The 243,793-nt window shown below is 39.2% G+C and overlaps 3 protein-coding genes and 1 pseudogene across 7 annotated transcripts; 2 read left to right on the forward strand and 2 right to left on the reverse strand.

The window, feature by feature from the left end:
* Positions 1-23,341: 23,341 nt before the first annotated feature.
* Positions 23,342-45,595, reverse strand: LARP6 (La ribonucleoprotein 6, translational regulator). 2 transcript variants are annotated; one of them, XM_031002239.3, is made up of 3 exons: positions 45,190-45,535; positions 28,083-28,293; positions 23,342-24,908 (listed from the first exon to the last, which is right to left on the reverse strand). In XM_031002239.3, the coding sequence occupies exons 1-3, from the start codon at positions 45,387-45,389 to the stop codon at positions 23,844-23,846; spliced, it is 1,476 nt and encodes a 491-aa protein (XP_030858099.1). In that variant the 5' UTR covers positions 45,390-45,535; the 3' UTR covers positions 23,342-23,843. The 2 variants fall into 2 exon arrangements, with proteins under 2 accessions (XP_030858099.1, XP_030858101.1); XM_031002241.3 differs by lacking the exons at positions 23,342-24,908; positions 28,083-28,293 and adding an exon at positions 42,749-43,023 and having other exon boundaries at positions 45,190-45,595.
* Positions 44,446-242,577, forward strand: LRRC49 (leucine rich repeat containing 49). Of its 4 annotated transcripts, XM_063698671.1 has the most exons (17): positions 44,446-44,770; positions 64,296-64,612; positions 84,959-85,015; positions 87,223-87,310; positions 92,263-92,365; positions 95,899-96,102; positions 103,854-103,920; positions 111,385-111,528; positions 129,190-129,251; positions 155,931-156,078; positions 172,254-172,337; positions 176,250-176,413; positions 200,549-200,786; positions 202,285-202,470; positions 205,278-205,387; positions 229,660-229,813; positions 241,889-242,577. In XM_063698671.1, exons 2-17 carry the CDS (start codon positions 64,595-64,597, stop codon positions 242,090-242,092), a joined length of 2,031 nt encoding a protein of 676 aa, XP_063554741.1. In that variant the 5' UTR covers positions 44,446-44,770; positions 64,296-64,594; the 3' UTR covers positions 242,093-242,577. The 4 variants fall into 4 exon arrangements, with proteins under 4 accessions (XP_063554741.1, XP_030858102.1, XP_055219628.1 ...); XM_031002242.3 differs by lacking the exons at positions 44,446-44,770; positions 64,296-64,612 and adding an exon at positions 83,824-84,320; XM_055363653.2 differs by lacking the exons at positions 44,446-44,770; positions 64,296-64,612 and adding an exon at positions 84,121-84,320 and having other exon boundaries at positions 84,959-85,030.
* LOC101130600 (keratin, type II cytoskeletal 8-like) lies at positions 50,003-51,465 on the forward strand (annotated as a pseudogene).
* THAP10 (THAP domain containing 10) lies at positions 72,740-83,811 on the reverse strand. Its single transcript, XM_004056423.4, has 3 exons — positions 83,222-83,811; positions 74,157-74,304; positions 72,740-74,046 (listed from the first exon to the last, which is right to left on the reverse strand). Exons 1-3 carry the CDS (start codon positions 83,648-83,650, stop codon positions 73,850-73,852), a joined length of 774 nt encoding a protein of 257 aa, XP_004056471.1. The 5' UTR covers positions 83,651-83,811; the 3' UTR covers positions 72,740-73,849.
* Positions 242,578-243,793: the final 1,216 nt, after the last annotated feature.

A 243,793-nucleotide genomic window follows, 5' to 3' on the forward strand; every position in this document is an offset into this window, starting at 1 on the left:
TCTTTCTATTTCATGGGGTGCCACAGCCAGCTTTATTATCCCACTTTGTTGGTTTTCACTATTTCTTTTTTTCTTTTCTTTCTTTTTTTTTTTTTTTTTTTTTTTTTTGAGACAGAGTCTTGCTCTGTCACCCAGGCTAGAGTGCAAGGGCACGATCTTGGCTCACTGCAACCTCCGCCTCCCAGGTTCAAGCGATTTTCCTGCCTCAGCCTCCCGAGTAGCTGGGATTAAAGGCATGTGCCACCACGCATATGCCACCACGCCCGGCTAATTTTTTTTACTTTTAGTAGAGACGGGGTTTCACCATGTTGGTCAGGCTGATCTTGAACTCCTGACTTCAAATGATCCACCCGCCTCAGTCTCCCAAAGTGCTGGGATTACAGGCGTGAGCCACTGCACCTGTCTGGTTTTCACTATTTCTCTGCCTCATTTCCTCTTCCTCTCACACTTCATGAGCTTTATCATGTGAGTGCTGCCTTTTTTTTTTTTTTTTTAGGAGAAATGGGTTATGATAGAGGGCCGGGCAAGGTGGCTTATGTCTGTAATCTCAGCACGTTGAGAGTCTGAGGCAGGTGGATCACTTGAGGTCAGGAGTTTGAGGCCAGCCTGGCCAACATGACAAAATCCCTTCTCTACTAAAAATAAAAAATAAAAAAAAACATATACTGGCCATCTTGCTGGCCCTGTCTAGTGAGGGTTTGCCACATTCGTAATGTTACATTTCTTGCTTTTGAGTATGTTAGAACAAACTCATACTCCTTACAAATATTTGGGCGTAGAATCAAGAGAGCACGGAGTCAAACAGGCCACTCTTCGAATCCTAGTCCCATCGCTCACTATCTCTGTAAAGTTCTCTAAGAAGACCTGACTTCTCCATCTCTTAGTTTCCTCCTCCATGAGATGAAGATAATGAAACGTACTCCATTGAGTCAGTGGTGATCAAATTAAATGAGATGATGTACGTGGGTTACTTAGCATATTGCTGGACATACAGGATGAGCTGGCAAGGGTGCTTTTGTTGTAATGATTAGGAAAATTGAAGCGTAGGAGACTTTTGGGTCAGTGTCCTGGGAACAGCAACTGCAGAGAGGGACTGCAGGACTCAGGCCTGAGGGAGGGGCAAAACGCCAGTGGCTGAGGCCAGTCTGAAAGACTTCCCAGACTAGATTCCAAGTGTGGGGATGGGGAATGACATGAACAATAATCCAGGTCTCCTCTGGAACCCATTTCATTTCCAAGGCTGCACAGACCCACTGAGCCACCCACGCTGACCTCAGCCCGGAGCAGATCTGCCTCCTATCCCTGAATGATATTTCCACCGCTGCTCCTGTCCCCATTTTATCCTTAGAAAGAACAGGCTTCTTGCCTGCTTGTTTTCACTGTGGCCTTGGTATTGAAAGCTAAAGGCATGATTTGGCAGAAGGTAAAGCCCGGGGCAACCTAGGACAGAGGCTCTTGCTGCCCACAGCCTCAGCAGCCTGCAGACACATCTGATGCCAGCTTGGATGTCAGAGACTACAAGGTCATTGTCACACGTGCATGGTGGTGCTACCGCTTGAGCCCTTTGTTTATTTTTATTGTTCTACTGCTACTGGTGGTAACAGACTACCAGTGGGGAAAGGTGGGAAGGAGAGGGGAAGATATTTCTACCCCTTCCCCGTTTCCCTGTGTCTTTACTGCTGCCCCACATCTGGAGCTAAGCAGTTGGGTTTGAGGGAACTGAAGCAGGCTGGAGAATGTGGTACTATGGGTCATAGACAGGCTTAAGGGAGGCCTTCGTTTTGTTCTGTTTTTGTTTTTTTTTTTTTTATGATGGAGGAGTGTGCACATGGAAAGAGCCAGAGAGAGAGAGAGAGAGAGAGAGAGGGAGATGAAAGCTGGTAGAGCAAAAACCCCGAGGAAATATGTGAGGGGTGAAGGCGCTGGAATCCAGGGCACTGGGGAAGAGATTCTGGTGTCTATATAGATGGCACACCCAGTTCTCTGACACTGGTGGGGAGGATGTGAGGGCTGGCAGACCTAAATATTTTTGTGGGAGGGAGGCTGGAAGTAGAGGGATTTCGTGCCAGATGGTCTCAATTTTCTTTCTTTCTCTTTCTTTCTTCTTTCTTTCTTTCTTTCTTTCTTTCTCTCTCTTTCTTTCTCCTTCCTTCCTTTCTTTTTGACAGAGTCTCACTCTGTCACCCAGGCTGGAGTGCAGTGGCACGATCTTGGCTCACTGGGTTCAAGCAATTCTCCTGCCTCAGCCTCCTGAGTAGCTGGGACTACAGGCGCACGCCACCATGCCTGGCTAATTTTTGTATTTTTAGTAGAGACAGTGTTTTGCCATGTTGGCCAGGCTGGTCTCGAACCCCTGGCTTCAGGTGATCCACCCACCTCAGCCTCCTAAAGTGCTGGGATTACAGGCGTGAGCCACCGCACCCAGCCAGGCAGGATGGTCTCAATTTTCGCTAGGAGCTAGGAGGCAAAGCCATCTGCTGAGAGGAGACTTGAGGTAAGGATGGAAATTAAGGAGTAGTGGGGAAGGTCTGGAATAGCCATCGTGGGGACAGGAAAGGATGCTTCCTAGAGGCAGGTCAAAGGATTGTACAGATGCACGGAGGACTGTGAATTTACAATTTATCCCTGAGCAGCACTGAGCAGTACAGACCTGGGGTCCAAAAAGGTAGAGGATGGGATTAGCCCCAGGATTGCTACCTATGGATGAGACCTACAGACATTATTGTGGAAAGTATCTTGAGCAATGCTTCATGTCTAAATAGTTATTAAGCCCAGACCTTTCTAATTCATCTCCTGGGAGCAGTCAGAAAGTAAGTGGCTCGGTCAGAAGGTAAGTGGCTCACACCATCGGGCCATCCCACCCCCGTGTGCCACTTCATCTTCCTCTGCCCCCAGGGTCAAGTGACTGGTATTGCGGGCAGCTCAGATGCTGCAGGAGCAGATGGCCAAGTAGGTAACCCCTGCCTCTTTGGCATGATCTGTCTGTCTGTGACCCCTGCACATGGACCCCAGGGGCCACACACAGCCAACACAGATCGGGGGCCCTGATTGCCTGAGTTTATGGGCTCTTTAAACACCAGGCTTATAGTCCTTCATGTACCCGGGCCCAGATCTCAGCCAATCAATCAAAAGCCGGTCATGAGATGTCACTGTGCTTCCTCTCCAACACATGGAGAAGGCCAGCCTCCCTGGTGCCAAGGCCAACCTCCCTGGTCCCAAGGCCAGCTTTATTAAGTGGAGCTTGTTCTTAGAGGTCTTATTAATTGATATACACCCAAATGTATCTGTGTTTCCACAAATCAGTTGTTTCCTAAAAGTCCCCCTGTGGATGAAAAAAGCTAGGGAACAGGGTGACTTGGAAATATGTCTCCTGGCATAAGGCAGATGATTTATTGGTAGAAAAACCAAATTGGGGTCATTTACTGTCCTTATATAAAATAGTTTCATGCTTGGTACTGACCTACCTTTCCAAGATCCTGTGAGCATACAGATGTCAACCAAGCAGCTCAGCCTTCTAGGACAGACATGAGCCATGTGAACTCACTATGTTCTCACTTTTTTTTTTTTTTTTTTGAGACAGGGTGTTACTCTGTTGCCCAGGCTGGAGTGCAGTGGTACAATCACGTCTCACTGCAGCCTTGACCTCCCAGGCTCAAGCAATCCTCCCACCTCAGCCTTCAGAGTAGCTGGGACTACAGGTATATGCCATCACACCCAGCTGATTTTTTTAAAATTATTTTTTGTAGAGATGTTGGTCTCACTATGTTGCCCAGGCTGGTCTGGAACTCCTGGGCTCAAGCAATCCTCCTGCCTCGGCTTCCCAAAGTGCTAGGATTTACAGGCATGAGCCATTGCTCCTGGCTCCACTTATTTAAAAAGATAAAGGGTGAAAAATAAAAATCGAGGAAAACTCACCTAGCTTCGTCGTTTATCAACCGTGCATCCCTTTCATTTTGGCAGTTGAGACTTGAGCATTGTTCTAGAGTGAGTCTTGAAATGTTGCCATCTTGTGGTAGAAGAGAGTAACTGCTTGTTTACTCTCTGGTCGTATTTATTTCAAGTACTGTATTTGTTGAGGTCCGCTCTGTATCAGGCACTGTACAGTAATTGCAGTCATAATTTTACATTAAGAATAAGGGTCGGCTAGCCGGACGCGGTGGCTTACGACTGTAATCCCAGCACTTTGGGAGGCCGAGACGGGCGGAACACGAGGTCAGGATATCGAGACCATCCTGGCTAACACAGTGACACCCCCGTCTCTACTAAAAATACAAAAAAAATTAGCCAGGCGTGGTGGTGGGCGCCTGTAGTCCCAGCTACTCGGGAGGCTGAGGCAGGAGAATGGCGTGAACCCGGGAGGCGGAGCTTGCAGTGAGCCGAGATCGCACCACTGCACTTCAGCCTGGGCGACACAGCGAGACTCCGTCTCCAAAAAAAAAAAAGAATAAGGGTCTGCGTGGGAGCCTCTTCCTGGGATTAGTGGTGACTGCCATTCCAGACCCTCCGTACCAACTGCATCGTGGGAAGCCAGTACCCTCACACCCCATTCTATTTGAGGTTTTCCCCAGAATCTTGGATGCTGAAAGGAGCCTGATGGAACAATGCTGCCTTAGTCTGCATCATTCATTTCAGGTGAATCAAAAGGTGACTTTTTCCAGCTGTGGCAATTTCCCAGCCCTACACATCAGTGGTTCTCAGCCCTGGCTGCACATTGGAATCACCTGCAGGCTTTTAAAACCCACAATGCCCAGGCTTTACCTCCCAGAGACTCTGATTTAATAGTGCAGGGTGAGGCACTGGTATTTTTATAGCTCTCTGGGTCAGGAATGAGAGATGCTATAACATTTAGGACGGGTCAGTCATCACCATTTTTATTGCTATTATAACTGGAAGAATTACCCTCCCAACCTTCCTGCATGCGCATACACACACAGACACACACAGACACACACACACACACACACACACACACACACACACACCTCTGCCCCCTCACCACATTGGGACAGAAATTGGAGAACAGCATGATGCATGGCTCCATCATCTAAAAACTTCATTTGTCTCTCACATTATAAATAATACTTTCCAAGCTTTTGGGGCAACGGAGGCGGGGGGTCTTTGAGAAGCTTTACAAGTTACTAGTAAAGGTATATGGCCAACCGGCCCCTTTTCTTATCCTTATTAAGTCAAAGGGAGCACCATTTGAAAGTAGGATGGATGGATAATTGAGCAAAAGAATACATTCTGGTCACCAAAACAATGTGAAGTGAAACTCCAAGGAACAGCCTGGTAGAGTATCGACAGTTGGGGAAAAAAAAGGTTTGTTTTCTTTTTAAGGGTAAAATCTATGCTATTTCCGGGAATTAATGTTTGTCAGGGGAGAGTGTGTGCATGCACCGACTATTATTCTAGGAGCATTAGGAAGAATAAAGACATCTCTTTTCCATTCACTTTGGTAGGGACAACTTAAGGGGGAACAAGCATGAATCCCTGCATCCCCCACAGCTCGTCTGGCTCTGAGGGACTTGGACAGCCCAAGTTTGTCTTGGACCAGTTCGATGAGCTACCAGGTGCAATTCTGAATGGAATAACTAAGACTTGGCTAAATAAACTCTCGGGGGGAGTTGGGTAGGGTGTGGGAGAGCCTTGTGTGACAGACCAGTCCCTGTAGGTGGGAGGTGAAGTTTCTCAAACACAGGAGAGGATACATACCTGTCTTAGTGGACTTTTTGCTGCTACAGCAGAATACCATAGACTGGGTAATTTATAATGAACAGAAATTTATTTGGCTCATGGTTCTGGAGGCTGGGAAGTCGAAGATCAAGTTGCCACATCTGGGAAGGCCTTCTTGCTGTCATAACATGGCGGAGGGCATCACACAGGCAAGAGTGCACACACGTGAGAGGGAAGGGGGCTGAAGTAATCTTCTCATGAGGAACTCATTCCTGCGATAATGAACCCAATCTCACGAAAACAGTATCAATCCATTCATTGGGTACAGCCCACATGGCCTCATCTCTCAGAGGTCCCACCTCTTAATACTGTTACACTGGGGATTAAGCTTAATGCCTTTTGGGGGACACATTTGAACCACAGCAACATTCCAGAGGGGGAAGGTTTGAAGGAGGCTGTGTCTCTGAAAGGAAGGTAGATATAAAGTCAAAAGAACAAGATTAAAAACTGAAAGGCACCACCTAAAGAGTCTCCAGTTTTCCATGGAAAACCGTTCAATGAAACGTTTAATTCATTGAATGGTTTTCCTTGGGAGCACAAGAAAAATGGTACTGATGGCCATTTAAAATTTTTCTCTGATATGTTGTGACTTTCTTTAATTTTCCCACCTTGAGTAAAGTTGGATATATTTATTCACTTTTGTGTGGTTGTGTCATGAAGACAGGAGAGACACATTTGCTGCCTCCCAATGCTCGGAGATCATCGCACAGGAAGCAGCAGGATGCTGGGGCAGGCTTGCCCAGTGATGACCTGAACCAGGGACCACAAGGAACCAAGAGCTGCCAGAAGACAAAAGAGCTCAGAGGGATGGAGGCCAGGGGAAAACTGAGATGTGGGAGTAGGAAGACAACTCCACCCCACCACCACTAAATACAGGAGCACGTGACCCTTAAGAAGACCGGGAAAGCTGCCATTTAGGTTACAGCATACATTCCTTCATTACTGAGATAAAGGTGTGAACCCTGAATATTTGATACAAGTCTCAGTTCATCTAGAAAGTCTATTTTGCCAAGATTGAGGACGCAGGCCTGTGATACAGCCTCCAGAGGTCCTGATGACATGTGCCGAAGGTGGATAGAGCACAGTTTGGTTTTATACATTTTAGGGAGACATGAGACATCAATCAACATATGTAAGATGAACATTGGTTCCGTCTGGTCCAGAAAGGCGGGACAACTGGAAGCCAGGGAGGGGGCTTCCAGGTCGTGGGTAGATAGGAGACAAATGGTTGCATTCTTTTGCCTCTCCAAAGTGACAATCAGATATGCATTTATCTCAGTGACTTCGAATAGAATGGGAGGCAGGTTTGCCCTAAGCAGTTCCCAGCTTGACTTTTCCCTTTAGCTTAGTGATTTTAGGGGCCCAAGATATTTTCCTTTCACAAATGGGAAAGAGAAAGGTGGTTGATAGAGAAAGCTGATCTAGAGTTATGATTTTTAACTCAATTCATTTTGGGTGGCAGCAGGATATTCAAGCAGAGACTTCCCATAGATATGAAGACATATGTGATAAGGAGAAGGTGTGAATTTAAGACCAGTGGTAAAAATTGGAAAATGTAAGTAAGCAGAATGAAAATTGTCTAGGTATGACAGGTTTGAAGTCATAGACCAAGTCCTAGCCCTTTATTTTATATGTGAGGAAACTGAGACCAGAGAGTGGCAAGGACTACCGACATCCTTGAGACAACAGAGCTACTCCTCCTGGCATCCGTGGTTTGACTCCGCCTCTCCTCACTCCCAACTCAGGTCTTGTTTTTGTTTTCTGTTTGCCCAGGTGTCATTTTGGTCCTGGTAATCTGAACACGGACAATGGTGAACACATGAAAAGCACTTTGCGGGACATGCTGGGGAACCCACTAACCAATAGTCTTTTATTGAGTTTCCTTGTGTTGCTGGTTTAAACAAATTTTTTTTGCTCTTTTTGTTTGTTTTCTAGTAGAGTAGTCACCAATGTTTGTGTAGACAGAGGGTTAAATCTCTGAGTCAGAACTCCCTGCTTTCTTTCAGCATATTCAAAGATTTCAGGATGCATGAGCAAAAGGTATCAAATGGTTTCCATTTAAAAGGGGACTTGAAATTGAGCCATAGGGCTTGGCTGCAGTCCTCATGCTAAGAGATTTCAATGGGGACAGGCTAACCTTTTTATTGAGATGTTTGCCCATTACCAAGAGGAGAAATAAAGCAGGAAAGAGGTGCAGAGGCATCCCAGGAATCAAATGAAATGGCCTCTTTAAATGGCCATTGTTACTATTTCCAACAGATTTTTTTTTTTTTTTTTTGAGACAGAGTCTCGCTCTGTTGCCCAGACTGGACTGCAGTGGTGTGATCTCGGCTCACTGCAACCTCCGCCTCCTGGGCTCAAGCGATTCTCCTGCCTCAGCCTCTCAAGTAGCTGGGATTACAGGTGCCCGCCACCAGGCCCGGCTAATTTTTGTATTTTTAGTAGAGGTTTTGCCATGCTGGCCAGGCTGGTCTTGAACTCCTGACCTCAGGTGATCTGCCTGCCTTGGCCTCCCAAAGTGCTGGGATTACAGGGGTGAGCAACCGCGCCTGGTCTCTAACAGATTTTTTAACTCATTTTCTTGTTTTTTCTTCCTTAGGTAGAAGATTATGAAATGTGCAAAAATTGATCATCTGGTTTCTTTTCCTAATATTTATATTTCTTATTTATATTTCTTATTTCATTCTCTTGCTTAGTGACTTTGAAAGCACTTCCAGAAGAGAATACAAAAGCAGTGCTAATGCCAGTCGCCTTTGTCTTCTCTCTGATGCCAGGAGAATGCTCATGAGTGTCTTCCCTTGAACGTGATGCCGGCAGTCATTTGATGTGCATGTGGAAGCTTTTTGGTTATATTACGCAACTATCCTTCCATTCTGTTTTTGGTGCTCTGGTTGCATGGAAAAGTTATCTGGTGGTGATTTCTGAGACTTTGGTGCCCCCATCACCTAAGGTATCCTTCTATTCTTATATAAAACATTGCTATTAGGAGTAGATGTTACTTTTAAAAATTGTTTTTATGCATTTATTGAGACTTTTTTCTTTTTGTGTTCACAGCCTGTCAAATTTTGAATAATCTCACAATTTTTTGCAGCTATCCCGCAACAGCAAAGGAGGAGGAGTCGGCCTCTCTCAGCTCAGGCTGAAGTCTTTCTCTTTTTAAAAATCAGGATTGATGTCTTTGCAGCCATTTTATGAATAGACTTGGGGGTTTGGGTTGGCATTTTTGCTGCCAGCTGGAGGGTCCAGCAAACAGACTCCTCTGTTGGCTCTCGACTGTCATCTCCTGTCTGCAGTGCCAGCCATCACATGTCAAGCCCCTTCAAGCAGTGATTCATGGGGCTCCCAACAGCCTTGACCACACTCATCTTCCAGTGTTTCTGAGGTCAGAGGTGCTAGCCCTACCCGTGAAGCTCAGTTCCCCATGGTTAAGCCTCATTTGTCCATGAGGACTTGGGATGGCCTAGAAAACAGCTCCAGGAGGTGTTCAGACTTGCTCGGGCCTCCTGTATCTTGTGTTTATAGCAACAGAGCCCAAGCTGTGACCTGTGAGAAAGCTTATGTGTTCTGGATCAGGCCACCCTGAATACCTGGGACCCTCTGAATAGCTTGGAGACGTCATATTTGTTTATTCTGAAACAGAAGGCCAAGAAAACACATTGCAAGAAGCCCTGTCCCTGCACCAGTGGAGCTGGCCAAACAAGGAAACTCTAACCACAAAGCTAAACCTCATTTTAAAGGCCAAACTGTTTTCTTCTCCTTCCCAGTCCTCAGTCACAGTTAAATGTTTCAATTATTTGGATCTGTCTTCTCAAAACATGATTACTTTTCTCTTTAATCACTTTTTAAAAATGAAAAAGCACCTTTCCCATAATTTACTATTATATACCCATTCTCCACTTAGTAGCCAGAATGATCTTTAAGAGGCATAGATTCCTTTCCAAGTGTTTCTATGGCACTACATGGGCTGGCTCTGCCCATCTCTCTGACCTCGCTGTGTGACACTCTCCCCCAAGCTCTTTGAGCTCCAGCCACACTGGCCTTTAGTTTATGCACCGAGCACTTCAGGTTCAGGGAACTTATAAGGATAGGTGAGGCTGCATACACACCTGAAACCACAAATCAATCATTTTTATTACATTTATCTATTTATTTATTTTGAGATAATCTCACTCTGTTGCCCAGGTTGGAGCGCAGTGGTGCGATCTCGGCTCATTTCAACCTCCGCCTCCTGGGTTCAAGCAATTCTCATGCCTCAGCCTCCTGAGTAGCTGGGACTACAGGCATATGCCACCATGCCCGGCTAATTTTTGTATTTTTATTAGAGGCAGGGTTTCACAATATTGGCCAGGCTGGTCTCAAACTCCTGATCTTGTGATCCACCTGCCTCGGCCTCCCAAACTGCTGGGATTACAGGCGTGAGCCACCACATCTGGCCCTTTATTACTTTTAAAAACTTACTTACAGTAAACTTCACTCCCATTGTTGTCCAGTTCTATGACATTTCACACATGCATAGAGTCTTGTAATCACCACCACAAACAGGATACAAAACAATTTCAATATCTAATAGAATTCCTTCATGCTGGCCTTTTGTAGTCAGTCAGTTTTCCTCCCATACCCTGGCAACTACTGGTCTGTTTTCTGTTCCTATAAGTTTGCCTTTTCCAGACAGTCATACAAATGGAATCAGACAGTATAAATCTTTCGAGACTGGTGTCTTTCACTTAGCATAAGGCATTCAATATTCATCTACATTGTTGAGTGTATCAGTAGCTCATTCCTTTTTATTGTTGAGTAGTATTCCATTGTGTGGATGTACCACAGTTTGTTTATCCATTTATTTGTTGACAAACATTTGGGTAGTTTTCAGTTTGGTGCAATTCTGAATAACGCTACCATTATTATGTACAGATTTTTCTGTGAATGTGAGTTTTCATTTCTGTATGAGAAATACCCACAAATGATATTTCTGAGTCAAATGGTAAATATATGTTTAATTTTGTAAGAAAATATCAACCTTGCTGGGCGTGGTGGCTCATGCCTGTAATCCCAGCACTTTCGGAGGCCGAGGCGGGCGGATCATGAGGTCAGGAGATCGAGACCATCCTGGCTAACACAGTGAAACCCCCGTCTCTACTAAAATTACAAAAAAAAATTAGCTGGGCATGGTGGGGGACGCCTGTAGTCCCAGCTACTCGGGAGGATGAGGCAGGAGAATGGTGTGAACCTGGGAGGCGGAGCTTGCAGTGAGCCGAGATCGTGCCACTGCACTCCAGCCTGGGAGACAGAGCAAGACTCTGTCTCAGAAAAAAAAGGAAAATATCAGCCTTTTCTAGAGTGCCCAGGAATCCTGTACCATTTTGCATTCCAACCAGCCACTTATGAGACTTCCAGTTGCTCCACATCTTTCAGCACTTGGTATTATCAGAATTTCTTATATTAATCATTCTAATTGGTATGTAATGGTATCTCATTGTGGTTTTCAATTTGCATTTCTCTAATGACTAATGATGTTGAAGAACTGTTCATATGTTTATTTCCCATCTATATATTTTCTTTGATGAAGTGCACTTTCAAATCTTTTATTCATTTTTAAAAAATGTATTGTTTTCTTATTGTTGGGTTTTGAGAGTTCTTTATATACTCTGGGCACAAATCCTTTTTCAGATATGTGATTTGCAAATATTTGACTTATCTTTTCATTTTTTAAGTGTCTTTCACAGAGCAAAATTTTTTAATTCAATGAATTCTAGTTTGTTTGTTTGTTTATTTATTTATTTTGAGACAGAGTCTTACTCTGTTGCCCAGGCTGGACTGCAGTGGCGTGATCTTGGCTCACTGCAACCTCTGCTGCTCAAGTTCGAGAGATTCTTCTGCCTCAGCCTCCCAAGTAGCTGGGATTACAGGCACCTGCCACTACCCCTGGCTAATTTTTGTAGTTTTAATAGAGACGGAGTTTCACCATCTTGGCCAGGCTGGTCTTGAACTCCTGACCTCATGATCCACCCACCTCAGCCTCCCAAAATGCTGGGATTACAGGCGTGAGCCACCACGCCTGGCCTAGTTTATCTTTTTTTAAATCTTGTTTTGTGAGCCAAAATCACAGTAGATTTTCTCTTATTTTTTTACACTTATAAAAATAACAGTTTTATAGCTTTAAAAATTTACATTTAGTTCTATGGTTCATTTACAGTTAAATTTTGTATATTATGTGACGTATAGGTTGAGACTCAAACTTTGCATATGAATATACAATTGTTCCAGCACTATCTGTTGAAGTGTTTTCATATCTTTGTCAAAACTTTGAACATTCAATTCACTAAAGAAGATAGATGACAAATAAGCACATTAAAAAATCTTTAACATTCAGAAAAGACCATCAATATTTGAAAAATGAAAATTAAAACCATGAATTACCACCACACATCTTTTAGACTGGCTAAAAAGACTAACCATACTAAGTGTTGGTAAGGGTGTAATGAAGCTGGAACAATCATACACTTCTAATGGTGTATGATACCATCAGATACACTTTCCAACCACTTTGGAAAGCAGTTTGCCAGTTTCTTTAAAAGTTAAACACATAGTTACTGTATAATCCAGCCATTCCAACTCCTAGGTATTTATCTAAGAGAAATGAAAGCATACGTCCATACAAAGACCTGTACATGAATGTTCATATCAGGTTTATTTGTAATAGCCAAAATGGTATACACCTGAATGCCCATCAACAAGTGACTAGATAAGCAAAATATGGTACGTGGATATGATGGAATACCTCAGAGCAATGAAAAAGAATGGAGTATTGATACATGCTACAACATGGATGATTCTCAAAGGAATGATGTTGAGTTCAGAAAGCAAGACAAAAAAGTACATTCTATATGATTCCATTAATATAAAGGAATATATTATATTCAAGGAATAGTATATAAATTAATATAAAGGAATATTTTATATTCAAGGAATATAAACGAATATAAATGATATAAAGCAGATCAGTGATTGCCAGGAGATGAGGTGGAGAAGTAGAGAGGGGAGGAAAGAAGGAATTACTAAAGGACATGAAGAAACTTTTGGGGATAATGTTTATGTTCACTATTTTGATTGGGCTGATGGTTTTACATATGTGTACATATATCAAAATGTATCAATCTTTATACTATAAATATCTGCAGTTTGTTGTAAGTCAATTATACCTCAATGAAACTCATTAAAATTAGCATATTTTGGGGATCTATTTCTAGAATCTCTATTGTGTTTTATTGATCTCTGTGTCTATCCTCTGGTCAATACTATACCGTTATGATCACTGTGGTTTTATTTTATAGTATGTCTTTTTTTTTTCTTTTTTTTTTTTTTGTGACGGAGTCTTGCTCTGTCGCCCAGGCTGGAGTGCAGTGGCATCATCTCGGCTCACTGCAAGCTCCGCCTCCCAGGTTCACACCATTTTCCTGCCTCAGCCTCCCGAGTAGCTGGGAATACAGGCGCCCGCCACCATGCCCAGCTAATTTTTTGGATTTTTAGTAGAGACGGGGTCTCTACTGTGGTGTCGACCTCCTGACCTCGTGATCCTCCCCCCTCAGCCTCCCAAAGTGCCGGGATTACAGGCATGAGCCACCGCGCCTGGCCACTATTTTATAGTATGTCTTAAATTGGGTAGTATGAGTCTTTAACCTTGTTCTTTCTTCAAAATTGTTTTGGGTATTCCAGTTCCTTTACTTTTACATATATTTTATAATGAACTTGCCTATATCTACAAAGACTCATGCTGGGATTTGTTTGGAATTGCCTTAAATCTGCAGATCAGTTGGGGGGAAGTCTGGCATTTTAACTCTTCTTTTTTTTTTTTTTTTTTTTTTTGAGACAGAGTCTCGCTGTTTCGCCCAGGCTGGAGTGCAATGGCGCCATCTCGGCTCAATGCAAGCTCCACCTCCCGGGTTCACGCCATTCTCCCACCTCAGCCTCCCGAGTAGCTGGGACTAAGGCGCCCACCACCATGCCCGGGTAATTTTGTTTTTGTATTTTCAGTAGAGATGGGGTTTCACCATGTTTAGCCAGGATGGTCTCGATCTCCTGACCTTGTGATCCGCCCACCTCCGCCTCCCAGAGTTCTGGGATTACAGGCGTGATGCACTGTGCCCGGCCAATAACTCTTCTAATGCATGAGCAGGATATCTCCTCATTTATTTAGGTCTTTGATAATTTGTAGTTTTTAGCACATTGATCCTGCATATATACTTTGTTAGAGTTATGGCTGAGTTTATCACGCTTTTTGGAGCTATTATAAATGGTACTGTCATGAGCCACCGTGCCCGGCCTGTTTACTTTTCAATAGCATGTTATATTGTAATAAAGATAATTTTTTGAAAGATGGAAAAACAAGCACCTAAATTCAGTTACCAAATTCTGGTGATTAGATTACGGGCTATTTATATAATTTTTAAAATGTTATTATATAATGGTTAGTAATCATTTTATAACTTCTAACTTTATAATCATATGAAACATAATTTATATAACAATAATTACCATTAAAATGTCAAGTTATATTATATTATTATATCATTTATACGTTTATAATTTATAGAATATAATTTTTATGAATTGCAAATTTATTTAAGCCAGTTCTTTAAAACCTTGTCTGGCCCTTAGAGATGCATACTTAACATATATAGGGATGAAACGAATGATGGTTGGGATTTGTTTTAAAATACTTTAGCAAAAAAAAAAAGAGAGAAAGATAGGAAAAGGGACAACAAAAGTAAATGTAGAAAAAATGGATAATTGTTGAATCTACGGAACATACTAGAGTTCATAATATTCTCCATTTTTATGTCCTTGAAAATTTTTCATAATAAAAATTAAAAATAGCTCTGCACTCTTACTGTCATTCTCTACTCCTTTACATGTTTTTATTTTTTCCAAACGATTGTCTGAAATTATCTTGTTTATTTGTGTATTGCCTGCCTCCCCCCAAGAAGAATATAAGTGCAATAAACACAGGATGTACCTGAGTCTTATTCATTCCTCTTTCCCTAGCAACTCAAACAGTTCCTGGCAGGGAGCAGATGTTCAATTAATTTTACCAGCACATTACAAGTAACATGATTTTTCAAGCAGGTAGTGTGTTGTAGTTGATGGGTAATTTATTTTTGATGTTTTTTAAACAATAAGACCTTAGTACAGCTCTACTTTTTGTCCCAAAGGGATCCCCGCTCTTTACATAAGTGACCCAGCTCTTTTCTCCTCGCATGGACAGCATGATTTGGATTGATGCAGAGACGAAATCCCCTCCAGAGTTCTTTACAATCGTTTCATGGCCCCAAATCTGGTTATTTGCCAATCAGTAAAGGCTACAAGGCCCAGCACTTTAATTTGACCAACTGTTAAGTTCCCCTGTGAGGTTGTTATTTTCTGAGAACTTGGAGGTTTTATAGCCTCAATCTTCCTTTAATTGTTTTAAAGTTATACTAAACGAACAACAGATGTTGCACTCCATAAATCTGTTATTACTGGCTTCTGATCAGTTCCTAATGTCAAAGTCCGCTTCTTCCTCTTGTGAAGAAGACTCCGTCTCAAAAAAAAAAAAAAGTGAAACTGATCTACTCGTCTGTCTTGTTTATTTTCTTTCTTCTTTCCTTTTTTTTTTTTTGAGACAGAGTCTCGCTCTGTCCCCCAGGCTGGAGTGCAGTGGCACAATCTTGGCTCACTGCAACCTTCACCTCCCAGGTTCAAGCGATTCTCCTGCCTCAGCCTCCCGAGTAGCTGGGATTACAGGTGCCTGCCACCATGCCTGGCTAATTTTTGTATTTTTAGTAGAGATGAAGTTTCACCATGTTGGCCAGGCTGGTCGCGAACTCCTGACCTCAGATGATCCAGCCGCCTCGGCCTCCCAAAGTGCTGGGATTACAGGCGTAAGCCACCGCGCCCGGCCTTGTTTATTTTCTTTTGTTTACTGTGGGTTTGTAGACTTACAGTATTAGAAGAATAACTTTTGTGTAAAGAAAATATGTATTCATGTTCGTAAGAGTTGCTATATGTTCTTCACTGAAGTCTGAAGTCATGGCCAACTTAACATATGACAGACTCAATTACATTTTTTTCTTTTTTTTTTTTTTGAGACTGAGTCTGTCTTGTTGCCCATGCTGGAGTGCAATGGCGCAATCTCAGCTCACTGCAACCTCCGCCTCTTGGGTTCAAGCAATTCTCCTTCCTCAGCCTCCTGAGTAGCTGGGATTACAGGTGCCCGCCACCATGCCCAGCTAATTTTTGTATTTTTAGTAGAGACAGGGTTTCGCCATGTTGGCCAGGCTGGTCGTGAAATCCCGACCTCAGGTGATCCGCGCCTGCCTCGATTACATTTCTATAATTGAAATCATCTGGGCATTGTTGATTGAGTTGGCCCATCAGAGTGTATTCCAGGGGCTTCAGGATGGGACCATCACTCTCATTTTACACATAAGAGAGGCAATATAGGAGGTCTCTTGGGTCCTGACTTCTGAAGGTCCCTACTGGCCTTTGGCTGCCACTCTTATTAACCAAGCTCTTCCCCATTTATCCCAGGAGCTCACTCATTATTTTCAGATGCATCAGGGGGTCAGAGCTCAAGAGTTCTCATCCCAGATTTTATCATGCTAAATATGCTTTTCCATAGCTTACAATGAGACCTACAGCTACCCCAAGGTGTATTCCAGAGCTGGAGTATTTCCGGACAAGGAGAAGTTGCCAAACAGTGTTGAATTATAGAGCCCTTAGGATTTACATGCTCTCCAAGAGAGTCGGCTTGGATATTTGGAAACCATGAATTTATATTACATTGTACAATATTTTTAAGGCCAGGAAAAATTCGTTTTATTCAGTACCTATTCAACAAATATTTTCTGAGATCTTGCCATGGGCCAGGCACTATAAGATGTGTGGAGATACATGGTCTCTTACCTCATTGTCCATAATTCAGCAAGGAAATGATGCATAAACAACTGGCTAAAATGCAGAGGGAGGAGTGTGCTAGATTAGTCTTTCCCATCCTTCTTACTTACGATGAGTTTATGTCTGGGAGCTTTAGTGATGGTATATTTTTGGGAGCTATTTCTTTATGGTAGGATGGTGTCATGCTTTCCACGTATCATCCTTTTAATTCCTTACAAAAAAACCTGATGTTGTAGGCATTATCATCCTTATTTTACAAGTGAGGGAACTGAAGCTTAGAGAAGTGAGACAGCCCTGAGAGTTCTGCAAGTGACAAGGTTGGAATTTCAACTGGTCTTTCTTGTTCCCCAACTACAGGAGCATACCCTCAACTAGGAGCAGGTGCCAGGTTATCAGCTGTTTAGATAAGGCTATGTCCCGGTTGGACACTAGAGGGCACTGAAATAGCAAAACAATCGGAGGAATTTGCCTCTGGCTACCACTTTGAACAACCATAACAAATTGAATTTCCCAAATTCATCTTTGAAGGCGAGTTAACTGTAAATACAGCATTGAGAAGGCAGGTCTGCACCTACTGCACTCTCTGGTTATAGGTAAGGAAAAGGATCACCTAGGATTTATCTTTCATCCAAAGCACTTCAGCCTGCTGCTTCTTTTACCCATAGTAGTTGCTCAGGAATCTTTGTGAATATTTTTTTTTTTGAGACGGAGTCTCGCTGTTTCGCCCAGGCTGGAGTGCAGAGGCGCGATCTTAGCTCGCTGCAAGCTCCGCCTCCCGGGTTCACGCCATTCTCCTGCCTCAGCTTCCCTAGTAGCTGGGACTACAGGCACTCGCCACCACACCCAGCTAATTTTTTGTATTTTTAGTAGAGACGGGGTTTCACCGTGTTAGCCAGGATGGTCTCGATCTCCTGAGCTCGTGATCCGCCCGTCTCGGCCTCCCAAAGTGCTGGGATTACAGGCGTGAGCCACTGCGCCCGGCCTAATCTTTGTGAAATTGAACTGAATATCTGGGTGCCATCACAAGGCACGTATCTAGCTGGCTTCTGCTCATCCCGCAGCTGATTCCAAATCTGGGGTGTTGTGCAAACAGCTGCCCAGCTGGAAACTGGTCCAAATAAAGGTAGCTTGGTTCACCAATGGGCTGTCTACACACTCCAGATATATCTCCCACTACCCAAAATGAATCGCAAAGGACTGATGCAATCAACATGACTGTCATCCTGAGGGATGCTTCATGAGGATGAAGTACTAAGATTGTAGCTTACAGGATTATTATTATTATTTGAGAGGGAATTTCCCTCTTGTTCCCCAGGCTGGAGTGCAGTGGTGCGATCTCGGCTTACTGTAATCTCCACCTCCTGAGTTCAAGCGATTCTCATGTCTCAGCCCCCGAGTATAGGCGCATGCCACCACGTCTGGCTAATTTTTTGTATTTTTTAGTAGAGACGGGGTTTCACCCTGTTGGCCAGGCTGGTCTCGAACTTCTGACCTCAGGTGATCCGCCTGCCTCAGCCTCCCAAAGTGCTGGGATTACAGGTGTGAGCCACCATGCCCGGCCCAGGATTATTTTTTCATTAAGGGAATTAGCACTCACCAGGATCTATGTCAGTGTTAGGAATAAAAAGTCAACAGTCCTTGTTGGTTCAATCCTTTCTTCCTTAGATCTTTGCTGTTAGTTTCTAGGTAGCTTTTCTGTCATGTTTACAACTTACAAGAAGTAGAGTATATGGATGAAAATTACTGGGAAAAACTAGCTCACATTTTATGGAAAAAGTATTTAAAAATAATCGATGAACAATATGTCTTCAATGAGTACTTGCTCATGTGTCTGTCTTGTGTGGCAGAAACCAAACAGAGCCTTTTTCAACCCAGCCACACCCTGGAGTGATGCAATAGTAAATGAGACACAGGCATGGTCACATATTCGGGATATGAAGCCAGCCTGCCAGCTCAGGAAGTTACCCCAGAGTCAGACGGGTGGTGGATCAAGGAGGAATGTTCAGAGAGCCTTCCCCACAAAGCATACAGCACAGCAGGGCATAACAGGCAGTTGGGCTCTTTTTCTCTGTACAGGAAGAGGCAGACTGCAATTTTTTATTTTTATTTTTTGAAGTAAGGAAGTTATGTGACCAGAGCCCTATTTTAGTAAGATAGGTTTGGTAGCATGATGGGGGATAAGTTAATGCAGAGGCTTAGAGACAGAGAGACCTTGGGAGGAGGGTATGTGGAACTAAGTAAGCACTGGGGAAGAAGGGAGCGTGTAAGAAATATTTCAGAGCCAAAAAATGACGGTTCTGGATTGTTGATTGAATACGGGAGATTTGGAAGGGAAAGGTACAAATATGGTAGCCTCACGTTCTTTGAGCATTTACCATGGGCAAATTATGAAGCATTTTACAGGTATTGACTCATTTTAATTCTTTTTTTTTTTTTTTTTTTTTGAGATGGAGTCTCACTTTGTCATCCAGGCTGGAGGGCAGTGGCTCGATCTCGGCTCGCTGCAACCTCCGCCTCCCAGGTTCAAGTGATTCTCCTGCCTCAGCCTCCTGAGTAGCTGGGACTACAGGCATGCACCATCAGGCCCGGCTAATTTTTGTATTTTTAGTAGAGTCAGAGTTTCACCATGTTGGCCAGGCTGGTCTTGAACTGCTGACCTCAAGTGATCCACCCGCCTCGGCCTCCCAAAGTGCTGGGATTACAAACATGAGCCACCGTGCCTGGCCTGACTCATTTAATTCTAACAAATTGTATGAAATAGGAATTATTATTATCTACTATTATTATCTATTATTTATTGGAGAGGAAACTGAGACATAGGGAGGCTCAGTTGTTAGTCAAAGGTCACTTGGTCTTCAGAACCTGCATTCTTCACGTATTCCACGTGGCCTCATCTCCAGTCTGGGTGACATGGGAGATGGTGATGCCACTGGCTGAGATGGGGAAGCCATGAGAAGGAGCAGATGGGCATGTGTATGGAGCGGGAGGGAGGGTGGACAAAGTGGTGTTTTGGATATGTGTAGCGTGTAGATGTTCTGCCAGCACCTCAAGCAGAGATGGTCACCAGGCCTCGTGTCCCAGTGTGGAGAAGGAACTGGTTTTCATTAAAAATAATGAAACATCTGTAAAAATACCATTGGCTGAGTTTCTCAGTCAAGCTATTCAAGAAAGGCCGGCTATGCTAACAAACAGGAAGCCCATGCCCCAGCTGAAGATTTGGCCAAAGAGTTAGAAGGAGCAGGTTCATCAACAAGGTGCTCAGACCCCTGGAACACCTACAAGAGACCAGGACTAAGCCTTGAGAAAGGAGGAGGGAATTAATGTGCTCCTCATTCCAGTGGCCAGAGCTTTCCAATGCTGCCTGCCTATTAGAATCACCTAGGAGTTTTTTATTTTTTATTTTTTAATTTTTTTTTGAGATGGAGTTTTGCTCTTGTTGCCCAGGCTGGAGTACGATGGCACGACTTCAGCTCACTGCAACCTCTGCCTCCCAGGTTCAAGCGATTCTCCTGCCTCAGCCTCCAGAGTAGCTGGGATTACAGGCACGCACCACCATGCCAGGCTAATTTTTGTATTTTTAGTAGAGATGGGGTTTCACCATGTTAGTCAGGCTGGTCTCGAACTCCTGACCTCAGATGATCCACCCGCTTTGGCATTCCAAAGTGCTGGGATTACAGGCATGAGCCACCATGCCTGGCCAAGTTTTTAAATTTTTATTGTAATTTTATTTTTTTGAGACGGAGTCTCGCTCTGTCACCCAGGCTGGAGTGTGGTGGGACTATCTCAGTTCACTGCAACCTCTGCCTCCTGGGTTCAAGCAATTTTCCTGCCTCAGGCTCCTGAGTAGCTGGGATTACAGGCAAGAATCACCAGGAGTTTTAAAAAATACTCATGCCCTGGCCTCACCCCAGAACCAATTAAATCAGAATATCTCAGGGATGGCCAGAGGTAGTTGGTTGTTTTCTTTTGTTTTGTTTGAGACAGGGTCTCACTCTGTCACCCAGGCTGGGTGCAGTGGCATGATCTTGGCTCACTGCAGCCTTGAGCTCCTGGGCTCAAGCAAGTCTCTCACCCCAGTCTCCCTAGCAGCTGGGACTACAGGCGAACATCGCCCTGCCCAGCTAATTTTTTATCTTTGTAGAGCCACAGGCTGGTGTGGCTATGTGGCCTAGGCTGGTCTCAAACTCCTGGCCTCAAGCAACTCTAAAGTGCTGGGATTACAGGCATGAGCCACCATGCCTGGCCCATAGGCAGGTTTGTTTATTTTTATTTTTATTTTTTTGAGATGGAGTCTCACTCTGTTGCCCAGGCTGGAGTGCAGTGGCATGATCTTGGCTCACTGCAACCTCCGCCTCCCAGGTTCAAGCAATCCTCCTGCCTCAGCCTCCCAAGTAGCTGGGATTACAGGTGCGTGCCACCATGCCCGGCTAATTTTTTTGTATTTTTAGTAGAGACAGGGTTTTACCACATTAGCCAGGATAGTCTCAATCTCCTGACCTCATGATCTGCCCGCCTCAGTCTCCCAAAGTGCTGGGATTACAGGCGTGAGCCACCGTGCCCAGCCCCATAGGCAGTTTTTAAAAGCTCTTTAGGTGAGTCTAATGTGAGGCCAGGGTTAAGAATTGCAGCAAAAGGAGGCTTGCCTTTGGAGGTGATGATCAGAGAGCAGGATAAGTAGTGACTAATGCCTGCAAAGCACTTTTCCATTCAGAAAGCACTTGCACATATATGACCTTATTTAAGGAACATCTTCTTGTTATCCATTGGTTTGTGGGAAGAACTGTGAACCAATAAAATAAATGACTTGCTGAAGGTCACAGTTGCTTAGTAGAAAAGCCACGACTCGACCTCAGATCTGCTGACCCCCACTTCAGGGTTCTTTTATAATGTCACACAGGGCAATATGACCAAAGGAAGGCCAAGTTCATCTGTATTCACATGTAAAGGTGAGGGTGTAGGTATTTTTAAAAGTAACTATGATCCACAAGGGTTAATCTAAAAATAGAGCTGTGGCTTGTGTAACAGGCATAATAGGGTGGAACAGCCTTGAATGTCACAGGCCAAGAAGAGCTGGTGAAGCCCAGATGGCCCGATGGCCAAGGAGCAGGTGGAGTGGCTGCAGGGAAGGAGCAGGCAGGGGGTGATGGGAGCAGAGTCAGGGAGGGAAGCATAGGGCGGGGCTCGAGGGGGCCCTGACATTGCCCAAGGTCAGGAGTCCTGGCAGTCTAGGCACAAGCCTTCAGGCTACCTACAGCTGGTAGTGCTGGAAATGGCAAATCCAGAACATTCCTGGAGGCATTTGCCAGTTAACACGAACTCTTCTGCATCTTAAGGGACAAAGCATCTTACTATCCAGGTCATAATCACCTGCTAATTTGTATAGAGCCATATCATTTAGGATATACTATCTTTGTCCATTTTCACAAGTTTGGGATATTATTTTCCTACTTCAGCAGCTGCATGTGTGATACTGGCATAATAATTCCTTATGATGGACACTGAGAGTAAGTGAAATGTGTCTAACCCAATGCCTAGCACGTAGGAAGGTGCTGAATAAATATTAGCACCTTTTATGGTGGATTCTTTTTTGAATATGGATAGTAAAGATCAGAAATGTTGAGTACCACTTAGTGGTTAAACAGTGTGGGCTCCAAAGCCAGACCACTAGTTTCAAGCCCAACTCTACCAATTTAGCTGTTAAGCCTTAGACAAGCTAATTACCCAAGTAAAGTCTGTTTTTTTCTGGAATAAAATAGAGATAATACCTGAACATTTCTCTTGTAGTTTTTGGGCAGATTAAATGAGATAATGCATGGAAAGCTCTTAGCATAGTCCCTGGCACCTAATCACTGTTCAATAATTATTAACAAGCTCTATTAAATCCTGCCAAATAGCCAGAGCATAAGCCAACACTGGAATCTAGGCCAATGCTCTTTCTGCTACACCAAGGCAGCTCCCGATGATAACAAACATTAACCCAAGTGAGAAGGAAAGAGAGCTAACATTTATGGAGGGCCAGCTGCATTCCAGACATGGACATCATAACAAAGCAATTCACAGGGAGATGATGAGGTTCACGGGGCTTAGTAACCTTCCCAAGGTCAGAAAATAGTGAGAGATGTGGGGGTCAAATGGACTGACCTCAAGTCCTGCAGCCTTTGTCCATCCAGTGGTTCTCCAGCGTGCATCAGAATCACCTGCAGCGTTTGTTAAAACCCAAATTCCAGGCCTTTCTCCCAGACTTTCTAATTCAGTGGGCCTAGGGTTGGCCTGAGAATCTGGATTTCTAATAAGTTCCCAGGTGAGATCAATGCTGTGGGTCCTGGACTGTACACCCTCAGTATACGACAAGTTGCCTTTGCTCAGTAAAATTCACTGTGATGAGACACCACTCAGGCTGCCGGAAGCCCAAGGAGAGCCCTGGGGCTGCCCTGGGGCACAGTGAGAAACCCTAAATGCCCTGACTTGATCACTATGCATTATAAACATGTAACAAAGTTTCTCATGTAGCCCATAAATGTGTACAAATAAAAAAATTTTTAAATGTTCTCTTAAAGAAAAGAGAGATGTCTCTGCTAAGCTCCTCAGGGCCTCATGACATACCACCCACAGCTCTGTCAGACAGGCACAGACTTTTGTCAGGCACAATCTATAACCTCAAAGTCAGCACTCCCAGTTGGGTGTTTTATTATTTATTTACTTGACAGGTAACATCGATTTGGTCCTACAAGACACCATGCTATAGGCTTAGCTACTTGCTGTTGCACAAGAGAACGTTCCTGAACTCTCAGGAAGCCCTTGCATGGCCTATCGAGGACAGCTCAGTCACTGAAGGGAAAAATTCCATACCAAAGAAGAGAGAAAAATTCCATACCAAAGAACAGACTTCCCCCAGGGAACCTCCGTCCTACAGCCCTTCAGGGCCATCACACTCACACACATCAGCCATCATCAAAATAGTGGCCATGCTGGGAAGAACAGGAGTCCTGAAATAGAAGGTGGTCTTCAAACCATGGCGTACCGATTTATGTATATTACAGATAGATAAATTAAGAGGTCTACATGAATACAAAATCTCTCAAAGGGGAACGAATTCCATTCTGTCATGCCAGGTGTTTGTCAGAACCTTGAAAACGAAGGTGGTTTTCAGTGGAGCTTGTATTAAAAATAGAAGGTATTTATACACAGGCCCTGCTCCTCTCATGGCCATGAAATCCTCTGGTGTTGTCAGGACCCCTGGGCAACCTCAGCACCCCTACGGGTAGCCCATCTGCAGTCTGCATCTTACGGGAGAGCAGGGGACTCGTACCGGGGCTTTTCTCCTGGGTCCCCATCTCGGCTTGGCGACGCCTCCGGACCCAGGGGCTGCCAGAGGGAGTGACGCTGCTGTCAGAGGAATAATCCATACACTTGCGGAAGATCTCAGGGCTGGTGCTGCAGTTCAGTCTACCTTCCTCCGCCAGTGGGGACTTTCTGGAAACGCCTTTGCGTTGGGCCAAGGGGCTGCTCCAAGGACTTGTGCACGGGGAGGCATTTGGACTCAGAAAGAGATTCTGGTGGCCAGAGGGGCTGAGCTTGTTGGTGGCCGCGTGCCGTCGGCCCGCCATAGGGGATGTGGGGTTGCTCTCGGGGTCAGAGGAGCTGTTGGCGGAAGACTCATCACCCATGTACTGAAGCTCCTCGACTCTCTTGTTCAGGGACTTATTCAGGTGGATGCTCGCAGTGGGCTCCTCGTCATGATTTTTGTCTTTGGCAGGTTTCTTTTTGGGTGGCTTCATACCAATCAGGACAGCTTTCATGTTCTCTTTGCCCTGAGATTCTGTGATCATGAACTCATGGGCTTTGATGGCTGCTTCCACCTCCTCGAACTCCACGATGGCGCACTCCTGGGTCCCCACTTGGCTGTAGCGGCTGCTGATCCTCCGGATGTCAGGGGGCAGCTCTCTCCCAGGTTTGAGAATCCGCACTGATGAGATGACTCCAAAAGTCCCGAAAAGCTTGAGCAGGTGTTCCATCACCTTCTCCTGCACCCTTCCATTCTTCTGGGGGGTGGCCAGAGCCCACAGCTTAGGAGACAGGTAGAGATCATAGACCAGGAGCATCTTGCTGGGGAGGTTCTCGTTGGGGAACAGTGGGACGGGGGTGGTCCTCCTCACCTTCCGGTGGTCCTCATTCAACTCAAGGACCACTGAATACTTCAAGGCATGTGCTGTGGTTCTCCAGTCCCGTGTAAGATGTTTCACCTGCAGAACATAAAGCAAATCTGAAATAGTATCTAATGTCCTTGTCCATCCTTGTGTACGCTATAAGCTCCCTCCCTCACTTCCTTATCCCTGTAACACTAGAATCCCTGTATTCTAGTGTCTAGAATCATACGTGGTATGTGTAAACACTCAAAAATCTAGTGAATGAGTAAGTGAATGAAAACAAGTTCTACCATTTCAAACAAGGGCACCACAGCAGTGTTGTCCAACAGAACTGTCCATGAAAATGGAAATATTCCATTCTGTGCAAGTTTAGAGGTTAAATTTGCAGGCTCTGGAAAAAGGCTGCTGTATACACAAATCAAAAGCCCACCTCTAGCTTGCAGTAAGACTTGGAAAGTTATTCAACCTCTTAGTGCCTCGACTTGCCCTGGAAAATGGAGATGTTAATAGTGCCATCTCAAAGAGCTGTCCTGAGGATTAAACGAATCAATATATACATGTACATATGTATGTACAGACACATACAAACTCATTTACACATAAAACAGAATAGTGTCTAGCTCACAGTAAGTACTAAATAATCATGTGCTATCATTACTTCCAATATTGCATGCTATTATTTTGATAGGATTTGGAGATTTTAACATTCAAATGCTTCTCTAAAGCAGTATTTCTGCATTTCTGCATTTGATACAGAGAAGTTTCCAAAAGATCTTTCACATTTCACTGCAATATCTCCTGAGAATGACATGGACTACTTCAACTTGAAATTAAATCCAACTTGGGCCTCACTAAGAATGGTGAAATAATCCCTCCCTCCTCCTCTGTTGGTGGAAATTGTATCAATGTTGCAGTATATGGAAGCTATATTTATACTGTAAAACAGTACTTTTCTAGAGGCCCACTTCCGGTGAAGGGAATGCCAGGGGGAATGAGTCATCCCAAACAAATAGTGAAGGTGGGTGGGGTGGGTAACCTGAGCCCGTAATGGCGAGATCCCCCTGAGTCCTCTGAGAACAGGCCAACAAGCTGCTCTGCAAAAGAACTGGGAACTCCAGGTGCCTCTGAGCATAAAACAGGAACTTCATGAAACTCAAGAAGGAAAGGCTCCCTCACTGGGCAAGATGGGGAAACCTTGGCAGACCCATTACTATACACAGGCTCCTAGAGAGAGAGCACTGTCCACTGTAGCCTGTGGTCTCTGGGAGAAATGGCTCAGACTTAGGCTACTAGAAGAACACGGGTCCAAGGGCACAGAGAAGCAGGCCCAGGCAAAGGGTCAGATTTCAGGTGGACAGACTCCATGAGGAATCCAGAAAGGGTTAAGCTGATGACTGCGGGTGCATGTGAGGCTGTGGGAAAGTCAGGCAGTGGCTCACTGTGGGGTGAAACATGGTGAAGCCTTCTCCGAAAACAGCTAGGGAGGGAGCACTTGGGAGATAAAAAGAGACAATTTCCTAAGCCTGAAGCTTGAGCTAGGAGCACCTGGGAAAGCACAGCACTGCCTAACTCAGAGGGCTACAGAAGTCTGCGGGGGACCACATCTCACTGCAAGAGAAGCAGGCTCTGGCTAGGACTGAATATCCCTCCTGAGCCAGAAGCAAGGTCCACTGGGAAATCTCGGTTACAGTCTGAGCATCCTAAGCCTGGGTCCATGACCATTCATAAGGAAGGTCCAGGTAGCACCTGAGAAAAGGGACCAGGGAGCGTTCATCCTTGTGCAATTGCTAGAAGAACTCTAAGGTTTCCCTGTGTTTTTTACCTTTGTCATGTATGTTCCCCTTTTGTGATTAATAGGAAATCCTTCAGAATGAAAAGGATCTTTGCTCTGATTTTGGAGGTGTTAGGGAGTCTGTCTGTACTCTGCAGCCAGGTTTCAACAGAGAAGAACATTCCTAAATAGGACCATAAGTGGCAGCTTAAAGAGGAAAGCAAAACAGGCTGACTCTCGGGGTCCCTGGGGAAGAATAAAGAGACGTGCTGGATGATTCCACTGGCTGCTTCATTTTGGGATCCCCCACAAACACTTTTCATATGAAGGTCTGCTCACTGTTCTCTGACCATTAAAATATCCCTTCCATTCCCCTGTACCTAGAAAACTCCTACTCATCCTCCAAAATCCTATTTCAATGTCACCTTCTCTAGGAAGACTTCTCAGTTCTCCAGGCAGGGTTAGTTGCTCTGATCAACTAGTTCCCAACAGTACTGTGTTCTCTCTTGTCCTACTGTATATGGTCACATTGTAATCTTTCAGATCTCTCTCCTTTTTTGGACTGTGAGCTTGTCAAGGACAGGGGGAGTACGATGTTCACTCTACATCCTGCGCCTAGCACAGCACTCAGCAGAGACAATGAGTATATTTGATGAATGAATAAAGGAAAAAGAGCGACAGGGCCAGGCAGAGTACACCAGTGGGTGAGGCAGGGAAGAGGTCCAAGGAGAAAAGCTCTCCTCCAGTGCTCTCTGACAAAGTACACAGACAACTTGGCCGGGACCCACTTGTTACGCATCCCGTTATGCAACAGGCCGTGTGGTGCTTTTCCATTCTAGTAAATGCACTTCCCCTAAGGGAGACACAGAGTTCTTACTCCAACTAGTCTGTCAACTCTCTGAGAAGTAGACAGTACACAGCCCAAACACTGGATCTATATATGGTAGGGACAAGCAGTCTGCTGCCCAGATGGCAGCAATAATTACAAATCTCATCTCCCTATTGTATAGATAAGGATGATGGCGTCACACAGGCAGAGCATGTGTGTCTTAGAGAAGGCTCATTTCTGAGAGTTCTGGGTGCTCATTCTCTCCCTTTGCTTATTCAGCTTGACAAATGAAAAGCTTGAATTTCATATAATTTTAGGCCTGGCAGGTATCTCTCAAGGCCTTCGAGTCCGTCTGTCCTGGTATCACATCCTCCTGGCCACCCACTTGCCTGGCAAAAGTGCCTGAACTTTACTAAGAACAAGTAATATTGTTTCATAACTGCTGCCAGCTGAGATTTGTCCCAATGCCCAGGACCCTTTTAATAGTGTGGGAGTATATTCCTAACAATCCTAAATCCCTTCTCCTAGCCATTTTTCTCTTTTTCAGGCACAGACTTAATTTTAAAAATTGTTCGTCATCAGGTTTCAAGGGAGTTAAAAAAAATGTTTAAAACCACAACCCAAAACAAACTTGAAATCCTTGAAGCAGCTTCTGAGAACCAAGCCTCACCTTTTTGAAGGACGTGAGTAGCTTAACGCTCACATATCCCAGCTTGTTCCTCCTCACGTGTTTTAGCAAAAAGGCATCCTTCTCCAGGTTTTCATCTGAAAAGTAGAATTCGATCTGATCCACCAGTTTCTTGATCAACTCCTCATCCGGGGGCTTCCACTCCTGCTCCAGGTCCTCACGCTCGTTCTCACCTCCACTTGCAGTGGTGCCACTGAGACCAGAAGGAGACACCGGGTGTTAGGGTCAACGTTTAATTGTGTCCCCCAGAAATTCATATGCTGAAGTCCTGACCCCCAATACCTTGGAATATGATGTTATTTGGAAACGGGGGTCACTGCAGATGCAATTAATTAAGATGAGGTCTTACTGGAGTAGGGTTGACCCCCTAATCCAACACAACTGGGGTCCTTATCAAAGGGGTAAATTTGAACACAGACATGCACACAGAGACAACATCATGTGAAGGCGAAGGGAGAGACTGGGGTGATGTAGCAAAACCCAAGGAACGCCAAAGACTGCCACTAGAAGCGAAGAAAGATGCCTAGAATGGATCCATTTCTAGTACTTTCAGAGGGCGCATGGCCCTACTGACACCTTGATTTCAGGCTTCAGGCCTCCAGAACCATAAAACAATATATTTCTGTTGTTCTAAACCATCCAGCTCATGGTATTTTGTTACGGCAGCCCTAGGAATTGACACTGGGTCACATGGCCACAGAAGGAGAGGTTTGCCCCCAAACAGCTAAGAAGTCAATCTTTCATTTTTAACAAGCATGGAGGATCATAAAAATAATAACTGGCCAGGCATCGTGGCTCCCATCTGTAATACCAGCACTTTGGGAGGCTGAGGTAGGTGGCCTGAGCCCAGGAATTTGAGACCAGCCTGGGCAACAGAGTGGGACCCCTGTTGCTACAAAACAACAACAACAACAAAAATTAGCCAGGTGTGGTGGTGCATGCCAATAGTCCCAGCTACTTGGGAGGCTGAGGTGGGAGGAGAGCTTGAACCCGGGAGGTCTAGGTCACAGTGAGCCAAGATTGCACCACTGTACCCCAGACTGGGAGACAGAGTGAGACCCTGTCTCAAAATAATAATAATAATTATTATTATAATAACATCCTCTGCTGACATATATGTGGCGCTCTGCCACGGGCAAAATGCTTTTCGCATATACTCTCTTATTCTTCCTTCTCTACTCCATCCCCTCAAATCCTGGTTTCTAGAAGACAGTATAGCAGAGTTACTTGACCTTTCGGTAAGATCATCCATATTTATTAAAGAATAAAAGCTTGATTTCTTAGCTGGTTCAGGACAAGATCTGGAGTGCAGTGGTGCGATCTCCATGTGGATACATGACCACTGCCTCTCAGGAGTCACTGCAGTGGTGCAATCTCCATGTGGATACATGATCACTGACTCTCAAGCCATCTGCCTTGGCCTCCCAAAGTGCTGGAATTACAGATGGGAGTGTAATTTCCTAGGGCTGCCAGCTCTAGGAGTCCTGGCTTTAGAGTTAAGATTGCCTGGGTCCAAATGCTTGGTTCAGACTGAGTATCCCTTATCCAAAATGCCTGGGACCAGAAGTGTTTCAGATTTCCAATTTTTCCAGATTTTGGAATATGTGCATACACGTGATGAGATATCTCAAGGATGGGACCCGAGTCTAAACGCAAATTCATTTATGTTTCATATACACCTTATACAGATAACCTGGGGTAATCTCATGCAATATTTTTAATAATTTTGTGCATGAAACAAAGTTTCTGAACCATCAGAAAGCAAAGGTGTCGCTATCTCAGTTTTTAACCCATGTTAAATCTGTAGTGTCATGGTGGCGCTCAAAATGTTTCTGATTTTAGAGCACTTCAGATTTTGAATTTTTTGATTAAGGATGTTCAACCTGTACCATTGTTTATTAGTTAAGTAAATTTAGGCAAGGAACTCCACTGCATCTCACTTCAGTTCTATTGCCTGTAAATTGGGAATCATGATAGTCCCTACCCTCATGTGAGTGTTGTGACGATTCAATGAATTAATACATGAAAATATCCAGAAGAGTGCCTAGCGTACCCTTAAAGCTCAGTAGGCACAGATAAATTCCTTCGCTCATTCATAAGAGGCAGATCTAGGATTTAAACTCAAATCCTCTGTCTCCAAAGCCAGTATACATAATACCTTATATGTTTTGCTAGGACCCTGCAATGGACTCTGGAAACAATCCCATCACGGGGTCCCTTCTTAATAAAGCCCACTATCCCCAGCAGCACCACCTGGGTAGACTTCCTCCTCTCCCTCTCCCTAAGATCATTAGGTGATGAGAACAAGCCAAAGCAATCCTGGACAGAGCTTCCTTAGGAGGGCTAATCTTTCATAAGGGGATTATAACAATTTCAAACCAATAAACATTTAGAGAATACTGATTATCCACATCATAACTGATGCCATTATTAGAAGTTAGCAGAAAGTTGCAGGTAGGTAGTTATAGGAGTTGGTTTAGCAACTCAATGTCAGGACCAGTAATCTTAACAAGGCCTATTACTGTGATCGCTTAAAGCTGGAAAAGACATATACATATATGTCCTTCAACAAAATTTTCACTGGCTCTCAGCCTCACAAAAATAAAAAAAAAAAAAAAGAAAAGAAGCAACTGTGGAATACTCAAAATGAGGGAAAAAATATTCTGGCAAGAGAGAAAAAAGCAAATAAATCTATTTAAAAATTTTTCAAACTCAGAAATTATAATTAGTATAAAATATAGGCATTGGTTGATTAAAAATAAAGAGTTTTAGCTATTTGCCTGTAGGCAGCCTGGAATGGCTTTTAAAATACCTTACTGATGTCTCAAGGTAAATGTAGAGTGAAGAAGCCTGGCGCAGTGGCTCACACCTATAACCCAGCACTTTGGGAGGCTGAGGTGGGTGGACGACTTGAGGTCAGAAGATCGAGACCAGCCTGGCCCGGATTTAATTGCCATCTTTACTCTAGAGGCTATAAAAACTAAATGTTATGGCCGGTAACACTTAAGTGAAAATCTCTTGGCCCTGTCCTTTCCCCTTTTGTCTGCTTTGAATGTGGATGTGATGGTTGAATCTGCAGCAGCCATTTTACTGCCATAAGGAAAAGGCCAAGAGAATTGACTTGGCCTGATTTGTTGACATTATTGGCCCTGACATGATTGAGTTGTTGGGCCAGCTCTTATAACTATCTACCTGCAGATTTTTTATTATTACATGAGAAAGATCAAATCCTATTTGTTTAATTCACTTGTTGGGTTTTCTATTACTTAAACAGCCAAATACAATAGTAACCTCAGCAACACTACATGGAGAAAAGAGGTCCTCAAAACATGCCAAAGGGAAAACATCAGTGGGACAACCAATAGGATGAAAAAGGAGATGCAAGATGGACAGAACAAATTTCACTTTATTAGGGAAAGTTTATCCCCTAAATAGTAGTTAAAACAGATCGGTTGAGGCCAGGCGCGGTGGCTCACGCCTGCAATCCCAGCACTTTGGGAGGCTGAGGCAGGCGGATCACTTGAGGTTAGGAGTTTGAGACCAGCCTGGCCAACATGGTGAAACCCCATCTCTACCAAAAATATAAAAATTAGCTAGGTGTAGTGGTGGTCGCCTGTAATCCCAGCTACTCAGGAGGCTGAGGCAAGAGAATCGCTTGAACCTGGCGGGCGGAGGTTGCAGTGAGCCGGGATCGCACCACTGCACTCTAGCCTGGGTGACAAGAACGAAACTCCGTCTCAAACAAAAACAAACAAACAAACAAACAAAAAACAGATGGGTTGGATATAACAGACAAAATAACTACAAATGCAACGGGAATTCCCGGCCCAGCTAACAAAGATGTCAGTAAATCACAGGGGACGGGGCCGGGTGTGTGCTAATGGCCGGTGAAGAGTTTTGAGCAGACTCAGGGGTATTGGCAAAATGGTCTAACTTACTACAAATAGCTAGTATCTCAGAAGTGACTGCACTACCAAAGGGACCCCTGTGGGGTCCTACTCCCCGGACAAGTTAGTCCTACTCCCAAACTAGAGCAATAGATGCTATTACAAAAGGTAAACTCATAAACAAATAAAGCATAATGGAAGGAAGGTAGTATAATTTCTCTTTTCTCTTTTTTTTTTTTTAAGAGACGGAGTCTCGCTCTTTCGCCCAGGCTGGTCTGCAGTGGCACTGTCTCGGCTCACTGCAAGCTCCGCCTCCCGGGTTCATGCCATTCTCCTGCCTCAGCCTCCCCAGTAGCTGGGATTACAGGCGCCCACCACCGCGCCCGGCTAATTTTTTGTATTTTTAGTAGAGATGGGGTTTCACTGTGTTAGCCAAGATGGTCTCAATCTCCTGACCTCGTGATCCGCCCACCTCGGCCTCCCAAAGTGCTGGGATTACAGGCGTGAGCCACCGCGCCCGGCCGGACAGTATAATTTCTCAGTCTCTCTAATGCTTATTCCAGAGCTTCCCAATCTTCCCAAGGTCTGCCATGTCTGCTTTACTGCCTGCAGATGATTCTATCTCAGACTGGATGGAGAGGATAGAGTTCATCCAATCAAGCTTCTCTAGACCTCCGTTGGGCAACTCCTTCTCCCTTTTCCTAACCTTCGCTCCAGCTTGTTCTGTGTCTCTAGACATCCATCAAAGAACTTGTAGCCATATCCAGGTGTCTCTTCTCCATCTTGGTCCTTGATATAGTTTGAATGTATGTCTTAGGCAGATCTCATGTTGAATTGTAATCCCCAGTGTTGGAGGTGGGGCCTGGTGGGAGGTGATTGAATCATGGGGTCGTTTCTCATGAATGGTTTAGCACCACTCCCTTGGTGCTGCCCTCTTGATAGTGAGTTCTCATAAGACCTGGTCATTTAAAAGTATGTGGTGCTCCCCCCCACCCCCACCATCACCAACTCTCTCTCTTGCTCCTGCTTCTGTGAAGTGATGTGTCTGTTCTCCCTTCACCTTCTACCATGATTGTAAGCTTCCTGAGGCCTCCCCAGAAGCGGATGCTAGTGCCATGCTTCCTATACAGCCTGCAGAGCCAAAAGCCAATCAAGCCTCTTATAAATTACCCAGTCTCAGATATTTCTTAACAGCAATGCAAGAATGTCCTCACACAGTCTTCTTGCCCCTGATGCAGGATCTGACACTATTGACCACCTTCTTCTTGATACTCTCCCCCCTGGGCTTATGTGACTTATTCTTTTCTGATTCTTCTCCCCATTTTATGTCTCCTCTTTCTCTCTCCATTTCTTTTCTTTTCTCTTTTTGAGACTGGATCCTGCTCTGTCGCCTCAAGTTGGAATGCAGTGGCATGAACACAGCTCACTGCAGCCTCAGCCTCCCAAGCTCAAGCAATCCTCCCATCTCAGCCTCCCAAGTAGCTGGGGCTATAGGAATGTGCCATCATGCCTGGCTAATTTTTCTGTTTTTTTTTTTTTTTGTAGAGATGGGGTTTTGCCTTGTTGCTCAGACTGGTCTTGAAACCCTGGGCTCAAGTGATCCACCCACCTCAGCCTCCCAAACTGTTGGGTTTACAGGTATGAGCCACCATGCCTGGCCTCTCTCCTCATTTCTAAGTGTAGGTGTTACCCAAGAATCTATCCCTGACACTCTATCCCCTAGCAACCTCTACACTTCAGCTCCTATAAGCTCATCAAATTCATATCTACCCCCCAGCCTGTCCACCGCCCCACACCTTCCTCTCCTTCCTGAGCTGCAGTCCTCAATTCCTAACTGCATGCCAGACATTTCCACTAGGACAATCTGATGTAGCATCAGATTAAATATGTCCATAATCTAACTTCTCACCTTCTGCAGAACCTGACCTCAGGCAGGACTGAAGCCTGGGCCTATCAATAGGCATTCTATCTGGGAAGTTGACCTTCCTTTCACACAGTCTCACAGTAGACTATCCATAATGTATCGGGGGTGACTCTGCATCAATTATTTGCACCCACTGAGCAGACAGGCAGATAGCCAGAGATTCCAGAACAGGTGGGTGATACTGTGGAGGTGACATAAACCCCTATATGAGTGCAGAGGTGAGCTTCTTGTGCTTGGAGGACTCCACCCTCTGCATGAGTGCTGTCAGCAGCAACTATGCATCTCCAAAGGGGGATCTTGGGGGAGTTGAAAAGCCTATGTTATATCCAGGAGCAGGCTGCATTGTTTCCTGTTTGTGAAATAGCCTTCAAAAGGGAAAAGATACCATATCTTTTATGAATATTAATTTTATATCCTTTAAACCTGAATATTGTCAACTTATTGCCGATTACAACCATCCTGTGACAATCATTTATCTTCCCTTCCAACCCACCCCGCCAACTACTTTCCCTATTCACTCTTCTATGTACTTAAGCTCAAGACCTAGGATGTGTCCTTTTACTCTCTCTTTTGCCCCTACATTTAGTCAATTATAAAGTGCTTATTTCATTTTGCAGGGTCTCCCATCTGTTCTCTCTTTGCCATTCCAACCATCCTCATTATTTCTCCCTTGGATACTTATTAATAGCTCATCAAAACATTTTTCCAAAAAATTAAAGTAATAGATAAACATAGCAAAAACTAGAATAAAATAGTAGGGAACTTATAAAGAAACCAACAATTCCCCATTCCACCTTTCCTCCCTAGAGGTAACTTCTCCCTTCAGCCATTTAATTCTTAGGAGAGTTATCTCATAGCTCTATAAAATATGCTTATAGCTCTATTTCTCACTTGCCAACTGTAGTCATTCTCTATTCATGTCTTACTATATAAAATGAGTATTTGGGGTCACTTATGACTTATGTCCCTAAATAACCCCTTCTTCAAATTTTCTTTTAGTTTTGGTTCTTCTATTAGCCTTCTATTTATGGTTTTGGTGTTTTTTTTTTTTTTTTTTTTTTTTTTTTGAGACGGAGTCTCACTCTGTCGCCCAGGCTGGAGTGCAGTGGCATGATCTTGGCTCACTGCAACCTCTGCCTCCTGGGTTTAAATGATTCTTGTCTCAGCCTCCTGAGTAGCTGGGATTACAGGCGCACGCTGCCACGCCCGGCTAATTTTTTGTATTTTAGTAGAGACAGGGTTTCACCGTGTTGCCCAGGCTGGCCTCAAACTCCTGAGCTCAGGCAATCTGCCCACCTCGGCCTCCCAAAGTGCTAGGATTACAGGCGTGAGCAACCGCGCCCGACCTTTTTTTTCTTTTTTTTTTTTTTAAGACAGTCTCACTCTGTCGCCCAGGCTGGAGTGCAGTGGTGCGATCTCGGTTCACTGCGACCTCTGCCTCCCAGGTTCAAGCAATTCTCCCACCTCAACCTCTCAAGTAGCTGGGACTACAGGCACACACCACCCCACCCAGCTAATTTTTGTATTTTTAGTAGAGACAGAGTTTCACCATGTTGGCCAGGCTGGTCTCAAACTCCTGACCTCATGTGATCTGCCTGCCTCAGCCTCCCAATGTGCTGGGATTACAGGTGTGAGCCACCATGCCCGGCCCTATTTGTGTTTTAAAATAATATACTTTAAGTGGTTTCTTATTCCATAAATATTAAAAAGTATTTTTCAATTCCTTGCTACATGTGATATATTAATACACACTATTGTCCTACCCTCTCTTCCATCTCACCTATTTCCAACCTTCCATATTGCATCAGATGTACTTTTATTTCATTTTGCCATGGTTCATAATATTTCATTCCATTCGGTAACTAATATTCTATATTTTATCTGTAGATACATACCGAAAATTGAAAGTCAATCAGTTGTATTTTATTATTATGACGATGTAGACACTGTTCCCTACAGGGCTAAGTCATTTGCTAAGATTATATTTCTTGTCTTAAAGTCCTATTAGTTGACTGACCACCTGGATTGGTCCTCTATGTTTATTTTTTCTTTCATATGATCTGTCTTTGTCTTTGTAATTTACACACTAAGATATTTCTTTGACATTATATTCTAACCTTTCCTACAGAATTTTAAAATTTTAGTAGTTATTTATTTAGTTTCTAAGAACTCTTTTTGATCCTAGATCATTCCCTTCTAAGAGCTTCCTACTCTTGTTTTGTGGATGCAGTATCTTAAGTTCACTCTCAGGGTGCTAGTTGGAGTATACATTTTTGAGTCTTTCGTTTCAACATCATCACCTCTGTATCCTTTGGGGTCAGTTCTTCCATTTAACTTTCATGCCACTGATTTTCTTCATGTGACTAATAAATAATTCATTTTTTCTTTATTAAAGGGTTTAATAAACTTATTTTAGAATAGTTTTAGATTTGCAGAAAAGTTGTGAAAATTGTACAGAGAGTTCCCATATATATACACCCAGGCTTGCTCTGTTATAAATATCTTGCATTAGTATGGTGCATGTGTTACAACCAATGAACTAATTACAATTAGTTCATTAGTTCATTGTATATTATTATTAGCTAAAGTCCATATTTTATTCAGATTTCCTTAGTTTTTGCCTATTGTCCCTTTTTCTGTTCCAGGATCCCATCCAGGACACCACAATACATTAACACATTAAGCTGTCATGTCTCCTGAGGCTCCTCTTGGCTGTGACAGTTTTCCTTGTTTTTGATGACCTTGACAGTGTTGAGAAGTACTCGTTAGGTATTTTGTGGAATGTCCCTCAACTGGGATTTCTCTGATGTTCTCTGTCATGATTAGATTGGGATTATGGGTTTTTGGCAGGAGGACCACAGAGGTAAATTTCCATTCTCAGCACATCCTATCAGGGTACATGCTATCAACATGAATGATCACTGTGGATGCTAACCTTGATCACCTATCTGAGGTAGTGTTTGTCAGGTTTCTCCCCTGTAAAACCACTCCCTTTATCCCCACTCCCATACTGTGCTCTTTGGAAGAAGGCCACTGTACACAGCCCACACTTAGGGTGTGGGGAGTTATACTCCACAGCTATTCACTGTGAAGACAAAAGGTACATGTTGCTTTTTCTTGGTGGGTTGTACGGGTTCCCTCTGCAGTTGCACACTCCCACTGGTTTTCTTCCTAGATGGCTCTATGTACACAGGTGGGGCATGCCAAGTGGCAGGCTTCACATGAGGGTGAGCAGGCAGGGAATGATTAAGCTGGGGGCTCTACTCAAATGGCAAAGGCTTTACTCTGAGGCTGCCAGCTCTGCTTTCGCATCCCTAGATCTCCGTAGCGAGCTCATTCAATTCCTTTAGAAAATAATCTTGTCTCTTTTTTTTCCCCCTTAAAAATAAAATACCTGCTACTTTCCACTGGCAGACAGAGAGGCTAGGAAATTGTTCTAAAGGAAGAATTTAAATTACCTTTCAGATATTTGTAGCCCTTTTTACTCCTGCATCTTTGGTATATTTCCCAACCAGAGTCTTTCTAGGGTTCTGTCTTCCCACCTCCTGCCACCTCCCATGTTATATTTTAGGCTACAGCCTCCTCCACTCTGTGCCATATTACATGTTTTGAAGAACAGCTAGAGTATGTCACTGCTTTACTTGATGTCACTGATTTACTTTAATAATAATAATAAAAGGTTTTCTATTTCCTGTTAAATAAAATTCAAACTCTTCGGCTCCCAACCAGGCATGGTGGCTCACGCCTGTAATCCCAGCACTTTGGGAGGCCAAGGCAGGAGGGTCATTTGAGGCCAGGAGTTCGAGACTAGCTTGGGCAACATAGCAAGACCCTGTCTCTACAAAAAATTTAAAAATTAGCCAGGTATGGCCGTGCACACCTGTAGTCTAGGCTATTTGGGAGGCTGAGGTGGGAGGATTGCTTGAGCCCAGGAGGTCGAGGCTACAGTAAGCCATGACTGTGCCACTGCACTCTAGTCTGAGTGACAGAGTGAGACCCTGTCTGAAAAAATAAATAAATACATACATACATACACAATAAAAAAAAAACCAACAAAGTCTTCAGCTCCTTATTCAGACTCATTTAGAATCTGGCTGTAACCAGCATCAAAACTTATTTCCATCGGTTTCCTTTCAGATCCTTTGCTCCAAACAAACAGAAAGACATAGTTATCTGTAAGTGTCACAAGCTTTCTGGACTCTGTGCCTTTGAGCTTGCTGTTCCTGTCTCTGAATGCCTTGCTTCTCTCTCTCAGGTCTAAATTCTAGTCACACATTAAGGTCCATCTTAAATGCAATTCTCCTAGGAAGAAAAAATCATTTCTACTTCTCCCAACACTTATCTATATTTGTATTATAGCTACTTGTGTGCACATTTTATTAGCAGCCTGAACACTGAGTTGAGAGTAGAACTCAAGCTGGTTTCTTTCATTATAGTATTACCCCAGAGCCTTGCATGTAACGGGAATTTAAAAAGTATCACCAATGTAAAGCAAATAGTTTTGAGGGCAAATCATACCTATCAGGAGCCTTTGAGGGAGGAAGTATGGTTTCTGATGAATATGCTCTTAGTGGCCTTTCAAGGAGGCTTGAAAAAGTTTTACACTTAAGGTTTTGCTTTGTTTTGTTTTTTAACAAAACATTGTAAACTGGGAGTGATGAGGTCTTTTGTTATAGCTATAAACCTGTGAGAAATGGGTAGAAATAAAGGGGTACATTTTAAAACAGGTAATTGGGTTCCATGAATCAGTGCTGAATTTTTTTTTTTTTTAAAGATGTTGTCTCACTCTATCGCCCAGGCTGGTGTGCAGTGGCATGATCTTGGCTCACTGCAACCTCTGCCTCCTGGGTTCAAGCGATTCTCCTGCCTCAGCCTCATGAGTAGCTGGGACTACAGGTGCGCACCGCCATGCCTGGCTAATTTTTGTATTTTTTAGTAGAGACAGTGTTTCATCAATATATTGGCCAGGCTAGTCTCAAACTCCTAACTTCGTGATCTGCCCACCTTGGCCTCCCAAAGTGCTGGGATTACAGGTGTGTCATATTTGTAAATGATTTAGAGAAACAAAATGATTTGTAGCATAAAACATCCAAGGCTACTTTTTTCATAAAATATCGAATCTGGTTACACTGATTGCGCAGTTAATCAAATGATACCCTACAGGAGGAGAATATCCAAACTAAGATGGTGGAATAATGAGACCCTCACTACAGCTTTCAATCCAGGAATGATTTCTCAGACTCATTGTCTATCATTGCAGATGGTGGAATATGGTATTTTGACCACCAAGACCAAGAAAATGGTGGACACCAATAAGGAAGGTACCAAACACAAAAACATCATTTATGAAAAACACTAGGGTCCAGGTCCTGTCTGTGTGAGATTTCTTTTGACTCACCTCTAGAACAAGATAATGAATGTGAAATGGTTCAAAAAGGGCAAATTGATAATGCAATATAAAAACACCAGGGCAGATTCAAAAGATAAAGATTTTTCACTGAGACAGATTGAAAACATACACAGGTATGTTCTCAACTTTGTTAAAGGCATCACCCTTTTACAAACCATATTTTGGATGGTGCTAGCAGGGGGCACATCTTATGCTTGCGTGGCCCATGGGTTCTTATATATTTATTACAGAGACATGAACTTCCTCTCTGACCCTGTCTTCTGCCATGCTGTTCTGGCATAAGCCTTTGAGCCTGGGAAAGGGATATACAACTAGCGGATGTCTCCGCGGGTCTAAATAATGATTCGTAGTTTGGAGTAGAGACTACGTATATAAGGCACTTAGTTCTACATCTGACAAAAAAATTGACATTAATAAAAAAGTAGAGGCCAGGTGTGGTGGCTCATGCCTGTAATCCCAGCACTTTGGGAGGCCAAGGCGGCCAGATTACTTGAGGTCAGGAGTTCGAGACTAGCCTGGCCAACATGGTGAAACCCTGTCTCTACTAAAAATACAAAAATTAGCCGGGCATGGTGGCAGGTGCCTGTAATCCCAGCTACTCGGGAGGCTGAGGCATAAGAATCACTTGAACCTGGGAGGCGGAGGTTGCAGTGAGCCAAGATGGTGCCACTGCACTCCACCCTGGGTGACAGAGCAGGACTCTGTCTCAAAAAAAAAAAAGTAGAGGCTTTCATTATTACCATCCAAAGCAGGGAAAAGACAGCCTGTACAATGTCCCAAAAACATCATGGAAAAAAAGAGAAACCTAGAAGATTGTATTGTTAAATGAAAAGCAGGTGGCTCAGTGGTTTTTATTGTTCATATTAATATTTAATATTATAACTTTGAATCATTTTAACACATTGTAAGACAAAGAAAATAAGTAATTATGTTAATGTTATTAGGAACCAAGATTTTCAGTATAATAAATAAAAGAAGTAAACAGCAAAAATCCTGTAATGTAAATTTGAATTGGAATTATTGATATAAGTGTTTTTTTAAAAACATATTTCTTGGCCGGGCATGGTGGCTGACGCCTGTAATCCCAGCACTTTGGGAGGCCAAGGCAGGTGGAGCACAAGGTCAGGAGTTTGAGACCAGCCTGGCCAACATGGTGAAATCCCGTCTCTACTAAAAATACAAAAATTAGCCGGGCATGGTGGCAGGCGCCTGTAATCCCAGCTACTCAGGAGGCTGAAGCAGGAGAATCGCTTGAACCTGGGAGGTGGAGGTTGCAGTGAGCCAAGATCAGGTCATTGCACTCCAGCCTGGGCGACAAGAGCAAGACCCTGTCTCAAAAACAAAACAAACAAACAAACAAAAAATATATATATATATATTTCTTAGTTCTGTCCACTGAAAGGCTCTGAAAGCAACAATACCCTGGCAGAAGTTAGCTTTCCTAATTCCAGGTCTTAGTTTCTAAATACTTTCTTACTGGTATTTGAAAAAAGCAGAGATTCCTGTGGAAATGGCTGAATTCCATGACTGGAGTAGGAAAAGTACATATTATGCCTGGAATATCTAGTACCAGAAAGCAAAGAAGTGCTTAAAGACTAATGGGCATGTTACAAAAAGACACAAGGAGGCCAGCTTCAAGGGGGTCTGCTGGCTGCAATATAGACATTTTGAGCACCAAAAATGACTGTGATGAATTATTAAAAAGTGAATAAATACAAATCCATGAATTGGAGAGAGAGGAAGAGTATAAGCTTGAGGAAGAGCCCTCATTTAAATTATTTAGTGTGACTATTATATCAAATTATCTCTTTGAAAACTGTAATTAAAGGGAAATAATTAAGCATTTTTTTGCCTCTTTAGGAGAAACTTTTGTTCAGTCCAGATGATGAGACAAAGCTTTTTTTAAAAAAAATAGAGCAATGCTGGCTAATAAGTGTACAAAAAATGTGAAAATTAGAAAATCCTCTATTTCCAGTCCCCAGTGAAATAACCAACTTAGGTAAGGATCATCAATAGATGCTAAAATAATTAGGTGAAAAGTCACTGGGGAAAGAATATCGCAAGAGGAATGGATAACTTGGAAGAAACGCATACATTCCTAGAAACATGAAACCTACCAAGACTGAATTATGAAGAGACAGAAAATCTGAACAGGCCAATAACAAGTAAGGAGATTGAATCAGGAATCAAAAATCTCCTATCAAAGAAAAGCTCAAGGCCTGATGGCTTCATTGCTGAATTCTACCAAACATTTAAAGAACAACTAATACCAATACTTCTCAAACTCTTCTACAACTTTGAAGAGGAGGGAATGCTTCCAAACTCATTTCACAAGGCCAGCATAACCCTGATACTAAAGCCAAACAAGGAAAACTATGGGCCAATATCCCTGATGAACATAGATGCAAAAATCATCAGCAAAATGTTAGCAAACTGAATTCGACAGCATCTTAAAAGGATCATTCACCAAGATCAAGTGAGATTTATCCCTGGGATGCATGCATGGATCTACATATGCAAATCAATAAGTGTGATACATCAACTTAACAGAACCCAGGATGAGAAGCCCACAGATAACTTGTTAACTGCAAAGGGAAAGACAACCTGTACGATGGAGAAATCTCCTTAATCGAATGGTCAGATTTAGCATCACTAAGGGTGGGATGGCTCCTGAAGTGATGGAACATCAAGTTCCAGGCACAGAGTATGAGGCATTCTTGACAAAATGTTTAAAAAGAATCAAATCAAAACCTTAGCCCTAACTTCCAGTTTATAAGAAGCACATGGTACAAAGGAGCAAGTAAAATAAGATCATGAGAACATTACCAGACTAATCCAAAATGTGAGACATTCAACAAGATGTCTGACCTCTTCTGTCCAAAATAGCAAAGCATTAGGGAAAAAAAATGGTGGAAATTTCTAGACTAATAGAGTCTAGAGACATAAGAAGCAAATGCCTCAACCCAGACCATATTCTGGTTTGAGGGAAAAAAAAAGAAACAGCTGTAAAAGACAATTGTGGCACAATTTGGGGAATCTTGAATGTGGAACTTGGCCATTAGCTTATCTTCAGGATTATATTAGGGAATGATAGTTAATTTTCTCAGTTGCAATAATAGTGTTAGGGCTTTATAGGGAATGTCATTAGGAGTTACAAAATGAAGTATTTAAGATATAATCTTGTGTAAAACATACCTCAAATGGTTCGGGGAAAACACATACATTGTATATCCATTCACCAAATATGGCAAAATGTTAAGTGTTAAATCTGGATGATGGGTATATGAATGCTCATAGTACTATTTTTTCATATTTTCTTTATGTTTGAAAATTTTTATGTTAAAAAGGTGAGAATAAAAGGAAAGGCATCTTTTTAATGAATGAGATGTGGGGAGATGATCGATAACATTTTAGAGGCTGTAAAGACTTTTCTTTATCGTTCATTTATTCTGTTCCCTTATATAAGCTAGGTATTAGGCTAGGTATGGAAATACAAAAAGGAATAAGATAAGGCAGCTGCCTTGAAGGATCTCACTGTCTAGGGAAGGGGAAACACAAATATCTCAACACCATGGAGTGAGTGTGATGATAGAGATGCGCATTCAGTCAACAAACATGTCCTATGTGCTGGGTGCTGTGCTAGGTGCTGAAGATACAATGAACGAAGCAAGCATGCTCCTTGAATTCACCGAGCTCCTATTCCTGTGAGGGAGACACAATGATAGAATCACAACTGTGGAAGGTGCTAGGCATAAAATGTACAGAGTACTACAGCAACAGAGAAGACAGGAAACACAGCCAGCTCTGGGGTGGGGATTGGGGGAGGTGGAGAAGAGGCCGCGAAGTTTTAAAGGCCGACTAGAAATCAGTCAATCAGAGGACCTAGAGGTGGGGGTGCAGAGGCATGTAGACACAAAATAGCCCCCTATGCTCAGGGAACTAGCTGGAATCACGGGAGCGTGAACTGTTGACAGGCAGGGAAGGAAGCAATGGGCTGAGGAGATGATGTGAGTGGGTGTCGCATCTTAATGAGCAGATTGAGGAATCTGGGTTTTCTCCTGTAGGCCCCAGGAGCTGAGAACGTTCACATCGGGTGATGGCTGCTGCCATGCGAGCCTGGGCCCAAACAGGGGATAGTGTGGATCCTGTTCTTGGCTACACCTCCTCCTGCTCTGGGTGCCTGCCCACTGGGCTCTGTCAGCTCCCCGAAGAACCCCAGGGATTTTCTGGGGTCAACTATACGCCAGTGGGCAGCAGGAAGGGCTTCAGACTGAACACTTGCTGAGACTCAAGCCACAGGAGCTAGGCAGTTCTGGAGGAAGAGCAAGAGGGGTTCAGGCAAGAGGCCTACCCATACTGAGACTTGGTTTCTCCTAGACCTCCATAGGGGATCCTTCCAGGCCTTAAACATAAGTAGAGCTTTAATCCTGGCTAATGATACAATCTCACAAATTTAGCCCTCAGGATAGGGATGGCTATTTGCCACTGCCACAGGAAAATAAAGTTATAAGGATAAACCACTTGGGGCTATTTTACATACTCTGATATTGTCTGACTAGGGGACTGCCTTCTCGAGACTGTGAGCTGTCAGTGACTAAGGGTTCATCATTTTTATGCTCTCGGTACTTAGCACAGAGCTAAACGAATCAGGCCTTGCATTATAAAGCACTGATCTACCTACTTTGTCATACACTATGGTCCAGCTTTCCTGCCCTACCCTGGTGGGCTGACTTTTCTCCCCTAACAACTGTCTCTACTGGTCTGCCCCGAATCTCTGGGTCCAGAAGTCTGACCCTTTAACCTGGGGAAGGGTGAGCCAGTAATAGAGAATGGCTCTGGGCCCAGTATTCTTCCACCCTTGAGTTGAGTATTCTCCCAGTGAAGTAGATATACGCTTGCCAGGACAATCCTGCAGAACCTTAACAGCTAAACGCCTGGGACAGGGTCCTAGAGAAAGAGAGCTCCTAATAAGTGCCTGTTGGCATCCACCAGAATGTGCAAGTTCTGTCATTTCCCCACTCTCATGTCTATGTCTATGTTTTATCTCCTTTCAACAGCAGGAACAAAACACCAGTCCTTAAGGGCCTGGGCATTAGTGGACAGGAGCCAAGGTGCCTGAGGACAAAGCTCGGGACCCGGGACAAGGTTAAACAAGTGCCATAGCAGCTCCAAACTACCCAAAACCCAGGAACACCCCCCCCCCCCCCCTCCGCAAGGCAGCAAGATGATGCAAACATAAAGGTCTGGTGGGAAAGGCTGTGTGAAAATGGGAATCCCCCAGGGCGGAGGAAGTAAAGCAGCAAGACCTGTATCCGTCTCAAATTACCTTGAAATCCCACCTCCTGGAATGCCCCATCAGCAAGTGTCCGCTGTACCTGGCCTGCTACCACCTAAAGACTGAGCGCAGCCAGCAGGACTGTGAAAGGCAGGGCGATGATGGCAGTGAAGGGTAAGCGGGACCACTCGCAAGGGGAGGGGAAGGCGGGCAGGGATGGACTTTGCGGCGATGGGGAGGTGGTGTCTTGAGGGAGCCCACAGAGAAGAGGCCTCCTCCAGAGGAGGGGGTGGCTTGGATGGCCCATGAAAGTCCTCCTCCTGGATCCCTGAACATCCCCACGTCCAGGCCCCTCAGATCCCGGCCGCCAGCCCTGGGAGCCTCGGTGGGGCGACGAAGCTGCGGGCTGGGGCACCAGCTGCCTCCACGGGCCGGTTCTGACTCAGGGGCTCGGCCCGGAGCTGCTTCCCTGGCGGCGGGGCTGACTCAACCCCCTCTGCCCGAGGAGTTGTCGCGCGCAGTCAGCGCCCCGAACTCGCGCGCGGCCCGGCGCCTCCTCGGGGCCCACCTCCCGGGCCAGCCGCCGCGCCTACCTGTGCCCGCGGCTCGGCTCCTCCTCGCTCGCGCTGCCCCAGCCGGGGCTGAGGTACCGGGCCGGGTCCCCGGCGCCCCGAGTCTCCGCCCCCTCCTCCTCGTCCTCCAACTCGTCCACGTCCTCGGCCTCCTGGATGGCGACGCGGATCTGCACCGCCGTCCTGGGCCCGGGCCGAGCCTCCCCGCCGGACTGGGCCATGGCTCGCGGGACAGCGGCGCCGCCGGGGTCCTCACGCCGCAAGGCCCAGCCAGCCGGTCGGCAGCGACTGCGACGAGGGGGCGGGGGCGGTGCGAGCGCGCCTGCCGCTCGGCCCAGGGGAGGGACAGGGGTCGCGGCGCCCCGCCCCGCGCCGCCGCCGCCGCCGCCGCCGCCGCCGCCACCACCCCGACCGCTAGTGGAGCGCCCGCGCAGGCGGGGCCTCGGAGGTGGAGGGCGGCTTTCCGGAGCTCCTCCGACGGAGGCCCGTCCCGGAAGGATCCCCGCGACCCCCGATCACTCCCTCCGTCTTTTCGCCGCTGTGGGGCCCCAGCCCGAGAGGAGGTGTCAGGGCTCCCTCCTCCTGCGCCTTCTTTCACAGCGCCGCAGGGATGGGCGCAGCACAGCTGACTTCTGTTTGTGCTTGACTCCGGGGGTGGCAGCCAGAGACCACAGCTCCAGGGGCTTCCAGGCCTCCTGCGTGTCTCCCCCACTGGCCTGCCAAGATCAGAAAATTTCCATCGTTAGTCTCCTTGACATAATAACCACCCTAGACCGCGTCTTAGGAGGTCAGGGGCTTGGCTCCTGCCTTGCCCCGTATCAGTTTTTCTCCAAGTGTGTTTCCCAGACCAGGAGCATGAGCTGCACCGGGGAACTTGTTAGAAATTGAATTCTCAGGGCTCATCCAGACCTCCTGAATCAGAATCTATGATTCAGAACTTTGTGTTTTAACAAGGCCTCTAGGTGATGCTGAAGTTCACAAAAGTTCGAAAGCCGATGGCATATAGAGTATGCCCTGCACATAGTATGCACTCAGATGTTTGTTGAATGAATAAAGGGAGCTATTGAAATGTCAGGGTGTTCTAAAACACTGCCACCTTTTCACGTGTAACTTCAAATTGAGTTCCATCTCACCTCTCCAAATGTGACCCAGAAACTAGGGACAGGAGCATAGAAATGAATAAGACCGGCCGGGCGCAGTGGCTCAAGCCTGTAATCTCAGCACTTTGGGAGGCCCAGGCGGGCGGATCACGAGGTCAAGAGATCGAGACCGTCCTGGCCAACATGGTGAAACCCTGTCTTTACTAAAAAAATACAAAAATTAGCTGGACGTGGTGGCGCGTGCCTGTAATCCCAGCTACTCGGGAGGCTGAGGTAGGAGAATCACTTGAACCTGGGAAGCGGAGGTTGTGGTGAGCCGAGATTGTGCCACTGCACTCCAGCCTGGGCAACAGAGCGAGACTCCATCTCAAAAAAAAAAAAAAAAAAAAAAAGAAAAAGAAAAAAAAAGAAAGAAGGAAAGAAGAAAAAGAAATGAATAAGACCTGAATCTGCTTTCATGTAGCACTTTATTTAGAGCCTTAAACATAATTTATCATATTAATTTGCCACACTGGGACCCCAAAACAACAGAACCCTGGACCAATACATTTGTTTTGATATAGAAAGGCAAGTTAGGATAGGCTTAGGAAATGAGGTCTCCTGGAGGGCAGTGTCCTTGTAAAAGAACACCATGATAGGGTCCTGGGTGTCTGGGCAGGGCTGGGAAGAGACCCAGGGGCCCAGCGAGGACAGCCCCTCTTCTTAAGGACACTAGAATCTGTGTCCCTTTCTTTGTCGGACCTCTGTTTTGATAGAAGAGGGCCTAAAATATGTAAGTAAAGGAAAAGAGAGAGACCTTTGGTGCTATTGCTGTTTCCGCACCAGAACAGCTCACAGCCCTGGATCTGAGCTACTGGGAAAGGAAGAGGCAAGAGGTTGACAGTGTCTTTTTCCAGCCAGCTGTGCCTCCCTCCAGGGCTATAGATCCTCTGCAAACACCTGTGATGAGGCTCAGAAGGAAAGAGCTGCAGCAGCCACTATGCTTTCCAGTTTGATAATTTCGGTTCCTGAATTTCACGAAGTGATACCCATTATCTATCTCATTTAAGCCATCTCGTGTGGCAAAGACATCAGGGGTTGTTATCCCTACCCACAATGATGGCTCACATTCGTCTCAGGTTTTATAGTTTATGAACAATTCATACATGTCTTTTCAGGGTTTCCAAATGCCTGATCATAAGAGTCCCCTGGGGACTTTTCTTAAAATATAGATTCTGAAAATACAGTTTGAAAACTGACAGTTGGTGGGTGAATCTGGGCTGTAGAAGCGTTTTACTTGGTGAGAGTTTTGAAAAAAAGAAATTGAATTTATATGTCCTTACATTCAAACATATCTGCCTATGTTGTTTCTGTTATTACTTATTTCTGACTCCTCATAAAGGAATTTTGGATCTAGAAAGAATGTCAGACATCATCCAGCTCGGAGCTGCTCCTGGTAGGGAATGGGTAGTCTGGCAGAGTACCCAAGAATGGGTACTCTTAGGGGTACCCATTAAGTCATAGCATAAATATGGGGCATATTTCTGGGGTATCAATTTTACTTAGCTATTTGAGAGAACAGCCACAATGTATATATTAAAACAACTTGGAATATCTGTGAAATCAAAGGCAAAACTTGCACGGAATGTTTAAGGCAACTCACATAAGTTTCTCATTTATAGTAGTTGGCTTAGAATAATGCCTAGAGGAGCGGAGGACAGAAACCCTCATTTGCACTAGGGGTATTTCATGGGAGAAGTCCAACTCGATCACGTTTGCAATGAGGAGAGTGAGTCCCAGTGAGGCTTAGAGGGAAGGGCCTCTTCTTCCACTTTGTTGCACCCGATTTTGTCTAGCAGGGAGCCTTCATCTAGGAACACTTGCTGATTTGCTTTGATTAGTCCTACCCACATACCCATCATTTGTGTCACTGGTGAAGAAACCAGGGCTTTTAAAGGGCTCCTTTCGATTTCCAGCTTATTCCTCCCCAGAGCCGTGGCAGGGGAAGGAGGCCAGTCCCACCCAGGCCTGTCTTGAACATCATTGCAGGGAGTTTGCATCACCACTGAGATGATTAGCAAAGCCTCTTTAAACAAAATCATGACCTCAGCCTGGAGTTGGCATCTTTCCCTTCCCTGGAATCTTGACAGCTCATTTTCATAGTAAACTCACAAGGGGAAACAGCTTTTTCCATAGCTCCTGAGGATGAAACAAAAGGAAACACATTGACAAGCCATCAGGATGGACTGAGATTAGGTTGAAGGAAAAACTCAACCCTAGAAGACTTTTCCAGTATATACAAGGGTGTTGTTTGGAATCAATTGGAAATATTTTTGAGTGTGCCTGGCACTACAGCTGGAAACCAAGGACTTGGAATAAGATATTGTGGTGAAGCTGGGAAGTTGGGGCAAGGCTAAGCGTTGAAGAGGAGTAGTCCCAGCTACTCGGGAGGCTGAGGCAGGAGGATCCCTTAAGCCCAGGAGGTCGAGGCTGCAGTGAACCATGATGGCACCACTGCACTCCAGCTTGGGCAACAGAGACCCCATCTTCAAATTAAAGGAAAAAAAAAAGGGTCTGTTTTAACTGTAGGTTAAGAGGGCATTTTTATCTACTAATTTAATCATTTGTTTAAGCATGTACCAAATACCAGGACCTGTGCTACACTCAATTTTGTAAAATGCCTGAGACATGATCCATGAATACCAAGAGATGGAGGGAGCCTAGGAAAGACAGCCTTCAATAATAAGACTGTGTCTATGCACTAAATGCTGTAACAGAAATCCATACAGGGAGGCACAGCCAGTGAAAACATCCCCAAGGATGCTTTGAAGCTGACTAGAAAAGCTCACACATAAGCAGCAGGGTATAATGGAAACACGCTCACTTTATTATCAAATAGATCTGAATTCAGACTCCAGCCTTGCTGCTGCTTAGCTTCATAACCTCTCTGCTGTTCAATTTTCTTACCTGTAAAATGTTCTGAATGATCCTCACTTAATTGAGTTGGGCACACAGATCAAACTAGGTTGTTTGTGAAAAATGTCTAGCACAGACCTGGCCCAGATTAGACACTCAGTGTATGCTAGTAGATTATGATGCGGACTTCCAAGAACCTTCATACCAAGAAAGCCTTAGCCTGAATGGGAAACACAAACATTCTAGTTGCTGAGTATGTATATTGCTCCATTGTAAATTAATAAATCAGTTTTTTTCTAGATGCCATACCCTTAAAAGTTGAATCTGGTCTGCAGAAGTGTTTTGCTTCAGAGCCAACCTAATCCTGAATACACTGACAAAATGGAGGACTTCCCTGGCCAGAAACCAGCATCTTTCTATAGTTTCTTTTTTTCTTTTTCTTTTTTGAGACAGGGTCTCACAGCTGGGTGCAGTGGCTCACGCCTGTAATCCCAGCACTTTTGGAGGCCGAGGTGGGCAAATCACTTGAGGTCAGGAGTTCGAGACCAGCCTGGCCAACATGGTGAAACCCTGTCTCTACTAAAAATACAAAAAAATTAGCCAGGCTTGGTGGCGGGTGCCTGTAGTCCCAGCTACTCAGGAGGGTGAGGCAGGAAAATCGCTTGAACCCGGGAGGTGGAGGTTGCAGTGAGCCGAGATTGTGCCATTGCACTCCTGCCTGGGCGACAGAGCGAGACTTGGTCTCAATTAAAAACAAAACAAAATAAACAAAAAAAGGACCAAGAAGCAGCTTCTCTGCTCCTTCTGGAATCTCTGCCTGGTTCAGCCCGCCTGCCTCCACTTCTGCCTCCACCATGTCCATCAGGGTGACCCAGAAGTCCTACAAGATGTCCACCTCTGACCCCTGGGCCTTCAGCAGCTGCTGCTACACAAGTGGGCCCAGTGCCTGCATCAGCTACTTGAGATTCTCCCGAGTGGGCAGCAGCAGCTTCTGGGGTGGCCTGGGTGGAGGCTGGGTGGTGGGGCCAGTGGTATGGGAGGCATCACTGCTGTCATGGTCAACCAGAGCCTGCTGAGCCCTCTTAACCTGGAGGTGGACCCCAACATCCAGGCTCTACACACCCAGAGAAGGAGCAGATCAAGACCCTCAACAACAAGTTTGCCTCCTTCATAGACAAGGTATGGTTCCTGGAGCAGCAGAACAAGATGCTGGAGACCAAGTGGAGCCTCCTGCAGCAGCAGAAGATGGCTCAGAACAACAAGAACAACATGTTCCAGAGCTATATCAACAACCTTAGGTGGCAGCTGGAGACTCTGAGCCAGGAGAAGCTGAAGCTGGAGGTGGAGCTTGGCAACATGCAGGGGCTGGTGGAGGACTTCAAGAACAAATATGAGGATGAGATCAATAAGCGTACAGAGGTGGAGAATGAATTTGTCCTCATCAAGAAGGATGTGGATGAAGCTTACATGAACAAGATAGAGCTGGAGTCTTGCCTGGAAGGGCTGACTGACGAGATGGACTTCCTCAGGCAGCTGTTTGAAGAGATCTGGGAGCTGCAGTCCCACATCTCAGACATAGCTGTGGTGCTGTCCATGGACAACAGCTACTTCCTGGACATGGTCAGCATCATTGCTGAGGTCAAGGTGCAGTAGGAGGAGATTGCCAACTGCAGCCAGGCGGAGGCTGAGAGCATGCACCAGATCAAGTATGAGGAGCTGCAGACGCTGGCTGGGAAGCATGGGCATGACCTGCAGCCTATAAAGACTGAGATCTCCGAGATGAACCGGAACATCAGCTGGCTCCAGGCTGAGATTAAGGGCCTCAAAGGCCAGATGGCTTCCCTGGAGGCCACCATCACAGATGTGGAGCAGTGTGGGGAGCTGGCCATTAAGGATGCCAATGCCAAGCTGTCCGAGCTGGAGGCCTCTCTGCAATGGGCCAGGCAGGATATGGTGTGGCAGCTGCGTGAGTACCAGGAGCTCATGAATGTCAAGCTGGCCTTGGACATCAAAACTGCCACCTATAGGAAGCTGCTGGAGGGTGAGGAGAGCCGGCTGGAGTCTGAGATGCAGAACATGACTATCCATACGAAGACCACCAGCGGCTATGCAGGTGGTGTGAGCTCGACCTATGGGGACCTCACAAGCCCCGGCCTCAGCTACAGCCTGGGCTCCAGCTTTGGCTCTGGCGCAGGCTCCAGCTCCTTCAGCCGCACTGGCTCCACCAGGGCTGTGGTTGAAGAAAATTGAGACCCGTGATGGGAAGCTGGTGTCCAAGTCCTCTGACGTCCTGCCTAAGTGAACAGACGCGGCAGCCCCTCCTGTCCTCCCCCTCCTGCGGCTGCCCCAGGGCCCTGGAGGGAGGCTGCTGTGCATGATATCACAGGGAACAGGAGACCCACCTGAGGCTCAGCCCAAGCCCTCAGCCCACCCGCGGGGGAGTTTACTGCCTGGGGACACCCCTTACCCATGCCTCCAGCTACAAAACAATTCAATTGCTTTTTACATTTTTTTTTCTGTCCAAAAATAAAACCTCAGCTAGCCCTACCAACTGTCAAACAAACAAACAAACAAAACCAAAAAACAAAAAGGAGAGATGAGGTCTCACTCTGTCGCCTAGGCTCGAGTGCAGTGGAGTGATCATAACTCACTGTATCCTCAAACTCCTGGGCTCAAGCTATTTTCCTGCCTCAGCCTCCCAAGTAGCTGGGACTACAGGCGTGCCACCACACCTGGCCAGTTTAAGTTTTTTGTAGAGATAGGGTCTTTCTATGTTGTCCAGGCTGGTTTCTAACTCTTGGCCTCCCAAAGTGCTGGAATTACAGGTATATGGCATTGCACTCTGCCCTATAGTTTATTTCTAACTTCAATATGAATTAAGATAGTTATCCATAGGTGTGAGATTTTTATGAGTATTGTCCATTAATATTTATTCTTTCTTGTCTAACAATATCAATCCCCAGTTTTAGATGGCTATATGGCCACCTAATTAGTGATTACATTTCCCAGCCTGCCTTGCATATTGGTATAATCATGTAACTAAATTCTGGCCAATAGGATGTGAACAGAAAGGTTTTCTGGCCCTTCTGGGTTGTGTGTCTCTGGCTTTTTCCTCTACCCATTGGCTAAAGTGGCCTTGTCTAACCCAAGGATGGAAGTCACATGTTGAGGAGAGTTGAACCAGCAAACACGCTCTGGATTTGTTTGCTGGGCTGTAATGTGGATCATTATTTTAGAAAGAAAGAATCTCACACTTTGTCTAATAGACTGTATTTTGATATATTTTTGTCACAGACTTAACCTATATCCTACTTAATGTCTAAAGTATTAGATATTAATGCCTAATATTAATAGAAGATTGAATTATATAACACATGGAAGTACCTAGTTCAGGGCCTAGGATATAGTAGCTACTCAATAAATTGGTGTTGAATTTGAATGTAACAATTTCAACATTTATTGCATGGCAAAAGCATGCAAATTATGTGGTACGAATGATGCAGGAGTCCAAAAGGAATAGAATGTAGTTCCCCCTATTAGCATAAGAGCTCGTGTTCTAGTGGGGGAACCAGATTCTTTATTCCTTCTTCTTCTCTCCCTTCAGAAGAATAGCATTATCGGCATTATCAACGGAAGTCAGGTCATTGCTGCAGGTGGTAAAAAGAGTAGGGTTTTCTAAAAGGCCCTCAGTACTGTCTCCCACTCCCCTAAGTTTGAGGTGCTCCCCACAAAGCAACAACATCCCCAGTTTGGGTCCCACCATTTAAAGATAACGTCTTGCTCTCATAATATTAATTTCTTTGTGGCATATTATCAAATTGTTTTGACACATACTTTGGAAAGTATATTCAAGCTTTACCTGCCATTTATGTCTTGTGGAGGACTGGTTTATCAAACTGATGAGGAATGTCACAAGTTAAAAATAGATGGAGACCCTTAGCCAGGCGTGGTGGTGTGCGCCTGTAGTCCTAGCTACTCGGGAGGCCGAGGCAGGAGAATTGCTCGAACCCAGAAGGTGGAGGCTGCAGTGAGCCAAGATCACACCACTGCACTCCAGCCTGGGTGACAGAGTGAGACTCTGTCTTAAAAAGAAAAAATAGATGGGTTTTATTTTAGAGAGGTGAAAGAAGGACTAGATCTAGGCGAGTGATCAGTAACAGCAGGTATGAAAGTGATTGGTAGAACTCTAAGAAACACAGGCACAGGTACTCATTCTTTTCTTGAGGGAAAACCTAAAGAACTTACACAAAGCTGGACCACACATAGCAAGAGAGCCAGCTGCCTACTCCGGCCTGAAGGGCGAGCCCACCCTGGTCCTCCATTCCCCAGGAAGACACACAGCAGTCAATGCTTCTCCCTGATCAGGGTGAGGGCTCCATTAGGTCAGAAATTCTCAACTTAAGTTGCATGTTAGAATCTTAGAATCACCTGGGGGGCTTTTAAAAATTCTGAGGCTGGCCGGGCGCGGTGGCTCACGCCTGTAATCCCAGCACTTTGGGAGGCCGAGGCGGGCGGATCACAAGGCCAGGAGATCGAGACCATCCTGGCTAACACCGTGAAACCTCGTCTCTACTAAAAATACAAAAAATTAGCTGGGCATGGTGGCACGTGCCTGTAGTCCCAGCTACTCAGGAGGCTAAGGCAGGAGAATCGCTTGAACCCAGGAGGCAGAGGTTGCAGTGAGCTGAGATTGTACCACTGCACTCCAGCCTGGGCGACAGAGCAAGACTCCATCTCAAAAAAAAAAAAAAAAAAAAAAAATTTCTGATGCCCTACCAATTAAGTTCTGGGGTTAAGACCTAGACATCAAGCATCAGGCATTATACCTAGCTTTCAAAGCTCCCAAAATGATTCCAACATGCAGCAAAATTCAAGAACCTCTGTGTTTGGTCTTTCAAGCCATATTTTTCAGGTTCCTCCCAACAGGTCTGGAGACTCTGGCTAGTGGTTCATCTGATCTCCAGGTGCAAGTAACCAGCACAATTCAACTCCAGCATCTTCCTAGAGTTTACTGAGGGACTGGGTGACTCAAAGATGCATTTCTCATGTGCACTATTTCTTAGCAGGAGCAGGCATCAGACCAGGCTGCTGCAAACAATTGTTCAGGTTGTACACAGCACGAGGATGCTTGGCATAGGGGATAAAGGGATGAAATGACTGCCTAAACTCTGCTCACCAAGCTGTCACCCTGGCCTCAGACTTGGTGCAACTAGAGGGGAAAAGGGTAACTATTTCTAATTCTCACAAATGAGCTAAAGTGGCCCTTTGTGCCAATAGTGGCCCTGGTTCAGGCCTGCCTAAGGTAGAGGCAAAGTGAAATTCAAGGACCACGGGCATCAGAATTACTAAGGAACTTATTTAAATGTATAGTCCTGCATCTTCACTCCAGATCAAATGAGTCATATCTCTGAAGATACCGCCTAGAAATCTGTGTATTTAATAATCTCCCAAGTGGTTTCCATCAAGCTGAAGTTTGGTGGCCACTGACCGAAGGTATGGGATGGTCTTTCAATAAAAACAACAAATTGAACATCTCCTACATGCCAGGCCCATGCCACCATTCAAGGATATGAGAGCAAATAAGACCCCATCCTTTTCTCAAGTATTCTGGTCTAATAGAAGACAGACAAAAGCTGTGGGTCCCAGGAGGAGCCCAAACTATGACCTCTGCTGGAGTTCAGATATCTGGCATATTCAGAGAACCAGTTAGCAGATTCAAAAATCCCCACAGGAGGGACTGAAGCTCCTCCCAGAAGAATAGTCATCCCAGAGAAATAGGAGCCAGGCACCACAAGCCTGACTCACTAACAAAGCCTCCATTGTCAGAAAAGATGAGTGATTTGGGGGACAGAGTAGCGTCTGATATGTGTTTGCTTGCCTGTGGGCCAAGGCCCTGCTACCCAACCTCTGTGGTCATGTATCTGAGCCCCGTGGAAAGCTAGGGGGACTGTACATGAAAACTGAAAAGCCTGTTTTCCTATAACCCCTATAAACTATTTCAGCACAAGGAATATGACTTTGGGATCCCACTATCTGAGGGTGCACATCACGAGGGGAGGCATTTTTTGCCTCTGCTCAGAATAACATCTCACAGCTTTGGCACCTTCTGTGCTGCTCATCAGCTGCAGGAGGAGACTTTGGTGACTGGTGGACACAGTTGTGCCCAGGGAAGTGCCTGTAGTGCCCATTGGATAGGGTATAGTCTAGCAGAGGAGGCTGGGACAGTAAAGGAGGGACAACATGCAGACACCAGGTGGTGACTAGCTAGATTCATCTATGAAACACATATGAGACGCCCCCAGGGAATGTCCACAGATACTTGGGCAGCGTTTGAGGGGCTAGGTTTGTGTATTAATAACATTAGTGGGTAAAAGGGCTCAAGTGGAAAGAGCTCCCCCCAGAATGGGTGACAGACTCAGTTTCTCTCCATTTGTCATCACTTTTACAGCAAGAACTTGGAGCCTAATCAGGATGACTTCTAATGTGTAGCCCAGACTGCACATTCTAAAGACACCGAGAGGCCCTGAGGCATGGGCACCAGGATGGATGAGGCATTGAGAGGGAAGAGCAGGGCCCTGGAGTTCCCAAGGGGAGAGGTGTGGGTGATTTCCTTTGCCTAATTTGGAAGGCCTAGCGCATTCTGGCTCCAGGCTGCCTTTCCATCCTCATCTCATGTCCATCTTGCCCTCACTCCCTCTGCTCTGGCCATACTGAATTTCTCTTAGTTTATCTGAAGGCACCACTCTTCTGTCCTTTAAACGTGCGGTTTCAGATGCGTGACATGCTTATTCTCTCCTTTTTACCTGGCAAACTTCTAATCTTTCAGGTTTTAGCTAAGATATCACTCAGGGGAACTTTTCTGGATTTGCCAGTTTAGTGTACAGGACATTCAATGCTGTCCATAAACTCAGATGTGGAGAAAATGTAACTCTTTGGGGTGATGGAAATGGAATCTCAGTTTCAGTTTGGGTTCTTCTCAAAACTTGGGCTAGGGTCAAAATTCCAGGTGTCTGTTCATCAGTCATCTGTGTATCCGGGAATCTAGCAACTGAGATGTCCATATCATTAAGTCAGGGCTCTCTTAGCTGCTTCAATGCCAAATTTGGGGCACTAGGATCTTTGCTAGGCCCTCTATAACCCCATATGCCTAGAGTCAACACCACCAGCACAGTCATTTTCTTCCTTTTTTCTCCTGCTTCCATTCTGGAAGAAGACTTTTCCAATTCAGGGACAAGTTTCTTTCATCTTGAACTTGGGTCCTCCAGCAATCCTCCTGCCTCAGCCTCCCACAGTGCTGGGATTACAGGTGTGGGCCCCATGCCTGGCCATTTCTCTTAACCCAAATCTCTATTCTGCTTAGTGGTTACTGACTTCTTTCCCAAAACTTTGTATTAGTTTCGTAAATACAGAAAGGTTGAAATAATAATAAAATGAACATTCTTATGCACTCTACTGAATTCAAAAATCGTTAAAAATTTATCACCATCTTTTTTCACCTCTCAGTACTTCAGCCTGTCTTCTAAAGAGAAAGACATTCACCTACAAAACCACAATACCATGGTTGCATCTAACAAAACTGTTGATAGTTCTGTAAAATTATCTAATAGCGAGTTCATATTCATTTCCCCAAAATGTTTCATTGCAAGAATGTTCATTATGCTTCAGAATAAAAACCAGGATCCAATTTAGAGTCACACATTGCATTTGCTGTTTATGTCCTTCTAATTTATTTACATCTAGAATAGTCCCTTCGCCATTTTATATTGTTATTGTTGCTTCATGACATTGAATTTTTGAAGGATTCATGTCCGTTATCCTAAAGAATTTAGGCTTTTGAAAACAAAAGCCAGAGAACTCTGCCCCAGACTTTCCCTGAGGCAAGAAGTATAACCTACCTGTCTGGTTTTTTGAGGACTGAGAGTTTTCCCTGGCCATGGGACTTTCAGTGTCAAAACCAAGAAAATCCTGGGCAAGCCAAGATGAATTGGTCACCCTAGAGGCAAGGAGGTATGGACTTGGATATTTGCTTGAATGGTTGCAAGGCATAGAGTGAAACATTTTTTAAAATGAATAATCCAGTATTATGCAGCCACACTTGGTTAATAAGTAGGTTCATAGCATCCTGTGTTTATACTCTTGCAATATGCATCATATTTTTGACTCTGTTTAACGTCTGAATTTCCCAATAGATAGTAAACTCCACGAAGGCAGAGACATGTATATCTTTCTCATTACTCTAATCTCATTGTATCCCCATAGTTCTGGTACATGTAAAGTATTTATTTATTTATTTATTATTTATTTTTGAGATGGCGTCTCGCTCTGTCACCCAGGCTGGAGTGCAGTGGTGCGATCTTGGCTCACTGCAACCTCTGCCTCCGGGTTCAAGTGATTCTCCTGCCTCAGCCTCCTGAGTTGCTGTGACTACAGCCGTGTGCCACCATGCCCGGCTAATTTTTGTATTTTTAGTAGAGATGGGGTTTCACCATGTTGGCCAGGATGGTCTCCATCTCTTGATCTCGTGATCCGCCCGCTTCAGACTCCCCAATTGCCGGGATTACAGGCGTGAGCGACCACGTCTGGCCACTAAGACATGTTTAAATAGTGAGGCTGCAGCTCACTGGTAATTTCCATACCCCTGTTCACTGAGTATTATTAGGTTAGGTTTCTGCATGGAAATCTTAACAAACATTCTGTGCAACTGTCCTGGCCTTACAGATGAGACTCCAGAAGTTTAAATCATCTTCAAGATCAAATTAAGACCTTAACTTCTAAGTCCTCAGGGTCTTCATGCAGTGACTGGATATAGATAAGGGTAGAAAAATATCTGGGAATCTGGAGATACTTAACCCATTGGCTAAGCAGCACTGGACCATATACCAAGGTCCTAAGGAAATCAATCACACCTTAAGAAAATTTAATTAAATTGGACAGAAATTAACACAATTTCATTCAGTCCTTGCCTTATTCTCCAGATTTGAATCCCCCAGGGTCATTAAATGATTGGCCAAGTAGAGGTTGGGGTTAGAAAGTTGAAATAAGGTATAATTATGAACCTGGCCTGAACTCCAGATCGACTCAAGGCCAAGTCTGGCCTTTGGAAAGTCTTTGGGGTTAAAGATTTGGTAATGGACTTAATGTAGCATTGGGTACCTGATTATAGAGAATTCAAGTGGAGGCTGATGGGAACGGAATCCTGAAGGCCAAGTGCCCAAGGCTATCAAGGTCCAAGCAGAAGACAGCACATCTCAATGCCTGCTCTCTCATTCCTTTCACCCTCTTTGGAAGAAGGTCTAGTTCAGAACTGTGCTGAGTCATGTAGGCCTGCCTTTGTGACGGGAATCCTCATATCAGACACTCTCCAGAGAAAGAGGCTTGTAAGGGGCACCATGAAGTATCAAAAGAAAGACTGATAGACAAGAGCATAGAGAAGAAAAGAACTTCCTGTGAAGAAGTTTTGAAATGCATGATGAGATTTGTTTTTTTCTTCTGAGCATCAACAGAGTATTTTTTGTGTCCTTCACATCAGGGTGAAGAAGACACCAAAGTACTGTCCAGGAGATGATGGGAATGGCCATTTTTGGAGCAATTACTGTGTTCTTGGCCTATGACCTCATTTAACCCTTGCAGCAGTCCCAAGTCCCAATGATCCCAGTGAGGTATTGTTAGAAAACTAAGGCTCAGCAAAATTAAGTAACTTGCTAAAGGTTATACGGCTGGGATATGGAAGTGCATAAAGATTTATCCTCACGCTGTCAGACTCCAAATCTACGCTGTTCCCACTATCCCACCCTGCACTCTTCTGAAGATGCCATGGGCCTAGCAATCCTTAACAGTCTCAGAAGTGGGGGCATTATTAAATCCAGGTGAAAAAGACAGTCATTGCTGGCGTGCTATATGAAGGGCACTGGAAAGACTTTTGCTCCCCAATTTTCTCTACCACATCTACCACAATGCCTGCAATCTTGTCACGCATTTCTTTGAGATGAGTATTGGGGTCCTGCTTCTGAGAGCCATTCAAAGTGGACTAGTCTGATCTAGAGGTTGTGGGGTGAGGTGCTCTGTACTCCTCTCCGTCATCTCTATTTTGACACATCGCAGATGCTCCGGCAGCTCTGTTTCTGGGTATTAGCTGTGAAGTTGAGAGCAGAGTGTTTTTCCTTCTCTTTGGCTTGATTGTCTTTCACCCTTGGGGGAAAGGGAGGGGGTGCTAATGGCTTGGAGGGTGGCCAGACTATTCCATTTTGCAATCTCCAGCCACAGCTGCTAAAGAAAACTTATATTGTATTTTCATTCTGTGGGGAAAACATGTTTTGTTTTGTATTCTTGTGTAACCATGAAACATCTGGGGTAACCTTAGCTAAAACTTCCTTCCAGTGTTCTATTGGGGCTAAATGATATAGAGAAATTTTCACCTTGAAATGTAAGCTATGACAGTGTAATACGTTATTACGACATGCGCTTGGATACGTACCCAGTAGGGAGCCATCCAATTATTACAACTCAGGCCCTCTAAACTAAAATCCCTTATCCTTATGTTACATCACACTGTCCCTTATAAATGGTCAGGGCCAAGAAAATGATATTTGGTCACTCAAAATTGGGGAAACACTGTGAGGGCTTAGGCAGAACTCTTCAATGCTTTCAACTGGTGGCTCTCAAAATTGAGCGTGCATCAGAATCACCCAAAGGGCTTGTTGAAACTCAGATTTCTGGCTCCCATTCTCAGAGTTTCTGACTCAGTAGGTCTAGGGTAGAGCCTGAGAATTTGCTTTTCTACCAAGTTCCCGGGTGATGCTGATGCAACTGGTCTGGGGACCATAAGAATCTCAGCTTTAAACTTGGGTCACCCCAAATGTGGAACTGAATACAATATACAGGAGAGGCAAAAACTATATACAGTGACAAGCTTCAGTGTCATGCTTTGTTTCATTTTTCTAAATAGGTAAGAGCTGATGCTAAGATGAGATAATCCCATCTAATCATTGCGGGTGGTAGTACAAGTTAGTATAAACATTTTAGAAAACAAATTGGCAGTAAATAAATATTTGTAGGCATTGATCCCACTTCTAGGTACCTCTAATAAAATAATCAGAAATAAGCACAAAGATTAAAGTACAGGGATGTCTATTGCAGCTTTATGTAAAATGATAGATACTTGGAAATCACATGAATATTCAGTAGTTTATCAATTATAATAATATCTCTACAGTGGAGTATTATGCCACCATTAAAGTAATTGGAGAAAAAATTTTAATGATAAAAATAAATGTTTATGATAGATTATTATAATATATGAAAAGCTCAGGTCACAGAGCTATATTTATCATTTATCAACTATATAATACATATATACTTCTACAAACAGCATATCAACTAAGGAAACACACTGACATGTTAACAGTGATGATTTCTAGATAGTATTATATTTGTTCTATAGATGCCATTCACTTCTTCCCCGTCTAATCTTCTAAAATAATCTATCCCACTCAAAGCCTCCCCTCTTCTGGAAGGAGCTTCTTAGACTGCCATATTTAAACCAAATGATCCCACCCTTTCAGTGGTAGGCGATTGGCTGCAGGGACATGTGATCCAAGGTGAACCTACTAGTGAGTGTCTATCAAACACTGTACTGCTAAACCCAGAAACTAGGGCTAGACAGCTGTGGGATGTACATATATTTAAGTAGGGCTGGTGGGCATTTTAGGCTGTGTGCAAGCAGAGGAGGCTACTACAGATCCGCTGCTTTATCAGCGATTACTGTCAGTACAATACAGGCCCAGGAGCTGAGCAGCACACACATGCAGCAGCCCACCCACACAGGCACAAATCCTTCTTAAAAAGCAGGCAATGGGGAGAGGTTGTAAATATTAAACTGTAATACCCTTGTCCCTGTTATGCTTCCAATATTCTCCCTTTTTGCCTTGAGCTAGTGAAAGTGGGTTTCTCTTCTTTGCAATTGCGTCCTAAATTAACAGGTGATTTTTATTTGCTTATTTGTGTGTGTTTGCTTTTTTAAAATCAACTTCCCACACTGAGTTTATTACTGATTTTATTAACAGAAAAATATTAAAATTAAAATCTTGAGCTGCAGCTAAAAAAAAAAAATTATTTAGTGCAAAGTTTCCTATTTGCTCACTAGCCCCTACATCCAGACCCTCTTATTTCTGACACTCTGAGCTTCAGAAACTGAGAGATTTTCTTTGGTTTCTTTCAGTTTGGTACAAAATCCAGAGGACAATTTAAGTTTGGAATGTGTCCAAGCAAAATTCTTTTTCTGTACTGAGCTAAGAGGATTCCAACAGCAAAGACTGATGCAGAATAAAAGATATAGAGCATGGTTTTCTCCATTGATTTATAAACATGAAGATTGGAATGGATGAGTCATCAGCAAATTGAATTGGGAGGGATTGCTGCAGAGCAGCCCACACTTTGTCATAAAAATTCTGCTGCAGTATCACACTAGCTCAACTGTGGTTTACCATTTTTAGAAACATGAGCAAATGCACTATAGTTGGTTACCACTTTTCTGTGACACTTGAGGTTCATGTGAAGTTGTATCAATCCCAAAGAGTGATACACTTCAAGACAGGACCATTTGGTATAAGCAGTAGGTAATTGTTTTTGTTTTGTTTTGAGATGGAGTTTTGCTCTTATTGCCAAGGCTGTAGAGCAATGGCGTGATCTTGGCTCACCAAAACCTCCGCCTCCTGGGTTCAAGCGATTCTCCTGCCTCAGCCTCCCGAGTAGCTGGGATTACAGGCATGTGCCACCACGCCCGGCTAATTTTGTATTTTTAGTAGAGACAGGGTTTCTCCATGTTGGTCATTCTGGTCTCAAACTCCTGACCTCAGGTGATTTGCCCGCCTAGGCCGCCCAAAGTGTTGGGATTACAGGCGTGAGCCACCGTGCCCAGCCAGCAGTAGGTAATTCTTAACCCTTTCAAGGTCATCATCTCAATTTCTTCCCCACTGGGAATCAAATTGTAACTAAAAAATGATTGCAACTTATTTTAAGAATTTCTAGATATGCTGTAAGATATTTGAGGGCAGGGACTGATTCTGCCATGCTTAGTTTTTTTTTTTTTTTTTTTTTAAGTATTTATTGATCATTCTTGGGTGTTTCTCGGAGAGGGGGATTTGGCAGGGTCATAGGACAATAGTGGAGCGAAGGTCAGCAGATAAACATGTGAACAAGGGTCTGTGGTTTTCCTAGGCAGAGGACCCTGCGGCCTTCCGCAGTGTTTGTGTCTCTGGGTACTTGAGATTAGGGAGTGGTGGTGATGACTCTTAATGAGTATGCTGCCTTCAAGCATCTGTTTAACAAAGCACATCTTGCACCGCCCTTAATCCACTTAACCCTGAGTGGACACAGCACATGTTTCAGAGAGCACGGGGTTGGGGGTAAGGTTATAGATGAACAGCATCCCAAGGCAGAAGAATTTTTCCTAATACAGAACAAAATGGAATCTCCCATGTCTACTTCTTTCTACACAGACACAGCAACAATCTGATCTCTCTTTCCTTTCCCCACATTTCCCCCCTCTCTACTCGACAAAACCCCCATCGTCATCATGGCCCGCTCTCAATGAGCTGTTGGGCACACCTCCCAGACGGGGTGGCGGCTGGGCAGAAGGGCTCCTCACTTCCCAGACGGGGCGGCCGGGCAGAGGCGCCCCCCACCTCCCGAACGGGGCGGCTGGCCGGGCGGGGGCTGCCCCCCACCTCCTGGGCGGGGCGGCTGCCGGGCGGAGACGCTCCTCACTTCCCAGACGGGGCGGCTGCTGGGCGGAGGGGCTCCTCACCTCCCAGACGGGGCGGCCGGGCAGAGACGCTCCTCACCTCCCAGACGGGGTGGTGGCGGGGCAGAGACACTCCTCACATCCCAGACGGGGCGGGGGGGCAGAGGCGCTCCCCACATCTCAGACGATGGGCGGCCGGGCAGAGACGCTCCTCACTTCCTAGACGGGATGGCGGCCGGGAAGAGGCGCTCCTCACTTCCTAGACGGGATGGCGGCTGGGAAGAGGCGCTCCTTACTTCCCAGACTGGGCGGCCGGGCAGAGGGGCTCCTCACATCCCAGACGATGGGCGCCCAGGCAGAGACGCTCCTCACTTCCCAGACTGGGCGGCCGGGCAGAGGGGCTCCTCACATCCCAGACGATGGGCGCCCAGGCAGAGACGCTCCTCACTTCCCAGACGGGGTGGCAGCTGGGCACAGGCTGCAATCTGGGCACTTTGGGAGGCCAAGGCAGGCGGCTGGGAGGTGGAGGTTGTAGCAAGCCGAGATCACGCCACTGCACTCCAGCCTGGGCAAGATTGAGCACTGAGTGAGCGAGACTCCGTCTGCAATCCCGGCACCTCGGGAGGCCCAGGCGGGCAGATCACTCACGGTCAGGAGCTGGAGACCAGCCCGGCCAACACGGCGAAACCCTGTCTCCACCAAAAAATACAAAAACCAGTCAGGCGTGGCAGCGCGCGCCTGCAATCCCAGGCACTCGGCAGGCTGAGGCAGGAGAATCAGGCAGGGAGGTTGCAGTGAGCCGAGATTGCGGCAGCACAGTCTAGCCTCGGCTCGGCATCAGAGGGAGACCGTGGAAAGTGGGAGACGGAGACGTAGGGGAGAGGGAGAGGAGGAGGGGGAGGGGGAGGGGGAGGGAGAGGTGCTTAGTTTTATCCCTGGTTTGTTGAATGACTGAAAAAACATTCATATTGGTGCTAAGAGATGAGCCTAGGGAATAAGTGCTTGGGAAGTAACTTTCCAAAGGGTCCGGTTCTGGGACTGGGTTTAGAAGCTTGAGATGATGTCGAAGATAAAGTTGTGATATGCTTTAGGGTTTCCAAAAAGTGTGTGTTCTAAAAAGATGAGAAAATTGTCAAGAAGGAGAAATTGCTGGCATTTTTAAAAAAGAGGAAATTGAGACCAGACAAGTTCCATAGGCAGCATCTCAGAAAGCTCTCATATCCACTGAGGAGAGTGATTTGCATGTACAGCCATGGAGACCCTAGAGAGAAAGAGGACGTTTTCTCCAAGAGATTCCAAGACTTGTGAGAGAAACGACTCTGGCTCAAAATATCTTATAAACTTGACATAACTTTTATTTTATTTTATTTTTTTTATTTTTATTTTTTTAGATGGAGTCTCACTCTGTCGCCTAGGCTGGAGTGCCGTGGTGCGATCTCGGCTCACTGCAACCTCCACCTCCCAGGTTCAAGCAATTCTCTGCCTCAGCATCCTGAGTAGCTGGGATTATAGGTGCCCGCCACCATGCCCAGCTCATTTTTGTATTTTTAGTAGAGGTGGGGTTTCACCATCTTGGCCAGGCTGGTCTTGAATTCCTGACCTCAAGTGATCCACCCGCCTTGGCCTCCCAAAGTGTTGGGATTACAGGAGTGAGCCACCTTGCCCAGCCAACTTGACGTAACTTTTAAAGATGGATTGCCAAGCTGAGGTAAGTCTACACTTTCAGTTGACATAATTTTGTGTAACAATTATACTCTGCTATCCCCTCACTGAACTAAAACATCATATACGGTCAAAATACTAACTAAAGCTATTATACAAGAATGAAAAACTGAGGGTCATGGTGAGGAGGGAACAGGAAAATAGTGATTGCCTTTTCCTTAGGGAGTCTTTACCACTAGTGTATCAGGTAGTGCTTGCTGCATGACAAACAACCCCACAATTTAATGGCCTAAAATACAACCATTGATTCATCTTACAGTTGCATGGGCTGACTGGGCAGCTCTTCTCTCTGGGCATGCTTGGCGGATTTGCTGGACTTCCTCATGCTTCTCTGGTCAGCTGGCATGTTGGAGGCAGCCAGATGATCTAGAATGACTTCCTTCATGTGTCTGACAGTCGGAGGGCTCTTTGCAAGGGGCCAGCTGCTTCTCCACATGGAGTCTCCTCCATAGTGGGCTAGCTTGAACTCAGTCACATGGTAGTCCTAGAGTTCCAAACACAGCAAGAGGACAAGCCCAGGGCTCAAGCACTTCTAAAGCCTCAGTTTATATTACCTTTACTAATGTCCTATTGGTGAAAGTAAGTCACATGACCAAACTAAAGTCAAGAAGTGGAGAAATAGATTTTACCACTTGATGGGAGTGGAAGAATCTTTGGCTATTTTTACAATCTACTGCAACTAGGTGGTAGGCTTAGTAAAGAAATAAACCAATAGGTACATGGAACTGTAGAAAGGGATTGAGATGTCAAGGATACAGTCCTTGACTGTAGAAACTCTACATTTCCTGGGTGTTGTTAGCAAACCAGTGTGTGAATGTCCTTTAGTCCAGCTAGGGAACCTTCTGTTTGGGGATTTCCCTGGGTTATGTTATCTTAGAGCCCAACATAACTTTTGAGACTCTGATCAGAACTGCAAACGCCATCTTGGAACAATCCTGGAAGTGTTCTAGATGTCTGGGATCCTTCTGTTCTGACACTAATGAGGGAGGGATGAGCTCCCTGGAATATCTGCAAACCCATCCCTGCTGGTTCAGGTGAGAAAGAGGATCTACCTTTTCTTCTCAAAGACAGGGATTAAGAGCCAGGAGGTACAAAGGGCAGGTGGGTGGGCAGCAATGATAGAATAGGCTAGTTATTTGAACTGGGATCAAGAAAAGGAAGGATATAAATAGTAAGCCTGCTCCAAGAGGGAAGCAATCAAATTGATAATTTGATAATAAGCTGGAGACTATGACCTGGAGACAAGTTGAGGAACATTTAAAGGGCAGGTGGAAGAAGTTTGACAGTCTTTTGAAGCGGTTTGCATTTTTTGGTTTTTAGATGACAAGCTACAGAAAATTCAATCTCAGCTCTGCCACTAATCAGTTATGTGAATATGGACAAATTGCCTCAGTTAATTTCCTCATTGACAAAATGAGGCATTTTAACTGGAAGATTTTTCCAGCTATAACACCTTCAGGGAATCTAGAAAAAGAAGAAAAGGACTGACATATATGTGAAAGGAATAAGTCTACATGAGGAGGAATCCCCTTCAGAAAGCATTGGAACAAGTACTGAGGAAGATTTTCAATCTCTAAAGCTTTAAAAACATGATAGATCCCAATCATTCTTCAACAAATATTAACTGAACTACATGCCAGGCATTGTAGACAGAGCAGTCAGCGAACAACAGCAGCATGCCCCTGTGGGGCTTACAGGATTGTTTGAGTTTGATCAAATGGTTCTAGACGATTTCACTAAGTAAGAGTTGCAAGCACATCCAGCTTCATTATTCGGTCATTTCTGATGAAGAGTGGGATCAATTTTGCCAGAAATGGAGACATTGGATTGCTAAGACAATTTGCAGGCGGGGATTATACCAGATAACTTCTCTGATCTTCAGTTTCTTCATTTACAAAATAAAAAGTGTGAACCAGACCATCCCTAAAGTTCCATTCAGCTCCAAAATTCCAATTCGGCTGCCCAGCAGTTCTTAGGTGCTTTAGCTCAGCAACTCCATCTAGTGTCTCTGTGAAATGAACTTAGAAAACATCCAGTGTACTAACTATTGACTAAAATGAGAGGCCACAAAAGAGACTGGACATAACTAAAGGCAGGGCTTGGAATCAAGATATATGGGTAAGGGGTTGATGGGTTATAAGTCATATTTAACATGATGTTTACAATGTGTCAGGCGCTGTTCTAAGTGGTTAGCATACATTTAATTCTCACAACAAACCTATGATCGAGGAACTAAAAACAGCCGTACTTTACAGATGAGGGAACGGCCCAAAAAGGCAAAGTAACCTGCCTAGTAATTGGCAGAACTAGAATGGAAGCCTAGGTAGTGTGTTACAAAGTCCATCCTCTTAGGCAATATCCTTTCCTGCCTCTAGCTAAGAGTTATGGAACACTTACCATGTGCCCAGCAGTGTTCTAGGTTTTTCATATTGTAATCTTCTCAGCAGAAATATGTTGTAGGTACTAAAATCACAATTTTGCATGGGAGTAGACTCAGGCCCAGAGAGATAATGTAATTTATCTAAGTACACTATAGCCGATAAGTGTCTTGGAGCCTAGATTGGAACTTCGGTATTCAGCCAGGGTGAAAGAAGCATCCAGGCTGTTGCCATGTCCCAATAATTTTTTCTCCCACTTTCCTAAATGTCACCGATCATGATTCTTGGTACATAAAGGGAAGATGCAAGCAGCAAGTGCTAGACAGTTTCTTTCTTTTTTCTTTTTTTTTAGTGGATTATCTGCAGAGCCAACTCTTGAATATTCAGAAGTTAATTCGATTAATGGATAAGACAGGCTTAGATGCATGTTCTTGGTCTCTCCAGCTTCTCATTTTCGATCACTTTTGCCAGGTAAATAATGAAGACTTTAAGTGCCACAGGAAGTCTAAAAACTCTCCTTTAGGGATCCTACATCATGGTTTCAACGATCACTTTCATGTAAATGCCTCTGAAAGCTACATCTCTATACCTCACCACTCGAATTGCCTGAGAAACACATCTGCTTTCCTGTTTCATTATCTTCTGAAACTCAACATTCAGTATTCATTTAGCAAATGCTTGTAAAACCTTACCATGTAGGAAGAACATTTGGAAACCCCTTAGACCCTTAGAACAGTGCTTGGCACAGTGAACTACTGTCTTTACCTTCAGGCTGTGTAGAGTCTAGTGGGGGAGATTAGTAAACAGTCACAACACAAGGTGATAAATGCCATGATGGGCTATGCATGACATGCTTTGGTAGTATGCAGTGACATTTCATCCAGTCTTCAGAGAGGGTAAGGGTAGGGTCAGGGTAGGTTTCTCAAGCAACTCATTTCTAAAATTGAAATCAGCACCTTTCTCCCCAGACTGGCTCCTTCTTATGTCTACTAATAGTACTGCCAGTTCTTGTTACCCACACTTGAAAACTCAGTCATTGTTTACTCTTTCCTTGTTCACAAATCCGTAAAGTAACCACCATGTCCAGTCAATTCTTCCTTTTCTATCTTCTCCATTTTTTGCCTTTCCTCACTCTAGGTCAATATTTTACCTTCTCAAGCCAGGACTATTGCAAAGGCATGCCATCTCTAACAAATTTAATCCATTCCAATTCTTCCTGCGCTATGCTCCAGATTCATTTGCCTAACATACTTTCCTGACCCCAAATCTGAAAAGTTCATTCAGTGCCCAAAGGTTAAAGGCCATTCCGCTTGTTCTGGCAACATTCTGCTTGTCTATCTGAATCTTTCAGAACTCCTTTGTAAATCTTCAGTCTAATGATGCCACTCTCCTTCTCACTCATCCTTTGCTTTTTATGCATCCGTGTCTCTACTGACTTTTTCTGGGCTTTCAGTTCTTCCTGTTGGTTTTTAAAGCATATTTGTATCCTCTCTCTCCTTAAAGGACCATTACAATTCCACCTATTTTGTGAAGCCTACCTTAAGAAACTACAGAATTTATTGCTTGAACTATCATTTGGCAAAATAATAGTGTATTGCTTTTTCTTTAACATGCTTTATAAAGGTATAATTTACATACAACTATTAATACAATGTATGTATTAATGTAACCCTCATCACATTGGGGTATAAAACATTCCATCTCCCCTAAACATTTCCTTGCGTACTTTTGCAGGGAATGTTTCCCTGCCCTAGTCCCAAGCAACCACTGATGGGTTCCTTTCTGTCACTATAGATTTGACTTTTTCTTTTCTAGAATTTTATACAAATAGAAATATAGAATGTGTACTTTTATGTGTGCCTGGATTTTTTTCACTCAGCATAATACTTTCAAAATTAATCCAGGTTGTTTTGTATATGTTTGTTTTATTTCTAAGATAATTTCATTATTTGGATATACTTCAATTTCCTTATGCACTCACCTGTTGATGGACATTTGAGTTTTCAGATTTTGGCTCTTATGAGGATTTGTGTAAAAGTCTTTGTGTGGACATGTATTTTCTCTTGGGAAAGTACCCAGGAGTGAAATTGTTTGGTTGAATGATATGGGTATGTTACCTTCATGAAAGTTTACCACATTGTTTTCCAAAGTGCTTGTAGTATTTTGTATTACTACCAGCAATGTAGGAGAGTTCCAGTTGCCATTGCTCTCCAACACTTTGTTATTTTAAATTCTTTGCGGCCGGACGCGGTGGCTCACGCCTGTAATCCCAGCACTTTGGGAGGCTGAGGCAGGTGGATCACGAGGTCAGGAGATTGAGACCATCCTGGCTAACACGGTGAAACCCCGTCTCTACTAAAAATATGAAAACAAAATTAGCCGGGTGTGGTGGCGGGCGCCTGTAGTCCCAGCTACTCGGGAGGCTGAGGTGGGAGAATGGCGTGAACCCGGGAGGCAGTTTGCAGGGAGCCGAGCTTGCAGCAAGCCAAAATCGCGCCACTGCACTCCAGCCTGGGCGACAGAGTGAGACTCTGTCTCAAAATAAATACATACATAAATAAATAAATTCTTTGCATTTTTCATATTGTAAATGAAACCAGTTTTTTTTATCTCAGTTTCCAATTGTTCATTGTTAGCATATAGAAATAAAGTTGATTTTTGCACATTTAGTTTGCTAAACTGACTTATTGGTTCTAGTAGCTTTTTAATAGATTTCTTAGGAGGTTCTACGTACATAATCATATCATCTCTAAAAAAAGGACAACCTTATTTCCTCCTTTTAAACATCTATGCATTTTGTTTTGCCATTTCTTCCTTTTTGCCTTCTTTCCTTTTTTTCCCCTTGCCTTTATTGCACCAACTAGGATCTTCAGTATGATGTTGAATAAAAGTATTGAAGAATGGACATCCTCACATTTTTCCTGATCTAGGGATAAAGACTGTAAGGGAACATTAACTATGGATTTAGTGGCATACATTCATGGCTGCTATTAGGTGAAAAAAGTAAATTCCTTTCTATTCTTAGTTTGTTGGTAGGTTTTTATCATAAATAGATGTTGACTTTTGTCAAATGTTTTTTAAATCTAGTAAGATGAAGGTGACATGATTTTTCTCTTTCGTTCTCTTAATATGGTGAATTACATTGATTGGTTGTTGAATGTGAAACCAGCCTTGTGTGGCTGAGCTAAACTGTACTTAGATGTGATGTATTATTTGTCTAATATATTGCAGGATATGTTTGCTAATAGTTTGTTAAGATACACATATAACTTCACAAGGGATGTTGGTTTATAATTTCTCTTCTTGCAATGTCTTTGCCTAGTTTTGGTAATAGGTTAATGCTGAACTCATGAGATGGGAAGTGTTCTCTAGTCCTTTTCTCTTGGAAGAGCTTGTATAAGATTGGTATTCTTTCTTATGTTGTTTGACAGAATTTGAAAGTGAAGTCGTCTGGGCCTAGAGTTTTCTTTGTGGAAAGGATTATAATTACAAATTCAATTCCTTTAACAGATATAGGCGCTTCAGACTTTCTGTTTCTCCTTGTGCCAGTTTCGATAGCTTGTCTGCTTTAGCTCTAGAATTTCCATTTGGTTCTTTTTTTAGTTTCCATCTCTCTGTTGAGATTCCTCGTGTCTCTTCATTATGACTACATTTTCCTCTTGGAATATATTTATAATAACTGCTTTAAAGTTCTTGTCTGCCAGTTCCAACTTCTGGTCATCTTGGGGTTGGTTTCTATTGATTCCTTTTTGTCTTGATATTAGGTCACACTTTCTAATTTCTTCACATGACTAGTAATTTTAAATTATACTGGACATTTTGGATGACAAATTGTTAACTTCTTCCTAAACACTTGAATTTTGTTTTAACAGCTGGTTAACTTGGCTGGACTCAAACTCCAAACTCCATTTCCACTGTGATGAGTAGCAGCTAAGCTAAGGCTTGCAACCGTTGTTTTATGCCGGGCCCCCAGAGGTCACAACACAGGCATAGCTCATGATTAGTCGGAGATTTGGGTGGAGTTTATGAGATTTGGGGTCTCCTCCCCTCTGGCTTCCTCTTTTCCATGACTTGCCCCATCACTTTTCACTCTGGCAGCACTGAATTCCTACCTCTGATTCCTTAGGCCAGTAAGCCTGCAGCTTTCCAGAAGTCCCACAGAGGAATATTTTTGACTGAATAAGCTTTACATTCACATACTCTTGACATGTCTCTCTTCTCTCACCTAAAGTCCAATGATTTTTTAAACTTACTTTTCCAAGTAAGTTTAAGAAATAAATACTGGCAGATAATTAAACCAGTCATAAGAACACATTTAAAATAGAATTTAAGCCCAGAATAAAACAAAAATTCCAGATTGTAGCCTCTGATACCGTAACATGGTCTGGTCCTATATACCATTCCAACTTCCTCTCTTACCATTCTTTGCCTCATTCATTATCTCTAGCCACCCTAGTCTTCTTACTGTTCCTCAGACACACCAGAGCAACTGCTGTTCCTATCACCTGGAATTCTCTTCCCTCAGATCATTGCGTGGTCACTCCTTCTGATATCCAGGTCTCTGATCATATATGCTCTCGTCAGAGAGGTCTTTTCTGATTACCCTATCTAAAACAGCTCAACAAACCTCTCCCCCCACCTCAATTAACATCTTCTCCTACTTTGTCTTCTTCAAAGCACTAATCACTATCTCAAATTATCCATTCATTTTCTTGTTAATTGTCTGGCTCCCCCACCAAAAGGTAAGCGCCAGGACAGAATCTTTGTCTTAATCACCAATGTATCCTTAGTGAACACTTGTCTGGCACAGAGTATATGTTTGATAAATACTTATGAATAAATAAATTGAATAATGATATGGGAGGTACTAAGGTAAATATAACTTTTCCCCCCACTAAACTGGTCTAGCAACTAAATAAATTAAAAATATTTGTGCAAAAATCAAACAATATAATATAAACTATAAGTTCCTTATACGTCATTTAAAATAAAGCCAGTATTTCCTTTTACTGTGAAGGGCAGTGAAACACTACACAATAAATTATGAGATCGTGTAAATCAGCAAATCAAGTATAAATACACAATTGGTGGAAGAAAACTAAGTGAAGAGTAAAAAAAAAGTGTTGACATGGCTGTCAAAACTGTTTAACATGTAGAAATGAAGTAGATTCATGGCAGTGAAATTTGGGGACAAATGGGCATGTAACTTCATTATGGTTTGAATTAGGGAGATAGGCTATTTCAAAGCTCAAAGGGTACTTATTGATGGGATTTAGCTTCAGAAGATTTATGTGATTCATTTTAAAACACAATGCTCTCTTAAAACAGGCCAGGTCCAGTGACTCATGCCTGTAATCCCAGCACTCTGGGAGACCGAGGTGGCAGGATTGCTTGAGGCCAGGAGTTTGAGACCAGTCTGGGCAATGTAGTGAGACCCCATCTTTACAAAAAATTTAAAAAACAAATTAGCTGGGTATGGTGGCGCACACCTATAGTCCTAGCTACTCGGGAGACTGAGGTGGGAGGATCGTCTGAGCCCAGGAGTTTGAGGTTACAATGAGCTATGATTGCAGCACTACATTCCTACATTCCAGCCTGGGCGATAGAACATGACCCTGTCTCTAAAACAAGCAAACAAAAAACAGTCATCTCAAATTCAAGTCAAAATAGCAGTAACAATAATGAAAGTAATAATAATGCTATGTTTTTACACAATCATTGTTCAGGCTCACAACTCCTATTAATATTTTATTTTCCTTAAAGCAGACATAAAATTACATTTGGAAGAAAATAACTTTGATGTATTATTTAAACCTTCTAGGATAAAAATACATGCAAGTTCTTCTAATCATTCAGAACTAAGAAGACATATGAGGTGTAAAGTTGATATTTATTTTTGTTATTCTCAATGGAAGATCAGAGTTATAGTATGCTTCTCAGAAACTATTGTAACAGTTTACTTCATGGTACAAAATTGCCATAGAAATTTTTCCTGGTGAATGGCAGACGGGGCAGCTAATATTTCCATGCTTATTTCTCAAATGTAGAATTCAAAAGAGAGGTGTTGACAGAAAAAATACCTAACACCTGCAATGGGAATATGTTAGAAATGTAGTACTTTTATTTTTCATGATGTTAATGATTCTAATCTAAATTAATCAAGCTAATTAATGTGTCGCAGTAAGCACTGATGCAAACAGATTTCATTAATAAGTTAATGTAAGTATATGAAAACTCTATCTCTAAATTGATTCCCTTTGAAAAATTTCTGTAAGAACCATAGATTCATCAGAAATGCTCACAGGACAGATCTATACATGTTACAAATGGACAAACTAATAAATAAATAACATAAAAAATAGTCAAGGGTAGATGTCCTGGCTTCACTACCAAATCATTTAGTAGTGTCAGGCTTGGCTGTGCTCACTGTTACTGTGTTACTGCTCTATACTTTCAAATTATTTAGAAGAGTAGGGACATTCTAACTAGCAAATGTCAAGTCCCGTAGGAGCGTTGCTTCTGAACTAAGCTTAAACAAATATTCAATGCTTAATTTTGATTAGGAAGTGTTGCTGATATTGTGGTTTTGCTTTGTAACCTGATTTCTACCAAAAGGATTAAAAGAAAAAAAAAAAGGTGAAAGTAGAGAATAGGGATGTTTGTGGGTAGGTATTATCTTCATTGTGTTGGCAAGCAAGCAAACTTTTGCCTTAGAGCTAAACAAATTATGCTGATACTCAACTGTCAAATTATCTTGAAGTGAAAGATTTACAATAGCAAAGAGATAATTATGTGAGTAAAGATTTGAAAATCTATAGCACATCAGAGCATTTGATGTTGAGTTTTTAACATGTTTCTTCTTTCACCTGTACAGCTATGTAAGACAAATCACTCTGTTCACTCTTGATATCCCAGTCCGTATCTGTTTCTGAATCACTGGAGTAAATGTCAAAGAGAGAGGAAGTTCTAGACCACAATTCCTCTGTCTGAGTAGTTGCATTACACAGTCTTTTTCCAAACGCTTTCACTTTGGCTTGAATACCTGAAAGAGAATAAGCATAAGTACCTATGAGTTAGACTTTGCTTTTCATATATCTTTAATATACAAAAGATCAATTCAATTGCTTAATCCATTGAAGAGTCAAAACATACCCACACTACGGTGACGGGGCCTTCTCAAAGAAATTTGTGTACTTTTATGCACTGGGCCTTCTTCACAGTGAGTAGGTACTGAAGTGACAGTATTAGATGGATTATCAGCATGGGGTTGGGTTTGCACAAGTTCATTTTCACACGTAATCTGAAAATACAAATCAGAGGAGAAACATATTAAAGTGTACCTTATAGGGTTTTATCTTTCAAAAGTTACAAGTAGTAAGACAGTATAGCTGAAAATTTTCAGTCACATATTAGTAAGGCTGATATTTGAACCTAGGCAAGGTGAATCTATAGTCCAACCTTTTATGAATTCTGCCATATTGTCTTTTTTCCACTTATAAATCATGAATTCTGGTCAGCCAGAATGCATAAGCTATTTGCTTACAACTAATTTTTTTTTTCTTAAATCAACAGCTAGAAGAGATAATACTTTTTTTTTTGAGATGGAGTTTTGCTCTTGTTGCCCAAGCTGGAGTGCAATGGTGCGATCTCGGCTCACTGCAATCTCCGCCTGCCGGGTTCAAGTGATTCTCCTGCCTCAGCTTCCCAAGTAGCTGGGATTACAGGCAGGCACCACCACGCCCAGCTAATTTTTTTGTATTTTTAGTAGAAACAGGGTTTCACCATGTTAGCCAGGCTGGTCTCGAACTCCTAACCTCAGGTGATCTGCCCGCCTCAGCCTCCCAAAGTGTTGGGATTACAGGCGTGAGGCACCTCGCCCAACCGAGATGATACTATCAGTACTAACTTATTTGATATCTTAGCAGTCATATTATTCTAGAAAACCTAATCATTTGTTCTTTATACTTTATAGAAGTGTCCTTTAATAAGATAAGTGACTTTTAATACTTTCCTGAGAAAAACAACATTGTGAAATGGAATTTTTTTTTTTTTTTTTTTTTTTGAGACAGGGGTCTCCCTCTGTCACCCAGACCGGAGTGCAGAAGCATGATCTTGGCTCACTGCAACTGCAACATCCACCTCCTGGGTTCAAGCAATTGTCGTGCCTCAGCCTCCCAAGTAGCTGGGATTACAGGTGCCTGCCACCATGCCTGGCTAATTTTTTGTATTTTTAGTAGAGACAATGTTTCACCATGGTAACCAGGCTGGTCTCAAACTCCTGGCCTCAAGTGATCCGCCTGCCTCAGCCTCCCAAAGTGCTGGGATTACAGGCGTGTGCTATTGTGCCAGGCGGTGAAATTTGATTTGTAGGGGAACTAATATGGGTGACAGGTAGAAAGAAAGAGGGTTTTGATATGTAAAAGGTAATATAAGACAGGGTACCTAGAGATTATGTGGAAGACGGTAAGAAAAGATATCTGGAAAAGTTAAGAGAGCCTGGGAGGAGAGAAAGTAAGTGATAGAGAAATGAAAACAAAAAGTGTTTAGCAGTAGTGGCAGCTGCCTTCAAACCACTGAAAAAATATTTTAGTAGGTGTCTTTGGTGGCTGTATCATAGGCTATTGATACCCAAGTTAAAGAAACTCTGTGGCCACACACAGTAGCTCACGCCTCCCAGCACTTCGGGAGGCTGAGGCAGGAAGATCACTTGAGGTCAGGAGTTCGAGATCAGCCTAGCCAACATCGTGAAACCCCACCTCTACTAAAATACAAAAATTAGCTGGCATGGTGGTACATCAGCTATTCGGGAGGCTGAGGCACAATAATTGCTTGAAGCCGGGAGGCAGAGGTTGCAGTGAGCCAAGATCACACCACTGCACTCCAGCCTGGGTGACAGAGTGAGGCTCTGTTTCAAACACACACATATATACACACAGAAAAAAAAAAAAAAAAGAAAGAAACTTTGTAAAGAAATTCTTGTGAAGAGTCCCTTTGTAACACAAATCTTATTTAAAGGGTTTATCTCCACGTTTATTAAATCATGACCAATTTTCACTAGCTATATCTACTTCTAAGTCAAGCATTGTCAAAGTCCAGAATAAACACATATTTCTTTACAAAAAGGTGTATTCTGGATAAAATAGAGTTTTAGAAATTTAATCAGGGTTAAAAAATAACTTTTATTCCCTTTATAACAATAATACATTTTTTACTGCAAAAATTTGCACCATACAGAGAAGCAAAAAGAAGCTAAAAATTAGTCATAATCTCACAATCCATAGCTAAAACTTTATATTTTGATGTTGTCTTTTTATGTGTATTTTTAAAAATTGAGATAATATAATGCTTTATAACCTAGTTTTCCCACTTATTTTATATATAATCTGTTATTAAATATTCTAAATCATAATTTTTATTGCCACATAGGAATGTATTCTACAGATATACTACAATTTATTAAAACAATCCATATTACTAGGAATATTTGAACATAAATCTCTTGTGTAGATATCCGATTGCTTCTTCAGATTAAAAGCTTAGAGGCAGAATTTCCAGGCACGTATTAATCCACTAGAACATGAGTCAAAAGAAAATATCTAGAACAAGGCAGAAAGAGACAAAAGGAAAATAGAAAATACAGAAAATGTCATAACAGACATAGGGGATAAGATTTAAAAGTATAACATAAAATGGGGCAGACGCAATATTTGAACAAATAACAGCTGAGAGTTTATCAAAATGGATAGAAGGCATTAAGACATGGCTTTACAAAAGTACTATAAACCCTTTCTATTTATCAAAATAAAAACAACAGAAACCAAACCTATGCACACTACAGTAAAACTGGAAAATGAAGAGAAAAACTTAATAGCAGCCAGAGGAAAAAAGATACATTATCTTCAGTGGGGTAACCATAGGACAGAATAATGCCTAAACTTTTAGGGACGCAGAAGGATTGAAAGCAGAGGGATGGAAACAGATGTACTATGCAAACACTAAGTTAAAGAAAGCTGGTGTTGCTATATTAGCACTACATACCTAATAACATAGCTTCAAAATATATACATACCTAATAACTTTGCTAATAACCTAATAACATAGCTTCAAGATATATACCACCAAATAGGTAGAATTTGAAGATTAATATGTAAATTCAAAATCGCAGTGGAAGATTGCAACATCACTTTCTTAGTAATTAATTTAGATAAAAATTCCAAAAGGATATAGGAAATTTAAACATGATTAATAGACATCAGTGGAACACTATCCAAGTGCAGTACGCACATTCATCTCAAGTACATATGGAACATTTAAAAAACTATTTTGGGCATGTTACAAGTTTCAACAAATTTCAAAAGATTAAGTCCATATATTGTATTTTCTCTGGCAGTAGTGTAATTGACCTAGAAATCTATTGCAAAAATTTAACTAAAAAATGCCCAGAGATACGGAAATTAAAAAATATACTTCTAATTAACCCACGAATAAAAGATAAAATCACAATGGAAATTAGATATTTTATACTAAATAATAAAAATACTGCATACCTAAAACTTGTAAGATTCAGTAAAGCCATGTTAGGTGGGGACTTATAATCTTTAATGCATATATTAGGATAGAAAAATTAATTGGGCTTAATTTAGGTTAGAATTATTAATATCATGCAAAAGGTATTCCACAAAATATCTCTAACATAGCCCCCTCTCAGGACCCAGATTTTCCTCTATCAACACCACTTTACTGAATTCTACATTTGTGAAATCAGCTTGTGAAACTTAGCTGCACCATTTAACATTCACCATAAAAATTCTGAAAATCAATGATATAATTTAACTTCTTAAGAAGTTAAAGACAGAGCAGTGGACAAAATTTTAAAAAGTAGAGGAAGGGAATAATGAATAAGTGAAATAAATGAAAAAAAATTCTAGAGAGATCAACAAGGCAAAGTTTGTTCTTTGGAAAGACTAATAAAAATCGATAAACCAGTGGGGCGCGGTGGCTCACGCCTGTAATCCCAGCACTTTGGGAGGCTAAGGCAGGTGGGTCACGAGGTCAGGAGTTCAAGACCAGCCTGGCCAAGATGGTGAAACCCCATCACTACTAAAAATACAAAAATTAGCTGGGTGCGGTGGCAGGCACCTGTAATCCCAGCTACTCGGGAGGCTGAGACAGGAGAATCGCTTGAACCCGGGTGGCAGAGGTTGTAGTGAGCTGAGATTGCACCACTGCACTCCAGCCTGTGTGACAGAGTGAGCCTCTGTCTAAAAAAGAAGAAAAACAAATCGATAAACCATCTGGTGAAGCTGATCAAGAAAAAATGAAAAAGCAAAAATTACCTCAGCTCAAACAGAATTTTTTTCAAATACAAGATTATCATGAAGGTTTTGTGTCAATACATTTAAAAATTTAGATGGAACAAATTAAAAAATACTATTAATCAAAATGGATAAACAAAATACTATTTATCAAAATGGATAAACAAAAGAACTCTGAATAACCTTATAACAAAGAAATTGAATCCATCATAAAAAACCTTTCCAAAAGGAAAACTCCTGTCTTATCAATGAGTTCTACCAAATATTAACACCAAATGTATTAATGGATATATGCCATTTTATATAAACATTTCCAGAGAATGAAAAAAGAAGGAACAATTCCAAATCTGTTGGCATAATCTTCATACCAAACCTGAGAAAGGCATTCCAAGAAAGAAAAAAACTGTAGACCAGTTTCACTCGTGCACGCAGATACAAAAATCCTAAATATTTTATTTTAGCTAATATTTTATTAAGCAATATGAGAAAGGAATAAAGCACTTTGACCAAATTGAGTTTATTTTAGCCATGCAAGTTTGATTCTATATTTTAAAACCAATCAATATAATTTACTATATTAACATAATAAAAATGTTATCCTTAATAGATTCAGAACAACCATTTGATAAAATTCACCATTATTTATAATCTAAACTAGAAATAAAGGGGAACATTTCTTTTTATTACAAAGAGAGCTATAAAAAACTATAGTAAAAATCATAATCAAATGGGGAAATATTAAAGGCTTTCCCTCTGAAATTAGGAATGAGAAAAGGATTTCCCTCACCTCTTCTGTTCCCACACTGTACTGGACATTCAAGCCAGTGCAACAGGAAGAATACGAAATAAAAACATGAATATCAAACGCTTTTCTCAGATGATATTTTTGTACATGTATAAAATTCAAGAGAATTTAGAAACTATTGAAATTAATAAGTGAGTTTAACAAGGTTTTTGGATACAAGTTCAACAAAAATTAATTTATCAATATGCACTTATAGATTATAAAATTTAAAATACCATTTATAGTAGCAAAATCAAATAGCTGTGAATAAATCTAATGAAAGATATGTAAGACCTCTACCTCAAATGCCATAAAACACTTTTGAGAGAAATTTAAAAACCCAAATAAATGGAGATATATGTTCATGGATTAGAAGAGTCAATATTGTCAATATGCCATTTATTCCCACATTCATTTATGAATTCCATGGAGTCATAATCAAAATCCTAGTGAGTAACTTGTGAAAATTGACAAATCAATTCTGAAATGTATCTAGAAATCTAAAGAGCCCAACATAGTCAAAATATCCACAAACATGAACAAGGTAAGAGGTATTAGTCAATTGAATATTAATTCTTAATAAAGCTATATAAGACACTGTGATACTTTTGCTTAGGCAAACAGATAAGTGAAACAGAATAAAGTATGTGGAAACAGACCTATGCATATAAAGGGCACTTGATTTATGACAAAGTTGACATTGCAAGGCCAAGAAGAAATGCTAGTAGTTTCAATAAAAGATGCTGAGTCAAATGGGTATCAATGTTGGGAAAAATGAAACTTAAATCCTACCTCACACCAAACACAAAAATCGATTCTGAATTAGATCTAAATATAAAAAGTAAAAACAACAAAGTTTATTACAAACAGCATAGTAAAATGTTTTAAGTATTAAGAATAAGGAAAATTATTGGTAATTTGGACTACATCAGAATTAAGAACTTCAGTACATCAAAAGACATTATTAAGAACCAAGAAGCAACCCATAGTGGGAGAAGATAAAAACATTTAACTGAAAAAGGACTTCCAGGTAGAATCTATTAAAAATTCTAAATCAACAAGAAAAGACAGACAATCCAACAGAAAAATGGGCTAGATTTAAAAGGGCATGTCACTGAAGGCTACCTAAATATCCAATTAATATTTGAAAAGGTGTTTCCTTACTAATTTCATCAGTAATCGGGGGATGAAAAGCAAAAACATTACTACGCACTCTGCAAATGGACTCAGATGTGAAAGACTAGAAATCCCACGTATAGGCAAGAATGTGGAACAATGGAAACTATCATACTTGTGGTAGAAGTGTAAATTGGTACAAGTATTTTAGAAAACTATTTGGTATTATCTACTGAAGTTTAATGTAATACTATGACCCAGCAATTCTAGGTATATATCCTCAGAAATGTGTGCACACGTGGACCAAAACACATATACAAGAGTTTATGGTAGTATTACTTATGATAGCCCCAATGGGTAACAACCCAAATGTTCAACAATAGACAGACAAATTTTGGTATATTCATACAATGGAATACTACATAATAATGAAAATGAACTACTGTTATATGCAAAAATATGGATGAATCTCAAAAATGTAATGTTGAACAAAAGAAGCCAGACACAGAAAATGGCTACAGTATGATTTGATTTATATGAAATCCCCCCCCCAAAAAAAAAGCAAACTTGGTTACCTTTGAGGAGAGGGGAGGGGCTGGATATGGGGTGATATAGGGACTCCTGGGGTGCTAGCAATGTCCTGTTTCTTTGACTTGGGTTGTGGTTACACATGTTCAGTTTATGATAATTTAATGACTTGTCCACTTAAGATTTGTTCACTTTTCTGTGTATTTGCTATAGTTCAAGTCAATAATTAAAAAAATTCAGTTGGGTTTTTAAAAAAAGAATGCAAAATTAACAGTTAAGGGAAAACAATAAATAAGCCCCTTTCTTTCCTTGGAAGTGGTGTCTTATCTTTTCGGAAGCCCCCTAAAGATATGTAACACTCATATTTATATTTATCTATATATAGCACCAAGCACCCAGAACAGTGTCTACAATAGCTCTTCAATAAATGTTGTAGAATCACTGGAAATCTGATTTTTAGACAGTTAGTCCTGGGATTGGGAAGAAAAACATTGGGTGGGGGAAGAAGTCAGATAGACAAGCCAATTTTTTAGCGATGTGATTAGGGTTCTTTATCCAGACCAGGCTAAACATTTATTGCTATCAACTCAAAATCTTTTTAACCTTATATACTTTTAAAGTGACTATTTTAGAACTCACACGTAGTTTTCTAGTAATTCAGCAAGTATATTAATGTACTATGGATTGTTATAAATGTTGGCTGGTAATACTTACTAAATGGAAAACAGATTTATTATGTATGCTGAATCTGTTTCCCAATGGTTAGTTTTTATGGGTTATAAAGACTTTGGTTGTTTGACTAGCTTGGCTTTTCTTCTCCCAATTTTTGATTAGGTTGTGTAATTATGAAGAAGAAAAATGGTGTAGGGGGATGTGTGTGGCACATGTTTAGTATTTATCTCTCTTGCTACACACATATATATGTATATGGATGTATATGTTTGGGCAAAGTTTGTATAGGTGGTGATGGTGGACAGACGGTTCAAGGAAAGGACAGCTATCTTGACAGGTATACAGCTTGGTGAGGAGGGAAACTGGCAGATAATTGAAAATTCAATTATAATGCAAAAATTTGTTCTTATAGTCATGTAATCATTCCATAAATATTTATTGAATTACTTAAATTTGTAAAATATTGTTTTAGGCACTGCAATACAATGGCAAAGAAATCAGACATGATCCTAGCTCTCATGGAGCTTACATTCTAATATGAGAAACAAATATTAAGCAAACTACACAATTATTTCATGGCAATTATGGTAAGTGCTACTGAAGTATCTGTGCTATTGAATCACATGGAGTACACGAAGAATGAGAGTACATAACTAAGGGATCAAGGGGAAAGATGTTTAGCTGATTTTTAAGGGAAAAAGACTTAATTGGCAATGATGGGAGTGGGAGGGGCATAGTTCCAGGATATTATAATACATGCAACAACTGAGCAAAGTCTTGTTGGTAGGAAGTAATATAGTATAGTATGTCCAAGAACTGAAAGGTCAGCATGATGGTACACAGTGAGCAACAGGGACAGTGGCCTTGCTTAGGGCTAGTGTGGTATGCAGGGGGAAAAAACATGCAGGGCCATGTAAATTGGGTTAATAATTTTGCTCTTTATCTTAATAATTGCAAGATGCCATTAAAGGGTCTTAAATACCCACCCCAATGTAGGAAGCAGGTTAGTACTGCAGAAAGAGTGTTGGTCTGGCAACCGGACCTAAGTAAGGATTACAGACCACTGAGGAAATTACTAACCTCTTGCTATAATTTAATCTGTGTAATGGTGGTAAGGCTGAAGTTTATCACAAGGAAGGCTGGAAAGTTTTCTTTAAAATGGTACGTGGGGAAGAAGGTAGTAGTAACCAGATGCAAAATGAGTGCAAACAATGTTTAGAAGGAACAGAAAAGTAGGCAGAAGAGAGCAAGATGGGGAGAGTCAGCTCACTAGGGATACTGAACTTAAAGGCAGCTGGAGCAAGTTATCAGTCATAAAGGAAGCTTAGGGGTGGGAAGGGATTTATTAGCAAGCTCCATCTTCATCTGTAGCTCCACATCTCCTTCGCCCCATCATTTGTGATACAAATAAGGGACTTTCCTCAAGCTTATGTAATGTTATGCAAACACAGTTTCAAGCACTCCAATCCTGGAGATTTGCTCAAATTAAACCCTTTCTATTTAAAAACTCTGGAGCAGCGAGTGAAAGCAACTCACTACTCTGCAGGACAAGACTGTGTGTGTGTGTGTGTGTGTGTGTGTTTTGGGGGAGGAGCAGTTAGAAGGAATTAACTGCGTCACTTAATTCCAAAGTGTTAATGATAAGTGGGACCTTGGAGATCACCTCGAAAGCACACCCCTAACTTTGCAGATTAGAAAACAGGAACTTTCGAGATGAGGTGCCTTTCCCAAGGTGACACTAAGTGGAGGAGCCCAGCCAGAGTCCAGGGGTCCTTACACAACCTTCGGTGGTCTCTCTTTACCTGTGAAGCCGCAGCCTGCTTCCCAGCTCGGGGGCGTGTACAGGAGACTGGACCTGGGGCAGCCTCAGAATGCCTGGCTGCCTGGAGCTCTCCTCTCGTGTCCAGGCGGCCTGCTTGGTCTCCCTCCTCTCCCCCCTTAGGTGCCGGGGCGGGCACCCGGTGCAGGGTGGGCACGGCGCCTGCCACCAGCCTCAGGCGCTGGGAGAAGCGCAGGTTCTTCTGGATAACCGAAGAGACGTCAAAACAGGCTGGGGCAAAGTGGTCAGAGCAGATGACCGAGCGGTCGTTGCCTCCGTACCAGTCGGCGCGGCAGCCCCGCACGAAGCGGTCCCAGAGCAGCCGCACGGCCCGGTCCTTGGGAAAGCGGAACAGCGACTTCCCAGACTTGGTGGTGTTGCCGCAGTGGGCGGCCACACAACGGGCCGGCATGGCGTCCGTCTTCGGTGCGCGGGAGCCGGGCTCCCTGGACCTTCGCCCTTGGGCACGCTCCTCCCAGCGGCCTCGGCGAGGCAAGTCCTCCCCTCCTCACCTGTCCACTCCGGGTCGGGATTGTTTCCTTCCCTACCTCTGGTCACCGGAAGTGGCGATCTGGGGCCCCCAATGGGAGGGCTCTTTGATATCTTCCTCCTCCTCCTCCCTGCGCTGCTCCCCGGGAGCCAGTGGACACAAGCAGAGGGATACAAATTTCGCGCGGGCAGCGCTGAGGTGGGCCGTAAAGAGGAACGGACCGGAAGTGGTGGTTGTTATAGCAACCAGTGTGGCCAGCCTCTTCCCCAGCTTATCCTCCTCCCAATACTCCCGCTCTGTTTTTATGAGGCTGGGAAAATAGAACGAGGAAGTGGTGACGCACTGTGCTCTCACGAATACAACTAGAAGCTGCAACGACTGTGTGGCTCTATCGATTCGGGAGAGGTCCATACCGGAAATGGTCGTTTCCATGGTAACCCTGAGCAGGTTGCCTGGGAGATGACCTCTTTCGGGTCTCTTTGAATCTCCGCTGTAGCGTCACCTGGAAGGCAGATCTAACAGAGAACCTGGACTGTCTCCTATCATGATTCCCGGGAAATATCGCTCTGTTTCTGGCCGGGCTGCGAACAACGTAAGTTGGGCCTTCTACTTTCTCTTTCTTCCCACTGTTACTCTTTCTGACTGGCGTCTTTGTCCTAGGAGATGGGCTGTATTATTAGGACCGGCACCGCTGGGTCTACTCAAGCTATTGTCTGACCAGGGTTTGAGATTCGTGGGCTGGACCAAAGCACAATTTAATATTGTATGATGGGTACTCAAAGTCTTGTCCAGGATCTGGGCTCCCCAGAAGGTGGAGCTGGTCTGCTGTGAAAGGCTTGGGTTTATTTAAATTCCTTTGGCCAGTCAATTCCTTTTTCTTTTCTTTTCCTTTTAACTGTGAAGAGAATTTATCATTAGGGACTCCCACCTCCTTCACCTGTCTCATTGAGATGTTTATTTAGACCTGAATGGCAAATGTCGAAAGCCTGAGGTACTAACTAGAGGGTTAAATTGCTGCCGACATTTTGGAAAATAAATCAGTGAAACCTTTTAATTCTTAGATGTGATTTTATTGTTTTCAGCAAATCCTCAGAACAAGATCATTTACCAGAAACAGAAATAGAGCATTGTGTTCTAATTTTTTGTTATATTTTTGTTTGTACCTTTTTTTTTGGAAATATGTGTTTGTGTATTAAGAGCAAATTTTATGGTTTAATTTTTACATTTCAGGTGAACTGCGGGCTTCATCTGGTTATTCAAACATCATCGCTTCCTGAAAAAAACAAAGTAAGATTTAAGAAGGTTGGCATTTAAATTGAAGATTGTTTTAAATTCTACACAAATAGCAGCATGACTTAAAGTGTAGATAGATTCTAAACTGAAAAATTTAAGTAGATTTGCTTTGATTTCCAGTTTAAAGCTAGTTCTTACTTTCTGCCTACATAAAGCTAAAATAGCCCTCTTTAAAAAACTTAATGTTATTTTATTGATTACAAAAGGGTAAGGGTTTTTTTTTTTTTTTTTGACATTTACACTTTTTTTTTTTCTTGAGACAGGGTCTAGCTGTATCACCCAGGCTGGGGCGCTGGGGTGCAGTGGCACAATTTTGGCTCACTGCAACCTCTGCCTCCCAGGCTCAAGCGATCCTCCCACCTCAGCCTCCTGAATAGCTGGGACCACAGGTGCATGCCACCACGCCCGGCTAATATTTTTGTATTTTTTGTAGAGACAGGTTTCACCATGTTACCCAGGCTGTTCTCGAGCTCCTGAGCTGAAGCAATCCGCTTGCTTTGGCCTCCCAAAGTGCTGGGATTACAGGCAACAGCCATCGCACCCAGTGATATTTACACATTTCTGAAATCAGGAGCCTTCTTAAAATTGATGGCATGTCATAGTTTAATTGGGGAGGTTTTTTTTCTTTCTTAATAGAGGGTAAAATAATGGTATGTCTTACTACTAATGACACCTTAGATAAAATGGTAATTGGGAGGGCATATCCACACATCCCATTTAAAATCAGGGAAGAAAAAAATAGGTTAGCAGTGGACACATGTTAGACTTACCGTTATTTAGAAGTTACGATATGAATATGAGATTTTTTTCCCCAAGATTATTTGCCCATAATGTCTCTAGCATTTCTAGAATTTCTGGCTTTTGATTTAATTTTTGAGATTTTGAGATAAACATGTTTTTCTTTCCCTTCTGTCTCACCTCAGCATTTATACTTAGCTACTTTCTACACACTATGTCTCAAGACACAACATGATTTTTCCTCCTTTGACCAAGTTGGAAACCTCTAACCATCACAATTCAGGTGTGTCCTAAAAAGTTATTAAATAGGCGTCACTGGAAGAACTCTAAAGTGAAGGGCAGAGTTCACACATAACAGCATGAAGAAGGGTAAGAAAAGGCATGAGGAAGGTAAATGGAAGGACATCGTTAGTCAAGGAGGCAGCTGTTGATTACATTATATATGAATATGAAAACGGTAAACACTCAGAAAATAGACAATTTGATCATCTGAAATAAACAGCAGTTAGATTAATTGAAAATATTTTTTATTATAATTGAGCATAATGGATTGTCTCCAGAGCTTTCCTAATTGATTTCTCTGGACAAATCCTTTTCCACCATTATAATGTTTCTAGGAACTGTGTGCCTCATCTAAATATTTTTTCCAAACCATTCACTTTCTCTTGTGTGGACATCTATTCTGAGAAAATACCTTTAGGTCATATAATTCCTAAGGATATAATGCAAATGCCAACATAATGTTTATAGTATGGATGCATTAGAAGCATCTTAATTTATTCAAGATACATATTTGGGGTTTTTTGTGGCTAATCATAAGAAGTTGTTCTGGTTTTGTTTTCCTCAGTCCTCCCACCAGATAATTATTTTAGATCAGTTTTAGATCAAGTGAAAACCTTTCTTAGAAGGCTTAAATATACAATTTTATTATATTATAATAGGACATTTAAAAGGATTATAATGATCAAAACAGTGATGTTTTTCAACAGCATTTTATTTATATTGTGTGTTTTTTTTTGAAGCAAATGATTCTTTCAGTCACTGTATTTGTGGTGAGAGCGTGGAGGGATTGGAAGTGTCTCAGCTTGGAATATCTTTTATCTGACCTCATAAAATTGACCCTGATTTTGTGGGTGGTAAAATACAATGACAGAGGTGCAGCCATCACCTCTATCTAGTTCCAGAATTTTTTCATCGTTCCAAATGGAATCCCTGTACCCATTAAGCAGTTACTTCCCATTCCCTGCTTCCCTTAAATGCCTGGAAGCCACAAATATGCTTTCCATCTCTATGGATTTGCCAATGTGGTATTTTGTGTCAGTTTTCTTTCACTTGGCATGATGTTTTCAAGGTTCATCCACATTGTACCATGTGTATCAGTTATTATATTTTTTTTAATTTATCTTCACTGCTTGGTGTTAAATTCGTCTCCAAATATTTTTTTCTTTAATAATGTTTTTCAGGTTGAATTCAAGCTAAATAAAGACACATCGTCATTCCCCGGTAGACTTTTACAACATGACCTTGAAAGAAACTACTCAAGTAGGCAAGGTATTGTCAGTGAACAGAGATCAGATGTGGTTCATCATCTTTGAATAATATTAAGTGTTTAATAATGTTGAATTACTAGATCCAAATAAACTTGAATTTTAAATGAAATGGTTCATTGAGACCAAATTGGTTTGGTATTTTTTTAAATCATTGGTTATATATATGTAGCATAGCAGATTATTTCCAATACAGAAAAAAGCTGTTATTATTTTACTTTGAGGGTGGGCTATACACTAGAGAATGGAAAAAGAATGTTTCAAATACTGTATTAGAACAGTATTTGGAAGTCGCTAATTAGAGTAAGAGTATGGGAACACAAATATTAAGGAAATCAGGAAAGAATGTAACGTCAGGAGTAGAGAAGAAACAATCTTTCCCTGTTACTATCACATATAATTATAGATTTTATATTAAAAGCTTTAAACTCTAGTGTCTATCACTTGGGATCTTGTTAAAAATGCACTTTCTTAGTGCTCCCCCTCCATCTTCCCCATTCTGATTTTGTAGGTCTTGAGCGGGATTTGGAAATGTGCATTTTAATAATGTCACAGGTGATTCTGAGGTATATAGTTTGTGGGTCATCCTTTGACAAATACTGCCTCATATGATCTGGTTATATTTCTGAAATATATTTTTCAAATCAAGGAAAACGTTCCTTCACATTTGAATCTTGGTTTGTTGCTGACAGCCATTAGCTTTCTGTAATGTGCTCATGTTAAACACTTCTGAATCCACATATACAAAACTGCCTCTACCTCTTAGGAGTTTATATGAGAGGGCTGATCAGTATACGCCTTTCTAGGTTGTTCATGTTATTACTGTGGGAACGTATGGCAATTTTAAATATTGGTTAATTTTCTCTCTCTTTCTATTTCTGGACCTACTTCTTGGACCCATCTAATCTGACACATCTTTTCTCTTTCCTACATTCTACACTGTTGTCTTGGCCAATTGCTGGACATGACGTCAGCCTAACTGCAGTTCCACAGTGTGGAAAACATCTGTCTTTGCCTTATTTGATTCAGTTCAATACTTATTTATAAAGCAAGTATTGTGTGCCGGTCACTGTTTTAGGTACAGAATTATAGATGTGAAGCCTCAACTAGGGTTTTTATGCTTGCATTGTCAATTTCCTTGACATTTTTGGTAACAATATCTTAAAAGTTTTCCCGAAATCATGAATCAAAATTAAGTACTTTCGCTAAGGTTTTCTTGAGTTAGAGTAGGCAGTTAGTAAACAGATTTGAGGACGGCTGGCCAGGCAAACTTATTTAAGTGGTAAAGTATTACTAGATATTTGCTAATGAGGAAATAGTATGGATGTATTGAATTTTGTGAACCTGAGAGATGAATAAAGTTTTATACATAAGTAATGACCCATTCAGTATGAATTAACTCTTTCAAAAAAACCTAATTGGTTTTTCATTTAAAAAATTTATTCAAAATTAGGTTCTGTGACAGGATACTAATTTGAAATGTCTTAAATGTGTACCTGGTTACTTTCAATGTGCTCCCTCCATAGTTCCGGGCAGTTTCCTGCAAAGAAGGCCACACAACTTATTTTCTTGACTTTTGTACTCAAATTTTACTTCCAAGGGTATAAAATTTTGGAAAAATTGTAAGTAGCACCTCATCAGGAAAAGTTTAGGGATGTCTGTCTAATAAACTGTATCTTGATACCCAATCATTATAATTAATTTCAGCCATTTCTTATTTTTCAAAATTAATCAAACATATCATAGCCTGTCCACAAAAATTAACCAATGGTACTCTCAGTCAAAAGTAAAGACACTTGATATTTTATTTAAGCTAGTGAGTTTAAAACTTGATATGTGATTTCTTTAGGCTTCTTAGAATATTGTTAAGAGTTAACCCCTGTGTCTTTGAGATTTTATAAGTGCCATATATTGCAGGAACTACTATATAATGAAATTTCAGTTAACGTGATCTTCTTGATTAAATCCCTTAATTAGGAATTTTAAAATGTGTGTGTAGAAGGGAAGAGGCAATACTTTGCTCTTAAGATAATGATAAATCACTGAAAATCTGGAGTTAAGATTTTGGTTACCAAAACAATCTCAAAGACACCACCGAGTGGACACACATATATGGCAATATGTACTATGCCGTCCATCCATCCACCTGTCTGTCCATCCACCCATCTGTTCATTTATCTATCCATGCATCCATCTCTTCATCTATATAGTCATACTTCCAACCAGCCATCCAGCCATCTCTGTATCTAGCATACAGTGCAGTGAACATTCTTACCAAATTTAGACCGTTATACTTCTTAATACTTTGAGATGCTATTTGTATTGAGATTTTTTTAACAGAAGTAACACACACAAAATAGATTTTCGATTAAATCTTAGTAAACTGGAAAAACAATTAATTTGTCTATTGATTGCCTACTGAATTTAGATTTTACCAAGAATATAAAGAATGTAAAATGAGGTCCATCACCCAAGGAGCTTGTAAATTTAATTGGGAAGACAAGGGCTACATATCTGGCAAGTTAAATAGTAATATAAGAAATAAATAATAACAGGCCGGTTGCTGTGGCTCATGCCTGTAATCCCAGCACTTTGGGAGGCCAAGGTGGGTGGATTGCTTGAGCCCAGGAGTTCAAGACCCCATCTTGAACATGGGTAATATGATGAAACCCCATCTGTAAAAAAAATACAAAAATTAGCTGGGTGTGGTGGCACATGCCTGTAGTCCCAGGTATTCGAGAGGCTGAGGTAGGAGGATCACTTGAGCCTGGGAGTTTGAGGCTGCAGTGAGCGGTAATCATGCCACACTAAATTCCAGCCTGGGTGACAGAGCAAGACCCTGTCTCAAAAAGAAAGAAAGAAAAAGGAAATAAACAGTAACAAACTGTTATGATGAAAATTTTGCCACATAGTAATGTAGTTTTTTTGTGGGTATTTATATACCCACATATATATGTGGATATTTTAACTGCGGATCTCTCTGGTTCCCAGTTATTTAGAAGGTCTTGTTGTATGGTAGATTTAAGGCCTTTTACCCTAATCATTCTTATGTCTTTCTATTTATTGTAAGCAGTATATCATATCGATAGTAAGTTCATTATGCTGATAGTGATTATGACTTCTGTGTATAAAAAGAGCTAGAAAGTTTAAGGATAAAATTCCTTTATTCACTGAGTGTAAATTTAATCTTTGATTATTGCCTCTGTATCTCAAGTCTTGTAAAGTTTAAATTTGCCTCTTAAAAATTGAGGATTGCCTTGAAGCCTTAACAAAATCATTCAGAAAACCTAACTAATGCTAACAAGAGAAACTGAGGTTGTCTGCTGCTTGGAGTTTTTCAATCTTTTGTCTTTAGTTGACCAATTAATCTTTAACTAGTTAATTCTTAGACTGCAGTCAGTCTTTAGACTGGTTTTTGTTTTGTTTTTGTTTTTTTAACCATCTTGACTTGATTTCCAAATCAATTTACTGACTTGTGGTTGCTTTTAGGTATCCTGCTAGCATGTGGTCATGCGAGAAAATCAGTTTATTGGTGAATATGATGTCAATTCTGAATGCTTATACTCTAGAACATCATTATTATCTTGATATTTCATAATATTCAGAAAAGTGGGATGTGAGCACTGATTATTTTGTTCAAGAAACTAGGGGTGAGATACTTCAGTTTATGCCTTGCAGACCTGAGGAAGCTAGCAAATGCCATTGCCTTATAGCTTTTTAATATGATTTATATAGAACTTGATTTTAAGTTGTCATTATGTTGTCTGGTGACCTCCCAAAGAGTAGGTTAGCTTTCTAGATTTGGTTTTCATCTTTTTGTTAGTTTCAACAGCAGAATTCTGTGGTAACATCAGGTTCTGTTTTACTATTATACTTAGTGCTCCCTTCAGGCATTTCAACATCAGTTGCTGCTTTCAGGAGATTTTCTTTTCATAGAGGAAAATATGGTAGATTTCCTCTGGCATTCAAACTGTCACGTTTGACCCATTACTCAAATTCTTACCTCATTTCTGGAACTTCTCATTGTTTCTTCTTGACCATTTACATTCTTCTAGTTCTTTAGAAAATATCTTAATATTCACCTCCCCTCAAACTCATCTGTAACCACCTTCATTAAGTAAAAAATAACCAGACACACTTATGTGCAAACTTACAAATAGGTATTCTTTTTATTCTGCATTTATGTATGTTGTTCTATTTATGAATTTCATATGTGTATTTATTAATTTCAGTCTGCTAGATTGAAAGCTACATAATGGCAAGGACACCATCTAACAAACAGCCTATAAGCCTTAGAGGGGTGTCATATACTTTGTGGACCCTAACTACGGTATGCTAGATTTACTGACATCCACTTTGGTATCTTGGCAATATTCTCTACTAATAGTGGCTGAACTTACAAAGAAAGAGATGATGCAAGGTTTACATCTGCTATCCAAAACTACTTTTTGTGTATTTCCTATGCATCTCATCCACAACAAATGTGACAGAACTATATGGGCTGGAAATGAAAACTGCCACGAGTTCCTTATCAGCATTTGGAGATTCTTCCATTAAGACACCTTCAAAATCCAAAATCCAGCAGGGCTGTCATAGTGCTGGCCCAAATATATCTGGTAATGAGGGACTATCATTTTAGTTATACACAGTTAGAATTTAAGACAAGGAGTCAGGATTACAAAGGGATGAAGATAGCACTGGACTAGTTCTGTACTTTCAACCAATCTGTAAGGCAAGGGAAAAATTATTTGGCATACATGGAACACACAGTTTAGGTTTAAGAAGGAAAGAAACAAATTCAGCTTAGTAATTAATTTCAAATATGGAGAGCTATGGAAACTATACTTTTTAGATAAGATATTTATGGTGCTAAAATTCTCCAAATATAAGATGACTTTAGTTTCAAGACTTCGAAGGTTTTTCTTAATTAAGTAATTTGTATATCATTTTTAATAGGTGATCATATTAATTTGGTGAGCTCATCATTGTCATCATTTCCTATTCTTCAACGTTCTTCTGAAGAGAAAATTCTTTACTCAGACAGGTTGAGCCTAGAAAGGTGAGGACAATTTCTTTTCTTTTCTTTTTTTTTTGACTAGGTAATACATAGACGTGGTACAAGACTTGAAAGATGCAAGTCTCCCTCCTTCCTCCTGTTCCCCAGTTATTCAATTCTCCTATTTAGATATAATTTTTTTTTAACCAGTTTTTTGCTTCTCTTTCCTGAGGTATGGTGAGGAATTTTATATCTATATAACATAAAAGAGCTTGACTATACTTCACAAGAGTACTACAGCAATTCTAAAATATGACATTGATGAAAAATGGATTGTAGTATAGAAAAAAACCACAATATAATCCTCACATGAGCTTCCCAGGCCCTATCCAGTCTAGTTTCCTGTTACTTCACTGGCTTCATCTCTTCCTACACTCTCCTTCACTCACTGCTCCAATCATACCTGCCACCTTGCTGTTCCTTGAATACACCAAGAGTGATTATACCTCAGGAATTTGGTACTTGCTATCCCCTCTGCCTGGAATGCTGTTCCTTCTCATATCTCTAGGCTTATTTCCTTCAGGTCTTTGCTCAAATGTCATCATTTCAGGGATGATTTTTCTCTGGCCATCCTCTCCAAAATTGCAACCCCTTCCACACTGAAGTCTCTAGCCCCCTTCTCTGCTTTCATTATTTTTCTTCTTAGCATTTATTACCCTATAGCATAATAACTATTTACTTATTATGTTTAGTGTCTGTCTCCTACTAGAATATATGTTCCATAAGCACAGAAATTTTTGTCCAGTTCTGTATTATTGGTATTTAGAACAGAACCTGGTACAAAACACGCTCTTGATAAAATTTTTTTTAATGGAAGAATATATTTAGAACTCGATCCCCATCTTTACATCTAGGAAACTATCCACAGTAGCATGGTGGGTGAAGGATCCCAATCTCTATCTACCCCAGTGGTATAACCAGCAGAGAAAACATCTCTGTTTTGCATACCTTTAGCTTAGCAGTGCACACCTGACAACAAATTATAATGAACTATCTGTGTTTATAGTTGGGAAAAACTGCTGGAGGTTCTAACATGTTCTTTTGTAGGAAAAGTAACACTGAAGGGCAGTATCTCTCATGACATCTTTGCGGTATAAGTGGTTTATGAGAATGCTGTCTAATATTTATAACTTTCATGGTATTATTTTAATGTTTTGAGGGATTTTTTTGGTAACTTTTCTCTTGATCTTTAAAAGACTGGCCAAGAATAGTACCTCAGCCCTTCAGTTTCATGTTACTTGACATTAACAGGAGCCAGTATTTGTAAGACTGTGACATAACAAGTTAGGCACTTCCTTTGTAGCTTGGGATGACTCAGGCAATTGTGAAGATGGGTCCTTAACAGCATGGGCCTCTGGGGTGGAGAAGCAAACTTTGATCAGGCAGAGACTTGCTTATCAAGAAAGTCAGGATTGAGAGAACTGACTCCGCTTCAAAAGTTGGTTGTAAAATGACAGAATCACAAAGATATCATAAAGTTAGGCACCATTTGACAAGAACCAGGATGTGCAGTCAAGAAAGGTTGGCTAGCAGCAAGGAACTAACTCAGGTATCATTTCTGAGAGCCAGTGGGTAGTGCCAGTGATTTCCGAAGGCAGATCTGCCATGCTGTGCAGCTTCTTAGCTAGGAGCCTGAGGGGTCAAGGGCAGAAGCCAACCCTGAGAAGAACTACTTGGAAGAGCTAGGCTCTGGCTGTTTTGGGAGTTAGGTTAGGCCTGGATTACCAGGAAGGCAGCCTATCGGCACCAAGAAGGAAACACAGAAGCAAAGGCATAGTCTGTTAGATGTATCAGTAATGGGGTAGGATGTAGCAACTCAGGAGTTTTGTAGGCCTAGAAACTCCCCTTGAGGGCAGTGGGTCTCTAGTTATTATGTATGTTTGCTTGCTTGTTTTGTTGGAGTGACAGGGGTTTGTGGGGTTAAGCAGTATACAAGTGAGCCTTGGCACTGGGACTTAACCACTGTGTTTAGAATCAGAGAAAGTGACTTTATTTCAATCTATGGTAGTTCAGGTAAGAGGGAGGATGGAGGTTATTTATTTTCCTGTCTTAGTGATGACCGATTCAAGAATTGGATGAAATAGAAGTTGGGGGGTATCAGTAAGTTTAACTAAGAGAAAAAGAAAAAGACTGAAGCAGGAAAAGTGAGATGATTTAAATTTTTTGTTAAGCTGATGCACAAAGATACAAATTTTAAGGTAGAATACTTACAATTTATTAATTTATAATTTATATACTAAATTTATTGATTTATCACAGTTCTGATAAAATAGTTGGATAAAATATTGTGATAAAATAATTGAATATATGAAGTGAATTTTAAATATTCTGTGAAAAAATAATTGAATACATGAAATGAATTATAAAATTAACCACACATTAAAATAATTAAACTATTGCCCAAAATTTCCTTTTCTTTTCCTCTATCTTAAACAGGTTTCTTCAGAATCTATATTTTTAAACATCATATATTTGTTAGCCATTAACATTCAGTTATTTTTTTTCTGCGAATCATTCTTTTTTCTCTTTATCAGGAAGATTCTGATCACTGTCATAGTTTCACTTATGCTAGTAACACTCTGATATATTTTCTTTAAAGCTTTCATTAACTTGATTTCTACTGAAAGAGAATATTTCTAATAAACTTCCCTATTAGAGTTGTTCACACTCAGATAGAGCTGTATTTTCCTTGAGCTGTATTTTAACCTCTCAGAGTAGAATCACGCGGGACCTCCTGTCTGCCCCTATTATTTTACTACTAGAATTCTTAAAGGGCCCTGAACTTATTTACTTCACATGTAGTATGTTACAACATTTTGCATAATAGAGGCTTACTGTTTTAAATATAGCTCAAAGCATATATTTTTAAGGTTTCATCCTACCCTGTAGTACTCTAAATGTTCTGCAAAGTTCAAAGTGTTGAGCATGTAAACATATACTTAAAATCTTAGTTTCTAAGGAAATGTTAAGTAAGGACCACTTTGCCATTAATGGATCTCAGGTTGAATTTTTTTTTTTTTAATCAAAGTGAACTCTAGATGACTGAATTTCTTGCTCTTTTGAAGATGTCATCTGGCTCAAGAGTCTATGATTCTCTGAGATTTTTATATGTTTTTAACTCTGATGACTTAGTTGCCTGGGCAATCGTTACATTGGTGGATTGATGCCCAGGGCATTTGTCTGGTTATGTGACAAGATTCCTTCAGCCATTTAAACCTCTATCACAAAAGGCAATTATGTTGAATGTTTTCTCATGTTAAGTCAATTTCATGTGAAATAACTGAAATTTGAGTTTTTTAAATACAATGAGACCTTAGACATAATTTTAATAATAAACCCTGTCAAAGTCTATTGGCTTTTTGTGTGTGAATGATTTACAATTAAATATAGGTCACTTAGTTCATGGGGGTTGGAAGTGGTCCAACTTATTTTTTTCTCCTCACAGAATGGGAGCACAAAGATACTACTACTAATATTTGTAAGTAGAGGTAAGTGGCTGAATCATAACCTAATTAACTTTTTAACATTTTTTCTAGACAAAAGCTGACCGTATGTCCTATCATCAATGGGGAAGACCACCTTCGTTTGTTGAACTTTCAACACAATTTTATAACTCGGATACAAAATATTTCTAATCTACAGAAGTTAATATCCTTGGATTTATATGATAACCAGATTGAAGAAATTAGTGGGCTTTCGACTCTGAGGTGTCTTCGTGTCCTTCTGTTGGGGAAAAACAGGTATTCTTTGTAGAGCAGTTTTTGTAGCCTAATGTTATGTGTAGGATTAATGTGGAGATGACAACTTAGAATTGAATAATACTTAAGAAATGAATAGGCTAAAAATTTTTAAAAATTATTTGAATTAGTTGAATGGATTAAGATCCAGTCATAATTTGTTTCATGAGATTTAGTATGACAATTTGTCACACCAGATAACGTTTATTATGTATTTTACTTCCATTGCTTTCCAGTGCTGTATCTTATAGGGAAGTAAATAGCAGACTTTGGCCTTGATTTTGTTTTCTTAGAACTTACTTTAGACATGTGTATTCACTTTAGGCTTATGTGTTTCACTTGTGACTCTTCCCAGTGTTTGACTGAGGGTAGACACTCGATACTTTGTGATTATCTCACAAATTGATTCTTTTTTAGACAGTAGTTTCAGTTTGTATCTAACATTACATCCTATATGAACTTTCCCAGTTCCTTTTATACAACTCTATTCCGTAGTGCAACTATACAGTTCTTGACTCATTTCTCTGAGATTCATTCACTACTTTTCATTCTATTTTACTGAATAGCTTTTGCAATGCCTACAAAGAAGGGCTTTATAGTAAAATCCAAAAATGATTTTTATATTATCAAATGAAGACTTTAGATATATATTATAACCAGGCTAGGTTCTCCTCCTCCATCTTTCCCTGCCTCCCACCCTAGCATGGGTCTTGGATTACTCGTTGCAGGGAAAAAAAGTATTATCTCTTCCTTACCCATCTCAAGGTTCATGGCCGACACTCTATAACGAAGACAGATTAAACAAGAGAAAAGCATTAACAATTTATTTAATACAACTTTTACATGACACAAGAGCCCTTGTAAATGAATATCCTCCAAAACAGGGAAAACTGTGTATTTTTAGGCTGAGGCTTGATAACAAGTGGACAGTGTGATTGGACAAAAGGAAGTATGATCTAATGGTAATAAACTGGGGGAACTTAGCAAGGCCTATTTGTTCAGATTCTTCTTGGTGTCTCTGTGTCTTCATTCCCTTTTTTGGGGTATGTTATGTATTTTACTTCCATTGCTTCCTTCCGTGAGCGTCATAAGACCCTCATTCCAGAGGAATCCTGCCCTATATCCAAAAAGGGAAGGGATAGATCAGATACTTCCATCTATCTGGAAAATAGATCAGAGAATTCTTTTTATGGCCTCGGGGAGAAAGGTGAGAGAAGCTCAGACAGTGAGCTTAGGAAAAGTATCTTAAATTTAAGGTAGGGTAGGTAGATCAGAGAATTCTTTTTATGGCCTTAGGGGAGAAAGGTGGGAGAAGGTCAGAGAGTGAGCTCCCTCCATTTTTTTTTCTTTCTTTTTTTTTTTTGAGATGGAGTCTCGCACTGTCACCAGGCTGGAGTGCAGTGGCGCCATCTCGGCTCACTGCAACCTCTGCCTCCTGGGTTCAAGTGATTGTCCTGCCTCAGCCTCCCGAGTAGCTGGGACTATAGGCACGTGCCACCATGCCCAGCTAATTTTTGTATATTTAGTAGAGATGGGGTTTCACCATGTTGGCCAGGATGGTCTCGATTTCTTGCCCTTGTGATCCGCCTGCCTTGGCCTCCCAAAGTGCTGGGATTACAGGTGTGAGCCACTGCGCCCAGCCTGAGCTTCCTCCTTATATGATTTTCTCAATTTCCTTCAGCTTAAATTACTCAGTATGCCAATGTGCCATAGTTTGGGGTATTGTGTACCCAAAATAAAGCCTTGACTGTCTTTATTCTCACTACCTAGTGATAATATAAGATACTTTTCCCAATATCATGTCCCAGAGTGCTAGGCTCTTGTCTGTCCTCCATAGTTTCTATGAAGGCTCCTATCAGTGTAGTTTATTAATTAGTTCAGTGTTAAGCTAAGCGTTATGTAGTCTGAGCAAATTTGGAGAGTATCTTAGTCTGTTTATGTTGCTATTAGGCAACCCATTGGGGATCAAATTTTAACATGATGCTTGGTGGGGTCAAATATTCAAACCATAGCAGGGAGATTATAGAATCATAGATTATTAGAGCTTGAAGTGACCTCAGAGAGTAGCTTCCTCTTTTTACAGATGGAGAAATGGAAAGGCAAAGTGACTTTTGCAAAGTTAGATATATACAAAGTCTATACAATAAGGGTATGCCACCAGAGCAGTTCACTGAGTAAGGTGAGAAGGGAAGTTCACTTTTCATACATTTAAGGCATTCCCTAGTCTACCTATTCTCTTGCCCAGGTGCTCCCTATTCTCTTGCCCAGGTGCTCCCCTATTCTCTTGCCCAGAGATTTCTTTTTTTTTTTTTTTTTTTTGAGACAGAGTCTCGCTCTGTCACCCAGGCTGCAGGCTGGAGTGCAGTGGCGTGATCTCCGCTCACTGCAAGCTCCACCTCCCAGGTTCACGCCATTCTCCTATCTCAGCCTCCTGAGTAGCTGGGACTACAGGCGCCCACCACCACGCCCGGCTAATTTTTTGTATTTTTAGTAGAGACGGGGTTTCACCATGTTAGCCAGGATGGTCTCGATCTCCTGACCTTGTGATCCATCTGCCTCGGCCTCCCACAGTGCTGGGATTACAGGCGTGAGCCACCGCGCCCAGCCACCCAGAGATTTCTTTACTAGTTTCTGATCCTCAGAGTTACTGATTTATTTGCCTTGCTTGCAGTTATTCTTTAATATCATTATCATTATTCCCTGCTTTTAGTCCTTGAGTTAATATTTTTAGTGATATTTAAAATCACTTTCTCTCGTATTTAAGCACTGCTCCTGGTTCCTACCATTTTAAGTCATCTTTCCATCTATTCTATTTTCCTATTTGTACTTTTCAGCTTCTCTGGCTTCTTAGAATTTACTCTTTAAGTTGTTGTTTTTGTTTTTGATAACTTGTGCCTTGAAGGTACCAGTCTATCTGAGCTTCTGACTTTATTTAAGGTCTTTTTGTTCTTTCAACTCTAAGAGACTTAATGCCTTTCTACTATGTCATTATTTAGTGAAGTAAAAGCAATCTAATGCTGTGTCTTTTTCCTCTTTCTACTCCTCCATCTTTTTTATTTGTTATTTGTTTGGTTTTAATCTTATTTTATTTTTCACATAAAGGAATAGCTGTTGAACAGTTCTAGAACTATTAGTGTTCTTGAATCAAAAAGAAAATGAGTCAGAAGAAAACTTTCCATATTCTCCCCTATTGCGTGTTTTTCAAGTGTCAGTGAAATGCAAGTCTGATCCCTAAAACAAATGCCAAGTGGTCTCCAGCCAGCTGACTTTGTCACAGCAAGGGGCCTGTGAGCTGTGAAGATGGAAATCTGTCCTGGGTTAGTACTTTGTGAACATTAAGCAAACCTGGCTGAGGATGCTGGTAAAGAGGGAAGTACATCTGCTACCCTGTCTTTTCTTGCATTTGTGTTAGATGACTTGTTGCTTCCTGTTGGTCAAGTTCAGAAAGCTTTCTCCTTCCCACATTACAAAGCTCTGCATTGTCGTTTGGTCCAAGGCAGTGGAACCATATATGGAAATCCAGGGCAATCATGCCTCTGGGTTCAGGCAACTCCAACAAAGATTTCTACTCTAAAGCTAAGAAAGAACCTTGCTCAGGTTCTGTATGTGAGGTTTCTGTTGATACTAAAGAACTCCCAACCCCACATTGCTGTCAAAGTTCTTGTTCTCTAATTGTTCTGCCTTCAGTATCTCCTGCTTATCCTCTCCAGGTCCTCTGCCACCCTCGTCATTACAGGCTAATGCATAGAACTTCTCTGCATTTTCTTCTGATCACCCAGGATTATAGATCAAAACTCTTAGAACCTGGGATTCTCTGTTTCCTTCCTTTTGACTCCTTGAAGTTTCCCACTTAAGGATTTGTTTCTGACACCTGAAAAGCTAAGCCTTCATATAGGTCTTGTAGTGAGGTCTTTATCCTGGCATCAGTAACATAATGTGGCCTGCAGAGACAGGCTGTGATATATCCCTAGAGGCCTCAGGTGATGGGTGAGCCTCATCTTTTTCTAGTTTCAGTTTCTATTCAATGGAAGAACTTCTTTTTTAAATAAATCTTTCAGGTCACATTGGTGTTAACGTAAAAATGGTCAAATTTGGGGGCACTGGCTAGGATTCTGCAAATTCCTCACATCGATACCTAATCTGACCAGTAGGGGCCTTCTAGGTCAACTGATGCCTTCATTTACCTCTGAATTCTTTAGAATTGGGTAAGTTTTTAGGTCATTTCAGGTGTTGGGGGTGGAAAGAGAATTTATGCCAAAGGCAACTCGTGAGAACAAGAGAGCAAGATGTTTGGTTGGTCTTGGGTTTAACTGATTGAACGACTTGGCTGTTTTTCTTCCTGTTCACCTGGGCGATCCGAATCTGATGTGAGAGTCATAAAGCAGCTATGTGTCAAAGCTAACGAATAGCAGAAGTCATGTTATAGCCCAATGGGTTCTTCTTGCCTGCTGCACAGAAAAGCCAATACACTGAGACAGCAGGTGTTGCAACTGAGTAAGAGTTTAATAATCACAAGGCAGTCAAGTGAGGAGGATGGAGGAGGAGATATTTCTCAAATCTGCCTCCCTAAGAAGTTGGAGACTAGGATTGTCAAGGGTTGTTTGGCAGGCAGGAGGCTAGGGAATATGGGTTCTGCTTATTGGTTGGATTGGGGATGGAATCACAGGGAAGTTGAAACTGTCTTCTTGTACTGAGTCAGTTCCTGAGTAGAAATCACCAGTCTGGGTGGTGTCAGTTGGTCTACCAGAATGTGAAAATATATCTGAAAAATATCTCAAGCACTAGTCTTAGGTTTCACTAACAGTGTTGTTTATAGGGGAAATTGGAGAAGTCACAAATCTTATTACCATTGGCTCTGTGATTCCTGAGCAGTAAGCAATTACAAAAAGGTAGGTTAGAAAACAATGACTGATTATCATTTACTTATGCCTCCGTATTAGCAGAATTCAGGCCCCTAACATAATTCTAACCTTATCATCTTTCATTAGTTTTATGAAGATGTTTTTGGTTCCTGAACAAAGATGAGGTTAGTTTCAGGAAGGGACTGTTATCATCCTTGGTTTAAAGTTAAACTGTAAACTAAATTTTTCTCATAGTTAGCTTGGCCTATGTGCACGAATGAGCAAAGACAGTTAGCTTGTATGATTAGAAGCAAGATGGAGTCAGTTATGTTAGATTTCTCAATTTTGCAAAGGTGGTTGCAGTCACAACAGATAGGGAGTGAATATGTGAGGCCCTGGTGGAATTCTGAGGGAATACATACTGCACATGATGGTTTCTCTGATTGAAGGGCCTTAAAGGTGCTCAGGATTTCTCATAAAGACAGAAACAGACTACATTGATTCTTCAAATCGGAGAACTCTGGGGTGATACAATCTCCATTATCCCTGATGTATAATTTTCAAGGTGTTAAAAATATGATTCTCAGACAAATAGTAATCACAGGCCAGCATTTTAATTAATTCAATAATATAGGAACCAGCGGGATGACAAAGCTGGGTCAAAGGAGAGTAAGAGAAACTCATAAATAGTCAGTGTTTTTACAAGCACTCTGGGTGATTCTGATAAATCCAGAAATTTGAGAACCACTGTTTTAGGGAATGTGAACTTGGAAGTATAAAATAATGGAATAAAAGGCTTCTCTAATAGCTATTAGAAAGCATGGCTCTGTCCTAAGCTGTATGATTATGGTACTATAATTTTCTGCAACTGTTGTAGGTATCTCAGGAGCAAAGCAGGCAGAGGAAAAATTGTGTTGAAAGTTGTACCTGGGCTGGGCGCGGTGGCTCATGCCTGGAATCCCAGCACTTTGGGAGGGTGAGGCAGGCGGATCACCATGTCAAGAGATCAAGACCATCCTGGCCAACATGGTGAAACCCCGTCTCTACCAAAACTACAACAATTAGCAGGGTGTAGTGGCTCGCACCTGTGGTCCCAGCTACTCGAGAGGCTGAGGCAGGAGAATCACTTGAACCTGAGAGGCGGAGGTTGCAGTGAGCTGAGATTGCGCCACTGCACTCCAGCCTGGCGACAGGGCGAGACTCCATCTCAAAACACACACACACACACACACACACACACACACACACACACACACACACACAAAACAAACAAAAAAAGAAAGTTGTAGCTGTTTTGCCATCTGGTTGGGCTATTAATTTAGCTATTTGAGAGATTTAAATTCTAGATAGGATAGTATTAAATGCCTGGCACTAGGTGAAGGCTAGTGAAAGAGTCCAGTGAGTCCGGAAGAATGCTGATGATTTGGATGAAGTGAGGTAGGAATAGGGTACAGATTCTGTCAGGGTGATGATGTGAGAGGAGACTGATGAGGAGGTGGTGGTCATAAGGCAGTGTGGTATGTGTGTGTGTGTGATAAGGGAGTGAAGAAGATCTACAGCTACACAGCGATGATACATGGTGGGCATATGAGAAATATTTTTATAAATTAAATTGGATTGAATTGGCTTGTGGTAATAAAATTCTTGATTTGGCAATGATATAACTGAGATCAAGTGGAGACAGAAATTAATGAAGTTTAAGTCTGCATTATGTTTACATGGTAATGATCAGTATGTATGTATATACATACACACTACATATATATATCACATATATACACACTATATATAGATAACATGTATATTATTCAATGGATGATCCAAGTTCTGAAAACAGAGAGGTGGAAGTGGTTCTTTGAGGCAGTAAACAAGGACAACAAAAATAGATGGTGATAAATATGTGGTGATAAAGATGGGTTGTATGAACTTAATTTGTTGTTCTTTTTTTGCCATTGCTCCCATCTGGCATATCAAAAATTTCAAATAAATATAAGCATTTTACAAACTGAGCAGGTCCCAGTAGAAAGCATTTAGGTGGTATGCAGTTTGTCTCTGTCATAAAGGATCCTATTATGAATACCCTTGTGCATACAACTTATTCATTTAGTTAGTATGTTCGTTCATTCATTAAACTAATATTTATTGGGTACCTACTTGGCACCAGGCACTGTTATGAGTGCTGGGGATAGAGTAGAGAACATGTCAGAATGTCCTTTTAAAGCTCACATTTTGATTTGGCAAGAGAGATTTTTTAAAAATTTAAACACAAAATAATATAATTTTAGGCTACGATCAATTCTGTGAAGTCAAAGCAGAAAAAGGAAAGAGTAATGGGGACAGGAAGGGAAAGGTATTTTAAATATGGTCATCTGGAAGCAACTTTGAAGAGCTGTTTGATCTGAGACCTGAATAATGTGAAGTTTTGAGGGAAGAACATTAGGGGAGTAGGAACAGCAAGAATAAATACCCTAAGGTGGAAATGTACTTGCCAGGTTAGAGACACAGCAAGAATGCCTCTGTGGCTGGAGCAGAGTGAGTGAGCGAGCCTGTGGTAGGAGATAAGGCTGGCTGAAAGGTCAGCAGCCAGGTTAGTGCCTTGTAGGCAGAAGTAAGGAGTTTAGATTATATTCTAATGTGAAGAACTGCCTTTAATAAGTGCCTTGACTTAAGGTTCTTAGACATAGGATTGCTCTTTTCTAATGATGTAACATTTAAACTCTCTTTCTCTTGAGTGGTATTGCATTTTTTTAAATTATAATAAATCAGAGGGAAATATATTATTGTTGAATATATATAACTATATATGTAGACAGAGTAAATTAAAATGAGTTACACCTTTATGCCTTAGCATACTTTGGTTTACAGATAGATGTGATACATCCGTATTTCTATTCTACTTATTCTGGTTTTCAGAATCAAGAAAATCTCAAATCTGGAGAATCTAAAAAGCTTAGATGTCTTGGATCTTCATGGAAATCAGGTATTGTAAAGCCCTTTCATTTCTTTCTTTTTCGAAAAGAAGTCCAGGAAAATGGTATAAAAGTTTTAAGAATCATACTCGCATTGAATTTTTCAAGAGTTTCTTTATTGATTCACTGAAATTTCTAAGGTATCAAGCTTATTTATAGAAGATTTGGTAACTCCTCAGCAGTACATGACAGATACAGCTTATAAAACATTTCAAATTCTTATAGTTATGATAATTTTGTTTTTTATTAACTTATTTTTAAAGTACACATTTTGTAACCCCAATCCAAGACCTAGAATATTACTGACTTTCTTCTACTTAGGTATTTGTTTTTTTATTCCATCTCCTTATTTCTGCATCACAGGTAACCGCTATTTTAGGTTTCATGCTTTTCATTCCTTTTTGGGTTTTTCAGTTGGTTTTATCACATATAGGTGTGTCTTAATAATATATCCTTTAGTAGTATTGTCTCTTAATTTAAAAAAGGTATACTATATGTTGTCATCTAGTGTTTACTTTTTGAATACAGCATTATATTACTGAGATTTAACTATTTCAAGTAGCTATAGTTTTATTTATAGTTGTATGTTCCATGGTAAGACTATACAAAAACTTTTTGCTCCAGTTTCTTATTGATAGACATTTGGATTGTTTCCTGTTTTTATTGTTGTTGTTGTCTGTTTGTTTTATCTTGTTTTTTGCTATTATGAATAGTACTTCTAAGAACTTTCTTGTACAAGTCTCCTGTTCTTCATATTCCATATGTACTCTAGAGTATATAGGAGTGAAACTGATGAGTCATAGGCTATTTAAATGTTTAACTTTAAAAGATAATGCCAAATTGCTTTCCAGAGGGATTGTACCAGTTTGTACTCGTACCACTAATACATAATCATGTTGCTTCCTATTCTTTTCAACATTTTGATTTGTCAGACTTCTTAATTTTTTTCTGATTGAATTGGTATAAAGTGGTATCACTTTGTGGTTTTGATTTCTATTTTCCTGATTACTATATAATCTGGGCTCCCAATTATGTTCAATTTGTCTACTCCTGTATCTGTCTGAATTTCTATATTTATTTTATTTATTTTATTTTTTTGAGACGGAGTCTTGCTCTGTCGCCCAGGCTGGAGTGCAGTGGTGCAATCTTGGCTCACTGCAAGCTCCGCCTCCCGGGTTCACGCCATTCTCCTGCCTCAGCCTCCTGAGTAGCTGGGACTACAGGTGCCCGCCACCATACCTGGCTAATTTTTTTGTATTTTTAGTAGAGACAGGGTTTCACCATGTTAGCCAGGATGGTCTCGATCTCCTGACCTCGTGATCCACCTGCCTCGGCCTCCCAAAGTGCTGGGATTACAGGCATGAGCCACCGTGCCCAGCTCTATATCTATTTTTTTATGTTCCCTCTCTTTATTCTTCTCTGTCAGATCATATTGGCTGTTTTTCAGTCCTTTGCTCATCCATTTAAATATTTGTCTTTGAAATGTAATATTTATAAATAGTTACATGAGCTACATACTTATGCAGAATGTAAAGTCTCTTCTGCAGTGATAAGCCTACATCCTGGGATGATCGGGGAATCCCTGCCTGTTGATGAACAAGATCTTTCACAGCTGCTTACAGTTGGTCAGGTGAAAACCTCAGTGTGGTCTCTCTAGGCTTTCTAACAGCTGTTAGTTCCAGTAGTTTTGGTGAAAAGCTAATGTAATTAATAAAAACCTTGATAGATTTAATAGGCCACATCTATTAGGTTCGAATCTAGTTCGGCCTGATGTGTTTGTCTGTGTGTGCATGTAGTAAGTGGGAGGAGTGTTGGTGGCCTGGGAATTGTCTGGCTCTGCAGGTTAGTTACTGTCTGTCCAATAGAGGGGAAGTTATCCAGTTAGATGGTGCTGGAAGGGGAAGAGGAATTAAAGAGTATTGACAGTAAAAGAATATCATATGCAAAGGCACTGAGATGGAAAACAACACAGTAAGTATTTACCACCAGAGAACAGAGCATGTGTGGAAGGATGCTGAAAGAAGAGACTAGAAAGGTAGGCAACGGCCAGATTGTGGAGGGCTTTGTATGCCAGGCAAATTAATTGGTGTTTTATCCTGTATTTTAAAAACTGTTTATAACTATAAATGAAACATTTTATGATAGCAGTATTTTTCTTATTTATTTTAAAGTGTATACATGAGAAATAATAAACATATGATTTTCAAATTCTAATATATCTTTAAGAGTTTGTGAGTACTACCCAAGATCTTCAAGAGCACCTGATAAATGAATACCATATCATTTGATCTGTACCTTATGTATAGGCATTATTTACCAATCATTATGTTGATGAAAAATGTCTGTTCCTTGTTAGCTGACCTGTGTTATATATTTTATAATTTCAGCATATGTTTGTGATATTGTGTGTGTTAAAATTAAACATTTGTAGTGCACAAATTACTTCTCAAGGTTCTTCCACTTATAGAAACTTGAGAAGTAATTTGTGCAGTACAAATGTTCTATAACTGGAAGAAGAAAGTTTTAAATGAAAATCTGAGTCTTGTTTCATAACATATGAATCCAAATAGCAAAAATTCACAGTATTTCAAAGCAAAGATACAGTCTTAGCTACCTTAGGTTTCTAAAAAGCCAGGAAGGAACTATTCTAGATGAAACAACTAATGTCCAATTCTAAAAATTTAGCATCTTATAGTAAAAAAGCTAAAAGACACTAAGTGAATGTTTTTTGTCTTTTGAATTTACTTCTATTGGTAATAAAAATATGCTTGGTGCACATTGTGAAATAAAACATAATTGGTTTATGGATGTGAAATCATTCTGAGTAATGATGGTGGTGTTCAGGAAATGGATTGGGAAGTAGAGATGGAAGGAGGGGAAATGGAGACAAAATAGTTGGGAGAAACTAATTACAATAATCTTGGCGAGAAGTGATGGTGGCATGAACTAAAGTAGTAGCAATAAGGATATGATAAGGGGGCAGATTGGATAAATATTTAAAAAGTAGAAACATCAAGACTTAGCAATTAATTATATGTGAGTAGTGAATACAGAGGAATCTAGGAGGTTGACTAGGAATTTCTAACCTAGAGCTTGTGTTGGTTAACCATAATTTTTTCTCTCAGTGAATTTTTGCTTTAACATAGACACAGATGTGCTTCAAGAAGAATCTGTTCTTTCAGTGATCTCTTTTCCTCCAGGGAGAGCCTACTATTTCTGTGGCTGCTTACCTGAAAGCAAACACTTGCCCTTTCTGTATTGGTAGGTAGGAAGGTTATCTTTATCCAGGCAGAGCAATCTAGGTTACTCTCATACACAAAGGTTAAGACTGGAGTATCCAGCTTTCCTAGATGTATTAAGAAGCCTTGCAGTCTATATTGGGACACTCTCTGATCTGTATGACCCATAAATGGGCTTTCCAACATTCCCATCATCTTTTTTCTTGCTGTGAAGTATATCAATCAATCAAGACCTATGCTGTCACTTTATACAACCCTTTGCCTGAAGCTTCTATTATCTGCTTTATGCTTGTGACTTTGTCCATGGCTGTAACGAGTAATTGACTTTATTCCACAGCGGATGTTGTACATGATTCTGGCCTGTTGGGTTGCAAACCAAGAAGCCAGATAATATTCTTAGTGATTTTTAAAATATGGGTCTATATACAAGAATTAACCCTGTTTCTTTTCAGACTTTTCTAACTAGAAGGTAACTAAATGCAGGCATTCTAATTGTAAGCCCCACCAGGACCATGTGGAAGGGTAGTTTTCTAAAAGAAATGTCCAGAACTATTAGCAGAAGGGAGAAAACACACCGTGCAGATCATACAATTGTCCCCCATAACTCTATATATTTATATATTTCTTGAGCTTGGGGAAGTTTTCTATATTTAAACACTGCTTCTTTTCCATTTATGTTTGTTATATCTGTATTGTTTGTCTTTCATCTCTCCATCTTATCTTTTATTCTTTCTCTCTGTTTTTCCTTAGCATTTTGGGAGGATTTCTAAGCTTGCGCTGACATTACTGATTACTTTTTCTACAGTATCTATTTTGCTTTTTACTGGCTTCTTGCATTTTAAATTCTATCACCTGTTTAGTTTTAAAATATTTTACTCCATGTCTTATTATACAGTTTTATCATCTGTTAATACTCATAATCTTGTTTCTTTTTCAACTTTTATATAATTTTATCTTACTTTACATTAGTTAAATCAAAAATCTTAAAACACATTTTAAACGTGGTCATAGGTTACTTTTATATATTATTGAATTTATAATAAACATGTTTCTTTTCTGGAAACTGGGTGGAACCTAGGTGGTGTTTCTTGAATATAAGAGTGTCCAAATAACAATGTGAAATATAGATTAGACATCTGAGAAAAGTTCTTTTAGCTAACATCTGCTTTGAAGTGTTAGTAAAAAATTTCAAATATACTGTGATGGCAATACAAATGAGCAAATTAATCTCTAGTGATTGTGAAATTCATTTTAATGTTCATCAGGTTGATGAAGTCCTCCATGAGGACTTCTATTTTGTGTCATGCAGAAACTCATCCCATTGTGCTACAGTTGCTCTATTGTAATAGTGGGGCTTAACATCACTTTGAGCTCTCATCTCTTCACAGTGTTAGTTTTTACTTACCCTCTCCTTAGTGTGCAGCTCAAACTTCTCTGCTGCAGTTCAGTGCTGATTATTTATTATTATTATTATTATTATTATTATTATTGAGGTGGAGTTTCGCTCTGTCGCCCAGGCTGGAGTGCAGTGGCGTGATCTTGGCTCACTGCAACCTCTGCCTCCTGGGTTCAAGTGATTCTCTTGCCTCAGCCTCCTGAATAGCTGGGATTACAGGCCCATGCCACCACACCTGGCTAGTTTTTGTATTTTTAGTAGAGACAGGGTTTCACCATGTTGGTCAGGCTGGTTTCAAACTCCTGACCCCAAGTAATCCACCCACCTCAGCCTCACAAAGTACTGGGATTACAGGTGTGAGCTACCGCGCCTGGCCTCAGTGCTGTTTATTAACGGCAGCAGCAGGCCATCTGGAGTGGCTGCTGCCATCAGGCCAGCTGCAGCAGGGAGGCATGGCTGGGGCTGTGGGCTCCATGGAGCCAGGGGGAGCTGGGGACAAGTGGGAGCCCTGCCCCTTCCGAGTTGGGGCGGGAGCTCCCCGGGTGCTGCTGCAGCCACTCAAGCCATGGCTGCAGACCTGGGCATCCCTGTGCTGTTGGGGCCAGGAAGCAGGCAGGAGCCCCGCCCTCCTGGGTACAGCTGCAGCCTCCCAAACTGCAGCTGTGGACCCAGGCATCTCCGCACTCTTGGGGACGCAGAAAGTACCCCCCAACCCTCACTCTCCTGACAGGTTCTGAAGTGTTTGCTTCTGCTATCTGGCTTCTCCCTGCTGTCGGTGCCTGCTCCAATCTCAGAGCAAAGCTGTGGTTGAGCCTGGGTGCTGTGGCAGCCTGGCCAAGTGTGCACATGCTTGGGGCAGTGCTTACACACTGGTCCCTTGCCACCTCAGCTCCCTCTGAACTTTTGGTGCCAACAAGCATAGAAGGGAATCTGAGGGGGGCTGAGGGCAGCTAGGTGCTGGCCTGCAGGTACCCCTTCATACTTATAGCCTGGGCACCATGAACAGCAGCAGGAGGCAGACAGTTGCCTGAGCAGAAGGGGGCAGGTCCCTGGTGACTCCCTACCTTCAGGCCAGACTGCCAGTCCCACCGACTGGAGTGGGAACTTGTGGTACCTTTTCTGGGCATGCCTGTGGCTGCCCATGGACCAATCACACTCACTTCCTCTACCCTGAAGCCCATAAAAGCCCTGGGCTTTTGTAAGCTCAGCCAGTGCTGAGCAGACATGGGGATAACCAGCTGTAGAGAGGATCAAAGTACTCTAGGGCCCTCTCTCTGTTGACAGCTGTAGAGACATTGGGATGACCATCTGCAGAGAGGAGCAACTCACTCTAGGGCTTCCTCTCTGCTGAGAGCTGCAGAGTTGATGGGATGACCAGTTGCAAAGAGGGGCTGCCCTTTCTGCTGATAGCTGAACACTTGTCAAGATGACTTTCCTAGTACAGAGGAGCTACCCTCTCTGCTAGGAGCTGAACACTTGTCAGAACACCCTGGCTGTGGAAAGGAGCTGCTCCCTGTGGGTTTCCTCTGAGCTGTTCTATCACTTAAGAAGCTCCTCTTTGTCTTGCTCACCCTCCACTTGTCTGCATACCTCATTCTTCCTGGTCGCAGGACAAGAACCTGGGACCCACAGAATTTGGGACCCCAGAATGGCGAGGCTAAAAGAGCTATAACACAAACAGGGCTGAGACATGCCCCTTGCTCGCCATGTTGCAGGCAAAGAGAAGGAAACTGTGGCCCTTCAGGTCACCTAGACTTAAGAGCTCCCCAAGCCAGGGCTGTGATTCCCTCTTTGGGACCCTGAGGTTCCTCGCATATCAAAGCTTCCGAGTGCCACTGTGTTCTCAGTGCCAGCTGTGGAAGCTGCTTGCAGTGTTCCTGGTCCAGCCATAGCCTCGCAGAGAGCTGATGCCCGTGCCAGCACCTGGAGCTGCCTGCCCTGCTGTAGCAGCCAGCATGTCTGACTGTGCACAGTGGCCAGACCCCATGCTCACTCGCACTCTCTTCTCAGTTCCACACCTGACTTGCCCTTAGCAGGCATGGGACCCAGGCCAGTAGCATGAGCTGAGTGCAGCCTGCTAGGGCGGGTAGGCAAAATGAGCCCAGTGGGCCAGAGCAAAACTTGGGCAAAGGTACCACTGGCCACAGAGGTTTCTGGTCAGAAAAATGACACCCCAAAGATCCTGTAACATTATATGTACATGCATATTCCATGATTCAAGTCCTCTTGTTTTAAACAATGTTCACCATTTTGTACCCTCACTAAACATCTTCCATCCTGATTAATGGAACAGCTTTCCATTAATTAAAAAAAAATTACCCTCATCTTCTACTGGGAATCCTAGTTCCTTGACTCTTTCCATTCAGACTCGACTGCTCTCAAGATCTTGCAGTTTAAATAGAATTAATAAGGGTAACTTGGTGTCATTCCTTTCCCTTGCCTTTTCTGTCAGAGGGCAGACTTGCTTTGTTAAAACATGATGAGCTTATGCCTTGGGATCACAGTATGTTTCTATTTGGCAGGTAGTATGTAGCCTTCACAGAACCTGGGACAGACTGGGCACGTAAAATTGCCCAATGGACTCATTGACTATTTGATGACATTTACGTCAAGTGTTTACTACGGTCAAATTGTAAAATATGATCTTTTAGCTAATGTTCACAAGTTACGTGACTTCATGTTATCTACAACATAGGAAATTGAAAATAGATTTTTAAATGTCTACATATAAACTTGCCACTAAATCTAGTGACTTCGAATATTTTATTTTTAGGGTTTTTAGAACATGTATATTTCAGGTTTTTGCCTGCTAATCACCCTTCTCCTATTTTCTTTAACAGATTACCAAAATTGAAAATATTAATCATTTGTGTGAGTTGAGAGTTTTAAATCTTGCCAGGAACTTTTTAAGTCATGTTGATAATCTTAATGGGCTGGATTCACTAACTGAACTTAACTTGCGACACAATCAAATCACTTTCGTGGTGAGTATTAAAATGGAGTTGATATGTACTTTGTGGCTTTCTTTCAAGGAATTGAAACAAATGTTGTAATATGGCTTTCTGCAAAGTAAGAATCTACGGTTATTTAGTTTTTTTCTGAATTAAATTGTGGATGTAATTATTAAGCTCTGTAATATGTTGATTTGGGAGGTATTGAGGTATTTTCCATTTTAAAGAATAAATATAATGTTAGAAACACAACAGAAGTGTTATCACTAAATGAATCATTTGGTGTAAATGAGTAGTAAACCCTCTTCTGTTTTGTCATGGGTATAGAATTAATAAGAAAGAAGGTTATTTGTGACTGAAAGTTGAGAAATTATTGTACCAAGAGGGAAAAGGCACAGAGAGGAGAGATTGAGAGTTGTGAAGATACACATACTGTATGCTTTGCAGTTTTTAAAGAGGAGCTTGGTATGGTGGGAAAAGCATTGCACAGGGCATCAGAGGCCTAGTTATGGTCTTAGCTTCATCTCTCCTTAGCTGTGTGACCTTGGGTAAATCACAACTCTCTTGGCCTCAGTTTAGCTTTTTCTAAAATGAGGACATTGGACCAGTTTGACTCTAGGGTGTTTTTTGGTTTATTGACTCTGAAAAAAGACATGAAGATGGTAGAGAACTGGCATGTGAGCAGGAGGAAAAAGAGTTCGATTGTGGGGGGCAAAACTACACAAAAGGGGATTCTGGAACTCTGAGATGAACTTTGTCAAATTTATGATTTTGCTGAAGGTCAGCAACTAAATAGAAGCTTGATGCTGAGATATTTTGTATTCGTACATATGTGAAGAGCATTAGAAATATAACTCTTCTGCTTTGTGATATGATACAGCTAATGAGGAACATTATTTGCTCTTTTAAGAAGTTTCCTTTGTTTAAATGCTATAGAAAAACTGCTTTAAGTTCTCTCTGGTATCATTTATGCACTTTGAAAGACACAATATAACTCTTAACTGTTTCAATACCTTGATTTCCCTTGTAAAGAACTAAGTGTACTATAAATGGTACACTTGAAAAGGCTGGGGGACAGAGGATACCTTATTTATAGGTCTCATCGTACAGATTGGTTTTATTTTGAAGGTTTCCCAGAAAATATGAGTCAGGTAATACTCATCTCTTCTAGAAGGTTAGGATAATTTTAGCATGCTATCCAAGACACAGATTTATTCAAGAACTTCTAAATTCTGTCAAGCCCTTCCCAGATTACATATAATACTGGAACTGGACTGTTTATTTAGAAGACATTCAGATTGGGTTAACCTGTTATGTTGCTAAATCTCCAAGAACTGCTCAGTCAGGACTTCGTTTGTCCTTAGGACCTTGGGTCTGGTAAGATTCCAAAAAGCTTTGTTAGAGTAGGGAACAGGAATCTATTGGCCCTAGCATATTCCTGCCTATATTTTGGCTTTCATTTGGAAAGTGCATAATGCATATTCAGGAAATTGCTTACTGAATTTCCCGTTGAGTATTATGTTTAATCATTACTGTTATAGTTTAGGCAGCAGTAAACAACTTATGGAAGAGGAAATTGTGTTAATTTCTAAAAGTTAAAAAGACAGTAGTAAGTATCATGCATATTAATTACAGTCAATTGTGAAATTTGCTATATATCAAATTTACTATATCCATATATTGTGAAATATATGGATAAATAAACTTCATCCAACTCATTTCTTTTTCAAAGCATCTCTTTTTTAAAAGATTCAAGGGACTTTAAAATCTGAGAATACTTTTCTTCCATCATTTTTTTCTCCAGTATCAGTTACCACACTTATTCTTTTTGCTTTTTTTTCTTTCATGGTTTTGATTTTCCTCAGTAGCTGGTAATCTTTAAATGAAGGACCATGTTAAGGAGTATCTGGGTATCCTGTGCAGTTCTTTTTAACCATAAGATCTCACTCTAGAATAATCACTAGATTTGTGTAAGTTCTTGAATCCCACACATTTGTGAGCTTCCCTTTAGGGTAAGTGAAAGGGAAAGTCACTCAGTGACTGCCAAAATAAGACTTTACTTTCAGGGGTAGAAAGACTTTGTTTTCATTTGTGCCAGGTGAAACTGCCATTTCTTTTTTCCCTCTGATTCTTATGTACAGGTGGTTAATAATCTCTATAGATAAAACACCCACGCTTTCCACCCTTTTTTGACAAATACTCTATTTTGTTTGGAGAACAGTTCCTTAGGCTCTAGCTGAGGATTTCTTTAGCCAGATGCTCTGTACATGTTTATGTTCATGACAGAAGTGGGAGTGGGTGGGTTTGTTGGTATTCCAAAAATAGCTGTTGAGTAGACAGATCTTTGATTATACACTACTTGATTCAGCACAGTTCACCGTAGTCCATGCTTGCTCATTGTATGCACTGACCCAGCATGGAGTAAGATGGCATTCAGTCAGAAAGAATTGCTGGCTTTGAGTGCGGCATCTCTCTTGCAGTTCTGAGCTGCAGTTCTCTCTGCTCAGGGTTATCTCAGTAAGATCCCATCAGCTTTTCAGCTGCTTGAACTTCATCAGAAGTGTTGGTCAGTTGATGATAACTCTTTTGTTAGGATTTTCATGAAGGTACTCATTTGTGTGTATTTTTATTGCTTCACCCATTGAATCTTGGAAAGAAGGTGAAACAAATGCAACCTACTTACCATCTTGAACAGACACCTTCTCTGATGTTTTTGATGTAGAAAAGTTATTGCTTGTTTGTTTATTTACCAATCTTTGTTTTTGAAATTTTATAAATTTCAAACCAAGTATTTTTAGTTTGTATGGCATCTTTCTCTTTAAAAATTATGAAGTGTCTTATATCCAAAAGACAGGCAATAGCAAATGCTGGCAGGAATGTGGAGAAAAGGGAACCCTTGTACATTGTTGGTGGGAATGTAAATTAGTACAACCACTGTGGAAAACAGTTTGGAGGTTCCTAAAAAAACTAAAAATTTAGCTACCATATGATCCAGCCGTCCTACTGTTGGGTATATTTCCAAAAGAAAGGAAGTCAGGACATGGAAGAGATATCTGCATCCCTGTGTTTGTTGCAGCACTGTTTACAATAGCTAAGATTTGGGAACAACCTAAGTGTCCATTAACAGATGAATGGATAAAGAAAATATGGTACATATACACAGTGGAGTAGTATTCAGCCATAAAAAAGGATGAGATCCAGTCATTTGCAACAACGTGAATGAACTGGAGATCACATTAAGCGAAATAAGCCAGGAATGGAAAAACACATATCGCATGTTCTCACTTATTTGTGGGATCTAAAAATCAAATCAATTGAACTCATAGACATAGAGAGTAGGAGGATGGTTATCAGAGGCTGAGAAGGGTAGTGGGGGGTTGAGGGGAGGTGGAGATGGTTAATGGGTACAAAAAAATAGAAAGAATCAATGAAACCTACCATTTGATAGCACAATAGGGTGACTATAGTCAATAATAAATTAATTGTATATTTTAAAATAATGTAAGTGGATTGTTTGTAATTCAAAAGATAAATGCTTGAGGGGATGGATACGCCGTTGTCCATGATGTGCTTATTACACATTGCATGCCTGTATCAAAACAGCTCATGTACCCCATAAATACCTATACCTACTATGTACCCACAAAAATTTAAAATTAATAATAAAAAGTTTTAAAGCAAAAAATTAATAAAACTCAAAAAAACCTGAAACATTTCAGATATCCCCAAAATGTACCCATAAAAATTTAAAATTAATAATAAAAAATTTTAAAGCAAAAAATTAATAAAACTCAAAATAACCTGAAACATTTCAGATATCCCCAAAATAATAGGAACTAATATTACCAACATTTGTATATGTCTTTTATTTTATCTGTTTCTGTCTGAAGTTTTGTGTTGGATATTTCATATATTAGTTTTCAGTCTTTTAAATTTTCTCATAAAAGCATTTAAGCCTATAAATTTCCCTCTAAAAATCACTTCAGCTTCTTCCCATAAGTCTTGAAATTTAGTATTTTTCTTATTATTTAGTTCTAAACATTTTCTAAGTTCCATGTTTTACTGTGATTTCTTTTTTGATCCATGTGTTATTTAGAAGTACACCTTAACATTTTGAAATGTATGGATTTTTTATTCTATGGCCATTCTTTTCTAATTTAATTGCATTGTGACCAGTAAATGTAGATTATGTGTAATTGGTACTTTAAAGTTTGCTGAGGTTTTTATTTACTTATTTATTGCCTGGTATGTGGTCAGTATCTATAGTTGATGCTTACTATCAATGTATTTGTCTAGTATTTGTCAGTATTTTGAAGCTACGTTTCTAGAAGCATATAAGTTTAAAATTAATATATCTTCTTGGTAATTGTTCCTTTTATTGTTATGTATTAACTCTCTTTGTTACTAACTCCTTCATTAAGCAAGTATTTTATGAGCATGGGCTATATGCCAGGCATTGTTCTAGGTAGTTGGGATATAACAGGACACTAATAATACTTATTACCTTAATGTTTATTTAATGTTAATACCAGGCTTTTCTGGTTATTTTTCTTTGGTATATCTTTTTTATTTCCTAACCTTTTTAGAAAAATTTTTAATTTGATATAATTTCAGAAAATGTTGTAATAATAGTATAAAGAATTCCCAGTACAAAATGCACCCGGATTCTCTAAATGATAACATTTTGCTACATCTGCTTTATCTTCTCTCTTGCTTACTTTCTCCCTTTTTCCTTCTCCATGTATCAGTTAATATATACTTTTTTTCAACCATTTAAGAGTAAGTTGCTGGCATAATGCCTCTTTATTGCCACATACTTCGGTATGTATTTCCTAAAAACAAGGAATTGTCTTATAACAACAGTACCACTATCAAACTCAGGAAATTAACATTGATATGATGCCATTTATCTAATCTATAGATCTTATTTGGATTTTGCCATTTGTCCCAATAATGTTCTTTATAGCAAAAGAAAATACAAGATCATGCATTGCATTCAGTTGTTATATCTCCTTAGTCTTCTTTAATCTAGAAGAGTCTTTTTTTGTATCTCATGACATTGACATTTGTGAAGAGTATGGCAGGAATGTCAGAGAAAAGGTGCTGAGTTTTTTTCAGTGTATATGAAGTATGTATTCTTTAACTTCCAACCTTTTTCTTATAAAGAATGCATAGCCCCCTTTTTAAATATATAGTCTGAGAATCTGTCTTATTACCAGAGACTTTAGTCTATTGTACTAATTGTAATTACTGATATGTTTAGATTTTTTACTTAGGTGTTATTTCATGCTTCCTATTTGTTATGTTTTCCCTATGTTTTTATTTTCTTCTGTCTTATTTTGGGCTGATAGTGTTTTCTCTGTTCTTTCTTATTCAGTTTAATGCTCACTCTTAGCATTTTAAAATATACACTTGACTTAAATCACAGAGTTAATACACATCTCTACCCTCTTATCAGATAAGGACCTTAGAATCATTTAATACAGTAACCTTTCCATTTTACATGTTTTTGTTGCCTAGTATTTTCTTTTTATTCTTTTACCCCCAAAATTAGACATTTTAATTGCTATTGTTTCCAGTCAGTGCTTATTTGGATTTGCCCACATGCTTGTTTGGGTTCACCACTCCTTTCTGCATCTCTGTCTATCCTTCTTCCCAAAATATATCATTTAGAAAAAGTTTCCTTGAGATAACTCTGAAGTCTCTCAGTTTTTGTTTATCAAAAAATGAGTTTATTTTGCTTTTATTCATGATTGATGGTTTGACTTGACTGACAGTTATTTTTTTCCCAGATGTTTGAATATCATATTCCATTGCCTTTGAGCTTCTGTTATTGTCATTAAAATGTCTACTATCATTTGTGTGTGTCTAGGGTATCTTCTTTTCCTTCCTCTGGTTGCCTTTAAGATTGTAAGATTTCTTTTTGAAGTCCTTCAGATTTATTATGATATGTTTAGGTGTGGAACTATCTTATTTTATTAATTTGAAACAGACATTTTCCATATTCCAACTCTGAAATCTAGATATGTCTTACAATCTATAGCATGCTTAAATCAATGTTATACAGGCTACAGCAATTTCATTGCCTAAATATATGTGGACTTGGTTATGCTGTTTGTACTATTGTCATTTCAGTTGTTGGTACTGTATGTTTTGAGTTTAATCACTGTTCAAAATGCATTTTAAAATATTACACCATGATTTGGCATTGAAATGAAACATTCTATTCAAAAAGTTATGGAAATAGGGCAGCAAAGACATTAAGTTTAATATTAGTGAGACAAATTATTTTTCATTGGAAGAATGGCTGCAATTCTACCTTCTCTTGCTAATTAACAATCAAATACTTTAAAAGGAAGATAGCCATGTATTACTGAAGCTGTATTACATTTGTTACTGAGATAGATTCAGAGAGATTTTGCCTATCATGTGTCAAGCAATGCAACTGAAGGCAGAAGAAATTGAGGAAACCCCTTGGAATAGATGAAAGAAATTTCAAAATAACAAGAAGCTGTGTGAACAATTCATGTTGGTGCTTTCTTTATCTTATAGTATCAAAACATACAGAATGGGTATCAGTATTTGGAAGAAAATCCCATATACAATAATGGAACACACTTTTAGGATATACTGCATCATCAATGTTCTTAATGGCATAGAAGACAATATTGTGTGAAAAGCATGGACATTATTAGTTGAAAAGTGATTGAGAAGTTTAAATCTAAATATGAAGACTTTTCCTTCATACTTTATTGAGGGATAATTTAGGTACAATAAAATACACAATCAACTGTACAGTTCAATAGCTTCTATTTAATCTGAGTAATTTCATGTGACTGATATTTCTATCACCTCAGAAAGTTTCCTTGTGCCTCTTTCTAGTCAGTACCCTCCCCTGTCCCACAGGTATTCTGACTTCTATCCCTGTGGATTAATTTTGCCTGTTTTTGAGAAGTACATATATAAAGATTATGTACTCTTTTGTATATTCAACATAATATCTTGATATTCATCCATTTTGTTGTGCATATCAGTAGTTTAAAAAATTACTGAGCTGTATTCCATTGTTGAAATATACAATTTGCTTATTCATTTTTCTGTTCACAGGCACATTGGTTATTTCCAATTTTTGGCTCTTACAAATAAAGCTGCTGTGGATATTCTTGCAGTTTTTAAAAATTATTTATTTATTTAGAGATAGGGTCTCATTATGTTGCCCAGGCTCGTTTTGAACTCCTGGGCTCAACTGATCCTCCTGCCTCAGTCTCCCAAAGTTCTGGAATTACAGGCATGAGCCACCAAACATGGCCATAGTTTTAAGTTTACATATATATTTTGGTGGACAAATGCTCTCATTTCTCTTAGGTAAATATGTAGGAGTGTTATTACTGAGCCATAGGGTAGGTGGATGTCTAAATTTATTAGAAACTACCAGTTTTTTTGTTTTTTATTTTTTATTTTTATTATACTTTAAGTTTTAGGGTACATGTGCACAACGTGTAGGTTAGTTACATATGTATACATGTGCCATGTTGGTGTGCTGCACCCATTAACTTGTCATTTAATATTAGGTATATCTCCTAATGCTATCCCTACCCCTTCCCCCCACCCCACAACAGGCCCTGGTGTGTGATGTTCCCCTTCCTGTGTCCATGTGTTCTCATTGCTCAATTCCCACCTATGAGTGAGAACATGCGGTGTTTGGTTTTTTGTCCTTGAGATAGTTTGCAGAGAATGATGGTTTAAATTTTTGCAATCTACTCATCTGACAAAGGGCTAATATCCAGAATCTACAAAGAACTCAAACAAATTTACAAGGAAAAAACAAACAACGCCACCAAAAATTGGGCAAAGGATATGAACAGACACTTCTCAAAAGAAGACATTTATGCAGCCAACAGACACATGAAAAAATGCTCATCATCACTGGCCATCAGAGAAATGCAAATCAAAACCACAATGAGATACCATCTCACACCAGTTAGAATGGCGATCATTAAAAAGTCAGGAAACAACAGGTGCTGGAGAGGATGTGGAGAAACTACCAGTTTTATGAAGTGATTATACCATTTTATACTCCCAGCAATAATAGAGAGTTCTCATTGCTCAATATCCTTGCCAAAGTTTGTCAGTCTTTATAATTTTAGCAATTCTGTGATTCTCATTGTGCTTTTAATTTGCATTTTCTTTATTACTAATGATGCTGAACATCTTTTCAAGCATCTTTTCATCTTTTATGAAGTATCAGTTCAAATCTGTTAACCTGTTTGAAAAAATTAGGTTATCTTTTTATCATTCTAGATGCAGGTCCTTTGTTTGATATATATATATATTGAGTGTATTCTCTCCATGTAAAAAGGCTTGCCTTTTTACTCTCTTAACAGTGTTTTTGATGTGTAGAAACTTCTAATTTTAGTGAAGCTCAGTTTAGCAATTTGTTTTTGTTAGTTGTTATTATCTTTTGTGTTCTGAGAAATCTTTGCCTGTCCCAATATCATGACTATGTTCACCTACATTTTCCTCCAGAAGGTTTATAGTTTTACCTTTCTATTTAGATGTGTGATTCATTTTTATTTTCATTTATTTGTTTATTTATTTGAGACAGAGTTTCGCTCTGTTGCCCAGGTTGGAGTGCAGTGGCTCGAACATAGCACACTGCAGCCTTGACCTCCTGGGCTGAAGCAATCCTCCCACCTCAGCCTTCCATGTAGCTGGGACTACAGGCACATGCCACCACACCTGGCTAATTTTTTTATTTTTTGTAGAGATGGGGTCTTGCCATGTTGCCTAGGCTGGTCTCAAACACCTGGGCTCAAGTGATCCTCCCATCTTGGCCTCCTACAGTGTCAGAGTTTACAGGCATGAGCCACCATGCCCAGCCTGTCATCCATTTTTAATTAAGTTTGTGTATGCTGTGAGGTAGGGGATCATAGTTCATTTTTCCCACATAGGGATGTCTATTTTCTTCATTATCTTTTATTAAAAAAACTTGCTTTCCCCACTGCATTAAACTGTTGTCTTTGTTGAAATCGAGTACTAATCAAATGGATCTTTTTTCTGGACCCTCTATTCTGTTCCATCTATTCGTCTACTTACTATATACCAGATCCAGTCACATCTTTAGGCTCCACTTTTAGTTCTAGCTCTTTTGCCCTTTCTACCGCATCTATATAGTAAGTAGAGATATTCTGGAAGTTCAACAAATTTATTTTGTGTAACTTACTTTTTATGTATGCATAAAAACGATATTCAGTAAAAAAAATCTGGTTAAGTAAGTCTAAAAGAGCTCTTTCAGTAATAAACACAAATTTTATGTGATATATTATTCTACTATAAGTTAATTTTAAGTTTATTTTCCCCAAGTGCTGAATAAAATAGTTGTAAGATAATATTAGATTTAATAAAATGTGGTAATTTTATTAGCATACCTAATATTTGTGTTTCCTAAATCTGCAGATTCATAACTTTCATTTATTTATTTATTTATTTATTTATTTTCTTTTATTTATTTATTTATTTTTGAAACAGAGTTTCACTCTTGTTGCCTATGCTGGAGTGCAATTGCAGTCTTGGCTCACTGCAAGCTCCACCGCCTGGGTTCAAGTAATTCTCCTGCCTCAGCCTCCCGAGTAGCTGGGATTACAGATGTGCACTACCATGCCTGGCTAATTTTGTATTTTTAGTAGAAATGGGGTTTCACCACATTGGTCAGGCTGGTCTCGAACTCCTGATCTCAAATGATCCACCCGCCTTGGCCTCCCAAAGTATTGGGATTACAGGCATGAGCCCCCGTGCCTGGCACATATCTTTCATTTATTATGGGAACATTCTGAGTCTTTATATTTTCAAATATTGCACTTCCATTTTATCTCTTTCTACTTCTTAAACACCTACTAGATATAGTATGGACCTTTTCGTTCTATTCTTTGTTTCTGTAATTTTCATCATTCTTATTTCTTTCTGCTTCATTTCTTCATTCTTATCACTTATCTGGTTCTACCTTTGAATTCACTAACTTTATCCTCAATTTATCTAATTTGATTTTCAGTCCATCCATTGAGTTTTTAAAAATGACCGTAGTTTTTTCTTTGTAGAAGTTCTACATGAATTTTTTTCATAAATGCCCAGATGTCTTTATTTCTAATGCAGGTATACCTTAGAGATACTGTGGGTTCAGTTCCAGAGCACCACAATAAAGCAAATGTAGGAATAAATGTAGGAATGAGTTACATGAAGTTTTTAGTTTCCCAGTACATATAAAAGTTATGTTTACACTATACTGTAGTCTATTAAATGTGCTATAGCATTATGTCTAAAAAAACTATGTACATACCTTAATTCAAAAATACTTTAGTAATAAAAAATGCTAATGATCATCTGATCTTTCAGCAAGTTGTAGTCTTTTTGCTGGTGGAGGGAGGGTCTTGCCGTGATGTTAATGGCTGCTGACAGATCAAGGTGATGGTTGCTGAAGGTTGGGATGGCTGTGGCGTAAAACTCAGACAAAAATGAAGTTTGCCTCATTCACCCTTCTTTTCATGAAAGATTTCTCTGTAGCATGAGATACTGTTTGATAGCATTTTACTTACAGTAAGACTTCTTTCAGAATTGAAATCCGTCCTCTCAAACCCTGCTGGTGCTTTATCAACTAAGGTAATGTGATATTCTAAATTGTTTGTTGTCATTTCAGCAATGTTCATAGCATCTTTTCACCAGGAGCAGTTTCCATCTTAAGAAACTATTTTCTTTCCTCATCCGTAAGAAGTGACTCCTCATCTATTCAAGTTTGGTCATGAGATTGCAGCGATTCAGTCACATCTTTAGGCTCCACTTTTAGTTCTAGTTCTTTTGCCCTTTCTGCCACATCTGTAGTTCCTTCCTTCACTGAAGTCTTGAACCCCTCAAAGTCATCCATGAGGGTTGGGATCAACTTCCTCCAAACTCCTGTTAATGTTGATATTTTGACCTCCTCCCATGAATCATGAATGTTCTTAATAGCATCTAGAATGGTCAATTCTTTCTAGAAAGTTTTCAGTCTACTTTGCCCAGATCCAGTAGAGGAATCACTATTTAAGGCAGCTAAAGCCTTATGAAATGTATATCTTAAATAATAATCCTTGAAAGTCGATATTACTCCTTGCTCCATGGACTGCAGAATGGATGTTGTGTTAGCAGGCATGAAAACAACATTAATCTCCTACATCTCCATCTGGGCTCTTGGGTGACCAAGTGCATTGTTAATGAGCAGTAATATTTTGAAAGGAAAATTTTTTCCTGAGCAGATCTCAATGGCGGGCTTAAAATATTCAGTAAACCATGCTGCAGACAGATATACTGTCATCAGCATACAACTTTGTTGTTCTGTTTATAGAGCACAGGCACAGTAGATTTAGCACAATTCTTAAGGGCCATAGGATTTTCACAATGGCAGAGGAGCATTGGCTTCATCTTAATGTCAACAACTTTGTTAGCTCCTAACGAGAGAGTCAGCATGTGTTTTGAAGCTTTGAAGTTAGTTATTGACTTCTCCTCTCCATCTATAAAAGTCCTAGATGGTATCTTCTTCCAATAGAAGGCTGTTTCTCTATACTGAAAATCTGTTGTTTAGGGTAGTCACCTTCATCAGTTATCTTAGCTGGATTATCTAGGTAACTTGCTGCAGCTTTGACATCAGCACTTGCTGCTACTTCACCTTGCACTTTTATGTTCTGGAGATGGCTTCTGTCCTTAAACCTCATGAACCAACCTCTGCTAGCTTCTAGCTTTTCTTCTGCAGTTTCCTTATCTCTCTCAGCCTTCATAGAATTGTTGAGAGTTAAGGCCTTGTTCTGGATTAGGCTTTGGCTTAAGAGGATACTGTGGCTGGTTTGATCTTTCCAGACCATTCAAACTTTCTTCCTATTGTTTTTATTTATTAATTGTGTGTTCCACTGGAGTAGCACTTTTGATTTTCTCCAAGAACTTTTCCTTTGCATTCATAACTTGGCTAGCTGGTGAAAGAGGCCTGGTTTTCAGCCTATCTCAGCTTTCAACATGCCTTTCTCACTAAGCTTAACCATTTCTAGCTTTTGATTTCAAGTGGGAGACTTGTAACTCATTTTTTCACTTGAGCACTTAGAGACCATTGTAGGGGTTATTAATTGGCCTAGTTTTAATATTGTTGTGCCTCAAGGCAAAGGTAGGACCAAGGAGAGGGAGAGAGATGGGGGAAGTGCCAGTGAGTGGAGCAGTCAGAACACACATTTGTTGATTAAGTTTGCAACCTTCTATGGGCACAGTTTGTGATGCCCCAAAACAATTACAATAGTAATATCACAGATCACTGATCACAGATAATCATAACAAATATAATAATAATAAAATTTGAAATATTGTGAGAACTACAAAAATGTGACCTAGAGACGAAGTGAGCACATGCTGTTGGAAAAATGGCACTGACTTGGTTGATACAGGATTGCCACAAACCTTCAATTTGTAAAATTTAAAAAAAAGCACAATATCTGCAAAGTATGATTAAACGAGGCATGCATGTACCTTATTTTTTCTTGTTTTTAATTTTTTTCATTGCTCTTATAAATTTAAAGATAAATATTCCACAGTCTTTATCAAGTTACTATATTTTCTTAATTTTTTGGCATTTCCTCATCTGTTGCCTGAAAGTTCTACTGACTGTTACTCATGGTAATTTTTTCTTTATAGTTTAATAGTTTGGAATAGTCAGGATGTTGCAAAGCCTGAGTTGAATTCGTGTCCTTCTAGACAGTTTTGCCAGGAGTGTTAGGGTCATGAATGCCAGGTACCATTTTTTAAGAGGGGTCTTTTTAGATTATGTTTGTGATGTAAATTTGAACTGTAAATTCCAGTGAGGGAAAGCCTATGGTTATGAAATTGAGGCTTTTAATTGATTTCCTCAAAGCTGTTAAATCTAGCTCTCCTAGATTATAAAGACTGGACATTTCCCTAATTAGTCAGCATATCAGTGCCTTCTTACTGGTCTGGTTTTAAGTTCCCTTTCAGTTTTTGCTCTGGGGTATTAAAACAGTGTGTAGAAGAAAATCAGACTGGTGAATTGACTGATATCTATTGCTGTGTAATGGGTAGTAAACAAGTACAAAAACCAGATAAGCCCATTAATGCCTTTGGATAACAGTGCCAAATAATGGACTTTTTTCATTGGCATTTATATATATGATTAGAGTCTTAATATGATGGCTTGCAGCTATTAGTCCTCATATAATAAGTGTCTGTGTCACAAAGTGATAGGTGAAACAAGTAGTTATTTTGGAATTAATTTAATAAGTCTTTTTTTTAAGAAAGGAATACTTCATTGTTTTTTGTTTCCAAGCTTGTTTGATGCTTTGTGGATGAATCTGTTTACAGCTTTCAAAGTTAGAATAATTACCCCTATATATTTTTACTCTAACTTGTTTTGTATGAAAGCCTACATAGTAAAAATGAGAGTAGCTATGATTTTAATATAGACATCTTTGCCCTACTTGTTGCATGTCAAAATCCTTGGTGCATGTCAAAATCTGTTCACCTTTCTTCTTCCTTATTCCTCTAGAGGAAGCTGCTCAAAAAATAGCTCCAGTGATAGATATTCCCCAAGTGATCAGATTGCTGAATCATTTAGTTCTTTTCTTTTTTCTTTCTCTTTTTTTTTTTTTTTTGAGATGGAGTCTTGCTCTGTTGCCCAGGCTAGAGTACAGAGGCGCAATCTCGGCTAACTGCAACCTCCGCCTCCCTCGTTCAAACAATTCTCCCGTCTCAGCCTCCCGAGTAGCTGGGACTATAGGCACACGCCTCCGTGCCTGGCTAATTTTTGTATTTTTAGTAGAGATGGGGTTTCACCACATTGGTCAGGCTGGTCTCGAACTCCTGATCTCAAATGATGCACCCACCTCAGCCTCCCAAAGTGCTGGGATTACAGGCACGAGCCACCACACCTGGCCATTTAGTTCTTTTATGCAGTTTAGGGATATGGACAACAGTGCCTGAGCAGAGTAGGACAAGCATTTTTCTCAGAAAACAAATCAGTATTTTTTTGGAAAATAAAGAATTATAATCCTCTCAAATAATCTTGTGGTAAATAATTTTTTCTATTTTTTAAAAGATTATATTTTCCAAATACATAAAATAGTTTTGAATTTTAGTTCAAAAAATGTTTTGAATATTATTTTCAGTATTATGTTTTATTAAAAATAATAAATTTAAGATAATGAGGAAATTAATAACGAGCTATAAATATTCCCCTACATGTAAACATTTTATTTCATTTTTTTTCCTCTCATCTTAGGTATGTTAACATTCTGGCTGCTTTGTTATAGTTTCTCTGATGCTGAAATAGTTACCTCCAGAAAAGATATGTTAGGGGTATTTAATGCTTGACAGTAAAATAAATACTTTTTCTTAAATAGATGAGAATTTACCTTTCTTACATTATCCCTAACCCCCATTTCCACTTTCCCTGTCATTCCAAAATAATTTTTAGGTAAGCAGATTGTTGAGTGCTGCCTCCTGCAGAGTACCGCCAGAATGACTAGTTGATAAAGCAAAGGAGAAATTACTACTGGCAAGTAAAAGCACACTGCCTTGACATAGCCTTGGCTGTATCTTCAAAGGCAGAGACAGGAGATTTAGTTTGAAATTTTTTGGGGTTCTGGTTTAGGGTGGGTCTTTCAATGCAGGGGCTTAATGAAAATGGATACATTTATGATAGAATAGATTAGGATGGTTGACAAAGCAAGGTGAGGTTTTCAAAGTGAGTCTTGGACCATGATGTTAAACTTTTGTTTTCCCTGAGATTAATAGCTGTCTCAATTTAGGGCTTGTTTAACTATCATTAATGTCCAAACTCTCCAACAAAACCCTAAAATTCCTTTCTCTATAGGCAAAGACTTCAGGTGATCTATGTTTCATTTTTACCTCTTGGAGATACCCTTCTAGAGCCTCCTGTCCCCTGTCTAATGAAGTCTGCTTGCATTTAGCCCTGCTATACAGATTTCATCCTTGGATTTCTCTTTGCCTCTCCTAGATGATGAATTGTACTCCCTGAATCTTATATATATCCCATCTTTTGTTTACTCTCTTATATTAGAGGAGCCATCCCCTAGTAGTTTTTAACAGGTCTTTCTTCTGTAAATAATGCATGCATAGATAATTGATATGGTAAATACGGTGTTTTCTTTTTGTCTATTATAATGCTAGAATTTTGTTACAAAAGTATATCACAGAATTGCTAAAAAATTGGAGAAAAGTTAACATTTTCTTACAGAAATGAAATTTGGAACAACGAAAAATGATTGTGTATAATTATTTGCTTTTTAAAGTTCTGGAAAGGGTATCTATGTAAGTGATTATGAGGATATATAGAATTGAATTCTGCATTTTAGTGTTTCAACTTGTGAATATTTTTATATTTTTGATTACTAGGCAATGACATTTAATGATTTTAAAAATTTGATAAAGACTTGTAAAATTTTGTCTCATAAACAAAGATTAAATAATTATAATATTATAATTTTGTCAAATAAACTTAAAAAACTTTTTCTCACAAATTATATCCTGATGGAATTTGAGTTTTCTATTTTTATTGAAAAAAGTTATGTCTTAGAAGGTGTTTATAATCTCTGAAGATGGCATGCTGGAGCTCAAAGGGGCAAATGTATTTTTTAAATGAGATGCCTTGATTCAAAGGATTTAAAATGTATTTTTAAAGGCTGCTACCTCTCAGTTTCTCCAGGGTGAGTGCCAGTAACAATGATTGTGCCCAGAAATATCTCAGGTAGATTCCAGGAAGAATCTGGGAGAAGAGATTTCCCCAGGAATACAGAGAGGGTTTTCAGTCTGGCTATGACTTCATGTTTCTAGAGACCAGATAGGCAGCAGGCTGCCATTTCCTTTGGAAACTAGGGCCCTGGAGTGAAATGAACCCTACCACTAGTCTATCACTCCTCCTCCATTTATGGGAATATCAGAGAGAAGTAGCTGAAAGAGATGATTTTAAAAGTTTGCCAACATATGAAGTACATCACCTACTGAGGGAAATTTGGCTGCCCTGCTGTTTCCACAGACTTAACTCCTTGGCCATGAAAAGCTCTAAAAATCATTATCTCACATCTGTGGAATAGGCTTCTTGGGAGTGGGCCTGAGAATGGTAATGTCAAACGAATGGTATACATAGCCAGTGTATTGATCATGGGCTATTGTATTGATTTTACACTGTTTAGGGTCTAAAGGGTTGAGAGAAGTTTGGAGAATAGTACATAGGGTAGGTAGAAAAACAAGGCAGCTTCATTTTTCCTTTGCTCTCTGAAAAACCATTAAAAAGTGGTTCTGTCCTAATTCTATCACTTTTATATTTTCTTTGAATAACAAACTTTAAAAAAATAAATACAGCATTTTGGGAAAAGCTAGGTTTGTCAATAATTTTAATGCACTTGCCTAAACTCTTACTCGGGTCTTAGAAATGGTAGTTTTCAGATGGAGGGAAGAAAAGGAGGGAGGAAGAAAGACGATGATTTATGGAAACCGTAAAACAAGTTTTGATTTAGGATTAAATATTGGTCACAATAACATATAAAATATACTTATTTTTGTATTATTCAAATTAATATAACTGAGAATTACTGCAAATGATACTGCCCTTAAAAACGAAAAACATTTTATATGAGACATGGCAGTATGTAACACTTTGAGGATCAGAGCACTGGAAGTCAGGATACTGGAATCTTTCCCTGTCTCAGCCTCTAGGGACTGACTGTATGTACTCCTGGGCCACCTTCCCACCACACCCTTATTCTCCCCCTGTAGTAACCTCGATTGGTCACTTTTCTAGGTGAATAATAAAGTTGTAGACTTGGTAACTACTAAGCGTCTGTAAGATTGTGTTACTCCATTATATATAAATCTTTTCAGAAGGTTTATGTCTTTTCATGAAATGAATTAGGTAGCTTTTACTTTATTTTTTGTTGTTTTTTTTTTTTTAAATAATTTGGTCCTAAGCAATCCAATATTTGTTAAGGTTAACTGTATTTAAACAGCAGTGGTATGTTTTTGGGGTGGTGTGCATAAATATAATAGGGTAGATTTCCTATTGTAAGAACCTCTGATATGAGCTTAGATGAGAAATTGCCCTTACAGTACCCTTCAGTGACACTTACCATGATTTGCTTTTAGTTTTATGGGGGAATCATTAGTGTATTGGTTCATTTGTAACTGATGGTTTATTTCCAAGGTTTTGAGACCAGTGAGTTAAATAGCTTTAAAATTCTCACTATTGTTTAGAAAGCTAATTGTATAAATTTAAATGTTAAAGCTTTTGAATGGCTTCTTTTTAACAGTGATTTTTAACAAATGTTTGATCATACTGTATTTGTGCTACAGTTGAAGTGCTGAAGTAGTATTTTGGCATCTTTCCCAAAAGCATGCTTAAAGAGGCTAGCGGCAGCATCTCTCCCTGTCTCCTCAGTGCTTTTTACCTTGCGAGTGGTGCAGCTTGTTCTGCGGATGTACTGAAACCCTCCCATTTAATCTGCAGTGGAGGAGAATGGAGCTCACTGTCCAGTAGAAATCAGTGATGTAGCAATGTTGCAGTAAATAGAAATGATTATATATTTCAATAGCTTAGCAAGAAGACATTTATAATTTTTTTTTCTTTCATCTGATTAAGTTTTGCTGTCTGTTTTCTTCCAGAGAGATGTGGATAATTTGCCCTGCCTCCAACATCTCTTTCTCAGCTTCAACAATATATCTAGGTAAGTGGAAACTCCCAAGTTGTCATTCATTATAACTTGATTGTGTGAGTTCTAGTGCTTTAGATTAAGATTGTAAATACCTTGGAGAATTTTACTAGCATGGAAGATTTTAAATTAGAAAATGATAAGACAAAGTTCTCTGTGGAAAAGCAAAGCTCTTGTGTGTATTCTTGCCTGTAATGCTAACATGATGAAATTAATATAGCATGTGCTTTTGATTTAATTATGCTTTAGAGGTGCTCTTTTGTAAAACATGAGTACATAGAAATTTCAATGTATATTTTGCTGTCCTTTGTTTGACATTCACGGCACTGGTCAGTTGAGTTAGAATTTCTTTCATAAATTGTCAGCTACAATTTGTATAGCTACTAAGCAATTTTAATACAGCAGGCTATATTTGTCACTGAGCCACTTGCTAATTAGGCCAAATTGCCTTCTAACTTAGTATCTCTACTTAGAATTAATGCTGCTAAGAGACAGTGGATTAGAATATAGAAATGTATAAATTTAGTTTTCTAACTATTTGAAGCATATTATCCTTTATATTGTGATGATGTCTCATTTAGAATTGGAGCTGAGACGAACAGTAAGACTTTTCAATGCAAAAGGGCCCCTACTTTTTCCCTAATTCTTTCCTTCTCCTCCTTCCCAGGAGCCACTTAGTTTGAACTGGGCTTTTTAATGCCCTCAGTTCTTTAGTTTCACTTCAAAGCTGTTCTTTGAATCTGCTTTTATAAGAGGGTAAAAAATATATATAAAAAGATTTAGAGCATATCTTTTTCTGAACTCCAGGTCTATGCTTCTGTATTAAAAACTAGTTTAATTTTTGTGTGTTGTCTGTTGGCATGTTTTTTGCATGTCTGCCATCAGACTTGTTTTAACCCAATCATCCTGTACTATGTCTCTAAAAGACAGAAATTATCTGAAGACAGTGAGCTTTGCAAATAGACATTATTTTGAAGAAAATACTCTTTCTCTTTTTTCTCTTCTGTGGGAAAAAATATTAAAGTTTTTTTGATAGACTTTTCATATTCCTCTTAGTATATTTTGAATGCAACATTCCAGGTGCCATTATTCTATCTTGTTGGGGAGGTAGAATTTCTTTTCAATGGCAATGGAAGGGTCACTCATTTTTTTTAGGGGAATTTCTTCCTAAAAATCATTAACAACTCTTTAGAGAAGATAGTGTCTCATTTTTACAATATGCGAAATATTCTCTGTTTAAGATACAAACTTTTAGATTCCCCCAACCTGTGGTGGAACTCATTACTTCTTTTGGTTCTTGTTTATGGGGAGTAATTTAAAGAGAGATATAAATTTGGTTATATAGGGGTTATGATGTTCCCAGGTCCCCAGGATATCTGAATTTCTAAACTCCTAAATTCCTAGCTCTGTAGGAAGTTGGTTTTGGTTGCCTATATCTGGGAAGTTTTCTTCCCAACCTGGAAAGGAGTTCTGCTCACCCAGCAAAACAAAGTTAAGATTAATGAGATTAATATTTACAACTTACTTTAAAAAGTGTGATTTCTCAAGAAAATAAAGATAGAAGTCAGCTGACAATTTTGAGGCTTTTATTCTCTCTGTGATTGCTTTCTCTGTGTTTTTATATAGCTTTCACAGTATACCTTCCTCTAGTGTTTCCAGCGGATCTGCTTTTGAGGCACAGTACATTTCCTGCTCTGTTTTTGTTGATGCTTGTGGTCCAGGAGGTGATATAGCGAATATATTGGGTCTGAGGAGGGAAAAATCAGAGAGAACAACTTTGAAAACATTTCTGTGAACTTTACTCAAGATACAGATATCTCAGATAGCTGGGCTGTCAGATAACCTGTAGTGATAGCTACAGTATATATTCAGGGCACAATTGTTCTTCTATATCCTGGCATAATAGAGTTGCCAGGTTTTACAGTGCCAGCTTTCTGGGACCTATCTTCCATGGACTCTAATTCAGTAGTTTTAGGTAGGGCTCAGGAATTTGTACCTTTATTTAAAAAATGCAGCTGACTTAAAAATACCAGTGATCTGTGTTATTCAAACTTCAGGTCAAAACCCATATAGGGATCCTAAGATCAATTTAGTGATTTAAAACCAGACAAATTAAAATGGAATGGAAAATATCAGAGTCTGTCACACATTTTAAAAGCATACACTGTTGCATAAAAATTTTCCAGTTTTAATTATATATGGATATGTCTATGCATATGTGTGTATGTTATTTTACTATAGACAACATGGAAACTGGGTTACAATGTAAATATGTTTCTTACTATGGGTTAGATGAAAAAATTTGAAAAATTCTGTGAGATCTTGCTACATGCATTAATAGCTTCTTATATTTCCACTATTATTGCAGTGTTAGAGTTTATTGTACTTTCATTTTATATTGTCCCTTCTGTTAGACTGTAAACTTGACAAAGGCAGAGGAATATGTCTGTACTGCTTACTACAGCCTCTTCAGCATCTAGCATGTATGTGTTCTTAGTACAGGTATTACTAGTTGTATTGAAAAGATTTATAAGGAGAACTTAATTCCTCAAACAGAAATATTTTTCTGTGTGATCTAAGAACTCTTTTTGGTGTGTCCATTTTTATGTTATTACTAGGTCATTTAGTCTGTGTTTAATGTGTGGACCTGTGAGGTTTAAAGCCATAAGCAAATCAAAGTTCTCTTGGCAGTTGTTTTGGGCTTCCAGGTTAATTTACTGATTTGTCAGTAAGGATCTTGCCCATAGTTTCTAGAGAAACTAAAATTTTATTTATGCAGTGGGGTATATCAGGGTTAGGGTGGTGGGTGTGGTGTGTCCCAGGGTACAGACAATAAGGACGTGCGTTGTCTGTAAGACATTTAAAAACAATAAAACTGACAAAAATAATGTTGCTTTTTATTGTCACTTTGCATTGGAATTTCTAACCTACGTCACTGATAAAATAGTCTTCTCTGCCGGGATGACCTCTCATACCTCTTTTCTTACTTTAGTAAGGCAATGTTATTTGGACTCAGCTTTTTCTTTATGATATCACTGAAAATTTTAAACTAGGTTTCTTTTTTTTTTTTTTAGGAAGGAATGCTGTTTTAAGTTCTCTAATGACCTTTGTTAGTACATATGTTAGTACATATAGTATGGTTAAAAGTCACTGAAGCACACGCTTTGGGGTGTGACTTTTCCTTCATCACTATTCTCTAAGACAAGATAATCCTCCAGGCTATTTTCAAAATTTTACTGAAAATGGTTTATAATTTTACCTTTATCAGGAAATCATTCTCCTTGCATTTTTCTCAAGTTATATTTCAACTTGATAAGTCACCCTATATCAATTATATTTCTAGAAAAGAATCTATTTCTATTTAGGAAAACTTAAACTGCCCTGCAGTTGTCTAATTTAGTACTAGTTGGTATTTTAAGGAGGAAATTGTTTCACTGACCTTCAGAATATATGGATTTTTTTTTTTTTTTTTGAGACGGAGTCTCGCTCTGTCGCCCAGGCTGGAGCGCAGTAGCGCAATCTCAGCTCACTGCAAGCTCCGCCTCCTGGGTTCATGCCATTCTCCTGCCTCAGCCTCCTGAGTAGTTGGGACTACAGGCGCCCGCCACCATGCCTGGCTAATTTTTTTTTTTTGTATTTTTAGTAGAGACGGTGTTTCACTGTGTTAGCCAGGATGGTTTCGATCTCCTGACCTCGTGATCCTCCCGCCTTGGCCTCCCAAAGTGCTGGGATTACAGGCGTGAGCCACTGCGCCGGCCTATATGGATATTTTTTATGAGCTCAGGTTGTTAGATAGTATTCCTGTAGTTGAGATACAAGATTTTATTCTTGTGCCTTCCAGGATTGCAAGTGTCACTTACATTATTTTGGCCTGAAGGAAAATCATTTCCCTTAGTTCTAGTATGCAGCATACTGTTAGAATGCCTTTACTTTTCCTTTGTTAGCAGATAACCAATGATATGCAAATCTTCTTACTGAGTTAAACAGAGGAAATCAACTATTGACAGATCTTTTCTGACCATCTGCTAAGTTTTAAATTTGAGAAATGACTACATGCTTGTCAAGGAAATTTCATTATCGGTACCCATTTATCTACTGAACTCCTCTTGAGGGGTTTACCAAATGGTTGACACGTGATTCGCCTTCAGACAAACATTTAATTGCATTTTTCTAAATGTGATGGGCATAATGTAAGGAGGACCCACAAAAACAAGATTTAAAAATAGGGGCATTTGTTTTCATCCATGCTGCTTTATTCCTTCTTTGTGAGTAAACCCCTCTGAGTATAGTAAGGTGGCATATAGTGCCTTAGTAGATCTGACTGTAAAGCCTAGCTCCAGCTTTTGAATTCTTTTAGTCAGAAAATAGGTGAAAATAGATATTCACAACTAATGATAGATATGTTCTACCGCTTCAGAAAAATAGACTTTGAGGTAAGATCAATTTGTTTGATCATCCTCAGGGCTCATGTAATTATTGGGTCTAAATTTATTTTATTTGAAACACAGCACTTATACTAAAATAATTTTTCTATGGTTTTTCATTGTATATCTTATTTCAATACTACTTTATTAAAGTGCTGTTTTTCCTTTTAGAGATCAAAAGCAAAAATTATTCTAAAATGTTATAGAATGATAGTTTCTGAGGACGATTTTCCACAAGCCTTGCAATTTACTGAAGAGTCATAGTTCATGGGGCAGGGGTAGTAGACAGTAAAAAAAAAAAAAAAAAAAAAAAAGAAAAGAAAAAAAGAAAAGGGGGCCAATGTACAACGTAATGGGGAAACTGGGGACCCTCTATTACGTTTGTTGTATTCCTTTTGCATTACCTTTGAAGCAGCAAAAAGCAAAAAAATCTAATGGATAGCAGTCACTTTTTAAATTATTATTACATAGCTTCTTTTATTATCCTCATATCAGCATCTATAACCATTTAAAGCATTAATGCGGTAAGTACAAAAATACATACAGATACTCTCATGGATTTTATTTATAACATTATAAAGTGGAGAGTGCTACCGTGTATGCTCTCCAACTTCATTTTATAAAATGTTGTTGAAATTAATCTTTGCAAAATTGTAATCGTTTTCTATTAAAAGATTGCCTTTCTTTAATGGACATTATGAGTCAGTTGGAGGGTTTTTTACCTGTACCTTCTCAACCAACTTATAAATATATATATGATTGCAAACTCACAGGAAATTTTCCAGATATTCTTCTATAATTGTAAGCCTCCATTTTTATTACTGTAAAGGTTATTTGCATGTGTGTGTGTGTGTGTGTGTGTGTGTAAGCGAGAGAGAGAGTTTTTCTAAAAAGAAGGCTTCTGGAACTAAAATTAAACTAAGGCCTGGGAGCAGGCTGCTTGCATACCTTGTGTCAGTCTGAGTTCACACATACATATTTGAGAGGCTGATAGCTATTCATAGCAGTGAGTTAGCAGTTTTGAAAACACTGATGTACCTAAGGTCCCTCTGGATTTTATTCATGTGAAGGTTCTAAAAGTTGCAGGAAAAATTTTGGTGCATAAGGGCCTTAAAATTAATTACTCATGATTACATACTGGGTGGTGTTCAGAAACAAACAAGTATGATAAACTGAGACCAACATACGTTTTATGATTTCCTTTGTATTTTGTTTTACAAAGGCATGAAAATTCAAAGAATATTCGGAAACAAAGTGTAAGTATATTAAATTCAAAATCCACTTAGAAACAAACAAGATATATAACTAGTTTCCCCTAGTGCATTTCTTGTACTTATATTATAGAAATACTTCCAAAAGGGATTTGAGGTAGTATCAATGAAGAGAGTCAAACTCTGTAAAATATTTGAAGAGATTTATTCTAAGCCAAATGTGAGTGACCATGGACCATGACACAGCCCTCAGGACGTCCCAAGAACGTGTGCACAAGGTGGTCGGGGTGCAGCTTGGTTTTATACATTTTAGGGAGGCACGAGACATCAATCAAATACATTTAAGAAATACATTGGTTTGGTCCAGAAAGGCGGGACAACTCGAAGTGGGGGGAGAAAAACAGAGATCTTGCTTCAGCTGTTTCCTAACTCATTTATGAAAAGGTAAGATAGCCCTCTGTCAGAAGCAAAAATATCTACATGATTGTATAGATTTTAAAAATCTATATAAATAGCTGTTTTAAAGTTCTTATCTACTAATTCCAACATTTGTGTCATCTTTAGTACTGTTATAGTGACTTTTTTTCTCGTTAATATATGTTTCAATTTTTATTGCTTCTTCCTCATCTGGCAATTGTTTTGATTGTATTCTGGGCATTGTGGATGTTCTGTTGAGAGATTTAAGGATGATTGAGTTTTGTTTTGATAGCTAGTAGAGAATCAGGTTGATCCTGTTGAGGTTTATTTTTAGTTTAGTTTTTTTTTTTTTAAGGAAGATCTAAAGTGATACTTATTATAGAACTAGAGTAGTATATTTTCATATCTGTTACCAGCGGCAAATCTGTATGGGTCTGCAGCAACCTCAATTCTTGCCTCCTCAGAAGAAAGAATTTGACTGAGGGGCATAAGGCAAAAGGAGAGACCAAGGCAAGTTTTAGAGCAGGAGTGAAAGTTTATTAAAAAGCTTTAGGGCAGGAATGGAAGGGAGTAAATTACACTTGGAAGAGGGCCAAGTGGGCAACTTGAGAGATCAAGTGCCCAGTTTGGCCTTTGATTTAGAGTTTTATACGTTGGCATACTTCCCAGGTCTTGCATCCCTTCTCCCCTGATTCTTCCCTTGCAGTGGGCTGTCCATATGTGCAATGGCCTGCCGGCATTTGGGAGAGGCCGCATGCACAGTGTGTTTACTGGAGTTGCACACATGCTCACTTGAGGCATTCTTCCCTTACCAGTCAACTGTTCCTAGAAGGTCATATACCAGTTAAACTCTAACATTTTGCCTCTTAATGCGCATGCTTGAGCCCACTTGCCCAACTCCAGTGCGAAGCCACTAATTATCAGTGGATCTTATTGGGAAACTACTGAGTATCAGTTTCAGGTTTTTTTCTATCTATTGGGAGACTGCCTTTCCCTGGTACCTGCTGCAACCAATTCTTATTTTAGAGAAACAGTGTAACAACTGCCTGACCATCACCTGAGGGTCGCCTGACATTCCTGGTTGCTGGGGAGCCCTCTCCAGCCCCACTGGAGCCTGGCTAGCTACTTACTGTAACACATCCATATTTTTTTTGTTACGACAGTAAACATAAGATTTGTGTATCCGAGGCAGACTGGTTATTTACCTGCAGAATATCTTGTATTAGTTTCCCATGCTCCATTTTTTTCCCATGGTGCTGTGATAAATGCAGATGTCACCTGCATGTATGAGGAGGGGCCTCTAGTACATGAGAGAAACCCCAAATTATTAGTCTTGAAGCTTATATAGAAGCTGCTTACATAACTGCACCTTCTCCCCTCCAGGACGGAAAGAGAGAACACAGAGAGAAACTGAGACCTTGTCTTCCTAATGTAAACAAATCCTCTCTGAAGAGAAAAGTCAAAGGTGTTTTGGCCAATAATCTTTTGGAATATAAACAAATGGCTCCACATTTTTTATACCCTTTGAAATGTAAACACATAGTTCTTAGAGATAAATTTCCATATTACTCTTTTTTTTTCTTTGAGACCCAGTCTCACTGCTGTCGCCCAGGCTGTAGTGCACTGGCGCGATCTCTGTTCACCGCAACCTCCGCCTCCAGGGTTCAAGCAATTCTCCTGCCTCAGCCTCCCGAGTAGCTGGGACTGCAGGTGTGTGCCACCATGCTCGACTTATTTTTTTACTTTTAGTGGAGTCAGGGTTTTACCATGTTGGCCATGCTGGTCTCAAACTCCTGACCTCAGATGATCTGCCTGCCTTGGCCTCCCAACGTGCTGTGATTACAGGCGTGAGCCACTGCGCCCGGCCTAAATGTCCATATTGCTCTTATCATTTCTATCTATTCAGTCACCCTTTAATCAAAGTGCCAATTTTCTTTGCTCAGAAGGCCATTACCATGCAGAAACATGAAAATATTCACATTGTTTCTTGACACAGAGTCGCCTCACACCTAAGGCATGGCTGTTCTTGGACTTCAGATATATAATCTGGGTATTCATTGAGGTCTCTTCACTCTATTTGGTTGGAATTGCAATGTCTCCCAGTTCCATGTGACCCATAGATACTCTTCATCTCACAGCCCCTCAATAGTTATATTTTGCTAGGCTTTGTGGAATTATACCCTGTGTACCCACATCCTAATATTTAGCCAAATACTCAAGAGACCCCTATGCAGACTTCTGGAGTTCCTTCTCTACAAGGTTCCCTCCTCTCCATTCCTCTTCACCCAAATTCCAGTAGCCTCAACAGACCCAAATTCTGACTTCTATTTGATCTACCCAGTGAGACCTCTGTTCTGTCTCTAGCTCCACTTCCCTGTGCTATGATCTGTAAGTACCCTCAGGCAGAAAGCCGAGACGAACGTGGCTTTTATATGTCTGTCTTCTCCCAAGGATCACAGCCCTGAGCTAGTCAACATCTGCTTCCTATATTTTGTCCAGTTTCATAGTTGTTTACATTGGGAAGGTGAGTCTGATGCTGTCATGGCAAAAACTGCAAGCTCTATCTACCAGATTTTTTAATTGTCGTGATTGTATATCATCTCTGCCATTTACCTGTCTGGTACTTAAAGAATATGGAATTCCCCTTAAATCAACAATACATCCTTTCTGTATTTAACAACCTGTGTGTGTGTGTGTGTGTGTGTGTGTGTGTGTGTGTGTATCTGTCTGTCGGTCCAGGTTATTAGACGGGTTGAATTTGTTTCCTTTATATTTGTTTTTAGTATTAAAGATGTTTTTTTTTTTTGTAGGACTGAAACTCAGCTTGCTCAGGAAGGAAAATAATTGCCTGACCATTAAGGGCATTGGGCTTGGTTAAAAGAGGAGGGTATTTTCTTCTTTAAAAAATTTTGCTTCCATGCAAGTAAGGAAGTTGGGATTCTCCATAAGGAGGATACTTCTGGAAGTGAAACAGTTAGGCTTGTTTATCCTGGATGCACAGGAAGGTATCACAGTGACTTAATTATACACCCCAAAATATCTTAAAAAGTAGTTTAGAACTGTCAACTAGTCTCTGGGCATTGTTTGGTTTTGTTTTAAACATTTTTTAAATCAACAAATAAAAGTTGTATATATTTGTAGTATACAAGATAATGTTTTGATATATATATATACACACATTATAGAATGACTAAAACCAATTAACATATATGTTACCTCACATACTTATCTTTTTTGTAATAACATTTAATGTCTTATTTAAAGATTTTATTAAAGAACATTTAAAGTCTTAGCAGTTTTCAAGTATACAATACATTGTTATTAAATATAATCACCATGTTGAACTAATTCCTCCTGTCTAACTGAAATTTTGTATCCTTTGACCAACATCTCCCCAATCACCCTACATGACCATAGCCTCTGATAACTACCATTCTACTCTCAGCTTCTATGAGTTCAACTTTTTTAGATTTCTCATATGAGTGAGATCATGTTGTATTCGTTTTTCTGTGCCTGGCTTATTTCACTTAGCATAATATCCTCCAGGTTTGTCCATGCTGTCAAAAATTACAGGATTTACTTCTGTTTGAGGCTAAATTGTATTCCACTGTGTATATATATACCACATTTTCTTTATCCATTCATCTATTTAAGGACGCTTAGGTTGATTCCATATCTTGGTTATTGTGAATAATGCTGCAATGAACATGGGAGTACAGATACGTTTTCAACATACTAATTTTATTTCCTTCAGAATATACCTGGAAATGGGATTGCTGGTTCATATGGTAGCTCTAATTTTAATTTTTTTAGGAACCTCCATACTCTTTTTTATAATGATTGTACTAATTTATATTGACAGCAACAATGTACAGGGTTTTCTTCTCTCCACATTCTCACCCACACTTATCTGTTGTCTTTTTTATAAAATACCCATCCTAACAGGTATGAGATGATATCTGATTGTGGTTTTAATTTAACGAATTTCCTTGATGATTTTTTTCATCTACATCTTGGCCATTTGTAATCCTCTTTTGGGAAATGTCTATTGTAGTCCCTTTTTTTTCATAAAACTTCCTTTTTATGGCTTAAAAAGAAATAGACAATGTCAATTATAGACCCCCAGGTTAGAGACCATAGTTTTTAGTTTAGGAATATCCTGGGAAGCACTGAGTAAATGTGAAATAAGATTAATAATATTTTTCTGCTAGTTTCTTCAGACTTGTTTTTGGGGCTTGCTTTTTGGCATTTCATGGGTATTGGCTTGTTATTCTTCAAAATGACCTGCTTCAGGGATTATGAGTGATGCCAGTTTTTCATAGCTGGGTGGGTTTAGGATCTAAGATTGTCTTAGGGATATCCTTAGGATGTGTTATTTTTACCTCAATAGTGATAGCTAGTAGCTGATCCTCCTCCTTCCTGTCCTTTACAATTTCATTAAAATACCTTCTCCATCTCTTTCATCTGAAGAATTCAAGTTTTTTTCCAAGTTGGTTGTTGAAGAACATTGATTATGTATCTTTATGTTTAAAACACCAAAAAAGGCATTGTGGAGAGTAACAGAAGTTAAACATATGACTTTTGTTTTCCATGAGTGTATAACCTAATGACAGAGAACATACAAAGACGCGAGTGACAGAAACATGAAAAAAAACCTTGCAGCTTTTGGAAAAGCCAACAGCTTGAGAATCACAGTCTGTCACTTATCAGTTCTAGTATAAAGAGCGCTTCATCTCTGATTGCTCTGGCAAAAGGTTCTGAAGAGCCTTAATGTTCAAAATTGTATCCTTGAACCAGCAGTATTAGCATCACTGGGAAGCTTATTGGAAGCCCAGGATCTCAAGCCCTACCGTAGACCTTCTGGGTGAGAACTGTCATTTTAAAAAGGTCTCCTGGTGATTTAAATGCACATTACAGTCTGGGAAGCACTGCTGCAGAGGATTCTGATTGTGTTCATTTAGGTCAGGTGCCCACTTGGAATGAATCACCGCAGCCAGGGACATACAGGACATACTGAATGCTCAATCCTGGGACATATGGTCCTTATCCCTTAGGACAATGGGTGTGGGATCAGTTTGTGGAATGGGTTTACTACAGGAAAGGGGTGTTTTGTTACCAAGGGAAGGGAAGTTGGGAAAGAAGATAATAACAATAGTTGTCCAATAAACTTATTTCCTCTTTCATGCCTTTGCTGACATTAATGTTAGAAGTAGCTAACTCCTTTACTTTGGGTCATTTCATCCCATTTCCTGTGTGTGTGTATGTGTGTGCACACATGTGTGTGTTCGTGTGTGTTCTACTTTCAATCTCCCCCACCCCTCACTGCCATCTGTCTGCCTGACCTAGATATCAGAGGTTCTTCCTTATTCCACAGCATGGTTCTCCTGTCCCTCTCAGAGAGTTCATATCTTTCAAATATATATAAACACGTTATGGATAAGCACACACATACCTCTGCCTAAGTCTAACTTTACTTCATTGCACTCCTGATAGAGCATGTGTGCTTCACCTACTGCTTTTCATTCTACCACTAAGGCATTAACCCTTGGAGTCATGCCTTTTAAAGCTGTGAATATCTGTTAAAATGTACTTGTATTAATATTACAGGGGGTCATACTTTTAGCCCTCAGGAATTCTGATTCCATTAGCAAAGTTTTTTTTTTTTGCATACAAGGAACAAAAGAGGGATGTAATCCTTTACTATTATTATTTATTTTGATGTTCATATTTTCTCTGATTTCTCAAGAAGGGTCCTGTAGTCTTTTGATGTGTCCTCATTCTTTAAGTACTTCCTTCCTTTCTGGCCCAACAAGATGTTCCAGGCTCATCTTATACTTTTGCAGTCCTAGCTCTGGAATCAGCCATTTCTGCAAGGAGTTCTAATGACTTTTAGTGGAGAATGCTGTTTAGAAACTAAGATTTGAGTGCAAGGTGTGCTTATCCTTTTTGAGTTATCATTGTTTCTGGGCCATTTCAGTGGATAGAATTAGGAAATATGCATGTGTATATGTATGTGTGTATGTGTGTATTTAGATAACTTAAATTGGTATCATGTACATGATTCTTTGCAGGCCAGTTGGTCTCTGTTTCAAGTACTTAACTTTCCCTTTGTAACACAAAAGCAGCCATAAATAATATGTAAATGAATGGGCAGAGCTGTGTTTCAATAAAACTTATTTATGGACCCTGAAATTTGTATTTCATATCATTTTCACATATGACATATTCTTCTTTTGACATTTTTTCTAACCATTTTAAAACATAGAGGCCATTATTAACTTGTGGGCCATACAAAAACAGGTGTTAGAGCATATTTGGGCTGTGGGCTGTAGTTTGCCAAGTCCTGGTCTTTCCGAAACACTTTCAGTTTACATACAACACACATACCTATATAGTCATACACTGAGTAACAACATTTTGGTCAACGATGGACCACATTTACAATGGTGGTTACCTAGACTATAAAGGAGCTGAAAAGCTCCTGTTGTCTAGTGATATCATAGCCATTATAACATCATACCGCAACTTATTACATATATATTTTTGCTGATGCTGATGTAAACAAACCTACTGAGCTGCCAGTCATATCAAAGCGTAGCACATACAGTTATGTATGGCACACAATACTTGTTAATTATAATAAGTGACCCTGTTTTTGGTTTATGATGTACTATATAGTTTTCCCTCCATATCTTTATGGGATTCCTTCTAGGAACCCACTCGACCCCTCCCATGGATACCAAAATCCACCAATGCTCCCCAATATAAAATGGCATAATATTTGTGTATAACCTATGCACATGCTTCTGTATACTTTAAATCATCTCTAGTATACTTTAAATCATCTCTAGATTACTTACAATACCTATCACAATACCTACACATCACTTCATTTGTGTGAATACAGTGTAGTACTTGGCACACAGTAAATTCAAGTTTTACTTTTTGGAACTTTGTGAAATTTTATATTTTATATTTTGTTTTTATTTATTTTTAAAATTTTAAGTTCGGGGCTACATATGCGGGTTTGTTACGTGAGTAAATTGTGGGTCGCTGAGGCTTGGTATATGAAAGATCCCATTACCAAGGTAGTGAGCACAGTACCAGATAGGTGGACTTCCAAGATATGCCTTCCCCTCACCCTCCCCCATCAAATGGTCCCCAGTGTCTTTGTTCCCTTCTTTGTGTTCATGTGTATTCATCGTTTGGCTCCCACTTATAAGTGAGAACATGCAATATTTGGTTTTCTGTTCTTATGTTAGTTTGCTTAGGATAATGGCCTCCATCTGTATCCATGTTGCTGCAAAAGACATTTCATTATTTTTTATGGCTGTGTAGTATTCTATGGTGTATATGTACCACATTTTCTTTATCCAGTCCATCAATGATGGACATCTTGGTTGATTCCATGTCTGCTGTTGTAAATAGTGCTGTGATTAACATGTGTCTTTTTGGTAGAATGATTTATTTTCATTTGGATATATACCCAATAGTGGTATTGCTGGGTCAAATGGTAATTCTGTTTTAAGTTCTTTGAGGAATCTCCACACTGCTTTCCACAATGGATGAACTAATTTACACTCCCACCAGCAGTGTATAAGTGTTCCCTTTTCTCCAATGTATAAGTATTCTCCCTTTTCACCAGCATATCATTGTGGTTTTGATTTGCATTTATCTAATGATTAGTGATGATATGAGCATTTTTTCATATATTTGTTGGCCACATGTATGTCTTCTTTTAAGAAATGTCTGTTCATGTTCTTTGACCATTTTATAATGGGGTTATTTGTTTTTTGCTTACTGATTCAAGTTTTTTATAAATTCTGGATATTAGACCTTTGTCAGATGCATAGTTTGCAAATATTTTCTCCCATTCTGTAGGTTGTCTGTTTACTCTGTTGGTAGTTTCTTTTGCTGTGCAGAAGCTGTTTAGTTTAATTAGGTCCTACTTGTCAATTTTTTGTTTTGTTGCATTGTTTTTGAAGACTTAGTCATAAATTCTTTGCCAAGGCCAATGTCCAGAGTGGTATTTCCTTGGTTTTCTCCTAGGGTTTTTATTGGTTTAGGTCTTAGATTTAAGTCTTTAATCCATGTTGAGTTAATTTTTGTATATGGTGAGAGGAAGGGGTCTAGTTTCAATCTTCTGCATGTGGCTAGCAAGTTATCTCAACACCATTTATTGAATAGGAAATACTTTCCCCATTGTTCGTTATTGTTGACTTTGTCAATGATCAGGTAGTTGTAGGTGTGTGGCTTTATTTCTGGGTTCTCTATCCTGTTCCATTGGTCCATGTTTCTGTTTTCATACCAGTACCATGCTGTTTCAGTTACTGTAGCTTTGTAATATAGTTTGAGGTTAGGTAATGTTATGCCTCTGGATTCATTCTTTTTATTAGGATTGCTGTGGCTATTCTAGCTCTCTTTTGGTTCCTCCATATAGATTTTTATAACTTTTTTTTCTAATTCTGTGAAAAATGACATTGGTAGTATGATAGGAATGGCACTGAATCTGTAAATTGCTTTGGGTAGTATGGTCATTTTATCAATGTTGATTCTTCTTATCCATGAGCATGGAATGTGTTTCCATTTGTTTATGTTGCCTCTGATTTCTTTCAGCAATGCATTGTATTGCTCATTATAGACATCTTTCCCCTCCTTAGTAGGCTGTATCCTTAGGTATTTTATTCTTTTTCTGGCTACTATAAATGGGATTGTGTTCTTGATTTTGCTGAGCCTAGACATTATTGGTGTATAGAAATGCTACTGATTTTCTTACATTGATTTTGTATCCTGAAACTTTACTAAGGTTGTTTATCAGTTCTAGAAGCCTTATGATGGAGTGTATGGGTTTTCCTAGGTATAGAATTATATTATCCATGCAGATAGACAGTTTAGCTTTCTGTCTCCCTAATTTAGATGCCTTTTATTTCTTTTTCTTGCCTGATAGCTCTGGTTAGGACTTCTAGTATTATGTTGAATAGGAGCAGTGAAAATGGGCATCCTTGTCTTTTTCTAGTTCTCAAGGGGAATGCTTCCAGCTTTTGTCCATTCAGTAAGATGACGTTGGCTATAGGTTTATGTTATATGGGTCTTATTATTTTGAAGTGTTTTCCTTTGATGCCTAATTTGTTGATGGTTTTTAACATGAAGGGATGTTGAATTTTTTTGAAGGCCTTTTCTGTGTCTATTCAGATGGTCATATGGTTTTTATTATTAATTCAGTTTATGTGGTGAATCACATTTATTGATTTGTGTATGTTGAACCAACTTTGCGTCCCAGGAATAAAGTCTACTTGATCATGATGAATTAGCTTTTTGATGTCCTTCTGAATTTGCTTGTATTTTGTTGAGGATTTTTACATCTGTGTTCATCAGGGATGTTGGCATGAAGCTTTTTTTTTTTTTTTCTATGTCTCTGCTGGGCTTTGGTATCAGAGTGATGCTGGCTTTGTAGCCTGAATTAGAGAGTAGTCCCTCCTCAATTTTTTGAAATAAATTTAGTAGGATTGGCACTAGCTCTTCTTTGTATATCTGGTAGAATTCAACTGTGAATCCATCTGTTCTAGGGCTTTTTTTGGTTGGTAGACTTTTTATTGATTTAATTTCTGAACTCATTATTGGACTGTTCAATATTGATTGCTATTTTTATTGTGCTGTTGTCCAAGTGTGTGGTTGATTTTATTTTGATTTTTGAATTTGCTGAGACTTGCCTTATAACTGAGCATGTAGTCAGTCTTAGAGTATGTGCCATGTGCAGATGAGAAGAATGTATATTTTCTTGTTGATGGTTGGAGTGTTCTGTAGATGTCTATTAGGTCCAATTAGTCAAGTGTCAAGTTTAAGTCCGGAATATCTTTGCTGGTTTACTGCCTTGATGATCTGTCTAATGCTATTAGTGGGGGTTGAAGTCCTGAGTGTTATTGTTTGGTTGTCTGAATCTCTTCACAGATCGCTAAGAACTTTTTTTTAAAATCTGGGTGCTCCACTGTTGGGTTGGGTGTGTATATATTTAAAATAATTAAGTGTTCTTGTTGGATTGAGCCCTTTATCATTATGTAATGCCCTTTCTTTGTCCTTTTTGATCATTGTTGGTTTAAAGCCTGTTTTATCTGGTGTATGAATAGCTACCCGTTTTTTGTTTCCTATTAGCCTGATAGATCTTCCTCCATTTCTTTACTTTGAGCCTATATATGTTGTTACTTGTGAGATGTGTCTCTTGAAGACCATAGTCAGTTGGTTTGTGCTTCTTTATCTAACTGGGCACACTATCCCTTTTAAGTGGGAGCATTTAGTCCATTTAAATTCAGGGTCAGTATTGGACTGTGAGGATTTGATCCTGTCATCATGCTATTAGCTGGCTATTATGTAGACTTGATCATATAGTTGCTTTATAATATCAATGAAGTATGTGCTTAAGTATGTCTTTATGGTGGCAGGTATCATTCATTAATTTCCATGTTTAGCACTTCCTTTAGAAGCTCTTGTAAGGCAGGTCTAGGGGTAATGAATACCCTTAGCTTTGCTTGTTTGAAAAGGATTTCATTTCTCCTTTGCTGATGAGGTTTAGTTTGGAATGATATGGAATTCTTGGTTGGAATTTCTTTTCTTCAAGGATATTGAAAACAGACCCCAAATCTCTTCTGGCTTATAAGGCTTCTACTAAAAGGTCCATTGTTAACCTGATAGGGTTCCCTTTGTAAGTTTTTCTCTAGATGCTTTTAAGATTTTTTCTTTTGCATTGACCTTGGAGAATCTGATGACTGTGCTTTGGGGATGATCATCTTGCATAGTATCTCACAGGTGTTCTCTGAATTTCTTGAATTTGTATATCACCCTCTCAAGCAAGATTGGGAAAATTTTCGTGGACTATATCCTCAAATACGTTTTCCAGGTTGCTTGTTGTTTCTCCTCTTTCTGGAATGCAAATGAGTTACAGGTTTGGTCTCTATGTAATCCCCTATTTCTCAGCTATTCTGTTATTCTTTTAAATTATTTTTTCTTTATTTTTGTCTTTGTTGCTTCAAAGGAGTGACCTTCAAGCTGTGAGGTTTTTATTTTTCATTTTTATTTATTTATTTATTTATTTATTTATTTATTTATTTTTTGAGACAGAGTCTTGCTCTGTCTCCTAGACTGTAGTGCAGTGGCGTGATCTTGGCTCACTGCAACCTCCACCTCCTGGGTTCAAGCAATTCTCCAGCCTCAGTCTCCAGAGTACTTGACTCTACAAGCATGTGCCACCATGCCCAGCTAATTTTTGTATTTTTAATAGAGATGGGGTTTTGCCATGTTGGACAGGCTGGTCTCAAACTCCTGACCTCAGATGATCCACCCACCTTGGCTTCCCAAAGTGCTGGGATTACAGGTGTGAGCCACCACGCCTGGCCAAGCTGCCAGATTCTTTTCTCAACTTGGTCTATTCTGCTTTTAATGCATCCAATTGTATTTTGAAATTCCTGGAATTTTTCATTTCCAGAAGTTCAGTTTGGTCTTTTTTTAAATGGTTATGTCATCTTTCAACTGTTGGGTTGTTTTACTGTTTTGCCTGGGTTGGGTTTCAACCTCTTCTTGTGTCTCAGTGTGCTTCCTTATCATCCCGATTCTGAATTCTCTGCCTGGCATTTCAGCCATTTCATTCTGGTTAGGATCCACTACTGGGGAGCTAGTGTGATCATCTGGAGGTAAGAAGACATGCTGGCTTTTAGAGTTGCCAGAGTTCTTGTGCTGGGTCTTTCTTCTGTGACAGCTGATGATTCTTTATTATTTGAAGTTGTTGTCCTTTGGGTGAAGCTTTTTGTTTTTATGATCTTTATTGCTCTTAGGGTTTTTGGACTGTGGTGTAAGCTGGATATAGTTGAATCACTTCATTTCTGGATGCTTTTAGGGGGCAAGACTCAGCTCCATACTGCTGGGATGCATGCTCTAACCCTGTGGGACTGGGACTGGGTCAGCAGCTTTGTCCTCTGGTCTCTCACTGTTGAGCTTTGGCTGGGATAGAGAGGCTGGGGTGTCCCAGACCATTGACAGGGCATGGGTGTAGGTGCTCCAGCAGGGGCAGCAGGGGCACTGTGGGCAGGATATGCTCCAGTGGGTGGGGCTGTGGGCGAAAGGCACTCTGGCAGGGGCACTGAGGGTGGGAGGTGCTCTGGTAGGGGGCACCGTGGGCTTGGGAGGTGTGCTCCAGCAGAAGTGGTGGAGGCGTTGTGGCTGGGAGGCACTCCAGCTGGGGGTGCTGTGGGTAGGGTCGCTTCTGCAGGGGGAAACCATGGGTGGGTGGGTTGCTCTGGCTGGAAATGCCGCAGGCAGGAGGCCTGGAATTTTCTTTTTTTTAAATCTGAGGTTGATTGAATTCATAGATGTAGAACACATGGATATGGAGGGCCAACTGGACCATATTTTTACTGTTATTTTAGAGTGTATTCTTACTTATAAAAAAAAAGTTAACTGTAAAACAGCCTCAGGCATGTCCTTCAAGAAGTATTCCTGAAGAAGGCATTGTTATCTTAGGAGATGACAGCTCCGTGGATGTTAAAGCCCCTGAAGACTTTTCCCTGGGACTGTTGTGGTCTGTGGTTACAAGTAATAAGGGAAGAATTTTCTACCCTTTCTAGTCTTAGCCCCAAGCTTTGAGATAGGCAATATTTCAGGGGCTGTCAGTAAGAAAGTTTATAACTAATCCAATTTTGAGGGTCTTGCTCTTGGGGTCCCAGATTTATCAACAGGTGTCTACTAGTTAGACTCTCCAACTTGAGTGGCTCCTAGGATTGTCTTCTATCTCTCAGCCTTGAAGATCATGTAAACCAAATCTCAATTTCATTAGGTTTAGCAAAATGCCATCACAGCATAAAGGTCAGTTTCTACATTCTATTTACCTCTCTTGGTTCCTGCGTTTATTTATTGATTTAGTTTTCTATGTAGTCCTCATTTGTTTTTTTTAGCAGATCATAAATGCATTTGAGACCAGTAGTTTTAGTTCATCATTCTCTCAGAATACGAACACCTGTATTATGTGTACTTTTCTTTAACTGTGCATTACTCTTTAATATTTGATCATATATTATACATCTTTCTAGTTATTTTATGTTTGTCAGTTGTGTATATTTCAGTCCTTGTGAGCACACTTGATGATTTATTCTATTGTTCCATTTCACTTCAGCCCTCTAGGCAAATAGTAACTATTCAGAAAAATCCTCACTGATCAATATAAAATAAGTGGCTTTTCATTAAGATTATTTCAGAGATCATGGTACCTTGCTGGTATAAAATAGTAAAAGCCCTTTTTCTAAAGTACTTAGCTTACTTAGGGGAGGAAAATTTCTAATTGGAGAAATTTGACTGATATTTAGGAATTGTTAGTTAAATATCTATGCTGTGTGATACATGCATATATGGGAATTTTATTTCTTTCTCTGTATTTTATTAAGTAAGCATAAAATGGACTAAAATATTTTCTTTTCCTTTCGGGATATGAATTTTGGTCAGTAGGGACAGACTGTTTCTCTATAGGTTCTTTAGCAGATAGGAAGCAGATGTGGCAATGTGAGGAGACTACTAGGGGAGGAACAAATGTATGAGTAATCTGGAAAAAGATTAAAGTCAATTATAAGTTAAATGTCAGCCTTTGGACCAAAGCTTTTTCATTCTTGGTACTCTAAAGAGATGAGAGCAATTGAGTGTTCTTAAACCCTCTGCCAAAAAAAAAAAAAAAAAAAAAAAAAGGTGGGGTGGCGAGAGAGAGAGAGAGAGAGACTGTTTTTAAAAGCCAGTATTTCACTATACTTACTGTTTTATTTCCAGGTTTTTTTTTTTTTTAAACAGTCTGCTTTTGATTTTGTTTGGTTAGGTAAAACATAACCCATCATTAGCCTGTATTTGTACTTAAGAGTATTGTTTTATTTGGTTAGAGAATGTCTTTAAAATCATATGGTCTTTGTCAGTGAGCTTCTAGGAATGTCTGGCATGGTTATTGGTCAAATGCCTGGCAGATGGAAATGAAATTTTGTGAGGAATCTTCTGGATCAAATACAGATTTATTTTTACTTTAATAAAACTATTCAAAGCATAAAGACTTCAGTCTGAGTGTCAACAGTAGTAGCTGATGTGGGAGCAGTTGCCCAGATAGTACTTGCTGAGGACTGCAGTGATGTTCCCATTCCTGATGCCACGTTTTTGTTGTGCTTGAATTACAGACATAGACCATATGGGCATCTACAGGTCTTTTAGATCTCTGAAGTTCTTTATAATGTATACTGGGCATACTGTTTTCTTCTATACATAAAAAAGTGCTTTGTATTTAATTAAATGAAGATACTGTTTAGTTTTGTGTGTGACACCACCCATTCTTAGACCAATTCCATTGGCAATTATTAGATCAATTTAATTCCCCAAAGGAATACTTGAGAGACAGGGCTGAGAACAGTTACAATCATTTTAGTTTAAAATTCTACTTAGCAATGAGAAACAAATGATAGACTCTACAATCTGGCTTGTAAATAAATAGTAAATAGCAATAAAATTGGAATCTATCTATAATAAAATTAAGTTTTCCAGCTTGTCTATGCTTTTGTACATATTATTTTCACTTTTAAGTGCATCTGCCTAATTAGTAATATATATTGGGTCATAATGCTACTTAAATATCATGTTATCCTTTAAATAATAATTCCAATAAAAGTGTAAGAAAATTCACTCATTCACTTTTTTTTTTAATCAAGGATAAGCCCTTTGGAATTATTCCAGTTCATCACATTTTTTTCATTCATTCACCGAAACTTTATTGCACACTTACTAAAGATAGGTCTTAAGTTAGGTGTTGGGGCAGTGGTCACAGTATCTTTCCAGTCTTCAAGAAACTTACAGTTTAATTCTATTGAGTTAGGTTGAGTATTGGAAAAAATGCTCTTCAACATCTACTGGCTCTGTTACCTCTGCTCTTCACATTAGTTAACACCTTAAGGTTGAAATGAGTGAGCCCGTCCTATGGTAGTTGGAGGAAAACTTAGTGAAAACCCTTTTGAAATGTATCTTAATGGCCATTGGCCACCAACATAACAGTGTTCCAGGAAAAGGAGACTTGATAGATGAAAAGATAATCTGTCAAATATATATTTTTTATAATTTAAAATTTCTCTGTAAATTAATTTTTAAAGATATAATTTACATATAATAAAATGCACACATTTTAAGCATAGAGTTCAATGAATTTTGACAGAGTATGTACCCTTGTAACCATAACTCTAGTTGTTCACCTGAGAGAGAAACTTGGAGTTATTCTGGATTCCTTTCTTTATCACATCCAAATGATTACTAATTTCTGTCCATGCTACACTCTAAACTTCCATAGAACCTCTCCCCTCTTCACTCTCCTGACTACTACCTTGGTTTTTGACATGTTAAGCCCTGTTTTTCACCTCTGTTACCGCAATCTACTTTATAACTAGCTTTTGATTCTTATCTCTTTTCTTTTTCGTATACCCTTCATGATGTTATTAATTTGTGATTTTTCTAAAATACTATTCTGATCATATTACCTGCCTTGCTTAAAATCCCTTCATGACTCTTTACAGTTCCCATTCTTAATTATTGTTTTGATGGTGGCATCATTTATCAAGTAGAAAATACACATAGAAAAGCAGATTTGTGGAGGGAAAATGATGAGTTAGTTCACTTTAACAAAGTGAACTAAACATGTCTCAAACACTATGAGTTGCATATAAATTGTGAGGTTTACCTTTTAGATTGGTAAAGACAAGCTCTGAGGTAAAATAATTAATAGCAGGGTATCTTTTTACCTTGAGTGTGAGGAAAACATAGAAGAAATATTTAAATATGACAATAAAAGCAGTGAACTTTATTCTTGCTGTAGAACTTGCCTCAACCTTGTTAGTACCTACATTATTTTCTATACCATGAATATTCTATATCATCTAGCTTTTCTTGACACAGTGAGAAGAGATATTTAATTTAGTGCCTGAATAAATAAAGTCTTTATAAAGTATTTGTGTACTGAATGAGAATGACTCTAATATAAATGAGTTTTACCGAGGTGCCCTGTGGTATTATTTAGAAAAGTGATTATTTCTTTAAAAAATGAAAATCCCAGCTGGACGCGGTGGCTCACGCCTGTAATCCCAGCACTCTGGGAGGCCGAGGCGGGCGGATCACCTGAGGTCAGGAGTTCAAGACCAGCCTGGCCATGGTGAAACCCTGTCTCTGCTAAAAATACAAAGAATTAGCCGGGTGTGGTGGTGCATGCCTGTAATCCCAGCTACTCGGGAGGCTGAGGCAGGAAAATCGCTTGAACCCGGGAGGCGGAGGTTGCAGTGAGCCGAGACTGTGCCATTGTGCTCCGGTCTGGGCAACTAGAGCAAAACTCCATGAAAGAAAGAAAGGAAGGAAGGAGGGAGGGAGGGAGGGAGGAAAGGAGGAAAGGAAGGAAGGAAGGAAGGAAGGAAGGAAGGGAAATTCCAGTCAAAATCCCATAGGTTATTTATAGATATCAACAATTGGATTCTAAAGTTTATATGAAAAGGCCAGAAAGAAAGAAAATCCCAATCAAAATCCCATAGGTTATTTATAGATAGCAACAATTGAATTCTAAAGTTTATATGAAAAGGCCAGACCTGGAATAGTGACACAATACTGAAGAAAAAGTTGGAGGAGTCACGCTAACCTTTTGCAAGACTGTTTTGTATGGTTAAAATAAACAGATGATCAAAGTATGTTTTCACAAATCACACAGTTTATTGCCATACAAAGAGCTTATCATTTTTATTTATAATGCTCAAAGAATGGAAGAATAACAGGAACAAACATCATAGGGAATATACTCAATAGACAAAGTACATTACCCACATATTGGATGAGTTCCAATTTAGTTTAGAGTCCAGTTTTTAAAGTCTAGTTGCTAAATTAGGATGGAAGCTTGCCTCTGTGCATGTAAAGTCTAATCAAAGTTTGGAGAGTACTTTTCTATAAGTGGTTTCAGGAGGGATGGTTTGATCACCACAGTGTACATCCATAACAATGTGCAAGGTCCCTCAACACTAACAAGCAGTGCCAGTGTTACTGGGCTTTGGAGGATAGTTCAAAGGCTGACAGAGAGCAACCCTGCTAGTCTGATATTTTGGTCTTTGGAGAAGTGTCTGACATAGAGTAGCCCTGACAAAGCCTAAGTTATCAATCTCTCAAAATCTTGGGTTTATATGTGTTTTTAAAGTCCAGTCGTTGAGCCCAATAACTCATGTATGTGGTCTGATGAGGAGTGATATAACAATCTTACAGGGAGAGGAATTAAACTTCATGTTCTTATCAGAGCAAAACGTGTATCATTCATGTAGTAAATAAACTAAGTGTTTAAATCATTTCAAAGCTATATAATAAAGATCCCTTATAAAACTACAGTAATCATGACAGTGTGGTATTGGTGAAAGAGTAGACACATGTATCAATGGAACCAAATAAAAGGCCCAGAAATAGACCCATACAAATATATTCAGGTGATCTTTGATAAAGGAGCAAAAGCAGTTCAATAGAGAAAGGATAGTCTTTTCAGCAAATGGTAATGGAACAATTGGATGTCCATATGAAAAAAAGGAATATAGACATGGGCCTTACACCTTTCACTAAATTAACTCAAAATGGATCATAGACTTAAATGTAAAACACAAAACCATTAAACTTCTGAAGAAAACTTAGGAGAAAATCCAGACAACCTTGAATTTGGCAATTAGTTTTTAGATACAAGACCAAATGTAGGATCTATGAAAGAGAAAATTGTTAAGTTGGGCATCATTAAAATTAGAAACATCTGTTCTGTGAAAGACACTGTTAAGAGAATGAAAAGACAAGCCACAGACTGGGATAAATATTTGCAAAATATATATCTAATAAAAGACTTGTATCCAAATTTTAAAAAAATCTTAAAATTCCACAGTAAGAGAAGAAAGAATCCAATTTAAAATAGGCAAAAGAGCTGAAAACACAAAGAAGATACACGGATGGCAAGTATGCATATGAAAAGATGCTCAGCATCTTTTGTCATTAGGGAATTGCATATTAAAACAATGAGATACCACTATGTACCTCTTGGAGTCGCTGAAATTCCAGAACACAGATACCAAATGCTGGTGAGGATGGTGAGCTGTTAAGATTGCAAGATGATACAGCCACTTTGGAAGATAGTTTGGCAGTTTCTTACAAAGCTAAAATAAACATAGTCTTACTGTAATATACAGCAGTTATACTCTTAGGTATTTATCCATTTGAGTTGAAAACTTATGCCCACACAAAAAGTTGCAGGTGAATATTTACAGCAGCTTTATTCATAATCAACAAAAACTGGAAGCAGCCAAGATGTCCTCAGAAGGTGAATGGATAAAGAAGCTATGGTATATCCATACAATGGAATATTGCTCAGTGATAAAAAGAAATGAGCTATGAAGCCACAGAAAGACATGGATGAAACAAATGCATATTGCTAAGTGAAAGAAGTCAGTCTGAAAAGGCTACATATTACATGATTCCAATTATATGACATTCTAGAAATGGCAGAACTATAGTGACAGTAGAAAGATTAGTGGTTGCCAGTGATTTGGGAGGAGGAGAGAAGATCAAATGGCTGAAGTACAGCAGATTTTTCTAGTGTCATGAAACGGTTCTCTAAGATACTTTAATGGTGGATACATGACATTAAGCCTGTAGAAATTTACATAATTAAAAAGTAAGCCTTAATATATGCAAATGTTAAAAAATCACTTAGGAGTTTAGAGGATCTCAGAAAGGAATGCAGACCGACAAGAGAATCTAACTGTATTAAAAATGTATGAAACAACCTCCCTAAAGGGGTGGGGGGAAAAGGCACTGATCTAAGAAACTTCGGAAATGAGCCTGTAAGACTAAATGGAAAAGCAATTATACCTAATCATTGTACTTTAGTTGATAAAGTTGTTTCTCATTGGGGGTACACATTAAACATTCTGATACCTCTATACATACATATTGGAATTGAATAATTAAGTAAATGGAGAGTTGATGGTTTGAAGCCAAACTTCTTGTTGAAGTAGAAATGTTCAGATAAGCAAGGGAAGGAGGCTAGAATGATTCATTTGGTGATGGATTAGAGTTGGAGACATCAGTATAAACTCATCTTTAGCTTAATATAGACACAGATGGCACAGATGGACAGATGGTTACTTAGAGAAATATTTATAGATATATGCATATACACAGGTTTCTGTACACACATATATTTTCTTGCTGTGTCAGCTGAGAGGGACTAAAGGAAATGACCCCACAGTAGCAAGAAGTACACTTAGCCCCCAGATCTTTGTTTCTAATACTAGTCTCCAATAAAAGGAACTATGGCTCCTCAGAAATGGCCGATTCTAGGACCAAGACAGGAATTAGTCTAGAAAATACATGAGTATAGAAAATCTTGTAGTGCCAGAAAGTGAGAAAGTGCTCAGAAAAAGAAAAAAAAAATCCACATCGATGGGAACCAAAGGGACATAGAAGCCAATTGAAAGAGCTTCCAATGGCCAAAGCTGGAACAATTTGAACAACAAAATAGTAAAATTGTATTGGATAATAACCCAAAGCATAGAATAAATATCCATGAGTTCAGACTCTGTGTCCTCAAGGAGGAGGAGCTTAACTTCCCACTCCCTGAGTGTGGGCTGCACATGGTGACTTCCTTACAAATAGTTGAGTATGAAAAGGAGAGGATGCAATGGTAACTTTACATTGGAGAAACCTGAAGAACATAACCTCAGCCTCAGCCTTGAACATGTTGATCAGGGTCAACATCAACAGTAATAAGTCATATTAATAATATATACCACCTGGGCATAGTGGTCATGCCTGTTAATTCCAGCACTTTGGGGGGTCAAGGTGGGAGGATCGCTTAAACAGGAGTTCGAGACCAGCTTGGGCAACATAGTGAGATGCTTTTTATTTTGTAGACAAAATAAAAAGTAAAACATTAGCCAGGCATGATGGTACATACCTGTAGTTCCAACTACTTGGGTTGCTCAGGTGGGAGGATTGCTCGAGCCCAAGAGTTTGAGGTTAGGATGAGCTATGATTGCACCACTGAAACCCAGCCTGGATGACAGAGTGAGACCTGGTCTCAAAAAAAAAAAAAAAAAAAAAAAAAGTAGGTATCTTAACCCCCATCTAATCATGAGAAAAATATCAGACAAATCCTAATAGGGGGTCATCCTACAAAATAACTGATGAGTATTCCTCGAAACTGTCAACTCATCAAAAACAAGGCAAGTCTGAGAAATTGTCACAGCCAAGAGGAGCCTCAGGAGATATGACAACTAAATGTAATATGGTATCCTCCATGGGATCCTGGAACAGAAAAAGGACATTAGGTAAAAACTAAGGGAAACCTGGATAAAATACAGGCTTTAGCTACTAAGAATATGTTTACTTTGGTTGATTAATTGTAACAAATGTACTATACTAACACAAGATGTTAACAATAGGGGAAACTGGGTATGGGGTATATGGGAACTCTGTACTATCTTCTCAATTTTTCTGTAAATCTAAAACTGTGCTAAAAATAAAGTCTATTAAAAATGAAAGTATTATCTTAAGGCCTCAGAATAATCCAGTGGTTTCTGTCTCTCCTGCAGTTTTGACAGTGTTTCCTGCCTTGCTGACTCTTCTTCCCTCTCGGACATCACCTTTGATGGCAATCCCATAGCTCAAGAGTCATGGTACAAACACACTGTCCTTCAGAATATGATGCAGCTGCGCCAGCTAGATATGAAGAGAATCACGGTGAGAACCCTTCCAAAGTGTTCACCATGTTGTTGTCCTTAGTGTGGATTAGGAAATTGGTATGCATATTCTTTGCTTGAAATGCTTCTTAATTTTAGTGAACTATGGGTTATCATGATTGTATACTTCATAATTGCAATTATGTAGTTTTTACTGCCTGATCCCATCCCAAGTTTAATTGAGCAAGACTTTTAAAATTCCTAGCCTTCTGTTTAAATTAATCATCATGTTTATTTTTCATTCTTGCTTAATATCCAACTGATAATTTATTTTGAAATGAATGAGTGAGAATTTCTTTAAGTTATGTATCATAGTGGTTAAGAGCATGGGCACTGGAGCTAGATTGCCTGCGTCTGAATTCTGGCTTGACTGCTTTCTAACGATAGGCCTTTGGCAATGTATTTAATCTTTGTATACCTCATTTTCCTCAAAGTAAAATGGGGATCAGAATTAAGTCATAGGTTTGTCTCGAAGATGAAATAAAGTACTACACCTTAGAAAATAAGGTACTACACCTTAGACTGCGAGGCTCCTAGGAGGCATTTGTATGTAGTTGTTATTGTTGATGTTATATCTCCCAAAGTAGCTACCTCTTTTTATTCATCATATCTCCATGTTAAGATATTTTCTACACTTAGATGTTTTAATATGGTTTCTGATCTAAGTGAAATGCTGTGCATAATATCCCCCTCTTTTTAGGTGTACAATGTGTATTAGCATATTATAGGATCCAAGAAGTTCTGTAATTAAATAAACTTGTTTAACTTTGTTTCTTTGACCAGGTTTATTTGTTATGAGAAAACATATTTTAATAATCTCAGTTTGATAGTCTCTGACCTAGAAAAATATCCTAAGCCTCTACCTATTTTCTCTCTTCTGGACTGCTGATTTTCATGTGAATTCTGTTGATCACCTAGGTTTATGCAGTTGCCAACTGACCTATTTCTTTGTATATTAGCATCACAATGTGTGCAGTTTTCATTTATGCCTTGGCAATACTGTGGACCTCTAAGGTGGCTAGCTAATAGCTAAAAGTGTGGATGAATTGATGGATACCAGAGGTCTTCTAGGGTTCTGCCTCTCTCTCTATTCCATGGTAGAGCTATGGTTCTTTGTCCTCTTAGTTAATTCAGCTCTATAGTGTCAACACTGTTTCATATTTTTGTGGTGACTCTTTACCCTTATCTCCATGTCTTTCTTAGTTAAGCATCTATGCTACTTCTTAAATTGCTCTTTCTAATGAGGTTGAGATGAGTGGGATAAGATTTAGAGCTAACTCATTTATATAAATTAGAACTTAATTATATGGTATGTTCCTCATAGTGAATTTATTTGTCAGTCTTGTCTACCCAAACAATATATAGTCTTTAAAGGCAGAAACCATTCTTCTTTCTTGCGTGGCACCTACAGATTACTAGCATCTAATTCTCACACCACATTGAACTTTTACCAGTTATATCAATATTGTTCTTTACAGCAAAAAGATGCAGTTTAAAATTATACATTGCATTATAGCTGAATTTTGTTGTCATGTCTCTAAAGTCATCATTTTTCTGGAACTATTTCTCAGTCTTTCTTTGATTTTCATGACTGATATTTATGAAGATTACGGGTTAGTTTTTTTGTAGAATGACCCTCAATTCAGATTTTTTGATGTTTCCTCATGATTAATTTTTACTTATAGGTTTTTGGCATTAATATCATAGTAGTGATTTTGTATTCTTCTCATTGCATCTTAGACCAGCATGTCTTACAACATGTTCTTCATATTTATCTCTTTATTGAGGATGCTTACTTTAGGATGATTTCTGCCAAGCTTTTCTTTGTGAAGATTCTCTTTTTCCCTTTGTAATCCCATTCCTCATAAAAATGTAAATTTATTCATTCATTCATATCTATATGGACTTCTGGTATTTAGTCTCATCTTTTATTTATAACTTTTTAGTAACTTTAGTGTGGAAGCTGTACCTTTTTAAAGGACTTTTTATAACAAATGTCAGCAAACAGCCTGTGAGCTGGCTACCTGTTTTTGTAAATAAAGTTGTATTGGAACACAGTGATGCCCATTCATTTATGTATTATCTATGTTTGCTTTGATGCTGCAATGGCAGAGTCAAGTAGTTGCTGTGGATACTATGTGGCCTACAAGCCCAAAATATTTATTATCTGGCTGAAAAAGTTTGCTGATGCCAGTAACTATTTTTTCTCTTTAAGAAACAATATCTTAATTGAATTTTTGTGTAAATTACCATATAAACATTCTCACTGTGGTGGATTACACAAATATTTAATGAACTTCCGTGCACTGGGGCAGTGGTTCCTAAACTGCGTGCAGAGGATACTGCAGTGAACTCACAGGGAGTGATTTTTAACTTCCAGGGGAAACACGGTGAGATTTGACATCTCTGAGACTGTGGGCAAATTAGTAGCTCAAATAGTTTACCATTTCAACATGACCTCACACTGTATTTGTTTCAATCACTTCCCATCTTTGAAAAGCTGAATTTTCAGTAGTTGTTGTAATAAAAATAAATATCTTGCCAAAATCAGTATCGAACAGGAAATGGGGATGGCAGTGTCCAATGTGATTCTCTGTTTGAGAAATTGTATAACGTCCTCCTGGTTCTACACATTCCATTGATAAGTAGTTGTGGTTATTTAAAAATGATATAAAATATTTTTTCTTTCTATTTACATATATTATTTTTTAATTGCTACTAAAGTGCTAGACCATGAATACTTATTAAATTGTTTGGACCAAACTACTTAGTAAACAGAGTTGTCACATATTTCTTTTGGCCTAGAGGCACTGTGAAAAAATCCCTGAGACTATTAGGTATCTTGAACTCACGAGTTTCTGTACTAGGATATATATTAGACAGTAGAGATGAAAAGATCAAAATCACAGTTCATGCCCTAAAGTTACTTGCAGTTGTCTGCAGAGGCAACCATGCAGCTGGATTACAATGCAAAATGACAATCTAGAGAGATAAGATTACTAGATGGATCAATAGAGATATATGTTTGTGTCAACACACTTACACCCAGGGCAAAATGATATCAAAGAGCAAAGCAATCCCAAGTCTACCTGAAAAACAGAAAAGTTCCAAAGGAGAAAATAATTGACTCAAGACTTTAAGAGTGGTAAAGAAGAAGGAGGATGTATTTGTGGAGAATAAAGGCATGCAAAATGCAGAAGGAAGCTGAGAGAATATAGCAGCTGACAGGAGTTCAACATGGCTAAGCATTGAGTGTACATGGCTGAGGGACATAGAGGGAGACAAGTATGTCTGACAGGCAAGGACAGGCAAGGGCTAGGGCATTTTATATCATAATAAGGAGTTTAGATTTTTGTCTTGGACATAATAGGAGAAACCCTTGAAGAGTTTAAGGTAGTTAAATTGGATTTGCCTATTAAGAAGACTGTCTTTCTGGGTTCAGCCTTGAAGATGGATCGGAGAGGATGCGATGGGTGATGAGATGAGAAGCAAGGAGATTAATCAGAGTAAGAGTCTGGGAATCTGATCCAGAGGAATGGCGAGAGATAATATGATGCCATCTATCACTGGCCTCAACTCCTATTTTGCTTTATCTTTCTTAAGAAGAAGGGGTTTTAGTTTGTAAAGATTAGCATAAAGATTAATAAGATAAAAAGTGAAGCTTAGGATAGGTGAATAAATAAGTTGGAACTCAGGCCCACATCTAGAGCAAGGGTTGGCAAATTTTATCTATAAAGGACCTGATAGTAAATATTTTAGGCTTTGGGGCCTGCATATTGTCTGTTGAAACTACTCAGTTTGCCCATTGTAGTATGAAAAAAGGCATGGACAATACATATATGAATAAGCATGATTCTGTTCCAAGAGAATGTTATTTAGAAAAACGGGTGGCTGACTTTGGCCTGTGGCCTAGAGTTTGGCAGTCCTTAATCTAGAGCACTGAATAAATCGCTGAACCACTGAGAGTTGTGTCTAGGTAGGGTTATAGAATAATGGAGCAGCTGAAAGGTAAGATGAAGTAACTTTTTTTTTTTGCAATATTGCTTTATTTATTTATTTGTTTATTTTTGATTATACTTTAAGTTCTGGGATACATGTGCAGAATGTGCAGGTTTGTTACATAGGTATACAGGTGCCATGGTGGTTTGCTGCACCTATCAACCCGTAATCTGCATTAGATATTTCTCCTAATGCTATCCCTCTCCTTGCCTCCACACCCCAACAGGCCCTGGTATGTGATGTTCCCCTCCCTGTGCCCATGTGTTCTCATTGTTAAACTCCCATTTATGAATGAGAACACGCAGTGTTTGGTTTTCTGTTCCTGTGTTAGTTTGCTGAGAATGACAGTTTGCAGCTTCATCCATGTCTGTGCAAAGGACATGAACTCATTCTTTTTTATGGCTGCATAGTATTCCATGATGTATACGTGCCACATTTTCTTTATCCAGCCTAAGATTGATGGGCATTTTGGTTCCAAGTCTTTGCTATTGTGAATAGTGCTGCAATAAACATACGTATGCATGTGTCTTTATGGTAGAATAACTTATAATCCTTTGGGTATATACCCAGTAATGGGATTGCTGGGTCAAATGGTATTTCTAGTTCTAGATCCTTGAGGAATTGCTGCACTGTCTTCCACAATGGTTGAACTAATTTACACTCCCACCAACAGTGTAAAAGCATTCCTATTTGTCCACATTCTCTCCAGCGCCTGTTGTTTCCTGACTTTTGAATGATCACCATTCTAACTGGCATGATTTGCATTTCTCTAATGTGGTTTGCTTTGCATTTCTCTAATGACCAGTGATGACGAGCTTTTTTTCATGTTTGATGGCTGCGTAAATGTCTTCTTTTGAGAAGTGTCTGTTCATATCCTTCCCCCACTTTCTAATGGGGTTGTTTGTTTCTTTCTTGTAAATTTGTTTACGTTCCTTGTAGATTCTGGATATTAGTCCTTTGTCAGATGGATAGATTGCAAAAATTTTCTTCCGTTCTGTAGGTTGCCTGTTGACTCTGATGATAGTTTCTTTTGCTGTGCAGAAGCTCTTTAGTTTGATTAGGTCCCATTTGTCAATTTTGGCTGTTGTTACCATTGCTTTTGGTGTTTTAGTCATGAAGTCTTTGCCCATGCCTACGTCCTGAATGGTATTGCCTAGGTTTTCTTCTAGGGTTTTCATGGTTTTAGGTCTTAAGTTTAAGTCTTTAATCTATTTTGAGTTAATTTTTGTGTAAGGTGTAAGGAAGGGGTCCAGTTTCAGCTTTCTGCATATGGCTAGCCAGTTTTCCCAACACCATTCATTGAATAGGGAATCCTTTACCCATTGCTTGTTTTTGTCAGGTTTGTCAAAGATCAGATGGTTGTAGATGTGTGGCATTATTTCTGAGGGCTCTGTTCTGTTCCATTGGTCTATATATCTGTTTTGGTACCAGTACCTTGTTGTTTTGGTTACTGTAGCCTTGTAGTATAGTTTGAAGTCAGGTAGCATGATGCCTCCAGCTTTGTTCATTTTCTTAGGATTGTCTTGGCTATATGGGCTCTTTTTTGGTTCTAAATGAATTTAAAGTAGTTTTTTCTAATTCTATGAAGAAAGTCAATGGTAGCTTGATGGGAATAACATTAAATATGTAAATTACTTTGGGCAGTATGGCCATTTTCACGATATTGATTCTTCCTATCCACGAGCATAGAATGTTTTTCCATTTGTTTATGTCCTTTCTTATTTCCTTGAGCAGTGGTTTTTAGTTCTCCTTGAAGAGATCCTTCACATCCCTTGTAAGTTGTATGCCTAGACGTTTTCTTCTGTCTGTAGCAATTGTGAATGGGAGTTTGCTCAGGATTTGGCTCTCTGTCTATTATTGGTGTATAGGAATGCTTGTGATTTTTGGATATTGATTTTGTATCCTGAGACTTTGCTGAAGTTGCTTATCAGCTTAAGGAGTTTTGGGGCTGAGATGATGGGGTTTTCTAAATATACAATCATATCATCTGCAAACAGAGATAATTTGACTCCTGTCTTCCTATCTGAATACCCTTTATTTCTTTCTCTTGCCTGATTGCCCTGGCCGGAACTTCCAATACTATGTTGAATAGGAGTGGTGAGAGAGGGCATCCTTGTCTTGTGCCAGTTTTCAAAGGGAATGCGTCCAGCTTTTGCACATTCAGTATGATATTGGCTATGGGTTTGTCATAAATAGCTCTTATTATTTTGAGATATGTTCCATCAATACCTAGTTTGTTGAGTGTTTTTAGCATGAAGTGGTATTGAATTTTTATCGAAGGCCTTTTCTGCATCTATTGAGATAATCATATGGTTTTTGTCATTGGTTCTGTTTATGTGATGGATTACATTTATTGATTTGAGTATGTTGAACCAGCCTTGCATCCCAGGGATGAAGCTGGGTTGATCGTGGTGGATAAGCTTTTTTAATGTGCTGCTGGATTCGGTTTGCCCGTATTTTACTGAGGATTTTCGCATCGATGTTCATCAGGGATACTGGCCTGAAATTTTCTTTTTTTGTTGTTGTTGTGTCTCTGCCAGGATTTAGTATCAGGATGATGCTGGCCTCATAAAATGAGTTAGGGAGGAGTCCCTCTTTTTCTATTGTTTGGAGTAGTTTCAGAAGGGATGCTACCTGCTCCTCTTTGTACCTCTGGTAGAATTCAGCTGTGAATCCATCTGGTCCTGGGCTTTTTTTGGTTGGTAGGCTATTAATTACTGCCTCAATTACAGAACTTGTTATTGGTCTATTCAGGGATTCAACTTCTTCATGGTTTAGTCTTGGGAGGGTATATGTGTCCAGGAATTTATCTGTTTCTTCTAGATTTTCTAGTTTATTTGCATAGAGGTGTTTATAGTATTCTCTGATGGTAGTTTGTATTTCTGTGGCATCAGTGGTGATCTGCCCTTTATCATTTTTTGTTGTGTATATTTGATTCTTCTCTCTCTTCTTCTTTATTAATCTGGCTAGCAGTCTACCTATTTTGTTGATCTTTTCAAAAAATCAGCTCTTGGATTCATTGATTTTTTGAAGGGTCATTCGTTCTCTATCCCCTTCAGTTCTGCTCTGATCTTAGTTATTTCTTGTCTTCTACTACCTTTTGAATTTGTTTGCTCTTGCTTCTCTAATTCTTTCAATTATGATGTTAGGGTGTCAATTTTAGATCTTTCCCACTTTCTTCTGTGGCCATTTAGTGCTATAAATTTCCCTCTAAACACTGCTTTAGCACCCAGAGATTCTGGTACGTTGTGTCTTTGTTCTCATTGATTTCAAAGAACTTCTTTATTTCTCCCTTAAATTCATTATTTACCCAGTAGTCATTCAGGAGCAGGTTGTTCAGTTTTCATGTAGTTTTGTGGTTTTGAGTGCGTTTCTTAATCCTGAGTTCTAGTGTGATTGCACTGTGGTCCGAGAGACTGTTTGTTATGATTTCCATTCTTTTGCATTTGCTGAGGAATGTTTTACTTCCAATTATGCGGTCGATTTTAGAATAAGTACGATGTGGTGCTGAGAAGACTGTATATTCTGTTGATTTGGGGTGGAGAGTTCTGTAGATGTCTATTAGGTCCGCATGCTCCAGAGCTGAGTTCAAGTCCTGAATATCCTTGTTAATTTTCTGTCTTGTTAATCTGTCTAATATTGACAGTGGGGTGTTAAAATCTCCCATTATTATTGTGTGGGAGTCTAAGTCTCCTTGTGGGTCTCTAAGAAGTTGTTTTATGAATCTGAGTGCTCCTATATTGGGTGCATATGTATTTAGGATGGTTAGTTCTTCTTATTGCATTAGATCCCTTTATTATTATGCAATACCCTTCTTTGTCTTTTTTGATCTTTGTTGGTTTAAAGTCTGTTTTGTCAGAGACTAGGATTGTAACCACTCCTTTTTTTTTTTTTTTTTTGCTTTCCATTTCCTTGGTAAATCTTCCTCTATCACTTTATTTTGAGTCTATGTGTGTCTTTGCATGTGAGATGGGTCTGCTGAATACAGCACACCAATGGGTCTTGACTCTTTATCCAATTTGCCAGTCTGTTTCTTTTAACTGGGGTGTTTAGCCCATTTACATTTAAGGTTAATATTGTTATGTGTGAAATTGATCCTGTAATTATGATGCTAGCTGGTGTTTTTTGCCCATTAGTTGATGCAGTTTCTTCATAGTGTCGATGGTCTTTACATTTTGGTTTGTTTTTGTAGTGGCTGGTACTGTTTTTTCCTTTCCATATTTAGTGCTTCCTTCAGGAGCTCTTGTAAGGCAGGCCTGGTGGTGACAAAATACCTCAGCATTTGCTTGTCTGTAAAGTATTTTATTTCTCCTTCACTTATGAAGCTTAGTTTGGCTGGATATGAAATTCTGGGTTGAAAATTCTTTTCTTTAAGAATGTTGAATATTGGCCCCCACTCTCTTCTGGCTTGTGGGGTTTCTGCAGAGAGATCCAATGTTAGTCTGATGGGCTCCCCTTTGTAAATAACGCAACCTTTCTCTCTGGCTGTGCTTAACATTTTTTCCTTCATTTCAACCTTGGTGTATCTGATGATTATGTGTCTCGAGGTTGATTTTCTTGAGGAGTATCTTTGTGGTGTTCTCCGTATTTCCTGAATTTGAATGTTGGCCTGTCTTGCTAGGTTGGGGAAGTTCTCCTGGATAATATCCTGAAGTGTGTTTTCCAACTTGCTTCCATTCTCCCCGTCACTTTCAGGTACAGCAATCAAATGTAGGTTTGGTCTTTTCACATAGTCCCATATTTCTTGGCTGCTTTGTTCGTTCCTTTTCATTCTTTTTTCTCTAATCTTGTCTTCGTGCTTCATTTCATTAAGTTGATCTTCAGTCTCTGATATCCTTTCTTCTGCTTGATCGATTTAGCTATTGATACTTGTGTACGCTTCACGAAATTCTTGTGCTGTGTTTTTCAGCTCCATCAAGTCATTTATGTTCTTCTCTAAACTGGTTATTCTTGTTAGCAGTTCCTGTAACCTTTTTTCAGGGTTCTTAGCTTCATTCCATTGGGTTAGAACATGCTCCTTTAGCCTGGAGGAATTTGTTACTACCCACCTTCTGAAGCCTACTTCTGTCAGTTCGTCAAACTCGTTCTCCATCCAGTTTTGTTCCCTTGCTGGTGAGGAGTTATGATCCTTTGGAGAAGTGGCATTCTGGTTTTTGGAATTTTCAAACTTTTTGTGCTGGTTTTCCTCATCTTCGTGGATTTATCCACCTTTGGTCTTTGCTGTTGGTGACCTTTGGATGGAGTTTTTGCGTGGTTATCCTTTTTGTTGATGTTGATGCTATTGCTTTCTGTTTTTTCCCTTCTAACAGTCAGGCCCCTCTTCTGCAGGTCTGCTGGAGTTTGCTGGGGGTCCACTCCAGACCCTGTTTGCCTGGGTGTCACCAGCAGATGCTGCAGAACAGCAAAACATTGCTGCCTGCTCTTTCCTCTGGAAGCTCCATCCCAGAGGGGCACCCGCCAGATGCCAGTCGGAGCTCTCCTGTATGAAGTGTCTGTCAACACCTGCTGGGAGGTATCTCCCCATCAGAAGGCATGGGGGTCAGGGACCCACTTGAGGAGGCAGTCTGTCCCTTAGCAGAGCTCGAGCACTCTGCTGGGAGATCCGATGCTCTCTTCAGAGCTGGCAGGCAGGAACATTTATGTCTGCTGAAGCTGTGCCCACAGCCGCCACTTCCCCCAGGTGCTCTGTCCCAGGGAGATAGGAGTTTTATCTATAAGCTCTGAGTGGGGCTGCTGCCTTTCTTTCAGAGATGCTGAGCTTAGAGAAGAGGAATCTAGAGAGGCAGTCAGTCTGGCTACAGTGACTTTGTGGCACTGTGGTTTTTTTTATGTCAAAAGTACAGAATATAAATTCCACAAATTGTGACAGTCAACTTGATGTTGATTCTGAAATAAATTTAAATTGCATTATTAAAAGATGGTTTGTGGCCCAGTGCGGTGGCTTACTCCTGTAATCCCAGTACTTTGGGAGGTTGAGGTGGGCGGATCACAAGGTCAGGAGATTGAGACCATCCTAGCCAACATGGTGAAACCCCGTCTGTACTAAAAATACAAAAATTAGCTGGGCATGGTGGTGCGTGCCTGTAATCCTAGCTACTCGGGAGGCTGAGGCTGGAGAATCACTTGAACCAGGGAGTTGGAGGTTGCGGTGAGCCGAGATCGCGCCACTGCACTCCAGCCTGGCAACAGAAGGGGACTCTGTCTCAAAAAAATAAAATAATAAAATAAAATAAAAAGATGGTTTGTGAGTACTTAGGAATTGGTCACTAGGAGGCAGCATTAGCTCACTAAAAAACAATTCATGCCAGAAAAAAATTAGTTTCCTGACCTAGAAATTACAAATAGACCTTGTTAGAGGAGTGCTATAGACAGTGTTTTGGTATTTAAGCAAAGCATTTGGCAAAGTCTTTTATGGCATCATTTTGAGTAAATTGTATGACATGGTTATATAGATTTTTGATTCAAGTATACTTACAGAACATGAAGTAATGGATTAATGCCAGCCTTTAGAGAAATCTGTACTGGCATGCCATGAGGCTTTTTTCCTCCAGCCCATTCTATTCACATTTTTATTAATGTCTAGGAGAAAATATTTGTTATTCTGGTAAAGTATGTGAATGACAGAAACTAGAGAAATTAGAGTTCTTGGTGTATTGGTTGATCAAATGAGAATCCAAAAGTATCTCCATAGTCTAGAACAGGGTTTGGCAAACTACAGCCTATGGGCTAGATCCATCTGGCAGCCTGCTTTTTGTACAGCTCTCAAGCTAATAATGGTTTTTATATTTTCAAAGCATCGTAAAAAAAAAAACAAAAGAACAACAAAGAAGGATATGAGATAGAGATCACATACAGCTCACAAAGCCTAAAATATTTACCATACTATCTGACCCTCTACAGAAAAAGTTTGTTTATGCCTAGTCTAGAAAAGTAAGCAGAATTTAACAACATAAAAAATAGATGAATTGAACATCCTGGACTTTATTCCATAACAACAATCAAGCAAAACAATTCTTAGCACAAATTCAGTATTATACAAGATTAGACTTAGCAGCATGTGTTAAAGTGACTTGGAATTGCTAAATTCAAGTTCAATTAATTATGAGATGTGATTATTAAAAGTTAATATGGCTTAAAACAATATTCATTTATAGAAAAAGAGAATTCAGAAAATGGAGACAGTCCCATCCCATTTTTTTCTACAATGGTCAGATTACACCTGAACTATTACTAGTTTTAGAGGGCAGACAATAAACTAGAGCATTTCCAAAGAATCTGACATGATTAGTTGACAAAGGAGAAGACATAAGGAAGATATCCCAGTGATCTTCAACTGTTTTCACAACTATTCAAAAAAAGAGAGAACAGACACATGTTGAGGGGCTAGAACAAGGACCCTTATATAGAAAATTCTGGGAGGCAGAATTTTCCTTTTTATTTCTAAGGCAGCATTTTGTGAATGCAGGCAGTATTCTCACAATTCTGAAACAGGGTTGGGCATGGTGGCTCATGCCTGTAATCCTAGCACTTTGGGAGGCCAAGGTGGGCAGATCACTTGAGTCAGGAGTTTGAGACCAGCCTGGCCAACATGGCAAAACCCTGTCTCTACAAAAAATACAAAAAATTTAGCCGAGTGTGGAGGCATGCGCCTGTAGTACCAGAGACTTGGGGGACTGAGGCGGGAGGATCGCTTGAACCCAGGAGGTCAAAGCTGCAGTGAGCCAAGATCTCGCCACTGCACTCAAGCCTGGGGGACAGAATGAGATCCTGTCTCAAAACAAAATAACAACACAATTCAGAAACAAACAATGTCTAAAGTTTTCACCTCAAGCTCACATTTAATTGGCTTAGTGTGAACTTGTTTACAATTTGCTCTCCAAAAAAAAAAAGGAGCTCATCTCATGTGTACGTTTTCTGTTTTGGTAGACATTACTAATGTTCACCAATATGCTCTGGTTCTCCTCCTTTTTGACATGTGGGAAGATGTTTGGCCAATGAAATGTGAGCAGATATAATGTATATCATTTCCAGTCAGAAACATTTAAAAACATGATTCTCATGCTTCCTTGCCATGTGGTAGTCACTGCGGAAGTCTATATAAAGTTGAGGATGCCATCAGATCATAGCACTCAGGAATACTTAGCCACTACATTGAAGACAGTTGCAGTGTTCTTTGCGTGATCAAGAAATAAACTTTTTTAAAGTCATAAGCCAGTGAAAGTTTTGAAGTTGTTACAGCAGCATAACCTGTCCTGTTCTGACTATTTCCCTCCCCAGTATTTAACAGCTAATATCCCTGGACCAGAAGTCAGGTGACATGGCTTCTAATCTTCACTCTAACACTAGGTGTGACCCTGCAAAAAAATCAGTTTTGTTTGCTAAAAGTGATTGTTTGAGTAAAAATTATTGACCACCTCTTTGAGGGAAAAAACCCTGTGATTTTAAAGTCTGTTTTAATATTTTATATGTTCAAAGAAAATAATGTTTATAACTAAAGTATATGGTTAAAACACACCTTGCCATTTGATTTTTAAAATTTCATAAAATGCTGCCTATATTAGGACTACTATTATTTATTTTGGATCAGTCTTTTTCTTGTGTAATATGTGCATTGTTTTAGGCCTTAATATCTGCTAACAAAGTATAATCTAGGTTATCAAACACCTATTAAATCACTGCATGGCTTAGTTGACTTGAAATCATTTCTATATTGGGTCTTCATGGCCAAAATGAAGTGAGGAAAAAGTAGTTTTTTGTCCCAGATCCCAGATCCCCCCCCAACTTATTTATTTATTTATTTTTATTTTTTGCTATGTAAAGGATATGGCTTTTGTCCCAGAAATTGGACTATTATCAAGAAGATGCCAGAATTTTAGTTTTTCTTTCTTACCAACAGATTTATAACTTATCTTCACAATTAGAGGTTTATTTTTTTTTCTAAGTTTAGTTACTCTGTAATTATTTGGGCTGAAATATAGCTCTCAGATACATAAATTCCTTAAAATATTCAATATTTGAATTGATTTGGTGTAAATCCAGTTTTCCAAGGTTTAGCTTTCCTTTTAAGCCCTACTGCCTTTAATAGAAGCTCAAATTCTTTTCAAAAATCTGATGAAATCATCTCGTAAGTATGTGTAGTACGTGATCCATACAGTTTCCAGTACTGTTTGAAATTGGCTCTTTGAAAAAACAATCTGTTTCTAGTTCACATTTTATAGATGAGTCAACAATTGAACATCAATGTATTTTGCTCTTTTAAACACTTTGTTCTGAAATAGATTGTACTCTGTAGGTACCAAGTCAGTATTTACTGAATAAAAGAATTTAACAGAATTATTAAACCAGATATTTTGCATTTTCAAATTTCTGCATTTTTAATTTAGTTTATTTCTCCTCATTACCTCTATTTAGTTTTTAAAAGTTAAGAATAATTATTTTCCAGCTGGGCATTGGTGGCTCACGCCTGTAACTGTAGCACTTTGGGAGGCTGAAGTGGGCAGATCACATGAGACTAGGAGTTTGAGACCAGCCTGGCCAACATGGTAAAACCCTGTCTCCACTAAAAATACAAAAATTAGCCTGGCATGGTGGCACATGCCTGTAATCCCAGCTTCTTGGGAGGCTAAGACATGAGAATTGCTTGAACCCAGGAGGCGGAGGTTGCAGTGAGCTGACATTGCACCACGGCACTCCAAGCCTGGGCAACAAGCAAGACACAAGACTGTCTTAAAAAAAAATTATTATTATTATTTTCCATATTGTAAAAGACACTTTAAATTCACTAAAATTACATTACATTTCCATTTCCATTTCCTTTAAAACAACTAAATCATATGGCAGATCACTTCTGAGTTCTAAACTCTTCTTTATCTATCTAAAATCAGTAAAATTAATTTAAATACATCTTTATTATAAAAAAATATGAATTTTGTTTCTAGCAGGCCATGGCTTCTGGTCCTGATCCTGGCCTTGTCACTAGCTATGTGACCTCATACAAGTTACTAATGTCTTGGAGCATTTGTTACCTTATTTCTAAAATTAGAGTTGTCTAGTATATGCTTTCTTAGTTTTCTTTATAAACTCTGTGTTGGTTTCTGTTTGTGCATTTTTAAATATAATTATTTAATCTAGGTTTTTTCTTTGTTTTCAGGAGCATGTATAATGGCCCGTCCTCTAGAACACATTTTCATAGTCTCTTTGACCTTCTTTAATTCTAATATAACATATATATACTGGTCAGCATAGGCTAGATTGTGCTGCAGTAACAGCTTCTCTAGCTTCAGTGAATTAAAACAACAAAGTTTATTTCAGGCTTCTAATACCTGTCTGCCTATGATGTGTGATTTGGGATCTTTGCTCTGTGTTGTCCTCATTCTAGTACTCAGGCTTTCAAAGTACCCACCTGTGGAGTTTTGCAGGTGCTGTAGCAAGGTGAGAGAGAGAATAGTTGTATCATACATTGTCTTTGAAAGTTTTCAACCAGAAGTAAATACATGTCACTTTTGTCCATATGACATTGGCCAAAGCAAGTCACATGGCCACATCTAACCTCAAGGGGGCTAGAAGTGCTATCTCACAATGTGTCTTGGATATGTGAAGACACAAGAATATTTGGTAAACAGCTTTTATGAATAACCATCAGGTTTTAAATCAAATGTTGAAATCTGGTAGGAGTATAAATTAGAACTGCATTTATGGAGGGCAGTTTGCAGACATCAAAAGGATAGAAATATGTCTACCATTTGATACAGCAGTTTCAGTTTTAATAAATTACTGAACAGACATGGTTCATACATTCATAGAGCTTATTTTATGGCGTGGGAGGCAAGAAGGATAGCACCAGAAATAATTAAAATGAAACAGGTTAAGTGCTATGATAGAGAAGTATGTAGGGTGATACTAAAACATATAGAAAACATTCTCATCCTCTATTTTCCAGTTGACTGATTCTCTCTTCAGCTGTGTATAATCTGCTATTAAATCTCCCTTTGTTGAATTTTAAATTTCAATTCTTATAATTTTTTGTTTCTAAAAGAGTTATTCTTCAAATCTGCTAAGTTACTTGTTATGGTTTCATGTCTCTGAAGATGTTTTCAAGCTTGTCTTTTATGAATAAATTGTTTTCTCAAATTATTGTATTATTTTGAGTATCTACAAATCTTTTGGTAATGAAAGTTAAAAGTTACGTGGTTATAATTTATTAAAATCTGACAGTCTTCAGGGGGAAAAATTGTCCAGATTGTATATATAGATTATAACCTTTAAAAAAATTGCTCATAGTGAATATTATGAACTGATACACAGAAATTGTAAGATTTGAGTTAGGTGTTTGGGATTATGACTGATTTTTAAGCATTTTTCTAAACTGTCTGTAAGGTTATTTTGTCATTTCTACTTTTTCCAGCTTTGTTGAGGTATGATTGACGAAACTATATAAAATTAAGGTGTACAGTGTGGTGATTTGATATGTATGATAAAATGATTACCACAATCAAGTTAGTTAATATTTCTATCACTTCACCTAATTATCTTTTTTTTTTTTGTAGTTAGAACATATAAGATCTATTCTCTTAGCAAATGCCAAGATTACAATACAAGATTATTAACTATGGTCATCATGCTATATTTCATAGCTTTTAGAATTTAAAAAATGAGACTGGGCAACACAATTTAAAAACAAACCAAAAGTAATTATATTAATGGGGAATAATTTATTAATATAATTGGAGTTTTAAAAGATATTTACCCTGTTTTTTTCATCAAAAAGTTCTGATTTTCTATCACAGATCCTGTCAACATTGTTAGATGTATCACTTTTATCCTTCTTACCTTGATGATAGAAAGTTTAAACCTATGTGGAACCATGATGCACAGCGTACAAAAGGAAAATGATGCAAACATATTTCTCCTTTTCTTCTCATTCTTTTTTCTTTCTTGTATGAGCTAGGTTCACGTCACCTCCAGAGTTGGGAATAGAGTTAGGAATGCACAGATTTTTAGCATTAAGAGGAAAGAAGAAAATAAAGAGAAACATACTAAATTTTTCTTTGAGAGTATATTTTCTGCTAGTAAATACTATGCCTCTCAAGAAGAAAACTGTGCTTAATAGGACCAATGATATTTAGCATTAAAAAATGGTTAAACTCTTCATAATACTTTTCGGAAAATGTCTTTTAGGAAGAAGAAAGGCGTATGGCATCTGTTTTAGCCAAAAAAGAGGAAGAGAAGAAGCGGGAAAGTCATAAACAATCTTTGCTTAAGGTATTTTCTCTGATGTCTACATGGATGTGTGTGCACACGTACACACACATACCCCAAAGCCAGCTAGCTAGTCTACTGGAAAAGTGGTTTCTAAACTTTGTAACTTTTTTGTTCCTATCAACAGAATGTACGTACCCCTAAAACTTTTACAAGTTATTACCTATAAATAAACCTGTACTTAAGAAATAAAATGTGATATACATTATAAAATAAATGCAAAGGCTAGTTTTAAAAGGAAGAGATGATAAATAAATATAATTGAAGTTATAACACTTTTATTTCATACCAGTGCATCATCTTGTGTATCCCATGGCCTATTCACTTCATTTTGGAACGTACTGTAATTGACTGTCATCTTTACTGATATATTTTAATGAGCTCTGCTACGTGTTTTTTTTAATGATAGTTTTTTAAATTTAAAAAGTTTATGATATAGAAGTAATAAAGATTTTGTGGAACTTAGGAATGAAAATTTGTTTTAAACTGGTTTTAAATGATTTAGCAGATATTAATTTCCTTAAATAAAATATTCTCTTTTAAGTATTTTATATTAACATTGTAAAGTATAAGTAAAGGCAGCTTTAAGTTTATAGTTCATAATATGCATCATGCTATGTTCTAAAATTAAGGACATCACCCTGATTATCATTACTCATTCATGTTCTATATAGATGCTTTTCTTTCTAAAATTAAAGTGGCACTCAGAATTCAAAAAAATGACTAGCCAGGCAAGGTGGTATGTACCTGAAGTCTTAACTACTTGGGAGGCTAAGGCAGAGGATTGCTTGAGCCCAGGAATTAAGTCCAGCTTGGAAAATATAGTGAGATAAAACAAAATGTCTCTAAATAGGACTCTTTAGTTACGAGGTTTACTTAGTATTTTTATTTTTAGTAAGAGGAAAAGCATGGGGAATCAGGAGACCCAGGTTCTAGCCCTAGCTCAGATTTGGAATCATGATACAACAGACCCTCAGCATTTGCTAAGGATTGCTCGTGCAACTCTACATATTGATCATTAAGAAAATGGGATGGACATTCTCAGCAAACTAACACAGGAACAGAAAACCAAACACTGCATGTTCTCACTCATAAGTGGGAGTTGAACAATGAGAACACATGGACACAGGGAGGGGAACATCACACACCAGGGCCTGTTGGAGGGTAGGGGGGCTAGGGGACGGATAGCATTAGGAGAAATACCTAATGTAGATGACGGGTTGATGGGTGCAGCAAACCACCATGGCACATGTATACCTATGTAACAAACCTGCACGTTCTGCATATGTATCCCAGAACTTAAAGTATAATTAAAAAAAAAAAGAATGCTAAAAAATAAAAAAAAGAAAATGGAATGGATTGGTTACCAGAAGAGTGTATAGATACTGTCTTCTGCCTTGTTGCTTTTCTATTTTTTTATTTTCCTTGTAACCTTAGAAGTGAAGGAAAGTGAAACTTATGGCATATACTGGTATGGTCTTGCCTGGACTATGAAAAATAGACTCAAATGACAGAAATTGGAATTTGGCACCTTCTAAAATATTTGTCACTTTAGCACAGACTTGGCCATTTATTGGCACCTAGCTATTAGAAACATAATTGTCGCTGATATCCCAAATGCCTCTGTGATCTTTACACTTTACTTTGGGTACCCCGTTATGCCTTGCAGAATCTCTAGCATTCTCTAACCTTTCTTTTGCTTCTTCTTCTTTTTTTTTTTTTTTTTCCTCCACAGATGCATAGAGCCCTTATGTGTCCTCCTGGCCAGCCATTAATCCCCACCTGACATTAAGACAGGCTATACTCCTGTCTTAAAATATGTCTTCCTTTTTCCTGGCCCCAGTAAAATTAATCATTCTCTTAGTCAACCTGGTAATGATCTGATTTTAATAACCCAAATTAAAGAAGCTTAACTTTTGCACTAATATAGGAAAACGTTTGCATTTTCAAAGATTTTCTTATTATAAATTTAACATACTCAGTGGTCTAAAGATATTTTATGCCCTTTTTCTAAGCACTGCTTTATCTATGTCATTCTGAGTATTTCTTTCGCTTACCCCTGCCAGCCAGAAATCCAAAAGCATGAAGCCAACATGAGAACCATCAGCCATTAACTCACTGCCCTGGCCTCTTTCAAAGTGGCCTTGATACTGAGTAAAAAAAATAGAGTTGCTTAGATTAAAAATTGGGTTGGCATAGTCATCAGCAAGTAACTTAAATAGAATTCCTTAAGGTAAGAAGCATTTTTATTACAGAATGGGGAAAAAATGTTTTTACAATAGGAATTGCAGATTTCTACTTGCTTTATATAAGGAGCACATACATAGAATGTCAGAAAGTCTCCAAAGTATATACATATTAAATATAACCCACTGAATTGTACACAAAAATTTGAAACACCAAACAACAGAAAAAAAGAAAGCCAGGCCCAAAACTTTTTTTTTAGAGATGGGGTCTTGCTGTGTTGCCCAGGCTGGAATGCAGTTCACAGGTGTGACTGTAGCACACTACAGCTTTCAGCTCCTGGGTTCAAGCAGTCCTCCTGCATTAGCCTCCCAAGTAGTTGAGATTTCAAGTGTGCACCACTGCACTCCCCCAGAAAACATGTTTAAAACAGAAATAGAACTTTTAAAACTTTAGTTTTAATTTAGCAAGCCATATCACTTTTTATTCCTATCTAATGCCATGCATACATGCTAAAATCTTAGATAACCAAAAATTATGCAAACATATGCAAAGAGGTACAACTAAAAAGAATTATTCTACATGTACTGAAGGAGTGGACAGAGAATCTTCCTACTAGCCTTCTGTGGCTTCAGGGCCAGCAGGTGAAGAGGGGTCAGTATCACACTCAGCTGATTTTTCAATGTAGGATTGTAGTCTTAGTAAAGAGGAAAAGGAAAGTGTCTGTTTTCAGCATTCTGATCTAATTGACAAGCTGTAATTAAATATTATCTTTTGATAATGGAAACTTTACCAGAATAGGGATTTTTTTCTATTAATATATATAAATTGAATAGAAACGTTTCAATTTAGCACAATTTCTTTCAGTAGTCTAGATCTGCTTTTTCACAACAGGGTTTCTATGAGATGACTGAGCTCCAATGCTGGAAGTCAGTGGTTCTCAAAGTGAGGTCCATGAACTAGCAATATTAGAATACTTAGGAGCTTGTTAGAAATTCAAATTCTCAAATCCTACTCCCAAAACTCTAAATCAGCAATCTGTTATAAGCTCCAGGTGATTTGAGGTACCCTGAAATTTGAGAACCACTACCTTAAGGCATCCATTGCTTATAATGAATTAATTTCTTTCCTACTCATCTGGAGTGGTACTAGTTATCTAGAGACATTTCAACCTAGTACAATTTCTTTTAATAGTCTAGAGAATAATTTTTAAATTTCAGACATTATAATTTATTCTGAGAAACTTGGAACATTGATCAACTCCTTCCCTTTCCCCCCTCCAAGATTATTTCACCTTACCAGTCTTAATTATTGAGTAGAAAAACTAAAATATCATTAGTTTTTTCTTACTGTGTTAGAGGCATATAAATTTCTGTTTAAAACTTCAGATAACATTAAGTATGTAAAAATTTATGTGAAATTAAAACTTCAGATTTTGAATTTTTAATCTCTAGTTGGTTGTATATTTATTTTTAATAAAATTAAGTTCCTAAAGAGCAATAATTGTTTGCATTTTTTTCCTTTAGAGTTAGATAATTATTGAGATTTTGGATGCAGAGAGTAAATACAGGCCTCTTGAATCTTGTTTTAGAATGTATTGGGTATCTACTTAAAAGGAACAGGCTCCTTTTAAAAGTATTATAAGAAGGTACAAACAATATGCCCCTTAGATGTCACTTCTGCTACAAAAATTGCATTATATAACTTTTGTCACAATTAACTTTTCCATAGGAGAAGAAAAGGTTAACAATTAACAACGTAGCTCGACAGTGGGACTTGCAACAACAACGAGTAGCCAATATTGCTACAAATGAAGATAGAAAAGATTCTGACTCTCCTCAGGACCCCTGTCAGATTGATGGAAGCACCCTCTCTGCATTCCCAGAGGAAACAGGGTATGCAATGGTATTTTTTCAAGATACAAGCATCTTTGATCATTGAATTTGGAGTGGGAATTAGAAACCATTTTACATGTAATTATTTTAAAAGAGTTTTCTTAAGAAAACTTGCTGAAATTAGAAATTAAGATGGAAAAGCTGAAAATATAAATCTTACTATAACATTCTCCAAATTAAAACATGCTTCATAGGGCATTTCATATTTTTTATAGGGAAAAGTCTAGATTGCTTAATATAGTCTATGATGTCTTTTGCCCACTTCATCTCTTTTATCTCATGCCATCAAACATGTTCTTCTGCTATTGCAGCATCACTGTCTGTCTTTCAGTTCAGTTACTTCCTACTTCAGAACCTTTCTTTTTTATTATTATTACTATTATTATTATACTTTAAGTTTTAGGGTACATGTGCACAATGTGCAGGTTAGTTACATATGTATACATGTGCCATGCTGGTGTGCTGCACCCATTAACTCGTCATTTAGCATTAGGTATACCTCCTAAAGCTATCCCTCCCCCCTCCCCCCACCCCACAACAGTCCCCAGAGTGTGATGTTCCCCTTCCTGTGTCCATGTGTTCTCATTGTTCAATTCCCACCTATGAGTGAGAATATGCAGTGTTTGGTTTTTTGTTCTTGCGATAGTGTACTGAGAATGATGATTTCCAATTTCATCCGTGTCCCTACAAAGGACATGAACTCATCATTTTTTATGGCTGCATAGTATTCCATGGTGTATATGTGCCACATTTTCTTAATCCAGTCTATCATTGTTGGACATTTGGGTTGGTTCCAAGTCTTTGCTATTGTGAATAGTGCCGCAATAAACATACGTGAGCATGTGTCTTTATAGCAGCATGATTTATAGTCCTTTGGGTATATGCCAGTAATGGGATGGCTGGGTCAAATGGTATTTCTAGTTCTAGATCCCTGAGGAATCGCCACACTGACTTCCACAATGGTTGAACTAGTTTACCGTCCCACCAACAGTGTAAAATTGTTCCTATTTCTCCACATCCTCTCCAGCACCTGTTGTTTCCTGACTTTTTAATGATCACCATTCTAACTGGTGTGAGATGGTATCTCATTGTGGTTTTGATTTGCATTTCTCTGATGGCCAGTGATGGTGAGCATTTTTTCATGTGTTTTTTGGCTGCATAAATGTCCTCTTCAGAAGTGTCTGTTCATGTCCTTCGCCCACTTTTTGATGGGGTTGTTTGTTTTTTTCTTGTAAATGTGTTTGAGTTCATTGTCGATTCTGGATATTAGCCCTTTGTCAGATGAGTAGGTTGGGAAAATTTTTTCCCATTTTGTAAGTTGCCTGTTCACTCTGATGGTAGTTTCTTTTGCTGTGCAGAAGCTCTTTAGTTTAATTAGATCCCATTTGTCAATTTTGGCTTTTGTTGCCATTGCTTTTGGTGTTTTAGACATAAAGTCCTTGCCCATGCCTATGTCCTGAATGGTAATGCCTAGGTTTTCTTCTAGGGTTTTTATGGTTTTAGGTCTAATGTTTAAGTCTTTAATCCATCTTGAATTAATTTTTGTATAAGGTGGAAGGAAGGGATCCAGTTTCAGCTTTCTACATATGGCTAGCCAGTTTTCCCAGCACCATTTATTAACTAGGGAATCCTTTCCCCATTGCTTGTTTTTCTCAGGTTTGTCAAAGATCAGATAGTTGTAGATATGCGGCGTTATTTCTGAGGGCTCTGTTCTGTTCCATTGATCTATATCTCTGTTTTGGTACCAGTACCATGCTGTTTTGGTTATTGTAGCCTTGTAGTATAGTTTGAAGTCAGGTAGCGTGATGCCTCCAGCTTTGTTCTTTTGGCTTAGGATTGACTTGGTGATGTGGGCTCTTTTTTGGTTCCATATGAACTTTAAAGTAGTTTTTTCCAATTCTGTGAAGAAAGTCATTGGTAGCTTGATGGTGATGGCATTGAATCTATAAATTACCTTGAGCAGTATGGCCATTTTCATGATATTGATTCTTCCTACCCATGAGCATGGAATGTTCTTCTATTTGTTTGTATCCTCTTTAATTTCATTGAGCAGTGGTTTGTAGTTCTTGAAGAGGTCCTTCACGTCCCTTGTAAGTTGGATTCCTAGGTATTTTATTCTCTTTGAAGCAATCGTGAATGGGAGTTCACTCATGATTTGGCTGTCTGTTTGTCTGTTATTGGTGTATAAGAATGCTTGTGATTTTTGCACATTGATTTTGTATCCTGAGACATTGCTGAAGTTGCTTATCAGCTTAAGGAGATTTTGGGCTGAGACAATGGGGTTTTCTAGATATACAATCATGTCATCTACAAACAGGGACAATTTGACTTCCTCTTTTCCTAATTGAATACCCTTTATTTCCTTCTCCTGCCTAATTGCCCTGGCCAGAACTTCCAACACTATGTTGAATAGGAGCGGTGAGAGAGGGCATCCCTGTCTTGTGCCAGTTTTCAAAGGGAATGCTTCCAGTTTTTGCCCATTCAGTCTGATATTGGCTGTGGGATTGTCATAGATAGCTCTTATTATTTTGAGATACAACCCATCGATACCTAATTTATTGAGAGTTTTTAGCATGAAGTGCTGTTGAATTTTGTCAAAGGCCTTTTCTGCATCTATTGAGATACTCATGTGGTTTTTGTCTTTGGTTCTGTTTATATGCTGTATTATATTTATTGATTTGTGTATATTGAACCATCCTTGCATCCCAGGGATGAAGCCCACTTGATCATGGTGGATAAGCTTTTTGATGTGCTGCTGGATTTGGTTTGCCAGTATTTTATTGAGGATTTTTGCATCAATGTTCATCAAGGATATTGGTCTAAAATTCTCTTTTGGTTGTTTCTCTACCCGGCTTTGGTATCAGGATGATGCTGGCCTCATAAAATGAGTTAGGGAGGATTCCCTCTTTTTCTGTTGATTGGAATAGTTTCAGAAGGAATGGTACCAGTTCTTCCTTGTACCTCTAGTAGAATTCAGCTGTGAATCCATCTGGTCCTGGACTCTTTTTTGTTGGTAAGCTATTGATTATTGCCACAATTTCAGAGCCTGTTATTGGTCTATTCAGAGAGTCAACTTCTTCCTGGTTTAATCTTGGGAGGGTGTATGTGTCGAGGAATTTATCCATTTCTTCTAGATTTTCTAGTTTATTTGTGTAGAGGTGTTTGTAGTATTCTCTGATGGTAGTTTTTATTTCTGTGGGATCGGTGGTGATATCCCCTTTATCATTTTGTATTGCATCTATTTGATTCTTCTCTCTTTTCTTCTTTATTAGTCTTGCTAGCGGTCTATCAATTTTGTTTATCCTTTCAAAAAACCAGCTCCTGGATTCATTAATTTTTGAAGGGTTTTTTGTGTCTCTATTTCCTTCAGTTCTGCTCTGATTTTAGTTATTTCTTGCCTTCTGCTAGCTTTTGAATGTGTTTACTCTTGCTTTTCTAGTTCTTTTAATTGTGATGTTAGGGTGTCAATTTTGGATCTTTCCTGCTTTCTCTTGTGGGCATTTAGTGCTATAAATTTCCCTCTACACACTGCTTTGAATGTGTCCCAGAGATTATGGTATGTTGTGTTTTTGTTCTCGTTGGTTTCAAAGAACATCTTTATTTCTGCCTTCATTTTGTTATGTACCCAGTAGTCATTCAGGAGCAGGTTGTTCAGTTTCCATGTAGTTGAGTGGTTTTGAGTGAGTTTCTTAATCCTGAGTTCTAGTTTGATTGCACTGTGGTCTGACAGTTTGTTATAATTTCTGATCTTTTACATTGCTGAGGAGAGCTTTACTTCCAACTATGTGGTCAATTTTGGAATAGGTGTGGTGTGGTGCTGAAAAAAATGTATATTCTGTTGATTTGGGGTGGAGAGTTCTGTAGATGTCTATTAGGTCTGCTTGGTGCAGAGCTGAGTTCAATTCCTGGGTATCCTTGTTAACTTTCTGTCTCGTTGATCTGTCTAATGTTGACAGTGGGGTGTTAAAGTCTCCCATTATTATTGTGTGGGAGTCTAAGTCTCTTTGTAGGTCACTCAGGACTTGCTTTATGAATCTGGGTGCTCCTGTATTGGGTGCATATATATTTAGGATAGTTGGCTCTTCTTGTTGAATTGATCCCTTTACCATTATGTAATGGCCTTCTTTGTCTCTTTTGATCTTTGTTGGTTTAAAGTCTGTTTTATCAGAGACTAGGATTGCAACCCCTGCCTTTTTTTGTTTTCCATTTGCTTGGTAGATCTTCCTCCATCCTTTTATTTTGAGCCTATGTGTGTCTCTGCACGTGAGATGGGTTTCCTGAATACAGCACACTGATGGGTCTTGACTCTTTATCCAATTTGCCAGTCTGTGTCTTTTAATTGGAGCATTTAGTCCATTTACATTTAAAGTTAATATTGTTATGTGTGAATTTGATCCTGTCATTATGATGTTAGCTGGTTATTTTGCTCGTTAGTTAATGCAGTTTCTTCCTAGTCTCAATGGTCTTTACAATTTGGCATGATTTTGCAGTGGCTGGTACCAGTTGTTCCTTTCCATGTTTAGTGCTTCCTTCAGGAGCTCTTTTAGGGCAGGCCTGGTGGTGACAAAATCTCTCAGCATTTGCTTGTCTGTAAAGTATTTTATTTCTCCTTCACTTATGAAGCTTAGTTTGGCTGGATATGAAATTCTGGGTTGAAAATTATTTTCTTTAAGAATGTTGAATATTGGCCCCCACTGTCTTCTGGCTTGTAGAGTTTCGGCTGAGAGATCCGCTTTTAGTCTGATGGGCTTCCCTTTGTGGGTAACCCGACCTTTCTCTCTGGCTGCGCTTAACATTTTTTCCTTCATTTCAACTTTGGTGAATCTGACAATTATGTGTCTTGGAGTTGCTCTTCTCGAGGAGTATCTTTGTGGCGTTCTCTGTATTTCCTGAATCTGAATGTTGGCCTGCCTTGCTGGATTGGGGAAGTTCTCCTGGATAATATCCTGCAGAGTGTTTTCCAACTTGGTTCCATTCTCCCCATCACTTTCAGGTACACCAATCAGACATAGATTTGGTCTTTTCATATAGTCCCATAGTTCTTGGAGGCTTTGTTCGTTTTTTTTTTATTCTTTTTTTTCTAAACTTCCCTTCTTGCTTCATTTCATTCATTTCATCTTCCATCACTGATATCCTTTCTTCCAGTTGATCGCATCGGCTCCTGAGGCTTTTGCATTCTTCATGTATTTCTCGAGCCTTGGCTTTCAGCTCCATCAGCTCCTTTAAGCACTTCTCTATATTGGTTATTCTAGTTATACATTCATCTAAATTTTTTTCAAAGTTTTCAACTTCTTTGCCTTTGGTTTGAATTTCCTCCTGTAGCTCGGAGTAGTTTGATAGTCTGAAGCCTTCTTCTCTCAACTCGTCAAAGTCATTCTCCGTCCAGCTTTGTTCCATTGCTGGTGAGGAGCTGTGTTCCTTTGGAGGAGGAGAGGTGCTCTGCTTTTTAGAGTTTCCAGTTTTTCTGCTCTGTTTTTTCCCCATCTTTGTGGTTTTATCTACTTTTGGTCTTTGATGATGGTGATGTACAGATGGGTTTTTGGTGTGGATGTCCTTTCTGTTTGTTAGTTTTCCTTCTAACAGACAGGACCCTCAGCTGCAGGTTTGTTGGAGTTTGCTAGAGGTCCACTCCAGACCCTGTTTGCCTGGGTACCAGCAGCGGTGGCTGCAGAACAGCGGATTTTTGTGAACCACGAATGCTGCTGTCTGATCATTCCTCTTGAAGTTTTGTCTCAGAGGAGTACCCGGCTGTGTGAGGTGTCAGTCTGCCCCTACTGGGGGGTTCCTCCCAGTTAGGCTGCTCAGGGGTCAGTGGTCAGGGACCCACTTGAGGAGGCAGTCTGCCCGTTCTCAGATCTCCAGCTGTGTGCTGGGAGAACCACTGCTGTCTTCAAAGCTGTCAGACAGGGACATTTAAGTCTGCGGAGGTTACTGATGTCTTTTTGTTTGTCTGTGCCCTGCCCCCAGAGGTGGAGCCTCCAGAGGCAGGCAGGCCTCCTTGAGCTGTGGTGGGCTCCACTCAGTTGGAGCTTCCCGGCTGCTTTGTTTACCTAAGCAAGCCTGGGCAATGGCGGGCTCCCCTCCCCAAGCCTCGCTGCCGCCTTGCAGTTTGATCTCAGACTGCTGTGCTAGCAATCAGCGATACTCCATGGGCATAGGACCCTCCGAGCCATGTGTGGGATATAATCTCCTGATGCGCCGTTTTTTAAGCCCATCGGAAAAGCGCAGTATTGGGGTGGGAGTGACCCAATTTTCCAGGTGCCGTCTGTCACCGCTTTCTTTGACTAGGAAAGGGAACTCCCTGACCCCTTGCACTTCCTGAGTGAGGCAATGCCTCGCCCTGCTTTGGCTCATGCACGGTGCGCTGCACCCACTGTCCTGCACCCACTGTCTGGCACTCCCTAGTGAGATGAACCCAGTACCTCAGATGGAAATGCAGAAATCACCCGTCTTCTGCGTCACTCACGCTGGGAGCTGTAGACCGTAGCTGTTCCTATTCGGCCATCTTGGCTCCAGCCAGAACCTTTCTTATAGGAATAGTGTTTTTCTGCCCTGACACCAATCACTTCCCTGCACTATTTCTCTGATCCCGCCCTAGCTAACTTCAGCAAACCCATAGAGGTCTGAAGTTTAAACTTCACATCTTCCAAAAAAGCCTTCCCTAACTCCAAGTTGGTAGGTAGTTGTTTCATGTGTGTCTTCCCCATTAGAATGTAAGCTTCATGAGGAAAGGAATCCTGCTTGATTGACTTGACTCCTGCTGTGTCCTCAGCAGCCAGCACAAAACCTTACTCTTTAACTACTAGTAGTAAGCAATTGGGCATATAATCTGAAAGTTACTCCAGCTGTGATCTATTCTATCTGTCTATTCCAGTGGCTCACAACCTCTTTTCTTCTATGATACATTTATCACATGATAATATATCCCTAGGTTTATGAGCAATGCTGAGTGCATTATCTAGACTCCACATGTTTCTCTTCCTCTTAGAAAAGCATATTGGAATCAAGTAAATTCAGAGGGACATAAAGCATTTATATCTTTATAGTGCATGTATAATTTAAATATATATTTGCACAGCTGTCCCTCAATATCCACAGGGGATTGGTTCCAGGACCCCTGCAAATACCCAAATCTGCAGATATTCAATTCCCTTATATAAAATGGGATAGTATTTGCATATAACCTATACTCTTCCTGCCATATACTTGAAATCATCTCTGGATTACTTAAATAGTATTTAATACAGTGCCTACACATCACTCCATTTGCATGGATTTGGTATAGTACTCAGCATGTGGCAAGTTCAAGTTTTGCTTTTGGAACTTTGTGGAATTTTTTTCGGATATTTTTGATCCATTTGGTTTAATCTATGGATGCAGAACCCACTGATACTGAGGGCTGACTATATTTACATAATTTTAAAATAAAGCCTAAAAATCAAAGATAGAATACATTTTGGTTTTGTTTAATTTGATGAAGCATATGTGTCTTATTACCTTAACTAAACTCTGAAACACCTTTTAAAACTAAATATAATATAGCTTTTACTTCAGGTTTTTAGCTGGAATTCTTTAAGCCTTTCATATGCAAAAAATATATAGTAAAGGAAGTAATTTGAGTGACATGAGAATAATGTTTTGGAAATTGTCTGTAGTTAGAGTCTAACATATGTTTAGGCAAATATGCTTTTTAAATTTTAGTTATAGAATTAACTTATATCAGTATATTTCCTTCAGCTCACTTGGGATCCACATGTAGACCTTGTCAGCTCTTTCAGCTACAAAAATAAAGCAAGAATAAAAATTCAATCACTGATACCCTTGCTTCCAGTTGATCGAATTGGCTGCTGAAGCTTGTGCATTCGTCACATAGTTCCTGTGCCATGGTTTTCAGCTCCATCAGGTCATTTAAGGACTTCTCTACACTGGTTATTCTAGTTAGCTATTTGTCTAATCTTTTCTCAAGGTTTTTAGCTTGTTTGCAATGGGTTCGAACTTCCTCCTTTAGCTCAGAGAAGTTTGGTCGTCTGAAGCCTTCTTCTCTCAACTCATCAGTCATTCTCTGTCCAGCTTTGTTCCGTTGCTGGCTAGGAGCTGCGTTCCTTTGGAGGGGGAGAGGCGCTCTGATTTTTAGAATTTTCAGCTTTTCTGCTCTGTTTTTTCCCCATCTTTGTGGTTTTATCCAACTTTGGTCTTTGATGATGGTGACGTACAGATGGGGTTTTGGTGTGGATGTCCTTTCCGTTTGTTAGTTTTCCTTCTAACAGTCAGGACCCTCAGCTGTAGGTCTGTTGGAGTTTGCTAGAGGTCCACTCCAGACCTTGTTTGCCCAGGTATCAGCAGCAGAGGCTGCAGAACAGTGAATATTGCTGAACATCAAATGTCCACTCCAGACCTTGTTTGCCCGGGTATCAGCAGCAGAGGCTACAGAACAGCGAATATTGCTCAACAGCAAATGTTGCTGTCTGATCGTTCCTCTGGAGGTTTCGTCTCAGAGGGGTACCTGGCTGTGTGAGGTGTCAGTCTGCCCCTACTGGGGGGTGCCTCCCAGTTAGGCTACTCGGGGGTCAGGGACCCACTTAAGGAGGCAGTCTGTCTGTTCTCACATCTCAAACTCCATACTGGGAGAACCTCTACTCTTCAAAGCTGTCAGACAGGGACATTTAAGTCTGCAGAGGTTTCTGCCGCCTTTTGTTCAGCTATGCCCTGCCTGCAGAGGTGGAGTCTACAGAGGCAGGCAGGCCTCCTTGAGCTGCGGTGGGTTCCACCCAGCTCGAGCTTCCTGGCTGCTTTGTTTACCTACTCAAGCCTCAGCAATGGTGGGTGCCCCTCCCCAAGCCTTGCTGCCACCTTGCAGTTAGATCTCAGACTGCTGTGCTAGCAATGAGCGAGGCTCTGTGGACGTAGGAACCCTCCTAGCCACGTGCGGGATATAATCTCCTGGTGTGCCATTTGCTAAGACTGTTGGAAAAGTGCTGTATTAGGGTGGGAGTGACCTGATTTTCCAGGTGCCGTCTGTCACAGCTTCCCTTGGCTAGGAAAGGGAATTCCCTGACCCCTTGCCCTTCCCAGGTGAGGTGATGCCTCACCCTGCTTTGGCTCACGCTTGGTGGGCTGCACTCACTGTCCTGCACCCACTGTTCAACAAGCCCCAGTAAGATGAACCCAGTACCTCAGTTGGAAATGCAGAAATCACCTGTCTTCTGCACTCACGCTGGGAGCTGTAGACTGGAGCTGTTCCTATTTGACCATCTTGGAACTGCTTGGCCTAGTGTCAAGAATAAAAATTCTAATGAAGTGACAATTTATATAACTAATATACCACTCTTATATAGCCCTAGAGCTATATTTAATATTATTTAAATGGAAAAATATAATTTTACTTGGTTAGAACTATAATACTTTATAATGTTAAAACTTTATAGCATTAGGCTTTAGATTTATGAAATAATACATGTCAGTTCTATTTCTAATTTCTTTTTTAAAAATTATTTTTCAGTTTCAAGTTTATCCAAGTAATACGGAATTTAATATTCTAAAATTGTAATAAGGTTTTAAAAGTTAGTCCTTCAACCCATCAAATTTTTTTCTTTCTTCTTTTGGACATGGAGTCTCGCTGTGTCTCCCAGGCTGGAGGGCAGTGGTGCGATGTTGGCTCACGGCAACCTTTGCCTCCCAGGTTCAAGCGATTCTCCTGCCTCAGCCTCCTGAGTAGCTGGGATTTTCCAGGTGCCCACCACCACACCTGGCTAATTTTTGTATTTTTAAAAGAGGCAGGGTTTCACCATGTTGGCCAGGCTGGTCTCGAACTCCTGATCTCAAGTGATCCTCCTGCCTCGGCTTCCCAAACTGCTAGGATTACAGGCGTGAGCCACCACACATGGCCTCAAACTTATTTTTATACACAATGTTAGATAAGGGTCTAACTTGATTTTATTTCAATTGACTAGTCAATTTGCTAATAACCTTTTAAAAATTAAACTTCTTTTTTCATGAGAATGCCATCTTTATCTCATGTTAAGATTTTGTAAATATGTGCACATATTTCTGGACTATCCATTTCACTTATCTGTTTTAATGCCAATACCAGACTCTTTTGATTATAGTAATTTTGTAGTAAGTTTTCACAACTTGTAGGGGAAATAGGTTTCCACTGTTCTTTTCAAGTTTCAATTGTCACACACCTATTCTTCCATATGAGCTTTATTTATTTATTTATTTATTTATTTATTTATTTATTTATTGAGACAGGGCCTCACTCTGTCTCCCAGGCTGAAGTGCGGTGGCATGATCTCGGCTCACTGCAACCTCCGCCTCCCAGGCTTGAGCAGTCCTCCCACCTCAGCCTTCCAAATAGCTTGGACAATAGGTGCACACGTCTATGTCCAGCTAATTTTTGTATTTTTTGTAGAGATGGAGTTTTGCCATGTTGCCCAGGCTGGTCTTGAACTCTTAGGCTCAAGTGATCTGCCTGCCTTGACCTCCCAAAGTGCTGGGATTACAGGCATGAGCCACTGTGCCCAGCCTCATGTGAACTTTAAAATCAGTTTACCTAAATAGAAAAGAAATGATGAGAATCTTGTTCAAATCACATTTAAGTTTACTTATTAATTTCAGAAGAATTAACATTCTTATGACAGTAACATCACTTTAAGAAACAGGTCTCGTTTGATATCCAGAGGGAGCTAACTGGGAAAATGTTGAAAGATTGAAGGAAAATTCTGAGGAACTAAATGAGGTTAGAGACCATGAAATTATAGCAACTTTAGCCTGAATGGTTGAGTGAGTTTATTCCAAGATTGCAGAGTAGCTAAGTGTAACAGAAGAGAAGCTAAATGTCTGAAAAAGAACAAAGAGACAAGGGATCAAAGGCAAGGAATTAAAAAATTCAGGTGTGATGACAAAGGAAAAGATAGAAATGATGGGTCAGATAGTCTAGGCGAGATTTTTAAAGAATTAAAAACCAGAAGGTTTGCAACAGATTGGAAGAAAATTTTGTTTCTGGGACTGTAAGTCTAATTAAAGTTGCAAATGAGGAGCATATAAAGTAAGAGCATTAATAATGAGCTGGAATAGTGGGAATTTATGGTCAAAGTAAGTTTTTGAGGTTAAATATTTTAGAGGTAGAACACATTTAAGTAATGAAATCTAAGCAATATGGAAGCCATTGTTGTGGTTATCAGAGTGGATTGTTGGAAAAGAGTAAAAGCAAAAGGTCACCAGAAGAGAGATCCGTTGAAGCCATTATTATAGATATTGAAGTTACTGATGGTAGAACAAGGTATGGTACCAGAGGCTGTACATCCTGTTCTCTTGTGATAGGGCTATTCACTGTTTAAGTTTTACTAGTTTTGGCAGCTTCAGTGAATGCAGGAGTATCTTTTTTATTAAATGACTCTTTTATCTGGCAAAACTATCTCTGATCAGTGGATTGCAGACTATTAACGTGACTTTCATGACATTTTGAACTTTTAAAGTGGCATATGGCCAAACATTTTATGACCCTCTAAAATAATTTAAAATCATAGCGTCTTTATGGTCTCAAAACAAGCAAGCTGTTCCAAGAGAAAGAGGAAGTATCTGTTAGTGAAAATTGTTGTGCCTTATGCTTACTGCCAAGAGTTTCAGAACTTTTATTAGGAGTTCCACAAAATCGTTAGCTTTTAAGAAGGGAGCATAGAGAAAGAGTTTGGGAGAGATGGGAGAAGTGATGTGGGGGGTTCAATGGAGAGGATGTAAAGAGTAATGATGAATAATTAGGAAAGGGATCCACAATTTCTGGCAAAAGATTTACTTTCTACAAATGTATGTTTAAAATGTCATGGAAACACTATTACATTCTCTTAGTTTGATTCTTTTTTTTAATGACCGGAAAACTAGCAAGTTGAGTAGCCACAGAAGATATTTATATATGAAGGTAGAAAATAAAATTTTAGGGATAAATAGTATATAACTGGTAGAGATTATAATGCAAAATCAGTTACTTATAACTTCTACTGGTTGTAGATTTTTCTTCAGTTTAGTTTGTAGTTATCTGATTCCTTTAAAATCTCCTAGAACTGAAATTTAGAGATATTTCTAAAAGAACTTTTTATACCTTGCATTTTGTCTAAACAAGGAACTCTTAACCAGTGCATTCAGTTTGGCTTCTTGAATTGTAAGTCCTTATTTTACTTGACCTCCTTACAGCATTTGACGTAGTTGAAACTCCTCATTCACCTGATTTTCCTTTTATGTATGTGGCTACTCTCTCTTTTTTTTAAGTGGTATTTTACTGGCTCCTTCTCTACCAAATCTTTAAATGTATATTATGCAGTTTTTTTAATTTGTAAGATTTAGATATACTACTTGCTAAAATAGATGAAGATTCAGCTCCCTCACCTCTTTTCCTCCCAAAACTATATATCTATAGTTGCTTTGTTGGTAGCTTTTGTAATATGTATCTAAATCTCTATTTTTTTGTTTCATCCACTATAGGCAATAGGCCTCAAGTCTGCATTTGCAAGATGAGTCTATCCTTTTTATTTTTCCCACTTTGTACGTTGCAACTTCTATCAGCTATACTTTTGTAATTTCCCTTGTGATTTCTTCTTTTTCCAGCGGTAGTTTAAGACTGCAGTGTTTAATTTGTGAATTTACCAGATTTGTTCATTGTGGTCAGAGAAGACATTTGTAGAATTTAATCTTTTTAGATTGATTGAGACTTGCTTTATGGCTGAACATATGGTCTATCCCAGAGAATTTTCCATGCGTACTTGAGAAGAATATGTATTCTGCTGTTGCTGGGTGGGGTTTTCTATATATGTCTGTTAGTTGGTTTTATAGTGTACTTCAAGTCCTCTTTACTTGCTGATCTTCTGTCTGGTTGTTCTATCCATTATTGAAGGTAGGGTATTGAAGTCTCCAACTATTATCGTAGAACTGTTTCTTCTTTCAACTTTGTCCATTTTGCTTCATGTATTTTAGATGTTAAGTGCATATACCTTTATAATTGTTGTACCTTCCTTATCGATTAACCAATTTTTCAATATAAAATGTTCTTCCGTGACTCTCATAAAAATATTTGATATAAAATCTATTTAACGTAATATTAGTAGCTACTCTGGCTCTCTTTTGGTTACTGTTTGCATGGAATATCTGTTTCTATTCTTTCCATTTCATCCTATTTGTGTCTTTTAATCCTGTAGAAAGCATATACTTGGAGCTTTAAAAAAAAAAAATCCTGGCTGGGAGTGGTGGTTCACACCTGTAATCCTAGCACTTTGGGAGGCTGAGGCAGGTGGATAACCTGAGGTCAAGAGTTTGAGACCAGCCTGGCCAACATGGCGAAACCCCGTCTCTACTAAAAATATGAAAATTAGCCAAGCGTGGTGGTGCATGCCTGTAATGCCAGCTACTCAGGAGGCTGAGGCAGGAGAATCACTTGAACCCAGGAGGTGGAGGTTGCAGTGAGCCAAGATTGCGCCATTGCACTCCAGCCTGGGCGACAGAGCATGACTCCATCTTGAAAAAAAGAAAATCCTTTCTGCTAATTTCTGCCTTTTAATTTGGGTAGTTTAATCTTTGAAGTCCTGATAAGGAAGGACACACATCTACCATTTTGTTACTTGCTTTCTATCTGTTGTATATCCTTTTTTGGCTCCTCAATTCTTTCATTGCTTTCTTCTTTTGTATTTAACTGATTTTCTTAGTGTACCATTTTTGATCCCTTTCTTGTTCCTTTTACCATACATTTTCTAGCTATTTTCTTAGTTGTTACCCTGGGGATTACAATTAACATTTTAATTTAGCTAGTTAGAATTAATACCAATCTAATTGTAATAGTATATAAGAACTTTGCTTCTGTTTAACTCTACTCCCTTTCCTGTTACTATTTTCAGAAATTACGTCTTTAAACATTGTGTGCACATTATAGATTTATAATTAATTTTATACATTTTTCTTCTAAATCATATATTAAAAAGAGGAATTACCGCCTTAAAAATTCAGTAATACTGGCTTTTATTATGCACCTGTGTAATTACCTTTCTTGATGTTATTTCTTCATATGACTTCAAGTTACCAACTAGTGTTCTTTAATTTCCAGAGAACTTCCTTTAGCATTTCCTGTAGGTCAGGTATACTAGTAATAAATTCCCTCAGCTTTTGTTTATCAGGGAATGTCTTAATTTCTCTCTTATTTGTGAAGTCCAGTTTTGCCATATATAATTCTGGGTTGACAGGTTTTTTTTTTCTTTCAGCACTTTAAATATATCATCCACTACTTTCTGGTCTCCATGATTTCTGATGAGAAATCAGCTGTTTTTCTTATTGAGGATCCCTTGTCCATTATGAGTCACTTCTCTCTCACTACTTTCAAGATTGTCTCTTTATTTTTGTCTTTCAGTAGTTTGATTATAATGTGTCTTGGTGTGGATCTATGAGTTTATCCTAGTCAGAGTTCATTGAGCCTCTGGGATATGTTGTTTTATGTCTTTTATCAAATTTGGGAAGTTTCTGGCCATTGTTTTTTCAAATATTCTTTCTGCTTTTTTTTTCTCTCATGTCTGTGCTTCCGAAACTCCCATTATGTTTATATTGGTATGCTGGATAGTGTCCCACACTTTTCCTGGTTCTGTTCATTTATCTTTATTCTTTATTTAACCTCACTCCTCAGACTACATAATTTAATTGACCTATCTAAGTTTACTGATTCTTTCTCCTGCCTGCTAAAATCTGCTGTTGAAGCCCTCTAGAGAGCTTTTCAGTTATTGTACTTTTCAACTCCAGAATTTCTATTTGATTCCTTTTTAATTTCCATTTCTTTATTGATATTCTTTATTTGGTGAGACATCATTCTCCTGGTTTTCCTTAGTTATTTCAGCATATTTAAAATAGTTGACTTAAAAGTTTTTGTCTAGTAAGTCCAATGCCTGGGCTTCCTCAGGGATAGTTTCTGTTCATTTCTCTTTTTCCTGTGAGTGGGTTAATCTTTCTTGTTTCTTTGTATGCATCGTATTTTTTGTTGAAACTGGACATTTATGTGACAACACTGGAGATCAGATCATTCTTCCCCCCTAGGGTTTGTTGTTGCTGCTTGTTTTGATTGTTGTCTTCTATTTGTTTAATGACTTTCCTAATTATTTCTGTGAAGACTATATTATTTATCATGTGTACCCACTGAAATCTCTGTTCTTTTAGCTTAGTGGTCAGTTAGTGATTTTCAGAGATTTTCTTAAATGCCTGGAGAAAAAAGGAAAAAATAAACCTCTCCCAGACTCTATAGATTGGTTCTGTTTTGAGGCACTCTTTCACTGCTTATCTAGGCAGTTTACCAGTCTGCCTTAACCTTCATTCCTGCTTGTGTGGAACCTGAAGATCAGCCAGGGGTTAGGGTTAGGGTTAAGGTTAGTGTCTTCTCAGGTCTTTTCCAAACATGTGTCTGACCCTGGACATATATGTGGCCTTTTAGATTCCCTGGACTCACAGGAGCTTCTCAAAACTCTATTCTCCCAGACATCTCTTTCCCTAGCCTCTTCCTTCTCAGCCTTTTTGGTCTGTCTGTTGCTTGCTGCAGCTATTATCCTTTGTCCAATGTGGTGGCAGCTAATACATTTTTGCCTTTAAATACTTTCAACAAATGCCACTTAGAAGCCACCTCAGCCCTAGGGAAGCTCCAGGGCAAGTGATACAAAGGCAAGCCCTTGAGCTAATCCTTCAGAGAGCCACCAAACATGTCAAAACACACAACTACAACTTTTTGAGAATATGGTCTGCATTGCTTCCTCTGTTGCCAGCAACCTGCACCAGGAATGTGGGCTGTTCAACTTCAAGGCCACCACCAAGCTGGGGAGTGGGGAATGGTAACAGGGTAAGTTAAGATGCTTCAGAACTCTCTTATTGAAATTCAACAGTTTTTCTTTTCTTCATTAAGTGTTTCCCTGGTTTTGTAATTTATTAGATTCCAGATTTCTGAAAAAGTTGATTTTGTTTTTGGGGTTTTTTTGTTCCTAGCATATTTGTTGCTTTTGTGGAGGGATGGAGTGTTTCGGAGTTCCCTACTCTAGCATTTTTGCTCTCTCTTTGGGATTCCAATTTGGCTTTATTCTATGAGTTATACTTTTAAATTTCAAGATTAATGTCATTTATATCTGTTCTATAATCATAAAACTTTGTCAGTTGGTAGGATTTAAAACTTGAAAACTGGTAAACAGTATTTAAGTCTCTATAATATAACAATTTTTTACTTTACAGTGAAGGATTAAGCTATGGTTATGTCTCCTTTTCCGCTTCCTAAGCCACTCTAAGAATAGTCATAGCATCAAATTCAAATGGACCCCTCTTCATTATACCTTAAAAGTTGTCCAAACCCATGCCACATTTTAGTTTGCCCCATATTTGAGCCATGCCTTTCATATATAGTTTGTTTTTTTCTGGAGTTTCTGATTGCCTTTTTAAAAAATTGAACAAAGAAATTTACTGCTGTTTCTACATTTCTGACTTCTAGAATCTACTCTTTTTGAAGCCTGTCTCCGTGATCTAATTTAGACTCATCATTTGCTTTTGGGCCATTCTTTATAGTTTATTATTTTATATCATATTATTAGTAGCCTTTGATTTTTTTCTTGTATTATGTGTCTTTCTCATATCTTCAAGTATTTCTGTCCTCTCAACCTCTCGATGGTAGAGTTCTTCGGATTTTGGTCCTGGGCTCTGTTTACACTCTCTGCTTTCCTCCTAGGCAGTCTCGTACATGCCTTTGACTTTAAATACCATTTATATACTGAAGACACAAAAATATATACCTGTTCCTTTATGGTTTACCCACTTAGATTGTGTTTAGGAAAACAAGTCTTTTACCACATTGAGATTTTAAAAACATTCTCCCATTTTGTCTTCCTAAAGGTTTAACATTTGGCCTTTTTTATTTAAATTTTTATTATACCTGTAATTGATTTTTATATTTGAGGTTAAGTTCTGATTTGGGTGGGGAGGGGTTTTCCTTCCATAGGAATAATCAGTTACCCTAGTGCTATTTATTGAGTGTTCTTTCTTTTCTCATTGAACTGCAATGCCACTCTGTGAGACTTTTGTTGGCAGTGAGAGAAGTAGGTGGGAGAGACCTTTTGCAGATCTTCAATTAATGCCCCTGTGTTCAGTCTCACTTCTCATTCCCATCCTCCATCATACTTACTGTTAGTTGCTTTCCAGAGTTCCAGTGAGCAATTTGGCTGCCATCTTTTTCTTATTTCCAGTGCATATTTGAGAACACAGCCCTTTTTTATCCTTCTTCATCACTTAACACTTTTTCTTTCTAGCTTCCAGAAATTTTCTGAAATCTCCTGCTGCCAATAGTCTTCCCCTACTGCACTTGTTGTTGTTGTGGGTTTATGTCTTTTTCATTACTTTACTATTCTTCAATGGGGTCTTGGAGGGAGAGCTTTTAAACACATGTGCTTAGTCTATCTGCTATTTTTTTTTTGTGAGACGGAGTCTCACGCTCTGTCCCCCAGGCTGGAGTGCAGTGGCACAATCTCGGCTCACTGCAACCTCTGCCTCCCAGGTTCACGCCATTCTCCTGCCTCAGCTTCCCGAGTAGCTGGGACTACAGGTGCCCGCCATCACGCCCGGCTAATTTTTTGTATTTTTAGTAGAGACAGGGTTTCACCGTGTTAGCCAGGATGGTCTCAATCTCCTGACCTTGTGATCCGCCCACCTCGGCCTCCCAAAGTGCTGGGATTACAGGCGTGAGCCACCGTGCCCGGCTGTCTATCTGCTATTTTTATCTGAAAGTACAAAGTGAAGAATTTTAAACATTAGAGGTTATATTTCTACATTTTCTGTAAGTCTTCAAAAAGATAATTAAATTTTATCATTTGGGACCCTGAATGATACAATTTAACTATTTCTGAACATAAAAAGCTAGTCAGAGGGCCGCAAAGTTTCTTACCTAGTGTCTCAATTTGTTTTTTAATACTGCATAGGGTTTTCCATTTTTAATAATCATTTATATTTATAGTCTTTAGTATTTCATAATGCCAAAAAAGTGGATAATTCTTGGGTTACAATGTCTGTAACCTTTGGCTTATGGGGTGGGGCGTGTAACTAAATGCCTGGAAACAAGTCTCTATGAAAAAATTATAGACACAAAAAGGGAAGAAATTCTTTAAAACTTTGCTATATCCCACTAATGATTTCACTATTCACTGTACTTGGGACAGCTCTACAGTAAAATGACATATTGCAGGTTTCTTTTCTCTGGCAGAAATTGGAAAGTACTTGGTGTAATGTTTTTTTTTGCTTACATTGGATGCATGCAGTGAAGCTGGGTTATTTTTGGTCACTTCCTGTCTATGAACACTGTGGTATTTTAGCCAACACTACTATAATAAAATATAATGCATACAATGAATTTTCACACCTATGAATGTTGTAATAGAAATTCATAAAATAAATTATTATAAAAATCAGCACCACTTATTCATTGGGAAAAGAATCTTCCGAAATATTTTAAGTCTTTCTGTTCAGGCCTGTTACGAAAAGCCTAAAGGTTAAAAAAACAATAATAATCCTCCTAAATAATGTCTCTTTTCATCTAGACATTTAAGAGTATGTTCTACATTTAGCTGGGCTTTCAGAGTCATTATTGCATTGAGCTAGTCACCCTGTCTTTTCTTAGGGTCCTTTATTGAAAAGGCATAGGATATTTTCTGGCCTTTTTTTTTTTTTTTTTTTTTTTTTGAGACAGAGTTTTTGAGGCTGGAGTGCAATGGTGCAATCTCGGCCCACCGCAACCTCTGCCTCCCAGGTTCAAGCAATTCTCCTGCCTCAGCCTCCCGAGTAGCTGGGATTACAGGCATGCACCACCATGCCCAGCTAATTTTGTATTTTTAGTAGAGACGGGGTTTCATCATATTGACCAGGCTGATCTCTAACTCCTGACCTTGTGATCCACCCACCTCGGCCTCCCAGAGTGCTGGGATTACAGGCATGAGCCACTGTGCCCGGCCTCCTGACTTATTCTTATGTAAACATCAAGTTGAATAGATGAAACTTTGGACTTAAATTAACCACTAAAAATCTTGAAGAGAATTCATATTTGATGTCATTCTGCCTGCTGTTATATAATTAATATTTCAGTTGGAGAATATAATTGGAAATGTATTGGACTTTATGGGAAAACACATTTTAAACAGATCCTCCAGAGAAGAATACCAGCTTTCTTAGAGTGCAGATTTAGACTAGACAGAGGTAGGAAACTGGGTCAGATGACCAGTTACCCACTCTAGAAATCTGACTCACACGTAATTCCACCCTTTCCTTCATTCTCCAGTCAACCACTAAGTCTTACTTTTATTTATTCTTGAATGTCTGATAAATCTGTGTTCTCTTTTATTAATAATAATCATGAAAATGTACTGAGCTAAGTATGAGGCATAGTTTAGAATATTTTTTTCTAATCTTCACAACAACTGTGAAAATATATGTATTATGATAATCATTTACATACAAGGAAACTGAAACTCAAAGAATTAAATAACTTGCCCCAGAAGTCATCAGTTACCAATGGCAGATCTGGAATTTGAACTAAAGTCTATCTCACTTTCTTGCCATTGCCATTTTGACTACACGATACCCTTTTTTGTTATGCCAGCATATGGTCTAGTTGACACTTTTGCAATGGTCTCTTACTCATCCCCTACATTCAGCCTCTCCCTACTATGTCCTCCACAAAGTTGATTGACTTATCTGTCTGAAGTGGGGCTTTGAGAGCAGAGAGCATATCTTATTCATCTTTGTATCCCTAACACTAGTACCTAGATCCATGCATGATACTTTGGAGGTGCTTAAAAACTTGCATTGAATATAATCTCATCACTTTTTAAATTTAAAAACCTTTTTCTGCTTCTGAACCATGCAGGATAAAATCTGACTTTTCAGGCTCATCTCCAGCTCCTACTCCCCTCCATGTTTCAATGTTCCTGCCCTGTATTTTAGTGTTCCAGCCATAGAAATATTGTTCAACCCAGCAATCCCATTATTGAGTGTATACCCAAAGGAATATAAATTTCTCTAGTATAAAGACACATGCACATGTATGTTCATTGCAGCACTATTCACAATAGCAAAGATGTGGAATCAATCTAAATGCCCATCAGTGATATACTGGATAAAGAAAATGTGGGAGGCCGAGGCAGGCAGATCACTTGAGGTCAGGAGTTCGAGACCAGCCTGGCCAACATGGTGAAACCCCGTCTCTACTAAATATACAAAAATTAGCTGGGCAAGGTGGCATGTGCCTGTAATCCCAGCTACTCGGGAGGCTGAGACACAAGAATCTCTTGAATCCGTGAGGCGGAGGTTGCAGTGGGCTGAGATTGTGCCACTGCACTCCAGCCTGGGTGACAGAGTGAAACTGTGTTAAAAAAAGAAAGAAAGAAAGAAAGAGAGAAAATGTGGTACATATACACCAAGGAATACTATGCAGCCATAAAAAAGAATGAGATCGTGTTATTTTCAGGGACATGGATGGAGCTGGAGGCCATTATCATTAGCAAACTAACACAGAACAGAAAATCAAATACCGCATGCTCTTACTTATGAGTGGGAGCTAAATGATGAGAACATAGGGACACACTGAAGGGAAAGACACACCAGGGCCTATTGGATGGTAAAAGGTGGGAGGAGGAGGAAAAATAACTAACGGGTACTCGGCTTAATATCTGGGTGATGAAGTAATCTGTAAAATAAACCCCCATGGCACAGTTTGCCTATGTTACAAACCTGTACATATACCTCTGAACTTAAAATAAGAGTTAAAAAAAGAAATTATTCTTACATAAATATATTATACATAATCAGGTTTTATTTTCCATACAAAATAATGTCTGTGTCAGGTTTGCACATGTGCCCCTGAACTTAGTCATTCCTGCGCCCTTCTTCATTCTGTTTTCCCAACTTCTGCTCCTGATAAAAATCTGCTATTTATCTCTCAAGGATCAGTTCAAATCCAACCTTCCTTTTTAAAATTGACTTTTCCCCTCTGGAAGAATTAGTCATTCCTTTCTCTGTGTTCCCTTAGCACATGGTTTAAATATTCGTTATATCACAATAAGCACATTATATTATATTTAATATATATATTCATCTTTCTCTCCGCCCCACCCATCCAGATTGAGAGCTCTTTGAGGGCAAATATATCTTGATTTATTATATCCCCAATGCTTAACACAATATCTGACACAATAAATTCTCCACAAAAACCTATTTGTTTAATGAGATATTGAGGTCATTTTAGTTTAGAAATTATATCCCATGTGTTTATTAGGTTGATTGCAGAGTAGGATTAGAGCAGTTATATTTCTGAAACTATGACCCAGTAAAAGTAAGCGATAATTTTGCTATATCCAGAAACCTTTGTATGATCTCAATGTTGATTGTTCTTATCAATACAGATGATTTAGTGGCATGTGCCAGAATTCTTAGCACAGTGTTTTGTAGATAGTGGGCTTTCAGGACATGTTTGGTGAATGAAAGAAAGAAAAAATTAATTAGTTAATTAATTAATATGTGTGTATGTATAACTAAAAAGATGTACCCATATCTGCTAAGGATACAAGGAAAACTAGAAGAACAATCCCCAAAATATAAACATTGTTTGGCAAGCTAAGTCACTTTTTAATGGAGCTCAGAACACACTTTCCCAGAGGAGCAAATTTGTAAACATTGGCCAGAGTTTAAGGCTAAACTCAAAAGCTTCCTTCAGAAAATAACTGAAATGGGTTAGGTGTTATATGGCCTGTTTGCTAGGTGCTAGTGAAAAGGATGAGCCTGTCTGCAGCCCAGGAGACTTACCGTTTGTTTTTACCAAATGGGCATGTGATAGCTATATAAATTGGAAATTACTTCTGCTTTGTTTTGTAACCATGTCACTGTTTTGCTGAATGTAGCCTTGTTTATTATGTCACTTATTTCCTGAAGAGTTTACTTGACAAGCCCTTTACACAAAATAAATAATCCCTTTCTGATGACAGACTTTTTATTGTGGAGCTTATATTCTTAAACTTTTAATTATGTGGAAAAAGAAAAGCAAGACACTTAAATATATGATGTGGAGCAACATCATTTCCCAAAGGATTTGTTGATGTTTTTGATACATAACTGTGATTCCCCATCATTTTTACATTAAACTTTTTTGCTGGTTACTGTGGCCATCAGGCGTCCCTTTGTGGGTAAACTTTCTTGCTAACCCTGATTCTGTGTCTATATCACTGATTCTGCCCCTTTACTGAAACTATAGCTTATGGTTCAAACATCCTTCTTAAGATATAATACATACTCATTAAAAACTTCATCATTGTCCCACTTCATTAATTCATCCAAGAAATACGTATTGAGCAGAGCATAGGCTAGGAGCTGTACTAGATGTTGGATCTACTATAGTAATTGTGACAAAATTCAAGCCCTCAAGGATCACTGTGTTTAGTAAGAGAGATAGATAAGGCAACAAGTAATTGCAGTACAATGTGGCAAGTATTGTAATAGCAGTATGCACTCTTTTCATCTTCTTTGTTTTAGTGGCAGTGAAGCTGTCCTTTGTTCTGTTCCAGTATTGATTATATAAGCAACCTCAATGAGATATAATCTAACTCAATGTATCACACAAAGCACAATGTATGAAACTAATTATTAAGTTAGTTTTTCCTATTATCAGCCTTCACCTTTCTAAGATTATTATCTAAGACCATTCATGTACTACTACTCATTGGATATTTGATTTTTGTCACATAATAATCATTGTCTTAAGTGCTAGTCTGGTAGAAATCAAGCCTTTTTGTATTTTCTTGGTTGCATATTCACTTAAAGTAGACTGATGTCATTATTCATCTTGTTATTGAATAAACAAATGTGTAGAAGTTTAACTGGTACCTCTGAAATAAGTATGATAAACAACAGGGCAGCGCTTTCTTAGTTTTATCCCTTAACATTATTGTAAATGTTTGAAGATCTTTAATAATTCATTCAGTATACATTGTTAAAAGCTAATTGCTAGATTTTGGGTCTCCAAAGATGAAAAAATATATAATCTCTAGCCTCACTCACTATCTGGAATAACAGGCAAAATTGTAAGCATAAAATTGTAATATAGTTATGAGAAGTGTGTTCCAGGAGTGTACCAAAGACCATGGGAGCACAAATAAGAGTGAGACACTAATTTTAGTAGGGGCAAATAAATACTGGATGAAAGGAGAAATCCCAGAAGGAAAATGCAGAAACAAAAACCATGCTTTGTTTAAGTTTTGAGGTTGGGTAAAACAAATAGTTATGTCTCTATTCACAAAACAGATAATATGAGTTGGATTAAGATATTTCGTTTATTCTCTAGCTATGATTTAGATAGCCTTATATAAAAAATGTGGCTTCTACCTTGGAAATAATAATTACCAAATTCAGTGCAGTATGAGAAGCATGTATATATATATATATATATATATATATATATATATATATATATATACAGTGTATATATATAATATAAATAATGATTCCTTTTCACTGTTTCTTATTTCAAAGTGAGGAGGAAATCTACACTGATTTTACTGATTATAACGTAGTATACACTTTAAAAATTTCAAAAACCATTGAAGTATCCAAAAGTAGAAAGTTAGAGTTACCCCCTAATACAACCTCTGAGAAATAAACTATTTTTAGCAGTTATTACTTGGTTCATAAACATATTTTTATATGTATGGTTCTTACTATAGAAATACTAATTTGTAAACTGTACTTTTTTCTAGTCAGAAAAGTTTATAGATTGGGAAAACCTATCTGTGTTGACATAGAAAGATAACCATAATGTAGTAAACGGCTTGTTTTAAAACTAAAGGGAATATTAGTTATCTTTCATGGATAGAAATAATTTGGGTTTAGAGGTGATCTTTTTTGTTCATAACATGCCTCTTAAATTAAAATATATGATTAGAATAATACAAAACTGCCAGATAGTCTATTGAAAATTAGTCTTTAATGCTCTAGGTTTAATTACTGAAATGAAAAAAGAATATAAAATTGTGAAGAGCTTTTCTGACAGGTCATTATACTGTTAGGTATTCTGCATGATATCTTTCATTTAAAATTATACTTTGGGTTTTCCAGGCCTCTAGACTCAGGACTCAACAATGCTTTACAAGGTTTATCTGTCATAGACACATACCTTGTTGAAGTGGACGGGGATACACTTTCCCTATATGGCTCAGGAGCACTGGAATCTCTGGATAGGAATTGGAGTGTTCAAACAGCAGGAATGATCACAACAGTCTCCTTCACTTTCATAGAATTTGATGAAATCGTCCAAGTGCTTCCTAAACTGAAGATTAAGTTTCCTAATTCTCTGGTAAATATTTCCTTTTAGTAGTATATTTGAATATTCTTAGTCAATGACTTGTGTGTTCAGGCCAAAGACCTGTTTTAACTTGTATTTATGTAGTTTCTATCTGGCAGGAAGATTTAAGTTTTGTGTTGATTTTCTTGAGCTAGGATTTAAATCAGTATTCATAATTGGCCTTGAAGTTTTATGTTAACATTTTAAATTGTATCTCAAAAAAAAGGATCCTTTGTGGAGTAGAAAAAGACTGATATGGCCGGGCGCGGTGGCTCACGCCTGTAATCCCAGCACTTTGGGAGGCCGAGGCGGGTGGATCACGAGGTCAGGAGATCGAGACCATCCTGGCTAACACGGTGATACCCCGTCTCTACTAAAAATACTAAAAATTAGCCGGGCGTGGTGGCGGGCGCCTGTAATCCCAGCTACTCGGGAGGCTGAGGCAGGAGAATGGCGTGAACCCAGGAGGCGGAGCTTGCAGTGAGCCGAGATCGCGCCACTGCACTCCAGCCTGGGCGACAGAGCGAGACTCCGTCTCAAAAAAAAAAAAAAAAAAAGACTGATATAATTTTATTCAAGTTATATATTTCTACTTTATAAGTGATTCACCTTACCACATAGCCTTATATATTCACCTATTGTACCTGGTAATGGTGAAATGTATATTTACTGTATAATTTTTACAGTTGTCCCCTAACAGTGTTGAAAATAATTTTAATAGCTCATTAAAATTACTTGAGAAATTAGCCTTCCTCAATTATGGTGTCATTGTATTATTTAGTATGCATTTGTAGAAACTGTGATTTCTGTAATGAGTTCTCTCTTGAGTTTCTGTTATTGTTGTGTTTTTCTCTGTCAGCCAAGAGACTTCCCTCACCTGCCTTTTTGGTGGGTTTTTGTTTTTATTTTCACTTCATTCTCCCTAAAAAAGATAGTTAGGGGTGAAGACAGTATGTTTAGAAAAGAGCATCTAGATTCACAGACAGAATGCTTGCGTTAACATTGCAGTTTTAGTGATTTGATTTTTCTATAGCCAGTATAACTATCCTACGTAGTGTTTGGCAAGATACAAGTAATAATAACTAACTAGTTCTTCTCAGGAAAATTGTGGGGGCCTGTATTTATAAAGTTCTGAAATTTTCATTTCCAGTCTTTTTAAAAAAATTTATTTAATGTCAGTGTAAAGCATATAAAATCAATAATTCCTGAAAGAATCTGTATTATTTGATATTTATGTATCTTTAAAGAATGTTGGTTTATAAGTGAGACTGTCATTTATAGAAGGAGTCACCCAGAATTCAATATTGGATGGATTCCATCAATGGTGCATTGGATGAATTAAAGTTATGTAAGTTTAGTACATTCAGTTGATTTAATGTAATTGAAAACATATTTGCTAAGCCTAAAGTTTACATATTTACCTGGGGAATGATTAGTGAAGCTTTAATGTTAATATTTCAATATGGTTAAAGTCAATGTTCTGATCTGTATTTGTGTTTTATCATTGCAGCACCTTAAATTCAAGGAAACAAATCTTGTAATGCTGCAGCAATTTAACGCACTAGCCCAACTCCGTCGTATTGACCAGTTGACAATTGATCCTCAAGGAAATCCAGTTGTCAATTTTACACTCTGGAAATACTATGTACTGTTTAGGCTAAGCCATTTTAGTATGCAGAAAATAAATGGAACAGAGGTAAGCTAAAAACTAGATGAACTATAGAATAAAAATATTCCTTCTTAGGGAAAATAGTTACTTTAAATGTTTAGGAATTTAAGTAACCATGATAGAACATTTGAGATATAATGGTTTTTTTTTAAATTGACATTTAAAATGCCAAAAGGCTAAGAATCTATTTTAAAACTTCCAAAGAACTAAATAAATTGTTAAAATAAAATAGTAACCAGGTTATAGTGAATGGCAAATACTTATACTGTTGTTTGTAAGCATTCAGTGAAATAAAATGGTGGGGTGACAGTTAAAAATAAAAATAAAAAATAACTCTTTTATAAGTAATGTGATCTTTGTATTTCTCAAAGTACTTTGCAGACTGCCTGGTATGCAAGAGGGGATAAGGAAGTAAAACCTAAATGTCAACTAATAAGGGTATTGTGGTAGAGAAAGGGAAGAATAAAATGGAAAAAAAAGGGGAGGAAGAAGATGACTTACAAAAAGAAGAGATGAAAAGGAGAAATAAGCCAGGAAGAAAGATAAAATAAGAGAAAGTGAAAATAAGAGAAAAATAAAATAAAATAAGTATAAGTAAATGTCCGGACTGCTTTGTTAATAGCTGGTAGCAACCACTGTGCCATGACTACATTGGGTAACTCAGGTCTGGAGCTGAATAGCTGGAAAATTATTAGTGAAAAGTTATTTTTAGATTGATTCTGCTAAGCTTGTCACAAGGTAATCCCCCAGCTACTCAAAAGCCATGTTCTTTTAAAATATTAATTTGGAAGGAAAGAGAGAAGCTATGCTTCCACCTCTACTAAATTTAAACACTCTTCCAGAGGAAAAAAAACATCTTTAATATGTTGTTAGTCTTACTACAATATCTCTTGAAATTCAGAAGACCTCTTTATTGTAAGATTAACTGTAATCAACTTTCTGGCACAGTAACTGTATTTCCCTGCAGCTGATACAGTACAGGTAGATACTTAACTCCAAAAATTCAGCATACTATGAGGAGACTGTACATCTCTGGATCAATGTACAAGCAGCTATATGAAATTTGCATCAACCATGGTATTTCTGTAACCTCAGAATCAGCCATCTGCTGAAGATGTTGGGTAAATCTGAATCTTCAGATGACTTTTAATTTCTCCAGCTAGTTCTCAAGAGGGTTGGCTCAGTCTTGTGTACTCATGTATACTATTTGGTACTTCCCCCGAGGTGAGGTTGTGAGTCCCTGGAAGGACCTAATAATTAGTCCTAAAGGTTTTCAAAGTTAGCCCAGACTGGAAATAGAATGGTTATTTTTACTGTGGGTGAGTGATTCTCCCTTAATTGAGGTAACACACCGTTACCTCAGTTAACCCTAAATGGTGTATTTACCCAGATATGGATTATTACTAGAATAATACCCATTATTATCAAACTTTGAATCAGGAAGGAATAGTGTAGTTATATAAAGTGGAGAAGAATTAGAAAGAATTAGAAAGAACCAATATAATTTATTCTGATTTAAATTTCTGAAAATCTCAATGCCAGGGATATTTGACACTTTATTAAAATACCTAAAATATATTCCTGTTTGTTAAGTCCTTGACCTTAGATAGTAATGTTACACTGCATTTTTACTTCTCTGTGTATAAAAAAGAATGATATTGCTTGAGGTAGAATTAAATTGAATTAATAGCATCAAGAAAACATGGAGTAGTGGCCTGCATTGGCCACTAGGTGACTATATTGGACCAAACACTACTTAGTTATTAGCTAAGGAAGAATTTGAAGTCTCCTTAACTGTGAAGATCCAGGGAAGGGAAGAGAGTTAGCCTGCACTGATTCATATGTATGTTTGTGAATTATTGGTTTGTTTTTAAGAAAATGCCTGTGAAGAGTATTACAGATAGTGTCAGGAACAAATTTTCAAAAGATCCAAAATTTAATTATACCAGGGTTTCTAAACCTTGGCTCTGTTGACATTTTGAGCCAGATAATTCTTTGTTGTGGGGGCTGTCCTCTGCATTGTGACATGTTTAACAGCAACCCTGGTCTCTACCCACTAGATGCCCGTAATGTCCAGAAATAACTAAACATGTCTCCAGACATTGCCAGTTATTCTGTAGGGGGCAAAATGGCTCTTGGCTGGGATCATTGAATTATATATAGACAAAAAAAACAGTATTTAAAATGTAAGCAACCCTATTTTATATTAAAGAAAATATCCCCAGATAGTAATACAGGTGCTGCTTTCAGCTTTTAGTACTTTCTTGGTTAATGTAAGAATGGGTCCTCATAGGGTATACTTGTGACAAGTTATTCTTTTTGGGGAGAAAGACTGATAGAATGAACAGGAGCATCCTTGCTAATTCAGTGAAAGTTCCATCTCTCAGGAAGGGACAAAATTATCCCTATAGGAGCAAGGTATGACCACCTTGGCTTACCTTTGACACATTATTAAAATGAATCTATCCCATTGATACTTGGGAATTTTTTCCTCTAAATCATTCTAATCCAAGAAGCTATAGGATTTCTGAAAAAAAAAATACTAAAAATTGAAGGTACCTCAAGTGTAATTCTCAGGAAAGACAGCTTCTAAATCAGAGCTGAGTCATCACTTCCAATCAGCTTCCATCATCATGAACCACAATTATACGTCTTCATTTTAACTCAAGAAAGAAAAATATCAATGAAAACTCTTCTTTCCACAGCACAGGAGAATGTGCTTTTGTGGGCTTAAAAGATAATATTTAATTTGGATCTCTCTTTGGGATTATATCAGTTTTATTCAGCTAAGAGATGGTGTCATTTTTTTACCCCTTTCTATTGTGTCTCTTCAGGTGACACAGAATGATATGATAATGGCTGAAAGGCTCTTTGGAATCCTAGCACATGTAGCGTCTTCTGAGTTACCCCAGTATCGTCTGATTTCCATTCTGGGTGATGCCAGGTAACCTTTAATTTTTGTAGTTTTTTATAGAATTACTGTTACACTAGAAAAAGAAATAAATTCCACATACCTCCTAACTATACTAATTATGTGTTCCATAAACATGTATCCTAGACTGGCCTATTGAAAGTGTTGGGGATCTTAAGATAAATAAGATGAAGTCCTTATTCTCATATGGCTTATAGTCTAATAAGTTAAAGATATACACAAACAATTAAAAGTAATGTTTCAGGTGCTATAAGGGAGGGCTGTAGGAGGGACTAACCATATTTTGGAATAACACTGGGGAAGGCTTCACAAAGGAGATAACATTTTATCTCGTTCTTTGGGAATGAGTAGGAGTTTTCAGGTAGAGGATATGGGGAAAAGATATCTGCAAAAGCACAAGTAATTGTAAATAGCTCAGTATAATTGGAACATGGGATGATTATGAATAAATGATAGGAAATGAAGCTAGGAAGATTGATTGTGGTCTGACTTTGTAGAGCTTTCCAATCCATGCCAAGCAAAAATGAAAACTTGTGTTTTGTAATGAAGCACAAGCAATCATATAATTGGATTTACATTGTAGAAAGGCTGCCATTTGAGCAGGCAGAGCTTGAAGTAATGAAGACCAATCAAATGGTTACTCTGTAGGCCAGGAGAGATTATGAGGGCCTGAGCCAGGGCAGCAAGATGGAGAAGAGGAAACCTGACAGAACACACTAACTGACGAGGTGGAGCAGGGATGAAGAAATAGTCAAGGATGGTTGACCAGTCATGATTCAGTTACAGATCATACAAGTCACTCTGGTTAGAGTAAGCAAGGAATTAGATATCTACAAAATATTTGAGAGTGTTGAGGAAGCAGTTTCTAGACTGAGCCTCCAGAGATGTCTCCCAGAATTATACCATAGAACAAGCCCACAAAGGAAACTGCCTCCTTGCTATGGTCATGGAGCACTTTGCTGCAGTCAAGGACAACAGGAGACTGTTGTCCCAGCTGTGAGCACCAGGATCATACCACTTTAGCTGCGCTGAGGATCAGGAAGTTCCCTACTCTGCTCCCCAGAATCTGGCTCCAGAACCATGTTACCCTACTATAATTTACACTAACAAAGTGAGTCTTTTGCATGCTACTCCTACTTCCCCACTTAGCCCAGTTCTGAATTCAAATCTTACCCAAGTGTATCTGATTGATGGAATATAAATCCCATCTAAAACCCACACAACCATTCTGAAAAAAAAAGGAGGCATTGAATTCAAGAAACAGTGATGTAGAAAGAAATCGGTAAAAATTATAGTTGTCTGAATAAGTATTAATGTATAATGTTAAAAAGATTAAATAACCTACAAGGAAAAATCCAAGAAAATCCTATGAGAATGTAAGTTAAAGTTTACTTTCTTTCCCTGTTTAGGTGAGATAATAGGTACTAATTAACAACAAAAATTGATGGAAAAATACACGTTTGTGTGTATTAAAATATTAAGGGTTTTCATAGAAAAAGATTAGATGGATAATTTCTAAACTACTAAAAGGAAAAAAGTGATCAACGAAAAGCAGGAAGGAAAAAAAAGCATTTGGGTTATCATCATAAATATTAATAAAGTCTTCCATTAATAGATGCTCTCAGATTGAATTAAAAACATGTTTTTCAGAGATACCCCTAAAAAACCCCTAAAGGCTTAAAACAAAGGGATGGGAAATATATAATGAACTAAATGCCAACAACAAACAGATACAGGAATGTTAGTGGTTAATAATGATAGACTTGATGACACTAAAAACTACAATCCACCAGAAAATAGTTATGAAACAGTGTAACTAAGACTACAGCTTTTAAACATATCAACAAATACACCATATATTGACAAATTTTTCAGTTATTATAATAGTCATTAATATGCTTCTTTCATAAATCAGATCAAATCAACTAACATAAGAAAGACTATAGAGGATTTGCATAACATAGTTAACACATTTTATCAAATAAATATACTTAAAATCTTGTGTTGACAACCTTATTCCCAATTCAGAAAAAAACACATATTTTATTCAAACATCTATGGAATGTTTGTAAAAGTTGAACATCTATTAAACTGAAAGTAAATCTTCAAGTATCTCAAAAAGCATACTCATACAGATCACATTTTCTAATCATAATGTTATAAAATTAGAAAATAATGGGTCAGGATAGCCAAAAACTTATCTAGTTGGAATTGGGATGGGTAGTGGGGTAGACAGCGGACGCAAGCTTCCAGAAAACAAAATACAAATGCCTTTAAACTTTAAGAAGAGGATGTTTGGTCAAAGTTATAGACAACCAAATTTTAAAATAATGAGATAACTTTGTGGGAAAAGACTAGAAGTTTGATGATATGCAGCGGCAGTCCTCAACCTTTTTGGCACCAGGGACTGGTTTCGTGACAGACAATTTTGCCATGGACGGTTGGGGCTAGGGGATGGTTTTGGAATGAAACTGTTCCACCACAGGCATTAGATTCTCATAAGGAGTGGGCAACCAAGATCCCTGGCATGTGCAGTTCACAACAGGGTTTGCGTTCCTATGAGAATCTAATGCCACTGCTGATCTGACAGGAGGCGGAGCTCAGCGGTAATGCTTGCCCGCAGTTCACCACTTGCTATGTGGCCTGGTTCCTAACAGGCCATGGACAGGCCTGAATAACACAGTTATTTCACCATGCTATATATCGGGGTCTCCAAGCCCCAGGCTGTGGACTAGGGCTCGGGAACCCCTGATATACAGCATAGCAAAATAGAGTTCTTACATACTTTTGGTGGTAATGAAAGTTACTGTAATACTTGTTCATAGTAACTTAGCAATATCTAATAAATTGTAAACGTACATACCTTTAGACTTAGCAATTTCACTTAAAGGAATTTGTTCTACAGATAATTTTCTTTACATGAGCACAAATATCTATGTGCAAGGATTTTCATTGCAGCCAGTGTTTATATTAGCAAAAATATGAAAACTCACTAAATGTCCATCAATAGAGCGAGACGAATTACTTGCAGCTCTAAAAATAATTGGATGTTCTTATATGAAACGGTTAAGGTGTTTCAGAAAATAAAAATATAAGGTACAGAACAATTGTATAGTATGCTGCAATTTGTGAGAAATGGGGCATATGTGTCAAAGATACTCTTGTGCAATTTAAAAATATTTGATTTTTTCAATATGCTTGCCTCTAAGTGTTGAACTGGAGGGAGACACTAGGATTCCAAAGTACATAGATACTTTTTACTCTATGTTTCTATGAACCTCTTGAATTATCTTCTTGCTTTTTGTTCTATCTTGTTTTTTTATTTTTTATCCTTTTTAAAAAAGCATTTAAAAATACTTAATGCTTCTGAATTAAAGAGGAAATTAAAGCTAAAATAATAAATCATATATAAATGAATTTGACAATAAGAATACTATATGTCAAAACCTCTGGGATGTGACCAAAGCTCTGCTGACAGGAAATTATACATCTTTAATGTACTTATTAGAAAACAAGAAAGATTAGAAAGTAATGAATGAAGCTTTTACTTCAGGAACCTAGAGAAATACCAAAGTAAGGCAAAATTTAAAAAAATGGAAAAAAGAAGTTCATGAAGATAATAGCAGCTTCTAAAGAAATAAGAATTTGAAAGAGAATAGTTGACCAATAAAAGCAAACACTGATGCTCCAGAAAATCCAAGAATTCAACTATTATACTTTTGGAATTAATTGGAATGTATAACAATGAGGCCAGATACTAGATTAACATATCAAAATAATTAATATTTCTTCATACCAATAATAAGCTGTTGAAAATAGTATTAGAAAAAGTACCCCATTTATAGAGGCAAAGAAACTATGAAATATCAGAAAATACACCTTATAAAAAGTAACTCTGACATACACAATAAAATTGGGAACAGGCCTGGCATGGTGGCTCACACCTGTAGTCCCAGCACTTTGGGAGGCTGAGGCAGGTGGATCACTTGAGCCCAGGAGTTTGAGACCAGCCTGGGCAACATGGCAAGACTCCATCTCTACAAAAAATACAAAAACTAACCAGGCATGTGGCTCGCACCTGTGGTCCCAGCTACTTGTTGGGCTTGAGGCAGGAGGGAGAATCACTTGAGCCTGGGAGGCTGAGGCTGCAGTGAGCCATGATCTACACCACTGTACTCTGATCTGGGTGACAGAGCAAGACCCTGTCTCTAAATAAATAAATAAATAAAAATACAATTAGGAACAAAAAGGAAGCTTAAAAATGAATATTTACAATGTTAACAAATTCCAAGACTTAATATTGTAAAGATGCCAATTTATCCTAATTAAATTACAAATTTACTTAATTCCCAATCACAAATCCCAATATGATTTCTCAGGACCCTAAAACAAGATACATTTTATATCTTAGAAAGGCATTTATCATCTCATGTTAATGAAAATGTTCTACCATACTTTCTCATACTTCCTGAAGGTTTGTAACATGTAGCTCACAAACATTTTTACAGTTTTATATGATGAAATACATCATGAAGTGAAAATACATAAGCAGACAGGAGAATATATTTGCAGCATATTTAACAAAATTTTTAAGAAATCCTACAAATTTAGTAAGAAAAAAGACAGTTGAGATAATAGAAAAAAAAAGACAAAGCATATAAAGAGAAAACTCACAAGAAGAAATATGAATAGCCAGAAAATGTAAGCCCAACTCACTTCTCATCAGAGAAATACAACTTAAATTAAAATAATGCGATGTCATTTTTGCCAATGAGATTGACTTAAAAATTTAAAAACCAATAATATCAATGACTTATTAGTATTCAGGACAATGTACACTGTACATGTTGGTAGAAGTGTAACATGACTTTTGGTGGAAGGTAGTTTCACAATGTCTATCAAAATTTAAAGTATACATATATTTGAACCCAGAAGTTTTAGTACTAGGAATATATTCTAATGAAATACACATATGCACAAGTTATTTATGTAGTAAGCTGCCATGCTTTATTGTTTGTAGTTACTTAACTTTGGAAAGTAACCAAATGCCAAATAATTGGTAAAACTAAGTATATCATAGTACTTCCACATTTATAGATGTAGAATCTGTATAATACTGTTTATATTACAGTAGATAATATGACTGTAAAAGAAGGAGGAGGAGGGGGAGAAAGATTGAGGTAAATCTCCTGTTCTAACATGAAATGATCCAGAGACAGTTCATTGAATGAAATATGGCATAAAACTATTTATATTATGACCCAATGTTATTTAAAAGCAACATAATAAATATGTAGACATTAAAAATATGGAAACACAGGGAACTGACAGGATGAACACCTGGGAGGATATAGATTTGAGGAGTAAGGTAGAGTAGTTGAAGAGTGCTTTTCAGGTTTTATTCTATGTCTGTACAGTTTGAAAAGAGTAGTTTTTGAGTTTTAATCTGTATAAGATTAGGAATATATTGAACTTCTATTTCTGACAATGATGAGTTTGGCTGTTTTTACCATTTCTTGAGTTAAAAACAATACAAAATGCTAGACAAAATAAAAACCTTCATTAAAGTTTTGGGGAGCTGGTAAGGTATAACATAATTACTAGGCCAGGATCTATGGGAAAATGAGAACATTGAGAATTAAGGTAGACACAAAGCTCTTAGAACCAAACTTACTTTTCCTGCTCTTACACACCATTCAACACAGATATGTGAGGGGGTTTTCCCTACACACTAGCCAGGCAATTCAGCAGCAGACACCAGCTGGGTGCCCTCTAATTCAATTTAATTCTGACACTGCCTACCTGGAGATAGTGTCAGATCCTACAGGTTGAAAGATCAGTCCCACAAGACGGCTCCTCCCCACCAAACCCAGCCTCCCTACATCACATGCCAGTTGCAAGCACTAGTTGTGACCTGTGCTTCTGACTGACCAGCTAAGAATTGAGATTCTGACAACCCCCTTCTTGGGGGGTTCTATTAATTTGCTTAGAGTGGCTCACAGAACACAAGGAAACACTTTAATTACATTTACCCATTTATTATAAAAGATATTACAAAGGATACAGATGAACAGCCAGATAGAAAAAATGCAAAGGGCAAGGTATGTGGGAAGGGGCACAGAGCTTCCATGCCCTCTCCAGGCATACCACCCTTCAGGAACCTCCACGTGTTCATCTATCCAGAAGTTCTCTGAATCTTGTCCTTTTGGGTTTTTATGGAGACATCATTATGTAGGCATGATAAATGAAATCATTGGCTATTGGTAATCAAGTCAATTTTCAGCTCCTGTCCCCTCCCCAGAGGTTGGGGATGGGGCTGGAGGTCCCACCCCTCTAATTATGCCTTGGTCTTTCCAGTGACCAGCCCCCATCCTGAAGCTATCTGGCTCACACACCCCAGTTACCAGCCATCTCATTAGCACAAAAAACATTCTCGTTACTCTTGCAATTCCAAGGGTTTTAGGAACTTTTTGCCAGGAAATGGGAATGGAGAGAGTACAGGGATGGACAAAGACCAAATGTATATTTTATCATATCACAGAGACTGTTTGATCCAGAGGCATTTCAAGGAAACATAAATTTTTGTTCTGCTAGCATAGAACAGTAGAAATGATGGAAATCAAAGCCCAGGGCTCCATCTAAAATGGTAAATGTAAATTGACGTCTTCCTAAGGGTTAAAATGAAACCCCAGTGGCTATACCATCAGGTCAGAAATAAACCTACCTCTTCTCCCCACTCAGGAATTTCCAAGGAAGGTTGCCTTGATATGAGCAGAAAAGAGGAAAGTTGTCCCTAAGCAAATGTGAACAAAAAGCAGTCCTCATATAGATGTGCAGCCTGAATTCATAACACATAACTAGTTTAAAATAACATAAAGATTTAAATATCACTGTCTCTAAATATCTGGAAAAAGCAAATGTACCTCCTCTCTGGAAGAAGTTACTTTCATCTTGTCTCAAAGAATCCTCATGGCTAATTTTTAAGGGCAATTACCAGCATACAATGAAAAAATAAATAACCAGTCACACAAGAAAATAAGACATCATGTAAAAGAACTGGAAGGAAAAAATAGATTACAGAAACAGACCCATGAATACTTTAAATATTGGTATTATCATGCATAGACTATAAAACGACTGTGCCTGCTATATCTCATGATATACAAGATAAGCATGAAAATATCTGAAGAGAATAAGAAATTGCAAAAAGTGATCCAGCAGACCTGAAAGGAAACCAAAAGAAATTATATAAATGAAAAATGTAATACACAAAGTTAAAATTTAATGAGGAGGTTTAACAGCTGACTAGACACAGTTGAAAAGAGATCCATAAACTGAGAAACAGACTAGAAGAGATTTTCTGGAATGTAGTACAAAAAGAAAAGAAGATAAAGTATATGAGAAAGTGGCTAAGAAATTTGGAGGATAAAGTGAGTTGGGAGGTTTAACAGCTGACTGAAGTTTCAAAAAGACATAATGGAGAGCATAGGGTAGAGGCAATATTAAAACAGATAATGGCAAAAATTGTTCAGAACTGATGAAATACACCAACTACACATTAAATAAGCCCAGCTAATCGCAAAAAGGATAAATGAAATCTACACCTAGTCACATCACAGTGAAACTACAGAACTCTAAATATAAGGTGAAAAAATTTAAAAACAACCAGGAAAAGAGAAGTTACCTTCAAAAGAGTGGAGATCAACAAATTGATTTCATAACAGCAGCGGTGGAAGCCAGAAGATAGGATAATGAATGATATGTTCAATGTACTGAAGGAAATTACCAACCTAGAATTCTATGCACAGCAAATATGTCTTTTAAGAATGAAGGTGAAATAAAGACATTTGAAACAAAATAATAAAAACAAAATCTAAGAGAATTCCCATTAGTATTCTTACACTAAAAGAAATTATAAAGCTTATAATTAAGGCAGGACAGTGACCCCAGTTAGAAGTTCTGAGATGCAAGAAAAGCTAAAGAACAAGGAAAGTACTAAATATGTTGGATAAGGCTAAATGAACATTGACCATATAAATTAGGAGTATCCAATCTTTTGGTTTCCTTGGGGCACATTGGAAGAAGAATTGCCTTGGGCTACACGTAAAATACACTAACACTAATGATAGCTGATGAGCTAGAAAAAAATCACACACACACAAAAAATCTCATGTTTTGAGAAAGTTTACAAATTTATGTTGGGCCACATTCAAAGCCATCCTGCATCACATGTGGTGGCCCGTCAGCCACAGGTTGGACAAGTTTGATATAGATCAACAGTAACAACATTTTGTGGGGTTTAAAAATATAAAATTAAAATACACTGCAACAGAAGCATATGTAGTCGGAAGGAGTAAATGGAGATATTGTATTCTAGGACCTCGTATTATCTGGGATGGAGATAAATATAGTGACTAACTTTAGATATTAGTGGGTTAATGTTGTTCATGTTGTAATTTCTGTGGTAACCAAATAATAAGCAAATAAATAGCTTCCAAATTAGTAAGGTAAGACAAAGAGAAAACGAAAAATAGAACATGTGGATTAAACAGAAAGAAATGAAAATGGTAGATTTAAACATAAATAGTGGTATATCAGCATGTATGTTCCTGTCACTTTGCCAGTACTGTGTGACAAACACCCCAAATCTTAGTGGCTTAAAACAGGAAGCATATATTTTTTTCTTTGAGACTGTAGGTCAGCTAGGTGGATCTTATGCCTTCAGCTGGGGTCCTCATGTGTCAGTAGTCACCTGTGGATTGGGTAGGCGGCTCTGCTGATCAAACCTTGGCTCTCTCACTTGTTTGAGGGTTGGCTGGCTGTAACCTGGTCTAGGAAGGCCTTAGCTGGGACAACCTGTCTCTGCTCCACATGGTCTTATACTCCAGAAATCTGCCTGGGCTTGTTCTCATGGCAGAGGCAAGGTTCAAAGAAAAAGCAGAAGCATGCAAGGCCTCTTGAGTCCTATGCTAAGAACTGACATACCATCATTTCACCCACATACTTTTGGTCAAATCAGATAACAGAGCAACACTTAAGGGGCCTGAGAGTAGGCCTTACGTAATTGTGAAATCACATTGTAAAGGACGTGGATGCAAGGAAGCCATAATACAGCCATCAATGTAATGAATCCACCTCAATGATAAAATGCAAATATATTAATTGTTCTGATTAAAATGCAAAGATTGGCCAGGACTGGTGGCTCATGCCTATAATCCCAGCACTTTGGGAGGCTGAGACAGGCAGATCACCTGAGGTCAGGAGTTCGAGACCAGCCTGTTCAACATTGTGAAACCCTGTCTCTACTAAAAATACAAAAATTAGCTGGGTGTGGTGGAACGTGCCTGTAATCCCAGCTACTCAGGAGGCTGAGGCATGAGAATCACTTGAACCCAGGAGGTAGAGGTTGCAGTGAGTTGAGATTGTGCAACTGCACCCCAGCCTGGGTGACAGAGCGAGACCCTGTCTCCAAAAAAAACCAAAAAAATAAAATGCAAAGATTGTCAGACTGAATAAAAAAACGAAGTTCAACTATATGTTGTTTACAAGAGATACATCTGACATATGTTTACATAAATATTGAAAGTAAAAAAGTGAGAAAAGATAAACAACATAAATACTTACCGAAATAAAAATGGAGTAGCTATTGAGGACTCAATAGACTTGAAAGTTGAAAGTAATACTAGAAATAAAAAGGATCATTTCAAAATGATAATAGGTTCAGTTCACTAGAAAAATATAGGACATTTAAATTTGTATGCACTTATTAGCATAACCTTAAAAATGTATAACCCCAAAATTGACAGAACTACAAATCCACAATTACAATTAGTGGGAAGTTTTAACACATCTCTGAGTAATTAATAGAAAAAGGATATAAAATGCTTGAATAATGTGATAAATTTGACCTAATTACCACTTAGAGAACATTGCCCCCAGCAACTGCACATTCTTGTCAAGCATACATGGAACATTTATAAAAATTGACCAAATACTGTTCATAAAGCAAATGTCAAGAGATTGCAAAGAATTGAAATCACATGGAGCATGTTTTCTATTCAAAATGTGGTCAATCTTTAACCTGATTACAAAATGATAACCAGGAAATTCCCATATATTTGAATTAAGAAACACATTTCTAAATAACCCACAGGTTAAAGATAATTTCATAGTAGAAATCTGAAACTACCTTGAACTGAAATATAATAAAAATACCCATTTCAAAACTTGTGGGATCAAGTTAAAGTGGTGCTAAATGGAAACAGCCTTGCAATGGGTATAGTAGGAAAGAATAAAAGCTGAAAGTGAATGTGCTAAAACACTTATCTCACCAAGGTAGCAAAAGAGCAGCAAAACAATCCAGAAGAAAGTTAAAGAAAAGAAATGATGTTGAAACAGTATTAATGTAAAGTTGATTATGTGAAAAGACTAATAAAAGTGATAACAAATGTGTACAGACATTGCTTCTGTAATTTTAAAAAAATCAGTAAAGAAAATAAATGGAAATAGGGGCCAAGATGGCCAACTAGTAGTAGCTGTGGTTGGAGACTCCCACTGAGAAGAACAAAAATGGTGAGTGAATCCTGCACCAGCAACTGAGGTATCCAGGCCCTCTTATTGAGACTGATTTGGGCAGTTGGCACAACCCATGGAGAGAGAGGAAAAACAGGATGGTGCGATGGCCCACCTGAGAGCCACACAGGGCAAGGGGAGCTCCCACCCCCAGCCAAGGGAGGCAGTGAGTGATTGTGCTACCCTGCCTGGGAAACCACAATTTTTCCATGGATCTGTGCAACCCACAGATCAGGAGATCCCCCTTATGAGCCCATGCCACCAGGGCCTTGGATCTCAAGCACAGAGCTGTGCAGATTCTCAGTGACCACTCGGCTGGAGACTGCCTAAGACTACCGAGTTCCTCAGGGGAGAGGCAGTCACCATCACTGAGGCTGCCTGCTGCCTAAGACAACTGAACTCCTTGGGGGAGGGACAGAGGCCATCACTGCAGCTGCCTGCTGCCTAAGACGACTGAGCTTCCCAGGGGAGGGGCAGATGCCATCACTGCATCTGACTGCTGCCTAAGACCACTGAGTTCCCAGAGAGAGGAGTGGCAGCCATCACTGCAGTAACCCATCCCTGCTTACTAGGTAGGGCCTCCCTGCAGGAATTTCAGCAACTCCAGCCAGGGGTTTAGGGACAGACCTCTGATCTCCCTGGGACTGAGCCCCTGAGGGGCAGCCACAGTCTCCACAGATCAGCCGATTTAGTCTTTCTCCTGCTGGCTCTGAGGTATCTGGGTAGTCCAGACAAGTGGGATTCCTCCCAGTGCAGTGCACCCCTTCCACTAAGGGACAGCCCGAGTGCTTCATTAAGCGGGTGCTGGATCCCATGCCTCCTGACTGGGTGAGACTCCCCTCAACAAGGGTTGCCAGACACCTTATACTGGAGCATTCCCACTGGCATCAGATTGGTGCCCTTCTAGGACAGAGACCCCAGAGGAAGGAGCAGGCAGTCATCTTTACTGTTTTGCAGCCTCCACTGATGACACCTCCAAGTGCAGGAGGGACCCAGTTGAATAGGGTCTGGAGTGGACCCCCCACAAACCACAGTAGCCCTACAGAAGAGGGGCTGACTGTTGAAAGAAAGCAAACAAAAAGCAACAACAACAACAACAGCATAAACAAAAAAGTCCCCATAAGAACCCCATCCAAAGGTCAGCAGCCTCAAAGATCGAAGATAAATTAACTCACGAAGATGAGAAAGAATCAATGAAAAAAAAAAAAACATTGAAAACTCAAAAAGCTAGAATGCCTCTCCTCCTCCAAATGATCACAACACCTCTCCAGCAAGGACACAGAACTGAGTGAAGGCTGATTTGGATGAATTGACAAAATAGTGCAAAGAAGCCAAGAACCATGCTAAAAGATTACAGGAGCTGTTAACCAGAATAACCAGTTTAGAGAGGAACATAGCGACCTGATGGAACTGAAAAACACAAGAACTTCACAATGCAACCACAAGTATCAATAACTGAATATACCAAGCAGAGTAAAGAATTTCAGAGCTTGAAGACTGTCTTGCTGAAATAAGAAGGCAGACAAGATTAGAGGAAAAAGAATGAAAAGGAATGAACAAAATCTCTGAGAACTATGGGATTATGTAAAAAGACAAAACCTACAGCTGACTGGGGAACCTGAAAGAGACAGGGAGAATGGAACCAAGCTGGAAAACATACTTCAAGATATCATCCAGGAGAACTTCCCCTACCTAACAAGACAGGCTAACATTCATATTCAGGAAATCCAGAGAACCCCAGTAAGATACTCCATGAGAAGATCAACCCCAAGACACATAATTATCAGATTCTCCAAGATTGAAATGAAGGAAAAAATGTTAAGGGCAGCCAGAGAGAAAAGCCAGTCACCTACAAAGGGAAGCCTATCAGGCTAACAGTGGACCTCTCAGCAGAAAGCCTACAAGCCAGAAGAGATTGGAGGAAAAGCCATTACCAGCCACTGCAAAAACACACTGAAGTACAAAGACCAATGATGCTATGAAGCAACTACATCAACAAGTCTGCAAAATAACCAGCTAGCATCATGATGACAGGATCGAATTCACACAAAACAATATTAACCTTAAATGGGCTAAGTGCCCCAATTAAAAGACACAGAATGGCAAGCTGGATAAAAAGTCAAGACCCATCGGTGTGCTGTATTCAAGAGACCCATCTCATGTGCAAAGACACACAAAATAAAATAAAATGAAATAATAAAATAAAACAAAAGGATGGAGGAAAATTTACCAAGCAAATAGAAAGAAAAAAAAAACAGGGGTTGCAATCCTAGTTTCTGACAAAACGGACTTTAAACCAACACAGATCAAAAAAGACAGAGAAGGGCATTACATAATAGTAAATGGATCAAGGAGAGCTAACTATCCTAAATATATATGCACCCAATACAGGAGCACCCAGATTCATGAAACAACTTCTTAGAGACCTACAAAGAGACTTAGACTCCCACACAATAATAGTGGGAGACTTTAACACCCCACTGTCAACATTAGATCATTGAGACAGAAAATTAACAAGGATTTTCAGAACTTGAACTCAGCTCTGGATCAAGTGGACCTTATAGATATCTACAGGTATTTCTCCTAATGTTATTCCCTCCCTTAGCCCCCCACCCCCTGACAGGCCCTGGTGTGTGATGTTCCCCTTCCTGTGTCCATGTTTTCTTATTTTTCAACTCCCACCTATGAGTGAGAACATGCAGTGTTTGGTTTTCTGCTCCTCTGTTGGTTTGCTGAGAATAATGACTTCCAGCTTCATCCATGTCCCTGCAAAGGACGTGAACTCATTCTTTTTTATGGCTGCGTAGTATTCCATGGTGTATATGTGCCACATTTTTTTATTCAGTCTATCACTGATGGGCATTTGGGTTGGTTCCAAGTCTTTGCTATTATAAATAGTGCTGCAATAAACATACATGTGCATGTGTCTTCGTAGTAGAATGATTTATAATCTTTTGGGTATATACCCAGTAATAGGATTGCTGGGTCAAATGGTATTTCTGGTTCTAGATCCTTGAGGAATCACCACACTGTCTTCCACAATGGTTGAACTAATTTACACTCCCACCAACAGTGTAAAAGAATTTCACCCCAGCCTGGGTGACAGAGCAAGACCCTATTTCTCCACAGCTTCGCCAGCATCTGTTGTTTGTTGACTTTTTAATAATCGCCATTCTAACTGACATGAGATATTATTGTGGTTTTGATTTGCATTTCTCTAATAACCAGTGATGATGAGCTTTTTTTCATGTATTTGTTGGCCACATAAATGTCTTCTTTTGAGAAGTGTCTTTTCTATCCTTCACCCACTTTTTGATGGGGTTGTTTGTTTTTTTCTTGTAAATTTGCTTTAAGTTCCTTGTAGATTCTGGATATTAGACCTTTGTCAGATGGGTCGCTTGCAAAAATTTTCTCCCATTCTGTAGGTTGCCTGTTCACTCTGATGATAGTTTCTTTTGCTGTGCAGAAGCTCTATAGTTTGATTAGATCCCATTTGTCAATTTTGGCTTTTGTTGCCGTTGCTTTTGGTGTTTTAGTCATGAAGTCTTTGCCCATGACTATGTCCTGAATGGTATTGCCTAGGTTTTCTTCTAGGGGTTTTGTGGTTTTAGGTTTTACATTTAAGTCTTTAATCCATCTTGAGATAATTTTTGTAAAAGATGTAAGGAAGGGGTCCAGTTTCAGTTTTCTGCATATGGCTAGCCAGTTTTCCCAGCACCATTTATTAAATAGGGAATCGTTTCCCCATTGCTTGTTTTTGTCAGATTTGTTGAAGATCAGATGGTTATAGATGTGTGGTGTTATTTCTGAGGTCTCTGTTCTGTTCCATTGGTCTACATGTCTGTTTTGATACCAGTACCATGTTGTTTTGGTTACTGTAGCCTTGTAGCCTAGTTTGAAGTCAGGTAGCGTGATGCCTCCAGCTTTGTTCCTTTTGCTTAGGATTGCCTTGCCTATATGGGCTCTTTTTTGGTTCCATATGAAATTTAAAGTACTTTTATCTAATTCTACAAGGAAACTCACTGGTAGCTTGATGGGAATAGCATTGAATCTATAAATTACTTTGGGCAGTATGGCCATTTTCATGATATTGATTCCTTCTATCTATGAGCATGGAATATTTTTCCATTTGTTTGTGTTCTCTCTTATTTCCTATTTGATTCTTTGTAGTTCTCCTTGAAGAGGTCCTTCACATCCCTTGTAAGTTGTATTCCTAGGTATTTTATTCTCTTTGTAGCAATTGTGAATGGTAGTTCACTCATGATTTGGCTCTGTGCTTGTCTGTTGTTGGTGTATAGGAATGCCTGTGATTTTTGCGCATTGATTTTGTATCCTGAGACTTTGCTGAAAAGTTGCTTATCAGCTTAAGGAGTTTTTGGGCTGAGACAATGGGGTTTTCTAAATATACAATCATGTCGTCTGCAAACAGAAACAATTTGATTTCCTCTCTTCCTATTTGAATACGCTTTATTTCTTTCTCTTGCCTGATTGCCCTGGCCAGAACTTCCAATACTATGTTGAATAGCAGTGGTGAGAGAGGGCATCCTTGTCTCATTACAGTTATCAAAGGGAATGCTTCCAGCTTTTGCCCATTCAGTATAATACTGGTTATGGGTTTGTCATAAATAGCTCTTATTATTTTGAGATATGTTCCATCAATAACCAATTTATTGAGAGTTTTTGGCATGAAGGGATGTTTAATTTTATCGAAGGCCTTTTCTGCATCTGTTGAGATAATCATATGGTTTTTGTCATTGGTTTTGTTTATGTGATGGATTACGTTTATTGATTTGTGTATGTTGAACCAGCCTTGTATCCCAGGGATAAAGCCAACTTGATCATGCTGGATAAGCTTCTTGATGTCCTGCTGGATTCAGTTGGCCAGTATTATATTGAGGATTTTTGTATCAATGTTCATCATTGATATTGGCCTGAAATTTTCTTTTTTTGTTGTGTCTCTGCCAGGTTTCAGTATCAGGATGATGCTGGCTTCATAAAATGAGTTAGGGAGGAGTCCTTCTTTTTCTGTTGTTTGGAATAGTTTCAGAAGGAATGCTACCGGCTCCTCTTTGTACCTCTGGTAGAATTCAGCTGTGAATCCATCTGGATCTGGGCTTTTTTGGTTGGTACACTATTAATTACTGCCTCAATTTCAGAAGTTGTTATTGGTCTATTCAGAGATTCGACTTCCTCCTGGTTTAGTCTTGGGAGGGTGTATGTGTCCAGGAATTTATCAGTTTCTTCTAAGTTTTCTAGTTTATTGGCATAGAGATGTTTATAGTATTCTCTGATGGTAGTTTGTATTTCTGTGGGATCAGTGGTGAACTCCCCTTTATCGTTTTTTATTGTGTCTATTTGATTCCTCTCTCTTTTCTTCTTTATTAGTCTGGCTAGCAGTCCATCTACTTTGTTAATCTTTTCAAAAAACCAGCTCCTGGATTCACTGGTTTTTTTGAAGGGTTTTTCATGTCTCTATCTCCTTCATTTCTGCTCTGATATTTGTTATTTCTTGCCTTCTGCTAGTTTTAGAACTTCTTTGCTCTTGTTTCTCTAGTTCTTTTAATTGTAACGTTAGGGTGTCAATTTTATATCTTTCCAGCTTTCTGTTTTGGGGCATTTAGTGCTATAAATTTCCCTCTTAACACTGCTTTAGCTGTGTCCCAGAGATTCTGGTATGTGTCTATTTGTTCTCATTGGTTTTAAAGAACTTCTTTATTGCTGCCTTAATTTCATTATTTACCGAGTAGTCATTCAGGAGCAGATTGTTCAATTTCCATGTAGTTGTGTACTATTTTCCCAGTAGTCATTCAGGAGCAGAGTGTTCAATTTCCATGTAGTCCCATGCAGATTGTTCAATTTCCATGTAGTTTGGAGTGAGTTTCTTAATCCTGAGTTCTAATTTGATTGCACTGTGGTGTGAGAGACTGTTACGGTTTCTGTTCTTTTGCATTTGCTGAGGAGTGTTTTGCTTCCAGTTATGTGGTCAATTTTAGAATTCATGCTATGTGGCGCTGAGAAGAATGTATATTCTGTTGATTTGGGATGGAGAGGTCTGTGGATGTCTATTAGGTTCGCTTGGTCCAGAGCTGAGTTCAAATCCTGAATATCCTTGTTAATTTTGTGTCTTGTTGATCTGTCTAATATTGACAGTGGGCTGTTAAAGTCTCCCACTGTTACTGTGTGGGAGTCTAAGTCCCTTTGTAGGTCTCTAAGAAGTTGTTTTATGAATCTGGGTGCTCCCGTATTAGACGCATATATATTTAGGATAGTTAGCTCTTCTTGTTGCATTGATCCCTTTACCATTATGTAATGCCCTTCTCTGTCTTTTTTGACCTGTGTTGATTTAAAGTCTGTTTTATCACAGACTAAGATTGCAACCCTTGCTTTTTTTGCTTTCCATTTGCTTGGTAAATATTTCTCCATCCCTTTATTTTGAGCCTATGTGTGTCTTTGCATGTGAGATGGGTCTCCTGAATACAGCACACTGATGGGTCTTAACCCTTTATCTGATTTGCTAGTCTGATTATTTTAATTGGGGCATTTAGCCCATTTACATTTAAGGTTAATATTATTATGTGTGAATTTGATTCTCTCATCATGATACTAGCTGGTTATTTTGTACATTAGTTGATGCAGTTTCTACATAGTATCTTTGGTCTTTATATTTTGGTATGTTTTTGCAGTGGCTGGTACCAATTTTTCCTTTCCATATTTAGTGCTTTCTTTAGGAGCTCTTGTAAGGCAGGCCTGGTGGTGACAAAATCCCTTAGCATTTGCTTGTCTGTAATTTTATTTCTCCTTCACTTATGAAGCTTAGTTTGGCTGGATATGAAATTCTGGGTTGAAAATTCTTTTCTTTAAGAATGTTGAATATAGGCCCCCACTCTCTTCTGGCTTTCAGGGTTTCTGCAGAGAGATCCACTGTTAGTCTGACGGGCTTCCCTTTGTGGGTAACCTGACCTTTCTCTCTGGCTGCCCTTAACATTTTTTCCTTTGTTTCAACCTTGGAGAATCTGGGGATTATGTGTCTTGGGGTTGCTCTTCTCGAGGAGTATCTTAGTGGTGTTCTCTGTATTTCCTGAATTTGAATGTTGGCCTGTCTTGCTAGGTTGGGGAAGTTCTCCTGGATAATATTCTGAAGTGTGTTTTCCAACTTGGTTCCATTCACTCCTTCACTTTCAGGTACACCAATCAATCGTAGGTTTGGTCTTTTCATATAGTCACATATTTCTTGGAGGCTTTGTTCATTCCTTTTCATTCTTTTTTCTCTAATCTTGTCTTCATGCCTTATTTCAGTAAGTTGATCTTCAATCTCTGATATCCTTTCTTCTGCTTGAAAGATTCAGCTATTGATACTTATATATGCTTCATGAAGTTCTCGTGCTGTGTTTTTCAGCTCCATCAGGTCATTTATGTTCCTTTCTAAACTGGTTATTCTAGTTAGCAATTTCTGTAACCTTTTATCAAGAACATTGGGTTAGACCATGCTCCTTTAGCTTAAAAGAGTTTGTTATTACCCATCTTCTGAAGCCTACTTCTGTCAAATTGTCAATCTCATTCTCTGTCCAGATTTGTGCCATTGCTGGGGAGGAGTTGCAATCATTTGGAGAAGGGGCATTCTGGTTTTGGGAATTTTCAGCATTTTTGAGCTGGTTTTTCCTCATCTTTGTGGATTTATCTACCTTTGATCTTTGAGGCTAATGACCTTTGGATGGGGTTTTTGTGTGGGGATCCTTTATGTTGATGTTGCTTTCTGTTTGTTAGTTTTTCTTCTAACAGTCAGGCCCCTTTTCTGCAGGTCTGCTGCAGTTTGCTGGAGGTCCACTCCAGTCCCTGTTCACCCGGGTATCACCAGTGGAGGCTGCAGAACAGCAAAGATTGCTGCCTGCTCCTTCCTCTGGAAGCTTCGTCCCAGAGGGGCATTGGCCTGATGCCAGCCAGCACTCTTCTGTATGAGGTGTCTGTTGGCCCCTGTTGGGAGGTTTCTCCCATTCAGGAGGCACGGGGGTCAGGGACCCACTTGAGGAGGCAGTCTGTCCCTTAGCAGAGCTCGTGCACTGTGCTGGGAGAATCCCTCTTGTCAGGATCAGCTGCTGTCTTCAGAGCTGGCAGGCAGGAACAATTAAATCCACTGAAGCTGTGCCCATAGCCACCCCTTCCCCAGGTGCTCTGTCCCAGGAAGATGGGGATTTTGTCTGTAAGCCCCTGAATGGGGCTGTTACCTTTCCTTCAGAGATGCCGTGCCCAGTAAGGAGGAATCTAGAGAAGCAGTCTGGCCAGAGTCACTTTGCCATGCCCAGCCCAGACCTCCCAGCCTCCTTAGCACTGTCAGGGGAAAACTGCCTACTAAAACCTCAGTAATGGTGGACACCCCTCCCCACACCAAGCTCGATCATCCCGGGTCAACTTCAGCCTACTGTGCTGGCAGTGAGAATTTCAAGCCAGTGGTTCTTAGCTTGCTGGACTCTGTGGGAGTGGGACCCACTGAATGAGACCACTTGGCTTCCTGGCTTCAGACCGCTTTCCAGGGGAGTGAACGGTTCTGTCTCACTGGGGTTCCAGGCGCCACTGGGGTATGAAAAAATACTCCTAAAGCTAGTTCAGTGTCTTCCCAAACAGCTGCCCAGTTTTGTGCTTGAAACTCAGGACCCTGGTGATGTAGGCACATGAGGGAATCTCCTGATCAGCAGATTGCAAATTAATAGGAAAAGTGTAGTAACCCAGCAGGGTAGCACAGTCCCTCACGGCTTCCCTTGGCTTGGGGAGGGAGATCCCTGGCTCCTTGCACTTCCCAGGTGAAGTGATGCCCCACCCTGCTTCTGCTCACCCTCTGTGGGTTAGACCCATTGCCTAACCAGTCCCAATGAGATGAGCTGGGTACCTCAGTTGGAAATGCAGAAATCACCCGCCTTCTGTGTTGGTCTCGCTGGGAGCTGCAGACTGGAGCTGTTCCTATTTGGCCCTCTTGGTTCCTTCTATTCTGTACTATTTCTTCCAAAACTATTCCAAACAATTGAAAAGGAGGGACTTCTCCCTATCTCATTTTATGAGGCCATTATCATCCTGATACCAAAACCTGGCAGAGGTACAACAAAATAGAAAACTTCAGGCCAATATCCCTGATGATCATTAATACAAAAATCTTCAATCAAATACTGGCAAACCAAATCAAGCATCACATCAAAAAGCTTATTCAACACCATCACTTTGGCTTCATCCCTGGGATGCAAGGTTGGTTCAACATAGGCAAATCAATAAACGTAATTCATCACATAGACAGAACTAAAGACCAAAACCACATGATTATCTCAATAGATGCAGAAAAGGCCATTAATAAAATTTGACATCCTTTCATGTTAAAAACTTTCAATAAACCAGGTATTGATGGAACGTACCTCAAAATAATAGGAGTCATTTATGATAAACCCATAGCCAATATCATACTGAATGGTCAAAAGCTGGAAGTATTCTCCTTGAAAACCAGCAGAAGATAAGGATGCCCTCTCTCACTACTCCTATTCAACATAGTATTGGAAGTTCTGGCCAGGGCAATCAGGCAAGAGAAAGAAATAAAGCGTATTCAAAAAGGAAGAGAAGAAGTCAAACTGTCTCTGTTTGCAGATGACATGGTCCTATATCTAGAAAACCCCATTGTCTCAGCCCAAAAGCTTCTTAAGCTGATAAGCAACTTTTCAGCAGTCTCAGGATACAAAATCAATGTGCAAAAATTACAAGCATTCCTACACACCAATATTAGACGAGCAGAGACCCAAATCATGAATGGACTCCCATTCACAATTGCTACAAAGAGAATAAAATGCCTGGGAATACAGCTAACAAGGGAAGTGAAGGACCTCTTCAAGGAGAACTGCTTGTTCTATCTTCAAGAAGAACTACAAATCACTGCTGAAGGAAATCATAGAGGACACAAACAAATAGAAAAACATTCCATGCTCATGGATAAGAAGAATCAATATCATGAAAATGGCCATACTGCCCAAAGCAATTTATAGATTCAGTGCTACTTCCATTAAACTACCATTGACATTCTTCACAGAATTAGAAAAAAACTACTTTAAAATTTATATGGAACCAAAAAAGAGCCCATACAGCCAAGATAATCCTAAGCAAAAGAACAAAGCTGGAGGCATCAAGCTACCTGACTTCAAACTATACTACAAGGCTACAGTAACCAAAACAGCATGGTACTGGTACCAAAACAGACACATACACCAGTGGAACAGAATAGAAATCTCAGAAATAAGACCACACATCTACAACCATCTGATCTTCAACAAACTTGACAAAAACCAGCAATGGGGAAGGGATTCCCTATTTAATAAGTAGTACTGGGAAAACTGGCTAGCCATATGCAGAAAATTGAAACTGGACCCCTTCCTTACACCTTACACAAAAATTATCTCAAGATGGATTAAAGACTTAAATGTAAAACCCAAAACTATAAAAACCCTAGAAGAAAATCTAGGCAATACCATTCAGGGCATAGGCGCAAGCAAAGATTTCATGATGAAAACATCAAAAGTAATTGCCACAAAAGCAAAAATTGACAAAGGGGATCTAAACAAACTAAAGAGCTTCTGCACAGCAAAAGAAACTATCATCAGAGCAAACAAGGCAACCTACAGAATGGGAGAAAATTTTTGCAAGCTACCCATCTGACAAAGGCCTAATATCCAGAATCTACAAGGAACTTAAACAAATTTACAAGAAAAAAACAAACCCCATCAAAAAATGGGCAAAGGACATGAGCAGACACTTCTCAAAAGAAGACATTTATGTGGCCAACAAACATATGAAAAAAAGGTTGACATCACTGATTATTAGAGAAATGCAAATCAAACCTCAATGAAATACTATCTCATGCCATTCAGAATGACGATTATTAAAAAATCAAGAAACAACAGATGCTGGAGAGGATGTGGAGAAATAGGAATGCTTTTACACTGTTAGTGGGAATGTAATTTAGTTCAACCGTTGTGGAAGACAGTGTGGTGATTCTTCAAAGACCTGGAACCAGAAATACGATTTGACCCAGCAATTCCATTAGTGGATATATACCCAAAGGAATATAAATCATTCTATTATAACATGTACATGTATGTTTACTGCAGGACTATTCACAATAACAAAGACATGGAATCAACCCAAATGCCCATCAGTGATAGACTGGATAAAGAAATTGTGGTATGGATATGCCATGGAATATGCCATGGAATACTATGCAATCATAAAAAGAAATGAGGTCATGTCCCTTGCAAGGACATGGATGATCGAGATGGAAGCCATTAGCCTCAGCAGACTAACACAGGAACAGACAACCAAACACCACATGTTCTCACTTATAAGTGGGAGCTGAACAATGAGAACATATGGTCACAGGGAGGGGAACAATACACACTGGGGCCTACCAGAGGGCAGGAGGAGGGAGAGCATCAGGATAAATAGCTAATGCATGTGGGACTTAATACCTAGTGATGGGTTGATAGGTGCAGCAAACCACCATGATAAATGTTTCCCTGTGTAACAAAGCTGCACATCCTGCACAGGTATCCTGGAACTTAAAATAAATAGAAATAAAGATCTATATGTTACTCATTTTTTTCTTTACAAAGGTGAGAAAATTATACTATGTAACTATCCTATAAGAGGAGCCAATTAAGTAAATTGTGATATATATCACAATTGATTTTTATTCAGGTATTAAAATTATAATTTTTAATGATACAGAAAATATTTATATAGCATTAAGTGAAAACAGTATACAAAGTTGTATGTTTAGTATAATCTTAATTTTTTACAAAAATTTATAGAAGAAGTTTGCAACAAAATATGTCAAATGTGAACATTTTTTTTTTTTTTAAAGATTTATTTTTTTTTATACTTTAAGTTCTGGGGTACATGTGCAGAATGTGCAGTTTTGTTACATAGGTATACACTTGCCATGGTGGTTTGCTCCACCAATCAACCCGTCACCTACATTAGGTATTTCTCCTAATGGTATCCCTCCCCTAGCCCTCCACCCCCTGACAGGCCCTGGTGTGTGATGTTCCCCTCCCTATGTCCATGTGTTCTCATTGTTCAACTCCCACTTGTGAGTGATAACGTGCGGTGTTTGGTTTTCTGTTCTTGTGATAGTTTGCTGAGAATGATGGTTTCCAGCTTCATTCATGTCCCTGCAAAGGACATGAATTCATCCTTTTTTATGGCTGCATAGTATTCCATGGTATATATATTCCACATTTTCTTTATCCAGTCTATCACTGATGGGCATTTGGGTTGATTCCATGTCTTTGTTATTGTGAATAGCCCTGCAATAAACATACATGTATATGTTATAATAGAATGACTTATATTCTTTTGGGTATATACCCACTAATGGAATTGCTGGGTCAAATCGTATTTCTGGTTCCAGGCCTTCAAAGAATCATCACACTGTCTTCCACAATGGTTGAACTAATTTACACTCCCACCAACAGTGTAAAAGAACTCCTATTCCTCCACATCCTCTCCAGCATCTGTTGTTTCCTGACTTTTTAATGATCGCCATCCTAACTGGTGTGAGATGGTATCTCATTGTGGTTTTGATTTGCATTTCTCTAATGACCAGTGATGATGAGCATTTTTTCATATGTCTGTTGGCTGCATAAATGTCTTCTTTTAAGAAGTGTTTGTTATATCCTTTGCCCACTTTTTGATGGGGTTGTTTGTTTTTTTCTTGTAAATTTGTTTAAGTTCTTTGTAGATTCTAGATAAGCCCTTTGTCAGATGGATAGATAGCAAAAATGTTCTCCCATTCTGTAGGTCACCTTTTCAAATATGAACATTATTAATTTATGAAAACTTATGGGTGGTTTTTATCCATTTCTTTATACTTTTCAAATTTGCACTTCCTAAAATCTCTAAAATTATTGTGTTATACTTTTAGATCAGAGAAAAATAAATTTTTAAAAAAGTTATATTCCTCTTCTGCCCTCAATCTTCAGTACACAGTTCACAGTAAAGTAGTAGTATCATTTTGAGACACCCTAAGTGGTGGAAACCAAAAATCCACCTTCATGGAGGACGAATCATGGCTGATGGCCCTGTAAGTGATACTATGAGCACGATGTATGTTCCTCTTCATAATCAAATGAGGCTTCTTGTTTCAATATTTAACCCCTCCTAGAATCTTGCCATGATATGCTCACAATTGGAGGTTTTTGGTTTTCGGGTTATTTTGGTTTTGCCTAAACTTAAGCCAAGATCCCATTCCATTTTCTAGCTATCAGTAATATTACCAAGCTGCATAATGGAATTATTAACCATTTGTGTGATTTATAAGTGGTAATTAGCATGTTTTATGGGACATAAAGACTTTGAAAGTTTGACCTACTATATCTTTTTGGGTTGTTTTGTGCTCTGTGATTAATTTTTGTGTTGATTTTTATTAAAGGAGAGTTTTTTCATTTTAGAAACGTTTGAGACATATTTTCATTGATGATTAGTAGTTATGGAAAAAATAATTGGGGCTGAATAGCTTAATTAGTAGAAAGTTTGGGGTACCAAACTGAACTCAAATAAATCATAAACTCAAACTCATTAAAATATATATTCAAAAAAGTATATGCTCCCCTCTAAAGTCAACAAAAAATAGACATGTTTTAGTAAGTCTGATAAGTAACTCTCTAAATCTCTTTACTGTCTTTCTACAGGAAAAAGCAATTTCGGTATCTACTAGAATCCAAAGGAAAAAAACCTGGTATTATCAACGAAGAAAATAATGACAGCAAAAGACTTGTAGGAGAAAACACAAATCGTGCTACATTAAATTATACTACAAGAGACTTTTATAATGAAAAGCTAGAGGTAAAACTACTGTTAATCTTTGCGATCTAATGCCAGGATATATCCCACATGGCTTGGAATTTGGGGGTTGTACATTTTACCCTTAGTTAAGATAACTTTTTTGTTCTGGAATATTTGTCAACCTTATATTACAAAGCCGGGGACAGTAGGTACCCAGGCAATTAGGGAGAAATAGAGCCCCGAGATGCAGAAGAACCCAGGGTTTCAGTATCGTTATTTCAGCAGAAAAAAAAAAAATGCTCAAAACAAATCTGTACCATGAATCTGTAGCAAAAATCTAGTCCAAAGCAGGACCAAGGGTCCTGATCTATGTAAGAAATAGGTTATAGGCTTGCTGTAGGTACTTAGCCACATCATGCCAGACCATCAGAGAACACAGCAGGACCTCCGTTTTTGTTCTCCTTACTGGGACCATTGATGTTTTAATTCATATCTTTCATTCTACACCATTTTTTAATGATTACTTAATCATATAATTTCAACTTGTTCTATTCCTAATATAGCTACTTAGCCAGGAAAATGGTAACTAAACCTTTATGTTTTATGTGGTGAGAGGTTCAGAGTGTTTTGTATAGGGGAATACAATGTTGTGGTGCTGCAGGAACTACAAAGAAGAAAACTATGTAGTATTTACCTTGATGGAGCTCACAGGAAAGCTGAAGAAACAACTTATCTACATAACAATACGACGTTGCGATCCTTCAAGAGATTTTGAGGGAACAAAGGGGCAAAAGAACAAGAAAGAGAAAACACATTTACTGAGCATCTATGACTCATGTGCAAGGTGCTGTATGAGGTGATACATCTATATCCAGATATGAGTATATCTATAGATCCCCTCACACAGGTTATACGATTGATATATAATAGATATCTTTCAATATCTACATACATATCTCTAGATATATAGATATAACATTTAGAAGTGTGTGTGTGGCAGGGCGAAGTGTGTATACTGTAGATGTGAAATGGCTAGTCAAGTGGTTTTCAAATGTTTTTAACAGATTTGGACCTCTTTATTCAAACCACCGTATTATAGCTGAAAACCCAGTGTATCAGAAGAAAGCTAAACAACAGAGCTGCTGTTGTTATAGAGGAAAAGTAGGAAATTCAGAGTTTCATTTGATTGGGTCTTCTTTTCCTTTTCCTTTCCTTTCCTTCCCCACCCCCAATCCTGAAGTGTCTCTTTGGAACCCATAGGGCTGTAAGCATTACAGCTTGAAAATTACTTGAAAACTCAATGCAAGACTATTTTTAATAGTATCCTACAAGATGTTCTACTTTAGGTTCTTCTAGTGTGAAAGGTCAATGTTTCATGACATTGTTGTCTATCACAGAACAACTCTAAACATGAATAAATTCTTACTGATATTAAGCTTAAATCTGCCTCTTAATAACCTTCACTTAGTGATCCTAGTACCACCTTACATAGTAAAAAGAACAAGTCTATTCCTTACGAAAATGCTTCAAATACTTGAAGTCAACTACCTTTTTCATCTTAGCACTCTCTACATTCATACTTGCATTCATTCAAAAATCGTGTATTGAACACCTGTCATACACAACACACTGTGTAATATACTGGGGCTATAAAAAGACACTGTCCTTGCCCTCATGGATCTCACATTCTAATGGAGGAGATAGACATATATACGGATAAGTATCAATCAGTTTATCAAGAGCATAGAGAGATAACTAACCCAGATCAAAGTAGGGTTTTAGAAAAAATGATGCCCGATATGAGTCTTAAAAGATAAAATATAGCTATATTAAAAAGGGGGAAGAGGCAGTTCTGGCAAATAGCACAGTGCAAATAAGGCATAGAAGTATAAAACATGTAAGGAGAGGGCCAGGAACTATAAGCAGGTCATTGTTGTGGAAGTTCAGAGATTGAGGTAGACAGTATTAAAAGATGAGACCAGAAAGATAGTAAGAGAACAATGTGAAAGAGATTGAACATAATCCTTTGGCCAATAGGGGTTTCCTAGTGTTGCCAAAAGAAGAAAATGAAAGCCAAGGTGGCAGGATTATGTCTCCTCTTCCTGAATACAGCTGGTTCTATGAGTGAAAAAATTAATATGTATATAGTTGTGTTTGGTTTCTATGGGAGATTGGTTTCAGGACCTCCTGCAGATACCAAAATGCACAGATGCTCAAGTCCCTGATAAAAAATGATGTAGTAACATAGTGTTTGCATGTAGCCTATGCACATCCTCCCATATACTTTAAATCATTTCTAGATTACTTATAATACTACAATGCAAATGCCATGTAAATAGTTGTTATACTGTATTGTTTAGGGAATAATGACAAGAAATGTCTGTACAGATGTGTTTTAAAAAAATGTTTTCAATCTGCAGTTGGTTGAATTCACAGATGCAGAATCCACGGATATGGAGGGCCAACTGTATTTAGTAAATCTAAACATGCCAATTTACATTAAAGAAATTTAGTAAAATATCGAAAAGCTGCATTCAAACCAAGGATTTCACAGTAAAATCTACCAACTTTCTAAGAAACAGAGAATTCTAATGATTTTAAAATTGTTTGAGAGTATTGAAAAAGAAGGAAAACTCTTCCATGTTTTCAATACAGACAGCATAACATTGATTCCAAAAATGCCAGTATTGCATAGGAAAAGAAAAGCCAAACCACACATTTAAAAATATTGGTGCAAAACCCTTTTAAAAATATTGTCAGCCAGAATACAGCAGAACGTTAAATGAATAACAAACATTATAGCCAAGTGTAGTTTATCCTAGAAAGGCAGGGAAGATTCAATATTAGTGAATTAATAGATCTAATGTGAAAAATCATGATTATTTCTATAGACATTGAAAATAAATTTCACACAATTCAATACCTATTCTTAATTTTGTAACTCAATAAATAGGATAAATGGAAATTGCATAGTGTTATGCTTGATGGGGAAACTCTGGAAACATTAGCATTAGTAGTAGGCAGAATTCTAACTAAGGTGGTCTCTGTGATCCCCACACCCCAGTATCCATACCTTATATAATCCCCTCCCATGGGTGTAGGTAAAACCTGTGTCTTGCCTTTAACCAGTGGAATATGGCAAGGGTTAAGGGGTTTTGCAGACATGATTAATATCCCTAATCAGTTGACTTTGAGTTAATGAAGAGAGAGATCATCCTGAGAAAGTCTAACTTAATCTGGCAAGTCCTTTAAAAGAGGATTCAAGCGGCCGGGCGCGGTGGCTCACACCTGTAATCCCAGCACTTTGGGAGGCCAAGGCAGGCGGATCATGAGGTTAGGAGATCGAGACCATCCTGGCTAACACAGTGAAACCCCGTCTCTATTAAAAATGCAAAAAAATTAGCCGGGCGTGGTGGTGGGCGCCCGTAGACCCAGCTACTTGGGAGGCTGAGGCAGGAGAATGGCGTGAACCTGGGAGGCGGAGCTTGCAGTGAGCCGAGATTGCGCCACTGTACTCCAGCCTGGGCAACAAAGCAAGACTCCGTCTCAAAAAAAAAAAAAAAAAGAGAGAGGATTCAAGCTTTCCCTGAAAGATTTTTCTGTTGGTCTTAAAGAAATAAGTCACCATGTTTTGAGAGGCCCACATGGCAGGGAACTGCAAGAAGCTTTTAGGACCTGAGAACAGCCCCAGACCAACAGCCAACAAGAAAACAGGGACTTCATTCCCACAGCTGCAAGGAACTGAATTCTGCCAACAACCACTTAGGCTTAGAAGAGGACTCTGAGCTTCAGAAATAAACACAACCTAGGCAACACCTTCATTTCAGCTTTATGAAGTCCTGAGCAGAACACCCAGCTAAGCCGTGCCTTGGTTCCTGATACATGGAAACTGAGCTAATAGATGCATGTTGTTTTAAGCTGCCAGGTTTGAGGTAATTTGTTAGACAGGACTAGAACACCAGTGCATCACTGAAGTAAGTAACAAGACAAGGATGCCTAATATCACTTATATTTTTCTCAATACAGATAATGCAATGAAACAAGAGAAGGAAATCAATGGTCATTTGAAAAGAAGGAAGTAAACTTATATTTGCAGATAATATTATTGAATACCTGGAAATCCCAAGAATATTAATTTAGAAATCATAAAAAGCTATAAGAAAATTCAGTAATATAGCAGAAGTCAACAGCTTCCATATTACAGATAACAAGCAGAAAGAAGATATAAGGAAAAACCTAACTCACAGTAGCAACACAGAAAGATAATGTATCTTGTAATAACCTAATAATAAATATACAGGATCTATAAAAAACTTTTCAAACATTAGTGAAGCATACAAAAGATTTATACAAATGGAAAAACATGCCATGTTTTAGATAAGAAGAATTCCAAGCAAACTTTGTCAATTTTCTTTAACTTAAAAATTTCATATAATCCCAATGAAAATACCAAAAACTTTTTTGTTGAGGCTTTTTGACAAGTTGATACTATAGTACATGTGGAAAAATAAACATAATTAGCTACAAAAACTCCAAAAAAGAACAATGAGAAGAAGGCTAGCACTATTAGATATTAAGGCATATTATAAATACCTATCAATTAAAACAGGGTGGTTGTAAAGAGATAGTCTAATGGGATAAATGATACTGAGGAAATGGGATATTCAATCAGAAAAGCATATTGAACCCCTTCTTTGCACCATGCAACAAAAAATTAACTCCAGACCAAATAAAAACCCAAGTATTAAAAGCAAAAGTTTGAAGTTTTTATTTTAATAAGAAGAGAAAATCTTTATGATCTTGATTGGGTTGGCTATGATTTTTTAACATCATAGATGCACAAACTATAAAGGAAAATGTTTTGGTAAATTGGACAGTCATTCAAGGTGATTGTGTTTTTTGTTTTTGTTTTTTTCTATGTTGCCCAGTCTGTCCCTGAACTCCTGGGCTCAAGAAATCCTCCTACCTTGTCCTTCCAAGTAGCTGAAACTACAGGCATGCAGATTTTTAAAAACAGATAGCTTCAGTGCAGTCATGTAAGCAGAGTCTTGATTAAAGTGATTTGAGCAATAATTAAGCTATAAGAAAGTAAAGACAGGGAATGTTGACTCCTGCTTTGAGAAATTTTAAAGAGGAAAGAAGGAATCTGAAGCCCCAAAATATTTGGAAAGAAACACTAATCTAACAATCAGGAGATGTGGATTTGAGCCCCTGATTCTACTTCTGAGTACTTGAAAGACCTTGCTGAAGTCCCTTAATCACTCTCTCGACTCACAGCCCAGCATTCCTTCACTTATACCATGCTCCTTACATTTTGAAAAATACTTAAATCACTGCAGCACAAAGTGCTCAGTCTCTCTTCCATACATCCTGAGTTGCTGAGAAAATTAATTGAGGTAAGTTCTTCACAAATCAGGTTAAGCAGACCCTTTCATTATACATGTCATAACTCTGTTGCTTGGTAGTTGTCCATCTATTCTCCTGATTCATCTAAAAAAGATTTAAGATGGACATAGAATCAGAGTGCTGAAAGGGACTTTAAAGAATCTAATCCTATTCTTAGATGAGGAAAACTGGAAACTCAGATGAGTTACTGAGGGTCACGTTGAATTATTGACTGAGCTGCCTCTAGAATGGAGTCCTAATTCTGACCTTGGACACGTTCACAGTATATCATGGTGCTCTCTCAAGTTTTCTTGACCACCCTAGTGCAAAGGGCTCTCTCTTTTCTGAACACTGTTTGTAATTTGCTGTCTGAATGTTTTACTCGGCATGTATCTACTGTTTTATGTTTTTAGTTGACTTTTTATATGTGCAGGCCATCTCCCAACTAGACTGTAAGTTCTTCAAGGACTAGATTAGAGAGTTTTCTCTATGGAAGTATTAATAGAAGATGCTTAATCCTGAGCAGATCTCTCAATCTCTATAGACCTTGTTTCCCATTTATAAAATGGAGATATGGATTAAATCCTAATACAAGTACCATTATAGTTAAAATTGCTCTATAACAAACCCCACTGTTGATCTTCTTTTTCCCAAACCATCTTCATAATAACAAAATTCTAGTTTAATGAAATAATGTAAACAATATTGTATATAGTTTATCTCATCAGAATTGAACTTGTAAAATACTTGCTTTATGAATCCCACAGGGATATTGTGAGACAAAAAGAGATGAGTATATGAAAGCATTTGGGAATGGAAAAAGCATTACTCAAGGAGCAACAACTCCTTGACAGGTCAGGGCAAGAGAGGTATCTCTAACGTGCTTTCAATGGGATCATCCTGGACAGGCACAGTGAGTCATCCTGGCAGACACCTGATGACTTATAGGGCATATTGTAAGGAGATGCAGAATAGTTGGCTTGAAGGAGAGGAGAAATCATGAAGTAGAAATGCTTTCAAACACAGTTACTAAATTAAGGATTATTATAGCAGATATAATTCTATATCAACATGTTCCTAGAGAAACAGTGGAAGTAACTATAGCAGAAAATTTTAAAGCACTGTAAATTATACTGTGCCAGTTATGAAGAATTTATTTTCATTTGTATAATACATAAATGATTTAACAAAATATATCATTTAATTGTTTTAATTTTTGTTATCCCTAAATTATTATAAAAAATCTTCCAATCTTAATAATAGAATTTTGTCTTTTTAATTCAAAATCCTATTTTAAGCAATTTGGAAATCTGTAAAAGAAGCATTCACTAAATATGCTCTATGCTTTCTACTTGTAAATGCATTGCTTGTAAAATATTGCTCATTTTAGTTGCTGATCTCTAGTGACTCACACTTGTCCTTCTTTGTAGGAGTTCCTATGTAGTCCAGATTTACTGAGTGCGAAAAGGGAGCAGCTACATTCTGTTCTCATCAACAAGCTAACTTAGTATAGGTGGCTAATGTTCAGACTATAGTATTTCAGAGTGAGGGAAGATCTTCAGAGAAGAGGCCAGCTGGAACCATTTGTTGCTTATCACACATCAAAATCTGTACATACTTTTAAGACTGGTCAATCTATGACCTATTGTTTTAGTACATGACTATATCAAATCAGCATTTTGACCCGTGAATGGTGATTGATTGCTTAGAGATGCCTTGTATGTCATAAGAAAATTCTTAAAATATGCCTCTGTCAAGGAAAGTTAGTGCAGGTTGGACTTATTGTTAACTTACATTAATTAATCAGGAATTTAAAACATATTTTATTTTAAACATCATAAGCATTTGGGCCAGGTGTGGTGGCTCATGCCTGTAATCCCAGCTCTTTGGCAGGCTGAGGTGGGTGGATTGCTTGAGTTCAAGAGTTTGAGAGCAGCCTAGGCAACATGGCAAAGCCACATCTTTACAAAAAATAAAATTAGCTGGGTGTGGTGGTGCACGCCTGTGGTCACAACTGCTGGAGAAGGTAAGGTGGGAGGGTCGTTTGAGCCTGGGAGGCAGAGGTTGCAGTGAGCGGAGATCATGCCACTGCACTCTAGCCTGGGCAGCAGAGTGAGACCCTGTCTCCAAAAAATAAGTTAAATTAATTTAAAAAATTATAAGCATTGGGAAACAGAAGAAAATATTAAAAAGGAGGAAAACATACTAATGTTCTCAGAACTCAGAAACAATCTTTTTTTTTTTTTTTTTTGAGACGGAGTCTCTGTCTGTCACCCAGGCTGGAGTGCAGTGGTGTGATCTTGGCTCAATGCAAGCTCCACCTCCCAGGTTCATGCCATTTCCTGCCTCAGCCTCTCGAGTAGCTGGGACTACAGGCGCCCACCACCACACCTGGCTAATTTTTTTTGTGTTTTTTTAGTGGAGACGGGGCTTCACCATGTTAACCAGGATGGTCTCGATCTCCAGACCTCACGATCTGCCCACCTCAGCCTCCCAGAGTGCTGGGATTGTAGGCGTGAGCCAAGAATTCAGAAACAATCTTAATGAGACTTCAATATATTTTCTTGAATAGTTTTTATGCATTCTTTTCTAACTTTTTAATAAAAATTTCAAACATACAGCAAAGTTGAAAGAATTTTACAATAAACATCCATACATCCAAAACCTACACTCAACTATTAGCATCGTACCATACAGTGTACTTACTTTATCACATATCTATGTGTCTATCCATCCATCAGTCTACCTTTGTATTTTTTAAATTCATTTCACAGTTATTGCAGACATTAGTATGCTTCTGCCTAAATAATTCAGCGTGCATTTCATTAATTGAGATTCAGTATTCTACAGAGTATTTTTCTTTGTAAATTTTTCCATTTAGAGGTAAAACTTATATACTGAAATGTAAATCTTAGGTGTACAATTGCTGAGTTTTGACAAATCATACATTCATATAACCCAAACCCTATCAAAAACATTTTATTTTTTTCACATAACATTATGATTTAAGCATTTTTTCTTATTATGAATCTTTTTATTTTATTTTATTTTTAAATATTTCACCTTTTAGATATGGGGTACAGTGCAGATTTGTTACATGAGAGTATTATGTGATGCTGGGGTTTGGAGTATGGATCCTGTCACTCTAGTAATGAGCACAGTACCAGACAGGTAGTTGTTTAACCCACACCCCTACCACCCTCTATGTTGTTCCCATATTTATGTTGTTCCCATCTTCCATGTGTGCTCAGTGCTTAGCTCCCACTTATAAGTGAGAATATGCAGCATTTGGTTTTCTGTTTCTGTATTAATTTGCTTAAGATTATGGCCTCCAGTTCCATCTATGTTGCTGCAAAGGACAGGATTTCACTCTTTGTTATGGCTATGTAGTTACTATTCCATGGTGTATATATACTATATTTTCTTTATCCAATCTACCATTGATGGGCACCTGGGTTGGTTCTATGTCTTTGCTACTGTGAATAGTGCAGCAATGAACATATGAGTGCATGTGTCTTTTTGGTAGAATGACTTATTTTCTTTGGAGTATATACCCAGTAATGGGATTGTTGGGCCAAATGGTAGCTCTGTTTTACGTTATTTAAGAAATCGCCAGACTGCTTTCCACAGTGGCTGGACTAATTTAATTATATTCCCACCAGCAGTGTATGAGAGTTCCTTTTTCTCCACAGCCTCGCCAGCATCTGTTTTTTTTTTTCACTTTTTAGTAATAGCCATTCTAACTGGTGTGAGATGGTATCTCACTGTGGTTTTGATTTGCATTTCTCTGATGATTAGTGATGCTGAGCACTTTTTCATATCCTTGTTGGCCACTTGTATGTCTTCCTTTGAGAAGTATCTGTTCATGTCCTTTGCCCATTTTTTACTGGGGTTATTTGGTTTTTGCTTGGTGATTTAAGTTCCCTATAGATTCTGGATATTAAGCCTTTGTCAGATACATAGTTTGCAAATATCTTCTCCAATTCTGTAGGTTGTCTGTTTGCTCTGTTGATAGTTTCTTTTGCTGTGCAAAAGCTCTTTAGTTTAATTAAGTCCCATTTGTCTATTTTTGTTTTTGTTGCAATTGCTTTTGGGGACTTAGCCAAAAATTCTTTGCCAAGGCCAATATCAAGAAGAGTCTTCCAGAATTTTTATAGTTTGAGGTCTTACATTTAAATTATTAATCCCTTTTGAGTTAATGTTTGTATATGGTGAAAGATAAGAAAGGTCCAGCTTCAATCTTCGGCATATGGCTAGCCAGTTATCTCAGCACCGTTTATGGAATAGGGAGTCCTTTCCCCATTGCTTGTTTTTGTCAGCCCTGTTGAAGATCAGATGGTTTTTGGTGTGCAGCTTTATTTCTGAGTTTTCTATTCTGTTCCATTGGTCTATGTATCTGTTTTTTACCAGTACCAAGCTGTTTTGGTTACTGTGGCTTTATAGTATAGTTTGAAGTCAGATAGCATAATGCCTCTGGCTTTGTTCTTTTTGCTTAGGATTGCTTTGGCTATTCGGGCTCTTTTTTGGTTCCATATGAATTTTAGAATTTTTTTTCTAATTCTGTGAAGAGTGACATTGGGAATTTGATATGAATAGCATTGAACTGTAAATTGCTTTGGGCAATATGGCCGTTTTTGTGATATTGATTCTTCCAATCCATCAGCAGGGAATGTTTTTCCATTTATTTGTGTCATCTCTGATTTCTTTCAGCAGTATTTTGTAGTTCTCCTTGTAGAGGTCTTTCACCTTCTTAGCTGTATTCCTACGTATTTCATTTTCTTTGTGGCTATTGTAAGTGGGATTGTGTTCTTGATTTCACTGTCAGCCTGGATGTTGTTGGTGTATAGAAACGCTACTGAATTTTGTACATTGATTTTATATCCTGAAGTTTTACTAAAATTGTTTCAATTTGAGAGCCTTTTGGCAGAGTCTTTAGGATTTTCTAGGTATAGAAATCATATTGTCAGCAAAGAGAGATAGTTTGACTTCTTTTCCTATTTAGATGCTTTTTAATTTCTTTCTCTTGCCTGACCGTTCTGGCTAGGACTTCCTAGAAATCTTTGTAGGTATAATTTTAATGACACTATCTGTGATTTTTAGGATTTCATTTGTTTGTTTGTTTGTTTTGTTTTGTTTTTTGAGACAGAGTCTTGCTCTGTCGCCCAGGCTGGAGTGCAGTGGCACAACCTCAGCTCACTGCAACCTCCACCTCCTGGGTTCGAGCAATTCTCCTGCCTCAGCCTCCCGTGTAGCTGGGACTACAGGCATGTGCCACAACCCTGGCTAATTTTTATATTTTTAGTAGAGATGGGGTTTCACCATGCTGGCCAGGCTAGTCTCGAACTCCTGACCGCAAGTGATCTACCCGCCTCGGCCTCCCAAAGTGCTGGGATTACAGGTGTGAGCCACTGCACCGGGCCAATTTTTTTTTTTTTTTTTTTTTAGAAACAAGGTCTCACTCTGTTACTCTGGCTGGAGTGCAATGGCATGATCATAGCTTAAACTGTAGCCTTGAACTCCTGGGCTCAAACGATTCTCCCACCTCAGCCTCCCGAGTACCTGGAACTACAGGCATGTGCTATTACACCTGGCTAAATTTTTTATTCTTGTTTTTCTGTAGAGATGGGGTCTCGCTATGTTGCCCAGGCTGGTCTTGAGTTCTTGGCCTTAAGCGATCCTCCTGCCTTGGCCTCCCAAAGTGCTGGGATTACAGATGTGAGCTGCCATGCCTGGCTTATGATATTTTAAATTTAGCTCATTTAATTTATCTTGAAATTATTTTGGTGTTTTGACTTGAGTTGGAGATTTAAATGGATCCTTTTTCTAGTAGTTAAATGTATTGTCTCATTGACATTTATTACTTTCCTTCTTCATTGATGTGCATTACTTCCCTTGTAATTCTGATTATCTGATGTGTTACATTGATTCTTCCATATATATTATACATTCCATGATTATGCCTTGATACTCTTCAGAAGTATCAATAGCCAAAACAAATGTTAAATTCTTGCATTAAACCAAATCACTTTGTTTTAGTCTCTGTGATGAAATTGGGGCACAATATTCAAATATCCTCGGCTCCAAAATTCCTCTGTTGTGTTTAGGACCAGGTTTTTCATTTGCACACTGCCAGACCCAGAAGTTGAGTGGGAGACCTGTTTCTTTAGAAGGCAATGTCCTGGGTCCCAGGTTTCTATATGTTTACTCTTCCTAATTGTACACTTCCCCCCAACTTTCTCCAAATGGTCAAGGCTGCATAAGTCAGTGTAGTGTACCATTTTATGCTTTCCCATAATAGAGGGTAAATTCAGAGTATACATACTTAAAGTATTACATAGATATTAACTAATATCATACCAATTGAAATTGTCACTATCTGTATCCTGATACATTTACCACAGGAATCTTTGAGTCTGCATTCAGCTGACTTGTGTGAGCTAAATGACCTGAACTGAGATAGGAGAAATAGTAGTTATGATTCAACAATTCCAGTAAAGAAACACATTTTCTAGCAGAGCTGTCCAACAGAGGTAGGAGTAGACTGAGAAGTACTGAGGCCCTTGTTGTTATCTTTACTCAAGCAGAACTCTGTCAGCAGTGACTAGGAAAGAATTCCTGCTCTGAGGAGTAGATGGGGGAGGAATAGGGGGTCAGAGTAAATTATTTCAATTTTCTGTGGTTCAGCTAATTGTTGCTTTGAATTTTGGATTAGTTATGATTTAATGCAAAACTTTCTTTTTTTTTTAACAGGAAATAAAGGAAAAGAAGAAATTCTGTAAAACATATATAGAAGACCTTGTGAAGGAAGCCACAGAAATCAACATGAAAAATGAGGCTTTGCAGAAGCTTTGGCCACAGATGTTCATTGAGCTTGTTAGGGATGCAGTCATAGAAATTCGCAATAAAAATTCCTATATGAAGCTCTGCCTACAGCAGATAACAGACCAAAAATAAAAATGGCCTTTAGTTACAGTTGATTTTGGCAGTTTTATTTTTTGAAGGTTGAAAATATGCAGGCTATACATGTTAAAACAACAACAACACTATCCTATAAACTAGAAAGACTAGTATAAAAGCATTATTGCCCACTGTTCTCATAGCTAAAAGTTAAGAAGGAAAGAAGGAAAGCAGGAGAAAGGAAGGATTAATTTCCTGTATGTGATGACCAAACAACCTTTGGGAACTAAGCAGTTTTCAGAGATGGCGTGGCACTGCATCCTTGGTTCTTGCTTTGATTGGTGCCCTGCTATAGCCCAAAGCACGTAGTATTTGCTGATGATTCAGCATGAGCTGCATCTACCTACTTTTAGCTGATAATTTTCAGTTATTTCCCTTTTTATTTTATGTCATGATTTCAAAGCCAAAAATATGTTCTTTTTATGAGTGAAGAATAAACTTACTAACAAATTAGTCAAAATAAAGTATGTTTGCCTCCTTAATTCAGTCAGAATTGTCATATTTATTGTATGTTCCTCTTTAGTTAGGTACGGTTCTTGCTATTCACCTATATGGAGGATGCCCCATTCTTCTAGGAATGCATTCTCAGGGAACCACAGGAGGTCCTGGGAATCACTATGGGCAGAGAATATGAAAATGAGTCAAAACTGGGATAGGAAGAAAATGTTTTGTCTTAGGAGATCCTGAATGACTATAAAATGCTGTTACAAATCAGTAAATCTGCTTCTCTGAAAGATGTTTCCTTCCATTGTTAGCTCTCAGATGCTCTTTTAATAGACATGCATGTGTACCTGTGTCTCAGAAGTATTAGGGATGCATGAGTGAAGGGTTCTAATTTTTAAAATTTCATTTGAAGATCAAATTCATGCTGGTGAGAAGGGTAGTAGGAGCCTATTACCATAGCTAGAGATGATGCCACTTCAGAAAAACAATCTTAGTCAATAAATAGGAATTTTTCGGTTTGCTTAGATTTTACCTAGCAGCTATTATGTCAGCAGGACCACCAGGATATGGGAAAACAGGACTAGAAGATGTACGACAGCAAAGACATGCAGAGACATGCAGAGACACCTGGAAGGAAGCTAGGTAAGCTGCTATTGCGGTTCTGAGAAAGACCCACATCCTTAAGATCTCTTGATTACTCTTCTCCCAAAAGGCGTGCTTAACTTTAACAGGTTACCATTTTTCTGATCATAGCCTTAAAAGGCTGTCCTGGTTTTTTCTTTTTCTTTTTTTTTTTTTTTGAGACAGAGTCTTGCTCTGTTACCCAGGCTGGAGTGCAGTGGCGTGATCTTGGCTCACTGTAAGCTCCGCTTCCCAGGTTCACGCCATTCTCCTGCCTCAGACTCCCAAGTAGTTGGGTCTACAGGTGCCCGCCACCATGCCCAGCTAAGTTTTTGTATTTTTAGTAGAGACGGGGTTTCACCATGTTAGCCAGGATGGTCTCGATCTCCTGACCTCATGATCCGCCCGCCTCGGCCTCCCAAAGTGCTGGGATTACAGGTGTGAGCCACCATGCCTGTCCTGTCCTGGTTTTTTCATCTTGGCACTTAGGCCATCAGCTGACTAGTGTGTAACCTCAGTTTCCTCCTGATAGCACACACTTCGTAAGATAGTCATGAGAATCAAAAGAAACAATGCATGTAAAGCATTTCTCATCATGCCTGGCACACAGCAAACACCCAATACATTGAGCTT

Source organism: Gorilla gorilla, chromosome 16 (assembly GCF_029281585.2).
Source record: "Gorilla gorilla gorilla isolate KB3781 chromosome 16, NHGRI_mGorGor1-v2.1_pri, whole genome shotgun sequence".
NCBI lineage: Eukaryota > Metazoa > Chordata > Mammalia > Primates > Hominidae > Gorilla > Gorilla gorilla.

What these genes read in the sequence shown, in the direction of transcription:
- THAP10 (XM_004056423.4), bottom strand. Translation starts at nt 83,650, where the DNA reads ATGCCGGCCCGTTGTGTGGCCGCCCACTGCGGCAACACCACCAAGTCT. An exon ending in AGCAGGCTGCGGCTTCACAG is followed by an intron (nt 74,305 to 83,221) that starts GTAAAGAGAGAC and finishes TTGTATTTTCAG; the next exon opens with ATTACGTGTGAAAATGAACT. An exon ending in GCCCCGTCACCGTAGTGTGG is followed by an intron (nt 74,047 to 74,156) that starts GTATGTTTTGAC and finishes ATTCTCTTTCAG; the next exon opens with GTATTCAAGCCAAAGTGAAA.
- LARP6 (XM_031002239.3), bottom strand. Translation starts at nt 45,389, where the DNA reads ATGGCCCAGTCCGGCGGGGAGGCTCGGCCCGGGCCCAGGACGGCGGTG. An exon ending in GAGCCGAGCCGCGGGCACAG is followed by an intron (nt 28,294 to 45,189) that starts GTAGGCGCGGCG and finishes TTCTGGTCTCAG; the next exon opens with TGGCACCACTGCAAGTGGAG. An exon ending in TACTCACGTCCTTCAAAAAG is followed by an intron (nt 24,909 to 28,082) that starts GTGAGGCTTGGT and finishes TATGTTCTGCAG; the next exon opens with GTGAAACATCTTACACGGGA.
- LRRC49 (XM_055363653.2), top strand. Translation starts at nt 84,273, where the DNA reads ATGATTCCCGGGAAATATCGCTCTGTTTCTGGCCGGGCTGCGAACAAC. An exon ending in CTGGCCGGGCTGCGAACAAC is followed by an intron (nt 84,321 to 84,958) that starts GTAAGTTGGGCC and finishes TTTACATTTCAG; the next exon opens with GTGAACTGCGGGCTTCATCT. An exon ending in TAGATATGAAGAGAATCACG is followed by an intron (nt 156,079 to 172,253) that starts GTGAGAACCCTT and finishes AATGTCTTTTAG; the next exon opens with GAAGAAGAAAGGCGTATGGC.